The 274207-nt window shown below is 50.0% G+C and overlaps 14 protein-coding genes and 4 long non-coding RNA genes across 37 annotated transcripts; 12 read left to right on the top strand and 6 right to left on the bottom strand.

The window, feature by feature from the left end:
* Positions 1 to 832: 832 nt before the first annotated feature.
* Positions 833 to 1331, top strand: LOC135328084 (uncharacterized). The gene is made up of 3 exons (XR_010388810.1): positions 833 to 892; positions 1060 to 1162; positions 1301 to 1331. It is a non-coding gene; the product is annotated as an uncharacterized LOC135328084 (long non-coding RNA).
* A 10573-nt stretch (positions 1332 to 11904) lies between these two features.
* Positions 11905 to 13958, top strand: LOC135328186 (maestro heat-like repeat-containing protein family member 1; the record flags this gene model as incomplete). Its single annotated transcript, XM_064510674.1, has 6 exons — positions 11905 to 12006; positions 12285 to 12429; positions 12647 to 12699; positions 13153 to 13260; positions 13589 to 13708; positions 13896 to 13958. Coding segments are annotated over exons 1-6 (591 nt in total), but the record flags the coding sequence as incomplete, so codon positions are not given.
* Positions 13959 to 14233: 275 nt separating this feature from the next.
* Positions 14234 to 15513, top strand: LOC135328185 (maestro heat-like repeat-containing protein family member 2B; the record flags this gene model as incomplete). The annotated part of the gene is made up of 4 exons (XM_064510673.1): positions 14234 to 14305; positions 14680 to 14802; positions 15162 to 15232; positions 15417 to 15513. Coding segments are annotated over 4 exons (363 nt in total), but the record flags the coding sequence as incomplete, so codon positions are not given.
* Positions 15514 to 16376: 863 nt separating this feature from the next.
* Positions 16377 to 18900, top strand: LOC135328183 (maestro heat-like repeat-containing protein family member 2B). The gene is made up of 8 exons (XM_064510671.1): positions 16377 to 16394; positions 16549 to 16672; positions 16908 to 17017; positions 17153 to 17308; positions 17424 to 17578; positions 17828 to 17990; positions 18286 to 18452; positions 18749 to 18900. The coding sequence occupies exons 1-8, from the start codon at positions 16377 to 16379 to the stop codon at positions 18888 to 18890; spliced, it is 1035 nt and encodes a 344-aa protein (XP_064366741.1). The 3' UTR covers positions 18891 to 18900.
* A 6617-nt stretch (positions 18901 to 25517) lies between these two features.
* Positions 25518 to 26525, top strand: LOC135328345 (uncharacterized). The gene is made up of 3 exons (XR_010389181.1): positions 25518 to 25630; positions 25992 to 26114; positions 26366 to 26525. It is a non-coding gene; the product is annotated as an uncharacterized LOC135328345 (long non-coding RNA).
* Positions 26526 to 31636: 5111 nt separating this feature from the next.
* LOC135328181 (maestro heat-like repeat-containing protein family member 2B) lies at positions 31637 to 34504 on the top strand. Its single transcript, XM_064510645.1, has 7 exons — positions 31637 to 31644; positions 31885 to 31966; positions 32421 to 32528; positions 32857 to 32976; positions 33164 to 33259; positions 33424 to 33573; positions 34430 to 34504. Exons 1-7 carry the CDS (start codon positions 31637 to 31639, stop codon positions 34502 to 34504), a joined length of 639 nt encoding a protein of 212 aa, XP_064366715.1.
* A 1384-nt stretch (positions 34505 to 35888) lies between these two features.
* On the top strand, positions 35889 to 36797 carry LOC135328344 (uncharacterized). The gene is made up of 4 exons (XR_010389180.1): positions 35889 to 35939; positions 36175 to 36284; positions 36422 to 36577; positions 36695 to 36797. It is a non-coding gene; the product is annotated as an uncharacterized LOC135328344 (long non-coding RNA).
* Positions 36798 to 37112: 315 nt separating this feature from the next.
* On the top strand, positions 37113 to 38107 carry LOC135328343 (uncharacterized). Its single transcript, XR_010389179.1, has 3 exons — positions 37113 to 37261; positions 37557 to 37723; positions 38022 to 38107. It is a non-coding gene; the product is annotated as an uncharacterized LOC135328343 (long non-coding RNA).
* Positions 38108 to 48435: 10328 nt separating this feature from the next.
* LOC135328080 (uncharacterized) lies at positions 48436 to 53622 on the bottom strand. Of its 2 annotated transcripts, none has more exons than XM_064510296.1 (2): positions 51401 to 53622; positions 48436 to 50357 (listed from the first exon to the last, which is right to left on the bottom strand). In XM_064510296.1, the coding sequence occupies exon 2, from the start codon at positions 50309 to 50311 to the stop codon at positions 48668 to 48670; it is 1644 nt and encodes a 547-aa protein (XP_064366366.1). In that variant the 5' UTR covers positions 50312 to 50357; positions 51401 to 53622; the 3' UTR covers positions 48436 to 48667. The 2 variants fall into 2 exon arrangements, with proteins under 2 accessions (XP_064366366.1, XP_064366367.1); XM_064510297.1 differs by having other exon boundaries at positions 51657 to 53622.
* A 1809-nt stretch (positions 53623 to 55431) lies between these two features.
* GSR (glutathione-disulfide reductase) lies at positions 55432 to 64906 on the bottom strand. 4 transcript variants are annotated; one of them, XM_064510295.1, is made up of 13 exons: positions 64714 to 64906; positions 63995 to 64021; positions 63236 to 63324; positions 62587 to 62656; positions 61790 to 61937; positions 61048 to 61102; positions 60060 to 60159; positions 59121 to 59207; positions 58523 to 58684; positions 58038 to 58149; positions 57626 to 57757; positions 56479 to 56612; positions 55432 to 55845 (listed from the first exon to the last, which is right to left on the bottom strand). In XM_064510295.1, the coding sequence occupies exons 1-13, from the start codon at positions 64840 to 64842 to the stop codon at positions 55696 to 55698; spliced, it is 1395 nt and encodes a 464-aa protein (XP_064366365.1). In that variant the 5' UTR covers positions 64843 to 64906; the 3' UTR covers positions 55432 to 55695. The 4 variants fall into 4 exon arrangements, with proteins under 4 accessions (XP_064366365.1, XP_064366362.1, XP_064366363.1 ...); XM_064510292.1 differs by lacking the exon at positions 64714 to 64906 and adding an exon at positions 64167 to 64614; XM_064510293.1 differs by lacking the exon at positions 59121 to 59207 and having other exon boundaries at positions 64714 to 64905.
* Positions 64907 to 64925: 19 nt separating this feature from the next.
* On the bottom strand, positions 64926 to 78099 carry PPP2CB (protein phosphatase 2 catalytic subunit beta). Its single transcript, XM_026116360.2, has 7 exons — positions 77798 to 78099; positions 70071 to 70280; positions 69661 to 69834; positions 69017 to 69106; positions 67291 to 67452; positions 66289 to 66407; positions 64926 to 65652 (listed from the first exon to the last, which is right to left on the bottom strand). The coding sequence occupies exons 1-7, from the start codon at positions 77897 to 77899 to the stop codon at positions 65580 to 65582; spliced, it is 930 nt and encodes a 309-aa protein (XP_025972145.1). The 5' UTR covers positions 77900 to 78099; the 3' UTR covers positions 64926 to 65579.
* Positions 78100 to 85589: 7490 nt separating this feature from the next.
* On the bottom strand, positions 85590 to 116608 carry PURG (purine rich element binding protein G). Of its 2 annotated transcripts, XM_026116340.2 has the most exons (3): positions 116266 to 116608; positions 114315 to 115136; positions 85590 to 95455 (listed from the first exon to the last, which is right to left on the bottom strand). In XM_026116340.2, the coding sequence occupies exons 2-3, from the start codon at positions 115121 to 115123 to the stop codon at positions 95452 to 95454; spliced, it is 813 nt and encodes a 270-aa protein (XP_025972125.1). In that variant the 5' UTR covers positions 115124 to 115136; positions 116266 to 116608; the 3' UTR covers positions 85590 to 95451. The 2 variants fall into 2 exon arrangements, with proteins under 2 accessions (XP_025972125.1, XP_025972122.1); XM_026116337.2 differs by having other exon boundaries at positions 85590 to 115136; positions 116266 to 116607.
* WRN (WRN RecQ like helicase) lies at positions 116578 to 165374 on the top strand. Of its 13 annotated transcripts, none has more exons than XM_064510281.1 (37): positions 116578 to 116680; positions 118398 to 118516; positions 120782 to 120897; positions 121841 to 121986; positions 124749 to 124897; positions 127182 to 127331; positions 129379 to 129451; positions 131273 to 131384; positions 131950 to 132373; positions 133021 to 133101; positions 134133 to 134277; positions 135533 to 135608; positions 136370 to 136437; positions 136823 to 136931; positions 138677 to 138745; positions 139292 to 139374; positions 140600 to 140706; positions 141497 to 141684; positions 142450 to 142624; positions 143272 to 143453; positions 144630 to 144731; positions 145116 to 145208; positions 146469 to 146610; positions 149676 to 149846; positions 149928 to 150022; positions 151713 to 151788; positions 151945 to 152018; positions 152790 to 152843; positions 153748 to 153829; positions 154111 to 154223; positions 155628 to 155742; positions 157069 to 157194; positions 159214 to 159376; positions 160479 to 160693; positions 162170 to 162241; positions 162812 to 162955; positions 164939 to 165374. In XM_064510281.1, exons 2-37 carry the CDS (start codon positions 118421 to 118423, stop codon positions 165059 to 165061), a joined length of 4509 nt encoding a protein of 1502 aa, XP_064366351.1. In that variant the 5' UTR covers positions 116578 to 116680; positions 118398 to 118420; the 3' UTR covers positions 165062 to 165374. The 13 variants fall into 13 exon arrangements, with proteins under 13 accessions (XP_064366351.1, XP_064366353.1, XP_064366350.1 ...); XM_064510283.1 differs by having other exon boundaries at positions 116647 to 117122; positions 151716 to 151788; XM_064510280.1 differs by having other exon boundaries at positions 116647 to 117122.
* A 130-nt stretch (positions 165375 to 165504) lies between these two features.
* GTF2E2 (general transcription factor IIE subunit 2) lies at positions 165505 to 194421 on the top strand. 3 transcript variants are annotated; one of them, XM_026116354.2, is made up of 8 exons: positions 165505 to 165626; positions 166310 to 166476; positions 179641 to 179732; positions 180329 to 180436; positions 182306 to 182488; positions 183808 to 183901; positions 192437 to 192552; positions 193571 to 194421. In XM_026116354.2, the coding sequence occupies exons 2-8, from the start codon at positions 166314 to 166316 to the stop codon at positions 193688 to 193690; spliced, it is 876 nt and encodes a 291-aa protein (XP_025972139.1). In that variant the 5' UTR covers positions 165505 to 165626; positions 166310 to 166313; the 3' UTR covers positions 193691 to 194421. The 3 variants fall into 3 exon arrangements, with proteins under 3 accessions (XP_025972139.1, XP_025972140.1, XP_025972141.1); XM_026116355.2 differs by lacking the exon at positions 165505 to 165626 and adding an exon at positions 165665 to 165788; XM_026116356.2 differs by lacking the exon at positions 165505 to 165626 and adding an exon at positions 165820 to 165933.
* Positions 194422 to 202834: 8413 nt separating this feature from the next.
* Positions 202835 to 250324, bottom strand: RBPMS (RNA binding protein, mRNA processing factor). The gene is made up of 9 exons (XM_064510278.1): positions 250164 to 250324; positions 227918 to 227995; positions 226519 to 226557; positions 225832 to 225894; positions 219713 to 219863; positions 215629 to 215759; positions 208206 to 208275; positions 205531 to 205636; positions 202835 to 204514 (listed from the first exon to the last, which is right to left on the bottom strand). The coding sequence occupies exons 1-7, from the start codon at positions 250224 to 250226 to the stop codon at positions 208213 to 208215; spliced, it is 588 nt and encodes a 195-aa protein (XP_064366348.1). The 5' UTR covers positions 250227 to 250324; the 3' UTR covers positions 202835 to 204514; positions 205531 to 205636; positions 208206 to 208212.
* Positions 250325 to 255677: 5353 nt separating this feature from the next.
* DCTN6 (dynactin subunit 6) lies at positions 255678 to 258847 on the bottom strand. The gene is made up of 7 exons (XM_026116363.2): positions 258693 to 258847; positions 258523 to 258587; positions 258317 to 258422; positions 257452 to 257540; positions 257199 to 257246; positions 256273 to 256415; positions 255678 to 256115 (listed from the first exon to the last, which is right to left on the bottom strand). The coding sequence occupies exons 1-7, from the start codon at positions 258821 to 258823 to the stop codon at positions 256017 to 256019; spliced, it is 681 nt and encodes a 226-aa protein (XP_025972148.2). The 5' UTR covers positions 258824 to 258847; the 3' UTR covers positions 255678 to 256016.
* Positions 258848 to 258854: 7 nt separating this feature from the next.
* Positions 258855 to 265262, top strand: LOC112993043 (uncharacterized). The gene is made up of 13 exons (XM_064510277.1): positions 258855 to 258948; positions 259897 to 259989; positions 260452 to 260521; positions 260634 to 260746; positions 261194 to 261260; positions 261818 to 261925; positions 262478 to 262518; positions 262830 to 262971; positions 263189 to 263241; positions 263700 to 263807; positions 264132 to 264239; positions 264442 to 264537; positions 265031 to 265262. Exons 6-13 carry the CDS (start codon positions 261882 to 261884, stop codon positions 265180 to 265182), a joined length of 744 nt encoding a protein of 247 aa, XP_064366347.1. The 5' UTR covers positions 258855 to 258948; positions 259897 to 259989; positions 260452 to 260521; positions 260634 to 260746; positions 261194 to 261260; positions 261818 to 261881; the 3' UTR covers positions 265183 to 265262.
* A 129-nt stretch (positions 265263 to 265391) lies between these two features.
* On the top strand, positions 265392 to 272438 carry LOC112993034 (uncharacterized). The gene is made up of 10 exons (XM_064510634.1): positions 265392 to 265412; positions 265571 to 265693; positions 266070 to 266146; positions 266330 to 266457; positions 266595 to 266690; positions 267358 to 267595; positions 267833 to 268383; positions 268492 to 270189; positions 271165 to 271317; positions 271514 to 272438. The coding sequence occupies exons 1-7, from the start codon at positions 265392 to 265394 to the stop codon at positions 267861 to 267863; spliced, it is 714 nt and encodes a 237-aa protein (XP_064366704.1). The 3' UTR covers positions 267864 to 268383; positions 268492 to 270189; positions 271165 to 271317; positions 271514 to 272438.
* Positions 272439 to 274207: the final 1769 nt, after the last annotated feature.

Below are 274207 nucleotides of genomic sequence, written 5' to 3'. Positions count from 1 at the left end.
GACAAGGGGTGCCGGCTGGGGCTCCTGGGGCTGGGGTCTGCTCCGGGCTTGCTCTGGCAAGTGCCGTCCTTGGCGCCGCGGCGGAGAGCAGCGGTGAGAGGTGGGAGCAGTGAGCAGTTCATGCGCCTGTCGCTCTGCAGCTGCGGAGGCACGGGGCGGCCGTGGTGTCGGTGCTGCTCAGAGGCCTGGAGGACGCGGCCAGCACAGAGGTGGCTGCCGAGAGCCTGCTGGTGCTGGCGAAGGTGCTGGGGCTGCTGGAGGCGAGGGCCGTGGGCTCTGCCTTTGAAGAGATCTCCAGGGCCAGCCGGGCGTTCTGGGGGGCGGTGAGTGGAGTTGCTCGTTCTCCTGTTGGCAGGTGGGAGTCGTCGCGGGGCTGCCGTCCCCCGCGGGCAGCACCCCGCTGGGGCCAAGTGGCTCGTGCGCGGCGCCCTCGCTCGCAGCCTCTGCCCAACGGCCTTTCTCATTGCAGGAGGAAGAGGTGCTGCGCCGCTCGGCCTTCGTCCTCTATGGCGCCCTGGCCTCCTCCGCCTCTCGGAGGAGGTCATTTTTCAGCAGAGAGGTGGAGGCGGCATTTCCCAGCCTGGTGCTGCACCTCGGGGACCCGGCCCCGGCCATCTGCAACGTAAGAGCCCTTGGGCTGCTCTGGCCGGCGCGTGTTGCTGATGTGTCCGCAGGCCTTGGCTGGTGCTGCCGCGACGGCAAGGTTCCTCGCTCAGCTCTGGGGCAGGCGCGCAGCATCCCCGTGACCAGGCCCGGTGCTCTTTTGCAGGCGTGCAAGGTCTCCCTGCACCTGTGTGCCCCGTTTCTGGGGTCGAAGAGGGTGCGGCAGCGCATCGCCGCAAGCATCGGGCTGAGCGCGGCCGAGCTGCAGGATGAGATCTGCAGGCACCTGGTGAGCGAGCACTGCGCTGGGGCCGTGTCCCTGCGCCGGCCGCCCGCCCTGTGTCTCCCGCGCCGGGGGGCCACGTGGGCCTGGGCCGTGGGTGGAGGGAGGATGGAGGGGGGACAGAGGGGTGCTTGGAGCCAGCGACGAGCTCCTGCGCCCCTGTGTTGCCCCAGGCCCAAGACTGCCCCGTGCTGCTGGAGAGGCTCTGGAGCACAGCCCGGAGCTGCTGCATGGGGAGCTGCGTGGCGCCGCAGGCGGCAGCCGTCCACGTCCTGGGTGAGAGGCAGCGCTGGGTTCTGGCACTGCTCACGGCCACGTCCCCGGATCGGGTCGAGGTGGAGGTCGAGGTCGAGGTGGGGTTGGGGCCATGGCGATGGCTGTGGCCCTGTCCTGACAGTGGCATCCTCATGCCAGGCCTCCTCCTGGACACAGTGCCGACCACGTGGCTGCAGCAGCAGGACCTGGCGTTCCTGTCGGGAGGTAGGTGCTGGCAGCCGCGCTGCTGCCCCGCGGGCCAAGGAGGCGTCCGGAGGCCCTGCGGGCGCCAACAGCTGGGGGTGCGTGGGGCTCGCATGGCCCTGGGGTGCTGCCGGGGAAGCCGCCCTGGCCGGGAGCCACGGGGTGCCGGTGGCATCGCGGCCAGGCGCCCACGGTGCCTCCCCGCGGCGTCGGTGTCGTTGCAGCTTGGTGGAGGTGGCGGTCCATCGAGGCCCCCCGCGCGTGGCGGGCAGCAGCCGCAGTGCCCCACGCCGGGGGCCCCCAGCTGCTCGGGGCAGGAGATCAATAAAGCTGCGTCCTCGCAGGGAAAGTGCCAGCCGTGTGGGGCTCTGTGGGGGGTCTTGCGCCGGCCCCGGCCCTGCCACCCCCCAGATGTGGCCTTGGTGCAGTGTGGCGCTGCCTGGGGACACAGGGGAGTGGAGAAAGCGGGGTGAGGGGGGGCCTGGGGGTGACGGGGGCAGTGGGAGCAGCCTGGGGCACTGGGAGCTCTGGGGTGAGTAGGGCCTATGGGGTGGGACTGGGGATGAGAGGGGCCCCAGGGGGAGTAGAGGTACCGAGGGGCAAGTGGGGACAGTGGGGCCACTTGGAACACTGAGGGGCACTGGGAGGTGCCTGGGGGCATATGGGACACTGGGGGGCCTGGGGATACTGGGAGGTGCTTGGGGCGATGGGGGCAGGGGGAGCAGCCTGGGGCCCTGGGGGCACTGGGAGGTGCTTGGGGATACTGCGGACACTGGGGGATACCAGGAGGTGCCTGGGGAAATGAGGGGGCACCCAGAGTTGCCCGGGGAGACCAGGGGGAACTGGAGTGAGAGGGCTGATGGGGTGGGACTAGGACTAGGGCTGGGAGGGGCCCCAGGGGGAGCAGAGGGACCGAGGGGCAAGTGGGGGTGCGGGGAGCACTGGGGCTACTGGGGGGCACTGGGAGGTGCCTGGGGACTCCGGGGACACTGGGAGGCACTGGGAGGCACTGAGAGGGGCCCCGAGGGGGCAGCGGGCAGGGCTGCTCCCCAGGGGCATGGCAGGACCGCGGGTGCGGGGGGGGCGCAGCGCTGGGGCCGGGCACGGGCAGCCCGGTCCCGCGGCGGGGGAGCGGGACTCACCGGTCGCCCCGCACTGCCGGCACGTCCCACCGGTCGCCCCGCACTGCCGGCAAGTCCCCTGCAGCGCGCGCGGCCTGGCCGAGGACGGCGGGCTCGTGACACAGGCCGCGGCGGGGCCGTTGCCAGGGCCGGGGCCGCTCTGAGGCCCGGAGTGCGGGGGCGGGGCCGGGCCGGGGCCGCTCTCGGGGGTGGGGGCGGAGCCGGGAGCTCAGGGGCGGGGCGGTGCCAGGGCGCATGCGCGGGCCGCCGCGTGCGAGAAGCTCAGTTTGGTCCGTCGCGGCTGCCGTCGTTCTGGTGCCTCCGTCCCACTTCCGTCGCCCCGCGTGGCGCTGGGGGCGGGGAGGGCGGCGGCCCCAGCTGAGGAGTGGGGGGGGCTCGGCCGCGGGGGAGGGGACGTGGGGGAGAGCCAGGGCTGGGGCTGCGAGCGGGCCGGGGCTGCCGGGCTGCGGCGGGCGGGCGGGGCCGGGCAGGGCCTGGGCCCGGGCGCTGCTCCCCCCGCGGGGCCGCCCCGGCCGAGCTGCCGAGTGCCGCCCGGAACTGCCCGGGCTGGGGCTGCTGTCGCTGCTGCTGCCCCGACCCGCACACGGGGCCGGGGGGGGTGAGACGGGGCCGAGCCCGGGGCTCCGGGGCCAGACCTGGGGCAGGCGGGGGGACCCGGCTGCTCCTGGTGCTGGGAGCCCGGGCTGAGTCCCGTGGGCTTGGGCTCGGGACCAGTGGCCGCGACATGCTTTTGGGGACTTGGAAACAGAGGGGAGGTCGTCTGTTTTGGGGTGTGCAAAAAGAGGCCACATCCTGCGGGTTTGGGGGCTGGAGGCTGTGTGTTCGAGCCAAGACCAGGTGCCCAAGCCCTGCGTCTCTGAGCTCAGAAGCAGGGCTGAAGCCCTGTGGTTTTGCATCAGCAGCAGAGGCTTAGCGCGCCATTTTTGCGGTTGGAAGCAGAGGCTAAAGCCTGTGTTTTGGGGGCCAGAAACAGGGGCTTTCAGTTAGCTGCTTTTGGTGCGGCAGCGCTGCCAGGGGATGGAGCCCGCGGGCCAAGGCGGCTCTGGCTGACAGGAATTGAAAGGGAAGAAGCGGTTTGTCCAATGGCCCCCCCAAATTCAAAAAGAGCACTCAGGGGATTTTTTAGGAATGGCCGGGTGGTGTTGCCTCTGCATACCTCGTTTTGGATTAACGGCAAAGCCTTTCTGTGAAGCTGTTAAGGGGCTGGGAGACTTGCTGGAGTGGACTCCCGAGCGCCAAAAAGGATTTGATGAACTCAAGATTGCTCTCCTGAGTGCTCCCGCATTAGGACTTCCAAACCTAACAAAGCCATTTGAGCTTTAGGTACCTGAGAGAGGGCACCAGGCTATGGGACTACTCGAAGCAGTTAATAAACCCAAAGAAACAGCAGTAGTGCATTGCAAAGTGCACCAATCTGGACAGACTGACATAGTTCAAGGGAACAAAAGGGCCGATGAGGCTGCAAAAAGGGTAGCATTGTCCGTGTCAGTAGCAGCATCAGTTCCAGAGAGAACATTAAAAATGGAAATTCCCGTATACACTGAAAAAGAAAATAAATTAGCAGAAATCTTGAAGTGCAGAAAGACTTCCGAAGGATGGTGGGTAACATCTACTGGACAATGTGTGGGAACTTTGCCGGTAACGAAGAAGCTGATGAAGCAAATACACGCTAGTAGCCGCATGGGAGCCGAGGCGTTGGCTGAAACAGCTACAAGGTTTGCTGTGGGAATTAGTATGTTCCTAATTGCAAAGGGTATTACACAAAAACGTGAACTCTGTCTTAGAAATAATCCCGAGAGTCAGAAGAAGCCCCTCCCTGCCAGGGGAAGTAAAAAGGGCCTTCACGCCCGGGGATTACTGGCAAATTGGTTTTTCTGAATTACCAAGCTGTAGTGGATATAAATATTTGTTGGTAATTGCTGAGACCTTTTCAGGATGGCCTGAGGCTTTGCTGTGCCGTAGCAATAAAGCAAGGGAGGTAGTGAAAATGTTATTAAAAGAAATCATACCAAGATTTGGGGTACCAGAAGGATTTTCTTTGGATAGGGGACCTCATTTTATAGCAGAAATAGCACAGGAAATCTCAAAAATACTGCAAATTAAATGGGATTTACATCCCCCCTGGAGGCCACAATCCAGGGGAAAAGTGGAAAGAACGAATCAAACAATGAAGAGACAGATAGGGAAACTGTGTCAGGAGACTCAGATGAAATGGACTGATGTTTTCCCTCGGGCATTATTAAGACTCAGAATAACCCCAAGGGGTAGGGAGAAAGTTAGTCCCTTTGAGATTCTGTATGCTGAACCTTAGCCTGTAAATTTAACTGGAAATGCAATTCCAATGCACATTAAGGGGGATCAAATTTTAAGGGATTCTCTCTTGTCTCTGGCAAAGGTTCTTCCTTCTCTCCGCAGGTACATCCAGTTAAGATCTCCCGTGCTTTTAGATTCACCTGTACATTCATTGCAGCCGGGAGATCGAGTGTGTCTTCGAACCTGGAAGGATGAGCCGTTGAGAGAAAAACGGAGAGGACCGTATCTTGTACTGCTGACAACAAATACTGCTGTGAAGCTGCAGGGAATTGATTCCTGGACCCACTACACCTAAGTGAAAGCAGTACCTCAAGAGACGTGGAAAGCTGAACAAGTTCAACCTTTAAAGTTAAAAATATATAAAGATATCTGAGTTGTATTAGAAGTGAATCAGTTCTAAATTTAGATTGTGTAATTAATAATTTCTTAAAGTATGGACTCTTGCAAGAACTGTGGGGCAAAGACCAGCTTTGCTTTGCCTTTGTGCAGCGCTGAGCCCAGGGAGCCCGGGTCTATCAGAAGGCTCGTCGAGGCTGCAGGGACGCAGCTCCTAAATCCGGAGGGAAGGGCGATAACGTTGCCTTCCACCTGGCACCAGCTTTTATTCCACGACCTTGTAATGAATTAGTGCTGCTACATCTAAACAAAACGCTTGTGTTGTGGGCTGGCCGGGGGACTGGAGAGCAGCTTTGCAGCCTGTGTGACCTGGCAGCTTGTGGCCCGATGCCGTCAGGCCCCGGGTGCCAGCGAGGCTTTCTAGGCGACCGAATGACCAGGTGCTTGTGTGAGCAATGGCGCAAACTGGCTCCCAGGGCCTCTCTGCCGGAGCACTTGCCCCTGTGTGACGGCAGGAGACAGTCGCCGCTGGAAAGGGCTGGGGGCCGAGGAGCGACCGCGAGCGCTGGAGCCTGTGGGACAGTGCCACGTTTGGGGGGTGTGTATGGGGGGTGTGTCCCCGGTGCCTGCCCCCCCCAGCCTCACGTTGCCAGCAGCCCTCTGTGAGGCGTTGGGGCCCCCGCGTGTCACAGTGGCCCTTGTGGGTCTCCCCCCTCCCCGAGGCCGGCGCTGGCCCAGTGGCTCGCGGCTCCCGTGGGAGGAGGTGCTGGTGGAGCAGCACATCTGTATAGGGAGTCCTGCCGCGATGGGGGTGCTGCGAGCGCTCCGAGGTGGGGACCGGCACCGCGCTCAGCACCACGCCTGCCAGCACGCTGGTGGGGGGGACAGGGACCTGCTGGTGCCCATGTTCTTGGCACAGGGAGAGCCAGGGTCACGCGCTTGGGGCCAGCCCCAAGCTGCCCCGGGCTGCTCTTCCCCAGGCTGCACAGAGCCGGCTCCACCGGCCTCTCCTGCGGGCCCATGCTCCGGCTGGGGAGACGTTTGCCCGACTCGGGGCCCGTCCCTGCGGCTGCTGGAGCGATGCAAACCCTCGGTTGCTTTCCTTCCAGGTTTCTTCACTTGGGTAGGTGCCCAGTCGGGACCTGCGCGTGGTGAGGACGGTGGCAAGGCGGCCGGGTCTGTCCCTGTGGCCATCGCTACCTTTGCCACCGTGGTGACTTCTCTGTTGAACCGGCTGCAAGACGCCGAGGTGAGGCGGGGGCGTCCTGCGGGGCTGCGTGGGGTTTGAGGGCTCCCCGCAGCACCCTGGCTTCCCCGAGTGCCGCAGGCTGATCTCGCCCAGCGGCACCTCTGCCCTCCTGCTGCGCCTCATCCCAAAACGCTGATCCTGCCGGTGGTGCTGGGCGGAGGCTCCCGCGTGCCCTCCTTTCCCACAGGAGGTGGCGGTGTCCCCGGGGTTGGGGGCGGGGTCAGGAAATCCCAGTGCTGGGTTTCTCGCCCGCTCCCGACGGCTGTGCTGAGCGGCACCGGCAGCTCGTCCGCGGCGTCAGCGTGGCGGAGCTGCTGCGGGGCGGCATGTCCCATCGCTGCCGTGTGCGGTGTGTCCCCAGGGCAGCAGAGCGGAGACCTACCGCGAGCTGGAGAGCGTCTTGTGGGGCGACGAGAGCCATCTGCAGAGCTCTGAGGTGGACAGAGTGATAGCAGTGGCGTTGGAGGACCTGCGAGTGGCCCAGGTGAGCTTGTTCTCTCTGAGGGTGACCCCGGACGCCGGCGCCCGGCCTGGCCGTCCTATGGAGAGCCTTTGGGACTTGTCCTGGCGGGGGGTTGGGGCGGTGGCCCGGGGCTGTGCAGAGAGGTGGCCGCGGGGCTGTTTGTGAGCGAGGGACGGTCGGAGTCAAGTTACGGGTTGTGTGTCCTGCCTGGAGGCCGAGCCGTGGGAGACGGCCGGTCGTGCTCCTGCCACACGCGAGCTGCTGTCTTCCAGGGTGGGACGGCCTCCGTGAGGACGGCGGCTAGTGATGTCCTGGTGGCGCTGGCCCGCTCCCACTTGTGCGACGTGGTGTCGGCGCTGCAGGGCCACCTGAAGGCCCTGGAGGAGACGTCGGAGGAGTTTGTCCTCATCACCCTGCGCAACCTCGCCACACGCTACGGTACGGCCCCCCCAGCCTGCTGCTGTGGGTTGCAGCGGGTGCCGGGCGGGAGACGGGACTCCTGCCCCTGCCCAGAACGGTCTGGGCTGGGCTGGAGGGAACCCGCCAGAGACCAAACACGCCAGGCTCTGCCCTGCATCGCCCTCGCTGTGCCCAGGGCTTTCCCACGCACCTCGGGGAAGGCGGCCGGCACACGGGCACCCTGGCAGGAGCCTCCTCGTGCCGGGGCCTCTCCCAGTGCTGCGGCAGCTCTCCCGTCCCCCTGCCCCTGGCACAGCCCCGCGGGCCCGTAGCCTTGGCCCTGGTGCGGCAGCGCTGCCGGGGGATGGAGCCCGCGGGCCAAGGCGGCTCTGGCTGACAGGGTCGCCCACCCCTGCCCTCTCTGCAGCCCTGCAGTGCGTGCCCTTTGCGGCAACGACACTGTCAGCCCTGCGCGGCGTGCTGAGCGAGGTGGGGAGCGGCCGGATGCTGTGCGCCGTCTGCGGCGGTGAGTTTTGGGTCCATGGTTGGGCCACAGGAAGGGGAAGGAGAAGGGGAAGGGGGAGGGGGAGGGGCAGGGATCGGGGTGGCCCTGGGTGCCTCGCCGGGGTCTCGGGGCCGGCACGGCAGGGCTGAGCCTGCGGCGAGCTCCAGCCTCAGCAGCCGCCAAGTGCCCTCAACGTGCGGGAGCAGCGGGTGCCACCGGGGGTGGGGTCCGTGGGCTGGCCGGGATGGTGCTGGGTGCAGGTGCCCTGAGGAGCTCTTGGGTCCCTGCCTGCTCTCTCTGCTCCCGCACTTGCCTCCCAGTTTTAGCTACCTTTGGCCGAGCTCTGCCCAGTTTTGTTCCCCCCCCTTCTCCTCCCTTTCCCTGAGGGCAGCCTGGCTTTGTGTTGGTGGCCTTGAAGGGAGAGCATGGGAAAGAACAGCCAAAACCTCCAAGCGTGTGCTGAGGGGCAGACGTTTGGGAAGGGGGAGGCCGGGGCTGCAGCGGGCAGTGGTGGAAGGGAGCGAGGCTGTGCGGAGGAGAAGGTGTGGTGCTGGGGCGGAAGAGGGGAGAAACAAGGCAGCGTTGCCATCCAGGTGTCTCAGACCATGGCACAACGCGTCCCTGAAGGCAGATCTCCTTGCAACCTGTGCCCTGGCGAGCCTGGCCTGGGCTTAAAGCAGGCCCGGGGGCCAGTGCAAGGTCTTCACCAGTCAGAGACTTTGGTGCGATCCTGTTTCCCTTCTTGTGCTGCAGTTCTGGAGCAGTGGTGCAGCGGCATAAGCATGTACTTCCGCGAGGGGGAGAAAGGTGCCTTCCCTCGCCTGGGGCCTGCCCAGCTCTGTGCCCACGTTTACCCGCTCTTCTGCTACGTGAGCAGAAAGCGGCGGTGCTGCGAGGAGGAAGAGGTGAGTGTTGATGCTCTCGCAGCTGTGGGCAGCAGTGGGGTTGTCCGCAGCACTGTGCGAGGGGCCAAAGGGAGCAGGCTGGTCGCGAAAGCGCCCCGAGCCGGGAGTCCGGGGACTGGGGGCTGCCTTCTGGGAAGCGGCCGAATGCCAGGGCCTTTCGACGGGGGAGGCTGGGGGTGCCGGGAGGAAATGCTCTCTGTGCTGGCCAGCGAGCCCTTCTCACCAGGGGCGACAGGGAAGGGGAAGCCCCCGTGCGGGAAGGGCAGGCTGGTGTCTGGGGGAGGCGAGCGCTGGAGAGACCCTCAGCCCTTGACACGGCGTGTCACCGTCCCTCGGCAGGTCAAGCAGGCTGTGCTCAGGGCGATGGGTGCCATGATGGGTGCCCTCCTGCATGTGGAGGAGCACCGTGAGCACGCCTGGGAGCATCTCCTCTGGCTGCTGCACCAGTATCGGGAAGTCTGGGACCCCTCTGGGGTGACCGTGGTGAGGCATTGTGCGGGACATGGCGCGGCCAGGGGCCATGGGGGTGCCGTGAGGTGTCGGGGAGCTGTGGGGTGCTGGAAGGAGCCAGGTCCCTTGGAGCAGGAACGAGGAAACGGGGGCCCGGGGCTTTCTGGGCTCATGCTGGAAGAAACCAGCATGGCGGGAGGGCCAGGAGGGAGTGGTGAGTGGCTGGGGCGAGTGGCTTGGGAGGGGAGGCTGCGCCGCCTCCCGGGGCTGGGAGTGTGTGAGGAGCTCTGCCCTCACGCCCAGGGCCGCGTCCAGCCCCTGTGACGGGGAGAGGTGCAAGGGGGGGCAGTGTGCCAGGAAAGGCCATCCCAGCAGGGCTGCGTGGAGGAGAGACCTCGCGGTGCTGCTCTGTGGGAAGGATGAGCCAGAAGCCCCGTGCGGGGCTGGGGTTTCCCTGCAAGTGGGTTCCAGCCGCGGCATCTCCCAGCGATGCTGCTTTCTCGCTTTCTGGGTGGCTCGCAGTGACAGCCGCCCTCTCCCTCCCTCCCACACTCCCTTGCAGAGTCTCGGCTATTTCCTGGGGGCTGTGGCAGACATTCAGACCCGCGTGCCCCGGGCCAGGCATCTGGCCATCGCCACTGCTGTGCACCAGCAGGTAAGGCCTGGTGCCGCGTCGCTGGCCTGGGGCTCCTGGGCAGCCTTGGCTGCTGCACAGCTCTGCGTGTGCCTGGGGCTCAGGGCTCTGGTTGTGGCTCTGTGCCCAGAGCCACCCGCGAGACGAGCGCTGACAGTGCGGTTGCTTTTCTGTCCCTCTCCCCGCCGATCCGGCTTTCTCTGAAACGTGCCTTGTTCCCACAGCTCTGCGATGAGATGGAGCCGCCCAGCCCAGAGCACAGAGCAGAGCTGTGCCGCTGCATGGTGCTGCAGGGTAAGCAGAGGCGAGCTGGTGCCGCACTGCCGTGTCCCAGCAGCTCTCTTGCGAACCTGCCCGAGTGGGAAGACACTGCTCACTGATGCCAAGCGTGATTTCTTCCCCACAGCCCGAATTTGCCCGGAGGAGACCATCGAGTTCCTCTACTACAAGCTGAGGAACGGGAGCAAGGCCGATCGCGTGGCAGCCGTGGCAGTGCTGCAAGCTCTGGTCCGCTCTGACGGTCAGTAAGGCAGGCCGGAAAAATGGTGTCCCCCTGGGATGCTGCTGCTTCTTCTGACGCGCAGTCTGGCCCTGCTTTTCTGTCCCGCCTGTGTATGGAAAGCCGGGGAGCTGTGACGAATCCCTGCAGGAACCGGGGCTCGGCCTCAGCACCCACCTCTCCTTGTCTCCTGCAGCCCCAGACACGAGGGAGAAGCTGCCCCTGTTTGCGAAGCTGGTGCAGTCCGTGTGCCATGACCCTGCGGCCCAGGTGAGCTGGTTTGGGCAGGGCTGGTGCTGCCACCGGGGCACAGCAGCCCTTTTCCCGGGCAGAGCCTGGTGAGGCCATAGCCACAGGCCAAGGCAGGGCCCGGGGCTGGAGGCCGCTGGCGGCCAGGGAGTGAGGGCTGCTGCTGCGCGGCCCAGCCAGAAGGGCTGCAGCACGGCGAAGGCAGCTCCGCTGGGCTTTGGGCCGGGTCGTGACTGCAGCCTCCCGTGACTGCAGGTGAGGAGGGCAGTGCTGCATTTCATTGGGGAGCTGCTGCGCTCCAGTGCCCCAGGCTGCTCGGCGTGGGACGTGGTGGGGCACCTCTTCAGCGAGTTCAGCCGGGCCTCGGGCAGACTGGTAAGGGCAGAGTGTGGCACCGGGGCTGCCTCCCATGCCCTGGCCGTGCCATGTTGCCGTGGGTGTCCCTGGCAGCGGGGAGCCCGGCACAGCAGGGCCGCTGGCCACAGTGCCCCGGAGGGAGCGGCCTCCCTGTCGCATGCATCGCGAGGTCTGGGATGGGGCAGTGACGGGTGTTTCCCACGTCTGTCTTGCAGGCAACAGGAAAGCTTAGCATGGTGGAAGCGCGGGAAGAAAGGGCTGTTCAGAGCCTGTGCGCCCACGTGCTGGGCACGCTGGATGTCTCTGCCGGAGCGGTGGCCAAAGTGAGTCGTCCTCCACCTGTGCGCTGGGACCCCCCACCTTAGCCACCAGCGCAGCTGAGAAGAGCTGGGGCGAGCTCTGCGGGCCGGACTTGCTGGTGCTGGGAGGTGGAAAGGGGTGCGAAGCACGGCGGGCGAGAGGGAGAGAAGGTGGAGGAGGAAGGCAGGGCGAGACCACAGCTGCTGAGTTAGGGAAGGAGCGAGGCCGAGGGGCTGGGCCGGTGCCGGAGATGCGGCAGCGATGGGGGAACTGGACTGGAGAGGTGGAAACGCCAGTGTGCCAAATGGCCTGGTTCTTGCCTGCAGCTCCTGTGGCCGAAGCTGCTGTGGTACGTGGTGCCAGCCAAGTACACGGGCATGATGGTCCCGCTCTGCCGCTGCCTGCGCAGCCTGGCCGAGAGACGGGACAGGGCAGAGCAGGAGCAAGAGGAGGCGGTGCCTGAGGCCCTGGAGTCTGAGGAGCCAGGTGGGGAGCAGAAAGTCATGGCGCGCTGTGCCAGGCTGGGTGGGCGCAGGGCAGTGCGTGTGCCTGCGTCCCCTGCCAGCCCCGCGCAGGGGCAGGGGCAGGGGCAGAGCCACCTGGCGCTGCTGCGCCCAGCTCTTGCCGGGGCCCAGGGGCTGGTTCCTGCCGTGCTGGGGCTGCCTTCAGCGGCGGCTGTTCAGCGCAGGAGCCCGGCAGGGACTGTGCGGAGGCGGCGCGGCCGGGGTCCCCTTCAGCCCCGCGTGAGGGCTTGGGACATGGGGCGGGCAGGGCCCGGTGGGGCTGGGCGTCTCACGCAGCCTTTCTTTCTGCCCACAGCCGCTCTGCCAGCTCCCCAGGCCCTGCTGGCTCGCCTGCTGGTGAGTAGCGGGGCCCCGGGGAAAGAACTTTTGTGGCTGGGGCAAGGGCAGAGGGCAGGAGAGATGGTGCTGAGGCCGGTGCCGGGTGCCCCGGGAGGAGGCAGGAGCGTGTCGCAGGGTGCCTGTCAGGGGCTCCTGCTCCTCCTGTGGCACGGCAGTCCCTGGGCAAAGCCACTGGCTGCCTGCTGCAAGCCGGGGCAGTGCTGACCTGCCTGCCTGCAGGGTAGCCACAGCTCCTGGGGCAGGAGCGAGCCCATCTCTCTCCTGCCCTGGCCTAGGTGGTGGCGGCAGTGGCTCCACACGCGGGCGGTGGCCGTGGAGCCGCGGCCCTGCAGCTGCTGCAGGCGCTCCCCGGCACGATCCACGGAGCCGTGGGGGCGAAGTGGGCCGCAGACATCCCCCTGCTGCTGCAGCACCTGGCAGGTAAAGTGCTGGCAGGAGGGAGAGGCTGGGGGCGGAGGGGGCAGCAAAATGCCCTCAGCTCCCCAGCCTGGCAGCAGGGAACGGTGCCGGGTTTGCGGGCGCTTGTCAGCCTGGTGGCCTGAGGCTTTGGGGCATCAGACTGCAAAGGAGACACCCGGGCTCTGCCGTGGTGCTCGCTGGGATAACAGCGAGGGCTTTGCTTCCTCGGGCTTTGCAGGAACAACAGCGAGCTCCCTGGACGTGGCCGAGTGGGAGAGCCTTCTGCTGAAGGTACAGCGTCCCTGTGGGGGCCCTTGCTGGACAGGGTAAACGGGGGGCAGGAAAAGTGGTGGGAGCAACCTGGGGGCTCCCTGTTTGGGCACCGAGCGGTGCGGGCACGTCCCGAGCCCCCGGTGCCTGCCCCAGCTGTGGGTGCTGCCCGCTCAGAGGAGCTGCTCTGGGCACGTGGGGCACAGCTGAGCACAAATGCAGCTGAAGGCTGGGGCAGAGGCCTCCAGCGTGGCCCCATGCCGTGGCACCGCCTGCTTCTGGCGTGTACCGAGCCCAGGGGCCTCGAGTGGCGCATTAGGGGAAGAGCGAGAGGTAGGTTGCAAGAGGGGCGGGTGAGGAGACAGGCTGTCGCGAGGGGGAGCTCTGCCCGGCAGTCTCCAGGGCCACTTGGATGAGCAAAAGGCCGCGGCCAAGGGCAGGGGGGCATTTGCTTCATCTCCCACTCTGCCCTAGTTCCTGCAAACCTCTCTGGAGCTCATTGCGAGCGAGGCCTGGACCGTGGGCCTGAGCCAGGAGCTGAGCCGGCAGCTGGGCAGCTCTCCCCGCCTGTCCTGGGAGAAGGTTTGTTCCCTGCGTGGCGTGGCTGTGGCTCGCGCGCCCCGAGGGCTGCGGCGGCAGAGCCCGGGGACACTCAGGCCGGGGCGAGGGCTGGCGCTGGTGCTCTGCCGCGTGGGCTGGTTTCCCTGCTGCCTGCTCTCTTTCCCCATGAAGGGGCTCGCACTCCCCTCTGTGCTGAGCTGGCGGCGGGGCCGGGCTGGCCGCCGGCTGCTGTGGGGCCGGTGCCGCAGGCGCCTCGGCAGGTCCTGGCACAGTGTGGCCAGTGTGGCCTGGCCCTCTCTGGCCAGGCCGGGCTGTCACCACAGGCGGGGCTCGGCCTCTTCTCTTGCAGCGGTTCCTGTACAAGGCTCTCGGCACGGCCCTGGCAGCTTGTGGGTGTCTCCACCACGTGCAGGAGCAGACCTTGGAGCACCTGAAAGCAGCCAACTTCCTGGAGCTGTGGCAGGCGCAGGTGAGGTTTCCTCGTGTCGCCCTGCTTTCCCGCGTGTCCCCTGCATGTCCCTGGGACAGAGGGGCTCTGCGTGCCCTGCTGCAGCCCTTGCTGCTGTTCTGTTTGCGGCCGTTTCCCTGGGGAAAGCGGAGTCAGCCAGGGCTGGGCGTTGGGGCTGGAGCGACTCCCCGTTTCTGCTGTGCTGCAGGGCATGGTTTCAGTTGTGTCCCGCTGTGCCGAGAGCCACTTCCAGCTGGCCTTGTCCTTGGTGGAGGAGTTCACGGGGACTTTGAAACGCAAGAAGGTAAAGGGCCTGGGGTGTTGTTGCGGGGAGCTGCCGGGAGGTGCGTGGGGAGCTGAGCCGCCGGTCGGGTGCGGGGCAGCTCCCGCCTCGGGAGCGCGCGGGGTCCCGGGCACAGCAGGGCCACGGGCTGACGTCTCGGTGCTTCTCCGTCGACCCCCCGGCAGAGCAAGGCAAGAAGGACCCGCGCTACTCGCGCTGCGCTGCTGGTGATGTACGGCCGGATGGCGCTGCGCGCCCCCAGGGAGCAGCTGCTCGTCCGTGTCGAGAGAGACGTGGTGGCGAATGTCCTGCAGCTCTACCGAGAGGGCTGCCAGGTGGGTGCTCGGGGTGCGAGGCAGAGCCGGCCGGGTGCCGCCAGCTCCGGCCTCTCCTGGGCCTTGCCACGCGCACCTCTCCCGTCACAGCCAGCACCAGTGCTGCTCGCCCTGCTGCCGTGGGCCAGGGTCTGCGGGGTCTTTCCAGCTGGCAGCTGGGCAGCTGCTCCCCTCCCCGTGGGAGGCTCCTTCCCAGGAGGGGAGAGAGGTTTCCTTGGTGGGGCGCAGGTGCTGAGCTGGGTTCCGCGGGGCTCCCGGAGGGCACAGTGTTGTCCCTGTGCTGTGCTTGGAGGCGGATCCCCCCCAGCCCAGCTGCTCTTTCAGCCCTGGGGCCTTGGAAGAGCTCCAAGTGTGTTTTTCTCCCCTGGGATCAGGATGCGCAGCTGAAGCTCTCCCTGGTGCAGAGCGTCACTGAGATCAGCCTTGCCATCCAGGCTGCAGGCGCCGGCCCCAGGTTTGAGCTCTGCTGCAAGCGGGAGCTGCTGCAGACCCTGCTGGTGAGTGCCCAGAGCCGGGGACGTTGCGCAGGGGAGCTCTGGGCTCTGCCATGGGGCAGGTTTGTGCAGAGCCCGATGGTCTCCTGGGGCAGTGCGCAAGCTCCCGAGGGCCCTGAGCCACATCCCCAGCCGGCGGGGCGCGTGGGTGCTGCTGCTTGGGGCCGTGGCAGGGGAATGTGGTGTGTCCGGGCGCCAGGGAGCTGCCACGTCATCCTGCGGGGCCTTGGTGGGAGCCATGGGGGTGGTGGAGCCGGTGCCTGCAGGGTCTGGCAGCAGAGCCCCTGGCCGGGGTGGGTGGGAAGGCTCTGCGGCACCCCTGCCCGCTGCCCACCTTGCGTGTGCCTGCCTGTGACTTGCAGGAGGTGATTCAGGAAGAGCCCCAGGAGTCCCCGGTGCACCCCCGGGCCCTCGTGGCCATGCAGCAGTTGAGGTAGGGTCTGTCCCTGGGGCTGTGGGAGTCACTGCATGTCCCAGCGCAGCTGGCTGGTCTGGCTGGGGCTGCGGGTGCTGGATTTGGGGCTGTCGATGGGGCCAAGGGCAGTTGTCCTCTGACTCGGCCTGGAGAGTGCTAGTAAGCGGCCTCTCTGTCTTCTGTGCCTTTTTTCTGCTGGCAGCAAGCTGAAGCCCCGTCTGAGCAGGGAGGAAAACCGCCACCTCCTGGCTCAGTGCTGCCAGGGCATCGTGTGCCTTCGTCGCCCCGAGCAGATGGACAGGAGAGGGCAGACGGCGGTTGCTGCTTCATGCCCACCGGTAGGCACTGGCCCTTCTCAGCTGCCCCTCGGTGGGGGCTCAGGTCCGGGCACCCCATGCTCCGGCAGCCGCTGGCTGCGCTGGCGTCTCCGCAGGGTGCCCGGCCTCAGTCCCCCTTTCTGGTGTCAGGGTGTGCAGGCGCCGTCCCTGCGAGCGCTGGGCCAGCTCATGGGAGCCCTTCTCTGGGCAGAGCTGGCCCCCATCCGCTTCGAGGACATGGTGCAGGTGAGTGTCCTCGGCGTGGCAGGGAAAGTGTTGCCGCTGCCGGAGCAGGGCAGAGCCGTGGGGATCGTGCCCGTGGGGCTGGTCCGAGGAGGGGAGCTTCCCTGTAACTAGGTGCAACGCCCACATTGGCGGAGAGTGGAATGGTCCTCGTTCCAGGCCCCCTTGCCCAAAGTTTGGATCCAGGCTTTTGCCATCGGCCGCAGCTTCCTTGCAGGCAGCTTGCAGTGTCCTGCAGAGCCCCTAGATGAGCCAGAGCTTCTCCCCAGCCGCAGCTGTGAGCGAGGGGTGCTGCACAACTCAATGCTGCCCACGGCAGGAGCCCGGAGTGGGGAGGTCCCCACGGGGAAGGGCTCCTTGCCACGGGCCGGGTCGCCCGGAGAGACCGGGGCCGCGGAGGTAGCAGGGTCGGGAAGGGAGGGGGCCAGCGAGGGGTGTCGAGCAGAAGGCTGCCCGTGGTGAGACAGGTCTGCCTGTGCCAGGTCCTGCGGCGCTGGCTCACCTCGGCCCACGCATGCGAGCGGGAGAGGGCCCTGCAGGTGTGCGTGCAGGTGCTGGGCTCTTATGAAGAGAGATGCGAGCACAGGGTGAGCGGGGACCCCATGCACAGGGAGCTCTGTGTGGGCGGGCGCTGGGTTTTGGGCCTCCTGGGGCTGCAGGGCAGCCCCTCGTTTGCCCCCAGGTCAGCTGCGGCTCGGGGGCAGTGAGGCCGGGAGAGGGAGAGCGGGCCACGGGGCTACCGGTGACCTTTTTGCCTGCCTCTTGCTCCCACAGCGAGGCCGCGCCTGCGAGTGGTTCGGCTCCCTGGCGGGACTGCTGGGGCCTCTGACATGCGACACGTCGGCCGCGTCCCGCTGGTGGGCAGTGACCTGCCTCGGCCACCTGCTCCGAACAGGAGGTGAGGAGAGTGGGCAGAGCTGTCCCCGCTGCTGAGGGCAGGACGGTGTCCCCAGTGCCAGGGACCGTCCCTGTCTGCGGCCGGACCCTCGCCTGGCTGGCAAACCCACTGCGCTACGTTGGGGGGCCCTGGCTTGACGTGGCCTTCGCCACCCTCCCTTGGGTCCTCCCTTATCCACCCGCGTGGCCGGAGGTTGGTTCCCCGCAAACATGACTCCTCTTTCTCCTGGCTGCAGCCGAGAACACAGACGTGGCGCCCTGGACCAACGAGATCGGGCGCCTGCGTGAGAGGCTCAGTGCCGTCACCTCTGAGTCTCTGCTGGCCACCTCCACCAACATCGCGAAGGTAACTGGCCCCTGGAGTGCAGAGTGGGGGCCACGATATGTATGTGTGTGTGTGTGTGGGTGCTGCTGTCAGGACGTGAGTTTTGCATCTGAGCAGCCTGTGAGGTGGTCGCTTGTGTTTCTGATTTCTCCCCAGCTCGTTTGCAAATATTTCCCCCGAGGCCAGGCCTCAGGCTTCATGAGCAGCATTGTGGAGAGCCTGCTGTGCACCAGGCCCGTGTGCGCGTGGGCCGCTGAGCGGTGGACGCTCACCTTCCTGGGGGATTGCGGAGAGCAAATATTCCAGGAGGAGGTGAGAGGCGTTTTTTGCATTCACCTTTGGCTGCTCTCTGTTGTTGGCTGTTGGCCCCGAAGATGGGCGGGGAAAGGACGTGCCGAGCCATTCTTTGTCGCCTTCCTCCTTTCAGGTGCCCAAACTCGTGCACCTCCTTTACACCTGCCTGCGGAGCACCCGGCAGAGCGCTCGCAGGTGCTTTGTGCTGCGGGCCGTGTTCCTCCTGGCCCACTCTCACCCACAGCCGGTGCTCGACAGCCTCCTCCAGGCGTGCCTGCCCACAGACAGGTCTGTGCACTCGCCCTTCCCTCTGCTGCCAGACCCAGCCGTGGGGTGTGCCTGCGTGGGGGGTCCCGGTCGGAAGCAGGTGGTTTTTCCCCGGGAAAGGCGAGCGCTGCAGGATCACGGGCTCGTTTCCCTGTCCGGACCTGGGCATCGCCATCCCCGATGCAGACGAGGGGAGCGTTTGGCCTCTCGTGAGGGTGCCGCAGGTACCCGGGGATGCGGGCTTACGGGCAAGCATCTGTTCCCTTGCAGCGACATGGTGGAGGTGTGGAGGAGCCTGGGGAGAAGCGTCCTGGGGTGCCAAATCCTGGTGTGCTTAACTGAAAAGTTAAGGGCAGCAGGAAAGAGCAGCCACAGGAGCGAGTGCTGCACTCGGGAGCTGGGCAGCAGCCAGGCTGCCCTGGAGCCTCGCACGGTACGGTCAGCGGCCCAGGCATTAGTGCCACTCCACGTCTGCTTTCCAGCTCATGCTTCTGCACAAGGGAGTTTTGTGCCCTTTGCGAGTGCCCGTGGAGCCTCGCGGGGTGCTGTGCCGGGGTGGCGACAGCGTTAGCAGTGTGGGGAGCCGGGACAGTTTGCTGCTGCTGGGCCGCAAGGCTGTCGCTGCAGTGAGAATTGGAGACAGTGAAAGCTCCCTGGCTGGCAGGGGCCATGGCTGGTGGGAAAAGTCCTTGTTTTACCAGGTGGCTCTTGGTTGGATTTCTCTGCAGATCACCCACGCCCTCTGCGAGGTGGTGTCAGTGCTGCAGAGGAAGACACTGGTCCAGCGCCTGCTTCCCTACCTGCTTCCCGGCCTTCTGAGGCAGGTCAGCGAGACGCTGGGGGAGGAGCTGGCACCGTCCGTTGGGGACCTGGAGAGCGCTGACATGCCGGGCAGGTGAGGAGCGGCAGTGGCAGGAGTAGGGGCAGGGGCAGGGCTGGCCTGTGCCCCAGGTCTTTGGTCGTGCGGTCCATGGCCTTGCAGGAGCACCCAATTGTCCCGCTGGCACTGGGCTACCTCCGTGAGGTGGTGGGACTGGTCGCTGCAGGGCAGCGCGCCTGGGGATTTGGCCGCAGCACGGTCGTTCCTGCCCATAAACTGTGTTGCGGCCGGGGGCCGTTGCGGGGCTCTGCTGAAGAGAAATCTTCCCCCAAACTGCTGTGCCTGGAGCTTTCTTTGGGTTTTTTCACCAGCCTTTTTGTGGCGGCATTGGAGCTGGTGCTGGCGAGGTGCCTGGACAATCGGTGGCTGCGGCTGCTCCGGGAGCAGGGAGCGTGGGCGTCCCTGGCAGAGCCCCGGGCTCACAGCACCGGCGTGTGTCTCCTGGCGAGGTGAGAGCCCGGGATGCGCCCGGGGAAAGGGCTGCTGGGAGCTTCCTGCGCACTTGGGAGCTCTGCTGAGGTGCAGAGCGGTGTCTGCGTGGGAGCGGGAGAAGGTGGGAGTCGCAGCCTGCGGCCGTCCCGCGTGACTGCGTGTCACGAGCCTGCTTGTGCTCTGTGCGCAGCGTGCTGCTCCGTGCAGAGCTCGTCCCACAGCGCCTGCTGCAGAGCCTCTTCCCCTGGCTGGATTCGCCCTCTGCCAACCTGCGGCTCACGGCCACAGCTTTCTTTGCCGAGGTGAGGCAGCAGCAGAGCAGGGGGGGCTCGGAGGGGTTCCTGCGTCTCGCCCGGCGCGAATCGCGGCCGATGCTAGCGGCCACGTGACTTGATTGCAGCTGATGAAGGACAAGCTAGTGGAGGAGAGGAAGCTGCTGAAGCCGCTCCTAGAGGCCTTGGGGGAGAGAGCACGCGACCCCGTCAGCACCGTGCGGCAGATGGCCGTGAGAGGTCTGGGCAACGCGGCCAGCGGAGCACCCGCGAAGGTGAGGCGGCCTTTCCTGGGCTCTGAGCGCAGCCCGGAGTGGAGAGCTGCCCGGGGGGCTTGAGGAGCCCGGAGAGAGGAGCAGAGGCAGGCGCGGGGCCGTGCTGAGGCCGCGCTCCTCGCTCTGGCATCATCAGGGTGGCAAAGGGGACAAGGGGTGCCGGCTGGGGCTCCTGTGGCTGGGGTCTGCTCCGGGCTTGCTCCGGCAAGTGCCGTCCTTGGCGCCGCGGCGGAGAGCAGCGGTGAGAGGTGGGAGCAGTGAGCAGTTCATGCGCCTGTCGCTCTGCAGCTGCGGAGGCACGGGGCGGCCGTGGTGTCGGTGCTGCTCAGAGGCCTGGAGGACGCGGCCAGCACAGAGGTGGCTGCCGAGAGCCTGCTGGTGCTGGCGAAGGTGCTGGGGCTGCTGGAGGCGAGGGCCGTGGGCTCTGCCTTTGAAGAGATCTCCAGGGCCAGCCGGGCGTTCTGGGGGGCGGTGAGTGGAGTTGCTCGTTCTCCTGTTGGCAGGTGGGAGTCGTCGCGGGGCTGCCGTCCCCCGCGGGCAGCACCCCGCTGGGGCCAAGTGGCTCGTGCGCGGCGCCCTCGCTCGCAGCCTCTGCCCAACGGCCTTTCTCATTGCAGGAGGAAGAGGTGCTGCGCCGCTCGGCCTTCGTCCTCTATGGCGCCCTGGCCTCCTCCGCCTCTCGGAGGAGGTCATTTTTCAGCAGAGAGGTGGAGGCGGCATTTCCCAGCCTGGTGCTGCACCTCGGGGACCCGGCCCCGGCCGTCTGCAACGTAAGAGCCCTTGGGCTGCTCTGGCCGGCGCGTGTTGCCGACGTGTCCGCAGGCCTTGGCTGGTGCTGCTGCGGCGGCGAGGTTCCTCGCTCAGCTCCGGGGCTGGCGCGCAGCATCCCCATGAGCAGGCCCGGTGCTCTTTTCCAGGCGTGCAAGGTCTCCCTGCACCTGTGTGCCCCGTTTCTGGGGTTGAAGAGGGTGCGGCAGCGCATCGCCGCAAGCATCGGGCTGAGCGCGGCCGAGCTGCAGGATGAGATCTGCAGGCACCTGGTGAGCGAGCGCTGCGCTGGGGTCGTGTCCCTGCGCCGGCCACCCGCCCTGTGGCTCCCGCGCCGGGGGGCCACGTGGGCCTGGGCTGTGGGTGGAGGGAGGATGGAGGGGGGACGGAGGGGCGCTTGGAGCCAGCGACGAGCTCCTGCGCCCCTGTGTTGCCCCAGGCCCAAGACTGCCCCGCGCTGCTGGAGAGGCTCTGGAGCACAGCCCGCAGCTGCTGCATGGGGAGCTGCGTGGCGCCGCAGGCGGCAGCCGTCCACGTCCTGGGTGAGAGGCAGCGCTGGGTTCTGGCACTGCTCGCGGCCGCGTCCCCGGGTCGGGTCGGGGTCAGGGGTCGAGGTTGAGGTCGAGGTGGGGTTGGGGCCATGGCGATGGCCGTGGCCATGTCCTGACAGTGGCATCCTCATGCCAGGCCTCCTCCTGGACACAGTGCCGACCGCGTGGCTGCAGCAGCAGGACCTGGTGTTCCCGTCGGGAGGTAGGTGCTGGTGGCTGCACTGCTGCCCCACGGGCCAAGGCGGCGTCCGGAGGCCCCGCGGATGCCAACAGCTGGGGCGTGCACGGGGCTCGCACGGCCCTGGGGTGCTGCCGGGGAAGCCGCCCTGGCCGGGAGCCACGGGGTGCCGGTGGTATCGCGGCCAGGCGCCCACGGTGCCTCTCCGCGGCGTTGGTGTCGTTGCAGCTTGGTGGAGGTGGCGGTCCATCGAGGCCCCCCGCACGTGGCAGGCAGCAGCCGCAGTGCCCCACGCCGGGGGCCCCCAGCTGCTCGGGGCAGGAGATCAATAAAGCTGCATCCTCGCAGGGAAAGTGCCAGCCGTGTGGGGCTCTGTGGGGGGTCTTGCGCCGGCCCCGGCCCTGCCACCCCCCAGATGTGGCCTTGGTGCAGTGTGGCGCTGCCTGGGGACACAGGGGAGTGGAGAGAGCGGGGTGAGGGGGGCCTGGGGGTGACGGGGGCAGTGGGAGCAGCCTGGGGCACTGGGAGCTCTGGGGTGAGTAGGGCCTATGGGGTGGGACTGGGGATGAGAGGGGCCCCAGGGGGAGTAGAGGGACCGAGGGGCAAGTGGGGACAGTAGGGGGCACTGGGGACACTGGGAGGTGCCTGGGGGCATATGGGACACTGGGGGGCCTGGGGATACTGGGAGGTGCTTGGGGCGATGGGGGCAGGGGGAGCAGCCGGGGGCCCTGGGGGCACTGGGAGGTGCTTGGGGATACTGCGGACACTGGGGGATACCAGGAGGTGCCTGGGGAAATGAGGGGGCACCCAGAGTTGCCCGGGGAGACCAGGGGGAACTGGAGTGAGAGGGCTGATGGGGTGGGACTAGGACTAGGGCTGGGAGGGGCCCCAGGGGGAGCAGAGGGACCGAGGGGCAAGTGGGGGTGCGGGGAGCACTGGGGCTACTGGGGGGCACTGGGAGGTGCCTGGGGACTCCGGGGTCACTGGGGACACTGGGAGGCACTGAGAGGGGCCCCGAGGGGGCAGCGGGCAGGGCTGCTCCCCAAGGGGCATGGCAGGACCGCGGGTGCGGGGGGGGCGCAGCGCTGGGGCCGGGCACGGGCAGCCCGGTCCCGCGGCGGGGGAGCGGGACTCACCGGTCGCCCCGCACTGCCGGCACGTCCCACCGGTCGCCCCGCACTGCCGGCAAGTCCCCTGCAGCGCGCGCGGCCTGGCCGAGGACGGCGGGCTCGTGACACAGGCCGCGGCGGGGCCGTTGCCAGGGCCGGGGCCGCTCTGAGGCCCGGAGTGCGGGGGCGGGGCCGGGCCGGGGCCGCTCTCGGGGGTGGGGGCGGAGCCGGGAGCTCGGGGGCGGGGCGGTGCCAGGGCGCATGCGCGGGCCGCCGCGTGCGAGAAGCTCAGTTTGGTCTGTCGCGGCTGCCGTCGTTCTGGCGCCTCCGTCCCACTTCCGTCGCCCCGCGTGGCGCTGGGGGCGGGGAGGGCGGCGGCCCCAGCTGAGGAGTGGGGGGGGCTCGGCCGCGGGGGAGGGGACGTGGGGGAGAGCCAGGGCTGGGGCTGCGAGCGGGCCGGGGCTGCCGGGCAAAAAGAGGCCACATCCTGCGGGTTTGGGGGCTGGAGGCTGTGTGTTCGAGCCAAGACCAGGTGCCCAAGCCCTGCGTCTCTGAGCTCAGAAGCAGGGCTGAAGCCCTGTGGTTTTGCATCAGCAGCAGAGGCTTAGCGCGCCATTTTTGCGGTTGGAAGCAGAGGCTAAAGCCTGCGTTTTGGGGGGCCAGAAACAGGGGCTTTCTGTTAGCTGCTTTTGGTGCGGCAGCGCTGCCAGGGGATGGAGCCCGCGGGCCAAGGCGGCTCTGGCTGACAGGAATTGAAAGGGAAGAAGCAGTTTGTCCAGTGGCCCCCCCCCCCCAAAATCAAAAAGAGCACTCAGGGGATTTTTTAGGAATGGCTGGGTGGTGTTGCCTCTGCATACCTCGTTTTGGATTAACGGCAAAGCCTTTCTGTGAAGCTGTTAAGGGGCCGGGAGACTTGCTGGAGTGGACTCCCGAGCGCCAAAAAGGATTTGATGAACTCAAGATTGCTCTCCTGAGTGCTCCCGCATTAGGACTTCCAAACCTAACAAAGCCATTTGAGCTTTAGGTACCTGAGAGAGGGCACCAGGCTATGGGACTACTCGAAGCAGTTAATAAACCCAAAGAAACAGCAGTAGTGCATTGCAAAGTGCACCAATCTGGACAGACTGACATAGTTCAAGGGAACAAAAGGGCCGATGAGGCTGCAAAAAGGGTAGCATTGTCCGTGTCGGTAGCAGCATCAGTTCCAGAGAGAACGTTAAAAATGGAAATTCCCGTATACACTGAAAAAGAAAATAAATTAGCAGAAATCCTGAAGTGCAGAAAGACTTCTGAAGGATGGTGGGTAACATCTACTGGACAATGTGTGGGAACTTTGCCGGTAACGAAGAAGCTGATGAAGCAAATACACGCTAGTAGCCGCATGGGAGCCGAGGCGTTGGCTGAAACAGCTACAAGGTTTGCTGTGGGAATTAGTATGTTCCTAATTGCAAAGGGTATTACACAAAAACGTGAACTCTGTCTTAGAAATAATCCCGAGAGTCAGAAGAAGCCCCTCCCTGCCAGGGGAAGTAAAAAGGGCCTTCACGCCCGGGGATTACTGGCAAATTGGTTTTTCTGAATTACCAAGCTGTAGTGGACATAAATATGTGTTGGTAATTGCTGAGACCTTTTCAGGATGGCCTGAGGCTTTGCCGTGCCGTAGCAATAAAGCAAGGGAGGTAGTGAAAATGTTGTTAAAAGAAATCATACCAAGATTTGGGGTACGAGAAGGATTTTCTTTGGATAGGGGACCTCATTTTATAGCAGAAATAGCACAGGAAATCTCAAAAATACTGCAAATTAAATGGGATTTACATCCCCCCTGGAGGCCACAATCCAGGGGAAAAGTGGAAAGAACGAATCAAACAATGAAGAGACAGATAGGGAAACTGTGTCAGGAGACTCAGATGAAATGGACTGATGTCTTCCCTCGGGCATTATTAAGACTCGGAATAACCCCAAGGGGTAGGGAGAAAGTTAGTCCCTTTGAGATTCTGTATGCTGAACCTTAGCCTGTAAATTTAACTGGAAATGCAATTCCAATGCACATTAAGGGGGATCAAATTTTAAGGGATTCTCTCTTGTCTCTGGCAAAGGTTCTTCCTTCTCTCCGCAGGTACATCCAGTTAAGATCTCCCGTGCTTTTAGATTCACCTGTACATTCATTGCAGCCGGGAGATCGAGTGCGTCTTCGAACCTGGAAGGATGAGCCGTTGAGAGAAAAATGGAGAGGACCGTATCTTGTACTGCTAACAACAAATGCTGCTGTGAAGCTGCAGGGAATTGATTCCTGGACCCACTACACCTAAGTGAAAGCAGTACCTCGAGAGACGTGGAAAGCTGAACAAGTTCAACCTTTAAAGTTAAAAATATATAAAGATATCTGAGTTGTATTAGAAGTGAATCAGTTCTAAATTTAGATTGTGTAATTAATAATTTCTTAAAGTATGGACTCTTGCAAGAACTGTGGGGCAAAGACCAGCTTTGCTTTGCCTTTGTGCAGCGCTGAGCCCAGGGAGCCCGGGTCTATCAGAAGGCTCGTCGAGGCTGCAGGGACGCAGCTCCTAAATCCGGAGGGAAGGGCGATAACGTTGCCTTCCACCTGGCACCAGCTTTTATTCCACGACCTTGTAATGAGTTAGTGCTGCTACATCTAAACAAAACGCTTGTGGGCTGGCCGGGGGACTGAAGAGCAGCTTTGCAGCCTGTGTGACCTGGCAGCTTGTGGCCCGATGCCGTCAGGCCCCGGGTGCCAGCGAGGCTTTCTAGGCGACCGAATGACCAGGTGCTTGTGTGAGCAATGGCGCAAACTGGCTCCCAGGGCCTCTCTGCCGGAGCACTTGCCCCTGTGTGACGGCAGGAGACAGTCGCCGCTGGAAAGGGCTGGGGGCCGAGGAGCGACCGCGAGCGCTGGAGCCTGGGACAGTGCCACGTTTGGGGGGGGGTGTGGGGGGGGGGTGTGGGGGGGGGGTGTCCCCGGTGCCTGCCCCCCCCCCAGCCTCACGTTGCCAGCAGCCCTCTGTGAGGCGTTGGGGCCTCCGCGTGTCACAGTGGCCCTTGTGGGTCCCCCCCCTCCCCGAGGCCGGCGCTGGCCCAGTGGCTCGCGGCTCCCGTGGGAGGAGGTGCTGGTGGAGCAGCACATCTGTATAGGGAGTCCTGCCGCGATGGGGGTGCTGCGAGCGCTCCGAGGTGGGGACCGGCACCGCGCTCAGCACCACGCCTGCCAGCACGCTGGTGGGGGGGACAGGGACCTGCTGGTGCCCATGTTCTTGGCACAGGGAGAGCCAGGGTCACGCGCTTGGGGCCAGCCCCAAGCTGCCCCGGGCTGCTCTTCCCCAGGCTGCACAGAGCCGGCTCCACCGGCCTCTCCTGCGGGCCCATGCTCCGGCTGGGGAGACGTTTGCCCGACTCGGGGCCCGTCCCTGCGGCTGCTGGAGCGATGCAAACCCTCGGTTGCTTTCCTTCCAGGTTTCTTCACTTGGGTAGGTGCCCAGTCGGGACCTGCGCGTGGTGAGGACGGTGGCAAGGCGGCCGGGTCTGTCCCTGTGGCCATCGCTACCTTTGCCACCGTGGTGACTTCTCTGTTGAACCGGCTGCAAGACGCCGAGGTGAGGCGGGGGCGTCCTGCGGGGCTGCGTGGGGTTTGAGGGCTCCCCGCAGCACCCTGGCTTCCCCGAGTGCCGCAGGCTGATCTCGCCCAGCGGCACCTCTGCCCTCCTGCTGCGCCTCATCCCAAAACGCTGATCCTGCCGGTGGTGCTGGGCGGAGGCTCCCGCGTGCCCTCCTTTCCCACAGGAGGTGGCGGTGTCCCCGGGGTTGGGGGCGGGGTCAGGAAATCCCAGTGCTGGGTTTCTCGCCCGCTCCCGACGGCTGTGCTGAGCGGCACCGGCAGCTCGTCCGCGGCGTCAGCGTGGCGGAGCTGCTGCGGGGCGGCATGTCCCATCGCTGCCGTGTGCGGTGTGTCCCCAGGGCAGCAGAGCGGAGACCTACCGCGAGCTGGAGAGCGTCTTGTGGGGCGACGAGAGCCATCTGCAGAGCTCTGAGGTGGACAGAGTGATAGCAGTGGCGTTGGAGGACCTGCGAGCGGCCCAGGTGAGCTTGTTCTCTCTGAGGGTGACCCCGGACGCCGGCGCCCGGCCTGGCCGTCCTATGGAGAGCCTTTGGGACTTGTCCTGGCGGGGGGTTGGGGCGGTGGCCCGGGGCTGTGCAGAGAGGTGGCCGCGGGGCTGTTTGTGAGCGAGGGACGGTCGGAGTCAAGTTACGGGTTGTGTGTCCTGCCTGGAGGCCGAGCCGTGGGAGACGGCCGGTCGTGCTCCTGCCACACGCGAGCTGCTGTCTTCCAGGGTGGGACGGCCTCCGTGAGGACGGCGGCTAGTGATGTCCTGGTGGCGCTGGCCCGCTCCCACTTGTGCGACGTGGTGTCGGCGCTGCAGGGCCACCTGAAGGCCCTGGAGGAGACGTCGGAGGAGTTTGTCCTCATCACCCTGCGCAACCTCGCCACACGCTACGGTACGGCCCCCCCAGCCTGCTGCTGTGGGTTGCAGCGGGTGCCGGGCGGGAGACGGGACTCCTGCCCCTGCCCAGAACGGTCTGGGCTGGGCTGGAGGGAACCCGCCAGAGACCAAACACGCCAGGCTCTGCCCTGCATCGCCCTCGCTGTGCCCAGGGCTTTCCCACGCACCTCGGGGAAGGCGGCCGGCACACGGGCACCCTGGCAGGAGCCTCCTCGTGCCGGGGCCTCTCCCAGTGCTGCGGCAGCTCTCCCGTCCCCCTGCCCCTGGCACAGCCCCGCGGCCCCGTAGCCCTGGCCCTGGCGCGGCAGCGCTGCCGGGGGATGGAGCCCGCGGGCCAAGGCGGCTCTGGCTGACAGGGTCGCCCACCCCTGCCCTCTCTGCAGCCCTGCAGTGCGTGCCCTTTGCGGCAACGACACTGTCAGCCCTGCGCGGCGTGCTGAGCGAGGTGGGGAGCGGCCGGATGCTGTGCGCCGTCTGCGGCGGTGAGTTTTGGGTCCATGGTTGGGCCACAGGAAGGGGAAGGAGAAGGGGAAGGGGGAGGGGGAGGGGGAGGGATCGGGGTGGCCCTGGGTGCCTCGCTGGGGTCTCGGGGCCGGCACGGCAGGGCTGAGCCTGCGGCGAGCTCCAGCCTCAGCAGCCGCCAAGTGCCCTCAATGTGCGGGAGCAGCGGGTGCCGCCGGGGGTAGGGTCCGTGGGCTGGCCGGGATGGTGCTGGGTGCAGGTGCCCTGAGGAGCTCTTGGGTCCCTGCCTGCTCTCTCTGCTCCCGCACTTGCCTCCCAGTTTTAGCTACCTTTGGCTGAGCTCTGCCCAGTTTTGTTCCCCCCCTTCTCCTCCCTTTCCCTGAGGGCAGCCTGGCTTTGTGTTGGTGGGCTTGAAGGGAGAGCATGGGAAAGAACAGCCAAAACCTCCAAGCGTGTGCTGAGGGGCAGACGTTTGGGAAGGGGGAGGCCGGGGCTGCAGCGGGCAGTGGTGGAGGGGAGCGAGGCTGTGCGGAGGAGAAGGTGTGGTGCTGGGGCGGAAGAGGGGAGAAACAAGGCAGCGTTGCCATCCAGGTGTCTCAGACCATGGCACAACGCGTCCCTGAAGGCAGATCTCCTTGCAACCTGTGCCCTGGCGAGCCTGGCCTGGGCTTAAAGCAGGCCCGGGGGCCAGTGCAAGGTCTTCACCAGTCAGAGACTTTGGTGCGATCCTGTTTCCCTTCTTGTGCTGCAGTTCTGGAGCAGTGGTGCAGCGGCATAAGCATGTACTTCCGCGAGGGGGAGAAAGGTGCCTTCCCTCGCCTGGGGCCTGCCCAGCTCTGTGCCCACGTTTACCCGCTCTTCTGCTACGTGAGCAGAAAGCGGCAGTGCTGCGAGGAGGAAGAGGCGAGTGTTGCTGCTCTCACAGCCGTGGGCAGCAGTGGGGATGTCCGCGGGGGCTGGTGGGGTTGTCCACGGCACTGTGTGAGGGGCCAAAGGGAGCAGGCTGGTCGCGAAAGCGCCCCGAGCCGGGAGTCCGGGGACTGGGGGCTGCCTTCTGGGAAGCGGCCGAATGCCAGGGCCTTTCGACGGGGGAGGCTGGGGGTGCCGGGAGGAAATGCTCTCTGTGCTGGCCAGCGAGCCCTTCTCACCAGGGGCAACAGGGAAGGGGAAGCCCCCGTGCGGGAAGGGCAGGCTGGTGTCTGGGGGAGGCGAGCGCTGGAGAGACCCTCAGCCCTTGACACGGCGTGTCACCGTCCCTCGGCAGGTCAAGCAGGCTGTGCTCAGGGCGATGGGTGCCATGATGGGTGTCCTCCTGCACGTGGAGGAGCACCGTGAGCACGCCTGGGAGCATCTCCTCTGGCTGCTGCACCAGTATCGGGAAGTCTGGGACCCCTCTGGGGTGACCGTGGTGAGGCATTGTGCGGGACATGGCGCGGCCAGGGGCCATGGGGGTGCCGCGAGGTGTCGGGGAGCTGTGGGGTGCTGGAAGGAGCCAGGTCCCTTGGAGCAGGAACGAGGAAACGGGGGCCCGGGGCTTTCTGGGCTCATGCTGGAAGAAACCAGCATGGCGGGAGGGCCAGGAGGGAGTGGTGAGTGGCTGGGGCGAGTGGCTTGGGAGGGGAGGCTGCGCCGCCTCCCGGGGCTGGGAGTGTGTGAGGAGCTCTGCCCTCACGCCCAGGGCCGCGTCCAGCCCCTGTGACGGGGAGAGGTGCAAGGGGGGGCAGTGTGCCAGGAAAGGCCATCCCAGCAGGGCTGCGTGGAGGAGAGACCTCGCGGTGCTGCTCTGTGGGAAGGATGAGCCAGAAACCCCGTGCGGGGCTGGGGTTTCCCTGCAAGTGGGTTCCAGCCGCGGCATCTCCCAGCGATGCTGCTTTCTCGCTTTCTGGGTGGCTCGCAGTGACAGCCGCCCTCTCCCTCCCTCCCACACTCCCTTGCAGAGTCTCGGCTATTTCCTGGGGGCTGTGGCAGACATTCAGACCCGCGTGCCCCGGGCCAGGCATCTGGCCATCGCCACTGCTGTGCACCAGCAGGTAAGGCCTGGTGCCGCGTCGCTGGCCTGGGGCTCCTGGGCAGCCTTGGCTGCTGCACAGCTCTGCATGTGCCTGGGGCTCGGGGCTCTGGTTGTGGCTCTGTGCCCAGAGCCACCCGCGAGACGAGCGCTGACAGTGCGGTTGCTTTTCTGTCCCTCTCCCCGCCGATCCGGCTTTCTCTGAAACGTGCCTTGTTCCCACAGCTCTGCGATGAGATGGAGCCGCCCAGCCCAGAGCACAGAGCAGAGCTGTGCCGCTGCATGGTGCTGCAGGGTAAGCAGAGGCGAGCTGGTGCCGCACTGCCGTGTCCCAGCAGCTCTCTTGCGAACCTGCCCGAGTGGGAAGACACTGCTCACTGATGCCAAGCGTGATTTCTTCCCCACAGCCCGAATTTGCCCGGAGGAGACCATCGAGTTCCTCTACTACAAGCTGAGGAACGGGAACAAGGCCGATCGCGTGGCAGCCGTGGCAGTGCTGCAAGCTCTGGTCCGCTCTGACGGTCAGTAAGGCAGGCTGGAAAAATGGCGTCCCCCTGGGATGCTGCTGCTGCTTCTGACGCGCAGTCTGGCCCTGCTTTTCTGTCCCGCTTGTGTATGGAAAGCCGGGGAGCTGTGACGAATCCCTGCAGGAACGGGGGCTCGGCCTCAGCACCCACCTCTCCTTGTCTCCTGCAGCCCCAGACACGAGGGAGAAGCTGCCCCTGTTTGCGAAGCTGGTGCAGTCCGTGTGCCATGACCCCGCGGCCCAGGTGAGCTGGTTTGGGCAGGGCTGGTGCTGCCACCGGGGCACAGCAGCCCTTTTCCCGGGCAGAGCCTGGCGAGGCCATAGCCACAGGCCAAGGCAGGGCCCGGGGCTGGAGGCCGGTGGCGGCCAGGGAGTGAGGGCTGCTGCTGCGCGGCCCAGCCAGAAGGGCTGCAGCACGGCGAAGGCAGCTCCGCTGGGCTTTGGGCCGGGTCGTGACTGCAGCCTCCCGTGACTGCAGGTGAGGAGGGCAGTGCTGCATTTCATTGGGGAGCTGCTGCGCTCCAGTGCCCCAGGCTGCTTGGCGTGGGACGTGGTGGGGCACCTCTTCAGCGAGTTCAGCCGGGCCTCGGGCAGACTGGTAAGGGCAGAGTGTGGCACCGGGGCTGCCTCCCATGCCCTGGCCGTGCCATGTTGCCGTGGGTGTCCCTGGCAGCGGGGAGCCCGGCACAGCAGGGCCGCCGGCCACAGTGCCCCGGAGGGAGCGGCCTCCCTGTCGCATGCACCGCGAGGTCTGGGATGGGGCAGTGACGGGTGTTTCCCGCGTCTGTCTTGCAGGCAACAGGAAACCTTAGCATGGTGAAAGCGCGGGAAGAAAGGGCTGTTCAGAGCCTGTGCGCCCACGTGCTGGGCACGCTGGATGTCTCTGCCGGAGCGGTGGCCAAAGTGAGTCGTCCTCCACCTGTGCGCTGGGACCCCCCACCTTAGCCACCAGCGCAGCTGAGAAGAGCTGGGGCGAGCTCTGCGGGGCCGGACTTGCTGGTGCTGGGAGGGGGAAAGGGGTGCGAAGGACAGCGGGCGAGAGGGAGAGAAGGTGGAGGAGGAAGGCAGGGCGAGACCACAGCTGCTGAGTTAGGGAAGGAGCGAGGCCGAGGGGCTGGGCCGGTGCCAGAGATGCGGCAGCGATGGGGGAACTGGACCGGAGGGGTGGAAACGCCAGTGTGCCAAATGGCCTGGTTCTTGCCTGCAGCTCCTGTGGCCAAAGCTGCTGTGGTACGTGGTGCCAGCCAAGTACACGGGCATGTTGGTCCCGCTCTGCCGCTGCCTGCGCAGCCTGGCCGAGAGACGGGACAGGGCAGAGCAGGAGCAAGAGGAGGCAGCGCCTGAGGCCCTGGAGTCTGAGGAGCCAGGTGGGGAGCAGAAAGTCACGGAGCGCTGTGCCAGGCTGGGTGGGCGCAGGGCAGCGCGTGTGCCTGCGTCCCCTGCCAGCCCCGCGCAGGGGCAGGGGCAGGGGCAGAGCCACCTGGCGCTGCTGCGCCCAGCTCTTGCCGGGGCCCAGGGGCTGGTTCCTGCCGTGCTGGGGCTGCCTTCAGCGGCGGCTGTTCAGCGCGGGAGCCCGGCAGGGACTGTGCGGAGGCGGCGCGGCCGGGGTCCCCTTCAGCCCCGCGTGAGGGCTTGGGACATGGGGCAGGCAGGGCCCGGTGGGGCTGGGCGTCTCACGCAGCCTTTCTTTCTGCCCACAGCCGCTCTGCCAGCTCCCCAGGCCCTGCTGGCTCGCCTGCTGGTGAGTAGCGGGGCCCTGGGGAAAGAACTTTTGTGGCTGGGGCAAGGGCAGAGGGCAGGAGAGACGGTGCTGAGGCCGGTGCCGGGTGCCCCGGGAGGAGGCAGGAGCGTGTCGCAGGGTGCCTGTCAGGGGCTCCTGCTCCTCCTGTGGCACGGCAGTCCCTGGGCAAAGCCACTGGCTGCCTGCTGCAAGCCGGGGCAGTGCTGACCTGCCTGCCTGCAGGGTAGCCACAGCTCCTGGGGCAGGAGCGAGCCCATCTCTCTCCTGCCCTGGCCTAGGTGGTGGCGGCAGTGGCTCCACACGCGGGCGGTGGCCGTGGAGCCGCGGCCCTGCAGCTGCTGCAGGCGCTCCCCGGCACGATCCATGGAGCCGTGGGGGTGAAGTGGGCCGCAGACATCCCCCTGCTGCTGCAGCACCTGGCAGGTAAAGTGCTGGCGGGAGGGAGAGGCTGGGGGCGGAGGGGGCAGCAAAATGCCCTCAGCTCCCCAGCCTGGCAGCAGGGAACGGTGCCGGGTTTGCGGGCGCTTGTCAGCCTGGTGGCCTGAGGCTTTGGGGCATCAGACTGCAAAGGAGACACCCGGGCTCTGCCGTGGTGCTCGCTGAGATAACAGCGAGGGCTTTGCTTCCTCGGGCTTTGCAGGAACAACAGCGAGCTCCCTGGACGTGGCCAAGTGGGAGAGCCTTCTGCTGAAGGTACAGCGTCCCTGTGGGGGCCCTTGCTGGATAGGGCAAACGGGGGGCAGGAAAAGTGGTGGGAGGAACCTGGGGGCTCCCTGTTTGGGCACCGAGCGGTGCAGGCACGTCCCGAGCCCCCCAGCGCCTGCTCCAGCCGTGGGTGCTGCCCGCTCAGAGGAGCTGCTCTGGGCACGTGGGGCACAGCTGAGCACAAATGCAGCCGAAGGCTGGGGCAGAGGCCTCCAGCGTGGCCCCATGCCATGGCACTGCCTGCTTCTGGCGTGTGCCGAGCCCAGGGGCCTCGAGTGGTGCATTAGGGGAAGAGCGAGAGGCAGGTTGCAAGAGGGGCGGGTGAGGAGACAGGCTGTCGCGAGGGGGAGCTCTGCCCGGCAGTCTCCAGGGCCACTTGGATGAGCAAAAGGCCCCGGCCAAGGGCAGGGGGGCATTTGCATCATCTCCCACTCTGCCCTAGTTCCTGCAAACCTCTCTGGAGCTCATTGCGAGCGAGGCCTGGACCGTGGGCCTGAGCCAGGAGCTGAGCCGGCAGCTGGGCAGCTCTCCCCGCCTGTCCTGGGAGAAGGTTTGTTCCCTGCGTGGCGTGGCTGTGGCTCGTGCGCCCCGAGGGCTGCGGCGGCAGAGCCCGGGGACACTCAGGCCGGGGCGAGGGCTGGCGCTGGTGCTCTGCCGCGCGGGCTGGTTTCCCTGCTGCCTGCTCTCTTTCCCCAGGAAGGGGCTCGCACTCCCCTCTGTGCTGAGCTGGCGGTGGGGCCAGGCTGGCCACCGGCTGCTGTGGGGCCGGTGCCGCAGGCGCCTCGGCAGGTCCTGGCACAGTGTGGCCAGTGTGGCCTGGCCCTCTCTGGCCAGGCCGGGCTGTCACCACAGGCGGGGCTCGGCCTCTTCTCTTGCAGCGGTTCCTGTACAAGGCTCTCGGCACGGCCCTGGCAGCTTGTGGGTGTCTCCACCACGTGCAGGAGCAGACCTTGGAGCACCTGAAAGCAGCCAACTTCCTGGAGCTGTGGCAGGCGCAGGTGAGGTTTCCTCGTGTCGCCCTGCTTTCCCGCATGTCCCCTGCATGTCCCTGGGACAGAGGGGCTCTGCGTGCCCTGCTGCAGCCCTTGCTGCTGTTCTGTTTGCGGCCGTTTCCCTGGGGAAAGCGGAGCCAGCCAGGGCTGGACGTTGGGGCTGGAGCGACTCCCCGTTTCTGCTGTGCTGCAGGGCATGGTTTCAGTTGTGTCCCGCTGTGCCGAGAGCCACTTCCAGCTGGCCTTGTCCTTGGTGAAGGAGTTCACGGGGACTTTGAAACGCAAGAAGGTAAAGGGCCCGGGATGTTGTTGCGGGGAGCTGCCGGGAGGTGTGTGGGGAGCTGAGCCGCCGGTCGGGTGCGGGGCAGCTCCCGCCTCGGGAGCGCGCGGGGTCCCGGGCACAGCAGGGCCACGGGCTGACGTCTCGGTGCTTCTCCGTCGACCCCCCGGCAGAGCAAGGCAAGAAGGACCCGCGCTACTCGTGCTGCGCTGCTGGTGATGTACGGCCGGATGGCGCTGCGCGCCCCCAGGGAGCAGCTGCTTGCCCGTATCGAGAGAGACATGGTGGCGAATGTCCTGCAGCTCTACCGAGAGGGCTGCCAGGTGGGTGCTCGGGGTGCGAGGCAGAGCCGGCCGGGTGCCGCCAGCTCCGGCCTCTCCTGGGCCTTGCCACGCGCACCTCTCCTGTCACAGCCAGCACCAGTGCTGCTCGCCCTGCTGCCGTGGGCCAGGGTCTGCAGGGTCTTTCCAGCTGGCAGCTGGGCAGCTGCTCCCCTCCCCGTGGGAGGCTCCTTCCCAGGAGGGGAGAGAGGTTTCCTTGGTGGGGCGCAGGTGCTGAGCTGGGTTCCGCGGGGCTCCCGGAGGGCACAGTGTTGTCCCTGTGCTGTGCTTGGAGGCGGATCCCCCCCAGCCCAGCTGCTCTTTCAGCCCTGGGGCCTTGGAAGAGCTCCAAGTGTGTTTTTCTCCCCTGGGATCAGGATGCGCAGCTGAAGCTCTCCCTGGTGCAGAGCGTCACTGAGATCAGCCTTGCCATCCAGGCTGCAGGCGCCGGCCCCAGGTTTGAGCTCTGCTGCAAGCGGGAGCTGCTGCAGACCCTGCTGGTGAGTGCCCAGAGCCGGGGACGTTGCGCAGGGGAGCTCTGGGCTCTGCCGTGGGGCAGGTTTGTGCAGAGCCCGATGGTCTCCTGGGGCAGTGCACGAGCTCCTGAGGGCCCTGAGCCGCATCCCCAGCCGGCGGGGCGCGTGGGTGCTGCTGCTCGAGGCCGTGGCAGGGGAATGTGGTGTGTCCGGGCGCCAGGGAGCTGCCACGTCATCCTGCGGGGCCTTGGTGGGAGCCATGGGGGTGGTGGAGCCGGTGCCTGCGGGGTCTGGCAGCAGAGCCCCTGGCCGGGGTGGGTGGGAAGGCTCTGCGGCACCGCTGCCCGCTGCCCACCTTGCGTGTGCCTGCCTGTGACTTGCAGGAGGTGATTCAGGAAGAGCCCCAGGAGTCCCCGGTGCACCCCCGGGCCCTCGTGGCCATGCAGCAGTTGAGGTAGGGTCTGTCCCTGGGGCTGTGGGAGTCACTGCATGTCCCAGCGCAGCTGGCTGGTCTGGCTGGGGCTGCGGGTGCTGGATTTGGGGCTGTCGATGGGGCCAAGGGCAGTTGTCCTCTGACTCGGCCTGGAGAGTGCTAGTAAGCGGCCTCTCTGTCTTCTGTGCCTTTTTTCTGCTGGCAGCAAGCTGAAGCCCCGTCTGAGCAGGGAGGAAAACCGCCACCTCCTGGCTCAGTGCTGCCAGGGCATCGTGTGCCTTCGTCGCCCGGAGCAGATGGACAGGAGAGGGCAGACGGCGGTGGCTGCTTCATGCCCACCGGTAGGCACTGGCCCTTCTCAGCTGCCCCTCGGTGGGGGCTCAGGTCCGGGCACCCCATGCTCCGGCAGCCGCTGGCTACGCTGGCGTCTCCGCAGGGTGCCCGGCCTCAGTCCCCCTTTCTGGTGTCAGGGTGTGCAGGCGCCATCCCTGCGAGCGCTGGGCCAGCTCATGGGAGCCCTTCTCTGGGCAGAGCTGGCCCCCATCCGCTTCGAGGACATGGTGCAGGTGAGTGTCCTCGGCGTGGCAGGGAAAGTGTTGCCGCTGCCGGAGCGGGGCAGAGCCGTGGGGATCGTGCCCGTGGGGCTGGTCTGAGGAGGGGAGCTTCCCTGTAACTAGGTGCAACGCCCACATTGGCGGAGAGTGGAATGGTCCTAGTTCCAGGCCCCCTTGCCCAAAGTTTGGATCCAGGCTTTTGCCATCGGCCGCAGCTTCCTTGCAGGCAGCTTGCAGTGTCCTGCAGAGCCCCTAGATGAGCCAGAGCTTCTCCCCAGCCGCAGCTGTGAGCGAGGGGTGCTGCACAACTCAATGCTGCCCACGGCAGGAGCCCGGAGTGGGGAGGTCCCCACGGGGAAGGGCTCCTTGCCACGGGCCGGGTCGCACAGAGAGACCGGGGCCGCGGAGGTAGCAGGGTCGGGAAGGGAGGGGGCCAGCGAGGGGTGTCGAGCAGAAGGATGCCCGTGGTGAGACAGGTCTGCCTGTGCCAGGTCCTGCGGCGCTGGCTCACCTCGGCCCACGCATGCGAGCGGGAGAGGGCCCTGCAGGTGTGCGTGCAGGTGCTGGGCTCTTATGAAGAGAGATGCGAGCACAGGGTGAGCAGGAGCCCCATGCACAGGGAGCTCTGTGTGGGCAGGCGCTGGGTTTTGGGCCTCCTGGGGCTGCAGGGCAGCCCCTCGTTTGCCCCCAGGTCAGCTGCGGCTTGGGGGCAGTGAGGCCGGGAGAAGGAGAGCGGCCACGGGGCTACCGGTGACCTTTTTGCCTGCCTCTTGCTCCCACAGCGAGGCCGTGCCTGCAAGTGGTTCGGCTCCCTGGCGGGACTGCTGGGGCCTCTGACGTGCGACACGTCGGCTGCGTCCCGCTGGTGGGCAGTGACCTGCCTCGGCCACCTGCTCCGAACAGGAGGTGAGGAGAGTGGGCAGAGCTGTCCCCGCTGCTGAGGGCAGGATGGTGTCCCCAGTGCCAGGGACCGTCCCTGTCTGTGGCCGGACCCTCGCCTGGCTGGCAAACCCACTGCGCTACGTTGGGGGGCCCTGGCTTGACGTGGCCTTCGCCACCCTCCCTTGGGTCCTCCCTTATCCACCCGCGTGGCCGGAGGTTGGTTCCCCGCAAACATGACTCCTCTTTCTCCTGGCTGCAGCCGAGAACACAGACGTGGCGCCCTGGACCAACGAGATCGGGCGCCTGCGTGAGAGGCTCAGTGCCGTCACCTCTGAGTCTCTGCTGGCCACCTCCACCAACATCGCGAAGGTAACTGGCCCCTGGAGTGCAGAGTGGGGGCCACAATATGTATGTGTGTGTGTGTGTGTGGGTGCTGCTGTCAGGACGTGAGTTTTGCATCTGAGCAGCCTGTGAGGTGGTCGCTTGTGTTTCTGATTTCTCCCCAGCTCGTTTGCAAATATTTCCCCCGAGGCCAGGCCTCAGGCTTCATGAGCAGCATTGTGGAGAGCCTGCTGTGCACCAGGCCCGTGTGCGCGTGGGCCGCTGAGCGGTGGACGCTCACCTTCCTGGGGGATTGCGGAGAGCAAATATTCCAGGAGGAGGTGAGAGAGGCGTTTTTTGCATTCACCTTTGGCTGCTCTCTGTTGTTGGCTGTTGGCCCCGAAGACAGACGGGGAAAGGACGTGCCGAGCCATTCTTTGTCGCCTTCCTCCTTTCAGGTGCCCAGACTCGTGCACCTCCTTTACACCTGCCTGCGGAGCACCCGGCAGAGCGCTCGCAGGTGCTTTGTGCTGCGGGCCGTGTTCCTCCTGGCCCACTCTCACCCACAGCCAGTGCTCGACAGCCTCCTCCAGGCGTGCCTGCCCACAGACAGGTCTGTGCACTCGCCCTTCCCTCTGCTGCCAGACCCAGCCGTGGGGTGTGCCTGCGTGGGGGGTCCCGGTCGGAAGCAGGTGGTTTTTCCCCGGGAAAGGCGAGCGCTGCAGGATCATGGGCTCGTTTCCCTGTCCGGACCTGGGCATCGCCATCCCCGATGCAGACGAGGGGAGCGTTTGGCCTCTCGTGAGGGTGCCGCAGGTACCCGGGGATGCGGGCTTACGGGCAAGCATCTGTTCCCTTGCAGCGACATGGTGGAGGTGTGGAGGAGCCTGGGGAGAAGCGTCCTGGGGTGCCAAATCCTGGTGTGCTTAACTGAAAAGTTAAGGGCAGCGGGAAAGAGCAGCCACAGGAGCGAGTGCTGCACTCGGGAGCTGGGCAGCAGCCAGGCTGCCCTGGAGCCTCGCACGGTACGGTCAGCGGCCCAGGCATTAGTGCCAGTCCACGTCTGCTTTCCAGCTCGTGCTTCTGCACAAGGGAGTTTTGTGCCCTTTGCGAGTGCCCGTGGAGCCTCGCGGGGTGCTGTGCCGGGGTGGCGACAGCGTTAGCAGTGTGGGGAGCCGGGACAGTTTGCTGCTGCTGGGCCGCAAGGCTGTCGCTGCAGTGAGAATTGGAGACAGTGAAAGCTCCCTGGCTGGCAGGGGCCATGGCTGGTGGGAAAAGCCCTTGTTTTACCAGGTGGCTCTTGGTTGGATTTCTCTGCAGATCACCCACGCCCTCTGCGAGGTGGTGTCAGTGCTGCAGAGGAAGACACTGGTCCAGCGCCTGCTTCCCTACCTGCTTCCCGGCCTTCTGAGGCAGGTCAGCGAGACGCTGGGGGAGGAGCTGGCACCGTCCGTTGGGGACCTGGAGAGCGCTGACATGCCGGGCAGGTGAGGAGCGGCAGTGGCAGGAGTAGGGGCAGGGGCAGGGCTGGCCTGTGCCCCGGGTCTTTGGTCGTGCGGTCCATGGCCTTGCAGGAGCACCCAATTGTCCCGCTGGCACTGGGCTGCCTCCGTGAGGTGGTGGGACTGGTCGCTGCAGGGCAGCGCGCCTGGGGATTTGGCCGCAGCACGGTCGTTCCTGCCCATAAACTCTGTGTTGCGGCCGGGGGCCGTTGCGGGGCTCTGCTGAAGAGAAATCTTCCCCCAAACTGCTGTGCCTGGAGCTTTCTTTGGGTTTTTTCACCAGCCTTTTTGTGGCGGCATTGGAGCTGGTGCTGGCGAGGTGCCTGGACAATCGGTGGCTGCGGCTGCTCCGGGAGCAGGGAGCGTGGGCGTCCCTGGCAGAGCCCCGGGCTCACAGCACCGGTGTGTGTCTCCTGGCGAGGTGAGAGCCCGGGATGCGCCCGGGGAAAGGGCTGCTGGGAGCTTCCTGCGCACTTGGGAGCTCTGCTGAGGTGCAGAGCGGTGTCTGCGTGGGAGCGGGAGAAGGTGGGAGTCGCGGCCTGCGGCCGTCCCGCGTGACTGCGTGTCACGAGCCTGCTTGTGCTCTGTGCGCAGCGTGCTGCTCCGCGCAGAGCTCGTCCCACAGCGCCTGCTGCAGAGCCTCTTCCCCTGGCTGGATTCGCCCTCTGCCAACCTGCGGCTCACGGCCACAGCTTTCTTTGCTGAGGTGAGGCAGCAGCAGAGCAGGGGGGGCTCGGAGGGGTTCCTGCGTCTCGCCCGGCGCGAATCGCGGCCGATGCTAGCGGCCACGTGACTTGATTGCAGCTGATGAAGGACAAGCTAGTGCAGGAGAGGAAGCTGCTGAAGCCGCTCCTAGAGGCCTTGGGGGAGAGAGTGCGCGACCCCGTCAGCACCGTGCGGCAGATGGCCGTGAGAGGTCTGGGCAACGCGGCCAGCGGAGCACCCGCGAAGGTGAGGCAGCCTTTCCTGGGCTCTGAGCGCAGCCCGGAGTGGAGAGCTGCCCGGGGGGCTTGAGGAGCCCGGAGAGAGGAGCAGAGGCAGGCGTGGGGCCGTGCTGAGGCCGCGCTCCTCGCTCTGGCATCATCAGGGTGGCAAAGGGGACACGGGGTGCCGGCTGGGGCTCCTTTGGCTGGGGTCTGCTCCGGGCTTGCTCCGGCAAGTGCCGTCCTTGGCGCCGCAGCGGAGAGCAGCGGTGAGAGGTGGGAGCAGTGAGCAGTTCATGCGCCTGTCGCTCTGCAGCTGCGGAGGCACGGGGCGGCCGTGGTGTCGGTGCTGCTCAGAGGCCTGGAGGACGCGGCCAGCACAGAGGTGGCTGCCGAGAGCCTGCTGGTGCTGGCGAAGGTGCTGGGGCTGCTGGAGGCGAGGGCCGTGGGCTCTGCCTTTGAAGAGATCTCCAGGGCCAGCCGGGCGTTCTGGGGGGCGGTGAGTGGAGTCGCTCGTTCTCCTGTCGGCAGGTGGGAGTCGTCGCGGGGCCGCCGTCCCCCGCGGGCAGCACCCCGCTGGGGCCACGTGGCTCGTGCGCGGCGCCCTCGCTCGCAGCCTCTGCCCAACGGCCTTTCTCATTGCAGGAGGAAGAGGTGCTGCGCCGCTCGGCCTTCGTCCTCTATGGTGCCCTGGCCTCCTCCGCCTCTCGGAGGAGGTCATTTTTCAGCAGAGAGGTGGAGGCGGCATTTCCCAGCCTGGTGCTGCACCTCGGGGACCCGGCCCCGGCCGTCTGCAACGTAAGAGCCCTTGGGCTGCTCTGGTTGGCGCGTGTTGCCGACGTGTCCGCAGGCCTTGGCTGGTGCTGCTGCGGCGGCGAGGTTCCTCGCTCAGCTCCGGGGCAGGTGCGCAGCATCCCCGTGACCAGGCCCGGTGCTCTTTTCCAGGCGTGCAAGGTCTCCCTGCACCTGTGTGCCCCGTTTCTGGGGTCGAAGAGGGTGCGGCAGCGCATCGCCGCAAGCATCGGGCTGAGCGCGGCTGAGCTGCAGAATGAGATCTGCAGGCACCTGGTGAGCGAGCACTGCGCCGGGGCCGTGTCCCTGTGCCGGCGGCCCGCCCTGTGTCTCCCGCGCCGGGGGGCCACGTGGGCCTGGGCCGTGGGTGGAGGGAGGATGGAGGGGGGACAGAGGGGTGCTTGGAGCCAGCGACGAGCTCCTGCGCCCCTGCGTTGCCCCAGGCCCAAGACTGCCCCGTGCTGCTGGAGAGGCTTTGGAGCACAGCCCGGAGCTGCTGCATGGGGAGCTGCGTGGCGCCGCAGGCGGCAGCCGTCCACGTCCTGGGTGAGAGGCAGCGCTGGGTTCTGGCACTGCTCGCGGCCGCGTCCCCGGGTCGGGTCGGGGCGGAGGTCGAGGTCGAGGTGGGGTTGGGGCCATGGCGATGGCCGTGGCCATGCCCTGATGGTGGCATCCTCATGCCAGGCCTCCTCCTGGACACAGTGCAGACCGCGTGGCTGCAGCAGCAGGACCTGGCGTTCCTGTCGGGAGGTAGGTGCTGGCAGCCGCGCTGCTGCCCCGCGGGCCAAGGAGGCATTCGGAGGCCCTGCGGATGCCAACAGCTGGGGGTGCGTGGGGCTCGCACGGCCCCGGGGTGCTGCCGGGGAAGCCGCCCTGGCCGGGAGCCACGGGGTGCCGGTGGCATCGCGGCCAGGCGCCCACGGTGCCTCTCCGCGGCGTCGGTGTCGTTGCAGCTTGGTGGAGGTGGCGGTCCATCGAGGCCCCCCGCGCGTGGCGGGCAGCAGCCGCAGTGCCCCACGCCGGGGGCCCCCAGCTGCTCGGGGCAGGAGATCAATAAAGCTGCATCCTCGCAGGGAAAGTGCCAGCCGTGTGGGGCTCTGTGGGGGGTCTTGCGCTGGCCCCGGCCCTGCCACCCCCCAGATGTGGCCTTGGTGCAGTGTGGCGCTGCCTGGGGACACAGGGGAGTGGAGAGAGCGGGGTGAGGGGGGCCTGGGGGTGACGGGGGCAGTGGGAGCAGCCTGGGGCACTGGGAGCTCTGGGGTGAGTAGGGCCTATGGGGTGGGACTGGGGATGAGAGGGGCCCCAGGGGGAGTAGAGGGACCGAGGGGCAAGTGGGCACAGTGGGGGGCACTGGGAGGTGCCTGGGGGCATATGGGACACTGGGGGGCCTGGGGATACTGGGAGGTGCTTGGGGCGATGGGGGCAGGGGGAGCAGCCGGGGGCCCTGGGGGCACTGGGAGGTGCTTGGGGATACTGCGGACACTGGGGGATACCAGGAGGTGCCTGGGGAAATGAGGGGGCACCCAGAGTTGCCCGGGGAGACCAGGGGGAACTGGAGTGAGAGGGCTGATGGGGTGGGACTAGGACTAGGGCTGGGAGGGGCCCCAGGGGGAGCAGAGGGACCCAGGGGCAAGTGGGGGTGCGGGGAGCACTGGGGCTACTGGGGGGCACTGGCAGGTGCCTGGGGACTCCGGGGACTCTGGGGACACTGGAAGGCACTGAGAGGGGCCCCGAGGGGGCAGCGGGCAGGGCTGCTCCCCAGGGGCATGGCAGGACCGCGGGTGCGGGGGGGGCGCAGCGCTGGGGCCGGGCACGGGCAGCCCGGTCCCGCGGCGGGGGAGCGGGACTCACCGGTCGCCCCGCACTGCCGGCACGTCCCACCGGTCGCCCCGCACTGCCGGCAAGTCCCCTGCAGCGCGCGCGGCCTGGCCGAGGACGGCGGGCTCGTGACACAGGCCGCGGCGGGGCCGTTGCCAGGGCCGGGGCCGCTCTGAGGCCCGGAGTGCGGGGGCGGGGCCGGGAGGGGGGCCGCTCTCGGGGGTGGGGGCGGAGCCGGGAGCTCGGGGGCGGGGCGGTGCCAGGGCGCATGCGCGGGCCGCCGCGTGCGAGAAGCTCAGTTTGGTCTGTCGCGGCTGCCGTCGTTCTGGTGCCTCCGTCCCACTTCCGTCGCCCCGCGTGGCGCTGGGGGCGGGGAGGGCGGCGGCCCCAGCTGAGGAGTGGGGGGGGCTCGGCCGCGGGGGAGGGGACGTGGGGGAGAGCCAGGGCCGGGGCTGCGAGCGGGCCGGGGCTGCCGGGCTGCGGCGGGCGGGCGGGCGGGGCCGGGCAGGGCCTGGGCCCAGGCGCTGCTCCCCCCGCGGGGCCGCCCCGGCCGAGCTGCCGAGTGCCGCCCGGAACTGCCCGGGCTGGGGCTGGGGCTGCTGTCGCTGCCGCTGCCCCGACCCGCACACGGGGCCGGGGGGGCGACATGGGGTCGGGCCCAGGGCTCCGGGGCCAGACCTGGGGCAGGCGGGGGGACCCGGCTGCTCCTGGTGCTGGGAGCCCGGGCTGAGTCCCGTGGGCTTGGGCTCGGGACCAGTGGCCGCGACATGCTTTTAGGGACTTGGAAACAGAGGGGAGGTCGTCTGTTTTGGGGTGTGCAAAAAGAGGCCACATCCTGCGGGTTTGGGGGCTGGAGGCTGTGTGTTCGAGCCAAGACCAGGTGCCCAAGCCCTGCGTCTCTGAGCTCAGAAGCAGGGCTGAAGCCCTGTGGTTTTGCATCAGCAGCAGAGGCTTAGCGCGCCATTTTTGCGGTTGGAAGCAGAGGCTAAAGCCTGCGTTTTGGGGGGCCAGAAACAGGGGCTTTCTGTTAGCTGCTTGTGTGGTTGCAAACTGTGAAGACTAAGGCCTGCGTTTTTGGGGCCTGAAATGGAGGCTTAGTTGGCTGGGTTTTATTCTCAAAGCAGAGACCAAGTGCTATGTTTTTGGGTCCAGAAAAGGCGACTAAGTCGTGCGTTTCTGGGACTTGGAAATGGAGGTGAGGCTGACTGTTTTGGGGTGCTACAACCAGAGGCAGAGTGCTGCATTTCTGGACCCACAAATGGAAGCTTAGTCCCTGTTTTCAAGCGCATTCCCCAGTTCTGGAGGCCTGCATTGGGGGGTCCAAAAGAGAGGCTAAGTCCTGTGTTTTGGGGGCCACAAATGGAGGTTCAGTGTGCTGTTTCTGTGCCTGAAAATGGAGACCAAGTCCTGTGTTGTGGGGACTTGGAAACGGAGGTGAGTCTGGCCATTTCCAGCCCCAAAGTGGGGGATGAGGGGGCCCTTTTTGGGGTGGGGGGAGGCAGAGGGCTGGGGGGAAAGGGCAGGGTGTGTGGACCCTCCCTGAAAGGGGGGGGGTGTGTGCAGGGGTCTGCGAGTGCCCCAAGGGCAGGGAGGCTGGCATGCACCAGCCCAAACCTTGCATCTGAGAGTTTCTGGCACAAAAGCAGTTTTTTGGGGAGAAAAACACCAGTAGGCATCATTGGCCAAGTCCACTATTTATGCAACACTCATCCCCTCCTTTCAACCCTAATTAACCAGTTAGCTTACAGGTATTGAATCAAGACTGATCACTGAGTCAGTATCAATTCAACAGACCTAAGCAAACTGCTCAATTAGTTCAATTAGCCAACAGTGATTCAACATATAGAAGCTGATCAGTTAGCATTTACACAATACTTTGAATGCTTACTATTACTTCAGTACCTATAAGGTAACTGGTTATTTAGTAACTAATTAGTCAACAGTGATTCCATACACATAAGGTCATTAGTCAACACTGATTCCATATACATCAGCTAAGGCTTCAGTACTGCTCCACTATTAAAGCAGTGATTGATTTATGGTGCTGTTAGTACTTTCAATAATAACTAACCAGTTAGCTTATAGGTATTGAATCAGTATGAACTAACGAGTCAATATTGATGCCATGTACACGAGCTCATTGCTCGTCACCATCCCAACACCCCCGCGCTGGTCACTCGCTGACCCCACACAGGGGCTCAGGGCTGCCCCAGCAGGACCCAGTGACCCCCCCTGTCCCAGGACAGCAGCTGCTTCCCAGCTGGGTCACTCTTGCGGGGCCCTGCACCAGAGCAGCCCCAGGCTGCGGGGCCGGGCAGCAGCGACTCTGGGCTCTCGGCAGCGTCTCTGCGGCTCCATCCGGCTCGGTCGGTCCCGGCAGCCCCGGCCCCGCCGTTCCCTGGCTCCTGGGGTCCTGCAGGAGGGAAGAGGTGTCCCGTGAGCGCTCGCAGCCCTGTCTGGCTCCGCACCAGGCCCGGTCCAGGGCTCTCCCAGTGGAGGGGCCCCAGCCCAGCGCCGGTGCCAGCAGCCAAGGGGGAACTGGGGGCGGCCCCTGCCCGAGCCCCCCGGGGATCCCATCAGGAGGGGAGAGAGCCAGGCGGTCCCGGTGTGACCCTCCCTGCCTCGGTCTGCTCTGGCGACCCTCAGTATCTCCAGGTCCCCTCCCAGCACACCCAGAGCCCCGTCCCGCCCCTGGTGCCCCCCTCCCCGCTGGTATCTGCTGCTTCTGCTGCTCTTGCTCTTCTGCTCCTGTTGCAGCCGCTACTGCCAGGGCCCGGCTCGCCCTGCCCCGCCCCGCCTCGCTGGTTCCGGTACTGCCCGGGTCTGCCCACGCGCTGTGGGGGCACTGCGGGGCCCGGGCGGTCTCTGGTCCAACACACCTCACCACCCAACAGGGTATGGCTGGAGGGGAAAGCTCCCGGGGCAGCGGCCACTCGCACAGGGCACATGGGAACATCACATTCGCTGTGTGTCACAGACTGCTTCTACCTATACGCAAAAGAGAAGGGGGACTCTTGAGAGTTCCCTGGGACACGCAATGCCTATTCCTAACAACCTACCAGAAATGGAGCCGTCTTATTGAATTAGTCTGTTACAGAAGCAATTAAAACGTCTGTCTTCACTAAGGGCAAAGACTGGCTCTAGTTTTTGGTGACACTTCCTGTGTGCAGGAAAAAACACAGCTAAAAATTGCACAGTTAGGCTTCATTCCCATACATCAGAGGGGAAAATTGCTCGCCTTTCCACTCCTGGTCCTGAGGTTAGAAATACAAATAACCTGCACCCCACGATGCGGGATTCAATGATGAACGCAATGCCCTTCAAAAGCTTGAGTACTCCAGTTCAACTGACAGAGATCTCTCTCTAACAGTGCACACTCAGTTGTGCACGTTTTGCTAATGGCAAAATCTGCAGTCCAAATGATGTTGCCTGAGGAACCTGGACGCAGCTCACATCAGCAAGAAACACTCTTGACAGAGTGCCTGGTCAAGCACAAGAATGTTTTTTGTACAGTCACTGCTTACCTTCAGAGACCAGCAGAGGACAAGGCAGCACCTCACAGTGTTACAGCTCGTATGGCGACTCAGACAAACGCATCTGGAAGTAGCCGCAGACATATTCACACAAAGACTCTAGTACTTCAGGCCCTGAGTTCATGTTTATTGTGTGAGACTCATGCGGAGGAGGAAGAAAACCATCTTTATGCAATACTGACAATTCAGTTTGCCACATATGAACAACATTTATTATCCATTAATTACTGATTCTGTATATTAATACTACAAGGTGTACCTTCTCCCTTCACCAGATTCCAGGGGGAAGACAGGGGAAAGAGAAGGGGGAAAACAGGGGTGAAGATGGGGGGAAGAGGGAGGAAAGGGAGGGAAGAGAGAAAAGAAGAAACATAAGGAAGAAAGAGAGAGAAAGGGAAAAAAGAGACTGAGAAAGAGCGAAAGGGAGAAAAAGAGGAGAGAACAGAGAGAAGGAGAGCAACAAGTACAGAGAGAGGAGAGACTGAGACAAAAGAGAAATAGAACGAGAGAATAAGAGAGCAGCACAGAGAGGGAAAGAAAGAGAAGAGAGGAGGGAGGAGAGAAGACTGTGAGAAGAAGGTAGAGAGAGGAAAAGAAAGGAAGGAAGAGGGAGAAAGGCAGAGAAAGTGGTGTCAGAGAGTGAGAGAGCAAAAGAGAAAAAGCAGGAAAAGGAGAAAGAGATCGGGGGAGAAAGAGAAGAAAGAAAAGGAGAGAAAGCGAGAAAGAAGGGGAGAGAAAGACAGAAAAGGGGAAAATGGAGAGAGAGAGAGAAGGGCAGAGATAGAGACCAAAGACAGAGAAAGAGAAAGGAAGGAAAGAAAGGAGGGAGAAAGAGGGGAGAGAGAGAAGTAAGAAAGGAGGGAGAAAGAAAAAGGGAAAATGGAGAGAAAGAGAAGGGGAGAAATAAAGAGAGAACAAGAGAGAAAGACAGGAAGAGGAAGGAAGGAAGGGAAAGAAAGAGGAGGGAGAAGGGGAGAGAGAAAGGGAGAGACAAAGAAAAGCAGATGAGGAAGAAAGGGAGGGGAAAAGAGAAAGTGAAAGAGAGAAACAAGAAGAAACAAAAAGGGAGAGGGAGGGAGGGAAAGAGGGAAAGAAAGGGAGAGAGAAAGGAAGAGAAAAAGAATAAGAGTTAAAGAAGGAAAGGAAGAAAAAAGGGAAAGTGGGAAAGAAAGGGAGAAAATGAGAAAAAAGGGGGAGATGTAAGAAAAAAAGGGAGGCAGAGAGGGAAAAAGAAAGGAGAGGGATGAAAAGCAAAAGAGAGGGAAGAGAAAGTGAGGTAAAGAGAAGCAGGGGAGGAGTGAGAACAAGAGTGAGAACAAGAGTGAGAAAAGAGAAAGATAAAGTGAGAGAGGAAGAGAATACAGAAGGACAGAGGAAGAGAGCAAGAAAGAGACAAGGCAGAGAGAGAGAGAGAGGGAAATGTAGAGAGTGACACAGCAGAGACAAAAGAGAGGAAGAGAAGAGAGAAGGAGAGAAAGAGGGAGGAAGGAGAGGTTGAGAGAAAAAGGGAGAGAGAAGGGAAGAAATGGGAGGGGGAAGAGGGAAGGGAGAGGGGGAGGGAAGGAGGGAGAGAGGGAGAGGAAGAGAGCGAGGAAGAGAGGAGGAGAGAGGGGAGGAGAGAGGAAGGGGGAGAGGAAGAGAGGAACAGAAAAGGAATAGTAGAGAGGAGAGAGGAAGATGGAGAGAAAGACAAGAGAAAGAGGGAGTTGAAGAGAGGAGAGAGGTAAAGGAAAGAAGAGGGTGAGGGATAGAGAAAAGAAAGAAAAGGGAAGAAAGGGAGAGAAATTGAGAAAGAGGGAGGAAGAAAGAAGGATAGAGGGAGAGAGAAAAAGAGGGAGGAGGAGTGAGAAAGAAAAAGCATAACGGAGAAAGAACAAAAAGAAGAGAGAGCAAGAAAGAAAGAAGGAAAATAAGACAGCAAGAAAGAGAAAGGGAAAAGAGAGGTAAAAAGAGAAAAGTGTGAGAGTGAAAGAGAAAAGGGGGGAGTGGGAGGGAGAGAGAAAAAGAAAAGAGACAAAAAGCAAGAGAAAAATGGAGAAAGAAGAGAAAGGGAGTAAGAGGGAGGTAAATATGGAAAAAGGGGAAGAAGAAAGAGGGAGACAGAAGGAGGGAGAAAGAGAAAGAGGAGAGAGAAGGAGTGAAAAAGAATGAGAAAGAGGGAGAGGAGAAAGGGGGAAGAGAGGGGAGAAATGGAGAGAGAAAGGGAGAGAGTGAGAACGACAGGGAAACAGGGAAAGAGAGAAGGAATAGAGAGGGAGGGAGGGAGAAAAAGAAAAAAAGAGAGAGAAAGGGAAAGAAGAGAGGAGATAAAGAGTGAGAGGGAAAGGGAGAAAAAGAAAAGAGAAAGAAAAAAGAGGAAGACAGGAAAGAAAGAGGGAAAGAAGAGAGAAAGGGAGAGAAGACAGAAGAGAGAAAGGGAGAGAAAAAGGGAGAAAGAGAACAAGAGAGGGGGAACAGAGAGAGGGAAAGGATGAGAAAAGGAGAGATGGAGAGAGGGAAAGAGAAAGAACAGAGGAGGAGGAAGGGAGAGAGAGAAAGAATGAGGGAAAGGGAGGGAAAGAAAAAAAGGAGAAAAAGAGGGGGAAGAGGGAGAGGGAAGGAGTAGAACAAAAGAGAGAGAAAGGAAAGAGAGAGAGGCAATGAGAGGGAAAGAATGAGAAAGAAGGAGTGGTAGATAGGAGAGAAAGGAGAGACAAGCAAAAGAGAGGAAGTGAGCTAGAGAGACAGAGAGATAAAGAGAAAACCAGAAATAGCATGAGGGAGGAGGGGGGAAGCAGGTGGGGGAAGAGGGGGGGAAGAGAGAGGGGGGAAAGAGGGGGGGAAGAGAGGGGGGAAGAGAGAGGGGGGAAAGGGAGGAAGAGAGAGGGGGGAAAGAGGGGGGAAGAGAGACGGGAAGAGGGGAAGAGAGAGGGGGAAGAGAGAGGGGGAAGGGGGGAAGAGGGGGGAAAGGAGGGGGAAGAGAGAGGGGGAAGGGGGGAAGAGGGGGGAAAGGAGGGGGAAGAGAGGGGGAAAGGAGGGGGAAAGGAGGGGGAAGAGAGGGGAAAGGGGGGAAGAGAGGGGGGAAAGGAGGGGGAAGAGGGGGGAAAGGAGGGGGAGGAGGGGGAGGAGGGGGAAGAGGGGGAAAAGGGGGGAAGAGCGGGAAAGGGGAGGAAGAGAGGGTGGAAGGGGATAAGGGGGGGAAAGAGAGGGGGGAAAGGGGGGAAGAGCGGGGAAGGGGGGGAAGAGGGGGAAGAGAGGGGGGAAGAGAGAGGGGGAAGAGAGAGGGGGGAAGAGAGAGAGGGGAAAGAGGGGAAGAGAGAGGGGAAGAGAGGGGGGAAGAGGGGGGGAAGAGAGAGGGGGGAAAGAGGGGAAAAGAAAGGGGGAAGGGGGGAAGAGAGAGGGGGAAGAGAGATAGGGGAAAGAGGGGAAGAGAGAGGGGGAAGAAAGAAGGGAAGAGAGAGGGGGAAGAGAGGGGGAAAGGAGGGGGAAGAGAGGGGGAAAGGAGGGGGAAGAGAGGGCAAAGGGGGGGAAGAGAGGGGGGAAGGAGGGGGAAAAGGGGGGAAGAGGGGGAAAGGGGAGGAAGAGAGGGGTAAGGGGGAAAGAGGGGGGAAAGGGGGGAAGAGCGGGGAAGGGGGGGAAGAGGGGGAAGAGAGGGGGGAAGAGAGAGGGGGGAAGGGGGGGAAGAGGAGGGGAAGAGAGGGAGGAAGGGGGAAAGAGCGGGGAAGAGGGGGAAAGAGTGGGGGGAGAAGAGCGGGAGAAGGAGAGGGGAGAAGGGGAAGGAGAGAGAGGAAAAGAGAAGGAGACAAAAAAGTAATGAAGAGAGGGAGAAAGCGAGTGAGTGAGATGAGAAATACAGGACAAAGTAAGAGAAAGAAAAGAGGGAGCTAAGAGAGAGTGACAGAAGGAGACAGAAAAAAGGGAGGGAAGGAGGGAGAGAAAGAGAGAGGGAGAAAGAGAGGGACAGAGAAACAGACAAAGAGGAAGAGAATATGAGAAGGAGAAAGGGAAAAAGGGAGTGAGTGAGAGAAAGGCAAAGAGGGAGAGAAGGTGATGGGGAAAGAAGAGAGTGGTAGGAGAGAAGAGAGGAAAGCAAAAGAGAAAGAGGGAGAGAGGGAGAGAAAGAGGGAGGGGAAGTGTGATAGGGAGAGAAAAAAAGTGGGAAAGAAAAAGAAAAAAGGGAGGGAGAGGGAGAATGAAAAAGAGACAGGGAGAGGGAGAAAGAGGAAGAAAGAGGGGGGAGAGAAGAAAAAGAAAGGAGACTGGAAGAGGAGAGAGAGAGGGAAAGAGAAAGGGAGGGAGAAAGAGAAAGAAGAAAGGAAGAGAGAAAGTGAGGTAAAGCAAAAGAGAAAGGAGGAGGGAAGGAGTGAGAGTGAGAACAAGAGTGAGAAGAGTGAAAGAGTGAGAGAGGAAGAGAAATACAGAAGGACAGAGGAGGAGAGAGACAAGATGACAGAAGGAAAGGGAGAGAAAGTGGGAGAGAGACAAGTAGATGGAGAGAACAGAATGAGATAAATGAAAGCAAGAGAGGGAGGGAGAGAGAAAGAGGAAGAGAAAGGAAGAGAGAAAGAAAGAGGGAAAGAGAGGGAGAGGGAGAGGAGAGAAGAGAGAACAAGAGAGAAAGATGGAGAGAGAAAGATGGAAAGAGAAACGAAGAGAGAAAAAGGGAAAAGGGAAAAAGAAGGGGAGAAAGAGCAAAAGAGAGAGAAAGAAGAGAGTAGAGGGGGGTGAGAGAAGAGGGAGAAAGGGAGAAGGAAAGAGAGGGAGGGAGAAAGGGAGAGAAGAAAAGAGAGAAAGGGTGAAGAAAGAAAGAAGGAAGGAGAGAGGAGGGGAAGGAGAGAAAAAAGAACAAGAGAGACAAAGGGGGAAGAAGAGAGAAAGGAAACAAGAGAGGCAAACGGAGAGACAGAAAGAGAGAAGGATGGGCAGATATGAGAGAAAAGCAAAAAAGAGAAAGTGAGGTAGAGAAAGAGAGGGAGAGAGAAAGAAAAAGTAAGAAAGAAAGACAATGAGAAGAGAGAAAGTGAGACAAGAAGAGAAATGCAGAAGGAGACAGGTAGAGAAAGTAAGAAAAACAGAAGACAGAAGGAGACAAAAAGAGAGAGGCAGAGAACAGAGAGAGAGAAGAGAGAGAAGAAGGGAGAAAGTGAGTGAGGGAGAGAAAGTGAAAGAGAAAGAAGGAAAAAGAGGGAAAGAGGCAAGGAGAGGGAAAGAGAGGGGAAAGAAGGCAAGAGAGAGAGGAGAGGAAGGCAGAGGAGAGAGAGAGAGAGCAAGAAGAGAACAAGGGACGGAGAGGAACCACAGAGAGGATTTCGCAGCAGCCTGTTGCTTACTGCAGCCATTGCCAACCTTGAGCAATTCCTGCGGTGCAAAGCAGCTCCCCGAGTCTGACCTTGGAGACACAAGAGCAGCTGCAGGAGCTCACAGGTGAGCGGCAGCTTCCCAGGAAGGGGCAGCAGATGAGGCCGTGGCCACAGCACTGTCTGGCAGGCTGCAGCGGCCACCCAGCTCCTGGGGAGCATCGCCCGCATTTTCCTGGGGGGACTCCAGATGAGCGGCACCTCTGCTCGGGGACCTCTGCAGCAGGGAAAAGGAGCCCAGGTTAGGTGCAATGCCCTGCTAGGCTTTGCCGCTCTCCTGTCACTCCGGCTCAACCCAGCCAGGCACTGCCGTGTCTTTCAAATGCTTCTAGGTCAGTGTCTCAGCTCCAATAGTCGGAGTTAACATCCAAAAGAGAAAGGCCAGGGCACATTCAGAGCCCCACTTCCTCTACACTTACTGCTAACAGGCTTTGATTTCCTCCCCATCCCAAATACACTGGGAGCTCCCCTGCTGTAGCACGGATTTGTGAAGCCACTTAGGGCATTCTTCCAAATCTAGAAAAACGGCAAACTTGGGCTCATTTGCCTGGTGATCAACTGAACTGCTGAGCTACCCCACAGGCAGTTTTGCCCTACCCAGGCAACGGCAGTGATCCTCGCGAGCTGGAGCATGATCAGCACCTCCCTTTTCACCAGTGCCTTGGTGCTCTCTGCTGCTGCTGCTGCTGGAGGAGGTAAATCCCTCTGCAAGCCGGGGCTCCATCAAGGTCCAGTAATAAGGACCGGGAGCCAAGTTGCCTGTTAAGAGCTGCCAGACGCAGCCAACACACAGCCAACCGCAGCTTGCGTTTTTCAGAAAGCACCCAGAGTGCACTGGCAGCCCCAGAACAAGGATTTGAACGGCCAGCAAAGGCTAACATACCCAGGAGCAACGAAGCCGCACCCCTCAGCCTGGAGCTTTGGGAACAAGTGAGGAAGAGCAATGCTGGCTCCTTGCTCTTCAAAAGCTCTCAGGGAGGAGAAAAGGGACCTTTCTGCAATTGCAATGCTACTTGCAAAGACAGCAAATACTGTCAGCCACAAGCCTTCACTCCTAAATTCTAGAGTAAAAGACCTCCCTTGAGCACACAAAGACGGGGCACAAAGGGCACGTGAAGAGGCAGCCTGAATCCCAAAGGCTGCAATAATCCTCTTTGGGAAATCTCCCCAGGTTGAAAAGTTTGTATATCCTGACGCGACTGCTGCAATGAAAACACAATCACACAAAACATCAGCCAGCCAAAGAAATGAAAAAGTTACCCCGCACACAACGAGAGGAGGGACGGAGCATCTCCCTGGCTCCCAGCAGAGTTCGGCTTGGCGCACACCTCACGTGGCTACTGAACTCCCCGAGGTAAATACGCAGCGTGGAATCACACAACAGCAGGCAGCGATCAACAGTTTCCACTAAGGCCACTGAGCCCCAAACGCCGACGATCCCAAACCTGGAGCGGATGAGCCGACCTTCAGGTCCCTTCGGGTCAGTACTGCTCTGCACACCTGCACTCAGCCTTACCGTAGCCAGGGCTTCCCACGCAGTTATCTGTAACACATCCCTCCAGAGGTGACCGTCCGTCCAGGGACCCTAGAGAGATGCTGGGCGGTGAGGGCAACACTGCCTCTGTAAAACAGAAATCACGGCCCCGTCTCACCATTTCCGAACCCCAAGACAAGAGCTGGGCAGCTCTCTGCCCCCTCCATCCTCCCGACCACCGTGACAGGGATGCAAGCGGCAGCTCAGACCGCACTGACAGCTTCTCGTTCACAGCAAAGGTGGCGACGTACAGCTCACGAGCGCAAGAGAAGCAGCAGCACTCCTGTCGCAGCACATCACTTTTCTAAGCTGTGGGTAAAAACCCAGGTGCCGGCTCTGCGGGGGATCAGGGACTGCTCCCGCGCCGGCTGCCCCGAGGCGACACACTGTGTCTCTCCGGTGCTGCATGGAGCAGAACAGATTGATCCGTGCAGGCCGCAGTTGGTCACTGCTGATTTCTGACCACCTCTGAGGAGGTGGAGACCACAGAGCCTTCAGGAAGCACTGCTGCCCCACTTAATCCACGGCTGCAAATGAACAGGAGGCAGAGCGGTTTAAACCCAAGTGGCCCTTCAAAAACCCTCCCAGGGCTTCAGGTCACCCTGCAGAGGCTCCGCTGCAAAGCTGATGAAAGAGGAAACAAGGAGAACCATGGGGTGATGGCAGGGAAGGATAGGAGCAGCCCCTGGGACCACTGAGAACGGCTCCCAAAGGATCTTCCCATCCCTTGGCACAGCCTCCTGTCCTTGCCTGCACACCCTGTGTCCGACAGTCTTGCAACCAGGAGAGGAGGAAAGTGCTGCCAACTCCACCCCACAGAAACTCCAACTGTTGCTGTGGTGGGAAGGGAAAACCGTCTGGCATGTGATTGCTGACAACATAACAAGTTAGTAGGACTGCTCTTAATTACCTGCAGCGTTAGGCACACAGGCAAGAGTGCTCAGAAGTCATGCTTCAAACAAGCCTGTGTATACAGAGTGTTTTGTGAGAAACTAAAGCTAAATGAAAACTGCATAAGCATGCATCCAGTGTCTTTTGATCAGTAAGCACATATGGAATTGCCCGTTGTATTGAATGGAAGCAGATCGCTGCCTGTGTAACAGTAACCCCAGATTCAACCTACGAGGATCAGAAAAGGCTCCAGGTAGCAGCCGGACAGCACCAGGAGCGGGCAGCTCAGATCAAACCAGAAAGCCATCACGGGGGGTGATATGCAAAGTGAATTAAGCAAAGCCCATCACAACACACGCGCACACACAGTTGGATTCATGCATCACCGGTGCCAAGGCTACAGCACAAATGTCACTCCCCAGCACCATTTTGTTAAAGCACCTGGAAAAGTGCAGCGAGCTGCAGCCCTGCTCCTTTGACTCACAGAGCATCAGTGGGCCCAACAGGAAGCCTACTGCCAGGCTTTAATCTGTACTACATTTAACATTATTAAATACATGAAAGGATGCACCAGGAACAAGCAAATCACAAGAAATGCTGTGCATTTGTCTGAAAGGAAAGAGCACTGGGGGTTTTAATCAGCATAAGCCATAACAAGCCTTTCACACTCAGCAGAAATGGGCATCACTAAAACCAAACCCTGACAGAGGGCAGTGAAGGAGCACCGCAAGCTCTGCAGCAAGTCCCAGCTCTGAAATCACCATAACCAACGTGAAGCGAGCGGCTCCCGCACTTATCCTGCGGGCACCACATTTCAGGGGTCTCGGGCTCTCCACACTTAGGGCTTCGGCAACACGGCGAATGCAGGTCTGTCCCCCACTGCCTGGGGGCAACACAGATGTGCCTAACTCCCATGTAATTCTCCCCTATGCCCTGATTATTGTCAGACACCAACACACTCAGGGCTGGCAGCGCTCAGCCTTCAGCTCTTCCCTGCCTGGCAGAGCCAACGGCCCCAAAGGCTCAGTGATGAGAGCAGCCTGCCTGGAACGCAGGGAAACGCACCCCACCCCCCCGCCCCGCTGAAGATGTCAGCTGAATAATCCCATCAGCTCTCCACCAGGAACTGCCTGCTATATACTAGATACAGCAGCCAGATACCTGTCGCAGCCAGTTCCCAGTGAGTCGGTGGAAAAAGGAGAAAGGATGCCTTGGGCACACTTGATATGAATGGTCCCTTTACAGTCTGTGACGTGGGCAGATGTGATAATTCATGTTGCACAAGATGAGTCTTGCAGCCACAAAGCAGAAAGGCGTATCATCTGTTTCTGTCTCCCCCAGCAGCAGAAAGGCATTTTTCTCCTGCAGGTCTCCTGGCCCATCTGCCAGCCCTGGCACCCTGGGCACGGAAGTTGAGGCAGGACGAACGTCCCGACCATCTCTGGGGGCAGCCTTAATAGGGCACAACCCAAATTACTGAGCACCAGGTGTGCGGCTGCCAAAGTGTATGGTTTGCCCTCTTCTTCAGACAGCAAGGCAACCAAGGGGAAGGGGGTTTGGAGGGTTCACAAGGGATTTTCTTTGGTGTTCCACACGGTCTCCTCCAAAAAGGAGGTTGCTGCAGACAGATGGCCCATGCCTGTTCCTGCCCTTCCCTCTGTCTCCTCCAAGGACTTTTGCTCCCCTGCTCCAGCCAGAACAGAACTGGGCAGAAACCCCAGACCTGTCACCCTCCCAGCTGTGGCATGAAACCAGTGACAGGGGAGGGACAGAGACCCAGGCCAGAGCCTGAAGGAAAATTTAAACAAGCTCCCACCATTGCACCAGGGCAATTACTCCAGCAGAGGTGCCCCAGGAGCTAGGAGTGACTCCTGCCACAGCTCACACAAGTGCCACGTCATTTGGCTACCTAGAAAACCGAGAAGGGCAAAGTGGAGACTTGCACAGACACAAAGTCTGAATATCCATATCCATTTTCTTTTGCTATTGATCTTTTCATTACAATTGGATTGATCTTCAGGGAGTTTTTGAACAAAGTTATCAAATTTCTTCCTAAGGAGAGATTTTTGTTTTGGTTTCAGGCTAAATGTTCATTTCCAGCAAAAACAGAATAGTAGTAGTCAGCAATTTCTCAGCAAGCTCCAGTGCTTAGACCCAATTCTGCTCCCAACTTTGCCACTGGGCCAGTTTGAGACTGCATCAACCTTTCAGAGGCGCCAGTCAATCGAGCACCTGCAGCTTATGAGCAGCAGGTAGAAACAATGCTATGGGGGGGTACCCGGGCTCTGCATAGGGTGAGCAGAAAGGCCTCGGGGTGATCAGGGTCCCATGGGACACTCCCACGCCAAGCAGCAATGCTGAAGCACCCTTTCCGCATGCACAGCACCCTCCCCCCACCCCGCCCTGCCCCCAAGTGGCTACAGGCAGCTGAACAAAGCAGCTCCAGTGAGGGGAGCCAAATCACCCTGAGCACCCCTGGCCACAGCTCCTAGATCCATAGCTTAGCTTTAAGGGCAGGCTGACCCCTTGCTTACGCAGGTCTGGAGACTGTGCATTGCCCGCACTGCGCCCCCTTCCCCTTGCAGGGGCACCATAGCAGGGACAGGAGCTGTTCCCAGGCCCCCCCTCTGCCCCCCAAAAAAGCTGGCCTGCTCTGCTCTGCTAATTCTGGGACAATAAAGCAAAAGACAGAGCCTTCCCCCAATCAGTGTTTATTTTTTCTAACTCTGGCCCACTATGTCTGTACGCAGTTGCACTGCCCTCAACGGTGTTAACCCAAACAATGTCAAGGGATCACTCCTACCCTGTGCGGTTTGACTAGACAGGGGAAAATAACTACAAAGACAATAAAGCAAAAGACAGAGCCTTCCCAGAATCAGTGTTTATTTTCCCTAAAATTGGCATGGCTTGATTTGGAGTGGACAGATACATTGCCCTCAAGACAGCTTACTCATCTTAAGGCATTTTGGGATATCTAAAAGCTTTTCCCTACGCCCAAGAAAAATTTCTAAGGGGAAAAAGGGAGAGAATTTGGGCATCTGATTGATTGCAGAGAAGACACACTGCTGAGAGAAGGCAGCTGGCTTCTGTGCTTCAGCTGCCATCTCTCAGGCTCCTCAGGTCCACCATTTCAGCGTAGCGTCACCAGCTCTTCTGCAGAAGTAGGGTGAATGGCAACTGTACTATCAAAGTTGGCCTTGGTAGCTCCCATTTTGATGGCCACAGCAAAGCCCTGCAGCATTTCATCACAGCCCAGGCCTTGCATGTGCAATCCCACAACCTTCGAAGAACAAGGGAGACAATGGATTGAGGGGGAGGAGTGGGTAGACAGCCCTGGTCCAGCAGTGCTGGAGACCACCTGCAGTCCAAACTTTCTCCTGACTCTCCACACATGCAAGCTTTGCCAACAGGCCTTGCTCAGCTTGAGGCCTTTACAGAATAGGGTAAACTCTAGATCTTCGGCAACTGGGAAATGAAACATTTACTGTATCCAACCCTTCTGCCAGGAAGACAGTGTTAGGGCTCCTTGAAGTGTCCAGCCAGAGTATTTCCAGGACTAAGGCTACAGCCAGCAAATGCTTCCTTTTAAGCCTCTGAGAAAACTATTCTCTAGCAAAAGACACAGTCTAGACTAAATATTAGGCTTCTTGTGGAGGTAGGTGGATCAGAGTCTAGGACCTAATTTGTGCAGGTCAGAGCAGATCACATAGAACCCTTCTGGCCCTGAAACAGGCCAGTAGCAAGTGTATACATGGATAAATACTGATGGTCAAACACGGGAAAAACATGACAATAGCAATATTCCCAGCAGTATCACTGTGAGGGGCCATCACGCTATTCCAGGTGACAGCTGAACACACACAGCCGAGGTCTAAAGGACCTCCCAGCCACCTCCCTACAGCCTCTCACACACCTTCTCCTCCTTGCCAGCACAAACCAGTTTCATGACACACTTGGTCTTCCTTTTGGTGACTGCATGATACATGGGGGTAAATGAAGTGCTGTAGATCTTCACGTTCTCTCTCCCATGCACAGAAATGGCTTCATCTGGAACAGAAGACACTGTGCATCAGACAGTGGGAGTGTTAAAGGGTACACCCATGAGGTGCTTGAAAAGAGGAGTCGAAAGGCATTTTACAAGACTTGGACTGAGGACAGCTTTCTGAAGGTAAGAACATTCCTTTAAGCAATAAAATAATTATTGAAGCCAATCGGCTTTCATTTCCTTGGCCTCTTTTTATGTAGTCCATAGTGGTCTGTCAAGGCAAGCATCATGGACTCCCAAGAAGTGGTTTAAAGACCCCAGACTTCCAAAAGATATCCAGCAGCTCTTTTCTGAAAATCAAGTCCCTTTATCTCGAGCTTGTCTCCAAGCGTCCCCAAAGTACCCTCTTGTGAATTTGCATCCTGATTTCTATCTAATTGTACAGCACACAATTGCAGCAGTAAAAACAGTAGTGTTCCTGTACAGCAATGGCAGTCTACAGGAAGCCATGTGACCACCCTCCTCTGCCAAAGGGCCACTGAGCTAAATGGCAAAAGCTCATTACAACACCATGAGTGGAGAACCTTTGTGTTTCTTCAGCGAGTTCTCAAGGAGCTTATGGGCTTCCTCCCCTCACCAGATGTTACAGGTGCCCCTTGCAGCAAACAGTTCACCTCTTCCCAAGGGGCTTCTTGAAATAAAAAACAAGCTGCAGTTTGGCTAGAAAAACAGGCATTCCCAGGAAGAAATTCCCAGCTCTATCCTGTGAGTGTGCTAGCTGAAGCACTAACTGTAGAGCAGGGAACAGGAATTGCTCAGCAAGACCCTATCAGATTCCTGTTACACCTCAGCTGCCAATAGCTCAAGCTCAAACCAACATTTGAGCCTGGTCCACAGAAAATCAGATCCTTTTGAAGTCAAACATCCTGTTGAAGCAAACACTTCTCAGCATCTACCTCAGATGTGGTGCCCAGAGGTAATTCTATCCCCCGCTCCCTTAAAAATCAGGGCTTGGAGAGCTGTCAACACAAAGTAGGAAAGTGAAGTCAGAGCAGCACATCCATCCCATCCCTACCTTCAGTGAGGCCCACGGTCCCAATGGGTGGGTGACTGAAGACCACAGTGGGAATGTTAGTGTAGTCCAGCTTGGAGTCCTGCCTGCCTTCGAAGAGCCTGTGCGCGAGCTTTCTGCCAGCTGCTATCGCAACTGTGAAAAGGGAAACAGAGCCAGAGGCACAGCCCAGCTCAGGCTGATGGGAATCTGGTTACAACAACCAAGGAAGCACACACATGCACACGCACAGTGAGTTTAGGCAGAAGAAAGCTGAAGAGACTCTCCTCTGCAAGGTCATCTTTGTCAGGCCTCCTGCAGGAAATCCCTCCAGTTTTAGGCTCCTGAGGTCATACTCTTGCTGATCGGGTAAGATGATGCAAGCAAACATCTCCTCTCAAGGGCAGGGAACAGCAAGGTGACACCAACACATTACCTGGGGTGAGGAGGGCTTTCCCACAGACATCCCCGATGGCATAAATCCCTTTCCTTGTGGTGTTCTGGAACTCATCGACCACAATGTGACCTTTTGCATCCACTTCAATGCCCTGCCAGTGGAAATAGCAACAGCGTCAGTACGCACACAGAACACTGAGGAAAAGTGTGGCGGTCTGAAGGAAAGGTTGGTCCCAACAGCAATCTGCAGATCCCCATCAGACGGAACACAGCCCAATGGAAATGAGCCAACTTTTCATGCTCACACATGCCATCAGGAAGCTTTACACACGCAGCCCAAACCAACACCAAAAATATGTTTGTGCCAGTGACAGCAGCACCTGCCTTGATTTTAGAGCCAGCTCAGGGGCACAGCAGGAATATAATCCTGCTACAAGCTCCAGGTGGAAAGGGGACTCTGCAAGCAGACCATCTGCAGCAGGGCTGGGCCACTACGTGCTGACATCCTCAAAACACCCATCTCACCACTTGGTCCAGGCAAAGCCCATCCGTGTTTGGGACTCTCCCAAGGGCCCACAGAAGGCAGTCCACATCCTGGATCACTCCAACCGTTGGCTTATGGCCAGGCATCGAGGACGTCACTGTCACATCCAGCAACCCACCAGGGGACCTCACAACTGTCTTGACCTGTGGGGATTAACAGCCAGAAGACAAGGTTAGAAGGTGCTGACAGCTTCTGGGGATGATTACTCTCTCTTTGAAACAAACCATGCAGTTTTGCCAGAGGAAGCTGAAACCATATTCCCCATGAGTTAAGAGATGTTGAAAACCTCTCTGCTATGTCATGTTCCTGCTCATCTGTCACCACTAGTGTGACAGAGGCTGGGTCAATCTCTGTCTTCCAAGGTGCAGCAATGGCTGCAGAGGAAGCGGTACTTTCAACAAGCAGGCTACTTGTGAGGTGACACAGGCCACACAGCACAGCCAGGGCTGCTGGCTGCAACCAAAGCCATCACCCTACAAATGGTACTCAAAGTGCAGGCTTTTCCTTTGGGATATCAGCAGTGCTCCTTGTGTCTCATGAGCAACACGGCAGGTCAAGGGCTGTTTTGCAAGTCCATACCAGTGCGTGCTTCCACACATCAACCCCAGCGTTCTCCAGCTCCTGTGTGCAGTTTGAACTGATCAATGAGTCAAACGTTCTCAGCACCTGGGAGGAACCCAAACATTGCTCTGAGATAACAATCCACGTACAGAGGCACTGGCTGACAGCCCCATCCACTGGCGTTTCCCTATGTTCTTGTCCCATTAACTCACAGATGTGTTGGGATACTTCTGGTTCATGATGCAGTTTATTTTATTTTTCTTCCAGGTTGTGACCTGAAATAAAGCTAAGGGAAACTGGGCCAACAGCATGCACTTCTACATCAATGCTCTGCACACAGGTTAGTGTTGCAGAAACACACTGGGCAGTACATCTACACTCTACTTCTCTTCCAGAAACACCCTGCCTGGCCCATCCCAGGTTCTCATTCCACTAAGGATCACTGAATAGCTAATGACATCTTCATTTACATCTCCATTTTCACCTTCTTGATCCTCTGAATTTCCCTAATCATAATCTTAAAATGTAGAAGAGTAACTATCCCTCCCATCCGACAGCCTGCTTTTTGCTGTTCCCCTCTGGTCTAGCTCCATGCTTTCCTGCTATGTATCAAAACATCTAGATAGCAAGTAAGCATGCAAGATGGCCCAAGTACAAGCCTTTCTTCTCTTGCTCTCTACATGCTCTCTACATGCTCTCTACATCTCTTCTCTTTTAACTCTGCAGCTTGAAGAGATGCTGAAGAACCAGTCTGAATGTGGCACTGTGGCAAAAAAACACACAACTCCTGTGCTCATTCAGACCCTCCTTCTCACATTCACATGAGAAATCCTGATGCCCAGGGAAACACCCAGCAATTCTGTTCTGCCCAGAGGCCTACAACGCTGCCAGCTGGCTAGGAGACCGGTGCAGAGCACTGCAGCGAGAAGCAGCACTGGGGATCGCTAACAGCAGTACCTTGTCATGACGTATCAGCAAGGAGGACTTGGAGCCCAAAGTGGAAAGGATCCCTGCCATTTCTACTGCAATGTACCCAGCACCAACAATAACGCTGCGCCTGTGAAGAAGCAATGATACAATGCACACGTGCACAGCTTCAGGGTAACACATTCAACCTGAACTGACAGTGTAAGGCATTTCCTAGAAGCCAGACTTGTCCCTGGTCTTTGAAATGCATCTTTGTATCCTCCTCCTTTCTCCTTGCTAGTCCTCTGATACAAGCGGAGGGAACCCATCTTGCAGTCATGCTGCCTGACACTCGCAGCACTAACTTGCCATTTCACCAACCGCACACCTCAAGGAAATCAGCATGGGTGCTGACTATCTCTTGTGCCTCTATCACATTGCAACACAGTGATTTCTAGTGTTGCAGTCGTAATCCGGGCTGACTCACATCCCTGTGGCTTTCTGAAATTACACTCTCACCTTCCCTCCCCCAGTGCAAGCAAAGAAAAAAGGAAGGCAGGCAGGCAGAGTGGTACACTGTGCTGCAAGCAGGCAGGGCAGGGCTGAGGTGTCGCAAGCATAAGCTGGCACACTGTGCTCAGGCAGGCAGGTTATCCTTGGGTCATCCAGAGGTGCTGTGACCAGCCAGGCGCAGGCCTGGGTGCTGTGCCCAACACTAAAGAGACTTGCTGGAAGTCTGATGAGGACCAAGGCCAAAAGCTTGGCAGTGTTTCCTCCACCCAAAACGCAGAGAAGCACCAAGGCAATACTCCCAAGGACAGCAGTTCTGAACAGCTCATCTGAGATAGCACAGCAGGTTGAGCCCTGTAAAACAGGAGGCCCATGCAGCCACCTGGCTCAGGGGCAGAGTCAAGGCAAGCCAAAAGAATTAGCACAAGCTTGCAAAATGAGCGAGCTGGAGACATGGAAAAGTCACAGAGCACCAGGGACCACCTCCCTGCTCACAGGCTCATTAGCCAGAGGGAGAGCACTGCTTTACCTGGGCAGCTCTTCAAGATCAAAGAATCCGTCACTGGTAATACCCAGACTGGCACCTGCAAAGCAAAGCCAACTTTCACACACACCAGAATGAGTAACATCCTGGCAGGAAGCTTTCGCAGCAGCCCTGCCTGCCTGCTCTGCTTGTTACTTAAACCTACATCCCATTCAAGCACTTTGACACAAAGATGGTCAGCTTTGGTTGGTCTTTTGGGGCAAAAGAAGAATCCCTGTTTTGCCTGCAGAGGATATGTGCACAATATCACAGGGCTGGCAGGAAGGAGGAGGAGTTTGGAGAGAGTGTTTTAACCACATATCTCCTGAAATCCCAGCTGAGTGGAGATGCAGAGAAAGCTCTCTCACTTTTCCTGTGCTGTAACAAGCCAAGAACCTTTCACAATTGCTAGCTCTCTTTCAAGCAGTGCAGTCAAACACAGAATCAGATTTCAATGCTGCTGGCCTTTACTTGCCCAGCGTTCATACTTGACAGCCCCAGATGTCCTAAGGATAATCCCAAGCACAGTCTTTTCAGTAGGCTTTGGTAGACCTCTTTGAAGGCAACCCACAGATAAGACCGAGCAGTATTTTTACCATGGACAAGCTCTCCGCAAATGCAGGAGGCTTTCTAAAGCTGCATAACTTGCTTTTGAAAGATGCAAAACAAAATGTAGCCTGGGTGCCATCTCCATCCATCCTGCAGTGGTTTCACACTGTAGTATCTCTTGCATCATACAATGACTTACCAGGAATTTCACTTTCAAGAGGGACTGATGGTCGCCCACCAGTAGCTATAAGGATGTGAGGAGCTGTGTACTTTTTACCGTTGACTTCAACTGTAGGCTCTGGATCAGTCGTAAACTTTCCATAGCCACGAATGATTTCGATGTGAGCCTACAGAAATAATTGGAGAGAATCCAGTTATTCTATTAACCACAGAACTAGATGCTAGAGCCAACTAAGGAATCCTTCCTGCCTATGAGTTGCCCAGCTACGGAAGATAGATGAAGCAGTCTGTAAGGCTGGAAACGTGGCCTAAAAGGCATATCCTGCTGCTCTCTGGATTGGCAGCTCCATCCCTGGAAACAGTGAACTGACTGATGAACGCCATGTAATATCCCGACAGATGCATCACACTCCAAAATCCCTCTCCAAGTTAAGCCCTTAATCACACTGCTTTCTCAAACTGTCAGTCTGTCTCAAAAGCTACAGTAGCTTTCCAGAGAGTTACAAGTGGCCCAACTCCAGGCCATCAGAACACAATAAGGCTGGCAAGAGTATCCTTACCCCTTCCTCCAGACTGGTCATCAAATGGTTTCCTTGCTCTGCTTTGCAGAAGAGCTCTTACAGCAACCAACTACCCAAAACAGGCCCTCACTCTCATTCTTATCCCAGAGGGACAATTTCCAGTTACTGGACTAGGAAACTTAAAACAGAAGCTCAAACCAAATTCTCAGAAAAGCTCTCGTGGGGGTCTGAGAAAATATGGGTGTACGGAGGAGAGCAATTCCAGACCTGGCTCATGGAATAAAAATGCACTCACCTTGTTTACATTATTTTCATAGATCTCATTCAGGCGTCTCACATAAGCATCACGTTTTTCTTTAATAGTTCTGTAACAAAATAGTTTATTGTCACTACACAAGTTCTTCCTCTCCTAATGAACATACAGGGGTTAACCAAAAGATGAAAAACTCTGCAGCACATAGTACACATGCCACAAGATAAGAAGAATATTAGCTATCTGACAGTTTTTCCCCCGCTGACACTAGGTTTTCATGCCTTACTTCCCTTTAAAGCTCTTCCTCCCTACCTTGTATAAGTGTCAAGAAACCATCTTTTGATGAATATTTTCAATAGATTGTTTGCAACCCCTCTCCTCCAAAACACGATTCAAGACCCAGTCAAGTTACCAGCTCTACTGCAAACCAAGCTCAGCATCTGTCCACACCAAGCCTCAAAGCAGAGAGGAGCACAACTTCTGTTTAATATGAGCTGGCCACTTGTCCCAGCTATGGGGATACAGCACCGAACTGCATATACTTAACCTTTTCTTCCCAGAGGATAGGCCCGAGACCTCACCATGGCCCAAGATCACAGGAGATGGTTGCCAACAGACACAAACGCAACAAAATGTTTTCGGAGGAGCATGTCTAGAAGAGCTAATGCAAACGGGCTGTTTCCAAACTCACCTCCAGTTAAATTTGCTGCCAGCCACTTCAAACCCATAATCAGTATGATCATGAATGAACTCCGCGTGAACTGCTGTGTTCCACATCACCTGCTCAAACAAAGAATAGGGCACTCAGCACACAGACAGCTGCAGCGCTACACGCTTCAGGACAGGCAAGTCGCATCAGGAGGAACAATCCGATTTCTAGAAAAAACACGTATGCCTTAGGGTCCCCAAGGCTTGCCACAGCAAGCCCCTACAGTCAGCACATGAAGACAACCCAACTCCTGCTGGCTCTCACTACACCTTTACATGCAGTGTGATATATTTTTCCTCCACTGGCTTGTACTGGGGCACAGAGGCCAGGGTTTTTATGTCAGCTGCAAGGCAGAGATGCATGCAATCCTTCCAAAAGGAGCATACAGGCAAAGGACTTGATCCTACAACCCATCTTCATGTACTCAAAACACTGTGGAATTCACACGGCACACAATTAGACCTCTAAGAAAAAAAAAATGCAGGCATCAGATTCTGCTTCAAGATCCTGCTCCAGCATGAACTCACAAGAGACTGGAAGTCTGCAAGCCAGGTTTGTCCTCTGAATCATTCCATCTGCAAATCACGTAGTACACAAGGATCCTGGAAAGGCTTCTCTTGTGGCTTCCCACATACAAATTTTTTTTGTAGTGGTGCAGAAGCACCCACACCGGAATGAATCCAAGGCCAAGGTGCTGGAACTGACTGGATAAGGTGAAAACAGCAGCAAAAGCACACTTACCTTTTTGGGGACACAACCAACATTGACCTACAAGGGAAGAAGAGTGAGTCTTAGCACAACATTTAGATTCTGAAAAGCAAGGATGTGTCACACTTTCCAGATCATATCTGACAATCCCACAACTGGCACCAAATCTAAACCCTCTACCTAGGGGGGAAAAACCAAAACCAACCAAACAAAAAAGGAAGACAGGACTGTGTACTCTTGGAGGTGAAGAGAGCTTAGCCATATTTGGAGGCTCCATGTCTGCTGGTTTATCTTTCTTCACTTCCTTGAAGAATAAGGCAGGTATAAGGTCTTCGAATACAAAGTGCTTTCTCCTTCAACAATTTAAAAGAAGCTTCACTAAGAGAAAGCAGCTCGATCCCCATTTCCTGTGCTTCCACTCTGAGCACAGCAACTCTTGCAGGGGCATGGATTTAAAGCACAAAGCTGGCTCCCTTAGGCAGAGAGTTCATTTTCTCCACTTGTTACTGCCTGCTCGCTGCTGGTGCTAGGACTGCCTTTCACCGCTTTAACTGAGCTGGTATTACGTGCTTTGCCAATCTCAGCATCCCTTCCGCAAGCGGAAAAAAGAGCAAAAAAAAAGAGAGAGGAGAAAAGAGGCAGAGTAACAAGTACAGCAAGTGAAGTCAGCCCTTCACTTCACTTCCCGCCCCACCCCCACCCCCCACCCCCCGGAGGCCGAGGCGCTCGCGGCGCGGGCCCACGGGACTCACGCAGGTGCCGCCGAGGCGGCGCGGCTCGACGAGGGCGACGCGGGCGCCCAGCTCGGCGGCGCGGCGCGCTCCCGCCAGCCCGCCCGACCCGCCGCCCAGCACCAGCAGCTCGTAGGCGGCCGCCGCCATGGCCGCGGCTCCCCCGTCTCCGCCCCGTTCGCCGGCCCGCCCCCGGCTCCTCCCCGCCGCATCGCAGCATTGCGCCGGCAGGGTGTGGCTGACAAGGGGAGAGTTTATTCGTTCCAATACACCGAGGCAAGCACTTCCATGACAAATATACAGAAGGGGGGGGGGGGGGGGGACCGACAAAAAGCGGGGGGGAGGGGGTCAACAGAGAACGGAAATCGACCTCGAAAAGGGAACGCCGCTTTCGCCCTGTTCGGACCCCCCCCACTCCCACCCGGAATTGCTTCCTTGCTCCAGTTAAGTCGGTTGTCTTCCAATGAAACAAGAGTGGCAGGTTAAGAAGTTAGTGTCCCTTAAAAATAAATTCCAAACTCTACTTCATGCCAGTTAACCACTAGAACTAAAAATTTACAAAGAAGCATAAAAGGAGATGGAAGTGTTAGAGTTATCTTTTCTCTCTGAACAGTCCAAAAGGGAAAAAAACAAAAAACCCCAAAACAAACAATGACCACAAATACAGCAGGCAAACTGACTGTTGGACTGATTGGTATAGGATATATAGTGTTGTAAGGAATTCAGTCTCAAGTTGTGCTAAACACTCTTCGTCCTCAGTATGGCACATTTTGGTCCATGATGGGGATTTTAAGTTGAGACGAACCCCAATTTCTTACAGAAACGTGTAAATATTGTTGCTCTTTAAAATGCCAGGTGTACTTCCTTCTACAGAGGTTAGGAGACATTTATAGGAAGTAGTCTGGGGTACGACGGGTAACATGAGGCTCTCCACGACGCGGCGCTGGGTCAAACTGAAGGCTGTGAAAAAGAGAAAGATGATTTCTCCCCCTCCACACAAGGTATTTTAAACACCACACTACACACAAGATGCTCTCCTGCTGCTCTTGCTTCCTTATCCCAGCTGCTCCCACACAAAATGGTTCAGACCTCCCACAACCCCGTATCTAAATCCAGAGGACATATGAGGTCCCAAAAATGACAACTGGTAGGAGGCAAACTCATCAACTGATAGAAATTCTGCTCATGCAGTGAACATTTCCACAGCCCATCTGTGCAAGGGAGGTCAGCTGAATGCAAAATTCACTCTCTCAAACTTCTACAAAGCCTAGTGCTATCAAAAAAAAAAAATTGCAAAATAAACAAATGAAAAAAAATGATCTTTACTTCTCCCACAAGCTTGGGCAAAGGAGTGATTAACAGAATGCAGAAGCTCCTACTGTTCAGAAAGGAAGGAAAATGAGGTATGCAGTACTAAAGTGCTTAATTCACTACTTTTTAGATCATCTTACAGGTAGAGTACACAATGTCAAACCCAGACTGGTTTAAGCAGCTGGTTTTTCATAAAAGACTCCCTTTGAAAAGGATCAGACACTCTCACCAATACAGAGCTTTAATTAAACAGGAAGAGAGAACAGCCTGAACCAGGTTACTCACAAGGAATATTTTAAAGTGTCATCTAGTTCCATGATAGCAGCCTGGTTCCCACAGCGGTAACAGTAATTGGGCGCACTGAAAATGGTAACCACGTTTCGATCGTGGCACCAATTATAACCCTGTTGAAAAAGAGGAAAAAAGGTTACTGTTAAATCTCTGCTCTCAGTCCCACCTGAATTCCCTCTTAAGGCCTAAAAAGATAAAAATGTACTATTTCACAAATGCCTTGTAAGTGTTTCCAACTGACTTAATCACCCTTTTAAAGAACACTACAGCAAGAATAAGCTGCAATTTGATAGCAAAAAGCTTAAACTATCCCACACAGAACATGTAAGCCAGCCGTCACTTGTGTGTTCATCCATTCTGGACACAAATTATGCATTACACCAGAGAAAGAACCAGAGGGCTTAGATAAACCTTCAGATTTAATTCACCAAGTATTAGAATTCACCAGCTCACATGTGAGACTTCTGATACACACTACTACTTATACAGGATCTACTTGAACCAGATTTAAAAATAAGTCTGCTCCATTGACCCACCTGGCATTTTTCCAGTAAGGTATATAAAAATAGCCTATCAACAGCCAAAATTACAACTTAATCCCTGTCACATCTGACTGCTCATACAGGACAGCCTACTTCATACAGGACAGCCTACTTCATACAGGACAGCCTACTTCATACAGGAGTGGAGGAACAGTCAGCATTTAAGTAGATTATTACTTCCACATGTGGTATATGGCAGGATGTCTTTGGCAATTTACTGGCAGAGTGGGAAAAAGGGCAGAGTATCCCTTATTTAGGTAGCAGGTCACAGCATAGCATTCCACTTTGCTTGCTGCTTTCACATGATAAAAATCCCTCTTCGGTATGTGCCTGCTTAGCATTTAAGTGTCAGTGTCTGCAAACCCATCAGTGGAAGATCTCAGAGTAGACACAAGCATTTGCACCTACGGTCTGTTAGCCCCACCTAGCGCAGCACAGAAAGCGCCTGCCCTACCTCCATGACAAGTTGGTGAGCACGGGAGACCAGTGTAAGACCATTGGCATGGTTAAACGTTTCAGAAATATCCTGCCCAAATGTGTAGCCGGCACCACGAGGAGATATACCCCAGCCGCCACGATCATCTGGATCCGACCATAACAGATCACACATAGGACCCTAGGAAAAGATCAGCATTCTTCATTAGATTTCCTTTTAATAGCAAGACAGCCATAAAAAGCCCCTTTTAAAACACATTTTATTTACAGTAAAAAGACTTGCCAGCCTTTTATTCTATGTACATAAGCCACAAGTGTTTATATATCATATCACCAACCAGTTACTCAGTGTATCAGTCAACACTGTTTCACAAGAAGTGACTGTGTATACAACTGATAAAGAATTCCATGTAACCAGAAAACTGTTCCACCTTCTCCACACACACAGTTTATGATCTTACTTCAGCTAGTAAAAGCAATATGAAGATACAGACAGCAGATCCACATTCTCACTCCTGACATTCAAAGTGTAGTAAGGTACACATGAGAAGGCACACAAGTCCAAGGACAAGCAAGGGGCTAATTACACCAGTCAAGCTGCAATAAATTAAAAGAAAGAGCAAGGACCTGCAGAAGGCTACAAACTGTTACAAGATGGATGTTTAGTCTTCAGCAGCCCTTCTCCCAGGGGATTTACTATTCATTTGATCTTCTCTCCTAAACGGTATTGCTAGACTTGTCATATTGGAAATATTCTGGTATCAATTTTAAAGTCACAAGTGGAGCTCAGTAGTTTTTCTTGCTGAGTTATTTAGGAACTAAGTGTCAGTAAAAACACCCTACCAATCCAAGCCTGTTCCTGTTTCCTGCCCACTATTCAGAACCAAATGGTAGGTAACACACTGACCACATGTGGAAGTTCTCAGGAAAGCCAGATTTCAGCACACAGATATACAGCGGGGGACTGTGGAATCCACAAAGCAACAAAATAATCATTAACGCCAACTACACTTAAAAACCCCCCTAGGTAACTTCCTAGTACTGGGGTAATTCACACAGCTTACTTCAGGCTGTTGAAAGGTTTGAGCAGACCTTGTTGCACAGTTCTTGGTGTTGTACCCAAGGCATACAGTATTTCAGGACAAGCAGTTCTTTTTAATCGGCAGACATTCATGTCTGAGTAAGCCCCTGCCACTCCAACAAGGCAGAGGCATCTACTACCCTGGGCCCTTGAAAGGGGGCTTCTTCAGTCCAGGTCTCAGGTCAGCATCCCCCAGCTGCTCTACGTCAGCACATCCCACAGGGTCCCCCCAACTTTGGCCGGCTCCTGGAAAAAAGGGCTAGTGGCCACAGTGAATCAGCACAGAACAAGAAATCATTGGTGGGGGAGGAGGGATGGTGACATGACACGGCTTCATGCAACTACAGCTTGTTTGCAAGCAAGTCCGCAATCAGGATGAAGGTAGTAAGCACTTTCCCCTGCCAAATACAATTCTTCAAGGCAGTGCTACAGTCAAGAACAGCTGTGAAAACCCCACAGCTCTCCTTTTGCAGACTGCTGTAATCAGAGCATATTGGCTGGTGTCTGTTTTGCCCAAATTAATGTCATCTGCTCTAGCTCTAACGAAAGACACAATGTTATGCAGCAGACTGTTGCTCTCTGTGTGGAGGGATTTCAAAGTGAGGCTGCACTTGCATTGTCAACTAACATATCTAAAGTTAAAATACATTTCCTTTCTTGTTACCTCATGTGGAACTTCCTGCAGGCGGTCCAGAGCCCTGATATGATCCAGTGTATCTATCGATGGGGAGAGGCCACCATGGAGACAGAATATCTGTCCGGAAAAGAGACCAATCTATTTAGTACATTTTGTTACTGGAAGACAGATCTCAGAAACCGCTATGTGAAACTCTCATCTTTCTTTTACGATTACAACATTTTTACCCTCGCAGGAAAGGAACCACATTAACTCCAGAGAACAGGAACAAAACTAAAAGGCTACACATTCCATATGAAGATCAGAGGAGCAGCAAAGATAATATTCCTTCAGTTTCAAGACTATCTTGCCTCACAGCAACAACTCAACTCGCATATAACAGATTGCAAAGGGCCTCCCACTTGTTGGGCTGTCATTTAAAATAAACTCGATGTGTAATATCCCACTGTTCCTTAGGAAGCAGAGGCAAAGGCCTTGCTGTTCTAACACCTCATTAAATTCTTCCCACCATCCCCAATAAGCAAGAGAGCTTTAAAAAGTTCTGTCTATGAGCTAAGGGAGCTTGCTTGAGACTGTTCACATACAGGTCAGACAACACAGCCTGAGTAGCTCCATCTGACCCCCTCTCTATGAAATGGAGAATTTTCCTTATTTAAGGTGCAAAAGCTTACCTGGCCATCTACTAGAGCCGTAAGTGGAAGATAATCAAAGAGGTCTGTGAAATACTTCCAGACATTGGCATTTCCATACTTTCGCAGACATTCATCATAAAAGCCATACACTTGTGTAATTTGTCTGCTTTCGTGATTTCCCCTCAGTATTGTAATGCGTTCTGGGTAACGCACCTATTGATGAAGAAAACATTATTTATTTATTTAGAGCATAAGCATTGTACAGTCAACATGAAAGGAAACACTAGTGGTAATTTTCAAAAGGCAGGTAAGTATTCAGCTCTTACATAAAAGCATGTGTCCATTAACATTCAATTTTTACATGTCTAGCTCAAGCCAGCAGCAGCGTCAATTCCCTCCTCAAAAAGCAATCTTACCTAAGGCTGTTTAAAAAAGTCGTCAGACCATACCTTTAATGCTACTAGAAGAGTTACTGTTTCCACTGAGTAATAGCCTCTGTCCACGTAGTCTCCCATGAACAGATAATTTGTGTCCGGCGATTTCCCACCAATTCTAAAGAGTTCCATAAGATCATGGAATTGACCGTGGACATCCCCACAGACGGTGACAGGGCAACGTACCTCTTGCACATTCGATTCTTTTGTAAGAATTTCTTTAGCCTAGCAAGAAAAAAATATTTAGGGCTAAGAGCTAAGAAGCTCCTCCATAAGCAGATTACAAAGTTATTCCACTGCATTTGCACCGCAACTCTGATTTCACTCTAGTAGCTCAAGCTGACCACTGGAAAAACAGGTTGCTGGATAAGCAAAGACAAAGTGCATTCTACAAATTGCTGTGGAAAGAGATAAGCAAGTTTGTTACTGTGAGGCCAGGTCATTAGGATTTTATTAGTGCTAAAAGCAACAGCAAGCAAATTTAATCTCTGATAAGTAACATCCACTAAAAATTCTTGGCAGACTCAAAATCAGCTGCACTGGAAATGTTGAGACTGGAAAGGGCTGATTACTACTAGAAGGCAAACTGCGCTCTACGACAGAAAAGTCACAAAATATTTCAAACAATAAGGAGACCATCATTTCTTCTGGAAATTGGCTTTCCCAATGCTCAGCAATTCATTCAGTTTGCCTCTACTTTGAATTAAATGCTAAAAGTCTTTCCCAGGCCTCTATTGAAGCACAGAGAGCTCTTCAAAGAGCTATAACTAAACAAGTTACCTCTCAGCCTCCCCTGGAATTAAGTGTGAACTCCAAAACTTCCACTGGATATAAGACTTCTATCATTACAGGGTTTCACCCATGAATCCTGTGCTTTCGGACTTTTTGAAGTGCAGACAATACAAAGCACTATGCCAGTATGCTTCATTAGTCTCATAGGCATGGCCTTAAGCACAATTTTTTTAAAAAAAACATATTAGTCCCTTCATAGATCTCTCCATCTACATGTTCAACAGAGCTCAAGTCTGTTGATCTCAACTGACTGAGCTACAGCAGCTTTCAGCACTCTGACACTCAAAATCAAGTACTCTTAAGTTTCTTGATACCAAGAAGCTTTTACCTTAAGAACCACAGTTATCCCCCAACTACTGCAGGCCATCCCATTTCCTGTCAGCAAGTTCAGGGCAAAACTTGTACGACTAGAGCTTAGTCAATAATCTTGTTCTCCACACTCAGGTCAGAAACACCTGAGAAGCTGCTGAACATCACCCAGGCAACTATTACAACTTCTCAAATAATTTGATTTACAAAAGCATGGATAAAGGTACTTGGTACTTACACTGATCATAAAACTATAACCTCCTAGGCATCTTTGAGAAGTCTCCTCACCTGTAATGATGCACTGCATACACAAACTCCCTCCTGCCACACTTCAGGCTGGCTACCATCTCAATTGCTTGGCTGACTGTTCTCAAGTCCCGCACAGCCACGGAGAACTATACATGCAGCCACTTTCGCTGGTAACACAGCAGCAGGCTGGAACACCATTTCTGCTGCCACGTAGAGCTCCTCTTCACTGCCTTCCTCCCCTGGGATCCCTCAGGTTTTCCCCCATCACTGCACACCCATAATGCAAACATGCTGCCCAAAAATTAGGCCTTTGCAGAAGTAGATCTGTGCCATGGAAACAGCACTATGAACAGTTTGTTTGCTCTGTATCTACTAAGTCAGCTCATCATGCGATCACAGAGCAGAGATGTTGTTAGGGAAGGCTCCGCATGAGGAGTGACTTGTCTGGCACAAAAGCTGGGCACCGCTAAAGCACCAGAGTTACTCATCAGAACAATACTGAATTGTGAGTGCCTATTCAGCAGATTCCGCAGTGGCCCAACTCTATGAAGGTACTACACTTTCATGGCAACACTATCTGAAAGAGATAACGGGAACCATACGTCAGCAAAGGGAGCCCCTCTCAGCTATTTCCAGCCATTCTCAGAACAGCTGGTCACTAACCAATCAAAACTTCCGTTGGAGAGAGGCAAATCTCCTCTTCTTGCTTAAGCTACTGAGGAAAGCAAGTATTCCTAACGTTAACTTTACTAACCTTGCATAGAACATCACTATATGCGCAAGAGGCACTTCTCTAGCCTAGGGCACTCTTTACCTGCCAATTTTCCAACCCTCTCCTAGCAGAACAGTTCAAGAATTTCTAAAGGCAGAATACACACCTGGAAAAGCCACAACCAGCTTCACAGACCCTACCTGACTGGTGCCAAAATGACCGCGGAGGGAGGGAAGGCATCCCTGGACTTAGTCATCTTTTTCTACACCCGGCGGTTTCTCTGCTAATTACAGTCAGCAGCAACATGTGGCTTGTCTGCATTACCTTATTATTATGTTATCAAATACCACGTCTGTTTTGTTGTCTCCACTTCATCAACCTACGCAGATCAGAGCTCCAGGCACATCTGAGGCACAAAGAACACCCACGAATAAGCTCAGCCCAGACTGGACAAAAGGAAAGGAAGATCACCAGTGCTAAACAGTCACTGGCAGGTCATCCTCTGGCTACTCATCACCAAGTCCCTCAGCTTAGGATGGCTTAGGTCCCACCTGCCATTAGCAGCAGGAAAAGCTGGTTGCTGAGGACACCCTGGCTCCCTGAGGGCACAGGTCTTCACACTCAAACATTAGGTTGCTCCTTTTGCCTCTTTCAGGGAAAGGGGAACTAAAACCCAAGCAGACAAGGACAGGGGCACCATACAGCTGCCATGTGCAGAACAAGGCACGTAACCCCAGGGATGTGACACTGACACTCAAAGATACCTACAGCAGATATCTCCGACTTCATGATGTGGAATTTATCTTACAGTTCTGTACTGAGAGGAAACTGCTTAACACATTGCATCTCTGACTGCAACAGCCCTACCCAAATTCCCTCTGTTCATAGAGGACATGTCTTTAAAAACACCTGTGCTGCCTTTTGAGAGCTTCCACTTTCTGTGATGGATATAAACACAAACCATCACAAAACAGTTTCTCTGCATGTTCAGACATGTTTCATAAATGAACAGGTAGGGTTGTTTTTGTAAATTGGAGTTACTTCTGTAATACCAAAAGATGTTAGGCATTTTTTGCCTTTTTAGATCATACATACTGCTCCTTTCCCTTATGCATAAAAAGAAATACCCTTACTTCCAATCTCTGGGGAAGAGATACAAGACACTGCATACAGATATTATACATAATTCCTAATGTCTCAACCATACAATCATCCTCCATCTCACTAATCTGCGCAGAAAACCCACGCAGCTATCCTGAAATCAAGTACAGGTAAAGCAGCATAGAGGGAACAGAGAAGAGCTTCTTTTGTGCAGTAACGGGTCTCATACATTCACATAATGCATACTAGGCCAGACCTAGAGATTGCGGTACTAGGAACATCTAGAAATTTTCCCTCAGCAGAGGGGAGGACCTAGCAGCTGAAAGGTGGCAGCTTCTTAAGCTGCCTGCCAGCTGTTACCATTTAGCCTATTTTAGCTGTCTGGGCTTGAATAGAACCCTTTCATGCTACATGAGACACTGCCATGGCCTTCAGACTAACATCAGGATTACCAGGAGGCTAATCTCTCCAGCATAGGTTTAATCAAGTCCACATCAAATACTACACTTTTCAGATTTGGCTACAAGAATTGTGTAGTCTGGTTCCATGGGTGACAGATTCTCAGCATTAGGCTTTCTTCAGAGAACAACAAAGATCCCAAGCACCTGATTAGCATATAGGATCTTCTGAGAGAGGACAGAAGCTCATCTCCTTCTGGAAAAATCACTTACTGTAGGATGACCTCAGTTTGATGCTCACAGGCTTCTAATTCAAGATCTGAGAAAACAGCTACAGAACTTCTGACCAAAATTCAATTCAACAGTCATTTGATCAGCTGGGAAACATGAAACTAGAATGTCAATTGGTGTGCTCAGGCTATTAAAATCTCACAGATCCCCAGGGAGTCTGGCCTAAACAAGAACCAGCAGCATGCTGAACACCAGTTAGATTCTCCTCGAACTGAGAGCAGAAACTAGAGGGATGGAGCTGTGCCTTGTTGCTGAAGGGCAGGACCGGAGGACACTCAACAGCCCCAAGACTGACCCAAAGCAAACTGTCAACATGCACACATGCTTGTAAAGGGATGTGTGCTAGCATACCCTAGGAAGAATTTCATCACAGGAGAGATGAAATGCTCCTGGCCACGACTCAACACAGCACTTGAAATTTAATGGTTTGAACAGCATCCAGAATGCTGCTTGGCTTTGTCTCTCATACTAATTTCACCAATTAGTGCAGAAGAGTTTACAAGCTCATTCTATGAAAATTCTTAGATGAAATGATCTCAGAGGGCTATATGTCACAGGTATGGACCTGTAAGAGCAATATTCCCTACAGCATCCAATGGCTTCTGCTGCTTGGTTTGAAGAATCAATTTACAATCAGCATTTGATAACTGTGCAAGAAATACAAGTCTTCATTAGCTATTAAAATCCCCGACTCCCACCAATTCACAGCACAAAGCTCTTAAGCTGCTGGCAGCAACAAGACTGTAACCCCTTCTTCCACACAGAAGCAAGAATGAAAAAAAAATTGAGCTGCAAGAAATGAGATGGTGATGGATGGCTGTTTGCCATGTTTAAGAGACAGCCTTTTACTTGCCTTCTTTTACACCCCCTTTTATACCCAATGAAAAGTTTTTCATCAAGGTAATTAGAATTAGGATGGCTCTCTCAACTGCCTGAGCTGCATCAGAATTAACTTGCTGACCCAACTTGAACTTTAAAACAAGAGGCATGCATTCAAAGATTTCACTAGCTAAACTTGAGACTACTTCCTATTAAATGAATCCATCTCCTTGGCCTTTTAGCCTGACCTAAGCTATCCAAAAAACACAGTTTATATGGGGCAGCAATACCTACACAAGTTCAAAGTCAGTTCCCTAAAGCAAACACTACCCTGCTGGCATTACCCATGTTAACAAGTTTAAAGACAGCATGAGCACAGATACAAAAGCTGCCAATGCACCTCGATGGAAGTGCAGACATAACCCAAGACAGAACTCTAGGTTTTCACATGCCTATTTAGAGAGAGTGGAAAACAGTTTTAGCAGCCTTCTTCCATAACAAGAGTCTAAGATGATGACGTTAAGCGAAGCAGTATGAGATGCAAGGCATCTGATGCCATTTCCCTAACATGCTGGAACATTTCTCATTTCTGCAAGCTACAGTAGTAATCATAATCGTTTGTCCTTCTATCATCATTTGTCAGCATTATTTTAGTTAGATTTCATTTTCTAGACCAGTAGAACTGGCAACAAGTGCTTTCTTATTTTCTTTAGATGAAATCTTGGTTAACTGCATAAAGAGCACAGATGCATTAGCCGCCAAAATTATGCTGTAACTGGGAAGCTGAAGCCATTTGACAGAACATGATTTTACAGGTGAAAATTTCAAGACTTCTCAGAATGAAAAATAATTTGGCATACCTTAAGCAAGTCTAGCTATGTTCAGTCCTTTCCTCATTACTGATCATTTGCCAGCAACTAAAATGAAGAATGAGACACACTTCGAAAGTCTTGGAGGGTTTTTTTTTTTAAAACACCATTTTGCTTTAAATCTTTGTCCTTTTACTCCATTGAACACTTCCACAGATCTAAACCGGACACATGAGGTACTACTGTGCTTGACCTTTTAGAAATGAGTCACACAAAAGGGAGTGCTTAAAAGTAAGTTGAGCAGAGTTTGTAAAGATTTCTCCAAACACTATCACAGGCAAACAAACCAAACTAGCTTTCTAGCTGAGCTTCACACTGAAAGCAAGCCTATATACCCAAGTGCTTGTAAGCTCCCTGCTACTACCACCTGAATATTACCGCTCCCTAAAAAAACTTAATAAGCAGAGTAAGACTATTGCAAAGCATTTACTTCATACCCAAGTTGTTTCAATCAATTATCAGAACTTTCCTGAATACTAGGCGCTGTGATAGATTACATTAATTTAAAAGAAAACACAACATGCACGGCAGCTTCAGAGTTCCTACCCATCATGCAGATGACAAACATCCCCTTCATCTCCAGCTGTATTCCCGACTCAGTGCCCTAAGCTGCCACTCTATTTACCATGCACTTTGTTGATGTACAACCACAAACTGCTGGCATTATCCCTCAGCTTTTCCAAACAGCAACCACAGCTCCTTAATTAACAACACAACCAGAGCAGGAGAGCGATGCCTTTTATCTAATACCTTGCTGGTTAGAACAGCACGTCCCAACCAGCAATGCTTGAAGCAGGGCACAGAACAAGCTAATAAATTCTTTCAGGCTTATTAGCTGGACTTCGCACAGCAGACAGCACTGCCATCAGAAGCTCATACACCCTCTTCTAGATACCCATTCCCCAAGCCACTGCTGTTGCTCCTTGTTGCAGCACCAGCCCTCCTCACCACTTTCCCTCAGAGCTGGTACAGCTCTGCAAGAAGGCAGAAAGCTGTAATGCAAGCGGACAGCCCCAGCATGGGATAAAGATGGAACAAGAGCAAGAAAACAGAGGCTGAGGGGCCTATCTAGAAGTCAGAACTGCTGGTGAAAGCACTGACCTGGAAGCTAGAGCCTGGAGTCCTACACAGCCTCCACCTGCAGCATTCAAACAAAAAGCTCCTACTTTTCCAGAGAGCACTCTGGGCACTAAATGAGCTTTCAGCACAGACCCGCTCTATTTGTATCACTGTGGTAGGCTACCAGAGGCCTGGGAGAAAGAAAGAGCTGCATCTTCCAGAGTCTGCACTGAGATATTTAGTTGCTGATTGAAACGTGTTGCCAGTAACAGGTAGGTATCAGCAAACAAAGCTTCTGCTTCCAAGAGAACTGAACAAGACACATAAGTAATAAAACAGCAAAATGAAGTTCACCATCAACAACATGATGGTGAAAGGAAGGCTGAGCTAGTCTCTCCCATATACCTCCTAATTTATCAGTCTGTTCAGGAAAGGAAGCTGACAGCATCTTCCAACAGTCTGATGCTCAGCAATGGTCTCTGCTAGTTAGTGAAATAAATAAGCAGCAAGTAGAAAGAACAATCTTTGCTACTGTATTATGAAGAGACTATTTCAATTCCTCAACTATAACATCTCACAAGAAAGCCAATTTTCATTTAGTCATAGACTGTTTTACTGAGAGTCTTCACAGAAAGGTATTTAACTTTTCACTCAAAATTCAATGCATGTATAAAGACATAAAATCTCTTAATGACTTACAATAAACAAGCCCAAACAGGAGTCTGCCAAACAACTATTCAGAGAACAGTCCTAAAAAGAAGTTCTTTAGCCAACCCTTTTTTGATCTATTTTAGTCCCCCCCAGCACCTCGTAAGCTCTGTTTAGGTCAGTGCTACAGTTTATCTCCCATCACCTTCTGTTTGCCTTCCTAGATTACTCATCAGATGTCACAGAAGTTTTCCTCATAGATTTAGGACCCCCTTTTTTAATGCGGGGCTGCTATACGTTATGGGAAACAAGGGAGAGGCACAACATGAAGCCCCTAAAATACAAAAATAGATTCTTCCTCACACATGCAACCACTGAGCCTCCTCAACAGACCTAAAGAATAAAAATGCGAAAGGTAAGACCGTACTACTGCGGACAACTATGCATTTGAAAACCCTATAACGTTCCAGCCACTCCCCGCCGGCTCGCGCTCACCTTCTCGCAGAGGCTGCGGACCTGGCTCTCGCTGAGCTGCCGGCACTCGTTCAGTTGCTCGATCCACTGGTCCAGCTCCTTGGCGAAGCCCTTCTCCTCCATGGCGGCAGCAGCGCTGCCGCGGCGCCGCGCCGAAGGGGCGGCGGGGGGGGAGCAGGCCGGGCCTGCTGAGCCCGCGCCCGCCTAACGGTCGCGGCGCAACCTCCACGCCGCGAGGCCTGCTCCGCTCCCCGTAATGGCGGCCCCCACCCGGCCCTGCGCACTTCCGCTCCCACCCCTCCCCGCCGGTGACGCGCTTCCGGGCCGCGGCGCAGCGCAAGCTCTTTCCCCGCTTCTCACCCGCCCCGCCCCCCCCCCCCCCCCCACCGGAGCGAGGCCCCGCCCCGCGGCGGTAACAGTCGCAGCGGTGACGGCCGCGGCGTGGAGTGCGTGCTGCCGCTCCGTGGTTTTAGGTCCCATAGACACTCTTAAAATCAGGAACTTCCACCGGCCGGGGCTGCTGGGCAGTGCTGCGATGGGAGAAGCTGGCCCTTCTATTTATCCCTCCAAAACCAGAGCACTAAAATTGCGGGCACAGTGGTTCCTTTTTTAGGATACAGTTAAAGGGTAACGTTCACAAATCGCGTTACCTGTTTCCCACTCTGAGAAGCGAATGTCACGGCGGCTGGAGGGCCCCGCAGCAGGAGGGACAACGGGTGGGAGCTGCATGCGCTGCTGTTGCTGCGGGGAGCAACGGGTCGGTCCCTCGCACTGTCCGCATCGTTTCTCTGCTCCCCGCGAGCGCAGGAACCAAACGCCTGAGAATAAAATGTACTTGCGTGTGTGTGATGTGCAGCACCCGCAGCCAAGGAGGGGCTGAAGAGAGGCAGCCGCTGCACCCTGGGTGATGTGAGCCCACCGTGCATCAGAGCCGCTGGACTGTGGCTGCTCCTGCTCCGGCATCAGAAGTAGCAGGAGTAGGAAGGGTAGGAGGGCTCGGGGGCCAAGGCGAAAGGCCCCAGCTCAGGACTTGCAAGGGGCTGCCGTTTGCTCAGAAAGGAGCTAGGGCTTTTTCTCGTTTCCTTGCAAGGCTGCACCCCCATGCACCGTGCGAACCCCGGGCTGGGGGAGTTGCATGCCAGATTCGTGGTTCTGGCCGGCACAGCGGCTAGGCTTTTTTGCCTCCTCTTTTCCTCCTCTCAGGATGTGCAGATGAATGATGGGTAGCACCACAGTCGGGCGCTAAACCAGACCTAGCTGCATGTCCTGCATTAACTCCTTGTGCTACAAGCGATCTGAGAAGTTGGCCCCTTGCCTTGTGGTGAGGCCACTGGATTTTGCCTGTGTTGAACATAAAGGACTACCCAGGGACCTCTGGGCTCGCATCTCTTCCTCTGAGGCCAGGCTTTCAACTTCACATTTCTTGTCACCTTTCTGATGTTTCCATGGGTGTTTCCCGAGCTCCTCTTGCCTCTCCTCTGCTGCAGCACCCAGTTGGGTGGCTAAGCCTTTTGGGAGGACAAGTGAGCTTTTTGAGCCCCTTGGGATGGACTGTATTTCCTCCAAGGTTGCAGCTGACCCACGTGATTGTCTCTGTGCAATTTTTTTAAGAGACGGCTTGCTGTGGCCCAGGCTACCCAATGAGGAGCCTGATGCTGAACGTACTCCATCCTTGAAATAACTTGGTCCGTTCTCCCTAAAAAGAAGGAACATCATTATGCGCTTTTGCACCTCCTCTGGATGTAGAGTCTGATAAACATAGGAAACAGAGATACTGTACCAAGCATTAGCAGCAAGACAGTTTTTCAACTGGGAACATAATGAATGTAATAAAAATACTTGTCTTTAATCATTTCAGTATATTTGTATTATTAACTCACTTTACAATTTTGTGGAGCAATACTATAAGATTGCCCTATTTATATAATAGCCCTGGTAAACATTAAGTTACATTACAGTATTTTAGATGTTACAGTATTCATATAGTATTTTACACAATCAAAAATAGATTGTCTCTACCATCATGTACCAAATGCAGCACAACATAGATTACAGTCTTGTATTTTGCAATTAACATATTTGCTTATAATCTGGTATTTTGTTCATCTCATGGCCAGCTCTGAAATGCTACTGAACTGCGAACATTTCTGTTTACCACAGCAAGCTGAACTCTCTTTTCTTCTTCTGCAAGCTTTGGACACAAGTTTTTACATTTTCCTCATTCCTAAAAATGCTGTTAATCCTCGTTTCTTCTTCCATAATAAGCAAACAATTCTCTACTCGCTTTACTGTCTTCTCCCCAGAGGGGTGCAAGAAATTTACATTGTGGTACACTAATTAGCAGTATTAACAGCTGATAAGAGTCATTTGGAATAAAGCTGCGGAACATGGAAATTTAAAGACAAAATGACTATGGTTATTACACTGCTAAGGTCTGGAGCACTGAATATGCGAGAGTTCAAATGCCTGGTCCAGACAGCAAGGACCGGACCTAGTGCTCAGAGCCAAATTTGGAAATAAAGCCAAGAGAAAGTACTTTGCATGTAAGAAGTTGCTGTCTCATAACATTTTGTTTTACTTTATTTTACTGCTTCTAATCTGCTGTCATTCCCTAAAAAGCCACATACAATTTAATTGGCTTTTAGGAGGTTGAAAAGCAAAATCACTGGTGGGAAACGTTTTCTGGGATTTTTAGCAGAAAATAAACCAATGAAGTCCTTATGGTGTTTTTCATTTAAGATAGAAAGGCAGAGAATTTCACTTTAGGTACTGAGGCTGCACTTCAGTATTCAGCTACCAGGAATACTAAAGTCAATCACAAGACAAGATAGATTTCCTTAATTCTCATTGGGTAAAACAGATAAGCTTGTCACACTTCTGCTTCCCTGCAGTGAATTAGGAAATTAAAGGGTTTAAAATACCACAACCCCCTAAGTGAACTCTCCAACTAAAAATATGTTTAAGAAAGAAAAAGGATTTTATATATAAAATCTTCTAATTACTCTTAAAGCTGCCGCAGAAGGGGCTCCACAGGGCCCTCCTGCACCACCGCTGCCAGTCCCTCTGTCATCCCCGGGGTGTTTCTGGAGTGAGGTGTGTCTCCCATAGGTGTTTCAAAGCTCAGGCCCTCAAAGGCATGTATTTCTTCAAAGTTTTGGGGAAGAAAAGCTGCTTGGGGCTTCTCTTGGGTTATATCCCTCCAGGGAATGGACTCACAGCTGCTCACATCTCCACTGGCTTTGGTGCAGCCTCTGCTCCCCCTGGACTCACAGGGACACGCTCCATGCCAGCTGCAAGCCCCTAAGGTGCGATCCTCCTCCTGTGCTGGAACACCCTCTCTCTTGGTCAGTAGCAGATCCCAGATGAACCTCGAAGAAGCAATGGGGCTTCAGCCGCTGTACTGATGGAGTGGAGAAGTTGGGATACACCATTTTTCTGAAGTGGAAAGTGAGCTGCTGCCCAGGTAGGAATCCCACATGCCCGGGGGGTCTTGGTCTCTTTTTGCACCCTGGGCTCCAGCTGCAAAGGCCTCTCCCTGCTGTATGCTCCTGCAGGGAGATGCAAAGCTGGAGCCCCAAGTCACGTTTTGCCAATTCCCAGGTGGGGAAGGGAGCTGCTCCTCTGGGTTGGGAGCTGACAGATGCCCTGATGTCCTGAAACGCTTGTGGGTCATGGTGGCGTGGGCCAATCTTTCTTGCTACTGTGCTGGTCCTTCTTTCTCCTGGGAAAGCAAAAGGAGAAAGAAGACCCAGCTCTAGGCATAGGAGCTGCCTCTACCTGCTGGGGCTGCTTGTTTTGTCCCTTGGCTACTCTGCACAGGGGTCTCTACAGTTTAATAACTTTGGCGCTAAAGTTTTCTGAAAAGCCAATAGCCATGAGGGCAGTGTAAAAGGCACAAAAGAAACACTGGCTCTGTAGTATTCAAATGCTTAATTGGGACCCTTGGTTTCTTATTTTCAGGATTTCTTACTCTGTGGTGAGTTGCTCTTTTAGGGTCTGATGCAAAATGCAAGGGAACAGAAATCACTATTTATAACAGGAGCAACAGCAGGTAAAGCAGAGAGTAAATCAGATAAAGCTCACAAATGAAATCCCACAAAAAGTGTTTCCATAAGTCCTACCAGAGCATTTAGGAACTCCTTTGGGCATCCAAAGAGTATCTGTTCCCACCTGGTGATCAGTAAGTTTTACTGCGACTGCTGCGTATGGCAGGCATTGCCCGGGCTTATCCACCGGTTTTGAAAGTTCATTATATTCATAGCAGTATACCTGTGTTTTAAGGAAAAAAAATCACAGTAGTGAAGTCATTGCTTCTATCAGGCACTAAAAGCATGTGAACCGGACAAGCCCTTGCACTAGAGTCACTATACACCTTCCAGTAGGCTCAAGAGAATAAAGAATCTGATGAAAAAGCAAGCTACTTTTATTTCCACTTCTAACTATGTGTTAATACTGCTTTAAAATCATCTTAAACTACAGTTGTGCACCTCTGCACTGCTTTCTTTCGTGAGTTTCTTAAGTGTTAATAATGTTTCCATATGATGATATAAAATGAACTTTCCAGACTCCTTGCTAGGATTTGTGCTTGCACACTCTTTAGTTAGCACACCTTTAAGAAAGGCGATGAATAAAGAAAATGAGCTGGGTGGCAGGTGCCACCATGCCCTGCAAATAGCGCGCTCTCCTTAAGGTGCCAGTGTGCGCTCCCAGCACCGAGCAGCACCGCCTGCGATGTCCCAGGAGCAAAACTGAGTGTGGGGAGATGCCAGTGCACTGATGAGCTGGCCTCCTGCCAGCAGAGAGGCTCCTGCAGTGCTGCAGCCGTTTGGGAATGGGAATTGGGGCGAGCATGCAGGAAGCCCCTCTGCTGCACCCCCCGTCAGGACACCCCGTCCCCACTCATGCCCTGACCCCGTGCACTGCCCCACGGCACGGGGTGCCCACAGACCTATGTTACCTCCTGCACCCCTGCACAGCCACACACTATCACACGCGCACGTGTGCACTGTCACACACCGCCTGGCCCTGCACCAGCCGTGCGCCCTGACCTACCTCGTCCCCATCACCCTGCGCCCACCAGCGCCTCCCGTGCATCCGACCAAAGCTGGGCACGTTCATCACAGCTGTGGTGCTGCCACAGGAGGGGCCGAGTGAGGAGGGGGGCACGCCAGGGGACGCGGAGCTTGGCAGCAGGCTAGCTCAGCCGTGTCCTGCACTGTGCATGAAGCACAACATGGTAAGTGGCCTGGGGAAGCTAATCCATGTTCTTGTGGGCTGCTGTGGGCCCCCACATACCCACGCCAAGACCCCCCTCAGCGATGTCGGCTCAGGCTCCTCCACGCGAGTGCCTGGGGACTGCTTGGGCCTTGGGGGTGGTCACATAGCTACCCCTGTGCTTGGCACCTGGGTGCAGACCAGAGAAGCTGCCGCACTCCTGCCTCCGGGCTGCCTCCAGGCTCAGGAAGACAGTCCTGCGTGCATGCTGCATGCGGTGCCAGCTCATGGGAGTACAGAGAAGCTACGCCGGTGAGCTTGTGACGTGCTTGCGAAAGTCTGTGAGGTGCTGTGCCAGCCACGATGGAGCCAGCATGCTCCCCTCACCTACAGCCAGAAGCTGCCTGGCTGAAACGCCTGGCCGGAGCGCCGCCAGAGGGTCAGATTGGATTGGACGGCCCACGTGGCACCAGGGCAAAGTGGAGACGCATGATCTGAGCCTGGAAAATCCATCCCCCATCAGTTTCCCAGCACTAGCATAGTGACTACACCAGGCTTTTAAAGCAAAAAAGGAAAACGTTGACCATTCAAATAGACTTGTAACAGCGGCCCCCTCCAAGTGACGAGCAGAGCATCTGGCTGTAGCGGGCTTGCAGGCAATGCTACAGGAATAAAATAAAGAGATTATATGGGATGGCAGCAGCTAAGTGATCTATGGACACCCCGGGCGAGCCTGGCCCAGCTGGCTGCCCCAAGTGGCCAACACAAGCCCCACACCTGCTGCAAGCTGCAGTGACCTCCTCTCCTTTGGGACCCACCACCCCAAACTGCGAGGTGAGCAACATGGGCATGAGCAACACCACATGTTTGGGCAACTGTAGGCAGTTTTATATTACAGGGCTGTGATTACAAAACTTTATTTACCCTGTGAGCAGTCTTGAAGCCTTTTAGCCAATGGGAGGTTTGGAATAAACCAAGACGCCTGATCCCACAGCTTTTAAAAGCCAAATTTGGCCCCAGCACAGACCTTATGAGTATGAAATTGTGGTGGTTTTGAGGAGAAAAGGCCCACGTACCTGTCAGAGCAGCTGCTGCAGAGATGGGCTTTTGCTTCCGTGCTGGTCTGGTGGAAAATCAGCTGCTTCTCCCCCCAGGATTCACAAATGGCCCCTTGTTCCTGCACTGCAGTCCCTCACTTCAACAGCACTTATCCTGCTCTAGGATTTAAAACCTGTGGAGCAGCAGGGAGAAAAGAAAACACTGGCCATGCTCAATGCAACCCCACCGTCCACCCTTATCCGGCGAGGAATTGCAGGCACCATCTGCAAAACCTTGATAAACTGGGAAAAAAAGGATGGAGAGACCTTTCCATCAGAATTACTGGGGAAGCAAAGCAGCAATTGCAGCTTGGAAGGAAAGAAGCCAAGAGAAGGGTTTCGTGCAGTACTGGGCAAAGAGCAGGGGAATAACTCCCTGTGCCCTATGCCGCGGTCAGGACCAGCAGTTGTCACCATCCCCACGGCACTCAGCTTCCCCAGGAAATGATGTGGTGCATCTTCAATCACACTGCTCAACTGGGACGTGGCCAGTGTCCCCAAAGCCTTGACGAGCCTGCAGGTCCAACCTGCTGCCCTCCAGCAGCCCAGCTCTGTTTTTTGGAAGGAAGAGACCTGAAATAAAGTGGTTTGGCCAAGGAGGCCTGACAACGACCTCCACAATCATCACCAATCAATAAGGACAGTTTCCAGCAGCTTTAGCCCCAGTCCTCTCATGGGCTTCTCTGAAATATTCGCTGGAGATAAGGATACATTTTTAAGGCAGCATAAAGTCCCCTAATGCAGCAGCCTGTGACCTTTTTAACCAAAGAATAGCTTTCTGGGGGGAAAAACTTGAAAATCTGAAGGTGTTGCAGCAGGTTTTGTTGGACAGCAAACATAAATCTGGAATGTTTGTTCACTCCTTTTATTTAATCCACTCTGCTCATTTGTTTAATCCCTGGAAATGCATGTGAAAAAGGGTTTTTTAGCCCTCTGTATGCACTGCTTACCAATGCGATGCCTGTAGTGCTGGACACAAAGCTCCTGTTAATGTGTTGCAGTATAAGGCCACATTGAAGTTATATTTGTCTCGTAAAGGAGAAAGGAGTTTGCTGAATCTCAGCCTGCTACTGTCCGCAGCTTTAGGTTGCTGCTGCTGCTTTCAGTGAGCTCCCCTCAATAAATCATTTCATTCCCAAATGCAAAACACTGGCTTCTGAAATTACTTAACCTCAAGAAATCTGTTAGCGACAATTTAATCTCTTAACTGCGAAGCAGACTGAAACCCAGCAATCCCTCTGTTGCACGCTTACCATATAGAGCGAAGGGGAAAAGAAGACATACAACTGAAAAAAAACCCAAGAGACAAATGTGAGATAACTGAGAGCGAAACACTTATACGCTGAGTCTTGGCTGAAATTATCTCCTCTTCCAGGCAGACACATTTCCTTGTCACGTTCATGGCAAGTGCCCAGGTGAGGAACGCTATAAAAGCATACCGAAGCAGCCGATCCCTGAAGCAGCCACCCAAGAAAACAGATTATAATAAGCAGACCAGACAGTTAAGACTACACAAGTAAGCAAATTTATTTTAAGACAGAACAAATATTGTGGCAAACAACAATATGCAAATCCAGTTGGTAACAGGGGTAAATACCAGACTCGGTTTTCAAGTAGATATAAAACATATTGGGATTTTCTCTTGTCCAAAAAGCAGCTCGTGCAGGGATGTGGGGAGGAGGAGATGTTTGCTCCCTTCATCCGACAGGCCACAAAACTGTGGCATCAGGTGGGACCTCCTCTGCCAGCCAAGATGTGCGATGTTCACCCTCGTCCCTGGGGCGGGGGACAGCAGCACTGGGGCTAATTCCAAACACTTTCAGCTCTAGTCTCCCCAAAAAGGCAACCCCTCCATGAGACCTCCTCGTCCCCGCTGGCTCCTATTGGATTAACCTCCCCTGACCGAATCTGCAAAGCAGGTGGGATGAAATTGCCTCCCAGCAAAAACAGGCACCCACAAAGCTGCTTTCTGGAAAAGCCAAATAAAAGCACACATAGAAAATATCAGATTGTCAATGGTACTTTGAAACAAATTCAAGTTTATCGCTGCGTGTGTGTGTGTGTCTTACGTCGTACAAACGGATGGGAAAGACACATAGACTTCAAGCTGCGATGAGCATGTCCTCAGTTAGTGTCCACAGGAGCACCATCAGATATGGGAGAATTAGCACCACTGAGTTGTGGGACCTAACTGATAACACGCATCACCGAAAAACCTGGGGGTGGGGCGTAGGGACACGGGACAGTCCGGACAGTCCGTTATAAACAATACAAGGCAATTTATGAGTTTTCATACAGTACAATACAGTCACTGATCAATTCACCCTTTCAGTACAGTACAGGACAAGTAACACTTTGCACCCTGTTAACACTAGAAATGGCCACGTCCCTCGCTTGGGATTCGGGCAGGAGGGAGGCGGTGGCAGTGCTGGGCACCCACTCCCAAAATCTCTGCTGCTGCCAGCTCCCTGGGCACCAGCATCCCCGAAATCCCAACTGCTGGCACATCCCAGTCGAACCGTGCCAGCTAGCCTCTGCCCCACGCTGAGCTGATAGGAAAATCTCTTTTTAAAGAGATTCCAAAATTTGCGCTTCCTTCTGGCCAGTTCCAGTAACAAGATATGCCAGAAGGATTCAGAGCTTCCTCCTCTTCCCGATGTGCTAATGCAAGTGGGGATGGCACCAAGGTGCCCAGAGAAACCGCCTCTCAGACGCCCCCAGCCAAACCTGCCTCTTACCTCTGGCATAGTGAGAACAGGGTCCATTGGGAAAGTGCTAAGTTACAGTACATTTGCATTTTTATATGTCGACTATTGAACAGCAAAACAGCTTGTTTGAGAACAGATTCAGTATCGTACAGTAAAGTTCACACTTAATTCTTCACCGTTTCTACACTGGTAACACATGCATTTTATTTCCGTTATTTTAATGCCAGTAGGACCGACATCCCTCAGAACAATGATCTAACATGAAACAAAACTTCCCAAGGAAAATATTAAGCATCACATAAGTTTCAGAAAACCTGTTAATCAGCATCACAATGTACTCAGATTTACATTTAGGATTTTTCATGCCATGACTTTAAAACACCTTTTGGTTAATATCCTGAAAAAAAAATCAAAAATAGAACAGCCGGGGAAAAAAATATATATATATGTATGTATACACACACATACACACAGATGGGTGCATGGGTATGTGTGCGTTTTGAGACAGCTTCCTGCAATGCGCAATTTTTTTGATAAACTTGACTCATTTCAAGGTCATCTGTATGTGTCTGAAATACTTTCCAAAAAGAACTCTAAACTACAGAAGGAAATTAAAAAGTCTCCTAAAAAGAAAAGGTCAGTAAAACATTGTCTGTGTGCTGTTACAATGCATTTTCCATGAACTACCTTAAAACCAAACAACTAAAAATCCCTAAAATAACTTTTTTCCTCTTAAAAGGTTCTTCCAAAGAAAGAGATGCTGTGCTCTAGGTTACATTTGGGCCTCATGTTGTGTCGTGCAGTGGAAAACACTTACTTTTAGTTTCCAGAGGACAAGATGCCAACTTGAAGGGGCAGAAAACTACACCCATGGGGGGGGGGGGGGGGGAAGACCTGGTGTCTCTTCCCCTTCCTCACAAGCTTCATTTCCAAAGACTAAACGAGACCGTTTAGCTCACTGTGGGGTTACAGCACGGGCTGAATTTTCAAAAGTATAAGCCTACATCTTAGCAAAAGTGAGCAGGATCTAAGCTCTAAGTCACAAAGTTACTTTCTGGAAAGGCTGTCCCTGCGTCCGCTATAATTTGAGGGCTAAGATGTAGCAATGTTGCCAGATAATATTTCTTTAAAGCTGTATTTGCAGAGTTAATTTGGCTGTAAAAAAAAAAAAAAAATCTGGATTCTATTTTGCATTATCACTTTAAAAATCAAATGATATAGAATATATGAGCTTAACACTTCAGGCTGCTCAGGGTTTGGTTTTTTTTAATCACTTCCACTTCTGACTGAATATCCAAACCTATAAAGGTCCATTGAAGAAAAAAGCTTAAACTGAACCCAAGCAAAAACATCTCCCCAAACTGGAGTTGGTCAGGAAAAAATTGTTCATCTGCTGAAAGAAGCAAAAACAATATTCCTACTTTTCTCTCTAAAGGTTATTTCCACCACATCCACTTGCTAACAGTGAAGGCCAAGATCCAATTTGCTTTTCTCAGTTCACACTGATCCTGCAACTGACTGCTACAAACAGCGGCCCTTATCCATCACATCAAGGCAGAAACAGCCATCAAGGGGTATTGCCAGAAAAGGCTTCAATAGACTATAGTAAACCAGGATGAAGAGGAGTCTGAAATGTGGATCTCCTCATGGAAAGGACATGCAGCACCCTCGCAACAACTCCAATGCTACACAAAACCCATCAGGGTTTGGAAAGAAGCAAAACACCATCAGTGGTTTGCAAATTTACAGTTTGGGATACCAAACCTGGGATAGTCTACATGACAGATCATCGCCCAATTTCGAACCCCCGAGGATCACAGCTACATCTGCTGTTTGGGACAAACTCTATCCCATCAGTTTCTTGCTGGTGAGGGAGCTCAGGCTGCAAAGCATCCATACCTTGTTGTTGCACAGATTTAACAAGAACAGCAATGCATGCCAAAATTGCTTCCTAATGCAAAACCTGATGAACTCCTACCACGGCTTTTGCGATTCAACAGCAAACCCAACAGTCATTATGCTCCGTCTTCTAAATCATCTGCAAGTATTTTGTTTAAAACCACCTGTTGTAGTTTAAGCCCACACACCATCTCAACAGCACTTTCAGTACAGGCACAGTGATGGCTTTTATTGCAATGGCTTGAGCGCAGTCTTTACCGACACCAGCATCAAAGAGTGGTTTTAACTTTGCTTCTTATTGACCCATCCTGATAATGAAGGCCGAGTTCTCATGCCAAAATCGAGAGTACCTGCCACGTGCTTCTCGCTCGAGCTTTGTCACATCCTGTGGTCTGTGCAATTCGAAGTGTAAAATATACAATCTTGCACCCTCCCGACCCCCTGTGCAACTCCTCCTGTATCTTTGGTGTTTTAAAAACCATGCTCTCAGTTCTCTGGGTGACCTCCAAGTTCCGAACAACCATGTCTGCTCAGACATCAGTGATTCAGACGTTTGTTCTGTTATTTAAAATGAGTTCTGATAGGTTTATTCCCCTAATTCATAAAATCGCTAACGCATATGTAATGGAAATTAGGCACCAGACAGTGGTCACATACACCTCAAAATGATCTTCTGACAGCCCCTACATCATTAATGCCGCGCATCAGAGGCTGCACAGACTGGGAGAAACAAATGGTTCCAAACTCAGTGCTAATAGTACTTACAAAAGTGCAGTGCTCAATATAGTCAGGAGCAAAGTGACTACTAGTACTTAAAGTGCTAGTTTTAAAGTTGGGTTGGTTCAGCGTCCAAAATGTGGGGAGATCGTGTATGGTAGGTAGGGACGAAATCAAAAACATACAGCACCACGACTGCACATGCCACACCAAAAGGGCTTCAAATCACACCACTGCAGAGCGGTGCACGCCACTGCTGCTCAGCTCAGGGACACGGACAAGCAAACACCTCGACACCGTTTCGGCTACACTAAAGGACAGTTCCATTAATGCCATTAACACAAACCAGTTGGGAAAGTAAAGGGACGTGGCCTATGAGAAAAACAAATGTCTCTCAGGACAGTTACAAGTCTTTGCTACTGTGATACTCCCAGTCTAGCAAAAGCAAGCCTGGTGAGCCTGCCCAGCGTCATGGCAAGCTGCACTGCTGCTTGTTCATGTAGTTTAGGGAGGAGTCGTGCTGCCGACTGCCTCCTTTTACACGCTATCTTACACTTAGCCTATTTACTTACTTATTTGTGGGTTTTTGTTGTTTTTTTAAGCTTTCTGACTATGCATTAAGCTGTTTTCTTTTTCTTAACCACCCTATGAGCAAAAGGACATTTCATACACTAACAAGACGATGAAAAGAGTCTACTGAACATGATGGTTCTAATGTCGGATCTTCATTTCTATAAAGGCAAACATGCCAAAGAAGGACTTTGGATTAGCAGGTATCGCCTTAACATGTCTAGCACTGGGTACTACCCAGCTATGAGAGAATGAATAACAAGCTACATATGGTAAGGCATGAAGCTACATGAAGACAAAGCTGAGCACCAGCCACCAAAAGGACTCTTGGTATATCCGTCTGTGCTCAGACACTGTCTATCGCTGCTGCGTTCTGAAAGAAGGCTGAAAAATGTGGATTTCCGCCTCCAGATGTCAGATACGCCTTTATTTAAAAAAAGAACACGTGAGCTGCACTTGGTACGGCCACATGGTCTCTTCCAGTTGCTGATGTCTGCTTTTTTGGTCCCTGCAAACGATCACGCTGACCTGAAAGCCATCTCAGGCAGGCGCTGCAGGACCAGGTGGTTCAGTTCAGGGAGATCAGGAGTGGGCAGCTGGAGTATCAGGGCACAGAAACATCAAGAACCTGCAAAGTTGGGAAAACAAAGCCAGAGAAGAGAGGAAGCCATGGAAGAAGCAAGAAAGCTGAGCATAAATGTTGTGTTGCTCATCCTTTACATGGGCATGTAAGAATCACAAAAGGCTTTAAGTGAGAAGGGGCTTCTGGGAGTCTCTCGTCTTGCTCAGAGCGGGGCCAGCGTCTCTGCTAGGTCCTGCACCATCCTTCGGGCCAGTGAAGCTGCACGAGTGAATCGTAACATAACCAACCGCACCCCTGAACCAGCTGAGTCTGACAGAAGCCCTAGCCAGGGTTACCTTGAGGGAGATGAGCAGTTATGATGTGCTTTAGATTTTTACAGCCTTTCATCCCCTGATTTTGGGAGCTCATCCCAGTTCAGCAATGAGACGTTTTTCTTCAAATAAAGGGACAAAAAACCCAAAAAGGGTGTGTGGGTGGGTGGGGAGCTGGACTTTCAGTCCTCAAAATGTTTTACTGGGCACCAAGAAAACGGTCACTGAATATTCCGAATGACATCCCAGGCCCTCACAACACAACACACCTTGTGATCAACCACCCCGAGTGATTGCCAAGGAAACATCTGGCTGCCCAACATCTGGGGCATGTGATCCCAATGAGAATCTTTTTAAGGAGAAAGCTCCTTTAAAAACAAAAGTATTCGCTTGCTGGAGTTTACCGTCAGAGTCCACTGTTTGTGTTTGGCAGCACTTTGCACATTTTGTAAATCACTTTGAGGTTAAGCACAACGATTTGAAAGGTGCCTTGCGTTTGTAGCGGTACATTTCAGTTAAAGCTGTCAATGTTTTCACATACCTAATTAAAGAACAGACACTAGGAAGAGGGTTTTCCAGAACCAGACAACGCAAATACCATGGGTAAAAGATTACAAAGGGCAATAAGCGACCTACAAAATAGGTCACTTATATCCAATGACCTGTATTTAAACAAGCAAAGAGCCAGGCCACACAGCCAAGAGCTGAGATGCAGACCTGGCTTTGCAGGTGCAGAAGCGGAAAGCAACGGCTGGGAAAGGCCCCGGAAGGCAGAGGAAGGGAGCCCAAGATGCTGCCTGGCCCCTGCAGTGAAGAAGCCCCTCTCTTTAAAGCAGCAAGTTCACATTCGTAGCTCTACATTTTTAATTTCAACCCTCTGAGCAGCTTAAGGCAGCAGCGATTGAAAATAAAAGCCGGCCTGCTCTACATCCATCCCTCTCTCCCACCCAAAATTCTCTAGGGGAAAAGTGTCCACATTTTCACAGTATTGCTTTAAGGTAAATGATGCTGGAGTCTTCCAGTATGAAAAGCAATTGTTATGCCTCTCTTTGGGCAAGGCAGCATTTTCCATCACTGTTGTTATCAAATACAATATGTAGATCTTGCAAGACTGTGTGATCATATACTACCATGTCATAACTTCTTATATCTGTAGACACTTGGAGAACATTGCTGGTAACACTGACCTCAAAATTGAGACCAAACCCAAACAGGGTACGTACTGAGAATCTGCAATACCAAAACTGCTCATTTCCCAGGTCTTTTTATTCAATGTTCCTTTCTTACAGGAGAGTGTGTTAGCTCATGGTCTTACCTTCAGCTCGAGCTTTGCTCAGAGCTGGTTTTTAAGAAATGAGTGAAATCGTGGTTTAGCCAGTGCACCAGATTTTCAGGTGAATAATCTTGGCAACTTCTCCAGTCTCCAAAAACAAGACTAATTTGAAAGTTTATTAGAAGCAACATTTTATTTTTGGGTGCAGAGGCTTTTGCTGCATCAAGGCCTGCAGGTATCTGTATGCTACAATTAAGTGCAGACTTTCAGGGGTGAATAAAGGGATTCGCAGACACAGCGTACCACAGAGTCAAAAGCAATCCAAGATTGCACAGTATCATAGGCATAATGCAAACACATGACCATTTCTAATTATATGCAAATTTTCACAACAGAAAACCAGATCCTATAGTGGAAGACCAATTCCAGGAAGAAATAATCATCTATTTTTTGTAGATATTCATGCTTGGGAACTGTGCTCTACAAGCTTCATGCATGGGAAACTGTGAGCTACTCAAAAAAACATCAGCTGTAGGTTTAACACAACCCACAGTACAAAAATGAGAGTTGGAAATTCATGCTTTCGGTTTAGGGAACAAAACTTTTTTTTTTCCTGCACAAAAATATCCATTGTGCAGGATGGTATAAACCCACCTTTTTTGTATAGAGTTGAAAATTTAAAAATTATTATAAAAAATATTATAAAACATAAAAACATTGTGCTGTGAGACTATTCCAGTCAGACTTGAACCTGCCAGAGTGGGTTACAACCAAGAGAGATATCAAGCACCTTAGCATGTCCACCTGTGTCAGTGCCTGCGTCTTGGCCACGAGGATAGCAGTCTTTGCCAAAGAACAACGCAGTTTGGAGCACTGGCAATTTTCTGAGGCCAAAAGAATAAAATACCACTTTATGCCTGCTCAGTGCTACCTAGTCCTACCAGGATATTCACATGCATTGCTAGATGTTGATGCCTGCACCCAACATTCCTGAGAAACTAGAGGGCAGCAGAATAATTCTAATACACTGCACTTCTGTAATAATGGTTCCTGAAAACGGGAACATTGGACCACAGGGACGGCACGTTGAAGGCAAAACATTTTACTACCATCAGTTAAGCTTCATAATGCACATTCATGAGTAAGATAGAGGTTATATGGAGATCACTTTGCTTGCTACCAACCACAGCTTCTGGGATCAAACACAGCAGCTGTCAAGCATAACACTCTGCTGGAATGGAAAGGGAGCAACATACAGCTGAAAATGCAGGGGGAGTTTAGCTTGGCAGAAAACAATCTCCTAACTGGAAATCCAACCAGGAATGAAGAATCAGTTTTTCTGCTGCACAAAATGCCGCAGCATCCTTTACAACAGCTGGCGATCAAGTATTACACCAAGAGCCAAAGGCTCCCGAAGGACAGCCCTCCAACACATACCTGCCACGGCATTTATCACATGTACCCACAGTGCCACACAGACACAAGAAGGGAAAAATCAGAGAGGCCACCACTAGCTTGGGGGGTCTGCAGTTAATGGACTGAGACGCGATTTATGGCAGGATGCTGGCTTTGCAAATACAAGAGCTGCTGGCTAGTCGCACCTTTGTTCTGACACCAAAAATACATGCATCTTCCTAGATGTCTGAGGTCATGAAAAAGCTATTCCAAACCATATACTGAAGAATCACTAACATAGTTTAACAGCACAATTTTTTTTGCCCTAATCAATTTACCTTTCAGCCAATCTTCTACAAGCAGCTCAAAATTGCATCAAACTATATCCAGAGGATCACTATGTTCTGATCTCCCCTTTCTTTATATTACAACTCTTATTTCACAGTAGTTTCTGCATTTATACAAAACTCAAATGAGAAGAAGAGGACTCCTTCACTGGTAAAAGGTAACTCCAAGCATTGCTAGCACAAAACTGATGATTTGCCTTGTTTTAGAAAATGAGCTGCTTGGCTAGAAAGCTGGGAAACCTTTGGTGGAATGTTGAAGTGAAGCCCCTCTGGGAATGAATTTAGAAAACCATGTGCTCCTGCTACCTCAAGCCCAAACTTCCCTGGGAGTCACATTTTCTGAAACTGGTATTATTTTGCCCCATGGTGTTCTGTCATGTAGCTCACCTGGACTGCTCAGTTTGCCAAGACTTTCATTGGTGAGATGGACAGGAGAAAAGATCTCCTCTACTGAGCCCTGAGTATTTGCAAGAATGACAGCTAAACGTGCTCCTGGAAGACTGAAAGACTAGAGAAGCCTGGCATTTGGGCTGGGGCAGGTGAAAAATATTCAGTTCTTACCCCCTTGCTTGTCCTCTTTTGCACAGCACCTTCGGCTTCCCCAGTGTGGCAAAGAGGAGGATGGCACAGGTCTCGAACAACCAGAGAGGACAGCTGTAGGGCATACTGCGACAGCTCAAGGGCAGCAGGGTCTCAGCTTGGACAAAGAGCCCCATGTGTGAGCAAGGCTTTCACTGCATTTACTGTACTCACTTCAATGCTCAAAGGCTGCAGTGGCAAACTTGCCCCGGGTGTTATTCCAGTGCACCTCATAGGTTTTGAAAACAAGCATGGGCAATTTAGTGAGTATTTTTCTGTGATTTTCCTGTATTTTAAAAGGGAAATGCACCGCTTGTGAGTAATTAAAAAAATACTAACTGCTTCACTATGCGAAGTTAAAATTCATGAGAGCCTAAAAGCAAAGAGCAGCGCACAGACAAATTAATGCTTTATGTGTCACTGTAATATGTGAACATTGAGTGTAAAGTAGCAATATGGAGGGGGATCAACTGTGTTCTCTGTACTTCACATTGTCAAGATCCTTAGGATGGTGAGGAAGTTAAGGGGATCTCTCAGTTCAGGCTTTTCTCTTTCTGATCCTGCAGTACAGAAGGGGTAAAAAGACAGCATATCTCTGTTGCAGAGCGTTTAGGAGCATCTCTCAGAAGGAAGTTTAGAGACAGACAACATGGGCGGCAGCCCAGTCCTCCCTCAGAGAACCGTCATGCTCTCCAGAAGGGCCTGTGAAGTCCAAGCTGTGGTTCAGCCTTCACTCTTACCTCTTGCTTGTGTTTCAAGAGCCCGTTCCTCTAACTTTCTGTCCCTTTTCGGGGGCTTGTAGAAATACTTTGGACATCTCATCTTTTGAACCTGAGCTCCTGTTGCTCCTTTAGAGATGAGCCAGCAAAAACGACCATTTCTTCACCAGGCGTGGAATTGCAGTCCTTTCCCATTCTTGGGTCAGTTGGAAACAGTAAATTTTCAGGAACTGCACCTGCTGTTGAGACCTTGAGACTGTGGATCATCTAAAAAGGAATAAGCACACTTCTGGAGGTTATTGCTACTTTAGAGGCTGTCTCCTAAGAGTAGATAGGAAGTTTGTTCAGAAAAGCAACAGATTAAACTGTGGTTTGCTTCTGCTGCTGCCAAGAGCACTAGGTGGGCACTTCCATTCAGGATTGTGGGTTTTCTTTGGGATATCCACCTACCAGCACAAAAAACACACTGCAAAACAAACAGGACAGCAGGGCAGTTTTAGGCTGTTTTTCAAACAAATATCTGTAACATGCCTTGACCAACAGGTCCCACAATCCTTGCACAGCTAAAACCTGACAACATCCATGAATATGTTTGTTGGATTACTCCAGCATCTCCTCTTTCTACAAGATAGCTAGGAGAAACCTATCGCTTCTTAGTTCAAAGCTAAGATAGAGCTGAAGGATGGCTGTGCTGGTGTAAGCAGCAAACGTTAGAGAGCACAAGGGATGCAGTAAGCTTACAGCTGACTGCATGTTGGCACATTCAACTCCGAAGGACATAAAAGTCTGTATGCTTTCTGGAGCAGATGCTTTTCTTGAGTACCAGGCAAGAGTGAAAATCCCACAAGACAGCCAAGGAAGGTTAAAACAGTTGGGCTCTTGCAGTACCCAGAAGAGAGTTGTTTTTGTCTTCCCTGTGTAGTGATATTGTGATATACAATACATGTGGGAAGCAATCCCTTGCCTAGCTCAGGTTTCTGTGACTCAGGGCCTCCTGGGTCTTTGTGGCTGCTCTTAGTTCACCAGGTTGACGTAATGCTGGATTTCAGGATCACTTGCCTCCTGCTTTTTGTCCTGGTCAACAGCAGCAGGGGTGTTGGCAGAGGTGCCCCCAAAAAGCTGTGGATGAGGGGGAATCTCTTGTGAAGGTACAGGCCAGCTCCTCCTCCAGCCCATTCTCACCTCTAACATATTTGGAGGGCAGCTGGAGCACCTTCCCTTTGCTGCCACCTCAACCTGGGTCCCATGGACAGTCCCTGATCGTCCTTTGTCCTGGTGGCTCCCAGGATTGCCACTCACTGCTGCAACAGGAGCTTGAACAGGTTGGGGCACTTGCCTCCTCCACGGTAGAGTCCTCGCAGTGCCACACTGAGGCTCAGGCAGAGTGGCAACATAATCGGGGGGGGGGCATAGGGATGTGACAGCCCTTCCTGACACCCCCAACATGCTCATCCCACATACCTGGATTTACTATCTCACACCACTCCCTTGGGTTGATGCCCAAACTGACATGGAAGTGACTTGCAGTTACACACACAGAAAGGCGACTCCAGTTATTCTGCAGCTAATTTAAATGTCCTGGGAAGGATGAAATCCTGGCAATGTATAGCTTAAGATATGCACTTGCAGGCTACAGCCTATTTCTGCATTCAAGGAAACAAAAATGAAACAAAATTGAGGTTGCACATAACAAAGAATCCAGCCACAATGGCCAGCTGTGGTGAGAAGCAGGAGTCTAAGTTCAGCAGATGCAATCACATTCCTCCCTGGGGAAGCTGTTATACAGTGACTACAAGCAAGACATTGCATACTGATACCAGCAAGCAACCAGCTTACAGTAAGTTCACAATCAAATCTTCCCCCGGTAACTGATTTGTGCAACCTGTCTCAACATGAGAATGAGCACAGAGGGGATGAGCTGGAATCACTGTATGGCTGAATAACCACCATTTTGCTGCCACATGACCAAAAACATGACAAGAACCTGCCTCAATCTGCAGTTAACATCTCCCAAACTCCCATCGTTCACGCAATGGCTGCACAGGCATGTGACTGGTGCAGAACAGGATGCCTTTAGCAAGGGGAATAGTTAACGCTGAAGCATACCACAGAGACATAGAGGAAAACAACTGCCTGGAAAAAATACAGCCAACTATGTATCTTTTTTTCCTACATGACTTATTGGCTGCTGCAGTTAGCAAAAGCATAGGGAAAGAGGGAACCAAGGCTATTAATTATCTCCAGGAATGAGAACAAAAATAAAAGCACATTACACAGTTGGGGATGGAGTGGGTATAACTAAATGCTCAAATTAAAAAAAGCTACCTGCAGTATTTAGAGGTTCATGTAAAAATGTAGGGTAAAATTTATGGACAAGCTCTGAGCCTGCACGCAGACAGGCGAAGGCAGTTTCTTCAAGTGTAACAGTTCACCACTAACTACTGTAAAGCTCAAAGAACATTTGGGAAGGGTTCAGCAAAAGGTTTTGCCTCCCTTTTTATAACTCAGAGAGGAAGGAGAGTGATCACATCAACGGGAGACACACTAAGGCTTTAAAGGACTTAAAGGTAAGAATTTTTGATGATTTGGGAGATGGATGTGAGAAAATTCACTTTCTAGTGAGCACTTAGAAACCAGAAACATATAATTGCTTTAGTCAAACAAAGTTTTAGGATTGGGCATTTAGTTCCTCCCCTGGTATTTACCATTCTGAATATGCAAAAGCATCAGAGCTTAGAGGAACACGACAGTCAGCCCTAGCAACCCTCCCGCCACCAGGTCTCTGAGAAAAGAAAGTGCTTTTTCATTGCAGTTTGGGTATCCTAAGCTGTGTTGTCATGTGTATTGTCTGTCCATCCCATGTACGTCTCTATTTTCCAGATAGGTGGACAAAATGATCACCTGCAATCTGGGCCACGCAACACGTACAATTAAACCATGCGAGGGTGCTGAGCACTGCTGCGTCTATTATGTTGATATTGATTATCACAGCAAGTATAAGGTTTGGAAGAAATTCAAAGGGAAGAAGTTTTGTGGCAATTGCATATGCAATCAAGAATGAACACAAGAAGCATGCAACTGCTTGGAAGCAGTGCCCGGTCTAAATAGCGAACTAGGATAACCCTGCACCCACTGCAAAAGGCGAAGAGAGAAGAAAAGCAAGCAGCGTATCTTAACTAAGTTTTAGGATACAGGATACGGACTAATACAGTGAACTAAATTAAGACTTCTTCATCAGTTTGCTGCTGTACACGACCTCGGTCTGCTTTGAAATGTGTTTCAAATCCAGCACACGGTAAGCATTCATTAATGGAGGTATGAGCTCTTAAAGAATCTAATAGTACAAATTTACCAAAGACTACGAAGGTAGGATATTTCAGGCATAATACTGTGGCAGACAATGCCATATACATGCCTTCAAACAGCCCTTCAGAGTTTTTTCCAGTGGAGTCCCTATCCATACACAAGTAACTTCACAGAACCCAAGCCACACTTTTGCCAGGACTCTGGCAGCTCAGCCCTACTGCAGCCCGTGCCTGGGAAAAGCTGTTCTAAAATTGGCAGCAGCTGAGCGCCGGCAGTTTTCAAACTCTTCCTGGAGTTTACTGGCACCTCACCAAACAGACTGTCCTCAGAGGCAGTTCAGTTCTGCTGCAAATATCTGTTCTGATCATTGCTATGAAAATCTTGGTGGTACTCACAAATCTGGAAGGAAAAAAAGGAACCACTGTGGATGCATCACACACAGAAATACGTCTGCTCACTGCACACTGAGTTTCATTTGATACACAGAAACTGTAAATGGTTGCTTCTGTGTATTTTTACGGCAACAATCTATAATTTTACTACTAAGATTTTTACATAATGCTGCAGAATTTATTTCTATGGTAGCCCCTGGCCACCGGCTAGATCTTCCGGCTAGCAGAGCAAGGGGCTAGATTGTCATCTTCTGAAGAACTGAAACCTGAGCATTTCCAAAAACAAAAACACCTCCCAAGATATGAATGGAGGCGGCACCGCTGTTCTGAATCTGAAACACTAGCTCTGTGCTTCTGCTGTCTTGTGGACAAACTGCATCCAGCAGTAACATGAAAATGAGACCATAATTCTTTATGGGGATAAGTGCAGTTTTACTCAGCTGTTTCTTGAGAACAGAGAGCAATGGAAATATGAGGGACGGAAGGTAACTACAGGCTATATGAGAACCCAGAAAAGACAGCGAAGCCCTGGACCTATAGGAAGGAGGAACATCCCCAAAGCCTGAAGAGGACTGGAGGAAAGCATGTCTCTCAGAAAGGTATGTCCTTTTTTTGCCCCACGTCCAGAATTAGTGGTGCAGGAACTGACCTGCAATTAACTCATGTCTGGAAGATAAAGAAAAGGGCCCAGAGCTGTGCTACAAAAGCTGGTGCCCTCCATGTACCCATCAGGACAGCTTGGGGTTTGGATGCCCAGAGAAACCGGGCCCTAGGACCTCAGGACATCCTTCCTGGCAGGCGGATGAAAGGACAAGTGGAAGCCTAGGAATTATTTCAAGCCCTTTTTACAGATTATTTTCATGTTCACGCATGAATCCTTACACACTGTAACACAGCACAACTTCTGCTAAGTATTCTGATATGGCATTTGCTGTACGCTCGGTTGAAATGATTTTTCTCTTTTTACATGACAATGTAAGTCTCGACTATGAGCTGCAATCTGCAATTTTAAAAGCTTCCTGCTTATTGTGCTCTTGATGAAATAACACGAGCATGTGACTTGAAAATTACTTCAGGCCTCATGAAAATTGGGGGACAAAATGATATTGCTGTACCTTGCAGGACTCAAAAAACTATCGATAAAGACCAGGCCAAGAGGAACAGACGTGACTGCAAATTTATTTGACGTGAGTGTAGATTAAAAAGTAAATGACAAGATGCCATCTGCCTAACCTGTTAGAGCTGGTTTGCAATATTAAGGTCTTATAAAAGAATGTCAGCAAAATTTAGAAGATACTCTGACTTTATGGAAAAACATATTGGAAACAATCTGTGAAATTTCAGGAATGAATAAGGCTGGATCATTTTTTAGACTACATTTATAAAAAACTTTCTCAGGGAGTACTAGACTCAGAAAACACAATAAATTCTGCTCTCTGAGGCATTTTTGAAATGCCAGCACTGTTATCCTCAGACACATGAAATGGAGAATGGGACCCAACAGTGAGTGCTTCCTTTAGCCTTTGAGATTAGCACTCCTGGAAGAAAAACACATTCTCTTAAAAAGGCCAGCTCCTGTCAACACCATTTTCTCTTAAAGGATGCTATGAAGCTCTGTGGATGAGAGATGAGCTTGCACTGAGGGTTTGAGACAGGTGATGCTGTCCGACTGTAGCCCAGAGGAGATGCCTTGGGCTGCTGTTTCTGATCCTGGGCTAGGGGCAGTGTGAGTGCAGTGGGCAGCAACAACTGTGAGGAGGTTACGGTCCAAAGAAATTAGCTGGCGGAGGGGGGCTCTGCCCAGACCTGTTATCTGAAAATGGCGTCACGCCATTGGAAACTGCTCAAAGTTGATCTTTGGGTGCCTTGACTGTCGTGACAATCAGAAGAAAAAGCTTCCTCTGGCACATCGAAAGTCACTAATCTTCATTTTCAAGTCCTTCCTAATTCCCATCCTGTACCTTCTCCCATTTGACAGCAACAGGCTGTTTCCCACTTCTGAGCAGACTAATGTGCCAAACCCTGCTTGTTGGTACTACCTTTTTCAGAGAACTGTTCCTCATGCTTGGGAGGAGTCTCCAAAACCAGCCACAAAACTGTTCTCCTTCAAGTCCCTCATTAATAAAACAAAACAAAAATACTGCAAAAGATTCAGCACTAGCCTGTGGCACATGCCGAGACCACAGCCCAACCTGCAAGCCAGTCCTGCTTTATTACTTCCCCTTCATCCGAGCCTCTGTGCTGCCTCTGGCCTTATACCTCCCCTCTAAGCTTTCGGGAGAAGAGATGATTTTTTTACATCAGGTAGTAACTGTTTAGAGAGAGACCTCAGGCTTCGCTGAGCCCGGGACACCGAACGCAGGGAAGAATTGGGCAGAGCCCAGCTGCCAAAGCTATTTCTAGTAAACCACGTCAGTCTTATGGAGACTTTGGGGGCTACTGAGAAAGGCTGATTAAGCACATATGATTTAGGTGCCTTGGAAAGGTGACTGGGGGCACTCACATCAGATATCTAAAGTATCATCATGTGAACAACCCCCCAAACTGCCCTCTCCCATAGTTTTGAGCTGGTTCAAGTTTCAGCAGGAAATCTCTCCATAGTGAAAGCCTTGAGTGCCAAAGCCAAATGTGGCCACCTAGGAACCAGCCATCTGGTCTGCTCCTGTGATGGGAAGTCATCGGGGTCTGCCACTGCTTGCACGAATTGTGCTGCAGCTCACCCTTCATGACATTAATGGCGAACAGCATGGATAATTAATTTATGTTAAAAATACCAGGACTACACTGGCAGATTCAGTATTCCCCCTAGGAAGAGAATGAAAGAAAGAACACCTGCTGTGTGACAGATGTCAGTCATACGTTTAACCGCACTTCTGGAAGGCGCTCAGATATATATGTCAAGTGATTAGAGCCAGGTGAGAACCTGCATAGAATAGAAGGAACTTCTTTATAGTTATATCTACACAAAACTGTTGGATCACCTTGCAATAAAAATGTTACTAAGGAAAATCCAATTAACTTTCCACACAGCTGAAGCTTCTGAGACTTGGAAAAAAAACACAAACTGAGAGCTCTTCAGTCAGTTACCTCGCATCACTGGATGGGCACTGCTTGCAGCACAGCTTGGAAAGAGGTGGTGATACAGCTATGTTATGACATGATATGCGAAACACTCACTATACAGTGTAACATGTAGCTCCCCATCCAGGAAATAACAAGATGTGCCTAAAACTTATCTGGAGGAAGCAGGAACAGCTCAGGTAGAAGATGTGAGTGAACATCAACGTTTAGAGTCTTGCTGACTTCCAAAAAGCCAGGATTTTACCCACTAAGAACAATGTGTTTCCATTCCCTATTTAAAATAGTTGCAGACTGTCATTCTTGAGAACATAAGATGACTTGTAGCGAGGTTTTAAAAACTCTTGACAGGCAAAAAACTAGAAAACTGACAGTCATACCTTCTCCATCAGAAAACTGAAATCTGAGAGCCGTCCAGTTTTACTTCAAGATCCCAACTTGTATGAAACAACTGGGAGCAATGCAGAAATGATGCCACCAAAAATCAAAGACACAGAAGTAACATGAGGAGGGAAAGACAATGCAAACACAAATGGAGATGGCAGGAGAGGAAAAAAGGTGGCAGAAAGAGCACAGATGAATGCCAATTTAGACAAAAACATAATTAGCACTAATAAAGTTCATGCAAGTATTTTCATTGACTATTTAAATTACTGCATGATGAAAATAATTTTTATATCTTGATGTAACAATCCTTGAAGATTTGGGGATACAAGGGAAAACCTATACTTCAAAATAAATTGACACATGGGGCTTACATGATCACTAGATGCATTCTTTATGTTTGTGCTTAAACAGATATCCTGTTTATACTACAGGAAACTCTCACACCTTGAACATCATAGTTCATCCAATATCATTTCTTTTGCCAGTTAGATCATGGCCAGTTTCTACCTTACCAGGATTTGGAAAGGCTAATTTACAGTAACACATTTTTTCTCCACATCAGACACTCATGGTTAACCCAAGACTGTGGATGCCTAAAAAGGAGAGCCTACAGATAGCAAGGGCATGACCTCTGAAACAATCCATATAAATCATAAATATTGTGAAGATGGTGGAGGGAATGTCAATAAAAAAACTTTAATATTTATGAGAATGCCTGTTGATGGGCTATTCTTCTATGTCCTATTTAGAGATAAGCAGAGGCATAAATGTTAGACTGTGTTCTGCTGCCTTACAAAAAAGATGTATATCACAAAGTTTTGTGTAAAATTTGTACTGTGGTATTTTTATAGTATTCTATAGTATTTCTGTATGGCCTACTTGGGAAAAGCAGGGAAAACCAAAAGCCAGCAGTTGGAAAAAATCACAGCCTCACAGAGAAAGTGGTTATGATTTCTGTAATTAGTCTTTTTAATTAGTATCACAGTTGATCTGGTAGGATGCATCAAGCGAGGTGCTGAAGAGGTCTGCCCTGGGTGCTGCACTCTTCCCTGTCTGACCCAATGATTTGATAATGGGTAAGAATGATTTACCTTGCCGATGGCACATACCTGGGCAGGACTGGAAGCACAGAGAGGGGTGGGATTAGAACTGAGATTGTTTCTTGAGCTTGTCAAGATCTATCTGGAAAATGATAAGCTGCAACTCGCTCAGGATAAATGCAAGCTTCTGTGCTAAAGCTGAATAAAAGCCTCTGTATGGATATGGAGTGAGAAATGCCTGTTTTGGTAGCAGTTCTACCAAAAAGACCTGGGAAGACACAGTTACAAACTGTGCATGAGTCAACAAGGTGCTGTCACAAAAACCCAGCATTTTGGGTGTACAAGCCCTTGTAGTGTTTGCAGTCCTTCTGCTCAAAGCTGGTAAGATGGCAGTGAAGGTACTTCTCCCAGTTTTGGATTCAAGAAAGAGATGGACTGATCGGAAAGAGTGCAGATTAAGCAACAAGAACTAGATGAGGGCTAAAAACTACCCTTGGTGGAAGGCTTTGTATTTGTTTAGGAAAGGATGCAGGAGAGACTTGACTACAGTCTTCAATTATGTAAAAACGCTGCAACAAGGAAGGCAACAACCTGTTTCCAGATCTCCTCTCACAGAACATGCCCGAAAGACTAAAAGCAACAGACTTAGATGGTAGCAAGCGAAATATGGGTTCGATAGGAGGAAAATTATCTATAGTAGGCTCTGAATATCCATCACTGGAGATCTTGAAAAGCTGATTTGACCAATTGTCATATAGATGGTCTTTGCTGTGTAGACCCTGAAATATACTATTATAGGTAAGGACCATCAGATAGCAAATTTAAGTTTAGTGTCAACTGAATTACTTTCTTTTAACTTTTTGCAGACTGCTGAGTGCCAGCTGGGTTGGAAACCAGGGTGAGGAATGGTCTGGCTTAGCCAGTCTGACCTTTGTATGGGGGAACACAGCTGACAGCCCTGCCAGCACTATTTTAATACATCATATAAAACATCCTCTCATCCTCCTTGTCCTTGGACTTCTCATGGTCTTGTGGAAGACAAGGGAAGTCTGAGGCAAAGGAGAGGCTCTGCTCAACACCAGCAAATCAAAACTGTTTAACGACCCAGCATTTTTTTGCGAGAAGACAACATGCCAGTGTAGTTTCATACAAAACAGCGGAGAAAAAAAAGCTGTAAAACCAAGCAATCAAGTCAGGAAGTGCCAGAATTAAGGACTGTCTGAGTAACCTTAATTCCGACCTTTGGACATATGCATAGAGAGTTTAATTACACTATCTCTTACAATTTTCCCTTCTCCAGCATACAGGTTTCTTTTTCATTCACCATCTTGTGCACAGTGCAAGCTTATTCTATGTCTACCTTCCAAACACTGCATGAATATCTACTCAGTATGTTCCTCACTGAAATTCTTCTTGCTTTGCTTTTGGAGGTTATCAGTATTGATCAGTACCAGATCATCTCTCAAACTCCAAACCCAAATGAACTTATCTTTATCATACCCCTTTGAGGTAGGGAAGTATCAGTTGCCCCATCTGATCAGCAGGGAACATAGGCACAGGCAGAATAAAGGCAAAATTATGCAGTCTCCATTATCAGGAGGGCCTGGCTTGAGATGCCGACAGATTTTCCACAGTACTTGCAATTATACAGCACTTTGCTTTTTGAAAGCACAGTTTTCAACAGCCATTAACACTGATCACTTCTTTGGAGTACCAACACTGGTGTCCAGAAAAAAAATCAGGCTATACATGGGGCGATCATCTGCAAAGTGTCTTGTTAACAATGACACAAACCCTTTTGCAAAGCCAGGCACAGAATTTGTTTCTTGAAAGCTGCTTTCACTAGGGGCCATTTCCCTCTAATCCCCTCCAGCTTTTGCCACACCTTTCCTCTTCTGCAACAGAAAAAGAGCAGCCGCCCTACAGATAATGTCTACATTACATCTACAGATAATGTTGTCCTCCATTACATAGTCCCAAACAGTTCCTGGAGCATTAGGCAGGCAAAACAGCAAGTGGAGCAAGGCTCCTGTGAAAAACACACAAAACCATGCATAAATCAAGATGCATGAGCAAACTCAGCAGGCAACCAACTCTTGTATGCTCCCGTAAGCTACCACACGTACCCTGTGCAAGCCTAAGTCTCCTCTAGCAAAGTAAACATGAAGTTACTTGAGTCTTGCGAAAAGCAAAGTGAAAAGCAGTATTTCCATCATGTGCATAGACTTGGCCCTGATTGCCCTGACTTGGCAAGACTAAATGCTTCAGGCCCACAGGACTGCAGAATCTCGGACTGGCCGACCACCCAGCAGCAGTGCACTACTGCTGGACACACTTGCCCCAAAGCAGCAGGAGACCCGCACCTGGTCCCCGCAAGGGGGGTTGGGATTCGGGTGCTCTGCCCCGTTCTGCGGGCAAACACCTTCCAGTACTAATGGCACCACGGATTCCTGGCATCACAGACACCAGTTGCCATGCCCCGCAGCTCCCCGGCGCAGGAGTCGTGCCCTTGCTGCTCTCTCCCCCCCGCTCCCTTTCCCTTCCTCTGCCTCAGAGGGAAGCACTTCGCTCTGCTCTTACTCCCCTGCTGTGCCTTGCCAACAGCGTGCGCTAAAAATATGACCAGATGAGGATACCCACAGGAGCCAGGGATTAACCCGTGCCTTTACCCTGCAGCCTCTCTGCCATTTTCAGATGGAGAGTCTATTGAACTAACTTGTAAAGGTTTAGCATTAATAGCAGACTCGGCTGATATTGCTTATGAGATCTGTCTCCCTGCTCATATTGCACGTTGGACATATCTGATGTAGAAAATGGAAAAGACAACATTTAAAAATTTAAGTATCCAAAGTGAAGGACCTATTGGAAACAGGAAAAAGATTACTATTTTATATATATATACATACATATATACCTGTGTATATATATTTATTTTTATATATATATAAAATATTTCTCTCTCCCCTCTATGCTAATTTGTGTGCTTACATATATAAATTCATACATGTTATATCAGCACTGTGCTTAGTGAGGTTGGGCAGAAAGCCTTAGCTGCCCTCAATCAACTGACATGAAGAGTGATATTTTTCTCAAATTAATCCACCTATAGTAAATTACCAAGATTAATAAACACCTAGACACAAAGTCTTTCTGCCTACAGGACAAATTTGCTCCACATGGATTAAGGAACCAATCTAACTGGCAGTATTTCTAACCAAGAACTAACACCCAGGAGCTGTTATCCTTCCCTGTTGACTACTAGTGTATAGGGTAGGTCTGAGATGTCTAAAAGACAGAGTATGTTTCTGCAAAGAGTTTAAAGTGGCTACTTTCTAAAGAGTTAGCAATTCCCATTTGCCACTTTAAGTGTTTAGAGGTAGCCTGTCAAAGAGGAAGGGAAATCGGAGTGTCATTAATGACAGTCTTATCAGAGTGGTGCCCAGACACCCCAGTGAGTGCCCCAGGCCAGGACCTCTGCGTACAACACAAACACAAAACACATACAAGAAGCAGGAAAAGGCCAGAAAAGAAATCCAGTGTATAAAGGTCCAGAATTTAACATAAATAAAAGACCCATGAGGCTTGGGGTTTATGTTTAAAATGATGCCTCAGCACATGGAAGGAACAATCCAATTGCACTAACTGCAGAAAAGCCAAAATCATACCAAAGTGCTAAAACCTGATATTTTTGGAAAACCAATTTTTATGCTATCTTTGACTATGACATCTATGACTTTCATTTACTTAAAAAAAAGAAAATAGTATTTCTCTACGGAAGAACACAAACATGATGTGTAGCCAGACAAGAAAGTACTTTTGTTATTATTAGTAGCTGTGGCTGACGAGCTTCTCCAGCCAGGCGTGGAAGAACTGTGCTGGGCCTGTGAAACAGATGTGTCACTTGGACTGTGAATTGCTCGAAGAGTCAGAGGGAAAAACCGCCCCACTGAAATCTGGCCAAACAGCTGCTTTTGGTATGCTTTTCAGCATCACAAAGAAAAGCTACCTTACAATTTGTTCATCTGCCACATTTCATCAGCTGGAATTTCACTGAAAACACACTATTTTGGCTACACTACTGTTTGTGTTTTGTCTTGCATGCCACTACAGCTATGTTCAATTTACATGCAAACCATTCAAGTTAGCTATACCTATCACAGAACAGACTGCTCTCTGGGGAGTTTTTGAATTTAGATTTAATAAATATTGTTGTCTTTATGGTGATACAGGTGGGGAACTGAACATGGGTGTGACAAAATATTAGGAAGAACAATTCTATTACAATGACAGCTGCTAGCACCAAAATGACTTACTAAAAATTGGTGTCAGCCTATTAAATCTTCTGCACACTTTCAAGAGATACAGTGGTAAAAGATCTGGCTTTAACTTTTTCAAAATGCCTGAGTCCAGAAGCACCTTGTCCCATGGCAGGGGCTTTTTCCTGTGATCACTAAAGAATTCAGCTGTTTTGAGGCAAGACAGTTACTATAAACAACATCGGCAGCTATGATTTCATAGCACTGACAGATTAAGAGATAACAAACTACAAGCACTTAGGATGTAGAGGGAAACGAAGAAAGTTCACAAAACCCTAGTTTCACAACTATAAAGAACAAAAAAGTGTTACAGATAAATCTTAGGTTTCTCCAGATACTCAAACTTGCTTGTTTTTGTTTTTGCAATTAAGCAAAGAAATTTTAATGACTCCAGACAAAAACAAAAGAACAATGGGGTCAACCGAAGAGACTACTACAGATAGCATTAATATTATAAATAACATACAGCCATCGCTGAACAGAGAATATGCCCTATAGGCATACCTATGGAAAAACAACTGAGAAATAACTTGTGGATACTGCGGCATCCACTCATAAAGGAGACTGGCTTAAATCTGTTGCCAAAGTGCCCACCCAGCAGGATGAGGCCTAAGGTCGGAGCCTACAGAGGAATTATCGAAATGTTTCAGGCTCGCACATTCCCCCGGGGGAAATCTCAGATGGGACGGGGCGCACAAGCCATGTGTCTGAGCTTCCTAATGTCAGACAGCTCCTACTTGGAAATCTCATGGAATGGCCACACTCTCTTTTCTCTCCCACATGCACAAAACCTATGGGGGAAAAAAAAGACAGCATATCTGGGAAAATTTGGATGTAAAGCAGCACGAGATACATCGGACTGGCTTTGCGCTGCAATCTAAGTGTTCATGTCGCTAGGATTAACTCCAATAATATTATTTATTTCAGCAAAGCCTGTTGGACTACAACTTCACTTGTGTTTGCAAATGGGAATGTTTGTCAAGATATTGGACGTATTCATTATTACATATACATCCACACAAACTGCTAAATCCTTAGCTGTGTTATTGTGATCTTTCCAAGATTTCTGCTGAATTCATCCATGAAGAGGACTAAAATGGAAGTAGTTTATGATATGTTATGATATGTTAAGTGTAGTCCCTATTTTCACTCTTATTTGGATAAAAAGGGAATGGAGTGGCAGGAGGGGAAAGGTGAATTTTAAATACCACGACAAATAAGTAATTAAAAATAAAGGCCATTTTAATTTTGGAGGAAACAGCATAGAAAATTAAATGGAAGATATACTCTTCTTTAAGAATTATTGTATAAATTATACATACATATGTACGGTACGAACAGCAAAAAGGTATGAATGCAATGGAGCTAAAATCTGCTTATTACTTCATTTTCCAGAAGGTGCAAGATCTCCACAATAAAAACACACAATAATAAACCTTTCTCTGCTATAAAAATTACTACACTTTTGCATAAAAGGGCTGTAAGTCCACTGAGCAGTAGGCTTCCAAACTGCTACCAACTCTCTGCCCCATGAGTTTAGGTCACTCAAATAGGCCACGGAAGAAAAATGATGCAATCATCAGACTAAGATGTCTGTAGCAGAAAAAAAGTATGCCAACACTGATTTTGGTAATTGCCTGGTTTTTTACATAAAGGCTAGTTTTGTAACATTAACGGCATGTTTGGGATTTTATGAACATTGTACTAAAGGTCTGCAGAGTTAGGGGATTTTAAAATGCGGCCTGCAGTACATGCAGCTGTCAGTTAAGCACAGCTCTTGCTTCAACCGAACAGTGCCTCAAAGTATGTGATTTTCCTTTTTTCAGCTATTTTTCCCTTGCACCTTCACTGAAAACCAGATGAAAGCACTCAAAAGCAGAAATCTTAAAATGGCCATGATAAGCACCATGCGAACAGCTCTCAGTGAAATAACGTGTTTATCCAAACTCGTAGTAGGAGAAACTGCCTTTTACACCCCATCTTTAGACTGTGTTCTTTAGATAAATAGATTATTTCGCTATGAGCTACTACAGGGTACGATATGCACACACATAAATATATTAATGCCTATATGTAAATATGAATTTTTATATATTGAATATATATAAAACATTTATGACAAAGAGCAGATTACCAATACCACCGCAGCTTCTTTCTAGGTAAAGTACACCACAAGCATCATGGAGATGTATCCGAAATATGCACCCAGGCTATGGGTCAGTGTTTTTACCTTTCGCTGCTTGAAAGCAAGCCCCTCTCTGGCGTCAGAGCAAGGCCAGGGCTTCAGCAGGGCCCGGGCTGGACCTCTCTGCAAGGTTTTGTCACCTTTTTTTGCATTTTGTCAAGTGGGACAGTCTACACGGTCACCGGTTTTGGGACCTCCTGTGGGTGAGCCTTGCTGCACCAGTGCAGAAAGCTTTCCGACTCTTCCCGAGCGCTCTACTGTAATAGTACTTTAGCATGAAAGCAAGTTTACGCTAAATGGGCTGGAGTCAACACCGACTGTTGCCTTGCAATGCAAGAGAAGCCCACGTAGTCCCTTGCACCCGCAATGAACTTCCCAGGGCCTGCGAGAGCTTCTGTGCCAACAGCAGAGAAAGCCAAGTAGCACAGAGTGACTGAACTCAGCTTTGTCAAGATCACAGGTAAAAAGCATATGCTTAAATCTCAACATAAACATTCAGGGCCCGATGTACAGAATTCCTGAGAATCCACAATGACAGTGAAGGCTGTCCAGAGCTGTGGACGCTCAGCAGCTCTGAAAATTCAAAATAAAAACCAGACTCTTGGTGATCTGGTTGGATTTTAATACAGTGCCTGTCCTTCTCTAACGTATGAATGGAACTGGATCAAGCAACAATAGATCTCTAACAGACATGTGCATGCAGGAGACAACTTCTTTCTTAGACTACATTACCGAAGCACCCCCTACCAGACCAGTAGCAGAAATGTGCTCCTATTATTTACACAATATAAAGTGCATTATGATTTTATTATTGAACTGACAGACTTTCTGCCTGGACCATACAATTTTGCAACAGAGGTGAGGGCTTAAATATGAAATTCTCTCATGAGAAAAAGAGGTTCAGAATGGTGCTCTTCACCCTGTCCTAGAATTGTTTTTGGCCGTTCTTTCTAGTGCAAATAAGCTTGTGTTTTCTCAAGTTTAAGGGACATGGCAGTTTTAGGGCAGAACGAATGAAAATTTAAAATGCATTAGGAATTCAGCATTCCTAAGCATTGCACTGGGCCCTTCTGCTCACAAGCAGCCTACATTATTGCTGCCCTCAAAAGTTGAAAACGCACTGCCAAAAATAATGAGGAACCCGTTTCCAAATCTAACCATTATAATCTTGCATTGCTACATTTTGAGTTAGTCTGTTATTATCCTCAAATGACAACATTTGCAAACATCAGTGCTTTACGTTTCTGTGGAAACCCGTTCACTTGCAGTTTACCCATTGGTATTAACTTGAAGATCTCGATCCAGTTTCAGATACTAAGGTGCAACCTGCTTGGGGAGAGTAAATGCATTAGTTAATCCTGCAGACCAGAATTGAGCCCTACCCAGTAGCCAGCAGATGCTGATTTCCTGGGCCATATTTACAATAACCTAATGCAATTAGAAGGCCAATTAATGAACACAGTAAAAGAATTTTTAAAAAATGGTTTAAGCAGATGCTGATCTCAGTTTAACTAAGATGCAGCCAGATTGCATTTAGTTACCCATTAGTCAAAATGGCAAGCGGATAGCAATAGTGAAAGCCATTTTGCATCTTTTTTTTTTTTTTTTAAATCTGTGAAGAAAAGATACCTTTTTAATCACCTTGCATGTAGCAAATATTTTCTTCACTAACTCTACAGGAACACATGGAATGCATGATCACTCACAACATATGCGTAACTTAGGCAAATTCCAACATAGGAGCTTTTACTATTCACTGAGGCAAACATTTAGCTTTGACTGGAAGATGTCAAGTTTATAGGGGAGGAATGCCACATAGGAACGTGAAAGGGAAAGCACGCGTTAAAAGTTTGTACATTCATAGCTCCCATTGGTTGGTATCTCTGCTAAGTTACTCTTTGCTCCAGGCACTATGATGGGCAGCAGCAGTCAGCGATATGCTAACTTATGCATCAACAAATCATTCGCTAAACTCTGGTTTCATACCAACAATATGATACCAATTTATTTTAATATCATTTTTGACTTGCTAAAAACATTGGGACCAAAGCCCTAAAAGCCAAAATGAACCAGGACCCATATAACCTCCAGCTGATCCATCACGGTCCACTAGCAGTTCAAGTGGTGGAATGAGAAACCTCTGATATCGTTTAAAAAGTACCTGAAAGAACAATCTACACGTAAAAGGATGGTAGTTTTGACATTAAGCCAAATCCTTGTTTGCAGTAACTGCTGTATGTGATTTTACATAAAGGGGATATCACCTAAAACAGTGAAATTAACTTTCTTACTTCCTGTCACAACCGTAACATTTTTCCTAAAGGTTCTTTGGTGACTTTGGTGCAAGCTTATATTTTTTTTCTTTTTTCTTTTTTTTTTTTTTGTTAAAACAAATTGACTACTTTTAGAATCCAAACTTAAGTCCAGATTATTCTCTTAGTTCCCACCCCCGCATACCCAACCTTTCTTGTTATGGTTAATGACATAACAGAAAATAGCATTTGGATTTCATGTGGCCATGTAGCGTGCAGGTGGGTTCAAACTAAGAGTGAAGTATGGTTTGGTTTCAGGTAAATTTGTTTCTAAACAGATTAGAGAGAACATGTAATGGTTGGATCAGAAAGTAGCTGGTCCACATGCACACGAGGCCACTCTGTAAAAAACAATTCACATGGTTATAAATATCTGATTCAATACACTAATGCATACTTAAAAAAAAATCTTAATAGTAGGCAACACGTTACTTAAAGTATCTGGAGCTCAGTCATACTCCCATTGATTTCAGAAGGAAGAGAACTGGTCCCCCAGTGGCCAAGAAAGTCCCTTAAATGATACATATTTATCTTTGGAGAAATGCCAAAGAATTTTGAAAAACCTTCTTCAAGCCTCCTGAACAGGTAATTCCACACATTTTTCCCTCCAGGCAGAGGATTTATACTGCAAGAGGGGATACCTGTAAAACTGATGTTACAGAGACTGATAGTTTTCAGTGGGACTTTACAGTCCTACTAGTAGGCAATCAGGTATCAGCTCGCGTGATTATAGCCTCAGCTTTGACAGGGTGGGAAGGAGCCGATGGTAGGACATGGATATTACCTTGTAATAACAACATCTGTAAAATCAACTTGACAGAAAACCTGATACAGCTTTAATCATGGCATTGAAAACATACTCCAGATAAATATGATCGAGATGCATTTTTATGCGAATCAAATGGTGCACCAAACCCCCCAAAGGTCTTTCTAACAGAAGGAGGAGAAAAATGCCCAGATGCTTTCCTCACACTTTTAACATCGCAACTGCATTAATCTCCTGTTTGGGAGAGAACCCTGGAATCTCAGTAACAGCAATCATTCGACACCTGCTTCACAGCCACTTGCTGGAACCCATAACACACCTACTATAAAAATATCTTCTGAAATTTTGAGAAATGCATTAAAAAAAATCATCAGCCTTGCAAGGGCAGAACACGTAGATGAAGAATGGATTAGTATTCATTGCCATTAATTCAGAAGGTTTAGAACTCAAGCACAGCTTTGCAATCCCAGGATACTCAGGTTATTTTGGTCAGCATAAAACTGCACGATTAAATAACAAGTCTTCCACCCTTTACCAGTGCATTATAAAGGTCTGACCAGTTATCAAGATTTTACCCATACAGAATATTGTTTCAAATTCAGTAACCAGCAGGCACCAATTTCAAAACGTCCACCTCTCCTCATACATGTATGAGCAGTTAATATGAAGTTGCCTATTTTAGTAAGTGCCCTATGGCTAAGTTTCCCAGCCTTTCGACTGAGCACAGACAGAATTCATTTCCAGAAAATCTGTCATAAGCAGAAACCAATATATTTTAGCATGAGGTTTTTGTATTGCACTGAAGTGCAACACAAGTCTTATCTAGACTATTTAAAGGTTAGAATGTTGAATTTTTTTTTGTGCTGATATGCATACTTCCACAGTCTTCCATACTTGAAGCAGCTGACTCATACAGACTTGGGAGGTTGGTATTTCATAAGAAATAGAGAGATGTTTTGAGTGTAATTTAACATGATAACCAGACTCCTGCAACATTATGTATTGGAGTTAGTAACAACTACCCAAAAAGGATTTTTACAAAAAAAAGGGGCAACTTCAAATTACTTTATATCAGTCCCTCTCACCAATTTCTGCTTTTTTTCCCTTTTTTTTTTTTTTTTGCCAGACGGCCAGTTCAATGCACTCTATTCGAGACCCTCTTGCTCTTCACCACTGTCCCCTCTGACATCCATTCTTTTTTCTTTATGGCTGTTGTAAATCCTCCTCATCTCTTCTTCATACTTGATAAAATTCTCCCCAAACCTTGTCCACGCTTTGTACGGAACAGTGATGGTGTTACGGTACGGTGGCCTCACCTCACTTACCTTCAGAAAAATGCCATACCTGTTGGATCCCACATCAAAGTAGAACCGCTTGTTGTCCACTCGGAAGGAGGTGCCCTCAGGGAGCTCTGGGGGCTCATCGCCTCCACCTCGGCGGTCCTCTACATCCCCTTCGCCATACTCTTCAATCAGCTGGACCAAAGCATCCCTGAACTCAATCATCCCTTGCGCCGGAAGGACAATAGTCTGTTCCTGCCCCAAACTGTGGCCGAAATAGCCGATCATGCCAGGTCCTCGACTCATCGTTTGCCTAATGCGTAAGAAGCGCCCCCGCTGATTCTCCTTCAAATCCAGGTAATACTTCCTGTTGTCCCGCTCGATGTACTCCGTCTTGAGAACACTGTGCGGGTGCTCCTCAGAGCCCACTGACACTGGAGGCGAAGGCGGAGCGGGCTGCTGCCGCCGTCTCAAGTGCTGCTCTTTGCCATTGCTGTGCTCCTGCCGGTGGCCATGGCCGCCCTTCAGGCCCAGGTGGGCATAATGCTCGATGAAGTCCCCCAGACAGTCCTTCAGCTCAGCAGCCACGGACAAGGAGAGCGTCAGCTTGCTTTTCCTGATGTTGTCTTGCCGGCCTCTTCCGATCCAGACCTCCGCTATCTTCAGGAAGCGGCCTCGGGAGCTCTGTTTCACATCCAGATAAAATCGCTTTTTCTGGATGTCCACCCTCTTGGAGGCCAGCTCCTGGATCTCCATGCAGCCCCCCTGAGAGGAGGCCGGGTAGTGGTACTGCTGCTGAGACTGGGAATAAATGCTCCTGTGCAGGCCCGAGCCTCCCAGGTTCCTTCCTCCTCCTCCTCTCCCTCTTTCCATCTTTACCAATCAGCTGGAAATAATACATAACAGAGACACGGATGACAACATCAGCACCGGGGGCCTGCTCAGTGTCTTGGCAGCGAGGGCTCCACACGGCGCGGCTCTCCCTGCAAAGACACCGGCATTCCCGCTTCCTGCCACGACATGCAGCATCGCAGCGCAGGGATGCCAGGCTGTCCCTGCTCCAGCTCCCACCGTCCCTGGCAGTCCCAGCTCGCCGTCCCACGTGCTGACGCCCTCCTACAAGCTGGAGCCCTGCTGCGAGCAGGCCTTGCCCTCTCCCTCAGCAGCAGCTCCCAGCGCCTGCTGCAAACTCCTTCCAGCACAGCGGCTGGTGGAGACCGCAGCTGCTGCCCTGGCATCCCTCTCAGGTCCCAGTGCCCCGGCTCTGCCTCCCCGCAACCTCCCAGCCTCAGCGCTGCAAGCCGTGAACAACACCCTGGGGCTTCTGCCTGCTGGGCCTCTCTTCCTGTGCCCCAGCCTCATGCCACAGGCCCTGGTGACCCTCTCCTGCCTGGCACTCCTTGCTGCTTCTGCCCAGCACCCCTCCCCATGCATTGCACTGTGGCCTTCTCCCTCTGGTGCTCCCCCCAACCCCGTCCCCTCTGGCACTAGGGACCCATCCAGCAGCCCCTGTGCCTGCACTCCCCATGCCCTCTGCTAGCACCGCCACCACCAGCTCTGTGCCCACTGCTACAGGGGCCCTCCCCAGGGCACTGCGTTCCCTCTCCATGACCCATCTGTGTCCTTCCTGGAGTGCTGCCACCCAGCACTGCCCCCCTATCTCCATCACTGCACCTCCTTCTCCAGTGCCCCCCCGCACTGCACCTCCTGCCCCTCTACCCCAGCACTGCAGCCCCTGCCCCCACGGTGCCTCCCACCACTGCACCCCCTGCACTCCAGCTCTGCACCCCCTGCCCCCCAGCACAGCACGCCCTGACCTCACTGCCTCCCGACACTGTCCCACTGCAAACCCTGTCCCTCCGCCCACCAGCACTGTCCCCCACTGCCCCCCCAGCCCCCAGCAGTGCCGCACTGCCCCCCAGCAGTGCCCCTCAGCACTGCGCCCCCCAGCACTGTACCCTGCCCAAGGGCCCCCCCACTTCTGCACCCCCGGCCTCCCCGGGGCGGTCACTCACCCCACAGCGCCCATCGCCGCCGTTGCCCTTCAGCCGCCGCCGCCGCCCGCAGTCGGCAGCCCCGCCGCCCCCCGCCGCGCAGAGCCCCGGGCAGGCGCACCCCCCCCGCCGCCCGCTCCACCCCGCCCGGCCGAGGACGGCGGTGGCGGCGGCAGCGCGGTGGGCGCCACCGGCTCGCCCGAGGGTGCACGGCCCGCCTGGCCTCGGGACTACACTGCCCACAATGCCCCGCGGCCAAAGGGCCACCGCCCCCGCCGCGCATGCGCGTCACCTCGGGTAACCTCCCGCTGCCGCGGCTCGGCGAGACAGGCCGGCCAGTGAGAAGGGGGGGCGAGGGATGGGTTTCCTCGGTGACGCATTAGGCGCGCACCCTGACTCGTAGCGTGTGCGCCGGAAGTGTGGGGCTCTGTGCGCGGTGAGTAGTGATGGCGGCCGGTGTTTGAGGAGGGTGTTCCGGGAGCTGGGGGTGGCTGCCTGGCAGGCGGGCGGTGTAGGGCGGCTCGCTCCGGCTCGCTCTTCCTGGCCGCTCTCGTTTGCAGCGGTTGCAGCTCCCAGGAACAGACGGGCTTGAGCTGAGGCGTCCTGCAGGGGTTTACGTTGTGGCTGCGCGACTACGGCGCTGCCCTATGGGGTTGTCTCTGAGGCGCTGGCTGGCTCTGGTGCTGCCCAGGCGGGCAGGTCTGCCTCGCCTAGGTTATCAGTCCGAAATCAAACGAGATTTTGCAGTGCTGGAGATCCCAAATAGCACGGCTTGCCCGGGGTTCCTGCTCTCCTGTTGGCAAGACGGTACAGCTGTGAAGTCCAACGGGTAGAAGAGAAAGTGAGGAGCCTCTGGGGGACAGCTGGGAAACCAAGGGGCAAGTTCTTACTGTTTCTCACCCATTATAGTTGTGAACATGTAACGTTTGGGTGCTAGAAGCAGGGGATTTTGTTGAGGTAAAGGCAGTCAAGCTTTTGGGGTGAAGTTTGGATCTACAAGGTAAGTGTGTGCTCTTCCAGTATGGTCTTGTTACTAAGGCAATAATAGCCTGATTCTGTTGGTAGGGGGAGCTGCATAGGGGACTGGTGGTGGTGGGGAAGCTGCATAGGGGACTGGTGGTGGTGGGGAAGCTGCATAGGGGACTGGTGGGGGGGAAGCAGAGTGAGTGACTCGTCTTCTGTAGAAACCATTTTATCCCCTCTCCCAGAGGGTTTCTGGATCACATTAGAATCAATCCAGGGAGTCCTCTCTCCAGTCCAAGTCCTCTGACTTGACTTGCTCACAGTTAGTAAGTCCTGTTCCGCTTCCCTGAAAGACCACCTCAGCAAGCAGTGATGTCAGGGTGGAAACTGCCCTGCAGTTTGGGACAGCATGCAGCCTCAGTTTAAATCTCTCCCAATTCCCCCTTGGAATGCCTTCCTGTTCCAGGGGTTGCTCTCCATTCTCTGAAACCCTGGGAATAGGCTGCCTCCACCTGGTGATCTCCTCTTTTTTGTTATCTGAGCGTGGCCAATTTGTAAGTGACTTCAACCACTGTCTGCTTATTCACCCGGAACCAGTAGGTGGCCCTAGCAATTCCGTATGGTTTTTTTTTGCCTTCTTGATGTGCTTACAGCACTGAGGTCCTGTGTGGGGTGTGCAGGCCTTGGGGAAACATTTGTGTGAGTCTTCCCCTTCCTGTTCTGAATCTGTATTCCTTTGACTTCCTTCACCATTCTGCGTATCCAACTGATGGTCTTTTTAAGCTAGTTAGTAGGTTCTTATGCTGTTCACAGAAAGCTGCAAATATATTTACTCCGAGGTACATTAATCTGATTATCAATGGCTGTGTTGACCAGAGATGGCAGTATACCTACTCTTGCATCCGAATCAGTGTTCTGCATAAAACCAAACTGAATCTTCTTTCTCCCAGAAGGGCTTTCAAAGGCTTTTCTCTCTTTGTCTTAATTTGTTTTATTCTTGTATACATCTGTATCTTGTAAAGCGCTTCCACAGTTTAGTGCAGGTAGCTCTGTAGATCTCCTTTCTTGTGCACAGAGTGTTAAAGTTCAGGGTGGTGATCTTGGATGGTGTTTTTTTTTTTCTGGCCTAAAAATGGAAAAAGTCGTAATAACTTGTCTCTATACAAACCACTGACTCTTTGTTCTCTTAGAAGAGTAACAGACATGTGAGAAAATGAATGAAATGGATTTGCTAACTACTACTCTGCAGAATAAATATCCTCAGTGGATGCTTGCACAGAACCAAGAGGGAGTACTGGATGATGAAAAGGTATGCTGTCACATTGGGAAAATATAGTCTGTTTTAGGCTGCACAATAAAACAATGTCGGCCTGTGCATATTTAGTTAAACCTGTGCCTCTGATATCTGTTGTTGGAATGTTTACAGCTGTTCTGTTCTATGAACTGTAATTATACTTAGGCACTTTTGAACAGTTTATTTCTGTTTTAACTAGCTTGTTTAACTGAAAGAAAAATCACTTTAAGAACATGTCATATATCAACCTAGCTCTCCTTTCTGTAGAAAGGTGTTAGTCACTAAGGTTCAAGATTGCCAGGAAGCACTAAGTATAGCAGAGCTCTTAGTGCATTGCCCACTCAGTATTTTCATCCATGCGTCTTGAAAGATTGGATATTTTTCATCCATGTAATTTGGAAGCTCAAAATTCAATGAAAATTTTAGTCTGACAGGGGAGTTTATCCTGGTAGGGCATTTTGAAATTCTGCAAATGAAGAAAGTCAGTATTTCAGAAGGTTTTGTTGGCTGGAAATATTGGAAGAATTAACTGGTCATCAGTATTCTGTCTAAATTTCTGGTGTTAACAGTTAATGTGTTCCTAAATGTATTTTTTCTCTGCATAAATGAGCAGTTTAAGTATAAAACTTTCCATTAAAAAAAAAAGCTGTAAGATCTGAAAGAGCGTTAACAATCAGAACACTAATTAAAGAAAGAAAAGCAGAAGATTCTCTTCAGCAGTTTTCATCTATAAAATGGGAAGAAAGAATTAGTAGCATGGAGATTAAAAAAGTCAGTTGAAAACAACATGATTTTCACTTGCTCTGGCACAACCTGAGTACTGTGGCACACTGCCTAAAAAACTATTTGCGGAGGGTTTTGATGAACTCTTCCTCATTAACCAGAGGAAACGATTCTTCGTGTAAACAGGAAATGGTCAGCATCTTTGCTTGTGGCTTCAGAATTTCCATTTTCCAGGCTGTTTATCACTTCTGAAACTGTGTTAATAAACTGTTATGTAAGGGGGCTGCTTTTGGTCGACAAGCTTTTTCTGTTCCTTAAAGAGTATGATAAATGTCACATATTAAGATTTATTACTGTCATCATAGCTTACTTGCATATTTGTTACCATCCTGAAGGTTTTGCATGCAGGTGAATATTTCCAGATGTTTTGCAGTTGGAGTAAATCCCTAAGTAAACTATGTTGGATAATTAGGCTTCTGGGAAAAAAACAGCACTGGCTGGAAAGTTCAATTTCACCTTCTCTTGTGTGCTTAAGCTTTAAAACTGTAAGCCAGAATTCAGTTGATGGAGAATATCAGTGCATTTGAATACTGCATGTGGTTTTAAATCCATGGATTTTACTTTGTGAAGTCTGTCATGCACTGAGATCTATCTGGCAGTGCTAAGTATGTAGTGAAATGGGCTGGCAGAAGCATGGGACCAAGGAAATAGATAACTGAGCTATGGCATACCCGGTAATGCCTTTGCTCGTAGCCCCGTCCTTTGCAACTGCAGCTTACCCACAGACATTGTAGCTCTTTACTTCTTCTGTGTTCTCTTCTTCAAATATTGTTGAGCTGCCCTTGGTTTACTTCTGTGTGTTGCACACGAAATGTGGTGTAAAAAGAACATTAATGAAGTTGCAGAGCTGAGTACCTAGAAGATGACAAATGACTTCATTGAGAATTACCTCAACTGTATTCTCGCAGAGCGATGCAGTTTATTTTGGAGGTCCTCAGTCACGTGAGCTACTGCTTTCAGTAGTTGAATTTGTACTGCAAATGAAGGTGCCTCAGAGGCTTATAACCTGACCAAATTTGAATGAATTTCACAAAGACCTTCAAAGGCCACTCACTCCTTGTCAAATTTCTGAGGTGGGGAGGTGCTACAGCATTTGAAATAGCACTGAGGGCTTTTAACACCATCAAAATTGCGCTTTTTCCCTAAGCTTGTCTTTTGAAACGAGTTGAATCCATTTGGCTGGGATATTCCAAAAGAGATAAATTGAGGTGCAAATTCAGTCTGCATACTTCCAGTCCAAGTATTTGGAGTTTAGCTAAGAAATCAAGGAGTAAACCCAAAGTTTCTGATAGGAAGCATTAGCCAATTGTTAGTTGGCAGTGGTACTAGCCCTGCATACAAAGTGTGGTTTTGCAACAAGGTTTTAGTAACAATGAGTCCCAGACTTGTTGGGGGTACGGCTTTGAGATAGTATTTAATGGTCGTAGTGGTGATGCACCTCTGTAGCAAGGGTACGTGTGGCCTAAAAGAGACCCTCTTCCAAATGTTGTTCGACAGAAGTCAAACGTTCACAGGAATGTTCTGGAGGATGGGCTGCCGTTCCTAGAGTTCTGCGGCTCCATTGTTTACAGCTACGATGCCAGTGACTGTTCCCTTCTCTCTGAAGATATCAGGTAATAGCTCTTTCTCTGTTTCCTTGGAGTGTGTTTTTTCCACCCTGAAAAGGACTTGGCTCTTCTCTCTTTCTGCTTCTCCTTGCTGATTTGCATTTTGTGTACCCAGAGGTCAGCCAGAGAAAGCCTCTGGTCATACTGGCTATCCTGTTATGTGTGGTAAAGCACAGTGGTTGCAAGCATGAAGGGAAGCTATTGCTCATGACAACCAGTTATCCCTGTGAGGGATATCCCTGACTCATCTGCAGTGAGTAGAATTTTCAAAATACATCTTTGTGTTGTGCTGTACAATTGTAGCTTTGCATTTGGACTTTTCCTGGGAGATACTGTGGTTGAACCTTGCACTTACTTTAAATGGAATCGTGCAGTACAAGCTCTGATGCAGTTTTGTCTTACATGGTAGAAATAGTTCCATGATTTTCAGTGATTTAACTAGGAAATATGAACTGTATTAAATCAAGAGTATGTGTGAATTCATAAGACTGGGGCCTGTATATTTGAAGAAATCCTAATTCATGATGCAAATGTATTTTTCTCTTTTTCTGGACAGCACAACTCATCTTTCTGGGAAAATTATTCAATTGTGAAATTTTCAGTGCAGTAGGATAAAGAGCAAACTTTCAAAAGGAGAAGGAATAGTTTATTTTCCCATGTATCTGGTTATTTCATGAGGCCTACCATCTGCATGCAGTAATATCTGTCAGAAATCAAACTGGTTTGAAAGGTTCTACGTAGCTTTTTGAAGAAGTAGGAATTCCACCTGCTGTACGATGTTGTATGCTGAGAACTGTCATAAAGTAATTTCTGTGTCCCATACATGCGAAAGGAAGAATGTACTGGCTGCAATTCTTGAGACATCTTTATGTATGATGACTTGAGTCTGATATTTTAAGTACTGATAGAAGGATAGTTAAATGTGAAGAATGTCAAATCTCTTTTTCAGGGGGAGTTTATCTGATGGGGCTGCTGTTGGATTTGACATCGAATGGCCGCCATTGTATACTAAAGGAAAAATGGCAAAAGTAGCTGTAATCCAAATATGTGTAACTGAGGAAAAATGTTACTTGTTTCACATCTCTTCAATGTCAGGTACTGTACTTCCTCTATTCTTACCAGTCTGGGCATGAGTTAGTTACCACATTGCATGTTATTTTATCTGAGCTTTGGCCTTGAGCAGTAACAAATATTTCACAATACCTCGGATAGAAAAAAATATTCATCTTCTCCCTCCTCTCACTTGTAATACAGGAATTTATTCATGATGTCTTACATATGCCTGTCAGGAGGATCATAGCCCAACTCATGCACTGTATGCTAGCATACAGCTTTTTGGGTTCTGAACAGTAATTTTCCTTGAGAGTTTCTTGCTGGAAAAAAGAGTACCTGAATACAGCTGCTTTTTTTTTTTTAATTAATTGCATGTTCCTTTGACGAGTCTTTGTCTTTTTGTGCCGAAATAAACAGTGAACCTAAATTTCGATGGCTGTGCTTCTTTTTAATTTGGCTTGAATAACAAAAACTGTCAAAAATGGCCATTGTGCTGTTTGTTCCTAATACCTGCATTTTGTGACATTGGTTTTCACAAAGAACTCTGAGTACCTCGTGTGATGTAGCCATGGGGAAGGTGGGGGGGGGGGGGGGGCGGGCGGTGCCCAACAGATTCTGAACTCATTATGGATGTGAATAACAGTTTCCAAATAGGAATGGGGGTAAACCCATGCAATTTTATAACCTTTGGTTTGAATGTTAGATTGAAAGGATGCCTGTGAGATGTCTCTGATTTCCCTGGGGTGTGTATGCTGAAGTATAATAGTGATAGTTTAAATGGTGGTGTTCAATCCTTTGTCATTTATAGCAAATGGGGTGGAAAACTTAATTGCTGGAGGCTATTCAATCTGGGAGGCAGAAAGGTATGAGCGCACAAAAGAGACTTGAGGAAAGGAAGCTAAGGAAAGAAGAGATACAAAGAGCAGAAATGCTTTTTATTCTGAAGGTGAAGTTATTTGTCTATTTGTTGATGCTGGATATGGTTGTATGTGAGCTGCTGCTAAGTGTGTTACAGCCAAAGATGGTGTTTCTGTCTGGATTGTTTTCGAAAGCTTCCATTCATGGCAGTGGGAGATGCACTTTGAACAGACAGAGGTAGAAACCTTGTACCATGAACCACAGCCAATTTCTGATTATTCAGAATGTTTGACTTACAGGACTGTTAATGTTGGCAGATCTAGTCAAATGGACAGGGCTTACCATATTTTGTTGCAAAAATAAATATATTTTTAATATTGTTCTTAATGTGATGAGTTTATATAAAGTGCGAAAACTTTTTTCTCTTCTACCTACAGAGAGAAGTATTTAATTTTTTTTAGCAAAATTCTTTGTAATTTTCTTAGTTGCTGTTTTCCTTTAAAAACTTAAAGTGGACTGTTTCTCAGACTGTAGCCTCTCTGTAGTATTGAACTTGGACCTTTGTAGTTTGTATAGTATTTTTTTCTTAGATGACATGGCAGAAATGGAGCAGAAGTTCCCCACTGTGAAGTTCCCATCCTTGAAGGTTTTCATGATGACATTCTTAGATAGGTGAAAAGCCCTTGTTCAGGAAGTTAGTTGCATATGTTATATGCCTTAATTCAGCTCCTCCATATACATCTCCTTTTCAGAAGGTCCTTCAGAGTCTGTTATGGTTGAGGCACTATGGCAGTATCATACTTAAGAAGGTCTGCATTTTGCAGCCACAGACTAACACAGTTTTATCTTTGGAATAGTGGTTTTCTAACTTTTGGGTTTGGACCTGCAACTTCACAGTCCACAGTACAGCTGATTCCCATTATAGTTTTGTAAGCCTGTACAGAGTATCAATGGAAGCCATAAAAGCGTGGAGATTATTGTGTAAAATAGAATCAGTGATGCAATGTGATTGCTGGTATATATAAATGTTTATTACGTTGTGAAAAGGTGAAATCTGAAGTCAAAACCAACCTAGACCCGAAGTGCTTTGTATTTGTGAAATACTGCGCATTCATAGGTACTGGAATTACCCTTGGGACTAATTCAGGATATCCAGCTGTGGGTTCCTGAAGATGTATGTTTAAATAAGAAGCTGTGAATTTTAAATGCTGACAAAATCGTGGGGGGAGGGAGGGGGAATAGCAGCTTTCATTTTGGTATCAAGTACCTGTGGCTGTTTCTTCTAGAAAATGAGATTTAAAAGCTGTGTGCTTTTATTCAGTCTCGAGAACCTCAAAATGCTTTTTGATCTGGGATTGCCATGAGATCAATTGGGGCTGATTATTATCTTTTTGATTGGCTTATCTGGGCAAGGTGAAGGATCTGGTTTTCTAATTGTGTGTTTTAAATGTACTGTTTTTGGACCAGCCTGGTGCTAGCACTGGATATGTACCACAAAGTCTGTTCTCCTGATAGTTCCCTAGACTTATGGTATAAAGTGTTTTCACTGATCACAGAAGGGCAATAATTGGGAATGATTATCATGTGGAAAATAGTAAAACAATATTGCATTTGGTTTCATGTACATCCAATTCTGTATATTAAAATGTTTTTTGTCCTAGAGGTATTGTCTTTTTGTCATCTGGTTTGATGATGAGTTAGACAAATGACATAGAAGTCTAAAGAAAACTTTCCTTGCTTTTAGACACAAAATGAATGTGCATATTTTCAGTATTTCTTTTCTACTTGTCTATATTGCAACCCACAGTTGTTCCAGGCACTCCAGAGTACAAACTGAATCATATAAACATCACAACTTTTTTTACTTTTTTGTTTTGTCACTTCCATAAGAATATCTGTCATCTTTCAGTGTATAGTTTCTAAAGTTTGGGCTTAATCTATTTTAGGTTTTCCCAAGGGACTCAAAAGACTGCTCGAGGATGAAACAATTAAAAAGGTTGGCGTAGGAATTGAGGGAGATCAATGGAAGCTGATGAGTGACTTTGAAATCAAACTGAAGAGCTTTGTGGAGCTGGCTGACCTTGCTAATGAGAAAGTAAAACTTGAACCTTTTTATTCTGGGAGGGCTACTTGTTATTGTGCTGTGCAAAAGGCTTGCTATCAGAACTGAACTCCTATGAGCACAAGGAAGCTTCATGTTCTGTAGAATAATTCAGAGAAATATTAAAAGTTATTGGGGGGAGGTGGGGAAGCTTGAGTTTCCAAAGAACTCTCAAGAAAGTCTGCAGAATTAAATACTCCATTACAGTGAGCCAGGTTTTTAATAGAACTTTCCTCCTCCTCTCAGATCTGCTCACCTTTTTCATTTAGAAGGTACAGCATTTTTAACTCAGCTGCAGATGTATTTCTTATACTTTTTAGTGACTGCACTGTATCAAGTCAGGGTTCTGGTTTTAATGCCATACCTTTCCCAGCAGTGGCTGAACCTTTAGAATTAGATGAAAGAAATGCTGCAGAGGCAATGAATTGCTGATGCCTTCTGAAGGGAGTCCCCCTTTCTGCTATTGCTTACCTGGTACGGGAAGTCTGGTCTTCCAACAAGTCCCCCATACAGGGGTGTTAGTCAGATGATCTAGAGACATAGAAATGTCTTCCTTTCTGTGACTCCTAAGTATGTGGTATGTCTTCTCATGTGGGGGGAGGCTTCCATGGTCTGGCTATCTAATGTTTAGAAGCTGTATTACATTTTTGCATGTCTACCTAATGTTTAGAAGGTGTATTACATTTTGCGTGTCCTGAATTTCAATGTAGTTACATCTCCGTGCCTGTTTATTAGGGAAGGGGGCAAAAAGCTCATTACCTTCCAAATCATCCTTATTGTTCATATTTCTATTGTTTCCCTCAAAGCTTTTCTGCCTTTTGCACATGCAGAATTTTTGCTTACTTGCACTCAATCTCTCAGTAACCTCCCTTTTCCTCGGTGGGTTTTTTTTTTTTGTGGATAATAGTACCAGTCTTATTTTCGTGGTAGAGAACAGATTTATGCAGAGGAATAGTATTTCTCATACCTTCCTCTGTTACATGCTTCATATATCATGTATAATTAAACCATGGTGGAAGACAGGGATGTGAGCTATCTTCAACATTCAGGGCAGCGCTCCCAAACTACTGAGCTACCTCGAAGTTTAAATTTTCAGTGGACTGTGAGCTATAAAAATGAAATTTATTTGCTCAAATAGTAAAGAAGCTGTTTTTTTCCAGACCTGGAGTTCCCGGAATTCACCCCTCCTTTTTTGTTTTGTTTTTGTTTTTCCTACTGTCCAAATCCATTTTTTTTATGAAGATGAGCAGTGTCATCTCTGATAGCAACTTCAAATTCTCTTGCTAAAGGGAGAACAGACCATCAATACACTTAAAAGTGAAGCTTGAAAATGAAGAATAGGTTTATATATAATGGCAAGTGTGGGGGAATCGGGGAGGGGATGGCCCTAAAATCAGCAGTTAGCAGGTTTTTGACAGCAGATTTTGGAGTGTGGACTCATGATGCCACACTGCTTCATTAGGCTTGACAGATGTCCGTGTTTTGCAAATACTCTCAAGTTAGAATGGTGGAGGACCACGCTTGTGAGTCTCGTATCCCTGGAGTCTGAAGGAAAGTTTCTCAAACTGTCTGTATGAAAGGCAATTAGGACAACAGGCTGTAGCAACTGCGAATGACAACTTATGATTAGAAAAGCAACAGAAAACAGCAGTGTAGTGGGGTGATTTCTAGAGTCTTCCAATGAACTGTTCCACAGTAGGCTGAATAACTGTTAGCATGGTATGCAATTGCATGCTTTACACCTTGCACTTGGTTTCTCAAACGTGCAAATGATAACAAAACAGTAATTGCAAACATTAACATTCCTGTGTGTTTTATCAAATTCTTTGGTTTTGATACAGAGTGGGTTTTTTATTATTAAAAAATGTAGACAGTTGGAAAATGCTGGAGGAAGGAAGGTTTTGTATTTGTCTCTTGCTTTTGTTTTATCTACCCTGAGAGTACATTATACAGATGCTTCTTTTTTTGGTAGTGTGACAATACCATCTCATTGTGTATGTGCTGATCTGGCCCTAATACAGTCTTTCCAGCTTGACAACACAGAGATGTCCTACAAGAATACAGTTTTAGGGCAGTAAAGTAGAGATTTCCAGTGGCCACACTACTTCTTAATATGGTAAGAGCAGATATAGGCCTGAAGAGCAGTCACTCTGAGGAACTAGTTTGTACTGACTAATGCAGGGCTCTCTGTCCGTAATGAATATACTTTGCCACTTTTAGGAATACATTTTGCTAAGCACAGTTGCTTTCCCCTTTAAACAAGTCTTCTTTGTTCCAGCTGAAGTGTAAGGAGATATGGAGTCTAAATGGTCTGGTAAAACACCTTTTTGGCAAGCAACTTCTGAAAGATAAGTCTGTCCGCTGCAGTAACTGGGAAGAATTTCCATTGAATGAAAAGCAGAAATTGTATGCAGCCACAGATGCTTATGTATGTACAAAAAGATCGCCATTCCTTCCTTATTTACAAATTCCTTTACTGATGTGCTGTTTGCTGCTGTTTTATTGCCTTTCTGCTACAAAACATAGTGAACATATGAAGACTATGGTCTACCGTGGGTGTGGGGTGTTTGAAAGTGGAAATGCCACCAAACAGGCGGCTGTCCAATCCCTTTTCTGCCTTAAATGGCATTTTAGACTGTGGTGTTAATCCAGAGCTGTCATAAGATCTTTGTTGAAGATGTTACCACTTGTACTTGATTCAATGATCTGTCTCGTTTGCTGAAATGACTTGAATAGGGTATTGTGTGGACATTTGGGGTATAAAATTGAACATAGCTTGGAAAAAAGAAATCTCATACCACAATAACCCTGAGCCTACAATGAGGTCCTCTTTTCTTATTGTTGTACGGTGTTGCAAGATTTGCCTTTTTAGTGAGGTCTGTTCACAAACCAAATCTCCTGGAGGTTCTGCTGTCTCTGAACTTGTCAAGTAACAGACGCTCCTCCAGCATACTTGTTGGTTTGTCCATTTGGACTGACTTAATACTGTCACCTCAGTACACTTCAGTGGAGCAATGACGTGGAGTTTATCTGTGTGTCTGTGCAATGAGCCCAAACTCTTGCAGAGTGACTAGCCTATGTAGATGTAATGCAGTTGACAAGTGTATTTGCTTTTTAAATTATTAAAAAAGAAGTCATTTATGGATAATGTTTCTTCAATTCTCTTGTCTGCAGACGTTCACTGTAACTTGTTAGTGCTTTCAGATGTGTTCTCCCAAGGGGTTTTTTGGTTGTCTTTTTTTAAGCTTCTTAAAACTTCTCTAAGCTTTCTTTAAGCTTCAACCTTCTAACCAAAATCCAGTCTCCTCAGCTCCTTTTAAATGATACATGAGATAAAATTAATAAGCATATTTCAAGATACATAACCTTCTCCAGTGGTTAACACAGCAGAACCACAGTGTGGCTTACTAGGAAGGGTAATTATAACAGTTGCATATGAATTTTTCTAGCTCTGTAGAAGTCTCTGCTGTCTTCACAGTTTTGGAAAGCTGTAAGTTTTCCCTCAGTTCTGTGCACTGTGAAGGGATTTACTAATGTGCAGCTGAGTGCTGTCTGCTTATTGGGAGAAAACTGTTCTTTATGGAAGTCCTTGAATACTGCACTCTCTTCCCCTCATGGTTTTATTTCTGTGATCAGATTAGATAGGCAACGTGGCCCCACTTTCCCTCCTGTATTTTCTTCTGTGACTGAAAAAATTGCATATTTCTATTCTATTTAAATGTTAAACTGTGTGTGTGTGTGTGGGGGGGGGGGGGCGTTAGCTCCTCTGAAGGTGCAGGAGCCAAACCATTGCAGAAGGGGCTTCGTGTCCTCTGAGCTGCCTGGTGCAGCTGCTCTAGCCAGCTTTTCCCAAGCAATGCTTGCTTCTCACTACGCTCTGTTCACCTGGCCCGCCTTTTAGAGCCTTGCAGGAAAGCATGGGGGAGTAACTTGTTTCTCCTTCCTCTTTAAGATGCTTTGATTAACATGTGTAGCCTAATTAGCACATTCCTGGCTTTAGGCTGCTTTCTCCTGTTAGAACTTGTTATTCATATCAAGGCAAATATTAAACACATGGAATCTGTCTTGGTAGATTCATAAGTATTCTTTTGGAGTATTACATGAAATCCGAATGAGATGGAACAGATCATGAGATGGGGAATGGAGTACTTAGAGCTCTCCGTTAGCAGCTAATTTTATAAGATAACGAAACTGGGATCTAGTCGTAAGAATATCCACTATGGTTTGGACCTCAAGTCAGGGCTTCAGCTTTGTGAAACATTCTGTGAAATGATACGTGGTTGTGATTGCTCTGCCTCAATGCTTTGTTATTTACAGTTGTATGAAATGACCCAGCAATGCCTTATGTATGGTATTCATAAGGAATTCATGCTATGGCTTGCTGAACTAACTCTCAGCTTCTTTTTCTTTAGTCTTTAATATGTGGTTTTTCCATGGAGTACTGGTCACTGAATTTTGTTTGCTTTCTTCTGCAGGCTGGCTTCATCACTTATCAAAAACTGAAAAATATGAATACCGGTGACCAGAAAATCTTTGGTTTAAGACAAGGTAAATTACACATTCAAGCATAAGGAATTAATTCAAAGTATAACTGAACATTCAGTTTTCCTCTTAAGTGTGTCCCACCCTCGGTATCCTTGTGTCAGGATTGTGTTGGACTTATTGGAGATTAGAGACAGCAGAGAGCAGAGGCTGTTAGATGACCTGTATTACCATGCTGTGTTTCCACAGTGATGTGGGAATGCAGTCTCAGTGTGCTGTTTCTCTGCTGTATGAGGAGATGGTAAGAATTCCTGTTCTCATTCTAGTTTGTTAATGAGATCACTTCAGCGAGTTGATATCAATCCTGCTGATCCAGGGACCAAAATCTAGTTTAAGATGGAAAAAGTGCTTGTTACTTACTAGGGTTGTTTTTGAGGCATGCAAATAAGACCTAGATATTTTCAAAGCAGCTCACCTTTGTTTACTTGATCAGAAATAGTGACTCTGAAATCTTGGTTTTACTTTTCAGTTACATGCTTCATATGGAAAGCTCAATATTGCATGTAGCATATGGCTTAAAAAGAAAAACAGCTTTTCTTTCCTGTACTGGCTGCATCCTCCTTTTCTCTCAAAGCATGTTGTCATGCCGAAAGCTACAGTAGTAATTGTTTTTTCTTGAACAGTGCTCAGGAGTGACTTACACTACATTTCTGGATTCTTTTCTTACCAATACTGCAACAGTCCTGAAATGCACAGGACTTGCTCTTGGAAAGGAGATGGCAATCTGTGTTTCAGACAGCTGCAGTCTTTTTTTAAAAAAACAAGCTTTTTTAAAAAAAACAAAAGCAAGCAAGCAAACAAACAAAACAAGCCCCACAGGTGAACAAACAAAAACACCAAGCAAACTTATTTCTCATTCTCTATTGATTTACATGAGAAGAGATCATGATGTCTCTGAAGTGCTGTTACTTAGCTGCTCCCAGGGGCTCAGGATGAAAGGACTAGATGGGAAAAACAGGAGAGGAGCACAGTCTGCAGTCCTGTGTTGATGCTCTTCAGGCTGCACAGTTGGCTCTGTGCTGATGTGTGCATAGTCATACTGTGCATCACTTCTGTCTCAGCTCCGGTTGGACTGAAAGTTGCAAGTAGGGTTTCATTGTTTAGGAAGCTGATACAAGCTCGATTTTTACCTTGCATTAAGGTTCAGGAAGGTTGTTGACATAGTCAGATTATTGAATTTGCATCACTGGGATGGTAGTTTCTGATTGTGCAAAAGAAACTTCTTGAAAAATTTGAACTCTGCTGCAAAAACACACCTATTCTGATATTTTCTGTACACACTGGAAGAGAGTAAGCAGCATAAGTGTGTTTTCCAGCCTTTATCTGAAGGCTAGGGCAGTGTGGGGGGTGGGGGGAGATTTAAAAAAAAAAAAAGAGAGATGGAGAAGAAATGGTAGTTAAGGTTTAAATGAAGTGCAAGGAACTTAGTTTTCACATGACACGGCGTATGTATGTGAACTTTTGCAAAAGTGAAGAATACAAGTGGATTCAAAAAGCCATTGGACCAAGTCACAGAAGAAAGTTTAGACAGGCTGATCAGCATGCTCTGCTACTGCTTTCTGGAAGCTGGAGGATGTACCAGAAGGATCACTTTAAAGTGCTCCTGTTCTCTATTATCTTTCCCTAAGCATATTTAACAGGCTGCTGGAAGAGATGCAGTGCTGAAATAGATGGAAATTTGATCTGATGCAATATGCTTGATCTACAGCACTGAGGAGGCTGATGTATCAGCTATAGATCTTATGAGGGCCTCTTTGAATGGAGCTTCTTTGAGTATAGATGTTAAACCCAAATTATCGTCAAGTAACACTGTGTTACCTCTTATAGATGAGATGTTGTCAGATGATGTGAAGGAGCGTTTGACTTCACTAGCTGAAGAGATAGTGGATCTGGCTTCTCATATCCCTGGCTCTTCTGGACAACTTGGAAACTTGCAGAGGTTAGTTTTTTGTCACCTGTCAGTGTTTTGTTTACTGGATTTTTGTCTGCTGAGGTCTGACACAACACAGTGTATTTGTGTTAATAGCTATCTGTTATTTCTGCATCTTTGTTTAAAAAAACAAACAAACAAACAACAACAACAAGAAAGCAAAGCACACTCAATGGGAAAATGTTGCCTTTGGACCTAGATGTGACTCGACCTTTTCTCTGACCTAATTGCAATGGGTTTGAAGTTGAACTCTGTTAGATCCAATTGCTGAAATGCACAGTAAGACCTACTTCCATAGGTATTCAGGGCTCTCAGTGACAAATTGTATCAAGTATCCAGACTTCTAGTAAGTGTGGGAGCAATACCACGAACAGTGTGTTGGGACAATCTTTTTGTAGCTTTTCTTCAGTGTCATCAAAGAGACTGGATTTGTGTTCTGATGCAAAGCGAGCTGCAGCTGAGTGACAAGCCCTTGTATATGAGATTTTGGAGAAATCTGTCTGGAAAAACTGAGTATCTTAGAATTCTCAGTTCTCTCTGGGGGTAAGATGTATACTTTGTCATTTTTGTTTAGCTTTCCTATTTTACCTTCCAGAGCTGCAGAAATACTAGCTGATATATCAGAAAATGTAAATGCTTTAAGAAGCACGCTGTTTGGTGGTTCCAGCTCCCCTTCTCCATTGGAGAAGAGCTGTGGGGCAGCTCTAGAGCCCACAGATGTTGAAGCTGAAAAAGCTGAAATGTCCGAATTTCCTAAAAAACTGCAAGGGGACTTCAACATCTGCTCAGATGCTACGTTAGCTGGCGTCTGGGAGGGAGACGGTAACGAAGGAAAAGCAGAGAACGATAATGCTGAGAAGAAAGATGAGCCTGCAGCAGCTGACTCTAAGGACAGAGCAGACAGAGATGACTTCATGTCACTAGACATTACTGAGCACGAGTTACAGATGCTGGAGCATCAGGCTGCAAAAGAATTTCTAAATGAAGCTGTGCCTGAGGTAATGAGAAAAGCCCTTGTAAAGCATAAACACTCGCCAGAGGAAGTGATCTCATCCTTAATTTCCCATGGGATTTTAAAAGGTTGTCTTGCTGAGAGAAAATTAGGGCAAGCTAGAGGAAAGGCTTGGAGTCAGAAAAGTATTCATGGAGGTAGTCAAACACTGAGCTGCTCTTCAGACTGTTGGGAGAACTAGTACTGAATATAGAAACTCAAGATAGTCTGATTAGTTTTACTCTTTCAATTCTTAATACACTTATGGTAAGAAATTCCTGCAGTATGAGGACAGATTCTGCAGTCTACACCTCCTGCTTAGTCATGAATAGAAAGCAGATCTTTATCTAAGCCCTTTTAGTGACTGCTGAATGTGGATTGATGCTTCTTGCATCAAATTATCATGTTCCAAGTGTTTCCCACATCTGGTGATATTAGTTTTGTTTTCTTATCACAAGACTTACGTTTTAATATTTTTCCAGACATGTTTCATTATGGGCAGGCATCAGAGCTGAATGTCGAGCTGAGTTATTTTCAATAAGAGTTAAAAGCATAGAGAAATAGTTTATAGCAGGTAGGAGGGGTGAAGGGACTTGGTAAAATAGGAATAGCTTTCATGATAGGAAAGAATATGTATCTTCTTTTCTTCCTTAGGAGGCATCTTCCACAGATAACGAACAAAATGTTTCCTGTGTAATTGAAAGCGATGAAGAACTGGAAATGGAGATGCTTAAAGTAAGTGCCTTTGAGTTCGTTCTTGGGTCAGAGGAGAATACAGCATTGAGGGGAGGGAACAAAGCAAAGGGAGTTGCTTATGAAAGATGTACGGAAGTCAGGAGAACATGGATACCTAAAGAATTCAAGTTACCAGCGTTAGGCCTCAATATCCCACCTATCCTTTTCACATCTTTACCATACCAGCTCAGACTTTCCCTTCCACCTGTGTCCTGCATTTGTGTAGGTTATCATTCAGCAGCTGATTTGCTCTAAGTATCACGTATTCAAACCCTTGCCTGAGGGTTTGAGCTGAGAAGGCAGCTTGTGCACTGTGGATGCTGCTCACCTGAGCTATAGGTCAAACAAACTGCATCACAGCCATGTGCTTTGCAGGGCTCAGTTCTTTGGTGTTTTTACCGATTCAGATGTTCTGTCTTACTTGTCTTTACCCTCGCTTTGCCCCAGTCCTGCAGAGTGTTTATGCATTTCAAGTGAAGCATTTGAACAGTTCCATTATGGCAGTCACAGGCGTTGATGTGCCCATGCACATGTAGAGGTTGTATGTGTTGCTTACAGCTAAATAAGAAGCAAAATACAAAAGGTCTGGGGAAAAAGTGCTGCATTTACTCCTAGGGAAGGACCAGGTCTGCCTTACAAGGATCTGTGCTGCATGTCCATCTTCTAGAAACACAATTTTGCTTTAAAAAGCTAATTTGAATAGGAATGGTTTAAGTGTTCCTTGGAGTGCCATGTTGGAGGAGCACTGAGCATAACATGACATTGAGATCCCATTCTTTCTATTTTTTTTGTGCGTGTGCAGCTAGCCTCAAAGTCATTTCTCTATGAAATTTCTACCTTCCTCAGTTGAAAGACAGAAAACTTCTACTACTAAAAGTTCTACCACTGTGATTTTCTTTGTGCTATGCACCAACAGATCTAAGCTATGCCGTAATTAGATTAAAAATCACATGCTACTGTGTCATGTTACCTCAAACAGGCGTTGTATCTACCCTTTCATGCTCTGGATTAACTTTCTCCTCGATTCTCAGTCTTTAGCAGATGTTGACAATTCTAAAGTGGTTTTGGCTGATGGAGAGTCTAATAAAACCGGGAAAACCTCTGACACAAAGTTGAACCTTGCTCCAGATGTTGATGAAGATGAAGGCATTGAGGAGGAAGAAGAGGAAAGTTGGGGTATGTTTTAAAATATAGTGTATGGATTAAATCAAAAATAATAATGTACTGTGTGTAGAAGCAGATGTGGAGGCACAGTGGCATGTTGTACTTGGTTTGTTGAAGTGGAAAGTAAAAGCTGATCCTGATTTCAAAAGGAGCACCTGTTGATGTGTCAAGATCAAAACTTAAACCTAAAGGTGTCCTTGGCTAAACACAGTTGTTTCCTGCTGTGATCAGTAGGCATTGTGTGTACTTGATGGGAGTAAAAGTGATTTGGGGATATTGAGGTCATGTAGAATAGAGGAGATCTATTCAGTATACAGCATAGGAGAAGACACTACCTGCACTGTGTGTTTTCTTCTGTGGTACCACCACTACTGCTTCTTTGCTTGGTAGGACTTCTGAAAAATTCTGGCTTGGGGGTGATCTTGACCTGATACTTTAGAGCTGGCCCTGGGGAGATAAAATCAAATGAGAGAACAGGCTGAAATGTGAAGCAAAGTACCCCTTGGCTTGTTTCAGCCTTTGCTGCCTGATAACCTGTACCACTGGGGAAGGAGGCTATGCCATGGACCCTGTTACCAAAAGTAATACTGTCAGCCAAGAGAAGAAACACTTGATGATTCCAGCCAGAACATAGCTGATCTGTCCCCATCCAGCAGTCTAATCTTTTTAGGTTAATTTCTTTAAACAATTGCCTGACAGGCTGTTACAGGAAATGTGTGCTTGCCCAGCAGACAAACTAGTTGGAAATGTAATAGTTTCTGCTGCTTTTCACTGAATGTGAATTATAAATTTAAGTGAAATTGTTCAAGAAATGCATTTCCTTAATGTTAACAGTAAGATCAGGGAATCCTTTGTGTCCTTTTCAGAACACAATTCTGTGAGCAACTTTAATGTCAGGTATTGATTAGCATGACTTCACTAAGGTTTTAAAAGTCACTGTTAGGCTCTATTACCTCTTCTGAACATTTTCCAAGTAATGCAGCTGTACACTACAGTATCTACTGCTTTGTTACCTCATTAATAAGGCCATATGTTCTTTTTGCGCAGGGTCTCTCAGAACCCTACTTCTGAGAGACCCTGTTTGCTTTTTTTAATCCTTAATTTCAGCTCATAAACACCTTTAAAATTTGATATACTTCTTTTTACTGAAGTTGCCAAAATCCTAGGCCCTGGGCATCACTAACCATAAGCAGCCTGTTGTCTTTCAAGCTGTTGCTGCTGCTTTCTAAAATTCAATCATAGATGTGCTTCCTCTCTCCCCCTTAAGATCCATTGCTGCCAGTACCTAGTGAAAGCCAAGTTGCATGTCTGAAGACATACTTTGGGCATTCCTCTTTTAAACCGTAAGTATCTTTTCAGTTAAAGCTCTGGGCTTCAGTTTCTTTCCCTTCTTTCAAATGGAATGACTTTATTACTCTTTATTTTAACAACCACTAACAAACTTGGACCTTTACAAAAGCCTTAGAAAAATAAATTCAGCCTTTGCCACAATAAGGTATTGAAATAAATCTTACATAGAAGTATCTACAATACTGTACTTTCACAGTAGAGGATGAGTTTCTTGACTCTCCTGATGGCAAGACTCCTGTAATCAAAGCTTTATTGTACCAGGTCTGTGGTCAGAGAGCAACATTTGGAAAAAGCTCTGTTTTTGGGTTTTTTTGTTTTTTTTTTTTTTTAAAGGGATAAAAGTGATTTTTTTTTTTTAATTCACTGTACTTTCTTATAGACACCTATGAAAGGATCCAAACTGTATTTGGTGACACTAAGGTCCTCTTTATTGTGTTGATGATGAGTATAGTTCTCATAGTGTTTGCCTGTCAGTTTATTAAAGTATGAGAGACAGAATTTGTTTTGTAGTCTTCTGTGAATGACTGCACCAAGTGTTGCTTGTCTTACTTCTGTTGAGAAATACCACTGTAACGTGGATTTCCAGCAATACAATAAGCAGTATTTGGCTGGATGCAACATGGAAAGGGAGGAAAATATTGAATAGCCAGAAGGATTTCTTTAACTTGAAATTCAATCAGATATGCAGTTTCACAGAATTACATGTTGTATATATGATGGCAAAAAAAAAAAAATATTTTTCTTTGATTTAAAGGGTCCAGTGGAAAGTGATCAGTTCTGTTTTAAAAGACAGAAGAGATAATCTTGTTGTCATGGCAACTGGTAAGTTACCTTTAAGTCCATGCTTAAGATGATGTGCAAAATCTTTTCCTTGCTGGGGAAAGTAGGACTTTGAAACTTGGAGACTGCCCACTTGGATCATGGGGCAGAGTGTGCAGGACTTGCCTCAGACTCTGCAAGTCTCAGCCCACTGCGCTGCTTGCATTTCTGTCCCTGTCTTCACCACTGACCTTGAGGTAGGGAGGGGCCTTGAATGGATGCAGGCCACATTCGTCTCGCATCTCTTTGTCCCTCTGCTGAAGGAACAAATTCTTACAGGGCTCAACATGATGTAAACATTGTCTTATGTAGCTGCGCTGAGTGACAGAAAGCATGATGCTTTACTTCAGTGTTTTTTTTTTTGTTTTTGTTTTTTTTTTTTTTTAAGGCTATGGGAAAAGTTTGTGCTACCAGTTTCCCCCTGTTTACACTGGATGTACTGGAATTGTCATCTGTCCTCTTATTTCTTTGATGGAGGACCAAGTGCTGCAACTGACGTAAGTAATGCAGTAGTAATAGGCTGCTTCTGCATTTCCTGTGGAAACCCACAGATTCTCTGTGGCATTTGTTGGTGTTTAAGGCTGCAGCTTCATACAGCAAACTGTGTGTGTGTCAGCTATAAAACACACATTTCTCAAGAAACAAATTTAATCTCTGTAAATAGTCTCAAGATCACTGCATTCGCCAACTAGATAAACTGTAGGCTGAATTTGCAAAGGATCTGTGATGGTGGGTCATTCTCAATTATTTTCCGATCCACAGGCCCTTTTCTGTTCAGACAGGACAGATGGAGCAAACGCTGTGAAAATTTCACAGGCTGTTCCAGCCTGTGAGAGTTGCTTTAAAACTTGCTAGGGCGTCCCTTGCATCTAAACAGTAGTGTCTGGAAAAACATACAGCTGTAGGCACTTCAGATCAAGGTTATGGCACAGATTTTTAAGATGAACAGTAAAGAGATCTCCTATCACTTAGCCCCTTTTCTTCTTCCTAGTTATAGAGGTCTGATGCGGGAATTGTTGGGTGACACTGATTCACTCTTATGAGCAATCACAGGTGTTGCCAAAATATTCCCCTTAGGATTTTAATACTTGTTAGTGCTCTCTGTGTTTGTACAGAGCTGTAGCTTGTTTGTTATTGTAACGGCTATTCATTTTGATATATTCAGTCTATATTACTGAGTGCTACAGTCTGGAAATCGTGCTGAGCTGTCTAGGTCATTTCTGCCTTGTCCAAGTTGGAATGAAAATGCCTTTTATGAAAGAAGGGATACAAAGACTTTTTTAAGTGTGTGGTATTTTCTGCTGTGAATTATGACTTTGTGCAGTTGAATGGCTGGACAACCTAAGCTGGCATGATAGCAGTTCTTGGGCTGAGTATTGATCAGCAGAGTGTCTATAATATATTTGGCTTCTTCTCTGGCTATTGTACTGTTACTGTCAGTGTACGGCCTTTTTATTCACTACCTGCTCAGTGGATCATTCATTTTGAAGGCTGAGAGACTGAATTTCTACAGCCTTATGCATCCAATAATTGGGCTGTCAGTCTGGGTGCAGTCCTATCAAGTACTGAAATGTGGAGGAATGAGAGGGGAGAAGGTGATGAAGCAAGTGGTAGTGTTAAAAAGCAGTAAATCACCAAGTTAAGAGGCCAGAGGTCAAAGGGTTCTAGGAGAGACTGACTATCAAGTGACTGAGTTGGTAAGCATAAGTATTGAACCTGTCATTAAAAAGCAGCCACTCGATTCCAAGTTAGTGGATGTGGTACCTTTAGCTCAGAAAAGATCTAGAGGTGAGGTAAAAGATTGGAGGCTAGTAAGTCTGACACCTGAACGTGATGAACTGTATAAGATGATAATTGGAGAATATTCCCTATCGTATTTTGTTTTTTCAGGTATCTTTTTAGTCAATGTACCTTTTGCAAAAGGAAAATGGTTTTAATCTGCTTGACTCTTTATTGTTCTAATAAAGCGTATGCGTTGTGGGGGACAGCTGGAGGGGAAGTAGAAGAGCATTTGGGTGGGCAGAATAGTGACTGACCATTCTTGTTTTTCAAGAGATTTTTTCCCCCCCCCTCCCCCGAGATCCTTGGAGGAAAATACTCTGACCCCACAGCTTGAAGTTTCTTTAATAAATGCTTTAAGTGCTTTGATAAGTGCTAGCTTTAAGTGCTGGCATAGGCTGGAAAGTGAGGCAGAAAACATCTACGACTAAGTCAGTTCATGACTGTGCTTTTTTTACTGCAGAATGTCAGAAATTCCAGCCTGCTTGCTTGGATCAGCTCAGTTGAAAAACATCAAAGAAGGCATCAAAGCGTAAGTCTTGCCTAAGCTTTCTAGGACTGCAGGTACTGACGTAGTTGTATTTGAGTCAAGTAGGATGCTCTGATCTGACGTCTCTGAAGCTCTTGACTATGGCTCGGGCCTGGAACCTGGCAGTCAGCAGTACTGCTTGCATGTGCCCGTTAGCAACGTGAGCATGTGAGAGGGATATAGTCACCTTCCTGTGCCCCCTGGCTAGGGAGATGAGGTTTGTTGACTCAGCTTTATGTTAGGTTTTATACAGGAATCGCAGGTCTTAGACCTGTATTTGTCACTGGGTTATCACAGCGGTCCCTTCTAGTTCCGAAAGCTAGTAAATCTCTTTTCGTCTGTTTTTCTTTTCCTGTTTCATTATTTACTGGTTCGCTATCCTGCTAACTTTGCATCCTTTCCACTGCATTCATCATTTGCTTCCTCTTATCTCCATTCAGAAGTCTGTCCTTGTCCCCATTTACATCATCTAGACGTTCATGCTTTCATTTCATTTGGTGGAATTATTTGGGACTTCTTCTGTGACAGTGTATTTTCCTAATGTTGTAGGGGTCACTACAGAGTCATATATATGACTCCAGAGTTCTGTTCGGGGAACTTATCATTGCTTCAGGATCTCGACCGAACAATTGGTAAGTTGTGTTTAAAGTTGGGGATAAGTTGGTAGACAGCTTAAATTCATAATTACACTTAAACTTTTTTTTTAATACTTTGAGATTTTTTTTCCACCTCTACTTCTCGCCACTAAACAGCTCAGAGGCTAGGGTAGTGACTGCCAATAAATGGCATCAGAAGATCATGTCGTTGATCAAAGATGATCAGAAGTAAGTAGTGTGTTTAGCATGCTCTTTGCATGGGAATGCAAAAGACAAATTACTGATAACAGGGTTGCTGGAACAGGGTCTCAGTCATAGGATGAAAATGTATGTTACTAAACAATGCTTCAACATATTTCAGCCTTTTAAGTATTTTAATCATCGGATTTTTCTCAGAATGTGACAATAAAATTGTGTTTTGAAACACATGATACTATATCTTAGTAAACTGTCTTCTCATCAAGTAAACTGATGCAGCTGTCACATCTCTTAAATAGTAGAGTATATCTAAGGAACAAACTCTGAGAATTTTTTTTGTGATTCAGAAACTGAGTTTTCAGTGCTGTAGCAAGGCAGGACCATCTGGGAAGAAGCTGAACATCTATGGAGACCTGAGAAGCTGTGTAGTTGGCCTCTCTGAGGCCAAGATTGGAATATGTGGTATCTGTACTTGGGTTGAGGAGGGTTGGTTGGTTGTTGTGGGGTTTTTTTTTTTGTTTTGTTTTTTGTTTTTTTTCCTGCTTGAGAAGATGTAGTGTTATTTTCCCAGGGCATGTTTGACCCCTTTCCTCTCATATTTTTCTGTGCTTGTATTTTTCTCCTCAGTACTTTCCTGAGACTTGCAGGCTTTGTTTTACAATCAAGAAAATATAGCTAATGACATCTGTAAACAACATGTGTGATAATTGGTGAGGGAGTGTGGAAAGGGAAGATGAAGTGTGTTCTAATTGTTGGGGATAGCTCATGGGTTTGCCCAATTGAGAGACGTGTTTGAGATTTGGAAACTGGAAAAGGAAACAAAGTGGGGAGAAAATCTGTAAAAGCTCTTAGGCTCTCTTAGATAAGAGGCCAATAGAAAAATGGGTTTGGGGAGTTGTTACAGCAGAAGACATCTAGAAAAAAAAAGGAGAGCAGACTGCTAGGTGCATTCTCAGTAGTGCGTAAAATTGAGCAGAATGTAGTGGTTTGTATTTTCCAGCTTCTCGTGTTGGTTTGTTTGCTATTTAAGTAATGTGCCCATGTTGTGGCTTTCTCTCCCCAGGTATCACGCTCATAGCTGTTGATGAAGCTCACTGCATTTCAGAATGGGGACATGACTTCAGAAATTCCTTTAGGAGTTTGGGCTTGTTAAAGAAGGCTCTGCCGTCAGTAAGTTTTCTTGATATGTTTGATCTCAAATTGGAGAGAAGGATTCCATCCCCTTTCTATGTGATAGATTGAGATATCTTCTGATACTGCTTTTCTTCGGGTTTACCTACCATGCCGTTTTGGAGTTTACGCGGTCTCTATCAGTCAATAGGCTTTATGTTTTTTCCAAAACTTACTATTTTATTTGATCCCCAACTTTTTTTTAATGGTGGATATTCTGAACCTGGAATATCAGATACTTTTGAAAATCAGAGTTAAGATTTAATTGGATCCCTTTATACTGGAAGATATTGTCCTGAAGCTTCTTGCTTAGTATCTAAGGATTTTTTTGAAATTGGTGAAGTGACTTGATAGGACAAGCAGCGGAGATTTCTAGGCACTCCTGAAGCACTGTTGCATAAGGTCCAAAATTTAGGCCTGAACTGTAGATTCTGTCCTTGAAAGCTTTATCCAATGTCCCCTACTTTAGGATACCATATCAAAAAAACCTAATCTCACTGAAGACACAAATAAAGAACATAAAAACTCATGAAAAAACGCTCTATATTTAAATAGTGTTTTATCCCCGCTCCTGAACAGTATAGACCAAAAGTCTAGGAGGCTGAATATTGCCTATGTGCTTTCAAATCACTGAGCTGATGTAGTGAACATAAGCAGACTAAAATGCCTGTTCTCATGCTGCTACTTAAGTTTTGACTCATGGTCTAAGAAAGCATCAGTGAGGGGTCTCAAACTACTTGATTCCACTGTTTTGTTTTGGTTTTTTTGTTTGTTTTTTTCTTCATTACAGGTTCCCATTGTTGCTTTAACTGCAACTGCAAGCCCTTCGATTAGAGAAGACATAGTGAACTGTCTGAACCTGAAGAATCCCCAGGTCACATGTACTAGTTTTGACAGACCTAACCTGTATTTAGAAGTTGGACGACAAAGTGGAAATATCCTTAGGGATTTGAAGCAGTTTCTTATTAGGAAAGGAAGGTGAGGGTTTAAGCCTGTGCTCTTTGTTTCCTCAGTACTTATGAGGTTATCTGCATTGTACCAAGAACTGCTAATAGCCTTTAAACTGATCTGGTGAGCAAGACACTGGGCTCTCTCCTGAGCTCAGCTCTGATATAACAGGAGTCACTTGTCAGGTTCCCCACCACCGCCACCCATTCATTCTGTTGTTAAAAAAGTGTTTTTGAGGCAGGAAAGGATGGTCTCTCAGTGTTCCCTCATGAGTGTGCCAAGGCACAAAATAACTTCTAACTCCATTTTCCTAAAAGATAGACAACTTGTGTTCAGTCAAACTATTTTCATAAAAGGGACAAAACACCTTTTCCTCCTTGCTTTGCTAAGAGCTGTTTGGCAAACTCTTCACATCATATGGTGAAGCTCAGAGATCAGTCCCAAGCACTGAAAGCTACAAGCTGTGGAAAACCTAGGAGCACAAACTTACTTTTGTTGGACTAAAGCAGCTCCATGGGAAGGTGCTGAACTGGTTTTAAGCTGCAGTACCTCTGAAGTATGTGGGGTTATGACTTTTCACGCTACCTGGGATCTTATCCATATATTGAAATTTAAAATAAAGGAGCTATAGAAAACATTTAAAACTATTTAAATCTTTAAATCTTGAAGTTGAACTCCTGCAAAAGCTACATCCTCTTTTTAATTAGGGTTGAGTTTTTGCAGATGGGTAGCTTTTCCTTTTCTGTATCTTTACATGTTTTAGCAACATCTTTACGTGTTTGATATTTTTGTCAGTTCTGTGTATGAGTTTGAAGGACCCACTGTCATCTACTGCCCTTCAAGAAAGGCCACCGAACAAGTTGTATCTGAGCTGATGAAGTTGAATGTGGTCTGTGGTGCATACCATGCTGGTATGGGAATCAAAGAAAGGAGAAATATCCATCACCAATTTATGAGGGATGAAATTCAGGTAACATGGAAAACTAAGCATGTATAGTCCCATCTGTAGCGGTAGGGTTTCTGGTAGAAAATGGGTCAGTCATTGTGTGAACGCATACAGAGGAAAAAATTTGGAAAGATCAGCCTGTCTTTCCAGTTTACTCTGTATATCTCCCATTCTGGGCAAGAAATTGCTGGTCTGTGCTGATAGTAATATTGCTGGCATATGTTGCCAATACCTTTAGTAAATCTCTTAAAATGTATAGCATCTGAGGAGGCTGGTGGTAGCTGGAACCATGCCCTCCTGAGTTCTGTCAGCTGCTTTCTTCTTCAGCAGCTGAGCAGGCAAAGAATGATCCTGGGACTTCTTGCATTCCCCTTCAGGATATGTTTTGTGCCCCTCTTTTTGGGGGGGGAACTGCTTGAAAAAACACTAGTATGTGCCACAACATGTTATTGCTCTCATTATTATAATCCTGTGCTCATGCTCCTACCAGTATCAGGGTTCTTGTACTCAGCTCCTACATTACTGTTAGTAAGCTTGTAGCCTGCATATTTTAGGCTGAATTCTGAGTCCATAGTGAGAAGTTATTACCAAATGTCTGAGCATTACTAGAAATCTAGACATGTTCTTAAGGTTCAGTTCAAAATGTACTCTGTGTGGTCCTTGTTTTGTAGTGTGTTGTAGCTACAGTGGCATTCGGAATGGGTATCAATAAAGCAGATATCCGAAAGGTTATTCATTACGGTGCCCCTAAGGAAATGGAATCCTATTATCAAGAAATTGGGAGAGCTGGTCGTGATGGGCTTCCTGCTTCTTGTCATGTATTGTGGACATCAGCGGACTTGGCTTTAAACAGGTAAGTGATTGAGAACAACTGATTTGACCTGGATAGCCAAAACTTACCACTACAGAGAAAGAGAGGCAGGGGAGTTTTGATTGAAATTATAATGAATTTAACAGCTTGGTTCCAAGAACTAAGTACATTAGTATGATTGTGTATTATCTTCTAGAAAAAGTATAATCTTGCTGAGGCTGTGTTTGGTCCAGCCCTGCTTCCCAGAGAAGACTTCCAAGACAGGCAGTGATGAAATCTTGTAAATCATTTGATTTGCTTTCAGATGTCTCCCTTAAGGTGTTGATGCTGTAAAAGTATCTGCAGCTTTCCATTATCCATTTTTAAGGGGAAATCCTGCTTGTAGAGGTCTCCTGTTGGTTTTGTCCCTAGCTAGTATGGGATCACAGAAGCATCTTACAACTCAGTCAAGAGGAAAAGAGAAAAAGAGGAAAGTCAAGAGGATTTCCCCACTCAACTTTGAGCTGGAAATGGTGTAGCTGTGATAGTGATGCTGAACCTGAGAACACATGCAGTGTTGTTTTGCTATCCACACCATGCGTGCCACAAGGAGCATGGTGCGGATGGTCTGGCTCATATGCAGCAGCTCAGAGCATGGGCAGAGTGAACTCCCCATCCTCCTGCAAGGTACTCCCATGCTATTTTCTCAGTTGTTTTGCTCTCAGGGAATGCCCTAGGGGGTATTAAATTAGGCAATAGGTGTCCTAACATACTGTTCCTTGATGTCTTAAAAGAATGGTGGCTAATGTCCTAGCACATTTGTAATCTGGCCCCTTGTGTTGATGAGGAATTGCTAGAGCTTATTTGGAAAACTGGAGATTGAGAGGGACTTTCCTGTATAGCCTCTTCCCTCCCTGCTCTGCACCTTTCCACATTAATTTCTGTAGTTTAGTGGCTTGTGGGGTTGGAAGAGGCTCTGGATCTCTCCATCTGCCTTTTTGAGAATAATTGCCACATGTAGAAAAGTATGAGCGTGGGGCTTTCCTGAATACTCTGTGCTACAGAGATCAGGCTTCTGGAGAAGCAGGCAGGTTTTGGTCTGGTTTTAAGAGTTTTCCTTTTCCTGCTGTTTCCAGTCAACTTGATTCAGACAGCTGTCTGGCATGTTTCAACTTCATTGTGAGACAGAGGGATAGTGACCAGTATTTAAGGTTATTCATTTTTCCTCTTGACTGACAGACATCGTCTCAACGAGATACGCAATGAAACGTTCCGACTGTATAAATTAAAGATGGTGGCAAAAATAGAGAAGTACCTTATCTCAAATAGTTGCAGGAGGAAGTGAGTACTGTATTTTATTTCATGTTTTCTGTAATTGCAGAGTTAGCATTAAGAGCCATTGTGGCTCAGTCACAACTGAAGGCTTTTTATTTGCAATGTGTTCTGCCAACATGTTCTTCAATATTTAAAAGCAGTATCTAGAAATATGACCTTCAGCATGTTTTTTAAATATATATATATAAAAATACATATGCATGCATCAAGTGTTTCTTATTTACTTTTTTGGGGGGGAAAAAAACCCCTTTCTTTAGAGGAACAAAGGCCAAAAATTGGCTCCCTGGTGAATTAATTAATGATGCTGATTTCAACTCATTGTTTTCTGGAATTTAAATTAATGGGTAAATTCTTGTGCTTTTATTGAATTCCCCATGTTCTGTTGGGTAGAATCATCTTGTCTCATTTTGAAGACAAACGACTCCGAAAGGTCTCCTCGGGCATCATGGGCACAGAAGAATGCTGTGATAATTGCAGGACCAGGTAAACGTCCTTTCCTGAAGACTGATATGGGAGGTTAGGTTCACTCAGGCTGACTTACTGGGCAAACAATCAAAAAAGGATTGCTTTTTTTTAATGCACTTCATTTTGCAGATGTTCAGTCTGAAGCTTATTTTTGAACAACTGTCTCTGTTAACTTGCTACTCAATAGTTGAACAAGCCAAGAGACAGCTCGTGAGTGCTAAGTTTGGCTGTGGAAAAGTCTGTAAACAAAGTATGGTCACAGTTCCTAAAAGGGTTTAAACGATTCAGAGTAACATTCTTAAAGACTGAAATAGGCTTTTTCTGGTAGCAGTTTGTTAGTCTTTGGCATCAATGTTGCATAATTAATCCCTAAAGAAAACATTTGAAAGTGGGGTGTGCTACCATGTGTCTAAGGTCATAGGTCTAAGGTCATCACTGCCTGAGTGATAAGGGAGCACTTTTCTTGTTACAGTGGGTGCTGACATATGTTGTTTTTAGCATTACTAATTGTCTCATAGGTCTGCCGAAGGGAAGCAAAGAGATAAGTACTCACAGGTATGAGTAGAAGCACCTCCCTCTGCCTCTCATGCAAACACACGCTCTTTTGAAATTACAATAAATAGTCTCTCTGTACTTGCTGGCAGCATAATATTTTCTGATTAGAGACAAGAAATTATGCTATGTTCTCTGCCAAAAGTTATCATTTGGCTACATTTCCTATATGCTCAGGGATTAAGGCATTTTTGCTCAAGATCTTTGAAAGCTATGAAAGAACAGAATTTGTTTCAGAGATCTTTGTTTCAATCTGCTGACAGTGATGTTGTTGTGCCAGGAAAGGACGACATGGTGGATTTGTGTTGTAGATCTGAAATCATTTGAAATAGACTGTTTTTTTCGCCCCTTCGTAGGAGAGAGCAAAAGTCTTTTGGCTATTAGATGCTATTAAAAATGTCTAAAATGCTAAAGACAATCCAAATATTTAAATACCCAATAATTCGGAAGATTGTTCAGACAATCTTCTGTCAAAGCACGTACTGTGAAGAACTGCGTAGTGTTTGGTTGTCCTGCTGTCTTAACTGATGGGATTTTTGTCTTTTGCTTGGTCTCATTTTCAGTCCTAGATCATCTTTGCTTTCAAAAGTGCGTTTAATTGCCTATATGAATGGAACTTGCAAAGTGTGTGTTTTGTTAGTTTATCATGCTCTAAACAGAAAATGGGGGAGGGCTGGGGGATTTGATTCGAATGTAATTAATCTTGGTTTTCTTTATGCATTTCAGAACTTCTTGTTTTGCAACCTCCAGTGACTCAGAAGGAAGTTTACAGGACTTTGGAAAGCAAGCCTATCAGCTAATGTCTGCAGTGAGTGCCCTGGATGAGAAGTTTGGAACTAAAGTTCCCATTTTGTTTCTCCGAGGGTCTGTAAGTGACATTAAAAACCCTTGTGTTTTGGGAGTGGAGGGATCATTATGGTGCCCTGCCCTCTTTCCTGACGTCCTAAACAATACATCAATGTGTCTTTCCGTGCCTTTTTCTCAGAGAGGCAGATGTCCATAGAGAGAGGTAGCATAGACTTTTGGAGGGTGTTCAGCTGCACTTCCCTTGCAGTTCATGAGTCTGTTGTGTTTAAATGCAACAGCAATAAAAATAATACACCTCCTAAGCATGTTGTACTTGACTGTGTGCAAATACAACTAAGGGACAATTTCTGCCTCCAAGACCTTCCTGGTGCACCAAGACCTGGTGCAAGAGCATTGCTCAGAATTAGCATCTGGTACTTGCATTGTGGGGAGTTGTCCTGTGCTTTGTGGGCAGTGTGTTTGAATTGGTTATTGACAGTCCTCTCTTAGACACGTAAAAGACAAGCCACATATTGGCAGAAGTACTAAAGGTCTTCCAGTAAGCCTTGAGCTTTCATATTCTTTATGGTGAATTGGATGTTTTTACAGAGGTGGCTAAGTTGCTTCTCCACTATTTCTGTTATCCTGAAAAAAGTGGCATTTTCAGAGTGAAGAACAAATGCATCTTTTCATGGTAATCTGTTGGTGTATGAATAAAGCAGATGATTTTGTGTTCTGCCTTAGTACTGCTGAGCTGCTTGGGGTGGTGAGATAGGAAATAGAATATTAGAATTAATATAAAAATGAATATAAAAGATTTATACATATCTTCAAATAGAAAGCTTTCTAAATACTAGGGGGGGAAACTTTCCAGAAATAATGTATGGGAGTAGTAACAAAAGTGCTTCAAATATGTTTTCAGCCTGGAAGAAATCACCTGCAGTTCTTTATAAAACTAGCTGAATGCTGCCATCCTTCCTCCCCCCCTTTTATTAAGAAAGTAACTTGTTAATAATTTATCACAGATGTATCTAGGAAAAAAACATGCCTACAGATTTTAAAGTAGTCTGGGTTGTTAATTTGTTAGACATTATTGGGGAAAATTGAAGATCATGTCAAATCTGCAGTGTAAATAAGTGGTTTTTTTTTTTTTTTTTTTTTTTTTTAAGTCACTGTTTCCCTCCAGTACTGGCTAACATAAAAACAGGTGTGTCTGTTTGCTTTGTTGCATCACTTCTAACATCTTCTAGAAAAAACATGGTGACATCTATGAGATAGTCTACAAGTTACACATGCTCTGTTTGTCTGAACATGACTGGTGTATTGCTTTAAAAGTTTGAGTACAGTTTATGGAGAATTAGATGGCCTTTTTAACTTTAGGAGTATCTTTTTAACAATGGATAAGTCCAGGTGGCCTCCAACGGTCTTCAGGTAGACCACAGGAGAGATCAGATTTCACTTATTATTTGAAAGCTGAGTCATGCCATGGAAACCAACAAGGTTCTCTCGGAACCTCTGAATTAAAGAGCTGCTTGACTGAAATTTTATACTAATACTACTTAAAACAAACAAACAAACAAATCCAACTTCTAAAATATGGCCTCTTTTTACCAGCTTGGCTGTCTCAGCTTCGATACCCTGCTGTTAAAAGTCTGAAAGAAGCCCCTCTTCCTGCTCCTCTCCCTGTGTGTGCTGGAGAGGAGCTCTCTGCCTGGTTATTTGAACTTCTCTGCTGAAGTGCTCTTCACTGTGATTCCTAGAGATATTACAGAGATCCGTAGGCTACCATGAGCTGACCACTGTCCTTCCTGCTTTTCTTTTACTTGCCTTCCTTTGCACCTCTGTATCAGCCTGCTTTGTTTTGGTTCATAAAGAAAGCTGAGTTTTTGGGGAAGGACATGTTCAGCATTTGTACGGTGCACATCATGAAGGGGTTCTGATAAAACTTCTAATGGGAGTCTAGAAGACCTACTTTAACAACCAGCCCAATAAATGGTAGCAGACAAGCTTCCACCCCACTGTCTCCTCTTGTTCAGGATTATAATTGTTAGTCAAGCTCCTTTGTTTTAACCATCCCCAGGGTTGCCAAACCTGCATCCTTGCCGAACCTGCATCACAGATGCACGAATGGCATGAACGGGTGCCAGCTCACCATGTCCGCCATCAGAGCCATGAGGCCTTCCTATGTGGCTTGGGTCTATTAGCTTTATGTGTTCTGCCTTCTGCAACAGAGTGGAAATTACTGAAACAGTTTACTTAAATAACTAACAAAAAGCTTTAATGTCTTATGTCATGAAAAATGGCATCTTCTTTTCTGATTGTAAGTAGCAAGTGTGAAGCTTGCCTGGCACATGCTGAAACTTATCTCTGTGTGAGAACTTGCCATTCAGTTCTTAAGGGAGATCTCCAGGGAGGGAGTAGAGGGAAGATGACCCTTAAACCATTTTCATGTCTCTCTTATCCCCCCACCTCTGGGAGCACCTCATCTGGGCCGGAGCTGGCTGGCCTTTCCTCCTATGGCTCAGCATCCCTCTCCTATGCTGCGACTTAAGCAGCGCTCATGGATTTTTCTAAGGCACTTGCTAACTGAAGAAAAGAGAGGTAAATGCCTGTTTAAATTCATGCAATGTGAGATTGATTACCCTGGCATGGATAAGCATGAACGGCGCTGGGTTATTTTTTTCTTTCCTGCCATTGAAGGCTGGGTCATTCCTGTAAGCTCCTCCATGTGAGATGTTTAACAGCTCTATGATCTCAGTGCAGCTTTATCCCCGGTCTTACTACAAAAGTAAGTCATTGGTTGTGATCTCTTGATGCCTTGGCAGAAAGCCCAGAAGTGGATTAGGTTAGGTGCAACTGCTGCTCAGGTGACATGAACAAGGACATGATTTATTGTCTCATCATTCATCTGTTGTGAGATTATCTTAATGGCTATTATGGAAATTTGAATAAAATACTTTGATTTGTGGTTTTATAGAAATGTTCTGTGGAGAAATGCTCTTGGAGATGTGTTCCTTCTCTCTCAGGTTTTTGGTTCACCAGTTATACTGGATTTTTTTTTCCTTCTTTTTTCTTTCTTTTTTTTTTTTTTTTTCTCCTCTTCCACAAAAACTGGAGAGGTCTGACCAATTCTTCTGATAATTTCAGAATTCTCAACGTTTGCCAGACAGATACCGAAGACATGCTCTTTTTGGTAGTGGAAAAGACTGGCCAGAGAGTTGGTGGAAATCACTGAGCCAACAGTTGATAAATGAGGGATTCCTCAGAGAAGCTTCTGGGCATAGCAAGTTTGCAAACATATGTGTGCTTACCCAGAAGGTAATTTTTGTTGTAAAACAATCTTATCAGAGACTTCTCTTTAGCAATCCATAGCTAAACCATATGGTGTGTTTCTTACAGGGTAGAAATTGGCTTTTAAAAGCTGGATCTGCCTCAAGTCCAAGCCTTCTCTTACAGTCTAGCGAAGACCTAAATCTTAGGAAACCTTCTAGAAGGTAATTATAGCATGCATGTTCTCTTGAATGCTCCTTTCATATTATTTTAACATAAGACGGCCTGTTTCTTAAGCTTGCTTCTGGAAATGGCTAGATTGGACAGGGGACTTCTACACTAGACTTTCCAGCCAAAACTTTCCCTTTGGCAGTTTCAGGGTACAAAAAAAGTTGGCAGGAGTGCCAGGACAGAGACCTCTAATAACTGGTGATACAAAAGGTAACATGTTGTCTAGTGCTCCTGAAAGTGCACGTCACTGCTTAAAAGCTGACAGTGCCTCATCACTGAGGTCTTCAGTGCAGCTAATCAAATGATAGTGTAACCAGGAAACTGTGTGGGGAAAGGTAATTCACAGAAATCTCTTCCTGGCCTCCCCAACCTAAGCTATTTAGAAAATGGAGTTTCTTCATTTTGAATTATTATGAGTAGATAGAAAGTGTGTTGTAGAAACACTTTCCCCATCAGAAAGGAATTGGCTAAAGAAAAAAAAAATTAGAAATCCATTAAAACTTACTTTCCTTTTAATGCTGATACGTTACACCACAAGTCTTTCATGTTGGAACTAAAGCAGTTATCAGCTTGTTTTCCCAGTTATGCACTTGACCAACATTATCATAAAAATAAGCTAACTATGTGAAGCAGAAAAGCTAGGTACTGCACGCTTGTTTTGTAACAAGAATTGTTTCAATGCAAATGTCTAATGTGTTGTGTGTATTTTCTATTTTTTTGTAAAATTTTTCAATTATTTAAAGTCTTTGAATATAGCTGTCAAAATGGGTTATTTTTATTCCAGCGGTTGCCAGGTGTTTGCTGCAGAGAGTATATTGCTGAAACAAAATAGCATATGAAGCTTTGCTTGTAATCTTTCACTTCCAGTTACATTTAATAATCAGCAATTCTATTGTGCTGTTTTTCACAAATACCAATTCTGGCCAAATCTTTTGAGGTGCAGAATAATGAACCAGAGGTTGCAGTGACTTTGCTGTGGCAACAAATAACTTTAGGACTAAGTTCTTCAATGGAGACCTTTCAGGTGTCTATATTGTCATTACCTGATTTTTTCTAATTATCATTTTTTTAGCAATACTAGGAGATAGAATGCCAGTTTGTTTTGTTTTCTGTAATTTTCCATTTTTGTAGCCTTTTTCTTTTTAGCAACTTTCTATGGGTCCTATAGAAGAAGAACTTTTCTTTGTTCTAAAACAGTAAGAAGCAGTGAAAGCTGTGTGGTTAGTTTAGTGCACAGCAGAAAGCTTGTATTGATTTTCTCCAGAAATGCGATGTTAAAAGTAGGGTTTTTTGGTTTGTCTTTCTTTCTTTTTTTTTTCTTTTCTTTTCTTTTTTTTTTTTTTTTTTAAGACAGTGTTGTCATAAAAATTCAGTTTCTGTCAACAAAATCTTTTTGTTTTCTGTAAGACTAGATTTTTGTTCCTGGTAAAAAGTTCCAGTAGTTCTAGCATGCTTTAATCTTTGAGGACCTCAGTGTTTCCCTAAAGAATGGTGATTTTAATATCCTTAAGAAAATCAATAAGAATTTTCATTGACACCTCCCCCCCCCCCAAAAAAAAAATTTCCCTATACAAAGTTCAGTTTGGTTTGCTTAGCAACATAATTTTTTTTTTAAGTGGCAGCTTCACTGTACAAATGATTGTCTGTCTGATTCCAGTAAGACTGAATTTATTTTTTTTACAGCAGTAGATCTTCAGTTGTGGTCTTGGAACAGCGCTCCCCAGATGGGAAAGTAACAAAGTTTTCACCAGTCAAACAGGTTTGTGGGAGTACAATTCTTCTCACATTCTGTTGCTGACTGTTGCTTGTATTAACAGTTTTAACTGTATTATGGTCTCACAAATTAATGTTTTGCTGCTTATATCAACTGCATTGCAAAGACTGTTAAATCAGCATTTGTTTGTCTTTTTAATAGATGTCTTTGTATGAAATGTTTTCTTATGAAAGAAAAGGTAAAATTTCTGCAGGAAGCAATGACGCACTTAACAGGTACAGTATTCTAAAGTAAACCAGTTAGCAATGGTTTAACTATGTAATAGGGATACTGTTTGTAATATGACCCTTAAAATAGTATTCCTCTTTGAAGCAACCATAAAATACATCTGTTTATGATTAAAAGTTGCTGATATTTAGAAGGGGGGGAAAAAAAGACAAGCTTTTAAAACTTGCAGTGCACCGTATTATATTTCAACATGTTGAATTACTATAACATTTAACAGGCTTTGCAGAATTTGGCAAGCTGTATTAAATTTCAGTATATTCCTAGTGTGTCACAGGCAAAGCAAGTTTTATTAACCACTGAAGTGCAAACATTCTCACTGGAAGCGCTTCAAGTCTACTAGCAAAGAAAAAAAAAGTTAATAAAAAGGGGGTATAGCAGCTTCTTTTAAATTGGGTACTTTTTACTGGGCCCTGTATTTTCAACTGATGTCATCTTTGGTAATAGTTTAAAGTGTAATGAGTTTTAAATTGTGCTGACTTAAAATCAGAAATGGAATAATTGTTTTCAAACAATTTTCAAATATAATGCATGTGCCTGACTTCAAAAGGTGGCAGAACTGAATATATGCTTTATATAATAGTGAGTGTGTAGGTATGGGTTTCTGCCTTTTTACACTAGTCTGATGATGAATGAAATGAAGTTGAGGCTTACTGAGGTCAAAGGAAATAAAACAAGCTTCCGCAAAAAGCAGGGAAAGAAATTTGTTCTCCTAGCTTGTGTGACGCTTCAGATTAAACCCACCTTATGTTTTTGAACAGCTGTATTACTGCTTCAGGCAAGCAGCCTTATGCTGGCAGAGGACTGGAAAATAGGTATGTCATTTAAGCTGAATAATTACCACTGCAGCTGTACAGGGAAAGATCATTTTAGGGTCAACTACATTCCAAAGCAAGTATTATTTCGCACTTTGCTTAGTAAATCAAGGAGAAGATGCTCTTATTCTAGCTTGTCTGCTTGCAATATTGCAGTACAACAATAGCAGTCTTATTAAAGAGGTTTCCGTAACAATAGGAGCCTATAGGCTGGTTGCTGTGACACCACTCTCTGTGCAGATGTGTCTAGCACTAACAACAACTAATTCTGCTTGCAGCACAGCAGCTGTGTCTTTGCTACTGATGCTTTTAAACTTATTAGCTCTGTTTGGCCAGGATCAGCACTGTCAGCAATAAGGGAAAAATGCAAGATTTTGCTTGTGGAATGCTGTCAGAATAATGTTATGAACGGACAAGGGCTTGTAAGAACACGCCTTTGTTAACAATATGTGAATCCAGCTGCAGGTAGGGATATAGGTGCTTTGTTCACAAAACTGCAATTTTCATCATCTGCTTGAGCTCTGTACAATAAAAGGTTACTTTTAAGGTATAGGATCAGCCCTACCAGGGTATCTGTCAGATTTGGCTTTGAGATGCTGTCTGCAAAAAATACAAAGGGCAAAAGCGACATCGTTTCTTAGAGGCTGTCATTGAAAAGAGTAGCAATGCTACGAAAATGCTAACACTGGGTAATGTTGTGATCTGCTTGCAAAAGACTTTTGTCTAAAGCTAATGCTGCCCTAATCAGCTTAAGTCCTGTGTCCGTGCTCCTGTTAGCATGAGGTGCCAGATCACCACACAAAAAAATGAGTTGGGCAGCTGCTTTCCCACAGCCTTGTGTAGAGTACATGAATAAATTGGTGCTACACAAGTGCTGACCTTGCGCTGCTTTATTTTTCATCAGTGTCCCTGTGCGCTCACCAGTCAAATCTTTTCCTTTGAAGTCCACAGAATCTGTTGTTTCATCTCGAGAAAAAGAACTACAGGTAAGTCTGAAAGAAGAAGGATATCTGTGAATCGCAGTCAAACTACAGTTTTGCTGTACTGTAGCAGCTGGGCTGGGCAGCTCTTAATATTAGAAAATTGTTTTGAACAGAAGTTCTAGGAGAATTTAAATGTGTTAAGATTGTTAATGGGTTGCAGTATTTGGCTTTCTATATTTTAGGAAAGACGAGGGATGCTATAATGTGTGGTGGGTTTTTTTTTTTTCTTATTTTAGTTATTCTTGATGTGGTTGATCTAAAGAATTTGGCTCTCTTCTTCACAGACTGCCCTGTATGGCAAATTATTGACAGCTAGACAGAAGCTAGCTAATGAGAAGGAAATTCCTCCAGCTGTCCTGGCAACCAATAAGATCCTGGTGGAGATGGCCCAGATAAGGTAAGGCCTGCATGCATGCATGTTATGTAAAGGCAAAAGATTGCAAGCCAGGTCAGTAAAATAAAACTAAGCTAGTATGCAACTTCTGCAGTGTCAGTGGCTTGGAGAATTGTGTTCCCATATATGCTTCAAGTTCAGTTAGGTTTTACATCAGTTAGGTTTTACATCAGTAGAGGTGTTAGCAGATTTCCAGCTTGTTAGAGAACCTAGCGCTACCAAAAAATGGAGGGGGAGGGGGAGAAGAGCACATCTGCTGTATTTCTCTGAGCTTGTGTATGTCACAAATCTGTATGGGCAGTTAGTTTGTTGTTGGAAAGCTCCCCTGATGTTCCATGATACTACCCCCATTAAACAGGCCTGAGGAGCAGTGAGATTTTGCACATTAATGAGAGTAGTAGAGCTGACATGACTCCTTTCAATGTGTGAACTACTCGGGCATGGGTATTTCTGCTTAGGAGGTATCTTCAGTCAAACATTCTGTTCCTTTGCTGACACCTGACTATAATCTGTTCATTGGCTTGTGCTTTGAAACTCAGGAGTCCCCTTCCTGATTTTGTTGAGAGAGCATGCCTCATTGGTAGAGCAGCAGCTTTTTTCCTGAGGATCTTCATTTACTGTAATACCCTTATAGACCACTCAACTGTGTGAGTTAGATGGTGTTACTGACATCAGACTTGCATCTTCATTGTAGCTTTAAAAAAAAAAAAGCCAACTTTGCATATGCTGTTTTAACCAAACTTCCTGTCGACTTGACCAGTCAGAGGGAAAGATTATGTATTGTACTGATTCTTACCTTTCTCACTTTCTCTCCAATTTTTTTAATTAGTTTACTATGTTCTTATCCTGATAAGGGTTACAAAAGCTACAAGTCAAGAGGTGTCTCCTATATGTCCGTGGGTAGCTCTGTAGCATAAATGAATAAGCACAAGTTAGTGTTGCTCTTGCAGCTATGAAAAGGAAACAAACAAACAAAATTCCTTCAGCTTTCCCATTGTGAGACTGGGTATTGCAGGGCAGCTCGGTTTGTAATGCATGTGAAATGCCTTCCCCAGCCGCTAAAATGTTACATAACTGTTTTGGGAATGTGTATTTTATTATTCCATGGAAATTCTCTGGTCTTACACACTCTTGGAAGGAAAGAACAAAATAAGATTTACGTGGTTAATTGATCCTATGAAGTGTTAAGCAGTAAATTCAAGGTACCTGCTGTGGCCAAGCTTCATGACACAAATGCGAACAGTGGACTTCCTTAGTTGCAGAGATGATCACAGTGCAGTACTACTACTTTCAAGTAATGACTGAGAGATCTGTGGTCAACGTGCATGTTGTTGTTCACAGACACTTGATGTTCCAAAGCATCAGCTTAGGAATTTTCCATTACTTTTATTGTTCACCCTGAACCAGGCCTACGACCGTTGAGAATGTGAAGAGAATTGATGGTGTACCTGAAGCAAAATCTACCATACTGGCTCCTCTCCTTGCTGAAATTAAGGAGTTTTGCCAAGTGAATAATTTGCAGGTAGGATTTAGCAAAGTGTCTGCTACCATGCCAAGAGCCTTAAAGAACTAATGTGGTCTGCAGCTATCTGATTTCTCCTTCAGAGTTTTTTAATCACAGTTGTCCCATCCAAGCATGGCAGCTAAACTATATTATCCTTGCCTGTGTATGTTTCCCAAATCGGAGTGTGCTACTTAGAACTCTTAGCTCCTGCTTAAGTGGACCTCCATGGTGGCATCGGTACCTGAAAGACCAGGGTGAGGCATTTGGCCTGAGCATGACATCTGGACCTGGCTGATGTTCTGGATTGCTGTTGTCATCCTCATAGTCTAGAACATCATTACAAACACTGCCCTTCTAGCCTGGGTGAGCACCTAGTAGGTGCCATGTTACCTCAACCATGTAGTCAGTCATCCTGATTTGGGGATGGAGACTGAATAGATAGGATATGTACCTTCACCCTGGTTTATTGTTTTAGAAGATTTGGAAGGCAGGGCTCATCTTTGCTTTCCCAAAGTTAATCCTTGGGAGCCTGGCAGAATGGCTTAGATTTCTGGCTACTGTGAACACTCTTGAGTTGGCTCTCTTTTCATAGTTGATTTGCTTTTGTCCATGCTAGTTTGTAGAGTGGCATCTCTTACTATGCCTTCCTCATTGGTCACTATGGCAAGAGATGGCACCAGGGGAGAGGGCATGGAGCAGAGTGTGGGAGGAACTACAAAGCAGTTTCCCTTTGGGGTTTTAATTCTTATGTGCATGTAGAGTTAGAAGGATTTTTCTAGTCCAGGCTAGCAGACAGACCTAGGAAAGCAGGTAGAGCAGTAATACTAATTCTCTTTCATGCTTGAGAGCAACATGTTTAATGTTGTAAGGAGTTTTCTTTCTGCTTCATGGATTGAGCTGTTAGGACTGAGGTAAGGGGACCAAAAGCATTTCTACTTTTAAAGAAATCTGTGCATGCATGTATGTGTCTGTCAGGCATAAGTTTAAAAAATAAAGTAAATGGAGGGAATTTCCTATACAAAACAGCAGACCGATTATCACAATTCTGATGAAATAGTTCCACATATGTATGTTAGGATTACTAACTAAAAAGTTTCGTTTTTACCTGGATCCTGGTGGGGAGGGGCGGGTTTGCAAGTCCCTTGGATAACCCCATGCTAGTTTTATTAAGGCAGATATATGTAGATGTCCTTCCCCTCCCCCCCCCCCCCGTGTGTGTGGGTGTGTGGAGGGGAATATGGAGTGCCAAACCCCAAACTTCCTCAAAAATGAATGACTCTGTTTCTGATACTCCTTCAGATTACACAGGGGAGGCTGCTCCTAAATCCTCTTTATATCGTTTAGATGGATGCATTCCCTATGTCTGGATCTAGAAACCAGAAAGAAACAACTCCCTGGAAGCATGCTGGAGCGCTCTCTCCATCTGAGCATGTCACATATGTCCTGTTCCAAGAGAAGAATCTGTCCTTGGTAAGTTCTTGCCTATGGAGGTCTCTTCCTTGTTTAACAGCAAGGATATTGTGTCTAGCAGGTGAGGGACTTGCAAGTTTATGCTCTTAAATCCTCTGTGCAGTGGTGGAGAGGGTTTCTTTAAAGCACTGAAGCTATATCTTCGCTAGCAAATAGTAGCTCATATAACTCACCTGTACTGACCAGCCCGAAAATATGAAGAACTGGTCTTGCTGTGAACAAGGCTACTGCAAGACAGTACCCAGCTCCCTACTTATTATAGTGCCTGCAGAGACTGGCACAGCCTCAAGCAGAATTGTTACACTTATTTTATTGGCATGTTTCAGTACTTTCATGCACTGTGCTTTGCTCCACTCTTTCTCTTAAATTTAGCTTTTTTGATGTATAGCTTTCTGCTTTAAAAAATGCTGTTTGTTCCATGTATTCCTGATTTTTTTTTTTCCTCTCCTTATAGCAGTGAGGGCATATAGGGAAAAACCTCTTGATCCAGTATTCTGCTGGAAAGGACACTAAGTGTAGGGCGGTGTATAGGCATTTTTTTTAGCAAGTACTAGGATAAGTCTCACTAACCTTGTCCATGGTTGAGAGAAGAAACTCCCATCCCCTTTGCCTGTGCTATCTCTATGCATAAGACTTGAATGTGGAGAAACAAAGCTCATAGGGAGATTGAGTGCAAAACTAAAAGGCTAAGTATTAATGCAGCTTTCCAGTTCAGATTTTGAAAGCTGTTTCTTGTGGGGAAAAAAGTTGGTCAAGTTACCTGTCACATCTAAATTGTTTAAGTGCTGTGGGGCATGTGACTAAATTGGCATTGTGCCATGTGCTCAGTGGCACTGAAGATGAGCATCATGAGTTGTTTGTAAACAGTTTTTTAAATTTACTTATTGCTTTTTAATTCTGCAGTAGGAAACAAGTTGCTTCAAATTGTGCTTTGCCCCTCCCAAGAGTATGGGTAAACCCTGTCAGTTAGTCACTAAAATAAAGTGCAACTAAGCACTAATTAACAAGAAGCAATTGTATAGTTTATTATTTCGTAACTTGATGCTCTATATCTACTAACCCTGATTGTTATATGCACAGGATGTGTATTGTCTGGGGGAGAAGTCAGTAGAAGTATGAAAGCTGTTCTTCCAAAGAAGAAAAGTTAATCAGTTTGGAATCTATCCTTGAAAAAGTCCAAATTTAGGTAGCAAAAGTTTGAGATGCTTCTCTTCAAGGCAAATACCTTCAGACAATTCCCCCCCCCCCTTTTTTTTTTTTTTTTTTTTTTTTTTTTTAACAAATGTGAAAATGTGAACGGATGTGAATTTGTTTTGGCACTGTTAGCCATGTTCTACACTGATGTCCTGAACTGAACAGGCCCCTGGAAGGTCAGGTGTAGATGAAGGACTACTTAGCAGAAGACATCTGAGGCTTTAACAAAGAAATACCTCATGAAGTAGAAGCTGGGTTAATGCTCTAACTTACAAGGTGAAAGCGCTCATTTCCTATGTGGTAGAAACTGCTGTGTTCTGAGATTTAGGTGCCACGTGGTGGAATGAGGATGATAGTGACAATCCTGAAGCACAAGGAACGTGAGATATAAACAGGCCACAGGAGTGAAGTTAAACCATAAGGATACAAGAGGATAATACCAAAGAACACCTCCTTGTCTCTTCCGCTATACCAAGGTGTCCAGACTAGCTGTCTGACCAAGGCTAAAAGCTTTGGGCTCTGAGCCTTAGAGGTGGTCACACAGAATCCTTCCTGTGTAGAACCCCTTGACATCTGAAATAAATTCAAGGTGAGGCATTGCACTCAAGTTATAGAAGTAATAACCTCAAGAGAAAAATGCTCTTTACAAGTTGGGAAACAAATCAGTGATATTGGGTGTAACTAAGTGCTTTAAATTTTTTGTTGCACTGACAAGTGCCGGCATCCCCTGGTCACTCTGGGAATGAGAGCTTGCCAGGCTTTGGACCGTCAGTTGTATTTCAGACACTTCTGTCATCTTAACTTCTTCTGTCATTGTTTCCCCAGCGGACTATAAGTGAGAGCAGATCTCTTCCTCTTTCTGAGGTTGGCACTCACCTGTGCCAGGCAATGAAAGCTGGCTACCCTGTCAACCTGGAACGAGCAGGTTTGACTTTGGAAGTTCAACAGATAGTTTCTGATGTTATCCATAATCCTCCCATTGACTCAGGTGAGAATCACAGCCCTAATGTGAAGCTTCTAATGACAGTGGCATACAGATGAAAAAAATGAAAAAATATGACAACACTGCTGCTTCTTTAGGTAGAACCCATCATTTTGGAAGGCCCGTGGCAGTATCGGGGCAGAGCATGGCAATGTCAAGGGCACTTTTGTCCTTTCAAGATTATCTTCTGAAATAAGAATCTTGACTCATTGAAGAGCAAAGCAGGGTAACCCTTTACAGATCCTTCCTCAACTCTATAACTGTCAAAAAGATCCAGGCATCATTCTTAATTAAATCCATATTTACACAACTAAAGGGCAGGCAAGTTGAAGTCAGCCTGGTCACATGTCTCTGGCATCTGCAAACAATATGCTTATTAAGATCTGTAGAATTTCTCCAAAAAACTTCCCTGGAAGTTATTTGTTTGTGATGAGGAGACTGAATCAGTGCAGGAAAAGCAGTTTCAATCTTAACGCAGTGATCTGGTGCCCTGGGTTAGTTCAGGGGCTGAAGATGAGCACACGCTAAGCTGTGGCTCTGAGAATGAGTGACTTGAAGTTCAATCATGCCCCAGTAGTTTAATTACTCTGGTTTCCAGAGTTTTCTGACTACCTAGCTTCCATACTCCTCTCATATTGCAGATTAATTGATGCATCTTTTCAGCAGCAGCTATTGGCCCAACCAGACTCTGTTTGCTTAAACTTAGTGCCATGCAAGCTCTCCATTCTAGCATGGGAGAAGATGAGGACTTTTCAGTCTGAACTAATGTAGTCCGCCTCTCAAGAGAACATGGTTGATAGCGAGGCGCAAGTTAGAGGCAGATGATTATAATACTTGTAGACTAAATTTAAGGACAGTAGGATTGTGTGAGTATGAATGAGTTGGGAATTTACCCCACAAGCTCATATGCTGTTTTCTTATGGGCCGAAGTCATGCACTGTTTTGTTTCTTAACCTTTTCCATGCCTGAATCTATGCTGTGCTTTAATGAGGAACAACAAATGCTTGTTACAGCATAGAAGCACTGTGAATAAAGGGCAGGGGGATTTAAAAACAATTTATCTATCTTCTTTCTTTTCTTCTTTTAAAAAAAAAAAAAAAAAAAAAAGACACAACCAAAATTCAAGCAATTAGAAAGCTGGTTCCTGCAGATATTGAAATGTATCTCATCAGGATGACTATTGCAATATTGGAGAAAGAGGATGGAAGTAGGCCTCGGGATGGTTCAAGCAACAAAAGGACCCTGGCGTGGTCAGGCAGGCATCAAGAAAAAATGGGAGCAGATGAAGCAAGCAGGGAAAACACTTTGGGGACTGAAACAAAGGTTAGTAAGAGCAGCTATAAAACTGGTTTTGTAAAAAGCATGTTCTGCCTTTGTACGAACAGGCTGAAAGCACTTTATGTTGCTGGCATTTGCAGAAGAGTACTTAGTGTTTCCGTCTTCCTGTTCTGCTTTTCCTGCAGCTCTGAGCAAGACTGCCTCACTTTCTTTGAGCAAAGCTCAGGCCAGAACCAGAGGGTTCCCCTTGCAAACTATTGAACTAAGATGGCAGATGCTGCCCCTGTGCAGACATACTAAATGGACCACAGCTAGGCACTTGGGCTGAGCTGTTCCTCTGTGGCATTGTCAGCTTGTATATAGTGGGTCCTGGTCATGCAATCCAGAAAGGATCCAGATACTTAGTGGTCCACTGCCTCTGAGCATCACAACTGCGACTTAACAGTGATCCCAGAGGGTAGGGATAAACACTTTCTCTTGTCCTCCACCCCTTCAGGAAGGGGATGTGAAAAGTGCCCTAAAATTTATAGTAGCTGGGGCAGTGGAGGAAAAAGCTGAAATTCAAAGTTCTCCCCAGTATGAAAACCCTTGAAAAGCTGGACCCTTTGTAACCACAAAGTCCATGTTCTGCCCTCACCTCAGTTCCATGCATTGGTACTTTGTGGGGAAAGTGATTGCTTTTCTGCCTAGAAGGCCATAAGACTCCAGGAGAGCTCAGAAAAGTAAGAAAGCCAGTGGTGATGCCTGCCAGAATTGTCTGACAATCTTTCATGGGTGATTCTGTTGCCTCAAGACTGCTGGGCATAGCTGTGATCACAACAGAAAGCATCAAGCTGCAAGTCCGGGTGACCCAGAGGAAATCTCTATTCAGAGCAGAAAATGAAGAGCTCTTAATTGCTGTTTGAGGAAGGCTAAGCTGGCCTTCTGAGCTTCAAGCTGGCCTCTGAATATCCCACCCATCTCCCAAGTCCTAGCTCAGCACTTTATTCAAAAGGCCACCCTGCACTGAGTAGCTCATGATGGGATTGCTAAAAAGAAATTCCAAACTATGAATCCTTTTGCTGCCTGTGCCAGGATTTAATGTCTGTTATTTACAGGGGTTTGGGTGTGAGTTTTTCAACTTGGATTCAAATAACTTTTCAAAACTTGCCATTTTGCCAAATTGATTTTCTTGCCTCCCTGATCCCTTTTTTGGTTTCAAAATGTCCATATTTGAACTTTCTTTTTCCTAAAGTTGACCCCCTGGCAGCTCAATTGCTTGAGCTATAATTACACTTCTGTTTTTTCTGTTATGGTTAGCTGCTGCAGCTAATAACACGAATGATATGCTATTAAAAGTCAAATTAATATTATAAAAATGAGTAGACTGGGAATCCAAAAGCTAATTCAGATAGTCTTCACTGACTTTCATCTCCTTCAGAAGATATCCTCCTTCTAATAACTCCCTGTAGCAAACAGCCTTGAAAGTTGCTAATGAATGTTCTCAGATTTTTACAGCTTTCCTTACTGCTGCTTTTACAGGGTAACTTGATCAAGCCTACACTGAAGGAAGGAGTTGAAAAAAACCATCCGCAAGTGGTGCCCTCAGCTTTGGTAAATAGGTGTTCTTCCTGTAACAACACATGCAATACACTTTCCATTAGCAATGCTTTAAGAAAGACTGAGATGCGTAGTTGATCTAAAACTTCAGCTTTGGTTGTTCTGAAAAGCTGACGATTTGAAACTTTGCCCCATTGCATGCTAGGCAACAGGTCTTACATAAGAGCTTAGAGAAATCAATATATCTGTGCCCATTACTCCATTCTTAACTAATCCCTTTGCTGGAAAAACACATCTGAAAACAGCATTTCTGAGTTAAAAGCAAGTATTTCAAGTTCTCAGAGCCACTGAGATGGAGGAAGTGTCGTCCACTACGGAAGGTGCTCAAGTACAAGTTCCAGTTCCCTTCTTTATGAAATAAATGCACCTCACGTGCTCATGTCTTACTGGGTGAAATGGATAAGAAATACTAGTCATCTTGTGAAGCGGAGGTGTTGGATCTCCTTTCTGAATTACAGATTAATTTGCTTTAAAAATAACTTTCAATTTAATTTAGTTATACAGATTGCAGTCTTAATGCAGTGATAAATATAACAGCTTGCTTTATTACTCTCCTATGGAAAGCCTGTACAGAGCATGGATGACAACCAGCCTGGTAATAGTAAAGAAGGTGCAGCAGGTGGTCAGATGTCCATTACATTGGCGTCTTGGAAACAGTCTGCCCTCAGTCCAGATGAGGAGGAACTGTTTCCTGACTGCCAGCCAAAGGTGAGATTGCCTGTAGCTTTGTGCTCTGAATAGAGTACAGATCTGATGATTTGGATGTTGATCTTAAACCAAAATCCCAGCTTGTATTTCAGTTCTTTCCTGTGCCTAAAACCTTGACAGAAAGGCCTGGCCTGAATTGCCAACCAGCTTCTTTTGTTAATGTTTGATGTAATGACAGCTTCTGCTTTTCTGTTGTTCTTGCTTGTGTCTGAATATACCACTTCAGAAAATTTCTTCCCCAGTAGATCTTGTCAGCCCTCTGGTGGAAGAGGTTTCCAGTGCTTAGAGAATGGTTGGCTAGGTTTTCTCTTTCACATAGAAGGTGGTGTGAGATTGCACGTTGACCACATTAAGGATTTTTGCACTGGTGTTGTATGAAAAGAAATCTCATAAGCATGTATGTTGTGCTTGTCTAAAAGGAGCTTGTATTGCTCTGAGCAGCACCGCTCCTGGTACTACTTGCCTTGACGCCCAGTTTGAAGCTGGGATACTGATGCAAGTGCAAAACCTAATGCAGACAAACCATCATGCAATCTGGCCTGTTTATCAACAGACATCTGTGATTGAAGTTGTTGGGTCTGTGTAATTCTTTGAACACCACAGCAGCTATTTGATCTGAACCACTACTCATTTCAGATGACCATCTATGTTCAGCTCTATGTTAATGAATCCATTGACGCTTTCCTGGGCAGAGATGCTGCTTCAGTGTAGCTTCTATCTTCACCAGTGGTAGTAACATAATAGAAGATGCCCCCAGTTCTGGAAACCAGATGTAACCCTAGTTGTAAACCTCACCCCAGGCCTCGTTTTGTTCTGTGGCTATTGAATTGTGAAAATTAGGTCTTGGAATACATGCCTTTTCAGCAAGCTCAACTGAGTTTCAACTCCTGCAAATCTTTCCTTATTCATATGCTGGTCATAGCTTGAAAGAGTATCCAGAACGTCTGTTCTGAGTAAAGCCCTTTTGTTCTGAACCAGGAACAAAGCGTAATCAGCATAATAGTCTGTGCATGCCTCCTGCTTCAACCTGAGCTTTGGCTGGGAGCCTTTCTGCACACACCTCTGCTGCAGGAACTGTATCAACCTCTCTCCCCTCTTGAGATCAGGCCTCCTGTTGCGTTTCCTTGCGGCAGCTTGCCAGCAGTCTTGTTCACCTCAGCCTGAGGAAGGATAGGCTTCAAGGAGATGGGGTCTTGCATTATTTAAACACTGATGGCTGAAGGGTTGGCAGAAATTTACCTTCCATTTGTAAGCTCTTACTGGAATGAATGACTTTGTATTGCCATAGCTGTTACAACCACAGTGAAAACAATAGATGCAGCAGTCAGAGAATGTGGTATGTTCAGCCTTGCCTTGGGGGGGTATATACTACTTGTGAGTTTGGCTGGGCTGCTTATGTTTGTAGGGAGAGCGATACAAGAGTACCTCACACAATCAGTTAGAGGCACTCACTGTTACCTCTGTGGGTGTTTGCTGGGTATCCAAGTTCGTGGTCTCTTCTTCCTCCCCCTGCCCCCGGCATCTGAGCTCTTTCAGAGGTTAGGTTCAGTATCTGCTGTTCTTGCCTTTGCTATTGTGACAGGTATGGGGGGTTTTGTGGTGTTTTCTGTTTTCTTTTTGGTTGGTTGGTGCGTTTAAGGCAATTCCTGAAGGTTTCAGTAACAAAAAGTATGCTAGTAAGGTGGGTGGGTTTTTTTTTATTTTTTTCCTTCAAGTTAAATGTTTCTAAGGCTTGGTTCTTTTTGCTAGTGTTGTGTGATTCTTGTTCATTGAACTACTTGAAAAAGGTATTGCATTTAAGTGAGTGACAAGCCTTCCAGGAATGCTGTGGACACCTAAATTTCTCCTGATGAGCATGGCTTTGAGCATAGAACTAAATAGGTTACAGTCAGACTGTTTAAACTTTCTTTTGCACGTGCAAGTATGTGTGTGTATTTTTTATCTATCTATCTATATATGTAAAAAAATGTTTTTTTCTTCCAGACTTCAAGCCTCCCTTCTAAGAGAAAGGTGCCAGAGTGGTTTGGAACCTCAGGGGCAACTATTTTATCCGTTGAGAAGAGTAAGAAACTGAAAGCAGAAACAAGAAGAGGACTTTTTAACTGACTGTGGTCACAAAGGCTTTTTGTTGTCTTCCTCCCCAACCCCCCCTGCTCTCCCCTCCCCTCCACTATAGCAAGCCTTCTGGCTAAGGTGTACTAAATAATGGACGCAGTACTTGAATTTCTAAATGAATTTCCTGTGTGTTTAAAGAAGACACAGTGCTTCCCAGCTTGCTCATTCTTTTTTGAGCTCATCTTCCTTGCGAGAACCACTATTCCCTTGAACTCGGAAGTACGTTTAAGCTTTTCACTGTGTGAAATTTCTTGTCGAAAGACTTTGGAATAAAAAATAGTTAAAAATAATTTTAAAAAAGCCAGGCGTGGCTTGAGTCCCTTTTGTGCTGGAGCGGCCGCCTGTTTTGTGCACGGCGGGCTTCCAGCTGCCGCTCCCCCGGCTTGCGGAAAAGCGGCGGGCTGCGGGCCGTTACGGGGTGTAGCCAGCGCGTCGCCACGGCAACAGTGGCTGCGCTTCCGGGGCGGGGCGGCGGCGCGGGGGCTGCCGGGAGGGCGGCATGGCCCCATAGGCGGAGGCGGCAGGGCTGGGGCTGCGCTCGCGCTCGGCCGTGCAGGTGAGCGCGCGGGAGGCCGTTGACGGGAAGGGCATGACCATTAGGGGAGGGGCGCGCGTGCCTCAGTTACCTCGGAGCCGGTGGCGGGGGCTGGTGACGCTCCGCGCAGCGTTGTTTGCGGCCTCGGTCCGCGGCCCGGTGCGAGGCGGCGGAGGATTGCCGGTGTGGCTGGGACACCGGGCCGGCGGCGGGGGCTCTGTGCTGGGAGGTTTCGGGCCGCGGCGGGAAAGCTGCGCGGCGGCCTCCGCCGCTCCCTTTCCTGCGCGTGGGAAGGGGGGTGTGCGCCGCTGAACTGGACTCCTTCCCGGTATGAGGGCGGCCGGTCGTGCTGCCGCCGAAGTTTTTTCATTTCAGTAACTTTACAGTTTTGACAACAAAAAAACTGTAACAAACAGATTTGACAAAAAAGATGGAAGCTCAGTGTTAAGCAAGTAGGCTTTGCATGTATTTTTGGAAATGTACACGAAGTTGAGTACTGATTCAGAAAGTATATTCTATGGTCTAAGTGTCTCGTTTGGAAAGAGAGTAGTGTTTTGACACTTAAATTCCCATAAACGTCAGTTTCTTAAGAGTTGGTGAAGGGAAAAAGAAGGAAAAAGACTAAAAGTAAACAACTTTATAATTAGATGTCTATACTTCTAACTGTTTTATTAACTCTATCTAATCTTTATTTCTTTTAACAGAATTATGGATCCAAGCTTGCTCAGAGAGCGAGAGCTATTCAAAAAGCGTGCCCTCTCCACACCAGCAGTAGAAAAACGTCCAGCGCCATCTTCCGACTCCTCATCTTCGAAGAAGAAGAAGACAAAGGTAGAACAAGGCAGCTCGTCAAGCTCAAAACAAAACACAGGTTGGTGAAAATGTCTTGCTTAACAGATGTTTTACATTTTCTGCTGTCTGCCTCTGAGTTCTAACTTACTAGCATGAATCAGTCTGTCAATTCTGGTAGCAGCTGTGATCTTTCTTGCTCTTAAATTCTCACTTCTTAATAAGAAATTCATTTGCACAATATGAAAAACAAATCCTTATTATCACATATACAGGTCAGGCCTTGTCCTGTGGCTTGCAGGCTGTTAGTGAGTTGGAAGAAGGGTTACTGCCAAAACATTACTTCAGATGAAGCTGGGCTTTGGTTTGTGAATATCAATAAACACTAGACCCCACTAGATAAGTAGTAACAGTTGCACCCCTTTCCTTCACCCCCCCCCCCCAAAAAATCTGGTAAGAGAGAGCTTAAAACTCTGTAAACTGAAAGTCATGGACTGTCACAAGATGTAATTTTTGTCCTACTTGACATACTGTGATTAGTAGTTATTCTTGTTTTACCTCAGAAAAGTCTTCATTCACAAATGCCAGGACTTCTGCAGGTTTCTGTCTGCATCAGTTAGGAGTTTGATTGTTTCCCTAGGATGGTGATGCTGACAACGTATGTCTCAGTACCAAATAAGCGACTAATACAACAGCACTAAAATAGCATGAGTAAATGAGAAGTGCAGCAGTTGGAGCAGTAGGAAAACGATTTGTGTATGCACGGCAGTGTGCTCTATATCTGCTGTTACTGTGCGAGAAGATCAACTTGGAGGTCTTGTGACTAGTTCTCTGAAAACAGTGTTTTCTGATAAGGCAAAAACTGTAAAAGGCAAATCAAAAGTCAGGAATTATTAAAACAGAAAACATGCTGCTGTGTGTGTCCATTGCATGCTCATATCTTGAATACTGTGTGCAGCTCTTCTAAACTCAAAAAGGAAACAATAGAACTAAAAGTAGCAGAGAAAAATGTCAAGGACAATGGGAGGAGTGGAGCAGCTTCTCCACTCCTGAAGAAAGAGTAAGGAGGTTATGTACCTTTGGCTTTTCACAGCACTTAGGCCACCAAATAAAGTTTTCAGCCAGGCACTTTAAAATAAATGAAGATACTTTTCTGTCCAGCCCTGGCAGAAGGGCTCATTTTTGGAGCATGTCATTTGATACCGAAAAATATAAACAAGCTCAAAAACTCCTTCAGGAGAAAAGGAATGGAGGCAGGTGTTTCTCCGTATGCGTATGGGATCTAACACGGAGCTGCCGTTCTCTTTTTGCTACTGCCAGTGATAGTTTGGAGGTCTGTGCCCTCTGGTGTTCTGGGCAAGGCTCCTGTGTACCTAGTGCAACAGGAAGCTGTTCTGTCTTGATGGCGCTGTCCTGGTACCAAAGCCACTTGCCCTCGTTGCTCTGACTGAGGCTGTTCCTGGACTCTAGGCTCCTAAGAGGATTGTATTCTACCTTAGGCAAGAGCATGCGGATTTCCACAACCGCTGTATGCTTTGTTTTGCAACCCGGACACTGCCCCACCAGAGAGGCCAGGTTTCCCTCAGCCACTTTGCCACACTGCCATCTACTAGTAGAATCAAATCGTATATGGAATATCCTAAACTGTTTATCCTGGCCAAGAGGGTTTTTCAGGGAAAAAGGGATGGGGAGGCAGGAAGAAGGCAGACAGTTCAAATGTAACTGGTGTGGAGGATTTGAGTAGGTATGTGGCCAACCAGCAAGGTAGATGAAGAAAATGTAACTTCTTTTCTGTGATTTTGTGGGCTGTGTATTTCTGTGGGTGCTTTTGCAGTCGTAAAATAATTAGCTTAACACAAATAAGATCATGTGGCTATGAGGAAACAGGTTTTATTTTTTATGCTGCTGGCTTCATTTCGGATAATTTCAGAAAGGTTTCAGGGTTTATATAATGTTTTGTGTGGAATGAGTTCAGTTTCCTTTTGGTTTTCTCCTTTTGAGTTTCCCTGAAGAGTATATACTACTACAGAAGAAGCAAGGATGAAAAAAAAATAACAGAGAATGAGTGAACCAAATTTCTCCTTAGGAATGGTTTCAGAACAAGTGTCGAGATTAACTGTGGGCATCACAAGGTGACTTGCATTGCTTGTGGCAGTTTTACCCATTCTGTAGATGGATAGAGGTCTTGAATAATTACCAGAGTCACATGTTGGAGCTGATTTCAAACTTTGGAATCTCAGTTCAATTGTTTGCCAAAGTCCTTTAGTTCAAACCCTGCTTTTTCTTCGAATCACCAGATTGTTAGGCGTGTGTAAGGATATGCATGTGGTAAAGATTGGTCTTGGGGAAACAGAGTAAAAATGGCTATTAAAGAATCCCCCCTTGAGATCTGTGACGATCGTAACTAATGTCCCAGTGATTGCATGTTAGCATTTGTAGTCCTTGGGTCTGTAGAGCCTGCAGGTTCCTCATCATTCTGTGATTCTATGACTCATAGAACCTGCCCTGGTCTTTTTGGAGGAGGAGGGGCATTGAGATCACACTAATCTTCAAATGACCGTATGGCTAATCTGCCTGGTGTATGGAGATTTTTTTGTAACTTTCCAAATGAGGATAGTTATTACAAAGCCAAAAAAATCAGAATTGCTTTGCTTACTCAGTTCAGTTCGGAAGAGTAACTGGAAAATAAAGGAAATGGGTCGTATATGTTTGTTTATTGATCAATAGTAAGGTGTGATTATGGCCTCAGTCTTTAAATAAAAGACCTTTGTCTTGGTGATCCAGGCCAACCTTGTTCAAGAGCTGAAATCTCCAGGATTGTGTTTGACAGTTTTGCTTCTCTGGCATAGTTTGTGTGCGGGAAAGAACTGAGGGCCCAGGGCTGTGCAAGACATCTTTTTGTCTTCCATTCCTTGTGCAGGCACCCAGCCTCCTCTACAGATGTGTAAATATGTAGCTGAAATGAGTCCCAAGAGTCTTCACTGTGTGTGCTTCTCAGGGGGGGTGTAAGAATGTGATGCAAGTGTAACAAAGGCTAGCTGTCTTACTTCATGCATGCTGCCCTCTTGTGTGCAGTGAGGATACATGTTCTGTGTAGAAACACCGTAAGTGGAAAACAATCCTGTTGCTATTTGGAATGTTCACTTTCAGGAAACAGGCATGTTAATTCAGTATGTCCTAATGACTACTTTTGCCTCTCTTAAGCAAGACACCAATATTTCAGGGTTGACCTTGTCAAATACAGCAGAGGGCAGTGAGGTATCTTCCTAGTGTCCTCTGATAGCAGAAGACATTCGCATCACTAACATGTTCATCACATATCTTGGCATGAGTCTTAAATTGTCTTTTATCTGTGACACCAGCTTCCATTAACTGTGTTTACGGTTTGATTTTAGCTAAAAGCATTCTCTGCATGTGGGACTGGTACTAGTGACAGTTAACCGCTGTGTGGCTGAGATGAATGTTTGTGGTGGTGGTTGTCTCATTTTGTGATTGAAGGAGTAAGATTCCCTCTCCAGACGCATCACTGGAGTAGCTGTTTGTGTAGCAATGGCTTGGGTACCTTGTGACTCTATCTCATCAACCAAGGAAAGCATGAGTCAAAATCGCAAGTCTTTTGGTGTGTCCAGATCTTCTGGAGCTTGAGCATATTGAACCTGAGAGAAGGCATTTCTCAGAAGAAGTAAGAGATAATTACAGGTACTGACCATAGTGCAAAAGTATTTCTGACATGGATAGACTGCAAGATCAGTGTCGTAACTACTTCTGTTTGGCCGCTAGGCAGTTTTGTTTCCCTAACAACAGGAATATTATTATTTTTATACCGTTAAATACTTTGTCTTACAAACCTGTCTGGTCTGATTGGGATGTTTCTCACTGGTCTGCTTCTCTATGTGACCAGGAGCATGTGTGACTTACTGGCCAGTACTGATGGCCAGTGATTGGACAGATATGCCATTGTATTATGGTGGTTATTTGTAATTGCAAAACTTCTCGGTTTTAAAAGCTGTAGATGTGGCACAGTAATAAAAGAAAAATAATCTGGTGAGCTAGAGGTCAAAACTGATGGTCCAAGTGTAACATGGTCAATTTGCTGAGAAAGAGAGGTTTGTGTGTGAACTCTGGGATGCATTTGCAGGCTGATGGAGTATGTTGAGATTCTCTTGTGCAAAATGAAGTCACTTCTCACTGTACCTCCATCCCACCATCTGTAGCATGAGGCTTATCACGATGTGGCCTCCTTTGTGAAGTGTGTTGATGTCTACTGATGAAAACTGCATGCAAGCTGGGTGGAATTACTGTCATTAGTGTGGGAGGTCTGCAACCTGTCTGCTCGTGTTTCATGGCAAGAACTGGGTCAGCTCCAGTTCAGCTTTCAAAAGTTGAGATGTGAATGATATATCCAGCCTGTCTAATTCCCTGTAGCCAGGAGCAATGGCTAGGTAATTTGTAAAGCATAAGAGAAGATTTGTGCAATTCTGGACCCGAAGACAACAGTGGGGTGGTTGCCATAGAGGTCTTGAGGGAGAAAGATGCTCCTATTTCTTCTGGTTCATAGTGTCAGTTCTGTGTATTCTTGTGGAAATAGCAGGGTAGTCTTAAGCTAGTGTATTAGTGCTTTCAACACCCAGCAATTGATAAAAAGGTTGAATGTGAAGTCAGGGGAAAGCAGTTCTCTGGACAGCAGGGAGAAGGGGTCATACTTTAGTGCAGGAGGTTAGGAAAGACTAACATTTGGGGGATGGATTTCCTGTTGGCTTACTTTCCTCCCACCTTCCTCTTTTCCAAAAGCAAAGAACCTGGAATAAGAAGAGCTGCTGAAGGTGAGAATTCGTTCAAGCCTCTCCTATCTCTTGGGATCTCTTGCTGTCAAAGCCTCCTATCTCATAACTTTTTTTTCCTCCCCTTCTCTCTTGTAGATCTTCCTTGTCTCTGTATTATTGACCTCAGTGGGAGGACAGTGCTGCGTCTTTGCCCTGTGTATGATTAGATTGCTGAGCAATTTTATAAAACATTTTCTCCAATTAAACAACGGTTTTAAACACTTGCAGCAACATTTGTTGGTTCAGGTAAACAAATCTACTCTAGTAATTCGACGTAAACAGCAAAAGTTCATTTAAAAACAAAAATGTTTTCTTCCCCCATGGCACTGCAACAGATTGTCCTTTTGCTAAGCACTCAAAAAGCCTTCGCTAATTATTCAAGTTCACATCCGGAGATAAAATGGTAACTGTTGCTATTAATTATATTTAAGGGCCAAAAAAAAAAAAAAAAAAAAAAAGCACATGACTTGCTCATTTGTCAGGTTCAAGAGGCTTCATTGGAGATGTTAAATGTTCTTCAAGTGGTGATGATCAGACCTTCCTACACCAGTTCTGTTTCGCGCTTCCTGAAGCTGTCCATCATTGCTCTAATGGGATTGGGTTCGTTCTCCAGGTCTTTCACAGTTTTATTTTTCACACAGCAGCAACAGTCTAGCAGTTCATAGAGGAAAGCCAACACCACCAGGGAAACTACAGTAAAGATAAATATAATCAAAATAATAAAGCAGGCTGTATTCCAGTTATCATGGAAAGGGTAAATTTTTTGCACTTGAAAGCCCAAGTATTGGTAAATGGATGTAGTCTCGTTCCAGTGAGTGGTGTTGAAGGTTGCCATTCTTGAAGAGTTGTCTTATTGTATTCAGCGTCACAGATTTTTGGGCTGAAAAAGAAAAACAAAGCTGTTGAGAGCTTTTTTTTAAATGCACACACTGACGCAGTCATTCTTGAAACGAGCATTCCAGAGTAGTCAAACTTGTACATTTTGGTTCGATACTTCCTTGAGCGAACACGTACGTATCCAGCAACCTGTTTGTTGGAGGTGTGACCACTCACTGAGATTAAATTCTTCCAGTTTGGGATTAAAAATATAAAAATAAAAAAACCCAGCATCTTCTTGATCAGTGCACTAAAAATTAAAGAAAATTCTTTCTTTGCATGCAGTCTTTATTTTTTTATAAGAAGTGCATGCAAAGAAAGAATTTTAATCTCAGTGAGTGGTCACACCTCCAACAGACAGGTTGCTGGATACGTACGTGTTCGCTCAAGGAAGTATCGAACCAAAATGTACAAGTTTGACTACTCTGGAATGCTCGTTTCAAGAATGACTGCATCAGTGTGTGCTTTGTGTAGTGTAAGTTTTTGTGTAATTGAAGAGCTTTGCTCATTATTTTAAGTGTACACAGAGACAAAAAGGTTGCAAAGATAATTTTCAAGGTATGCAGTAGCTTCAATAATTTTCAACTCTTGATGTGTGGTACTTGCATGGTGCAAAGGCCTGCAGGGCTCTTTTGCCATTCCTAGAAAACAGGAGATCTGCATAGCACCTCCCCATGGGAGTGATTAGAAGAACTCGCTATATATTAATGTCAGTTGAATTTGTTTGTTTGCTTGTTTGAGTTTTTTTCCTATTTGGGAGGAAGTTTTAATTTATAAATTAAGCAAATTCTTTCTATCTTGGAGGATAGTTCCAAGGAATGAAGCTGAACTTTTCATTTGTTCTTCTAGTTCATACACATAGTCCTAGTCTCCAAAAACTCTCTTTTTTAGATTTTCCTGTTAACACAGACTAGTTAACATTGCAAAACTGTCTGACTTATGAGAGCCAGATTTCCCAAAGCGTTTATTCCTCTGTCATTCCTGCTGTTGAGTAGAAGCTTTTGCTCAAGAAATCCAGCTGCTGCTTTTAGCTGCCTGAATGGCACTGAGTACATTTGAAAATCTCATCCCATTTGTGCTGTGGTAATTAGGATAGATACAAGGAAAACCCAGCCTTTCAGCCTTCTCCACTAAACTGCAAGGTAAGGGTGTCATCTTTTGTCCAATACTGTATTTGTACCCAGCGAGACTAGAGACTGTTTTGTGGTTTGGGGGAAAGAAAAGGAAGAAGTTTGGCTACAGCAAATCTCCTTTTGGCTTGAATGGTAATCACTGTCAAGGTGCACTGTTTTGGGAAGCCCACTGCTTGAAAATGTGAAAGTAGGCTATGTCTCAGTACTCTTTGTAGTACATCTAGAGCAAAAAAAGCTTTTTTTTTTTTTTTTTTTTTTCCTGTCCCTTGATTTCTTTCTGAATTATGGATAAGTAGGGGGATGAGATGTTTGGGGTTAACTTCATCACAATTATGTGTCTAGTTTTCCCCTGCTTCCTTCTTCTCCTGGCTTTGTCTTTCAACACTTGGGCAATTTAGAGTACTTCTGTTGTACTGTCTAATGAAATAAAAAATGTCTGAGGAGCCACAGTAACTCCTGGTTACCTGGCTTAGCGTACTGGAGGACTCGTTAATAACCTCTGAATTCTCCAGGCAATTTAAAGCTGGGTATGGGCGAAGGAGATGGATCCAGATCACTGTTCATTAAGGGAGAGGTATGGAGCTTCTAAGTGACATACAGTGGTGAGCAGCACTTGACCAGCCAGCCTGCGCACCTCATGGAGGCCTGTCAGCTAGCATATGGCAGCTAAAAGGCAAGCTGCAGAATGTGCTTTTGTCTGCTCAGGCGCCCTGGGAAATGTGGCATTTTGGGAGGGGAAGATGCAAGAGGGGACAGGATGGTAACTTTATAGAAAACTGAACTTAGTTCCATGTCTAACTGAAAAGACTTTTGCTTTGTATATAAGGCGACAAGTGAAAATATTTATTAGAAAATATTCTTTTTTATTTATTAGAAAATATTCTAAGCATTTATTAGAAAATATTCTTGACTACCTGTATGTAACTTAATTTTGTCCAGGTGGTGCAATAGCCAGTGTTGTCTCTTTGTTTTGTAGTCCTTATGTTTTGTTTACTAAATGAGCTCACAGATAACGCTTTGAACCTTGTATGTTACAGAAATAATTCTGCTGAACATGTTTAGAAAGTGAAAACCACAAAATGCCTAAATAAATGGAAGGTGACAAAGGAGAAGTGTGATGGTGTCTACTCATACAGATTACGTAAAGAAGTCCAGGCACCTGTCATTGTTTTTAAATTGTAGTGTTGTTAAGAAAGAGTATGATGAAAAATAGAATGATGCAGCCAAACCAGCTGTTGATGTATGTCTTATTTTTATTGTTCAAATGCTGTGCATTTTGTCTATCAGTCCATCTTTAATGGATTGAAATTGAAATAGATTGGCCTTATTGGCGAGAAGAGAACCTGAGTTAGGGTTTATGCTACAGCCATTTGTTGGAAGAGGTGCAGTAACTTATTGTTTCCTTTGTTAAATCTGTGATTCAGGATAAAGGAATTGAATATGTGAAATTTGAACTGGCTTTCTTTAAACAGGAGTTCACAGAGCAAATTCACCTTAAAAGTACTACGGAAATGAGATAATTTCTGGCTTTGAGAGAGTGGCTTGGCTCGATCGTGGTCTAGTAAGGGAACTCGGCAGGCTTGTTTTATGGGGGATGGTGCTAAAAGAGAGGAGGGTTTTTGGTGGGGTGGTTGAAGACTCATTTAAAAATCTCTTTTTGAGAGAGAGAAGGGCTGAATAAAAGGATGTGGAGTCCTCTTTGAGGGGTAATTAAAACAAGCAAGATATAAACGTATATTTTAAATAGCAAGAGAGAACCTCAGGAAAGAAGGGAGAAGTTTTTTGTTTCAAACCTTTTAAATAGATTCCTAAGACTGTTGGAATCTGTTACACATGAATTTGCTTGCTTTGTACACACTGGGTGGGAAAATAAACTTTTTCTGTTGATACACATTGCTAAAATTTAGTATTTTAGGCATTAAAAGAAATCAGGACTTGGGGCAAATGGAGAGGCCAGACTTGTTTACACTGCGTAGCCAAGACCCTTTCCTGGTGTAGCACTCTGCAAAGATGCTAGCTCTGGCCTCGGGAGGAGGCAAGCTGCTCCCCAGGCAGTGGGAGGCTCTGCTGCTCTGCTACAGGCACAGTGTAACAGCCTACCCTTTCCCACGGCCGGCACAGCCACCATTAGGATATTGATTTGCACAGTGAAGAGATGCTCATCTTTACTTGGAGAGGCTGTTTATCTTTACTCAGAGAGGCTGTTTTTAGTGCCTGTGCTGGAGATGATTCATGCTTGTTAAAGATGATGATCTCCTTAGCTTTGACTGAGGTGAGCAGATAAATATCAGCTACCTGTGTTATTTTAATTACTAAAATACAGAAGTAGCCATTTCTGAGCCTTCAGAATTGGCACTAACAAGGTTAGCATCTTTGAAAGCTGTCAAATATAGTCTGGTTTCATGCAGTTTTACCTATTTTATAATGACATAATTTAAATTCATATTGTGAGCCAGTCAGATTTGTATGCATTTCAGCTATTGTATGTGTCTGAAATACAGTAAGTTAAATATTTAATGAACCAGGTTCTGTAATTTTTGTATTAGGCTTTAAATTAAAAGTATCTTACTCTTTGGAAAGTGTAGAAAAGTAGGTTTATTTGAGATTATATTCATGGAACAGGGGGAAATGACTAGCAAAAAATTCATTTTGATGCAGTACTGAGGAAGTCCTGTATAAGAAATGATTGAATAGACATCTTGGAGTAACAGCATTTACAAATCTCAGATGAATTCTAACCTGTTAATATTGTATTGGTCGGCGCTCTAATATTTACAATGATAATATGCAATAATGCTTTTTTCTGCCCTAATGTCCCAGTTTCTGACATACCAATTTCCAGAACATGTTTTTAGCATCCACAAGCATATATCTCTTGTAGGTAATTTAATTGATGAGACTTACAAGATAACCACTTGGGAGATACAATTCTTAAATTCCAGGTTATAGTGCTTTCTTCCCCCCCCCCCTTTTTTTTTCTTTTTTTGGGAGAAAATCCTTTTGTTATCATTTTCTTAAAAGAACATAGAATAAATTACAAAGAACATGAGGCTGCAGGAAACAAGCTACCTCACTATTAAGCATTAAATCCATTTTGTTTACTGAATGTTGGCTTGCGTATTAGCTTTTCTTGCAAGATGGAGTGGTCATCAATTTTCCATTAGTGCACAGATGGTGAAAGTGCTTGTCTGACAGTGCAAGACAAGCTCCTCTGTGTTTAGCAGAACAAAATCCTGCTAAATCTAGAGAAAAACCATCCTGATTCTAAGAAGCTTTTTACAGGCTTACAGGTTACAGACATATTTTGTTTCAGTAATCAAGATAAACCTAAGATAATGTTATAAAATGATACACACCTACCTCTTGTTCGAAAGGATGCTGAAAGAGCGCTGTTCGTTCCCTTTTTTTAATGCAGCCTACGACACAGCTAAGATGGAGCTTTCCCGCTATTGGCCAGAGCATGATGCTGCTGACAACTTCCTTTATGCTCATTTGCATCTAGCCCTCAACTGCAGGAGTAAATCATTCATAAATTTGACTCTTACTGTTTTGAATTAGCAACTGGCTCTTCCCACTCTTATTTTCTGCATTTTTTTTTTGTGCAGTGAGCTTATTAGCTGAGAAGTGCCTTGGGAGTGTGATGGTGGCCATGACCTGCTTTGCTTTGCACTTGAAAACGGCTGGTTGAACCATGATATTTGAAGTGTTAATACCTGCAGATTCCAGCTTCACAGTGTGGTTAGATTTACCTGTCATGAGCTATAGCATGCTGCAGCCAGGCAGATTAGGCAAGATAATCTTCTTAATGCAATTGACAAAACAAATGCATAATAAATCTTTACTATTTGTTGTAATGCTGATTTTTTTTGGTCATTTTAGATCTTCTACTGCACATATGATTTTTTTCACTTCACTTTTTTCATATAAAATTTGCTTCATAGAAATAAATGTTTGATGTTAAAAAAGGATCTGGGTGGGGGGAATCCATATAGGCTGGATTTTTAGGGGGAGCTGGCTTTGTGTTTCTCCTTTTTTATACCTTAATGAAGTTATTAACCAGAAAAAAACGTTCCTATGAAACTGGAGGGTATGTTGATTCTCCTGTGTTAACTTTAGAATTTTTGTGCTATGTAAAATCTCTAAGATGTCATGAAATAGTGTTAAAATTATCTTTTTTCCTGATTCTTAGATTTGACATTTGTTTCTTGGCCATTATGTTTTTACTCTATTAATACCTGTTTCTATGCAAGTCTTTATAATAATTATCAAAAGTAGATTTGTTTTAAATTTGACTGGATACACGATTTCCATTGATTGTTGCCTTTTTATAGTGGCTTACAGATAAACTTAGTAGATTGAAAGGCAGTGCAAGAGGCATTAACAAAATTCAGCTAGAGCATATTGACTTTGGAAACTTAATTGGCAGTTTCTTTTAAAGAATTTAGCAAGGGCATTTAAATTTAAACACACTGAATATAACACACTTTCTCCAAATCTGCCACGTAGTCAGTGGAGGTAATGGGTCTCTAGTGCACATTTTGGGTGCATTTCCTAGAATATGAAGAAGTGTGTTAAGCAGAGCAGATCATTTTCATTTCTTCTTGTACTGTCTCAAGTGGGAAGGAAGACTTGAAAATATCAGCACTTCCTTCTCAGAACATAGGAGCTCTAAGATGTCTGTAACTGTCCAGAAAAGGGTCCGGAGTTTCAAAGTGACTGCTGGCTTTTGTAAGCTGCTGCTTCGATGCATCTGGCTTGAAGTATCTGCTCCTGTACAGTTGCTAAGAATCAAGCTTTGTCCGCTTGTGCTTCCCAAATTTGCAAGTTGAGTTTGAAAATCTCAGTCTTTTAAATAGGGATTCTACTCTTGTTGTTATATTAATAAAAGAGCAGGAAGGCTTCCCCTTTCTTCTGACAGAAACATTAGAGCTCTTTAGGCCAGGAGGGTAATGCAGTTGAGTGTCTTGCTTGCGCTCCTTTTCTAGTTGCTAGTGCTGCTACCTTTTGTCTGCCCAGTCGATGAAAACAGGTCATGAATGGGGATTTGTACTGTGCTTGCTTGTGCTGGGATTCCCCAAGATGTTCCTGTGCTTGTTGCTGCCAAGCTTTCTGAAAATGCTCCCTTGTTTCAGGTATAGGCCAGGTAGACCAATTATTTGCAGAGCAGTGGAACAAATGAAGCATAGTTCCTGCAGCCTAATTTGTTCTTCACCTGCAGTGTGTCTAGCAGAACTTTCCTTTCCTCACCACAGTCTTGCAAGCCCCTTCTCTCCTCCTTAGCACCTGTTTCATCCACAACCTCCTGCTGCCCAGTAAAAAAAAAAAAAAAGAAAAGAAAAAAAAGGCCTTGGGCACCTCTGCTTAGCACCTTCTGCAGCCTCTCCTTCAGTTAAGGGACTAACTGTAATTGCTCTCTTATCCCTCCACTGATTTTTCACAGAAGTAATAGGAACTCTGAGATATCTACTGTTCTGTCAAGTTTGATTAGAAATTGTCAGCGGATTTAAAAAAAAAAAAAAAAAAAAAAAAAAAAAAAAAAACCTCCCATGACGAAAATAAGAGAATTTTCTTTCTCTGGAGTAATTCAAATTCTGAAAGGCTTTTCTGTTCAGTCTAAACTGCGTTATCCTTGTAATGGACGTGTGGCTTTTGGTAGTGGTTTGTGAATATTTCTGCTTAGTGTGTTGTGTTATAAAGTTAATATAACTGTCTTTAACACAGGCTTGCAAGAACTCTTGAAACAAACTACACAGTAGCAAACTTCATGATACATTAAGACAGAAACAGACTTGAGAACAGAGAGGGCACTGAACTGTTGTTCTAGTAGTGCAATACACCAGGTGAAACACTTTGAATTTATGGGGCTTTTGATAAATTCTCTGTTGGGAGGGGAGGGGAAGACACAGGACAGAAAACACAACCTTACTTTGCTTGCTGTTAAATACCTTTTGGGTATAATAGTAAGTGAAACTTTCCGCTCATGCCTCAGTACTATGAAGGTTTATAGCTATCTGTAGAGATGATCGTTTGGCACAAACGCAGTACGTTATTTCAGCGTGATTTAATGTGGCATAAATGATTATGCTGTGTTAAGCCACAGAACTAAAACATGTGCTCTTATGTTAATGCTACAATTGCTTGCCATCTTCTTAAAGCTCAGATCCCAATATTTTCACATTTATGAAATTCTACCCAGAAGCATTCCAGACCAGTGTGTGTCAAGAGGCAATTGTAGATCTGGATCAACATGTTTGTTAACAAGGAGTCCTCTGAGAGTAACCATTTCTGAAACGCATAGCATTTGTGTTCATGGTTTTGAAAGGCTGTGGAAGAAGAGTATAAAAGGGAAAGAGTGCAGAGCCAACAAGGTGTTGTTAAAAGCACTGTTTATTTGTCTGTTTTCTCCTCTTGTAGATCACAGCAATGGGTCGTTTAACTTGAAAGCCCTTTCAGGAGGGTCTGGCTACAAGTTTGGAGTCCTTGCTAAAATAGTGAATTATATGAAGGTATGGTGATTTGATTTAAAAGTGCAATGTTTTGAAACGCTTTAGTTATTTCTTCTCTTGTGGTAGCTAAAAGATGCTGAATGTTTCAGACTCTAAAATTCTTTCACTGCAAGAGTAAGAATTTTAAGAAACTGTTAAATACAAAATGATGTCAGCAAACAAAATGGCCAGCATACTGTTCCATTACTGAAATCCCAATGAATCCAGGTCAGTTTAAAATCAGGAGGATGCTTTTTACTTGCATTAGAAATAGGAACAGGGAGAATCTGTCAGCTTTCAGTATTCATGAGCTATATATCAGAATAACTTGTAATTTGGTGTTTTACAGATGACTCTGTCAGCAATCTCAGCTGGCACTAAACTTATTTTTTTCCTCATTCTCAAAGCCCCTAAACTGTTATTCATATATTATTCATACATATGTATGTATACTGTAACTATCCTGGTTTAGTGAAAGTTGTTTTGTCATCACATTATACCAACTGTAGTTACTTCATGATAATTTAGTCCTGAATAAGTAAATACAGATATCTGTTAAAATAAATACAGATAAATACAATAAATACAGTAAATACAGATCCTGTTTATTATTCCAGACTCGGCACCAGCGTGGTGATACACATCCGTTAACCCTAGAAGAAATTTTGGATGAAACGCAACATTTAGATATTGGACTGAAACAGAAACAATGGTTAATGAGCGAGGTAAAGAAAACACATGTTTAGATTTTTTTTTTTAATTAGAGATTAGAGAAATATGATAAGCCTGAATATTTATTTATATTTAATTACAAACTCTGTAAAAGGTTCTGCTTTAAGAAACTGCATTGATTTACATGTCTGTCTGTCTTGTATCTTCTGCTGTGGAGATAGGTCTGAAGTGGAAACTATTCTGACACTTTAAAGGATTAATTAAAATTATTACACAACAAGTAAATTTGGTGTGAAGTGGAAATTATTAATTACTAATTTTATATAATCAAGCTGTTTTTCTTAAGAAATTTCTCTCAAAATTTTTCAAGTGAAGAGCTCTTCCAGTGTTGAACTAACTAAACCAAAGGAGTTTGGCACAATATTCACAGATTTACCATTATTTGCCATTTACTGAAATTAAGAATTCTGATGTGAAATTTATGTCCAGAATTATCAGGTAATAGATCTCAAAATTTCAATGTTGGAGTTCATTAGTGTCTCTCTACATGCTAGGATTTTCTGTTACAGAATCGCTGCAACTTGCCACCATATTCATCATCTTCACCCTTAACTGATCTGAATGTCTTCATGGAATGTCAAAATTAATAAAACAGCAAAATACTGTATTTGGTGTTTATATTTTATTGGTATATCTGGTGTTGCTCAAATCATATTTAAAATTCCTGTAACAGAGTAGTAAAGGCTGTTGATACACTGGAAGAAACCTCTGTATGGTAAAATTAAGATGGTTTTAACTAATACAGCCTGTAACATTCCTTTATTACTAATACTCCTATAAATCCCTGAGAACTGCAAAAAGACAAAACAGTAGACCCCAGTATGGTAGTCTTGTTTGTGATGAAAACTGGGCTCTGCTGAAATCTTTTGAAGGATAGCTCAAGGATTTCCTATCATGGATCAGAACATAAAAATTGAACCAAAAAGCTCCTCTGAAGAAGTTTATGCAAAACTTTCATTGAGTTGAAACTGGATGAGAAGAGGTGAACAAATAGCCAGCAGTATGACAGACAAATAACAGGCAAATTACAGCAGTTCATTTTAGCTGTGGTGGCTTGCTTAATTTCCTGAGAAAGTAAGCTGCCAAAGTTAGTTACCTTTTCTGATACAGGTGTTTTGTCCCTTCTTTCTTTCTTCTGTGTCTCTTTTCTTTCTTCTTTCAGAGTCAGGCTGGCAGCTGTAGAAAAAACTAAGTAGAGTTGCCCTCTATTACAGATGAACTTTCATTGTGGTGCTGGCTGCACAGCAAAACTGATTCAGAGCATATCTTAAGTTACTTCAGTTGTCCATGAACTTCTGGTCAGCTTCACTCTGAAGCTGGCTTCATAAGTAAACTCTTCCTGCGCAGGAGGTCTGCTCTTCTCAATTTCTTCTACAGCTGCTCGTGTCAATTGACAGCACTTGGGGAAGACTGACTCCTGTTTTGGTTGTCCTAGGGTAATGCCTTTCACACTTGTAACATCAATATGACCCAAATTTGATATGCTGAGTTGTCTGTTTGCACTTGATATTCAACCAAAGCACACTTTTCTGTGTTTCCTCTCCTTTTTATTCTCGTCCCTTTCTCAAGAGGGAACATATGTGGCTTTCTGCCATAAGGTAAGAGACTTTGTGGACCTTCAAGCCAAAAGGTGTTAAATGAATGGTGCTAAGCCTACTTTATTGCTTTGGGTTTTATGCTATGGGGAATTATGCCTAGGTCAGATCTAAGATTCTGGATTTAAAATCCAGTTCAAACTCAAACCTCCAAACTGGCACCTGCAACATGTAGCTGATGTGCTGTCATTGCTGAAAGGCATGCTATTTAAAAAGTACTAGTGTGCACTCTTCTTTCAAGGCCTAAAATTTACATTCCTGTTACAGGCTCTAGTCAACAATCCGAAAATAGAAGTTATAGATGGGAAGTATGCTTTCAAACCCAAGTACAACTTGAAAGATAAAAAGGCTCTGCTCAGGCTATTGGACAAGCATGACCAGCGAGGGCTGGGAGGAATCCTTCTGGAAGATATTGAGGAAGGGCTACCCAATGCACAGAAGGCCATAAAGGTGCGTAACACTTGCTCACACTTCAGTGAACCTATTCTGATTAACTTCTCAAAGGAGAGGTAGGGGCTAAGAGAGATTTTTCTCCTGGGTTGCTTCTGTCTTTTTTTGATAGCTTGTAAGGTATTTCACAGAGTCTAATATTGTAGCGTTTTCTGTACTTCATCCTGTGTTTTCAGATTTAGCCTGATGTCTTACCAAACTGGCAAAGCTTTATCTCACAAAACACTCTTGATCTCCTATATTCCAACTGTAGGCATTTAGTTGTGCTCTTATACGTTGATCTCAGTCCTTTGTATTTCATCTCTGCTTTGTTAGTGTACTTATTGTCTGTATGCCTTTCAGAGGCATTTCATTGCAGGTCACATTGCGGCTTCTCTAGGTGGGTTTTTTGTAGCACAAGATCTGGATATGATGTTGAAGTTGGAATCCTTTATACCTTTTGCTGATCTGATTAATTATATATTTTAAATATGCAGTAATATTAGAGATTGCAGCTATGAAGGTGTCAGCTGTCCCCTCTTGGTCTTTGCAACCTTTATTAAACACAGCCATCCTTTCATAGCTGCAGGCAATTTCATTTTCCTTTCAAAATGGTTATCAATTCAGTTTCATTCTCTTTACATCAGTGCATTTATCTACAGTAACATATGTAGAATATCCTCTGCAGCAACACCCATGGCAAACACGATGGGAATGGGATACTCGGTGTTTGCCAGGTCTCCCTAAAAATGAACATCAGGCAAGATACAAGAGAAAAGAAAAATAAGTTTATTCTAATATAGATTCAGATCTCTCAGGGAGGTAATCAGTGTGTGTAACTGTGTGACCTCCTCACTTCTGGCTGTTCTCTATGCTTTATCCATCTTGCAGAGCTGAGAAGCAAAGCTAGCATGCAGGATGTGTTTCACTGCTGCTAGAAGTTTCTTCATAAAACCGTGTTCCCCCTTGCCTACTGAATAGAAACACTTATTTGGGATAAATGCTTTTCTCTGTTCCTGCTCATTCAGTGATGACACAACTGATGCCAACTGTACCTTATGTTCATTTACTCATTCCCCAAGAACATCCTGATACAGGAATTATGAAAGATGATTTGTAGTCAGTCTAGTACTACTGTAATTTTGCAGAATTTTGAAATTTTATTGCAATCGTGAGTTCACCTTACAAAGGTAAACCCTTAAATGTGGTGTTCCATCTCGTTTGTCCTTGGCTTGGGGCATGTGTTAAAGTGGAGGAAGGGAACATTGACAAACAATTGTATTCCTTTGATTCTTGGAAATAAAATGATTTTGAGTTCTTCTTTTGCATGTGTTATTGAGGCTTTAGGGGACCAGATCATCTTCGTTAATCGCCCTGATAAGAAGAAAATTCTTTTCTACAATGACAAGAGCTGTCAGTTTACTGTGGATGAAGGTAGGTGTTTCTTTACATCTGGTTCCATGATAATTGATTTGGGTTCACCTTAAGCACCTGTGTATGTAAGCAGTCATTATGGATAGCAATCTTTTAATTTGGTAATGAAAAATTAGGTGTATTCCATATTCTGTCAGAGAGCACAATGGTTTATATTAACATGAGGCTAACAGGACTGCTGGGTGAGTTCAGGGGTAATATCCTCTCTCTTTCATAATGGAGACATGGCGCTAGGAACCCAGCATTTCTCTTAAAGTGCAGCACTACAAGGAAAGGCTGAAAATCACTAGGCTGGCAGCCGAAAAGCAGAGGAGTGTCTTCTGGGTGTGGATTTGCTGCTCTTTTCCAGTTTATTGATCCATGTGCCTTTTATTAGTAAATATGGTGAGACACCATGAATGGAACAGTAGGAGCAAGCAAAAGGGGACGAGATGTGAGGAAAACTATCAAGAAGGGGTGGTTTGCAACTCAGAGGAGAGTGTAGATGCGGAGTGGTGTTGCTGCCCAGAACTGGGGGCGGGACCGGCACTTGGCAGTTTCAGCATGTGTTTTCTAACAAATAGCTGTAAAAACCTTTGGTCTAAAGTGCCTATTTGCTGATCATAGCAAGAGTGCACATTATACCATAATGCAAATGCGCAGAAATTCATTATCCAAATCAAGGTGCTTTCAGGTGCATTACAATAATAACATTTATGCGTAGATCAGATATCTGTAGGTACAGAAAGGAGAAGTAATCCATGTTAAAAGATGTTGTTTTAAATGATTAAAGGATACTGAATGCTTATTGTTGTTGACTTGTTGTTCTAGCAGCTTGCCATATAATGCCATTTTATCATAGAGCATTGCTTTATGAGAAAAGAAATGAAAAGATTTTTAAGAGAAACTTGAACTGCTTTATTTGCAGGACCCTCAAACAAATAAAAGCTTTATGCTTTGTTTTTTTGAATAGCTTAGAGACTTTTTATTTCAAATAGAATCAAGCAACTGGAAATGTCATCAGTTTCCTTGTTAGGTAATAATAGCTTGCTTGCTTGAAGATAATTTAGTACTTCTCTCACCTTTAAAAATATTTAAAAGTATAAAAATAGTTTCAAAATATTTGAGTGACTTTCTCTTTAAGCCATAATTTCTGTCTTTTCTTCAAAGTGGCAACCCAAACCATACCTGAAATGCAGAATTATAAGCCTTCAGTCCTGCATTCAGTAGGGAATTCCTGACCTCCCAAATGTTTGCAAGTTTACCATCAACACTGTCATCCTGTTCAGATTGTGTCTCTTCAGCCCATCAGCCCACAGGTCTTAAGGATCCGAATGTTACCACACCCTTTAGAAATCAGTGTTCCTCAACAGTTAAGACAAAGCTTTTAATTTTAAGCAGCTACTGATTGTATTATCAGTCACAATTCCTGATTATTTCTTCCTATGTACTTCTAGGTTTTAATTTTTTTTTTTTTTTTTTGTCTGGCTAATTTGCACACAGCCATCCTTGAAAGGGTTAGCAGAGGAGATCTCTGGCCTATTGCTCTTTGTTTGAAATAACTCCAGGATTAACTGTGATATTTAACCAAAGAGCCCATTTTATTAAAAGGCTTAGCAAGAAAATTCTGCTAACTCTTTGACAGGTAACCAATATAAATCTATGGCTGTTCACACACTTAAGTTAAATTTCAGTGTATCCATTGCAGATCTGTGTTTAGGAGCAAGCAATGCAGGCCATTGCTATGTAAGTGGGGTAAAAATTTAAATTAAACTTGAAACAACATGTTTAAGCCCTGTCGCTCAATCTCCTGATGGAGACATTTAAGTCTGTAGTGTCTGTAATGACTGGACCGCTAGTGTGCAGTGTCTGTAAAGCAGGATCTCTTTGCTTTCTTTCATCCACAGGTGGCAGCATGTTCCCATCTGATAACAAAGGGGTATTTTTGTTCTGTGCCTGCTCTTCCTGTTTTTTCTTAGAAGTGCTCAGAACAATGCTCGTTCTGAGATGGGGCAGAATACTTTCTCCTCTGTGAATTTTGTGATCTGCCTGCATATGCCACAAGTCTTAAAACGTTCCTGAGTGGGTTTACTTACTTGTTGCAGCTGGAAAGGGGCTTTTTTCCAACCATGTTATCTTACGAAGAAGCGAACCCATTCTTCATGAGCAGTTTTTCTTTGAGATTCATTCTGGAGCCCTAGAAGCATGTATCTTAAGGAGTCAGTTGCAGAATTGTCTGAGTACAGGATGAGTTATGACACATTTCTGCGTTAGCAGTGCTATTTCAGCTCATTATCTTCTGCAATGTTAAAACTAAGTTTTTAGAAGACTGCAAAATAAGCCTTGAAGTGTTGTCAGACTCTTTGATCTAGCAGCTGATGACAGTTCAAAATGTTTCTAGTTTTATGTTCAGCCTTAGAAAAAAAGGGCTCCGCACTCCTCAGTGCATGATTCTGCTGTATGACACACTACAGTTTTAAACATATGCTGTCTGGAATTAATATCCTCTAAAAGTTAGATGTCCTCTTCCATCACTGCCTGAGCACTCCCAGTAGTTACTGTGGGGAAAAAGGAGCTGGGGCAATTTGTAGGCTGATGTCTGAAGTAGTGGGAGGAATTTTCCTCTGGCAATGCCTGTGTCTTTACACTGACTACAGTTGTTCTGATGGCTGCACAAGCTTTTCTTTCTCCCCTATTGAAAAGAGATCCCAACTTAACGCCGTACTATATCATGATCTTAAGCGTACTGGAGAAGGTATTTGCAGTAAGGAATGGCTTTTGTTCTTTGTTTTATGCGATTAGCCAAAGAAGGTTCAGATTGCATGTGTTCCTTCTTGACTTCCTGACTAATTAATCTTTTGTCAGTAATGTGCAGCAGAAATGGTTTATAAAAGCTGGGCTAGATTTCAGGTGCTTCAGCCAGGTAAAGTACTGCCCTTTTGTGCTGGGGCTAAGCACTTAGCGTGTGAACCAAGCTTGCGCCATGCTGGCTGAACGCTGAAAGGCCGGTCTGATTGCTTCACTGTTAAAGATGTCTTTCACATCTGAATGCAGTGTGTGTAAATATATATATATATATATATATATATATATATATATATATATATATATATATATATATATATATATATATATATAAAAAACACTGAAAATTTTGGACATTTAATTATATATATTCTTAATATTGTTCCAAAGCATCTTTGAAGAAATTTTGAGAATGGCCAAAGCCTGTTAAGTTTAAAAGTGTAAAAATTTCTTGGAATCAGTGATGAGTTATGGCTTTGGCTTTTAATTCCAAGCTGGTCCAGGGGTAGCACAAACTTAGATTCAAGCACCTTTTCTTTCTTGTATAAATCTAGCACTGTACTCCCCAGGACTGTTAGGAAGCAGGACTCCATCTTCCCCACTAACTGTGTGCTTCTTTCATTCTGTCCTTTCCAGAGAAATGTCATTGTCTGTTCTTGCCCTGTGCTCACATTTTTAGCTTGGCTGAGTGAAGATTTTTAAGCTTTTTTTTTTTTTTTTTTTTTTTTTTTTTTTTTTTTAATCTCTAACAGATTTTATTACTGGTGTGATATAAAACTGTATCTGCAGAAACCATTTCAACCTTTTGCAAGAGAGCGGGTGTGGCAGTCGGAGGTAAACTGCACCAAAGTTGCCGTACAGCCATTTACTCAGGACTCTTTCCCCCAGATAAATGTGTCTGTAGAAAAAGAGCGTGTTAAAATATAATCATTCCCAGGGAATGTCAATACAGATTGCTTTTGTATATCAGGCACCCTGTGATTGCAATGAAGTTGCCTTAACTGTACCATCCTTCCCTCTCAGGTATTTCAGAGGAGGCTTTAGCAAAAATCTTTGTTATGCTGCCCTCTGCTTTGCCTTATCTTTGTTAAGGCTCATCAAAGCTCATCATTTAAGTCCATGCACACTGGCTTCTTGAGGCTGGTTAATATTAGCCAGTGTCTGAACTGGCCTTTCACTCAGCTGTGGGGGAGTGTGGCACCCTGTCTTGTTCCCTCTTCTGGTTACATGAAAGATGAGAAATTAGCAGTTTGGGGGAGCAAGGGAGCAGCCTGTGATTAGTGTTAACTCTGACAAGCTTCTGAGTTAGAATATCTTAGTGATCAAACTGCATGATTTTGCAGATGGGATTTGTTTTTCAAATCATAGTCCAAAAAAGACACCAAACACCTGCATCATGGTGTCAGGGCTGCAGCTTGCTGCCTGTTCTGTGGAAGATCTACACTGGCACCAGGACTCATGAGTTCTCTACTGAAAACGTGCATCTCCTTGAGGGTTCACAGCACTTTTGTTGCTTTGGCCAGAAACCTCTTGGGAAATTCTTACCAAGGGATTTTATTTGGGCTCTATCTTATCATGGTAGCCTAAGCAGAAGGAGGAATTGTCAGCTTGTCTGACTGCAGTCTGCTGTGGTCAGAGGAAGTCTCATTATCTTGACTACTGGACAGTTTTTCTTTTTTCCCAAAGCTGTCATATCAGTTGTTCTGACTGATCTATGAAATAGTTTAATGTATCTGATAGAAGACTCTCCCACCTTCACATTGCTTTGATGCTGTAAAGATCACCTAGCAGTTGACAAGGCATGGAGAGGGAAAATTGGATGCGCTTCGTAATTATAATGGTTACGTGTGCTGCAGGAATGCATGCAACAAACCTGTTGTTCATGGTTGGCTGAAGCAGGCCAGTGTGTGGCAAGCTTAATGCTCCCAATATCCTTCTCCTGCCCTTCACAGAGGTACCACACTTTTTGTGCTTTTTCCATAGACAGAAGAAAGATCTTATTTAAAAAAAAAAAAATCTGATATTTTGAGATCATCCTGTTGGAACTGCCTTCTGTCACCATTATGTTGTCTGCTCTTCAGACATAACAGCTGATCACTGCATTTTTCTTTTTGTGTTTTCTCTTCTCGCTGGTCCACTGCATCCTTCTGCCTGGACACATATTCCAGAGGTAGTGAAGGACAGTAACCAGGTCTTTCTGTGCCATTTCTGCATTACAGGCCCCTCTCACAAACTATTGCTTTTTACAAGTGGTGACCCCATTTGTTGCTAGGAGCCATAGTGAAAGCCCCAGGCCAGGGCAACAGTATTGCAGATGCTGCTCAGAGAAGTTGAAGAGATCTCATTCTGTCACATGTTAAGAGTCTGAATTTTAGGGCTGGAGGTGCAGAAATATCGCAATTACAAACATGCAAGGTTTTTTCTTGAGAACTGTAGTTATTGCCAGCTTTTCCTGTAGGCACTCACTGCTCAGAGAGGATGTCACAATAATTTAGTATTAACATAGTATTTCCCAGGTCTAAACTTTCATTAGCTGATACAGTAACAGTCCTTGGAGACTTGTGAGTAAATCTGACAGGTAACACAGAAATGGTCCATTGCCAGGCAGACAGCTTCTCTCTCTCTCTTCAGTCCTGCTGCATTTATCTCAAGGTCTGCAGTTGTGCTGAATTGGTTTTGTGACAAGATGATAGGTGTATCTCCTTTTCCCTTTAGGTGACACTCCAAACACAAATTGTTACTATGCACAAGCATCTGAAGAGTGACTGCTCTGTACGCTACTCCACCTTTGCCCTGTGCTTTTTAGTTGGCCAAGTTCAAAAGGCAAGCGTGAAGCTGTAATGACAGTGTAATCATTGCATTACAAGAAATAAGAAATGCCATGGTTAGAGATTAACCATGATCTGCATTTCTGTGCATGTTGATTCTTGGAGAGCTGGCCATTTATTTTCTAGTGTTTAATTTTTCACTTTTCTTCTTCAGAAGAATGTGTACAGTTAACCTTGGGTATCTATCCCTAGCACTTTTTGCACCAAAGTGTATTTGTCCATGTAGCTCTCTAATAAAGAGACTCTGCTGTTCCTAGCAGAGCATCATAACTAGAAGATCATTGTCATGTAGAAATTCAGAGTTACTAATTCTCTCATCTGTTGTCACCTACTGTACATGTGCCTCTCACATACCTCTGAGGGAAGTGGCCTGCATCTCTTCAGCTCTTGCAGGACTTGTCTGTGCAGAGCCAAAGACAGTACCACACAACCAACTTCAAAGCATCTTTAACTGGGTTTAATATTCATGCATGAAGGCCAATGGTATCCTGGGGTGCATTAGGAAGAGGGTTGCCAGCAGGGTCAAGGGAGGTGATCCCCCCCCTCTCCTCAGCCCTGATGAGGCCACATCTGGAGTACTGCGCCTAATTCTGGGCTCCCCAGGACAAGAGAGACATGGCACTACTGGAGCGAGTGCAGCGTAGGGCTACGAAGATGATTAGGGGACTGGAGCATCTCCCCTATGAGGAAAGACTGAGAGAGCTGGGCCTGTTTAGCCTGGAGAAGAGAAGACTGAGAGGGGATCTTACCAAGGTATACAAATATCTTAAGGGAGGGTGTCAAGAGGATGGGGCCAGACTCTTTTCAGTGGTGCCCAGCGACAGGACAAGAGGCAGTGGGCACAAACTGAAACACAGGAAGTTCCATCTGAATATGAGGAAAAACTTTCCTGTGAGGGTGACAGAGCACTGGAATAGGTTGCCCAGAGAGACTGTGGAGTCTCCTTCTCTGGAGATATTCAAAACCCACCTGGATGCATTCCTGTGCAATGTGCTCTAGGTGACCCTGCTTGAACTGGGGGGTTGGACTAGATGATCTCCAGAGGTCCCTTCCAACCTCAACCATTCTGTGATTTATGTGCAGCATTGTCACTTAATATGTGAGCTGCAGAAATACATGATTTGGAATATGGTTTCCCACAAAGTGTGATATTGCATTTGCACAGCCATGATTCTGCTTTCCAAACACCACCAGGTCCTGGTGTCCAGTTGAGGGGACTAGAGTATTCAGGACTTGGGGGTCTGAACAGAAGGGAGATAGCTTGAAAGAGCATATTGTGCTCAGTCTAAAAGATGCAGTAGGACCCTCACTCCATCTTCTGCTGTGTAAACTTATATCTGAGTGCTCATTGTTGAGAAATCAGCCTCTTGCACGTTCAGCTTTGATCACGACACAGCCTTCTCCACCTGCTGCAGCAGGATTAGGTGAGAGATGATTAGTGATAGCAGGCACCAGCTATGCCAAAAGCCTGGAATCGCACCCAAAATGGATGAGCAGACAAAGAATGTCTTGACCACAGTGTTAATCCTTGCATTAAGTTATCTGGAAACTGCAGTCTGTGATCCCACTGTGTGCTCTGTAGCCTGAACATCAGAGGGAGGGACAGGCTGAGCACTATCTCCATGGAACAGAAAGTGGTGTTTCAACAGGATTTAGTTCTCTTCAAAAGCATTGCATTACTAAAAATGCATCTTTTCCTTCACTGGCAAAATTCCTTTCTTTTGTTTCCTGGGAAGCTTGAATAGCCCCTTAGTGTTGAGAATTGGAAGAAAAGAAAGATCTGGGACTTAAAGCATGTACTTCAATAGAAAAACGCAGTGCTTTAGGAAGGGAATTGGTCCAAGTGCAGCAACAAATTCTCTAAATTATGCCTTTGTACGGTACTATTTTGTTGCAGTGTGTCTAGAGCTGGTGCATCTTTGGCAGGTTGTCAGTGGAGTGTTTCATCACCTGCTGCATAGGACTGCTTCTTACGCATGCAAAAGTTGGGGTTGTTTTGACAACTGTGTACTAAATTTATCTGGAAATAAAGGGAAAAAATGAGTCTTGCGTTGCTATGTGTGCCTTTGTGTTTTATTTATAGTTTGTTAGCCAAACTTGCTGACAGAATATATCTAACTTACTGCCTGGGGAATGAAGGGAGGTAGAATTGTACCAGCCGCTGCCTGGAGAAGACATTCCAGAGACTCTGTGAAACTTTACATGATGTAGAAAGTGTTCAGGCAGATGGCAGCTGCTCTAATTAAGACTTACTGTCTCTGTCTTTTTTCCTGATGTTGTGGTTTTTAAGGTATCTTTCTACTTCTTAACACCAGAGGAATTTTAGTGATTTATTATCTGTACAGCATGGTATGTGTTACATTACAGTGATAAATGAGCTCAAAACCACTGAAGTAAATGTCTTGAATGTTCACTAAGTTGGAGTATGAGATGACAAGTCCCCTGTGACACTGGCAGCTGAAGATGTGTAAATGAAGTTGCCATTTATGGTTAGTTATTACCTCTCATCAAGGTGTTTTGAACTGAGGCTTATAAAACACATTGACAGTCTAAGCAGCTATAAAGATACTAGGTAAAAAGATGGACTCCATGGCAAATTAACATTAAAAACGCACATTGCCTATGGGTGCTTCTGTTGCTTGGACTCTGGAGCACTGTCAACACAGATAAGAATCAGCTTATCTTTTTCTATTAGCTAGGTCTCTCCCCCTGCCGGAAGTGCACCTGGCTTTTGGCATTTGGAGTGGGTAAGGGTTGTGCTAACTGGGGACTGCTGGCAGTTTGCCACATTGGTACAGTCACAGATTGATGTGCCAGAATACTTCAGTATTTGAACTCTCATCTGTTTCTTTCCCTTCATTCAAAGGCTTTGCCCAAGGTTTGTTCACTGAGATATAAAATGAGGGTTTGTTTGGTGTTTCAGAATTTCAGAAGCTGTGGAGGAGCATTCCTGTGGATTCTATGGATGAGGAGAAAATTGAAGAGTACCTGAAACGACAGGGTATTTCTTCCATGCAAGAAGCTGGACCAAAGAAGATAGTAAGAGTTACAAATTACAAATCTTTCTCAGAGATTCCTCTTCTCAACCCCTCAGTCTTAATTCCAAAAGAAGGAAGTGTCAACTGTTGGTCCAATTGGTTGGACCAATTTAAGAAAAAGTTGCAAAAAACAATGCTGTAGCCAGCAGTCAGTGTTTGTGTAACTTGTTTGAGCCAGTGTAATCCAAGCAGCATCAAAAAGAGGGCAGATGCCCAAAGTCCCTGTATGCTGCACAGTGGAGGCTTCCACTTAAAGTCATACAACGCATTCAGAGCAAAAGAATAGTTACTCTTCTGGGAGAAGGTTCCCCCCCGCCCCTTCCCCCCTTTCTACTAAACAGCTTTGAAATCCTGCTAGGAACCTTGTAGCCTCCCCTTGCACACACACACTGCCCTAAGCTGAGTGCAGTATGCTCATGATTTACAAGGAGGCCAAAATAGCTGGAAGTTCTCCAAAGATGGTTCTTTTTCTGGCTTTAAAGCTTTTTTTTTTTTTTTTTTTTTAAACATAGATTTGTATGTGATAAACCATTTATTTTCTCTTCTGCACTTGGCTTCAAACTGCCCTTGCATCAGAGTCCTTCCACATGGGACTTTTTCCTGCTTTCTACTAGTCTCTGTGTTGTTTTGATGCCTGTCATCATGTAGGTACCTCTCACAGATTCCTTATGCGTTAAATGCAAAGTCCTTGGGCACATAATTGCAGATAACATTACAGGATATGTACCTACTTCTGTATCTGTGTAGGAGTGTTCGGAAACTTTAGTTCTAAATGCCAGCTTTACTACAGTGCATGAGATAGGAAGGCTTTGCTATGTCCCCTGCCTGAATTTGAATTGAATGCGGATGCTTCTTGCAAATCAGGTGCCTTTTTCTCCTGCCCACCCCCTCTCCAAGCATGGTTCTCCTATGCAACAACCTCTGAGGCAGTGATGACTGGCATAGCGTCCCATATCAGGTCAGAAGATGTCGCAGCTGGAGTGCAGACCTTGTGAGCACTGTTTACTTTCTTCTTGTAGGCTCCTATTCAGAGGAGGAAGAAACCTGCTTCTCAGAAGAAACGTCGATTTAAGACTCACAATGACCACTTGGCTGGAGTATTAAAAGATTACTCTGATGTTGTTCCTGGCAAACAGTGACCAGCTGAATTCTGGAGCAAATGTGTTTTTATACAGGTTTTTTGCCACTCAGGCTCAGTGTCTGCTCGTGGAAAGACTGACTGTATATAGTAATGTGATATTTTTCCCCATCCCAGCAACTGCTGAGATAAAACAGGTCAGTTTAAGAGCAAGTATGAACTACTAAATTTAGAGTTTAATTTAATTAGCTAATGGGAAATGCCTCTGTAAGTAAGAGGCTCTCACCAGTTGCCTCTTGGTTTAGAGTGATAAATGGTGCTCAGCGTGTAATGCAAGAGTTCCTGTCCAGTGCTTAACTCTGCTTTTACATTGCTTAATGGGTATTTACCTGGAATTTTTTAAGAGGAGCTTTCTGGTAGAATTGAATACAGCATTTGTTTTACCTGTTTCGGGAAAACCTATTCCTGAAAATCACTGCAGGTGAGTTTCTTTCAGAGAGTTAAAAACACCCACTGTCTGCATATTCCTACCTACGGTAGGATTAAGCTTTACTGAAAGGTAGTGATGTCTGAGGCTGGACTCAGAAATACCCCTCTCCAGAACTCCCAGCAAGCTGCAGGGTGGCATTGCAGCTGCAGCTTCATAATGAGCATCAGAAATTGCCCTTGGCAATTTCTCATTGCTGCTGTAGTTGTACATGTTGCACAGTTATGCACTATGGACAGGATGGAAATAAAATGATAGTGTAATACTAAGGCAAATTTTTTAAGTAATAAACTTATAATACTGGTTTCCAGTGTGGCTTCCTCAAAGAATGAGAGAAACAGCATTTTTCACACTTGTTGCGTTGTCCTTTTCAAAGAGGTAAAAGAATCTTTGCTATATTTTATTTTCTCAATGACTTACTGTTCTGGGCTAACACTGTCATCTTTTATCTTTCTTGTTTGGGGGAGGGGGAAAACCACCTTAGATGAAAGCTCCCTGTAGATGCCTGGTGTTCTATGCAGTACAGACTGACTAACGTGGAATGTTGCCAAATTATGTTCTCTTGATAACTTATTTTTATGTACTGAACCAGAGTCGGTCAATGCTGATATTGTTTTCATGCATTGCAGGAGAGGGGCAGTTTTTCTACACTTGTGGGGTTAGGATCAAAGATAAAATAGGTGACTGTGATATCTTGCCAGCAGCAGATTACTGTTGCATGCATGTGAGCTGTTGTCTTGCTCAACATATGAGGCAGGGATTGAAGCAGAGGCCACCAGATCTGAACCACATGAGCTGACGAAGAGTAAGGTGTTGTTGCTGGAGCACTCAACAAGTTATGTCTGCTTGAGGAAGTGCAGGAGGCAAAATAAACTTGTCTAAGTGTATCATTTATCCGTCTGCATAATACGGCTGGTTTTATAGTGTGCTCTTCTGAGAAATGAATGCTTTCAACATTGCACATGTCAGTCCTTTCTCAAGAATTGTTAAATGTCAGTAGGAGGTTTCTTTTATATATTTATATGTACTTGTTTATATGTGTGTATACATGCATACATATATATGTATATGCACAGAGCATGCTGCTCCACAGGCTTTGAAACTGTTTTTCTTTTGTCAGCACAAGCTATTTCTCTTGGTGCTTTCTATTTTGCCATTGCAGCTCTGCTTTAAGGCACCCCTGACACACTTGGAAAACTGTTCACAATTCCTCTATCTTCGCTAAAGAACAAAGGTTCCCTTCCATCTTCAGCACTTTTGAGCAGCGATTTTTTTTTTTTTTTTTTTTTTTTGTGGTGATGGTCAGTTTTCTTGCTCAGACAAAGGCAGAGCTCTTAGTGAGCTCTGAGCTACTTTCCATGTCTTGCAAGGTTTTAATGCCTTTAGGTGCAACTTCCCAGTCATCTCACACAGCATTACCCTTTCTGCTCTACAAACCAAAGCATGCAGGACAGACTGTAGAGTAGGCCATCTGCTTTGTTTTGCTTCTGAAGTGGTTAAGATAATGAGGCTAAAGAAAATGTCTCTGGCTATTTTTGAAGATGGAAATTATGTTAGGTCGAAACAATGAAATAGTAGGAAATGAAGATTTACCTAGCAGCTCTGTGTGCTGTACTGGCAGTGCAAGGCTTCAGTGTTTTAAGGAACAAACTGATCCAGTTTGTGACCAGTTGGAAAGATTGGATTAGATGTATTGTCCCACTGGTGGAGGTGGTGTCCTCTGCTACACTAGTGGAGAGGGCAAAATAACTTCTCTTACTTCTTAAGGTACATGAGCAAAGCTTGAAAATAGCTGAAAGGAGGCTCACATTGGCCCCTTAGAGGTGGTATGGAACACAGAGGGGTAGTTATGAAGAGAACGAGTTGAAAGAAGAATGAGCCTCTCTCTTTTGTGGGTTTGAGGGGTTGGGTTTCACTTCTCAAAGATGCTCCCAGCAGTCCCTGTGGGGTTTTTCCAAGACCTTTTAAAAATCAAGTGGTGCAACTTGAAAATGTCTCGGTGTATATCAGCATAAGTCTGGTTGCTTAAATCATTTTAGTATCACTCAAGTCCACTCCAGCCTCTTCACAGCATAATGTCCAAATCAGACTTTTTGCTGAAGTTTAGCCTAAGAGTTCACAGCTGTTAAAACCTTAAACCTACTTCATCTCCTTCCAGGGTGTTTTCATCTATTCTGTTTGGGAAGATGGTTCTCCCTGTGCCCCAAACCATCGTGAATTCAGCTTGCTTGCTTCGGCAAAACCCTCATTCCCTCAATCTGACAGTGCAAAGGGCTGCTAAAAGGCATTCTTGCTCACTCTTGAGGGCTTTGGACCTGTTGTTCCATTTTTCTCTTCCTTTCCTGGCAGGATCTGTGTCTAATCAGGGTGATAAAGGGACTCAGGCCACCCTTGATAAAGGTGGCAGATCCCTTCATCATCTGCATTTCAGGAAGGCTCTTTGGCCAGCCCCATCACTGTGCACTCCCCTGCCATGTAGGGACTTGCTGCTTTCCTGAGGCTCCTCAGCTAATCTGTGTCCTGTGTAGCGAGAATGTTCCTCAGCACCTCAATTCAGTGTGTCAATCCTGGCAAGGCTGTCATTGGAGCCTTTTCCCCCTCTTAGAGGGAGAGAGGGGGATGTGGGTATTGATGATCAATTCTTCTGACACGGCATCCTTCTCTTTCTCCGCTGCCATATACTGTCACTCTTAGGGTTCATCCAAAAGCATGACTGACTTGCATCTTAGCTAAACATGCTGGTGGTTTTTCTGCATCTCTTGCAGAGCTGAGGTACAGGGGGGCTCTGTCCTCCAACTTGCACAAGACAGAGCCTGGCACTCAGCATCAGCACTGTGTGCATCACCTGCCAAAAATGCGAAAAGCTTAGCAAGCTCTTCAGGCACTTTCAAAGAGGGTAATGGGCTGCCGGAGCTACCTGTGCCCAAAGGGAGGCGGACTCCTCTGCAAACAGCACGTGCTGCAACAGGAGCCGGAGTGCATCGTACTTTTGCAGAAGGGCTTTTCTGTGCAGGTTGCTGGCTGAGCTGCTGCCTAATCTTGTTCAGATTAGCCAGGAGTGGAGAGGTGCTCAGCTCCACCCCCCGTGATGCTCATGGGTATGTGGACAGGACCTTAACGAAAGGAGAAAGTTTTTTCCCGTGACAGGAGCTCTCTGAGATACGTTGTTGCTGTGTACACCATCCTCTTCCTTGCATGATTGTATCTGGAACTGAGAAGAAGCTGAGGGAAGCAGGCATTTTGCTCTCTGTGTGGACAGTTCGGAGCAGAAGGGGGTCGGAAGAGATATAAGCTGAACCCATAGGTTCACATGGACGAGGCTCCAGTTTGGGTGCTTGCTGCGTATGTACGTGCACCAGGACAGATGTGTGAACTACACATCTGCAGCAGTCACTGGAGTTACTCCCAAGGGAACACACCTCTTAACAGCTCTGCAAGCAGGGAGATGTGCACTGATTAGCATGTTTCCTGCTTGAAATTATGCTGGTTATCCTTCCTGTTTGGAAGGAGCTGTGCAAATTCCCCTGTGATGAAACTGGGAGGAGGGAGCCTGTGGGGCTGGCTGAGTAGTATCACTGATAGCCCTTCCTCTCTACCCAGGTATCGCTGTTCTAGTTGCCTGGATTTGCTTCTGAAAACATAATGTTACAGGGCAGCAGTTAGTGTCACCACATGTTACTTGCAGGATCAGGGGCTGTGTGGGCCCTTCAGGAGGGTTAGGTAAGTGACGACTGTTACTCTGTCCCAGGCAGGACTTGCTGTTCATTACATGTATATATTTGAATCAGGCCTTTTATTTCACCTGCTCCTCCCCACTCCCAAAATACAAGCACTGTCGTGCCCCCCTTGATAGCCCAGGGGTGCCTCACCTCTAAACATTCAGCTCTACTGGCTTCTCGCCTAAAAGTTGCTGCAACTGAAGATTTATTCCATTTCTTCTGTTACAATGATCATTCTGGAAGGGGATGGAACAGCAGGATTTTGCATGGTTGAATGAGAAAACTGACATAAGGTGGTTTGTATCAGAGCTAATCTATAATTCATCATGATCATTCAAGGCTTTTAGAGAGCAGAGGAAAGAAAGGCAAGGGAGCCCTGACAAACGATGTAAAGACCCTGCACATGGATGGAGCCAGCGAGTGCTGTCACTTCCGATGAGTGCAAGCAGGCGGTGCTGGGCCACTGGGGAGAGCTGGGTTCCTGGTACCTGCTGATGAGGGGAGATTGCAAACTGCAGATGACTAGAAGGAGGTATGGCACTGACATCTCATTATTTCCAGGTTGGCTGCTTGCTTTCCGGTCACTGCTCATGTACCAGACCTGGATTCCTTTATGTGTTACTGCCTCAGGGACCACTGGCAGCTATTGCATCTGGGGAATGATGTCCAGTAGGGTTGAGTGCTTATTGTTTACTGGTTAACACTAGCAAGGCAAATGGCTAACAAACATTGGGGAGAAGAGAGCTCAGACCAGAGTCTTCTAGTATGTCCCTGCAAAGGGCTATCTGCTGCTTGCGAAGTCAGGGATACAGTTGGCTAATCAAGGTCCACCACTGAGTTGTCACCAGGAGAGGAGTCAACCTTGGAACAGCATCCCCAGCCATCTCGGGTACCTTGCACTGCTTCAGCACTGCCCAGCCTGGCTCTGGGGGTGTACAAATGGCAGCACTGTGTCAGCCAGGACCCCTGGGCCTGCGTTTTGTTATAATGCAGCAGACCAGGTGGCTTGGGGCTCTATCCTCGCCACTGAGTCTACAAAACCCCGGAGCATTTCTGCTGAGGGAGGGTCTGCTTTTGTATTATTTCCTGGGTCCGTTGCTCTGGCTCTGTAGGTGTATCCCTAACCACGTCTGTCTTGTCAGTCTTGTGCAGGATCTCTGGACACCTCCCCTTAAAGCAGATAGGAAAGAATGACAATTCCCCAGGACAGAAGGATTGTCTGAACACAGCAGGGCTCTCTGCAGGGAAGCGAGTTCTCGGGTGTGCTGGCTATTGCGTTGCTGTGTCCTGGGCCACATGAACAGGCCTGTGGCCAGCAGAGTGAGGGTAGCTCAGCCCAGGGGAGGCTGCACCTGGCTATGGCGTCCAGTTTTGGGCCTTCCATTGAAAAGGGATGTGGGGAAACTGGAGAGGGTCTGGTGGGGGCTACCAGGGAAGGTCAAGGCTAGGTCCCAGGGCCTGTGAGGAAGAGGGGACCCTGAGCCAACTCGGTAAGACAAGGAGGTAGCTGGGGGGATGATGCCTTGTAATTGAAAAAAGAAAAAAAAAAAAAAAGAAAAAGGGAGGGAGTGGCTCTGTCCTTGGATGTTTCAAGCATCACCTAGACCAAGCCCCAGCTGCCCTGCTCTTGGGCTCTGAAAACCTGTCAGTGCTTCTGTAGTTGGAGCCCATGTGTTGGACTCCATCAGCCTTGCGGGCTGGGGTGTCGCGCAGAGTGGAAGCACAGCAGAGGAAAATGGTGGCTGAGGCAGGAGGTTTTCCTTCCATTAAGTTAATTTTTTGACTGTACCTGCACTTCTAGGCTTATACCCAAGGCATGAAGTACCTGTGTGATTCTCTTCTGTCTCCATCAGTTATGTTGTCTCCTCTGTTCCCTTGGGAGCTAGCTATTAATTATGGAGACCTCAGAGATGAAGCACAGACTCTGCTAATGGTTGACCTCCCCATGTTTTAGAAATATTTTGGGATCTGCTAATGGTATTTCTTAGCTTTGCTTTTAAGCACCACCTTCAATTCTGTTTCTAGCAGGACAGTGAGGCAAACAGCAGCATTTAAATGCTAGGTGAAGCCTGGCTTTCTGGACAGCCTTCAGTGCTGGAGATGGATCTGGGGAACCGTGCTCAGCTCTGGTTTTTGAATCTCTTCCCCCCCTGTTGGGGCACCGACGCCTGAGGAAGTCTTCTGTGCAGGCACTGTCGGGCTTGGTGAGGGCTACCCCCATTTTGGGTGCTGATGCTTTGCAAGGTAAACTTTAGGCTTTCAGGTGTGTTGCAAAATCCCGTGTGTGTGGTTATCCCCATCCTTCCCAGGGTCATGGGGACAGCTGATGCTCTAGCAGGGTGTTTTCCAGGGCACATACAGCCTTCTTGTGCTGGTGGAGATGCTCGCCTGGGCAGGGAGCACAGAACTGTCTTGCTTGGGAGCTCTCAGGCAGTGCAGTCCCTGTTCACGCCTTTTGATTTCCCCGAGCCTTCAGAATTGGGGAGTGAATCCACGGTAAGCACTGCATCCTCCCTCTGCCTCTGGGGCTCTTACTGGCCTCAGCTATTCTTGCTGTGCTGGGTCTTCACAGAGCCGCCTCTCCGCTGTTATGGTGACGGCTTCTCTCCCACCCTGCATCTCAGCTGGTTTTACCCTTTGTGGATGTCTCCTCAGCCTCTGAAGCTGGTTAGCCAAACCCCCGTGCCATCTTGTCTTTCCTCTCTTAAGCCCTGTTCTTCCTTCCCCTCTTTCCAAAAGAGTCTGCAGGAGCAGGGGCTGGACTCATCTCTCCTCCCATCCCCATCTGGGCAGCGGGCACTGTGGCCGTGTCTTGGCGCCAGCTCCGTCTGCCCTTTGCTCTCCCTGCCCTAGCAGACCTGTGTCTCCGTTCCTGTGGTACAATCCCCCAGTCCCAGCCACTGCCTCCAGGCCCCCTCACTCTGTCTTTGCTGCTGCCTGCACGCATGGCCCCTCCTTGTCCCTTTGCCCATGTTGCAGCAATTCCCCTGCCTGGCCAAGCCATGCAGCTTGGTTGTGCCTGTCAAGATTCAGGGAGCTAGTGCTGTGTATTTCTCTGCAGTCCTGCATGGTCTTTTTCCTGCCTTCACTGTCTCTTTGCTTCCTGCTGCCTGTCAGTGGCAAGTGACCTCAGAGATTGCTTTGCTGGCCTCCTCCTCCTTGCTTGCAAGCTCCTTAGGGCAGCCTAGGAATGCGGAAGGAGCTGCTCCCATCTTCCTGGAGCTGTCTTCTTGTGGAGCAGTGGGGGGAGAAAGGGGGAGGGGAGAGAAAGACTTTGGAAACAATGAGCATGCATTTTCTCATCTCAGTTTTTCCATGTTTGTTCCCCCAGGCCTATCCCTGGTACTTGATGCCAGCATTGGCCTGGGAGTCCCAGTCCCTGTTTTGCAATCTGCTTGTGTCAGCCAGCAGCTTGGGGCTTCCTGTAAGTGGTCCGATGGTAACTGGAAAAGAATGTTCCTCGGGCCCCTGTGTAGAAAGTTCGTCAGGGGCAAAGGGGACGCTGGGGTCTGTGCTAATGGGTTGCAGCCCAGCTGCTCCTGCCCCTTGCTAATGAGAGTAATGGGAATCAGCACAGAACCAAAAACATTTTGATTTAGAGGAAAAAAAATGGTTTGAGAGATTACATATTTTCAGTAGGGCCCTGCTTCTTTTCACAGGGCAGATATGACTGTGCAGATACTGTGCCCAGGCAAAGTCCAGGAGGACATAATGAGGGCTGCTTGTTTCATGGCTTTCTTAGCTGCAGGATGTTTGTTACTGAATCTGCTCCCAAAAGCGTCAGCATCTTTCACTAGCAGCAGTGCTCAGGATGGTGGTGTCAGCCAGTTACCGCTGCTCTGAAGAGCAGTTAGGCTGAGCAATGAGTTCATTTTGTTCTCGCAGCTTGTCGCTCTCTTCCCCTCCTACCCCAGGCCTGCCAGCAAACCTCCTCTCCAAATGCAACTTGGGAAGAAAGCTGGGGCTTGCAGTGGCCGCAGGGGGATTAGCATCTACATTAAGGGCTTAACTCTGCAGCTCGTCTCTGACAGCCAGGGGTTTCAAATAACGCTGTACCTTTTTCTTCCATCCTGAAAAGCTTGTAGTGTGCTTTAATGTCATTTAAACATGATTCTCAAGGCTGCTTTTGCTAAGCTGGAGCTCGCTACTGGTACTTCATTGTAAGAGTCCAGTCTGTTGGCTGAGGCTGCTAGAGAAGTTGGTCACATTTGTTTGGCAGGGGGCGGAATTTGTAGCTCAGACTTACAGACAGCTTTTTAAAAAATTCTTAGCATGTTTAAAAAACAAAGTCTAGCCCTTTGTCTCTATGTTACATTTGCCTCTTCTATGGCTGAGCTCCTATGGGCTGAGCTCATGGAAAATCGCAGCTTAGCTTCTGTGCTCAGCGCCAAGATTAGTAGGTTTAAAAACTAACTGATAACATCTTTGTACACTTGGAGTCATTTCTTTAAAGCCTGCTGATCTCTTCCAGCCTGGATTTTGGAGCTTTCCTAAAGATCTAAGCAATCTCAGTAGACAGTATCTGCCCTGAAAAATTGCTGCATCTATTAGAAGTGTTGCCTTCACCCCCACCCTGAGGAAGAAAGAAGGGTGCTGGGTTGCCGTTCCCTGGTGCCTGGGGCTCAGCAGGGTGTTTGGGATCTTCACCTCGCCTCTGTGGAGTGCAAGTCATGGCCAGCTGGCTGTGTGATGCTCCATCTCTGCGCTTGCAGTCAGCGCTATGTTCACCTTCCTTTATTCCAAGGCTAACAAAACCTGAACTGTTCCTTCCTGCCCTGAGAATTGACCTGACATCCTCTTGGGTTGATTTTTGATAGTGGATGATGGCTCATTGCAAACAAAGACTCCTCATTAAATTGTTTTAGGTGCTGTTTAAGTGTCCATATTCCTTTCCAGAGAGCAGGGCCCTGTGCCTCGAAAGGACTAGCACACTGCAGGGTTCAACCAGGACTCACTGCTCTGTTCCTAACCAGATACACAGCACATGGCACTCTGGGCATAAGTTATAATAATCACTGGTTTTATTTTTAAAAAAATTACAATAGAAAAGTACCTTTAAACATATTTCCAAAAGCGGAGTAGACAATGTGGAAGCTTCTTTCCTCTCTTCTCCACAAAACAAAATACAGGAAATAGTTTGCTAAAGGAGTTAGTCCGTTGCTTAGAAATGCTGGTATCATTCCTTTTAGATCCACTTGATCATTTGTCTTGGAATTGATTTGTTCTCAAATCACCTTTAACAATTCCACTTTTTATAGAAAACCCAAATGAGCCAGTTTCCTTTTCACCGTCTCATCCCCCAACAAGGTTCTGGAAGCCGAAATTCTCAGCGGTTGTATTTTGGCCCGCCCACAAAATAAAAGGAAAGAGGAAAAAAAAGAAGTTTATGATGTTTAACAAAGCCTTGTGTCTTCAGTACAGCTGTGAAACCAACTATGGTGAAACTTGGACATCCATTTAGCAGCAGCTAAGCTCAGTGTACCCTGCAGCACTGCTCTCCCTGCAGGAAAGGGGTTGGATAAGTGGCAATTAAAGGAGAAGAGTTTTGCTCCTCTTTTTGCAAGAAACTGAAGTCACTTTGGGTTTTTTTTATTATTATTATTTGAAATATTTCCTGGAACAAGAAGGATAAGGAACTGTACTGCTTGAAACAGTCTCCTTGCTGGTACACTGTCTCTGTAAACATTACAAATACTGCTGCAGTGATGTTAGCAAGCCTCTCTTCTTGTCTTTGTTCACACGTGGAAACATAGAAATGCTACACAGCAAGCAGCTGGACTGGCACAACCTTCACTCTTAAATCCCAGCTCAGCAGAGTGCTTTGGCATAATGGCAGGCATGTGTCTTAAGTCCCTCAACTTGCTCAGGACTTCAGCCCAACCTTGAGTAAGCTGGTGAATTGCAGGTTTGGTTTTCTCATACAGCAGTTTATATTGCCAATAACAACTTCAAGCAGTCATGGCAGGAGAAGGAGGCAAATTCTCACCTTGCTACATATGTGGGCTTTCTCTGCCCATCCCTGATCCAAGTGTTGTACCACGCCGAAGCTTTGCACAGCAAGCTATTAACATAGCCCTAAGGTAAAAAATCACCGTAAGAAAGTTTCTGATTGTCCTGCCTGGTGTCATTTGGTACAACTGGGAATAAAACTGTAATACTGTAAGTGTACACAGATGTGTTTCTGACACAGCCAGAGTGCACTAATTCCTGGCAGGCTGTGTGCCAGGGGGAGCACAATTCCTACAAACTTGAATCACGCATCTTTAGATTTGCACACAGGTTAAAATCATGCCTTTGACATGCAGCTGGTGGGGTGGGACAGGGGGAGAATAGAGACTCTTAATTACACGCATTCAAAAGTCAAGCACAAAAACTGTGGTCCAACCCAGTGTAAGATTGTCCTATTTAAAAAGTTTGGTACAAAAATACTTGCTCTCATTTTGCTTTTGTAGTCTGCTTTCCTATGGTTCTGTTTGAAAATACTTTTCAAACGCTACAGCAATGCCTGTCAAACCATGCTTTCAGAAGTAACACACTCTTTCTTACAAATATACAGTGTAAAAGAAGAAAATATTATTACTAGTTATGCTTTTCGTTTTCTTCTAGGAGAGCAGATGTGTGATAGAGGCTGTGGGAAAGTCTTGGAGGAATCCAAACTTGTGTGAGGTTTTTTTCAAGCCTGTAACAATAGAGAGAAACATGTTAAAAAGCAGCCGAGATGTTGGTCTGAGACAAAGGTGGAAAAGGGTTGTGGCTAATATCTGCCCTGGACGCCTCTGCCAGATGTTTGGTGAAGAAGCTCCTGTACTTCCCTCATTACTCCCCTTGCTCCCTGGATCGCTTTAGCCCCTGCGAGCTCCCTCCTATTGTGCTGTGCGCCACAGGAAGAGACGAGCAAGTGCCTGTGCACCTCTGGGCTGGCTCAAGGGCTCATCCCAGCCTTGCCAGCAGTTGCTGTGCCACCAGAGTATGAGGACTGGGTGTTTAGGGCATCCAAACACCAGGGAGCTACATGTGTGTACTTCCACAGCACCCAGAGTGTGGGGACCTGCGCAATTTCCAGATTTCCTCTCCAAGGCAGCTAAAAATATTTACTATGGACCTTGAATTCCTGCTGTGGAAAGGTGCAGGCTTTGCTGTCCCACTCATAGCCTGGTATGCCACTGGGAATTTAACTGAGGTGGTACTAGCTGGGAAGTTCAGAGTTAAATTTGAGTTGAATTTTGCACTTAAGAGGAATTCAGCCTCCGTTGATCCAAGGCAGGAAGCAAGAATGGCAGCCAGATGAGATTACAAATGGGTAATTTAAAGCTGAGAGACATTCCAAGGCTGTTGAAACTCTCCCCCAGATACAAATGATAAAGGCAGGAAATGCAGAGCTGCAGTTAAGGCTCTGGAGAAGTCGCACCATGCCACAGTGGGAATGGGAGTGGCGACAGCACCAAGCAGGGCAGCCTCTGTGGGGAAGAGCCTGCTTCGCTCCCCATTGCTGCCTCCTCTGCTCCCTGCCCATTCCCACTCAGTTCCCGCCAGTCGCCAGGGCGGCATCCAGCTTCTTCAGGGATGTCCCATTTGCTTCCTCACCCCCCCACAGGGGCAGCAAAACCCAACCGTGTCCTGCTGTGGGGAATGGCACACAAGCAGCCCCCTCACCCAGCCGGCACTGGTGGGCTGGGAGACTTGCAGCAGCCTTACCAGCACACTGTGGTTTTGTGGAGAGCTCGAGAACCCAGTAGCCACCTTGGAAGACTCCATTAATACCCACAAGACTGACTGTAGGCCACCATCACACACCTGAGACCTGCGAGAGGACACAGAAAGGGTTAGGGACACCCAGCCGGCAGCCATGGCCACGCACTGGCCTCAGCTGTGTGGGGCTGCCCCAACTCCAGCCAGGCCTCCCGGAGCAGTCCCAGGGTAGCTGCAGCCTCAAGGGAGGCTGGGGGAACGAGAGCAGCAGCGAAACCCTTTCTCCTGTGTTGCCATGCCACAGCCTTTTCTGGCCGGAGGAGCCTAGCAGGCAGTGGGAGGTCCTCACCTCCCTGCCTGGGCAGCATCTGTCCCCACCACACCCCACAGAAGCCACGGCCACTGCCAGCCTGGGTGACCCTGCAGGATGGCAGCTGGCTGAGCAGGCCTGCATTGCTCTGGGCATGCAGATCTGCTCCAAGGGAGCTGCTTGTCTCCCATTCCCAAATACGGCTTTGCTTACGTTTTAGCTGGAAACATTGGCACGCTCCATATTTTGGAAGAACCACTGGTTCCCAAAGCCTCAACACTTCCTATTTTTATCCACTGGGCCTAAAATAGCTGGCAAATGCTTTGCAGATACAAGAAGTTTCAGGTTGGCTGCTGCAATGCAGTGCCCTTGCCACAGGCAGTCATCCTGCCCTCCCTGGGGGTGCCAGTGTGCGGGGCCCACTCTGCACCACAGAGGCAGAGCAGTAGCACTTGGCTGCAGCTGCTCAGAAGGGATGGGGACACAGGCAGCTAATGCCAGCAGCACACCTAGGCGCTGGGGCCTCTGCCTCATTGCGGTTGCTGGGATTTCTCCGTGGGTGGGTGCAGACATGGCACAGGAGCCTCCCCAAGGGTGTTTCCGATGAGTTTTCCCTTCCAGTTCTTCAGCTTTCTTGCAGAGTGCAGCAGGCTGGGCGCTAACAGTGTATATGGGTGGACAGCAGCCCCTCTGCTGGCTGGCGGCGGGGGCGTCACCTGCAATAGTCAGGGCAGCCTGGGATAGTGGTGCACATGGTACTCTGCGTCAATCTTCCATTTTACTCTCCATCGTTTATTTATCCACTAAAGGCTGAGTTATTTGCAGAACTTATCTTTCCAACCTCCCTTTCAAGACTTTTTCCATCCAAAGAGGTCCCAAGTGTAATCAAATCAGCCCTCTGCCCCCCAATGCAGCAAGCAGCCTGGTGCTTAGTAACGCCATGCTTTTCATTTTGGCCACCCAGTCACCCCAGGCTGCCAAGAGATTTTTCATTAAGTTTTAATGAGATGCTTGCATTGCACTCAGAGATGGAGGCTGTCTTGAGCCAGGCAGGGAAGAGCAGAGCCCCTGGTACCAACTTGGTTTGCAGAACCCACACTGTCTCCACACCTCCCCAGCAGGCATTCGCTGTGGGCAAGGCTGGCCAAGAGCGTGTGGCTCGTCTCCTGAAGTAGCACAGCCTGGGGAGACACGCATCCACCTTTCTAGTACACCATAACGGGGACACCGAGATACTGGGAAAGCGTTGAGGATGGCATTGAAGCCCCACAGACACCCATCGCTCAGCAAGACATCCCTTTCTTGACCTCAAGCATGGAGGGGATGAGGAGGGCACCACGTCCCAGTGAGTTGTTCTCAGGAGGAGCTGTGTTTGCCAGGACTGAGCCAAGTCCTTGCTGCTGTCCGTGCACTGGCTGCACTCCGGGCCAGGCTCGCCTGCTTGTTCGGTATGTGCTATCAAGCATCTCTTCCTGCAGAGCCTGCTCAAGTCTCTTATGTGGGGTCAAGAATATTTGGAAAAGAAACCCATTGCCAGAAACCATATCTGATTCAAGAAACACCCTGTACTGGAAGTTCCCGGAGACTGGGAAATAGCATTTCTGCTTGGCCTGTTCTAACTCTTCTCCATGCATCTGCTTATGGCCACCACTGGAGACAGGATTGTGCACCAGACAGACCTTTGGTTTGTCCTGCTATGGTCTTTTTTTATGTATGTTCCTCCTTCTTTTGAATAAGGCTGTACCAGCTCTTCTCTGAACCTTTCCCAGTTGCCATCAGCCTTCTCTTGTGCTGCAACCCTCAGCCATGAGGCACCTGCCGAGAAACGGCCTCCCTAATGCCAGCGCTGGGGCAGGCTGCGCACGCTACCCCCCTGGCGCTGCTGGAGCGTGCCTGGAGCAGTCCCAGGCACCGAACCTGAGGCCCTGTGGTGCCATCCTTCTGCATGGCAGCATGGCTGGGGACGGTGAGATGATGGCCAGGAGCTCATGGAAAGTGCTGGAAATGGCACGGGCCCCATGACACCAGGGACTGGGGCTTGATGTGCCACCTGCAACTTCTCAGACAGCTCTGTGTGCCCGGGCAGTGCTGGAATGACTGCCCAGCAAGCTGGTCCCTGCCAGCGCATAGGCCTGTGCCCTTGAGGGAGGCTGCAAGAGGATGAAAGCAGGCACATGGCCAAGGAAGGGACCTGGGGACTTGGAGAAGCCAAAGCGGGCAACTGCCTCAAGGCTCAGCATGGGGCACAACGTGAGGCCCCCCACCCCCCACCCAGTGCCCTCCCACCATCTCTAGGCTTGTTCAGAGCTAGGGGTCGCAGCGGCGCGTGGGAGGGGCTGGCCGCGGTGCCAAGTGCCAGCGCTGCACTTACATGGCATTCAGCAGAACTGACGGGACTTCCAGCCCTGAGAACCAGCCTCGGAGGGAGGGAGCCAGCGCATCTGGAAAGACAAGAGAGGCAGAGGTAAGACAGGCGGCACTGGGCTCCCAACATCGCTCAAAACCCAGGCTCTGAAAGAGCCAGGCACTTCTGGGCTCCGATTTCCTGACCTGTCCCCCCGGCCTTCCTCTTCTGTGTCCTCCTGTCTCCAGGCAAAGGACAGACGGAGTCAAAATGCAAGCTGGGGACAGGGGCAGCAGATTGCTTCCAGCTCTGGTTTGCCCAGGCTGCTGTCCACAGTGCCTGTCTGCATCCCCACGGCACTGCAGCCCAGGGTCCCAAGGTCTCTTCCCCACCTCGTGTTGCTGCCTGCAGCCACAGGGACAGCAGAACAGGCAGGGGGAGTCGAGAAGAGGCTGGAGGGACAGCTGCGAAAGTCACATACGGGACCCAGTGGGGACAGCAACACAAAGGGAAAGGCACCATCACAGTCCCCCTGAGCGGGAACCACAGACATTGGGCCCTCTTCTGACACCTTAAAGCACTCACAAAATAGGGCAGATGTTTGCTCCACTGCCTCTCCAAACAACACTTCTTCCACAAGTCAAGTCTTGCCATTAGCTGCCAAAGGGCTCCTGTATGAGCTACCTGGCCAAAGGCAAGAGATCCAGCACTCCGCAAGTCCCTTGGCTAACAGGAAGTCAGACAAGCCATTCTGCAGCTCCCCCTCCCAGCGGTTTCTGCAGCAGCCTATTGAGGAACCTGCAATTGCATTTCTTCTTCTGTACCCTGCATGTCACTGATCTCAGGCTGGGTGCTGGCCAGTTCTGTGGCAATGGCTACTGAGTTTTGGCCAGAATCTTGTTAAAAAGCTTGTACAGCAAGCTCTTGCAGAAGGATGGGCTCCTGTACATTGCCGTGATGGGTTGGTTGCGCAGTGCTCCTCCATAGCTCCCTGGTCTGTATGCCCAAGCGGAGCAAGGAAAGAGCATGCTGAGTTGCCCAGGTACTTGCTAGTGCTCCACAACAGATCTTTCACCTGATGCAACTCACAGCAAATTCTCCTGTAATGCAGCTTGCAGGGAGGTGACCCTGCAGAAACTGGCTCCAGTTTGGGTGGTGGCACCCCCTCTCTGCTGCTACCCACCAAATCACTGCCGCTCCTCAACACCAGCAGCTGGGAGGGGGTGAGGACAGGCTTCAGCTCCGAGCACAGGCACAGCGGCACCCAGGGGTTATGGGGAAGGTAATGATGCAACCTTCCTCACCATGCTGAAAACAGCCCTGCTAGGAAGCTGTGTGTGTGGCTGTGTGGATAAGAAAAGGAAACACCTCACGGTTACTTCTGCCTGGGGGCCTCTGCCCCTGGGAAGTCACCAGTCCCTGAGCAGAGCCGAAGCTGCCTCTCAGGAGGAGAGCTGTGCTGCTGCTGTGGGAGTAGGCAGTGGTCCCAAAGGAGGAGGCTGCATGCAGCCAGGATGCAGACAGCGGATAAAAGGTACCCAGGACCCCCAGCTGCTGGGGGTTGACAGGGAGGAGAAGAGGCAAGAATGGAGGCAGGCAAGGTGGCGTGGTCCCTGTGCTGTGCCTGCTGCCACAGTGCCCTGTGCCACCCTTTCCACAGTTGGCCCGTTGCCCCTAGGGGTCAAGTTGGAGATGCTGCCGATCTAGAGTCATCCCCTGCTGAGCCCAAACCAGTGAATTACAGCAGCTTGAGACTGTCCACCCTGTCATGAAGCATCAGCAGAACAGGGTGAGGCCAAAGAAAGGCCACAAAGGTACTTGGAGCTGGGGCACGTGGTGCACGAGGAGAGGCTGCCTCCCTGCCTAACCTACCTGCTGTCCACCACCACTTAATGGGAGTCACAGGAAAGATGGTGCGAAAGGACAAGAGCCACCAGGCACAAGCTGCAGGAGGAGAAACTCTGATGGGCCAGAAGGAAAATATCCTTCCACTGGAGAGCAGTGGGGCCTGGCCACCAGCACGAAGGTGGTGGCACCCATGAGGACATGGCCCTAAGGACCCTGATGGGGCTGTGAGGTGGCACTGCTTGGGACCCGTTCCCTCTCAGCCCATCCAAGAGAAGCAGCACATGCCGCAGTGTGGGTATAATAATACCAGATAATATATCTTCAAATGCCTTTTGGGTTTCTGGTCAGAGATTTGGCAACCTAAGTATCCAGCACCATTTCTGGCTTCCTGCCACCTCCAAGCTGTGCCCCAAGGTGGGGATCAGAGTATTTCATCACTGAGGTAGTAGGGGTAGGGCTGGCGGCAGGTTTGCCAGCATTGCTCCCTCAGGGATCACGGCACTGGTGCCTGGAGCTGAGCTTGGACAGTGCTGCCAGCCCGGCGCCCAGGCCTCACTACCTCCTTTCCTCAGGAGAGCCTTGGAGGGGGGAGATGCCAGATGCAAATCCCGAGGGAAATCATGCCAGGCGCCAGCACATGTTCAGCATGCCCTGTATGGCTTTGAGAAGAGGGGCACAGGCACTTTCCGCTCCTTTCCAGGCTGATCTTCTGTAACCAAGAGAGAATATAAATGACTGCGACTTCCCCAAGAGAGGCCAACTGAGCAGAAGCAGCATTTGTCACATGGAAGTGCCTGCACACCATTTGCTGCAAAAGGGTGTCCCCCCATCCTGAGAACCCAACCAGTGCATTAGTGTTTTATGCTCTGGCATCTTCACTTACTGCTGGTGCTTTTCTTTGGGTCCTTTCCAGATGGAAAAAAGGTAGCAGCTTCACATTCAGCTGGTATCTTAGACTGATCCAGAGCTGACCTTTCCCTGGACTTTGTGCCAACTGCATGTGCCTTTGCTTGAGAAACGTGCGAATTGTGCCTAGGAGCACTATGGCAAGCTCTGCTGCCACTTGGAAATGAGCAGGCATCCAACGAGCACGGTCCGGCACCAGCTTCCCAGGGCATTCCCTGCAGCGGGTGAAGGGGTTTGGCCAACACCCACCATGTGCAGGAAGTATCAGCTAGAAAAGCACCCTCAGAAGTGATGCGCCAGCTTCTCTCTTCCCTGCTTGCCAAGCCATTTCTCTGAGCCACAGAGTTGTGTGTGGGGATGTGTCCGGCATGTGCCTGCTCTGCCACCCCCTCTGCCAGCACTTCTCCAACAGCACTCACCATCTCCAACCGAAGAGCACAGCCCGTGTCTGCAGGCTGCCTCTTCCTCTGCAGCAGGCAGGTCTGCGGGGCTCTTGTTATGGTGAAGAGGAGTTTGATTAAGGTGCCTATGGGAATTATCTTGTGCAGGCTAGACACAGGGACTGAGAAAACCCCTACCCCTACTTCACACCCTCCAAATTACTGCCCAGCTGCTATATTGTGCCTGCACCTGACTGCTGACCACGCTTTAGGGTGTTTCACTGAAGGCCACCACAAGCTAGTGACAGCCCTGTGTCTGAAATTCTCCAGTAAGGCACATTTCTATCATAAAACTGCCTCTTTTGTGATGTTTTTGCACAGGTCTGTTCAGCTAGCATCAACATAGCACCCTGAGCTGGGTGCTCTGCTGCCCAGATGTGCTCCTCACATCACAGGCACATGCAAGAGTGGCTAGAGGCCATCTCCACATGGCCCAAACCGGTGGGGGTTTCCCCCTGGTCAGACATGGTGCTGCTGCAGGAGCTGGCAGACCACACTGCCTGCCAGCTGCAGCATGGAGGAGCGAGTGTGGCTGGCCGGCGCTGCACCACTCGGCTGAGACATCAGCTGTCTCAGCGGGAGCCAGAGGAGCTTTAATAGCACACGACGACTCTGCTCAGCGGCTTAAAGACAGGCACTGAGAAAGGACTTTCTATATTAAAATAGACCGCGTTCTAGGCAGAAGTAGATAGAATATATCAATTACATCAAAATTTAACTTAGTTACTGCTAGCGAGCAAGTAGGGTCACATGTAATGACAAGAAATGACTCTGACACTCAGGTTTGTGCCTGATCAGAAAAAAAACAAAACAAAACAAAACAAAACACTTCAAACCAGAGCATGCCCACAGTCCCAGGCTGGCTCAGCAGTACCTGAGAGAAAGCCCTTGTGTATAGTCACAAGTGCCGTGTGCTTGGTGGGTGCACAGTACAAGTGTGCTCTGCACAGCTGCATTTGCCTGCAGCTGAGCATCTCTGCAGACACCGTGCTGCTATAATGCTGCCCCTGCAGAGCTCAGTTCTTATTTTAGTGGCTCCACTTCCCAGGTCAAGAGATACAAGTAATGCAGCATGGGAATGCTGGCAATTGCTTGCTCGGGTTAGAGCTGACAAGCCGCAAGCACCATGTGGATATTTTGCATTTGCAAACCTCAGAGAGCAAGGACCGCACTTACATGACCGTTTCCTTCTAACCAAACACCAAAGCAATTATCCGGACATTTCCTGTGCCTCCAAAACAGTGCAGGTGCTGGCCGTTAACAGCTATGTGACAAGAAAAGAATGTATCTGCAATAATATTTACCATCGCTCTTCCTATAAACAGCAGGGCCTGAAAAGCTGGAGTTTTGTCCAAATGCTAAAATTTGTTTTTAAGCCAAGCAGTTTTCCTCCAATCTCAGTTGCAGGATTAGCAAATCGCCCTCCCTCTGATCACTGCCTGTGTTGAAAAGCTCATTTCTCCAGAGTTTAACAGATGGCTGTAACCCAGGCTTCCTGCGTTCAGCTCCCAGTAATGGCCACGCTTTACAACAAGCAGGTTCGGATAACCAGAAGTGCACGTGGTCTTGCAAATAAATGGCTAATGCCATTCTTGCTAACCTCTGCAGGAGCACTGTGCTTGTGGGGATGGTAGGCTGGGGCCAAAAGCCTTTCGGATGCTGTGGAGCTTATCTAGCAAATCTGTTTCCATTTGCTCATTTCCTTCAGCTCGCGGCCAAACTGGAGCCAACAGAGAGGAGCAAACCTCGGGGCCTTTAACAACATCCTGCGTGCCGGCACCTCACAGCCCTGGCCGCTGGCTGCAATGAGAAGAGCCGCCTGTTTCTGACCAGCGGGGAAATGCTTCCTGGCTGCTCCAGATGGCTGCCTCAGCTGTGGAGATCACCTGAGATGAGAGCTGGAGGCTGGCGCTGCAAAGCAAGCTGGTCTCAGGATAGGACAGGCACCTATCAGCCACAAATGGAGAAAACCTCTTGCTAACCATCACCCTCTAAATTTTACCAGCTCCTCTGGACACAGGATTTTCCTCCTCTCGAACTCTGCTAAGAGAAAGCAAAACTACTGTGCAGTTGAAAGGCCTTTCTGGGGTTTTACCAAGTCATGGCTTCACACAGAGACCTCAGAGGCACAAGTCCTTCCTTTCCACCATCCCTCCTATCTTTTTATCAGCCTGTGAAAAGGCTCGAGCAGGTATCAGAGTCTTGGGAGAAAAATCGCTCTTCCTGTGCTTCGAAGCAAACAAAATGCATCTTGCAACAGATAGTGCATGGGGTTCAGACCAGGTCTGCAGCCCCCCAAACCCATCGTGGTGAGAGGGGCACGGGGCTGGGCACAGACAGCACTGGCCCGAGTGATCACATCAGGCAGCTGGGATGGTATCCTCTCCAAGAAACCCAAAGAGGAGTCACAGTTTTGGCCCCCAGGATGAGGACAGTGTTAGAGAAGGCACAACACATTTTGCAGAAGCCCTATAACAACATGTAAGCTTATGCGGGAGCTTTGCACCGATTTTCTGCAAAAACATGGGCCAGAAGACCACTCATCTCTGCTACCCCCATCCAGGGCCTTGGTGCATGACTTATCTGCCATGAATGAAATACCCTGTCCCCAGGGACATCAGATAAACGCACACAGCAGCAGGAGGGGCTGGGTAGCAAGTGCGGAGGAAAGAGTGGTGGGAGAGGGCAGAGATGGGGCCCAGCCACCATGCCAACATGGCAAAGGCCGCAGCTTCCCCAGGATGGGCACCCGTGCCGGGATGAGCCGATGGCACCTGCTCATCTACCATATTTAATTCTGGGGTTTTTTTTTTTTTTCAACCTCCTTTTCTTTCCTCTTCTTTCTGGGTTGGTTGTTAATTTTTAACTGCTGTATGCTGCTATCATGGGCCATTAGTGGTTTCAGCTAGCGGGGTGCAATGAGCAGAAAAGTGCTTGTGACAGAGAGCACATTACTTGGGCTTTCTGCCTCTCGCTTTGCAGGGAGCAGCCATGCTGCCAGGGTCAGCTCCGCTCCCTGCTTGCTCAACCACACATCGTGAATAAAATATGGGCCCTCCATTTGGGCTTCATTTTCCTTCTCCTTCCTGTCAAAGTTGCTTTGCTTCAACCCCCAAATTCACTGCCCTCATTCCAGCTCCCAAGTTTCCATGCACTCTTCAGATGGCGTTAGGAAATGGCCCTGTTACAGCCCAGAAGTGGCTGGAAATGCAGGCTGCAGCTGACTTCCCACGTACTGCCCTGACCACCAGCCTGCTGGAGGCTGGCTGCTTGCCTGGCCTGGGTTGCTGCCTACTGCTTGCAAAGCACCCAAGTGGCAAAGGGGCTCCCAGGGCCCCTTGCACTTGGATCAGCACCGGGCACCTCTCTGGAGCCGTTCCAGGCTGGGAGCTGGCTGCCCCACCTGTGTGCCGCACTAGAGCTGGGGGACCGAGCTTTTGATGTCCACACCTGGCTGCCAGATGCATCCACTGTGCAGGGACAGTTACCACTGCGACCTCTGCACCGCTGTGTGTGAGCTGGGGCCCAGGTGATGCCGAGACACCCCTGGCACTGGGTGGCACAGGAGATGGTGACCCTTGTTTCCATACTGGCAGCAGACAGTACAGCAGGGCCGCTGCCCCACATCGACAGAGAAGGGCTCCCAGATGCCATGGGGCTCCTCAGAGGGCTCAGAAGGTCCCTCACACTCCTTAGCCAGGTCACAGCGATGTCCTCCCTCCTACAGCCCTTGGGGCAGACAACGTGCCTTCCAGCAACACCACTGCAGGACCATCTGTGTCTGCATGCAGGTGCCCCACGTCCTGCTCCTTCTAGCTAGGACCGGAGCTGCCAGCTCCGCAGACTCACCTCAAATGCACACACATGTGTGCAACACAAATTCCCTTCCAGATAATTCAGCCCAAACAGATGGCCCAGCCCTGGCCGGTCACCACATATGGAGAGGGAGGGCACCATGAGGTCTCCCTTAGCTGCCCCGGTCTCTAGTGTGGACGAGAGTGAAGGCATTAAGGAAGAGAGAGGTGTCTGGGGAACATCAGGCAGTGTGCTGTCATCTCGTCCCACCAGTCCCGGCAGTATGTGTCAGCTTGATTTAGGTGACATCATTAATCTCTGGAAGGAGTGTCTGTTAGCTGGACAGAGGTTAGTCATATGGTGAGCACTGAGGGGAAGGGGTAGGGGCAGGGGGACGGGGGACCAGGTTTGAAAGGACGGTGGTAAGGTGAGCGAAGTTGTGGCTGATTGGTATCAATTACCTGGGCATGCAGTGAAGCGGGATACGTGAAAGCAGGAGGAGGTAGAGCAGGTGCTAACTCCGCTGGGTACAGAGGGTACGGCCCCCACACTTCAGGGCTACTGGGATAAAGTGCAGGCACTGTGAGCTCATCTGCAAGAAAAGAATAAGGAGAGTTAACGGTTACCATGTAATTGTGGCTTGGACAACAAAACAAGAGATGCCAAATTGCACCTGCAGCCAAATGGCCTCGACTGTGTTCCCCTACCAGCTCCCTGTGGCCTGAAGATCATGGGAAAGGCATGGCAGAGCTGTGGCAAATCCTGCTGTGGAGGAAGGACACAAGCCCAGAGCCACTCTGGCTCGGTCCTGTGCTCACGTGAAGGTGGGTCAGCGGCTACAGAGACACCATCCAGGAGACTGCCAAGCGAAGACGTCCCTGCCGATGGAGGCAGTGCTTGGCAAAGGGCACTGTTAAGTTACAGCCTAGAAGACGCTGGCTAAATGGAGCCAAAGCCCAGGCAGGAGTGGAAAAAGCTGTGTCCTCCAAGACTTTCCTCCACAGGATGGAAACCTTTGTTCCCTGTGGCACTGAGCAGCGGCAGTAACACCACCGGGGCAGGCCAGTAGCGATCACAAGCAAATTCAGAGGACCCGTAATCTACTACTTCTCTCTACTGTTAGTTGGGAGCTGTCAGTTTATTGATCCTGGCTTCTTCTAAATAGCCTGCAGGGGACACCAGCCATGAGTGATTTAATAACATCATAAATCCTTTGTTTTCCCCGCAAAACAGTAGGGAAGCAGAGACCAAGCACAAGCTTCTGCCTAAATTGTGCAATTTATGAGCCCCAGGGCTTGCATTGCTGCCACAGACTACTCTTTCCTGAGGCTTGTTCACAGCTAATGCTTAGGACCTGATTCATTCATGAGCTGCTCCATAAAAAGCAGTATGTTCAGTGTTGCTGTCAGCAGCAGCTAATGAGAAATAGCGAGAGCAGATGGACTGACTCAGAATACAATGCTGTTATTTAACTCGCCTGCTTGGACAACACGGAGCTCAGTTTTTCAACTTTTCAGCCTTTAATAATACGTATCGTGAGGCTAGGTACGCTTCCTTCCCGTTTCCAGGGAAGCCAAATTGGATTCTTTGGCTCTGAGAGGTTTAATTATATTTGGGAATCCGATGTCAGCTAGTTTGAAAGAGAGTTTATGACCTATAAATACACCCACGCATAGATACGCTTGTGCAACAGAGATGCAAGGAGTTAAGGCTTCTGTTTTTTATCTGGACATGAAAGTTAAAATGGAAGCAGTATTCTAAAGGCAGCACAAGAAATGCTTTCAAACAGCAAAAACTGTTAAGACATGTTTCATGGTGAAATATCCACTACAACAAAATCTCCAGCCACTGCTCAGAAACTCCCCAGCCCAGCAGTGTGGTGAACCAACACTACGAGCTTGTGCTGCCCCATGCTCTGGGCTAAGCAAGTGCTCCCAGCTGCTATTGGTGACAGGAGCCTGGGCAAGTCGGTCCACCCCAGCAGAGATGCTCTTTATGGTCTTTAACCTGTCTCAACTGAGGGGAGAGCAGCTCTCCTGCACCCATTTCACAGAAGAGGTGATCACAGCAGTTTCTCCTGCACCATGTCCCTTTCACCCCTGCTTTTTGACAGAGCATGGACAATTGTGCTGCCTTTTCCTTGGATGCTGCTGCCACAGCTGAGACAAGGCCTGCCCCAAATATTGCAGCCCTGGAGCTTTAAACTGAGGTGCATGCAGGAGCCCCAGCTGAGCTCTGAAAGGGCATCGCCAAGCTGAGCTGATGCTTTGCACCCTATCTGCTTCAAAGGACTGGAAACGCGCAGGCCTTTTGCAACCTGGGGAAGCGGCCACATTAGAAACACCAGCCACTTGTCCCCATCACACGATCGCAACAGCTGATGTCAAGGCTGAAGTGCCTCTGAGCATGAGGTGCTCCACCTGCTCCAACTGCATCCCGGCGCAACGGCACCTGGCACTGCTGCATCTGACACCCGTAACATCTCCAGGGTTACCCCAAAATTTCTGCCTGTCTCTAAGTTGATGTTTTGTAGCTGGATACCTCAGTGAGGCCAACATGCTAGCCTGCCTGGGCAGCCCTAACAGCCCCACACAGATATGCTGGAGGGATTTGGCAGAGGTTTTTCTAGCTTCCCTCTGCCACCAGCAACATTTCACGTGCTCAGAGAAGACTCCAGTCATCTCCAGCTACGTCCCGGACTTACTGCGACCCACTTCCCGTCTCCATGGCCCTTTCTCCGGTGAGCCGTGAGAGCAAGCAGCAGCCACCATCCCTTGCACCATCACCGCCATCACAGAGGTTGTGTTTCAATGACACAGGAGATTACAAGTTTACACTGTTGACTTGAAAGTAAGATAAACAGCAAAAACTTGGCAAGGGCTAGCATAAACAACCGCCCCTACCACAGCTCATTCCTAAGGGTCGTGGTCATCTCTCCGAGTGGGAGCAGCAGGACTGGGCAAGCCCGGGGACAGGCCCCAGCTGCAGGGTGGGTTAACACGGTGCCGAAGAAACCCCTCACAAGAGGGTGAGACACAGCAGGGATGCATGGGGCTCCCAGTGCCCTTCACAGCGTGTCCAGGAGGGCTGAGCACTAGAGAAAAGCTGTTTTCTCTGTCCTGGAGAACAAAGCACAGCTCAGACATTGTGCTTTGATTTCCGTCTGGCAGCATCAGGGACGAAGCAAGAGTTTTGCCAGCTCAGACAGAAGACCTGTTGGCTCCCCTGCAGGGCTCTTCCCTGCTATAACCACCCCCAAAACTACAGGTGTGGACAAAAGAGCAGTCTGTCCCAAGGTGCTGACTTAGGCACAGCTGGGGCTGGAAACCATGTCAGCATCTGTCAGGAACCCGCACCACCACAGGAAAAGCAGAGGATTTCCTGGCAGGAATCAAATATTTCTCCTGTCTGGGCTGACCATGACCTGCCTGCAGGTCCTCTCCAGCACTGACAGCTGGGTCTGCAGATCAGAGGGACCCCAGCTGCACACCCATATCCCAGCCATCACTCTGGGAGTGGTGCACCCTCCTGACTGCCTTAGGCTCTCAGGCAAGCCACCCGCTCCAGGCTTGAAGACACCCAGGTAGAGATGGGCCCTTTAGTGGCCAAGGGCAGTGAGGAGAGCCCTGAAAAAAACACCTGCACAACCACAGCAGTGCAGGGGGAAGGGGCATCCAGAGGTCTCCAGTCCAACCTCCCACTTCAGCAGGACTGTTGCCAACATGAGATCAGGGCAGCCATGGTTTCATCTAGCTGAGGCTTGGAAACCACCAAGGATGTTTTTTTCTGCCTTCTTTTTTACAAGTGTTTCCTAATACTCAAGCTGAACTTCACAAGCTGCCCCTGCAGCAGCATCTGCTGTGGCCAAGAAGAGTTTGGCTCTGTGATCATGGTGCCTGCCCCTCAGGTCACTGTACCTGTGGTTAGATACCCCCCAGCCTTAGATACCCCATACGTTACCAGATCAAGCTAGCCCAGCTCCCCTCTCATTGCAAGCCAGGTGGCCCCAGCCCCAGCTATCCCAGTAGCCCCACCAGACCCTCTCCAGTGTCCCCATAACCTCCTTGAACTGGGGGCCCAGACTGGATGTGGTACCCTGGGACAGCCTCCCTGGCACTAAGTGGAGGGCTAACAGCTGCCCTCGCTTTCCTGGCCACAGTCCCACTCACGTAGCCTGGCATGTGGCTGCCTCATTCAGGAAGAGCATGTAGTGCTGGCTCAAACTGCCCACCAGCAGACCCCCGAAAGTACCTCAGCTCCCTCCAGTGTCCCACATCTTTGTTCTGGCAGAGCTGGTGGAGCCGCATGTTTGCCTCGGATTTCTGCATGCTCAAAATTGCCTGAATGAGTGATTTTGCCAAGGCAAAGGAGGCTGGGAAGATTCCTCGTGTCTGATGCCCTCACTGCCAGGACACTGGGCAAAAGGCAGGTGGTGAGGCTGGCTCTGCCCAGAGAATGCTCCCAGCTGGCAGATGAAGGGCTGGGTTGGAGGGTCACTCCCCCACTCTTGTTCATTTTAAAAGGAGAGTAAAGCCAAGTACTTACATGGCTCCCTGGTGATGAACTGAGGTACGGCGTTGGGGAGAGGCGTGCTGGGATTCGGTGTGCCCACCAGTTTGCTCTTGGCCATCTTGGTGTTTGCCTTGGCGAACTCCAGGCGGAGCGTCTGGGGAATCTCGGGGTCGAAGCGGATGCCCTTGGTGGAAGGAAGGAAATGCACCCGGTCAGCGAGCCGGGCGAACAAAACCCAAAGAGTCCTTGCACGAGGGAAGGGGGTTCAGCCATCCACAGCCCCAACAGTGGCCTGATCCTCCCATGGTGCAGCAGGCATGTTTCCCACAGGCCTCATTTGTTCTCTCTTGCACACACAGACTCTCTTCCCCACCTTCACCCCCCGAATCCAGCTGGAAAACCAGCTCCAATGACTCGTTCAGAAAGTTAGGTCCGTAGCTGGGGCCTGTTTATCTTTTCTGCTGATAAAACATTCTCTAATAAGGACTTTGTTTTCCTGATTTTGTCCCTCGGTCACATAAGGAACCTTCGTCTGGCTCCCAGGCTGCTCTCTAATCTGGACTAAATGATGCCACAGCGTTACGGAGATGGAAACATATTTCACCGTGGAGACAACGTTTTGCATGCCCCGGCTATAAAACATCCCTCCTCATGGTGAGACATTTACGTCAGGCCAGGGGGCTCAGCTTGCTAAACCGTGTGCTGCTCCCGGCATGCGGTGTGCTCGGAGCGAGGGGGAAGCAATGCTCTGGTGGAGGGAGAAGCAGACAGAGAACCTCAGGGAACTGCTTTTAAAAGGAGCAATGCTCCCTCTGAGCCCAGGTACAAATGACGCTGTGTGGAAAGGGGAGTCTGGGCAGACCAAATGCGAGGCGGCAGCTTCCTTGACGCCATTGCACATGGTCACAGGCGGAGAAAGTGATCCTGGCACCTCTTCTTATCTAACACGTTTTCAGGGCAAGCAAGCGCACACATGGGGGCAGGCAGAAAGCCCCCTGCCTCCTCCAGTGTGAGCCTCCTCCACCACCTCCCAGAGCCCCGCAGCAAAAATAACCCCAGATTTTTGTCCTTGATTCAATTTCCAACATCCTTGCAAACTTCCAAAGTTTAAATGACCTAATTTGTTTGGCAGCGAACACCGAGGCCGTGGGCCCTCAACGACTTGCATTCCTCTAACATCTTTAGGATCAGCACCATATTTGGTAGTCGGCATCCTGCTCAGCCAAGCTCTTATCCAGAGGGATTAGCAGAGCCAAAAATATTTTAAATTTAAAATGAAGACAAGGAAAAACACAGAAAGGCATTAGAGAACTGGTTTCACGCTGTTATCCCTGCCTGATGAGATTATTCAGTAGGCGGAGTGATGTTACCCACTGCATCAGCAGCAGCAGTTTAACTCTGCAAAGGTAGAAGGAAGTTGCTAAAGGAAAGTGAAATCTGCTCTTTTGCCCGTAGTAAAAATAAAGCCAATGGTGGCTGAGAGGTGCCTCCCCAAAGAGCTCTGCCAAATGGTGGTGCCAACATGTCTGAGGCCACGACAAAGCAGTTCAGGGGCACTGAGAGATGCTGGTCACCAACCTGAGCCGCTGTCCAGGGGCCCTGGCACCCGGAGCAGCCCTTGGGGGCTGCAGCCGTGCTACAGCTCTGATGGCAAGAGCAAGGTGAGCCAGGGCAGCGTCAGGCAGCGAAAGGCTGCCTGTCAGCTGGGGACAGGGGCCTCGGTGAGCCCAACACACAAGGGGATGAGACAGCTGCACCTCTGAGCTTACACGACCAGGGAAAGCAGGTCCCGCCAGGTGCTGTTGGCCAACAAGCGCTCCGGGAGCCCCGGAAAAGCAGACTGGTGTGACATTTCCTGGAGAACCGCTTCCCAACCCTGCGTTTCCTCTGCTGGTTTACAACTGCCACCTGGTTACAAGACACCTCCAGCACAGGCTGGACAACAGCGTGTTCCCAGGCTATTTTTCCAGCCCACAGTGACAAACTGTGACATCTTCTGCTCAGACACTGAGCCCTGCGGTACAAAACCCCATGTCCTGGGAGCTGGTGAGGAGTTCAAGGCTGGGCAGACATTTTTTCCCACACATTTTTTTCATCTCTCTGAAAGCTTTTGCAGCTTTAGCTGCTATTTTTCCCACTGAACAAACAGGAAACTCTGGGAAAGGAGTCACTCTCTGACTCATATCTAAGAGCCTAATCCTTATTTAGATAAAGCTTTACGTTTTCCAAGTGGGAAAGAAGCTGAGGAGGTGCCGGGATTATTGTCCAACCAGCAATATCACACTAGCTAGCATGACAGCCACCCAATTTAGCGTGACCCATGACAGGGAGCCGCCTAATTTAACACGTCGGACCAAAGGCAGATAGCAATAGGGTCAGGAGGTAAACCTGACCACAGTGCTCTGCTGCCAGCACTGCATCTCTGTTCCAGGATGTGCCTTTCCAAGGTCAAAACCCTTGCAGTGTTCAAGACCATGAATACCTCTTCCACTATTATCAAGATCACCCTTGGAAAGGAAAGAGAGCAAAGTATTAAGGAATGTGGAGGCCTTCAGAGGCTCAACACAGCCCTCACAGTCCCATCGCTGACTTTCAGCATGGTTGGAAAAGCTGCTCTTTTGCCTCTGTGAGCCGCTTTCTGCCGTGGAAGCTCCTTGCTTGAGCCAGTCCTGCAGGTACAGCAGACTTGTTTTATGAATCCACTTGTGTTTTCCATGAGGCATTTCAAGCCAAGTGGTAAAATTATGCAGAGCTGCCGCCACAGGCACAAGCCCTCCTGGGGCATAAACCACACTTCCTATTTCCTGAGCCTCTTGCAGACACACTTGTGCACTTTGGTTGCTGCGCTTTTTTCCCAGCCTGCCCGGATCCAGCTGCTACACAAACGTATCCCAGGAGCCCTTGAAACCATCCTGAATTGATCTGCCAACCACGCAAGAGACCTTGTTTTTCCCCCACTGTCTGCCCAGACCTCTGCAGTGTGGGCTGAGCTGGGGCTGGAGAGAGCACCAGCCACCCGCAGCAGCATGGCAGGACAAAACTGCCACAGCATCAGCATGTCCAGACTGCAGCGAGGTGTCTCCCTTTCACAGGGGTCACGTCAGCCATGCCACCCTGCAGGGACTGCAAACCCGCCATGGGCTCATGCTTTTGAGGCTGCAACAGACTCGAAGAGAGGGTGCTGTGGAGGGAAAGCACAGCTGGAGCTTGCAGAACGGAGGCAGACGCTTCCTTTGACAACACTTTTTTAATGACACATTGTTTATGTGATGCATTGGTGACAGCGTTTCCTTAGCACGGCCGGGCTGTGGGTCACCCCCTCTCCTCCCCGCCAGCCCCACACACCTGCCTAGGCAGACGGTTTGGTCTATCACCTGCAGCCTAAGTTGGCAGCTTGCAGAGCAGCTCCCAAGCTCATCTGGCCCAGGCTGAGCTCACAGCAGGATGAAGGGCCTCTGGAGGGTGGGCTTTCCCTCAGGTCTGTCCTGAGCCTTCAGGCTGACACCGCAGCCCCAGCTCCCAGGAACTGCCCTCCATCAGCACACAAGAGCTGCTGCGGGGATGAGTCTGCCTGCTTTGCAGAGGAAAACTGTCTGGAAAAGCTCCCCAAGGTTGAGAGAGAACCAGTGCTGCTGCATCATCTCCCACTACTTAATCTCCCACAGACAGGAGGTCGCAGACCTGGGCAATGGCTAATGTCAGCCAGACAGGGTCCTGAGACAGGGCCCCTCACTGTCTGGACTCCCAAATGCAAATGTCAGCCATCTCCATAAATAACACTCCCCCCCCCACGCACCTCATTGTAATCTTCTTCCTCCCCTGCATTTAGCAGGGGAGGCCAGAGGCTGTTCACGCAGCACCTCTTCCCCACGGGCACCCCCTGAGTGAAATGAGATCAAACATGCCAATCAAACAAGCTCCAAATAAATATGGGATCTGGAGAGCCCCAGCAGGGGAGAACAGGGTGGACACATTTGCTACTGTCACTAGGGCAAACGTGGAGGGCCCTGGCTGGCTGGCACACTGGAAACCTGGTCACAAATCGTCAGCCTCCCGAAACAGAGGCACTGGTCTAAAAAAGGGAAATGTGAGTTCTCCAGGGCTATTTTGCTGCTGCAGACCAGAGGGATGTTTTAAGAGCTTTGATGCAGTGATAAGTTGGATATCAAACGAGTGGAACAAAGCATGTTCATTTACTGGAAGAAAATAATCTCTTCAGTGCCTGCATCTGGCTTGGATCAGTGTCAGGGATGTCCCTGCACACACACATTCTTGCACAAATACATGCGCACACACACATACAAGCACACATGCGTGTGTACCCTCACATATGTGCTGTTACACACACACACTCATACACTTGTTCATGCAGTCTGATCACTCCCACAGCATTGCCAGCAGTAAGGAACCAGGTTCAAACCAACTGAGCAGATTAACACTGATCTAAAAGCATTATCATCTATGCAGCCATGTGTCTTTCTCTCCCCTCCCACATAAAAGCAAAAAGGGGCTACAAATTCTTCCTGACAAACAGTCAAACGATCTGCGCTTTGTAATTCTCTTCCAGCACACTGGCACCCCAGAGCTCATGGGCAATGATCTGCACAGAGAGGTCCCGTGGACCCGTGCACTGGGACACAGCCCTTTGCTCCGCATTGCCAGGAGGGAGACAGGACAGCTGCCAGCTCTTGCTGGGCCCGGCCCAGGAAAAGATCTTTGGACCCGTTGGTAAAGGCCAGCTTGAGCCACACATAAAGGCTCTCTCCAGAATTAGCATGCAGATGGTACAAACAGCCAGGGCCAAACAGGGAGTGCACAGACTTGGCAGTGTGCTCACACCCCAGAGCTATTTCCTTGCTCCAGTGACTTACTGTGGCTGCAAAGTGCTACACTGTCAACAGGAAAAACTGCAAGTACCCGCGGTGCTCAGAGGAGCTGGTAGGACTCTCCTGGACACCCTTACAGAAGATGTGAGTTCAAACTCCCCTAGGAAGAGGTCTTGGCTAGCTGCTCTTATCTCAGCCATTTTTTTATGGAGGTGGGAGAGGCGAGAGGGGAGATGGAGAATATAACCTCCTTCCCCTCCAGGAGCGATTAAATAATTCTAGCCCTAAAAAAAAAAAAAAAAAAAAAAAAGAATTCCAGCCTAATCTTGTAACTTAAGAGAAACTTTGCTATGATGTTGGGGACAACACAAATATTATCATCGTGATATGTGATCTTCACCACAAGGTGTTCACTTCTGGCATCTTCACTCTGGCCTTTCCATCCTTGGAGATCATGAGCTCTCTGAATTGCACTAGAGCCCTCCAAAAGTCCCTTCCTCCCTAAATCTCTCCATGCTCCTGTGATAAGAGTTGCCTGGTTCCAGTGCTGGTAACAAGGGCTTCAGCTGGAAGAAGGCAGAGGCTACCTGCTTTACAGAAAACAGAGAGGCCAGCAGAAAGCCTTATCTCCCCAACATTTTTCAAAGCTGGACTAAGACTTGACCATGTGCCAAGACAGTGAAAAAATGCAGCCAGCAAAGAGAAGTCATTATAAAAACAGGAGTGAGGGATGGACATTAGGAAGTAGTGGAGATTACAATGATAGCAGATGATAAGTAGCAGATCAGGAAACGGTTGGAGAAATGGAACATATTCAAGCTAGCAGGTGCGGCAGATACACATCCTCAGGCCAGAGAAACTTGGAGAGCAACTGGCAGTCATTTGGGGAAGGAGAAATGAGGGAGGAATTCAGTGACGGGAGGAAAAAAGGAGTGAGCTCTTTCAGCCTCCTAAGAGAGGTCCCATCATTTGAGAGTTGTTGGAGAAAAGGCAGAGCCCGTAAGCACAAGTGCTGAGTAGCACGCAGCATATTCCTGAAGGCCAACCACCTTCATTCCTGCCTGGTCCACAGTCACCTCGTAAGCATGGGAGCAAAACATGATGGTGTAAGCGAGCTGCCCTTCCCTCCCGATAGACACAAGGGTTCTCACAGGCTCTCACAGACAAGCACAGTGTTGGGCTTTGGCCGTGAATCAAGGAAAGATGGTTCTCCCCACCTCCAATGCAGCAAGCACAGGCAACTCCTCTGCCAGCAGTACAGTTCCCCATCCCTCCCCAGGACGCGAGCTCTGGCACAAGCCACAAGGAAGGGCACAGCATACTTACGTTCAGAGCGTTTTTAGCAGCTTCTGCTTCTGAGCGGCTGTCAAAGCTAACAAACCCCACAGGCTGAGGAGGGAAGAGAGGAGAGGCGAGTCAGGCAGACACGAGCAGTGAAGCCTCCTTAAGCTGCATACAAAGCAGTTTCCCGGGATGGGAAATGCAGATCTAGGATCTGTACCCAGCGATGGTCTTAGCATCATGGGAGGCTGGGGCCAGGTGAGGCTTTTATGGCAGGGGACAGACATTTAGTTTGGTACTCAAGCAAGAGGGCAAGGCCTTGGAGCAACAGTCTCTCGTGATGCACACAAGGGCCACAGCCCAAGGCAGACTGTCTCTGCTCTCTATCTGGAGGACAGCGTGGTGTCACTGCAGCCCTCTGCTGCAAAAGGCACCTAATTCCAATACAAGGGCTGAGTCCAACAGCCCTGTGACCCTCCTGCTCCCAGGACACCTGCTCTGATCACCCCTAAATGGGCCCTTGCCTCTGCTGTAGACGCACAGCTCTTGCACTGGAAGCTGAGCACTCCCAGCAGTGAGACTGCACGAAAATCAGGGGATCTGGAGAGATGAGGGAAAAAGAGGACGAGACTAAGGCTGGAGCTTAGAAGAGATGAGACCCTGCACTGGTACATTGTTCCCAAATCGCACAGTGCTGGCAACTACAAGCACCTAGTTCTGAAAGGCTCTTACCTGCTTAGACGTGAGTTTTATAAGAGACCCTTCATATCCCTGCAAGAAAAGAGAAAAACTCTGTTTAGCCAAGATCCTTGCAAGATTGTCACAGATAGATAATGCTCAGCATGGAAAACCAGATCTGACACTGATGTTATTGATCCCTCAGCATCTGAGCAAGTTTTCCCCATGCAGCCACGCAGCAGAGCACGCTGGACCAGGACACAACCGCTGCAGTGGCAATGCCTGGACTTGGGAATGGCTGGCCAGCAGCAAGACCTGCCAAGAAGGGAAATTTGGCCAGGCAGAGGCTCACCTCCCGTCCTCTCCACTGAGGGCCTGGGAAGAGTAAGCTGCAGAGGCAAGCCTGGGGCACAGGCTCTTGAGTGCTCGGACAGCTTAGGAGGGCTGCCGGCAGAGAGATGCTCTGCTCCCTAATGTGGACTCCCCTGCCTTTGCCTTACTGTCACCCAGGCTGCTGGGGGTCATGCTCAGGAACAGAAGTGCCAATACTTTAGGGCACTTGTTTTTCCCTACCCTTTCAACCCCGCTAGCCCTTCTAGAGGGGAAATGTGTGTTATCTGTGACTCTGCAGTAAAACAGTTGGGGAGTATTAAGCAGACATGATAGTGAGCTTGTTACAGCTGTAAAGGATTAGCACAGGCTCAGGGACTCAGTGCTGCTGAATTTTTTGCACAGCTGTTTAATGCCTGATCATAGCTTGATAATACCATCTTTTGTATTTTAAAAGAGCCAATATCTGAGCTCCAATCTGTCATGGTCAAGAAACACAGTGGGGATTTTGAGAGGTTTAAAGTCAATTCTCTTCTGCTATTAAATGGGGTGAAAATCAACATAGAATTTAAACCTCTGTGTAATCAAAGAGACTGATACCATTTCTCTGTGTTTTACTGTGGGAAAAACATGCAGAAACTTGTGTCACTGAATGAAATGACCAAAGTAGGTTTTCTTTGGGAAACCAGTGGGCTCCTGGATCCTGCTAAGTTCAGAGACCACCAGCCGATACACTTCGCCCAGCCTTGCCAGGAAATACCATAGTGAGGACTGGAAGCAAGCTCACACCTCCTGAGTCTTGCCACAGTACCCTAAACTGGGGCCCAGCCTGGAGCACTGAATGGTTTCTAATGCCTTTGCAAGGGCCAGGTCCCCACAACATACTCCCAGACACCCCACCTGACCTTACACTGCTCTGTTTGCAAGGGTTCTTTGCTACATGGGTTTGTTATCATCTCTTGCACCCCTTTTGCTCTCAGGTCTGCGGAGAGGGACCACATGATGACATTGGGATGGTGCAGGTTGCCAGCTGAAGCAATGTGCTCCATGGTCACCACTGCGCTCCACTGCTGTACAGATGTTTGTAGACCACCTCTCCCCCCAGGGGACGCAGATCTGGTACCTTAAAGGGCCTGAACAGCAGGTAAAGTTCCCGGGGCTTGATATCCAGAGGCAGCCCGCTCACAAAGAGTGTCCTGACCTAGAAAAGAAGAAGGAAGGTTCATGGGGATCCTCATTCAGTATCTTTGGAATAGACTTGTAAATAATGTAGATAACCCACATTGTGGACACTTCCAAGAGCCGTAAGTGTAAGTGGCAGCACATGAGATAGGTGCAAGCTGTAGAAGGATACGCTGCAAGCACTCAGGCCCACAGCAGGACGCCTGGTAGTTGGCCACCTTTCATCCCTACGAGGATGCCCCAACTGCCCGTACTCACAGGCAGCCCTGGTGCTGCTGCCTCCATTCAGTTGCTGTTCTCCTATGACCTGTCTCTGCAGGGCTTTGTGCCCTCTTTTCCCCTCAGAGATTCTTTGAAGTGACCGTTGAGCTCTAACACACAATGTAAAGCCGTCTCCTAGAAGGGGACAACTACAATCGAAGGGAAATTTAATGGACAGCTAAATGCCTTAAGACACTTACAGGATGAAGCATTTTTCTGGGGGTGTCCCTCTCCCTAAGATGACCACAGACGAAGCTGTTTAGATTAGACACCTGATGCTCAGATGGTTTAAAGTTAGCTGAGATCTGTCCTAGCCACATGGAGTGTCACCAGCACGTGAGGCACCTGGGAAGCCTTGCTCAGCTAAAGATCCTCCAGCTGGAAGAGGCTACGCTTCCCTGTGCCTTCCTACACAGTTTGCAAAACAGGATGTCTTGCCAAATCCAAACAGAGTCTTTATTCTGCAAACAATGGCTATTGTCTCTACAGGGTTTCAATCCTGAAGCAACTAAGTAAGGACTCAAAGAAGCAAGCCCAAACTATTTCTTCTATACAGGAATGTCAGTGTTTTGAATGGGGCTAATTTTAAGTAGTCTGTCTGGATTTTTAAAAGTCACCTTCTAACAGTGTCTGAAGGATTTTAACTCCTTTTCGGTGGATCTAAGAGTGGTGATGCAGTGTTTGCTGTCATGCAGCATCCTAAAAGTAGGGACAGCTTGCAGAAATCCTGATTCCACAAAGAATGATAGCAACAAGACTGAGAAAGTGAGAACTCAATCAATTCCCCCACGGGAATGTATTAGGTCTCATCAATATGGAAAATCAGACTGCACTGGTAGATCACAGCATTCTGCAATAATCCCTGACGGAGTTATAAAATCGCTTCGTCCCACTGAAACTGGCTATGCTGACAGGATCTAACAGAATTATAATCTTGTTAACATCCTGGAGAGATCAGGTAAAAATAATCCCACAGTAGTAAATTCTGCTGAATAAATAAGCCCGGAAAGTCCTCTCTTCCTCTTTCTATCAACAACTCACACTGTGGCATGCAGCAGTGTTCACAGGGAGCTGATTTCCCCTCAGCACGGTGGGAATGGCAGGTAAGGCCAACCTCTCACCTTTGCCTAATTGTCAGAGTTGGCAAATGTTGTAAATTCCTGCTGGCCAAGCAAGGGTGTGCTACGCGCAGAGGGGCTGCAGCCACCCGAAGCCCCTGGGGTTGCTAGCTGCTTCCTCACTTTGGAATAACTTGCTTGTCCTTGAAAGCTTATTTAAAACATTAGGGCGAAGCACTCATCTTTGAGTCTTTACCAAGAACGTGAAGCCTTGCTCTTAGGTATGCACCCACTCACGCACCCTCCCCCTCACCCTGGAGAACTAAACGCACCCTCCAGAGGCCCCAAAGCTTTGATACCAGCACATTTCCTCCAGGTCAGACATAAGCTCAAATATACGCTCAAAGGATCAAAAAGCAAACTGTGATAGTAATAAGGAACAAGGGCAGGGGGAGATGCCCTTCTTGCTCGCAGGACCCTTTGATCCTACTGTTCAAATTGCTCCTGCCATCCAGACAGGATGCGGGGGGGGGGGGGGGGGGGGGACTTTCTTTGCCCTTCCCCGCAAAGATGTTATCCACTTCTACTCAGCACGATGCTTGACCCGAAGAGGAACAGAGGAGGTGGACACACTCAGATGCGTAGGGAAATGGAGGAAATAGGTGATAGAAAGGGGACAGGCTGGTTATTTTGAACCTACCAACACAAAGCCCGAGAAGGACATGATGGCTTCATAAATACACTCAGGTAAACATCAAGGAGGGAGAAGTTTTATTTAGGGTGAAGAGCAGTGCCAGTATGAGCTCAAAGGAGTTGCCCACTTGAATCACTTTCTGCGAGTTCCCAAGACAACTCATGGGTCTCTCTTCTCCCTTTTTGGAGGCCAAGGCATAAAACCAGCAAGGTCACATCCAAAACACTTCATCTCCTCCCATAGACCAGCCTTGCCGCCAATGGCAAGTTCACTTGCCAGACGCTTGCCAGGCACTCGTTCAGGGACCATGAGTTGGGGGAGGCCTGTGTGCTTCACGCCTCTCTTAAAAAGTCATATGTGATCTGCCACTTCATTGCCCAGTTTCAGTGGCCAGGCTGGGCAGTGGCCTTTTGGCATGGCCAGTTTGTTGGGGCTGCAGAGATCAAGGATGAAACGCTTGCTTTAAAACCATGAGGCGCACCACAGACCTCGGAAACAGGGTCTTTTCCAGCCTCCAGGGCCACATGGTTGCTCCACATGAAAGACACTGCGGCTAATCAGATGGGAGTTAATCTGAGTGGTATGACCTGCAGCAACTTGCCAAAAAAAATCCCTATCCCACCTGCAATGTATTGCAAAGGCTTTTAAGCCCATTGTGCTAATTGAGGCAATCCATTGTGTTAACCTATCAAGATGAGCTAACTTCACTCGAGGAAATTGTTGCTGTTCTGCTAATGCAGCAGAAATGAGATCTGCACTTGTATCAGGCTTTTCTGAGGCAGGTAAAACCCTACCTGGGTAAAACTCTTTGAGTCAGATCTGGACTGTGTATAAAAGCTGGGACACTGAGTGATTCCTATGCTTTAAAACTGGCTTTTCACTGGAGGAGCAGTGTTGCGTGGAAAAGATGTGAGACTGAGAGTTGTATCTGCTTGTCCTTTGCAGCTCATCCAGCAACCTCATCCAGACTGATCAGGCAGGAAGCACCAAGCCATGGCTCACACAGGTTTGGTGCCTGGCGCCCAGGCAGCCCTCAGAGCTTAACCTTGAAGCACGTTGCGTTGAGATCTTGGGGCAGATGAGGCCTGGGGGGCTGTGTTAGGTCTCCATCGCCACAGCCTCACCGGGCCCTCATGACCTGACTAGCCTCTCCTGGGGCCTCCACCACCCACATGCCCCTGCCCATGGCCCGGGCTGCATTTAGGCTCAGGCCTGGGGCAAAGGGCTGGCCCTGGCTACTCTCACTGGACTGACTCTACTTGTTTGGGTGCTGTGGGGCTGCACCCCGACTGGTGAGGTCCCTGCTGTGCTCCCTCGCTATCCCAGCAAAGAGCTCACTGAGGCAGGAGCCCCCTGTCCTCATCGCAAGCACAGGGTCGCTGGTGAAGGGAGGGTACATGTTGTTTTATATATATATCCTGGAGTGAGAAAGCTTCCCCTTATCTAGGGTACAGAGGAATTCAAGTCCTTTGGACGTGAAGTGCTTTTTAGGCACCCAAATGCCTTGGGAGAGCTGGGCAGAGGGGTTGCAGCAACTGTCAGTTGGACCAGCCCTAGGTGACAAGTTGCCCAGTCTGGACTGGAGGAGGGGAAAAAAACCTTGATTTTTTGGCCAAGTTTCCTGGCCTGTAGTTCTGCCAGCCCACCCACTATCTAAGCTTAAGTACTGGGACACATAAAACTGCCAGACCAGGCCTATTCTTCGGCTGAAATTTGTTCTTTCTCTTGTAGATAAAAGATATCTAACACATCTCTGAAGATCTCGGGAGTGCAAACATTCCTGCTTTGTGTAACAAAACCTCTGGCTGACCTACAGCAAATATCTATTAAATAACAAAAGGTACTCAGCTCTGTCGGCACAACACCAGCCATTTGCATATAGCCCTTATGTCAACAGCCCAGGCACTGCTGATATGGATCACTTTATGCATGCAGGCTGGAAAAAAACAGGCTAGCCAGTACAGAGAGCCAGCACTTAAAGCATCTCAGAAAGACAGGCACTAGCATTTAGACAGCCAGAAGACAAACCAAGATCTGTGAGCTCATATGTGCTTAGTCTGCAGCCCAAGATCTTGGTAGCCCACGGGATGAACAGACCAAGGTGGGAAGGCGTCTCCAGGGTGTCTCCATCCAACCCCTGCTCCTGGCAGGGCAACCTCCCAGCTGTGTGAGGGTGCTCAGGGCCTTGGCCAGACGGGTGCCAAGATCTCAGGGTGAATGGGATCAAGCCATGCATGGCCCAGCATGATGCCCCTTCCTAATCTGGAGTTGCCATCTGGGTTGCAGCTAGACACCACTGTGAGAGCCAGGCCCAAAGCACCCTGAAAAAGCATTTTCATGATGCTGAGCCTGCAGGAAAGCAGAGAGATGGACCCCAGGCTTATAACTGGCAGGTCTTCCTTTCCAAGCCTCAGCTGCTTTGCAAATCACCCTAGTTTTTGCTTCTCCTGTGGGAGTTTCTTGGAAATGAGCCTTGTGCTGTTCCCGCCCTTCCCACCTTGTCTTTCTGCTTTCCTGCATGAGGAAGAACAAGCAAACAGCTTGCTATTTGTAATGGGACTATCCACAGTGGATTGGTGGCTGTAGTGACTGATCCCTGCTCCTTGAAGTTGACGCACTACTGGAGCAGTCACCATCTGGCAGCACGTGCTGTAACGCAGCCGATCTCTGGCCAACGCAGATGGAAACCAGGGAATGCAGGTCGTACCTCAGCTGGGGAACCATGGCAGGGAAACACAAGCTCTCCAGACTTGCATGCTGTAAGGAAAGGTCAGCTGCATAAAGAGGGAGAAGGGGAGATGGGATTTTGCTTCCGAACTCAGCTACTTGGACTACCTTTGCATGTTAACATGTCACACTGGGTGGGGACATACTGCGGCTGGAGACCGTCAAACGTCAGCCACAACAGATAGGGCATGAAGAGCTTTTAAGCATCACTGTACTTCATCTCCCCACCCTCAGCTCCCAAATGCCTCCCCCAGGCACTTTCCTCTAGCAAAGGCGAGGGGAACCAAGGTGATCCGATGCTCTCGAGCCCAGGCTGCTTTGTGCCAAAAATGGAAGCTCTTCTTCCAAACAAGACACAAAAGCTCACAGTTCGACCCCCCCGTACAGCATTGTGCTTCACTGCCACCCACGTCGCCAGAACCACTGGATCTCTGGGGAGAAAATGTGCCGCAGAGGCTTTGGGGGGACATTTTTTCTGTTTTGGAGAAGACCGGCCAGGGTGAGCAGTAGCCTTATAAGGAAAAGCTGAACTCCAGCCCCAGTGCTGCACAACTTGCACCGCTCCCGAGTAGGTCACAGCTGAAGCCTTTCAAGCTTTAAGGACACGCTGGATTCAGAGAAAGCAGAGAACAGCCCCAGCAGACACACACTGGTTTGGAGCAATCTGCATGGGGAGAGACTCATGTTTTGCCCCTGCTGATCTTCAGGCATACTGTGAGCCTGGAGTGAAGCACGGGGACCTGCTCCCCGTCTTCATTTGATAAGATTTGACCTCTTGTAAAGAAAGATGGCACTATAGGCTAAGCAGCTAATTTGGTTTAGAGGGAGCTGGACTTTCTGTAAATGCTCAAAACTTTCTGTAAATGCTCAAAACTCTTTCGAGTATAGTCTAGGTAAATGATTGTCAACCCTCCAGTTAAAAAGCACTCATACCTTCGTCCTCCGCAAAACCACTCAAGTGAGTCCTTGAGTAACACCTCAAATGCCACGCAGCTGCTGAGAGAGAAGTTATAACCATGCAGCAAAGCTGCTGGGAGCACCCAAAAAGGTTTCTGTGTTGCTTAAGAGTGGGGAGAGAGAAGGTGAACCACACAGTGAGGCAGAATCCACTGTCAGGCCCAATCCATTAGATACTCCACCATCTCCTGAAGAAGCCACAGCGATTTCTTGAATGCAGGGAAGACAACGGAGGGGAAAACCCACCAGGTAGTGGCTGCCAAAGGTATGTCACCAGGTATTACCCCAGAAGTGTCACGTAGAGCTCCGTCCACCACAACAGCTCACGTCAACCAGGAGGGGCTGACCAGCAGAGCTGTGGCAGCGGTGGTGCAGAGCTAATTGTCAGAAGAAGTGACACCAGCCTCCTTGAGAAGGTGCTGCGCGGTTCAGCCACTCGCAGCAGGCCAGAGCCGAGCAGGCAGCCCTGTACAGCCGAGATCTGTGTGACGGTCCCAGCAGGGCTGTGAAGCTTTTGCTTGCAGCATGCCAGGCTCTAATTGCCTGGGAACTCCTGCCAGATGGACTCAAACTACGCCTGGCCCCTGCTATCCAAGTTTCTTCTGGCAGGAGCTGGGGAGAGAATCACACAGCATTCTCCAAAAGAATCTCTCGTGCCTGTGCCGGGGCTAATCCTCCAGGAGATGGGCAGCCTAAGAAGTGCGTGTGCAGACAGTCAGCTCTGCTTCCCTGTCCCACCCTCCATCCAGCTCATGCCTCTCCACCGCAACAACAGAGATGATGGCAGCAAAAAGGTTAGCAGCATCTCTCATTCCCCCACTAAACTGAAAGCAATGCTAGAAATCCTACCACCCCTAGACCAACAAGCCTTCACCCAATAAATGCAGAGGCAGACGAAACGTTGCACTCCTTAGGCTCTCATAAAATACCATGTGGCATTCATAAAACAGAACTGTAAGTACTTGCTCTCTCTAGGTACTAGAACTAGAACTAGGAACCAAAGGGCTGGCTTAGCAGATCCCCCAGGCAAGTCCCACCTTTACTGCCTGGGCCATGGAGAACAACATCACCATGGGAAAACATGAGGGCTGCCCACAGAGCGCAGTAATCTTGGATGGGAAAGACATCAAGATAGTAGGACTCCTCCTGCAGCAGCTCCAGCCCTGCCCGATTCCTGCCAAAGGGAGCCGTGCTGCTGCATCACTCCAGCCAGGGGTAATGTCCATGTATCTGGGCCATCCTGAAAGTATCATGCTCCTTTCTAAATCACCAGGGCACTGCGTGGAGGTCTAACCACTCCTGTTTGTAACAGAGGATAATTAATTCCTACCAACATCCCAGAGGCCACTCTATTTTCAATGTGCTTGGCATGTCTGTTGGCTGGGAATTGCTGCTAAATGTATAGACTGTATATATTTCCTCCTGCCAGAATATAGGCTTTGCTCTATATAAGCTCCCTCTACTGGAATGCAATGTAAACAAGGCAAGTTTATCCTTTCCTAGAAGAAAGGTATTTCCCTTCAAACACAACCAGAAAAACACTGACTGTCTTTCCCCCCTACAAAGAGCTGCTTTCTGTGAGCAATAAAAAGAGGAGCAGGGAATTACCGGTCGACTGGGCCCTTCCTGGATGCCCCAGCACCTATTTTGCCTCCCTGCCTCCTGTGGGTGAAAAGCTCTGCTGCCGCAGTTCCAAAGGGGCCTGACAAAATCCAGCACTCAACATATTTAACAACATCAGAAGCTGTCAGAGCTCGTGCTGGTCTTGCCTTGGGGCACAGGACTGGACTTGATTGCTGTGATCCCCAGCAGCTCCTCCTGCCATTTGCTCCCAGGGGTTCCTTCTGATGCAGCATTTAGCTTTTAACTGAACAAGGATCTTGACAGGTTTTTCTCTCCTGTCTGACTCCTTCCTCCTCCTACCAAAGACATCCAAGCTGCTTAGTGAAACCCAGTGGATGCTGATAGGTCCTGTTGGTACTGACCTCCACAGCACCCTTTCATCTGTAATTGGAGGGCTGAGCTGGCTGCTGCATTAGTTTGTGCTATGTTACCCACTGACGATAGTTTATTTTCAATAGTGATGCTTCAGCCAGTGAGAATCTTGATTAAAGAATGTGAAATCACTCTGACTGTTGTAAAAATGCTGACCAATGCGATTGCAAAATAAAGAAGATCAGACTGCGGAGCAATTCAGGCCTCAAAAGGTGGGTTTGTGTTTTATCCCATGTGGCTCCCCCCATCTGACATAGTCAAGTTCCTTCCAAGGCACGCTGCCCTCAGTAATCCCACACTCCTTCAGCAACAGCAACAAGGAGACTAGGGTCAGCCTGTGGGCATCCGACCACTTTGCAGGCTGGGACAACACCATTTTTTTCTTATTTTTGGTTCGGCTCCTCGTGCTGCTTGTTCTCCAAGACCTGCGTAGGTTCAGCCCCGGTTGCTCCTCAGTCAAAAGGTAAAAATAGTCTTCAAAAAGAAAAAAAAAAAGGGCAGGGGAATCTTTCCCTGCTGCTGCAGTCCCTGAGCAGAGAACTGGAGAAATCCTAGCAGCAGAGAAATGCTGCTTAAAAGAGACCTTTGGAGGTCTCTAGTCCAACCTCTTGCCCAGAGCATGCATGACTCCAAGCTTTCCTGGCCACTCTAAGAGGAAAGGAAAGAGTGGAAGGACACCAATGGTGGGAGAAGAAATCACTTTGGCAGAAAAAAGAGGATGCCATGGAGGTCTGCAAGCAGAGGGAACCAGGTTACAAACAGAGAGCAATTCAAAAGCAGTAGCAAAGAGTGAAATGACACAAGAGAAATACACCAGTTCAGCAGAAACAAGTATCTTAAAATGAATCAAATGAGGGACGGCAACGATCCACCTCCAGTACACGCTTATTAAAAGAAAAACAACTTGAAATCTTGATACATGTGGAGGAAGAGAGAGTTTCTAGCTCAATCCCTTGACATCCCTTGGTCAGCTTAGTGGCTCATCTGCATCTGCAAAATAAGTGTTTGTGCAAGTCTTCCAGGACAGCAGGTATATTTGCACACACAGGCAGAAGAGGGATATTCCTCTTTCCATTTGTACATGCAGCTACTGTCCTAGCACAGGGAGGCTTGCAGTGGCAACACACACAGCTAACCTGTTGCTTGTGCCCTGATCTACTGAAAGGCCCCACCTGTATCTAGATACTCCACGTATCTCACTGTGCCAGAAGCACTAGATGGCACACAGACTTCTGGAGGTGAGAAAAGGAAGGGGGTGCTGGGAAACAAGGCTGGCAGTTCAGAGCTAGCTTTAGCTTTGAAATGCAAAAACTGCCACTGCTTCAGGAGCTGGCTGAGGAGCAACCCTGCGTTTTTCAGGTCATGAATGGATGGAGCAGGGAGACGGTCTCTGAGCAGGGAGCATAGGGGGAAAAACCTGCCCCACAAAAAGCAAGTGGGAGTTTTGCCACCAATTTGAGTCAAGCAGGCCTCCTTCAAGAGCAGGCCAGGGTCAGCTTACGGCTTGGCCGGAGTACATGGGGGTAGGATGACCCAAACTGTCGTGAGCAGTCCAGCCCAGTCCTAGCCACTGCCAGACAAAACAGGATAGAAAAAACAGCAGCCACCTCTGCAGAAAAAGGCTTCAGGCACTGACCATGCTTCTCAGCTGGCTCTACCATTTGAGGCATCTTGTCCCATGCACTCTCTGGCTTGGGGAGATCAGTTCTTCAGGCTGGCACACCAGGACTTCTTTCTATTCCGTGCCTTGGAAACAGCTGAGGACGTGAGATGGAGGTCCTTGACCCTCCCTGACCCTCCCCAGGCTCCGCTGCCAGTGAGGAATTTCGGGAGCTAACAGGAAGCCATGGCAGTGGCTTAACCTCCCTTTGAGGTTAAGCCAGTTTCATCTTGCAGCATGTAATCTGTTAAGGATCTGGTTAATAGTAGACCTGGATCTTCTGGGCAATCTGCAATGAGAGTTATTGACCCCTGACACCCTACTGTCGGGGTAATTACCAGTGTGTTGCAAACCGGACTCTGCAGCACTTAGCCCATCCTCCAGTTTTGTAATGAGTAAGCTGGCTCCGGCATTTATAATTCAACCCAGGTCTCCAGAAAGAAGACATGGGCCCTGAAGACAAAACCTACTCCTTGTCGCATTCTGTCCAACAGGCACAGGTGCCCTCCAGCCAGCTCTCCAGGCTTCACGGCTCCCCACGTGGCTCAAACAACTGGCAGCAGTGTGGGAGAAGCACAGAAGCAGGCAGCCCCTTGGAGAGGGGTAGTGCGGGCCCAGGCCAGACCCTCGGACATGGAGGACAGCCTGATCACAGCGGCTTTATGCCAGGGAGGAGAAGGTACCCATTCCCTGGAGAGGGGTTGCAAGAGCCAGCCCCATGGGGTGCTTCAGCTCCTGCTCCCATCCAAGCAGCAGCTTCATGGGGTCAGGAGGCAAATCCCTCAGCTAATCAGCAAATGTTGTTTAGGAACAGCTCCAAAGCAGACCTGGTGGGTTAGGAGTCAACTCGGAGATTAATCCAAACTTTTATCTTTGTTAAAGCTCATATATTTGTTAGTTTTTCCTTTACGTATAACCACATGGTGTATTTGAGCAGAAGATTAATGGCTTTAATAAAATGCAACAAGACATTCCCTTATTCCAGGAATCAAGAAAAACAAAGTGATTAACCAGCACACAAAGCATCCGACCCACGGACACCACCTATTAGCCTAGAGTTATGCAGCAGGTGCCACTAAAGAGTCCCACCCCAAAGTGACAGGTTGAGATGTTGAGTTTGAAAAAGGCTTAAATTCACGTTTTATGCTAAGCAAATATTTATCAGATGAATTTACACCCCTGTTTGCATTTGTGGGTACCAGTTATATTTCCTTTCAAGCTGCAAGCAAGTCAGTGCCTGGGAGTCAGAAGGGGATGGAACAAGCCCTTTGGGGAACATTAGTCCTTGTGGCTAATCCTACCCAGCATAACTATAACCGGCAAATGGCTTTGCTTTAACACTCACAGTTTAATGTGTTCCGCTTAAACAAAGTCAACGTGTCAGCTAATTGGAAACTAGGAAACATGGCAATGTAGCCACTGTCAGCCTCATATTACAAGTCAGCTTACCCAGCTAAAAGCAAGCAACTGGCTTAGAAATCCTACAAGCTGCCCACAAAAGTGAAGGAGCTCCCAGAAGAAGCAGCTAGATCAAAACAAAGCCTCTAAGGTGAGCCACGGGTCCCTCTTCTTCCCCTGCGTGTGTTTGTTGTCCCTGCCCCAGAGTGGAGCAAGAGTGCAGAAGACAAAGATACTCAGCAACTAGAATTTCAGCCTCTGGTTTCAGTCTCTCTGACCAGCAGGGCCAGAGACTCAGGGCTTTTAAATCTGGAGGCCAGCAGGACTCTGCACCCAGCAGCACAGGCCCCACAGTAATGCAAGAAGTTCCCAGCACGAGGATCCAACGCTACAGTTTCACTGCCTGCCCTGCATTTGCAAACCTGCCGTTCCAGGAGCCGGCGCGTTCCACCCTTGTGCAGAGCCGCTCTCCGGGAATTTGCTGCCCGCAGTAGGATTGGCGTAAGCATCTCGACCCCACTTGCGCTGTGCACCCGACACCCACATCATCTCCTGCTCTGCAAAGGCCAAGGGGAAGTGCCATTGTGCTCGTCTGCTCATTGCACGGGAGGCAGGTGTCTGCGGGGTCATGGCTGCGATACTCGCTGGGCTGGCCTTGACTGGAGACCTGCTGCTACCAAGGTGACAGAGCCACCTTTCCAGCTGGGTTTTCCTCCTGAAGAGGGTCCCAACTTCATGAAACAGGTGCTGATGGAGAAGGCTAAAGCCCCTCACTGCTAGCAAGCATCAGAGCTTTTGCAAACACCATCAAAAGGTCAATATAAGAAAGCACACAAGCCGTCTTACCCCAAATGCCCTAAAAGCAGAATGTCAGCTGTCCAAGAGTCCTTGAACCAGAGAGTCTGATCAAGTGGAATATGCTCTTTAAAGGGAAGTTGAGATCAGCACATAATCCCAAGACTCCTGAAGCTGGAGATTGCTGATAAATAACTTCCTTGGCAAAGTCACTCCCCAAAGTGAAAACACACTGACAAATTCACAGTGTCAAAAAGTCACATCTCCCATTTACTTCTGCTTCCCTATCCCACCACTTCATCATTCAGTTCTACCACCAGTTAAACAGCGGGGAGCTAAAACGCCAGGATCAGGTTTTTACCCCCTTATTCATGCTGCTGCAGGGCTTGTGCTACAATTAGCCATTTTGCAGTTGTGCTTCTCCAGAGCAGGGATAGCAGGATGAGGCCATACACACAGAGGGGTGCAGAGTCATGTTTAAAAAGTACCAAAGCTCCCCAGAAAAATCCCACTTGTAGTTTACACTCTCTTTGATTTCATCAATCCAGCCTTCATTTTTTTCCTGCATACTCTCTCAGGTTTGTTGGATTTTTGTCTTTCTGTTCCCCAGGGAGGTGTGTGAAATAACAGGCCTCAGAGATGGCTCTGAGGAAGAACTCAACACAAACTTACTGCATTCCTGAAATTCAAACCCATACAAGCCTGACTTACCAGATAATTTAGTCCCATAACTGTGTAGCAGATATGAGAGATAAAAGTTCTGAAAAATCCTCTGAAATTAGGCCTCACAAAGAAACGGCTTCTCTTCAGTAATGACTTGTTTTCTTTGAGAGTTCAAACACAGGTCGGCCAAGTTTTAAACTGTAAAATTATATTGCCGCGTTAGCTGAGAATGGGAGATGGAAAAAAGTGTGGATTAAAGAGGGATCTTTAAAGAATCCCTTATCTGGTTTGTAGCCCCGAAAGGTCTGAATGTTTTGAGGCAGCGGGAGCTTTTTGGGCAGGAGGGAAGAGACAGTCTCCTCAGCGGCACAAGCTAATCAGCACTCCCCGTCCGCGCCCTGCAAGAAGTGGCACAGGCTCGTGCACCCAGTGCAGGAGCTGCCATCCCACATGGTCGGGCTGATGCCGCGCTGCCCAGAAACCAGCCTGGATCCAGAGCAAACCGTGACTTTATGCCTTGCATACTTCTGTTTTGATTCAACTAGTTAAACAAGCTAGGTGGTGTCCTCCTGTGCATGAAGAGAAGAACAAAATTCCCACAGTGTTACAATCACGGCTCAAACCATTTTGCTGTCAGGAAAATGTTATTCCAACCCTGGAGCCTCAGAACTGACAACAGAAAATAAATCCTTCTTACTCCTTTCAGATGCTGCTGTATTGCCCTTACAGATAAACCCAACAAAATGGCTATTTGAACAGGTCCTGTGCAAACATCATCCTTTCGGTTGGAACGGTCCTCCAGGTTTGATAACAAACAGGTGGGAGGGTTTGTGACGTGTTAAAGTGAGGTAGAAGCAGTGCAGAAATGGAGGGTCCTCAGAAATAATTCCCAGCGGGATACACAGACATCCTTTTGCCAAGGAAAAGATTTTACAAAGAAATATTTTTCTGCCCTTAAATGGAATAGGAGTTTCACTCTGCAAGTAGCTGTGTGATGGTTTCATATGTGGAGAAATCCCAGAGGCCTCAATTTCCAATCTCTACTAGAATTGCTCCCAGGACCAAATCCTTTCTTTGAAAAAAAGGCCTAATCAAAGAAACGCCTGAAAACTGCCTGCCCAGTGCTCAGAGGAGCACTCATAGATGAATCGGAAACCAAGGAGTACATGTGATCATCTGGGTTTCTTAACCAGGCACTTACTGATTTCCAGGGAAAAACACAGGGCTGGAAGAAGCTGTATCATCCAGCACAGAGATCTGCAGTATCGCTACCTGCCCTGCCTGGTGATAGAGAAGCTGGAGGACAGACTACTGATAAAGAGATGTTTAAGTAACCGAGATCTCCTGGGCAAGAGTCAAGCAATAGGCAGCTCTTCACAGCCCTGCTCCGTGAATTGCTGGACGAGCACAAGGTGACCCTGATGGTTTAGATCACCCTCCAGGACGTTAGCTAACGAACGTTCTCCATTAACACATTCCCGTTCCCCTGCAGAGAGTTGCAGCTTTTGGTGAAATTACCCCAAAACTTCCGCTTTGCCAAGCTAAGAGGGTTGAGTGAGCCTGCTCTCACAGTGAGGCAGACATTGCAGTCTTCTGACAGTTCTTAGGGCTGTCCTCTCAGCTCTCTCCAGTTTTTCAAAAACCTGCGTAAATTGTGGGCTGCAAAGCTAGACAAACTTGGCCTGCAGGTGCAGTCAGAGACAGGTTGCGATCTGAAGACTGGCCATGCTGTGAGCTCAAGGATGCCCAGCTCAATAACCCATGCCCGACTGAAGCCAAAGTGCGGGGAAGTACAGACCCCCCCCCCGAAGGCCAACGCAGCCTCCCCCCGAGGTTCAGCCCTGGCACCCCCGGGGCCAGGAACGCTGCCCTGTGTGTGGCTCCTCATGCTACAGGAACAATCAGGCAGCAGATGAAACAGTTGGGCCACAGTTGGGCCACAAGGCGTAAAAAGCAAGACAAAGAGCCCCAGCACAATCCCAGCCCCAGGAGGCTACAGAGACGAATGGTATAAATAGTTTCCAAATGGATCAGACAAATTAGCAGGACAAATCTATCAGTGGCTGCAAAACAGCACAAGAACTCAGTGCCCACCAAGAAGCAAGGGGAAAGGGTTACCCTGCGCAAGTTTTATGTCTTATGCATCTGCTCGCAGTCAGCCTGGGAGAGAGCCTTTGCTCTCACCTTGGTGGCAGCCCTTTGTTCCCAGGGCACAATGACCCAGCTCCTACTGGAAACAGAGGAGATACCCAGCAGCTTGAGAAGTTTAAGTGGCAGCCTGAGGAGGACAGAAGAACAGACTCCAGTTCCCAAATACCTCTGTCTCTTTGTTTCTGATAAAACTGTGCGGCTTGCAGAGCCCATCCTGACATGCACAGACATTGAATTGCTGTCCTAAGTGACATGCAAATGTGCGGGCACTGAGGGATACCACAGGAAAGCAGCAATGCATGCTTTGCTGGCACTCATCATGCTCAAAGCACACCTCCCCACTTGTCGGTGGAACCAGTGAGTCAGCCAAGCTGGGAAGGAGAAGCTGGGAAGGAGAAAGCCAGGACTGGGGATGGAGAGCCAAGCCAAGACACATCCCCTGTCTCCATCTCCAGGCTCACCAGTAAGAAAAACAAACACAGGGTCCTTCAGCCATAGGACCGCAGGGGGAAAGGGGCCTCGGCAGGTCTCCGGTCCAACCTCCTGCTTGCAGTCGGGCTGTCATCAACATGAGAGCAGAGCAGCCAGGAGTTTGTCAAAGTGCGCCTTGAAGCCTGCAGGGTTGCAGATGCCCCACCACCCAGTAGCCTGTCCCCTTGCTGTCCTGGGAAGAAGATCCTCTTCTCCCAAACCTGAACCCTGCAAGCTGCCACCTGAGGCCATTGCTCTGTTAATCATCTGCCATGACCAAGAAGACTTTGGCTCTGTTATCTTGGTCCTTCAAGCAGCTTTAGGCTGCAATTAGGTTCCCCTTTAGCCTCTTCTTGGCCAGGCCAAACCAACCTGGATGGTAGGTCACATACCGTAGGCCCCTGACCTTGCTGGCAGCATGCAGCCCACACTTCCCCTTCACAAACACTAACTCTTGCCTCTGCCATTGGCTATAAATGAGCAGCACTCACAGGCCTTAGCAAATAGTTGACTTTCTTCATTGTTTTGTTCAGTCTCACTTTTGGAAAGCCTGGAAAATAAAATAGGAGGCAATGTGGCACATTCCCACATTATGGCCACAGCTTGGCTGGCACACTTGTGGGAGGACAAAGCATTTTAAACTGAGATTGCAAACCCTGTTTGCTCAGTGAAACCACCATTTCCAAGACTACACCACCAAACTACAGATGTGCAGGTGGGAAGGCACCACTGAGGTCTCCCACGTAACCTCCCGCTCAGAGCAGGCCATCCACCAGATCAGGGCAGCCACAGCTTAATCTAGTTGGTTCTTGAAAGCCGCCAAGGATGGAGATCCCCCACCTTTCATCTGGTTTTCCTGTCATGAGACTAGCCTTTGGCCAAGGTCCTGCTGACAGAGCAGCTCTCCAATGCCTTGCCAGAGCCACCTGTGTTCATGGCCTAGATGTCCTACAACTGCTGTTAGCTGTATCTCTGCTGTGACGAGGGTCCGGGACTGAACTGCAAATAGATACTCCTGTCTGTTTATATAAGAGCTCTGCAATATTTCCATTTACATTCACTAATCTCCACTAAAACCAAGCCTGCCACCATGCTGGCTTTGGAGAAGGTCGGGAATTTTCTGTTCGGAGTTATTTGCTGGGATAGCGACAAATTTCCTACTGGAAAATCACGATGACTTTCTTCCCTCCCCACCTCCCCAAACACTATTTTCCACTGGGAAAAATGAAACAGCTTCCCTCTCTGAGGTGCATCAGGCAAGATGCGTGCTTCTCCAAATGTGTTTTGGGAATCACCTGTCCAGGTGGTACAGGGCCAGAATTACAGCTCCCAAGAAAGGATCAGAGAAATGCACTCAAGTGTGGCACTGGGGCTTCAACAGCCCAAACACTCCTAGTTTAGGAAAGCTGAAATATTTTGCATATACATTTTTCAGGATTTCTTCTTGGTGGAACATTTCACCATTTCCACTTCTTGTTACCATCTGGGGCAAAACCGAAAGTTTCTTCCAGCTCAGAAATGTTGCCATTTGTTCAGCTCTAGCTCACTCTTCGGGAAGTCACTGGCTATGGCTCTGGTATCTCCCCAAGGAACACCCCCTTAATTTCTTTCAGCAGGGATGATAGCTGCCTGAGAGTGTGAGGAGCACACCAAGTCTCGTTTCTGTGTTCCTCTCTGCTCCTGCCACGGCACTACATGACTCCCAAATTTACCAGGGCCTCCACCTTGCTCCTGTTTTTTCCCCTCCTAGCTTTTATTGTTCCTGCACAAAGTTTCTTCCTAGCCTCTGCTGTTCTCTAAAGGATCCTCACCAGTCTGCATGGCTCCTCTGCTCCTCTCTCTAGGAAGCTGTCTCCATCCCATCTCCATCTCTCGAACATCTGTCTCCTCACAGTCCTTCCCCTCTGCCTGTCCCTCTCATGTCCACTCCTGTATGCCTCACCACCATTTTCCAGTTTTCCTGAAATATCATGTCCAGTCTGGAGCGCAGTTTAAGGAGGGTGCGGGGACACTGAAGAGAATTCAGTGGGGACTGCTGGGATGCTCAGGGTTAGGGACACAGGGCCTGTAAGGAGACAGGGGGATCTGGACAGGCTTGGTCTGGCAAAGAGGTGGCTGGGGGGGAAATCTAATCACAGAAACAACTATGTGAAGTGCAGGTACCATGACAATAGAGCCAAACTCTTCTTGGCCACGGCAGATGACAAAGCAGGGGCAACAGCCAGGAGAGATATGGGGCCCTGAACAGCCATCTGTGGTATGGGGTAACAATTCTGCATTTGCTGATCACTTTTTGCAGAGCCGGAAGCTGTGATCTACAGACAACAGATCAAGCACTGCTCCAGTGGGGAGGAGAGAGGCCCAGAGGTGCTTTCATCGCAGAGCACCAACTGCCCCACATCTCTCCAAGCAGCTCTCCTCCACTGTACACCAGTACTCACCCCCAGCCAGTTCCCTGAACGTACATGGCCACAAGAAAAGCTTTTGCCCATCTCAGGCTCAGTTCAGACTGCGGCACCTCAACGGGTGCCAGACACCCTGTGAGATGACCAATGCGGTCATGCTCCCCTGCCCCTGTGCAAACCATCTCGGGTAAACTTTAACAGGATAGGCAATGGACGAGAGAGGCAGAAGTGATTCATTCACAAGGTATTTAATCACCTACTTAGACCAAAGCTTCAGATCAACCACATTTCAGCAGGGCTTGCTTTAATTTTCTACCAGTGGATTAGCTGGTTGACTGCTCACGGCTGAAGAGGAACCACTCATTTACAGGTTCAGCCCATGGCTTGCTGCTGCTGCTGCTAGTTCAGCAAGGCCCCACGTCTGGGCTTTGTCAAGCTCAGGCCCACCTCGTTGTGCAAGCCCTTTGCTTCTGGGCATTGTCTCCTGTTCCTGTTTCAGCACCCCACAGGCCTGCTCAGCACACAAAGCTCAGATCCCAGGTTTGGGTGCAAAGCATCTCCACTGAATGCAATTTGGCACAGAAGGCACGGTATCATTCCCCTTCACACCACCTTGTGCACAGTGGGAAAAAAAACAGCAGCAAGCTCTCAACCTGGCTTAGTGAATTCACCTCCACAAACCAGACCATGCAGTGCTTTACCCCCTGTAGCAACACTCCCTTCCTACTGCTGTCCCCAAACATGAAACCCTTTGGAGGGACCTAGCAGTCCCTACCCAGGTCTGGAAAGCAGTTGGGGATCTGCCTGCCTTCTCGTCCAACTCTGCTTGGCAGCGACTGAGCCTCCTCCAGGCATGCTAATGACATAATTAGCCACCAGGCATTTGCGGGCACACACGCTCCGCATGGCACCCTGCATGGCACCCTCTGGCAGCAGCCGCAAAGCCAGGCCTGGTCGGCAGGCTGGGAGCCACACTGCCAGAGAGGGGCACGGGGACAGCTGCCACAGGACAAACGTCAGCAGCGGCAGCCGTGCAAAGCCCTGAATCTTGGACCTGCTTTTGGTGCAGCAAGAGCCAGAGTTACCTGGGGATCCACCCTGCTTTGCAGAGAGCTGTCGAGAAAACTGAGACGACGCAGGGTCTAAGTGAGCACTGGGAAGAGCCTCTCTGAGACAGGCTGTTCAGCGCTCACTGCAGGCACAGCACTGGCAGGAGGGCCGTGTCCCCACAGGACCGGATCTCAGCAGTGAAGGCTGTGTGCTCAGCATGGGGGGGCCAAGGAGAAGGGAGCACCATGGCAGCAGAACCAGGCCCGGAGGAGGAGGAGGAGGAGGCAGACGAATCCATTCCAGCCAAACGTGCTGGCTCAGGGCTGAGATAAAGCCGTAAAATATGGAAAGTGGAACTCCACCCCCTCCTCCCAGCAAAGAGAAACAGCACCCTAAATACAGAGCCGGGACAGGAGTGGGAGAGGCGGGGAACACCGACTGACGCTGGCCCTGCTCCCCTGTGGCAGGGTGCATTCCAGCCCCATGCGGATTAGCCCTTACGTAAATACTCTCTCCATTAATGGAGCGTTCCCTTGGTTTGGTTTAGATTACCGGGCTCTGAGTAAGCATGTCACAAGCCCACAAAAGTCACTGACATAAACAAGACTTCAGTCAATGAGGCCCAAGATAGTTGCTTTGCAAGTGGCACCGTGTATGTCCCAGGCCTGCATGTGGCACACCTGTGTCCCCCCAGCACCAGAGACAGAGAAGGCACAGGGAATGGCTCCATCCTCTGCACCAGGCCACGCAGGATAGCAAGGACGAACCCTTTCCAGACAAGGAGGCCCGGGCTTTCCTTCCCTCAGCTCAGATGACTTGGAGCTGCGTCTCAAGATCACCGACAAAACGACTGCTGGGGCAGGCAGGGAAAGAGAGGGGAGGAGTGGCGTTTGGGAAAACAAAGTCAAGCGAGGGCTGAGGACAATGTGGGGGAGCCACTCTGGAGGCGAAGCTGGAACGAGGAAGTGAGCAAAAGAAAGCAAGAAGCCAAGGGAGCAGATGGGAGATTGCAACAGAGAGGCCGGATTACAGGGCAGGGGCTGGGGCCTGAGGTCACGCACAATTGTGTCATTGCTTGGAGCTTTCCTCCCAGATCCTTGAGACTGGACATTTCCTAAAGGAGGGAGGGAAGCACGAGTACCTGGGAAGCGACCCCAAACCACAGGCAGTTCCTGACAAGATAAAGGGAAGTCTACCACCACCACGAGGTGAGGTGGCTGCACAGGGAAACCTTATGGACTTGCTGGAAATGTTCCTGTTAGGAATTGTCCCCAAGGGCATCTACCCCTGCTTGTGCCACCCTTTCTCTCCCCACTTCCCACCCTGGCTGCCCCCTGCCCGTGCCCAGCCCCCCCCACAACCCGCTGGGATGATACAATTAGCCATGCCAGCAGCGTTTCCACCAGCCCAACTCCACTGTGCTGGGAGCCACACTGCAGGAGCTGGCACGGGGATGGGGACAAGGGCTGCAAGCTGGGTTCCCTGGAGCCACTCTGCTACCAAATAAGGCCTCTGTCTATTCTTTTACATGCCATTCTTGCCCGGCCATAGCTATGCGACCTCTTTTCCAAGGGCTCTACCCCTGCCAGGCTCCTCCGCCAGGACCCCCCAGCCCGCAGTTCACCTACGCCGGCGAGCGGCAGCTGTGGGGCTGGAGCGAGAGGGAAGGAGCTGCCCCAGGCATCCTGCCCGCTGCCAGGAGCGGTGGGAGCGACTCCTGCAAGCCCAAGAAAGACAAAGGAGAACTAGTCGGACTTATCCCAGTGTAGTTTTAGGTTCCGTTTTAGGCTCTGGGCCAGACCCGCACTGAAACCAGGGCCTGTCACACCTCACAGCACCGTCACTTTAACCCTTGGAAAGCCTGAGGGTTTCCCTGCTGTGAGAACACACATGCCCTGACCTCCCACCTTCCCAGGATGGGCTCTACAGCTTCAAGACAGGGTCTGCTTCTCTCTCTCTTTTGGGGGTAAAACACAGCATCGGGGGGGCACAAAGCTTAAAGAAAAACCCTCCGGTGTGACCCCCCAGGAAGGGGAGAGGTATGCATGACCCAGTCGCTAGGCAACTCTCACTGAGTGCCCTTATGCAAACACTCCTAAGCACCAGCTCTTCCAGCCGGGGCCAGTATGAGCTTGTGCCAGTGAAGTACCTGCTGGCTTTGTGCAGGGGGAGGCAGGTGCGGGAAGCACCTCCTGTGGTGGGAAAGCAGCCTGGCTTGCAAGTGCCAGCAGCCAGCCCCCTCCTAAAGCCGCGCTCACAGCACGGAGGTGGAGCCTGGCACCGCACAGCTCGTCCATCCCTCTCCAAGCCCCCTGTGATATGCTCCTGGGGCCAATTCCCTTTTTTCTTCACACCCTCGAGGCACCTGCTGCCATCACCCCTCTGAGCAAGACAGTCATAGAGACACGGCTCCCCTTTCTCCTAAAGCATCTTTAGAGCGGGCCTCAGCACCTTCATCTTCGTCTTTGGCCCAAACAGGCTTGGCACAGTCCCAAAGCAGTTTCCTTCACCTGCAACCATGCTTAGTGTCACAAGGTTAGGACAGAGAGAGTCCTTATGATGTCCAACGCCTTGCAACGAAAAGCGGGGGTGTATTCTTCCCCACACGCATACATGGCCCCTCTCCCCGGTGCGAACCATCCCCTCTCCGCGTCCCTCCCCTTAAGCTCTCTGCATCCTTCAGCACCCCCCAAACTGCTTTGGGATCCAAGGAAACAGGCCCTCCTGCCTCGATGGTCTCATCAAAATCGCCGATATCCATATTGCAGGAAAGGGTCAAGGAACACCAGTTTGCCTGTACCCCGGGAGGCTGCCTAATGCTTGCAGGTCTTCAGCCGGAAAATTCAACTTTATTGGAATGACAGAGCTAAATACTCCTATCAGATGGTGGTGAAAAACACCTGGCTTCACGTTTTCAGTGCTGCCGATGCGAGAGGTTTACTCTGTTTCAGTCACCCCCTTCAACTTTCTAGCAGCACCAATTTGAATTGCCCCCCCTCCATCCCATCTCTGTGGGACTTCACTAGAAAAACACCCAGTGATGCACGGCAGGAAAGCGCCAAGCACAGGTCGCGGTCTTCCAAATTCCTATCGCAGAACTTTTTACTGGGCCAAGAAAAATCACTGCCTCTTGTCATGATCACTCACGTACAGGGGAGATTGCTGTGCCTTTTGTAGAGCTCTGCAGCCTGCTTCCACACCAGCGTGTCAGCCTGAGTCTGCCTCCTGTTTTGCTCAGCATCTGACCAGAAAGCCAGCTTTAACCACACCTTAATTCCTGAACTTCGGGAAGTTTCATGCCTGCACTGTATTTGGATAGATATCTAAAATAAGAATCAAGGTGCCCAGTCGTACGAGAACAGATCTGCAACGTCCGCATCGCAGTGTTATCTGCAAGTTTTATCAGCCAGCGACCCTGCCAAAAAGCCTAGGGGAAGCTGTGCAAACCCACCTGGGAAGAGGCTGGGGGAAGATCCTATCTGGCTGCTCCTGCCCTCCCGAAGCCCACATTCTCATGTCAAGGTCACAGGCGAAACCAGGAACTTCAGAGGAGCGACAGAGAAAACGCGCTCTCCCCCGCGGCGGGGACGCGGCGGGGACGTTGCCTTCCGCAGCGCTAAGAGCGGGCTGCACGTCCCGGGGGTCGGACAACTCAGAGCGGAGCGAGGAGCCCGCGGGAAAGGCGGCAGCATCCCCGGAGGCGCCCAGGGCAGCGTGCCCGTGCCCGCGGACCGGCCCCGCCGCGCAGCACGCCGGCGGCCCCTCAAACCCAGCCCGACCCCCCCCCCCCCGCCCCCGACCCCCGGAAGGAGCCGCGGCGGCCCCCCGCGGAGTGGCGGCCGTGCCCGGGGCACCCCCCCGCCCCGCCCCGCCCCCGGTGCCCCGCGCCGCGGCGCCGCTACCTCCTCCTCGGGCAGGCCGGGCTCGGCGGGGCCGCCCTCCCGCTCGGCGGGCAGGCTGCTCATGGTGCGTCCGGCCAGGCTGCTCCCGCCGGCGGCAGCAGCGGCCGGCGCGGGCGGCGCTGGAGGCAGTCGGCGGCGGGGCCGGCCCGCCCGGCAGGAGGGCACGGGGCGGGACGGGGCGGGCACGGAGGAGGGACACGGCGGGGGAAGGAGGGGGCAGGGGCACAGGGTTTAGGACCGGGGACACGGGACCGAGGCAGGGACGTGGGGCTGAGGAGAGGGGCAGGGCTGGGGACCCGGGACCCGGGACCAGTACAGAGATACAGGGCTGCAGGAGGGGGGCGATTGGGGCAGGGGACACGGGACCGAGGCAGGGACGTGGGGCTGAGGAGAGGGGCAGGGCTGGGGACCCGGGACCCGGGACCAGTACAGAGATACAGGGCTGCAGGAGGGGGGGGATTGGGGCAGGGGACACGGGACCGAGGCAGGGACGTGGGACTGCAGAAGAGGGACATGGCTGGGGACAGGGGACAGGGCTGGGGATGGGACATGGAGCTGAGGAGAGGGGACACAGGTCAGGGGACAGGGGATATGGGACTGAGGCAGGGACACAGGGCTGTGGCAAGGATGTGGGGCAGAGGAGGGGATGGAACTGGAGGTGGGGGACACAGGACTAAGGCAGGGACTTGGGGCTGCAGCAGGGACACAGGGTCAGGGGTGGGGCATGGGACTGAGGAGAGCAGACAGGTCTGTGGGCACAGGGATTGTGGAACCCAGGATTGGTGAGATGAAAAGGCTAGGGATGAGGGACGCTGGGCTGAGGTCAGGGCACACGGCTAAAGCAGAGACGTGGGGCTGAGGAGAGGGGACAGGGCTGGGGACAGGGGACACTGGACCAAGGCAGGGGCATGTGGCTGCAGTAGGGACATGGGGCAGAGTAGCAGGGATGGGACTGCGGAGCAGCCCAGGGTGACATTGGGGGACAGGGCTGGGAGGCAGGACAGGGTGGCAGGACTGGCTGCAGGGCAGGGAGACGGGTGCCAGGGCTGGCTGCAACAGGAGAGATGCAACATTTCTGATGTGACCCCATGTGGACACCTGGTTGTAGGGCTGCCCAGGTGTTGGGGAGGAGACTCATCCCTGTTTTGTCCCGCGGCAGATTGTACTCCCGTCCCTCATCAGTCCTCTGGCATCAGATGCTGGGGGTCCCTCCTCATTTCCAAAAAACACCCCTGTGGCCCTGCCCAAACATTTTGGGAAAAGTCCCTAAAAATTTTTCCATGCACTAATTAGACACAGCATCCTCGACCTGCATCACCAGGCGGCCTAGGAGCTGACACTAAATGCCTCTGTCCAGCGCATTTCTGCGGGGAAAATAATTAACATGGGAAACTACCTATATCAGGATGCAGAGAGAGGAGCTCATGCAGCACATGGTATAAGCAGGGCTGAGCTAGGCACCTCCTTCTGTCCAGCCCTCCAGCCCTGAGGAAGCAGGCTGGCCAAGGGGATTAAACTAAGGAGGATTAAACAAGTTTTAATTGAGGTCAGGATTGCCCAGAGGAAAGCGGTCTCATCAGGAGACATGAGGGCCATACACAGTCTTGAAGGCTCAGCCTGCCTTTCTGGAAGGAGTGAATAGCCATCTGCATGCCCCCCGCCAAGCTGCTCATCCTACCAAAGCATTGAGGATGCTATGCTGGAGCCACTCGGGCTGCGGGGAGAGACTGCTGCTGCAGCGCTGGGCAGGCGAGGGTATATGAGCTCCTCTCCTCCAGTGGCGAAGTGCTCCTTCCACGCTGCAGCGCTTACCCAAAATGTCGAAACGTTATCTGGCAAGCTTCCAACCTCTCAAAAATATTAACTTACATAGCAGAACTTCTCCTGATGGGAACTAGATTGAAACTAGCCATGTAGTCCAAATTTCCAGGAGGGCAGAAATGTCCAGCTGTGATGGCAGGTGGCCCTGCAAGCAACCTGAACAGCCTCAGGGTCAGAAAGAGCAGGCAGAGGCCCAAGCACCCCTAAAAACCGCACATCATTACTTTGGTGAGCAGGGGAGGAAGAAGGGACCTTGCTTGACACCAGGAAAAAGATGGGACAGGGGGGTTTAGCAGAGCAATGGTACCCCTGGTCTGCAGGCTTCTGCGGAGATGCAGTAGCATGGGTGCAACCTCACCATGTTGGGAAGAAGATGCAATCAGGATTTATTTGAGGACTGGTGTCTCGGTCTCCCACCTCTCTCTGTTTCTGGTAGGATGGTGTCTACAGTCAGAAAATCTGAGCCACCACAGGTAGAAGTCTTGTCCTGGGCCACTGAGATCAATTCATTGTGCTAGATTTACATGTGAGTATATGGTGTTCATTATCAGAAGGTGAGTGAGCAGCCCAAAATTGGCATTGGCCCTGGAGAAGGCCAGGAGTGCAGGATCCTGTGGGGAACCTGTTGCACACCATCCGCACTTTGCTGCTTTCTCCCAAAACATGGTGCAGAGCTGCTCAGCAGCTGCATGGCAATAGTGCTGTTGCTGGGAATTTACCTCAAAAGCAAGAGATTTTAAAAACTTGCCTCATTTTTAGGACATGAGGAAACAGCTGGGTTTAAAGCACTCCCAAAGGAGAGAACTGAACAAATTTAGCAGTATATTCTTCCTGGAGTTGTATGTTTGGTTTCCTAGGATAGGGCCCTTCTAGGCCTGGAAATGGCCCATTATCCATGGAAAGTTTTGGATGGGCTGGTGGCCTTTTTCAGCAAAAAAAGTCACTTTTGAAGCACAGGCACAGTGTAATATTTACCAACCCTCCAGGTGCCTTTGTAATAAGAGAACATTTCTGTTTCTGTCAGAACTGTATTAACTGTTCAAAGCTTTCTCAGAAAGCAATCACGGAAACAAAGAAGCAGAACAAATAAGAATAAAAGCCTGGGAGTTAAGGAAGAAACCTGGCCTGCCTTTACCTCTGAGAGGAGAAAACTCTGTAGCAGCTATTGAGAATGCTGTCACCCTACAGTGTATGAAATTTAAGGTGGCTTGAGGAGGAGAGGAGAGGTTTGTTTAATCTTTCCCAGGCCAAGCCTCAGGTTTTGCCTAGTGTACTTGCAGTGTGCTTGCTGTCAGAGGAATGCTTTTGCTGACAGCGGTGCTTGACTGATAGCCCTTTTGCTGGGCCAAATGGCCCTTTGGTGGCTGCCTGGGCTGCCTCTGTGCTTTCCCCTGCAAGGTGAAGACATAGCAGCCCTTCATAGCTCCAAAAGTGAGCATGAAAACTGAGCAGAAAACAGGGATTTCCTTGGGTGCCCAACAGATCAACTCAGGCTGGTGCATGAGGCTTATTTTTCCATAGGTGCCTTCACATGACTGCTTCCGAGTGTGGGCCTGCAGATATATTGTGCTTTCTTGCAGCCACCACCCAGGGCTCCGCATTGGTGCATCTTTTTTGTTTTCCCAGCTTTTTTTCAATTGTGTTTTTGAAACCACGCTGCTAAGCGTATAAGAGGCATTATTAGAGTTCAACGGCATGTATGGAAATCCATGTGGTTTACCCTGATTTCATTATTTTCTCTTCTGTTGTTTTCAACTGCAATATCTTTCTGGTCATCTGAACAAAAAAACTTGGTGGGGTCTACCTAAGCAGGATGGAAACTGTTCCATAATTGTGACAATATTTGCAGCCCACATTTAGACTCTGCTTTGGGGAATAGCCATGCAGTTTCCAAGCAGCAATGGGCTGTGATTTGGACATTCAGGGCACAAATCCAGCTTTTTGATATCCCTGTAACTGAATTTAAGGAGAAAATCTAATTAGTTCTAGCACGCGTGCCCTCGCTTTTATGTCAAACCTTGCTCTACCTGAAATCCTCGGTTCCAAATCTGTCCACATTAAAGCTGAAAGCAGGAAATGTCATAGCAAACATTTTCCTGCTGAAGCTTGGGGTTCCTGTATGAACAGTGGCTCTTGCTTTCTCTCCTACAGGAAATTCTGATCCATCCAACACTCATTTTTGTTCTGCATTGGGATAAAACTGCAGAACATATTTTACAAAGGTAGAAGGGAAAGTTGTGAAAAACATTGCTTGGGAATCTTGTGGGTCAGACTGAGATTCATCTGCTTGAAACTCAGGCACATCGGAAGCTCACCAGAAGCACAGCAGACAACCAGAGAAACTGCAGCTGTGCTCTAATCTTGCCATGTTGCTGCGTGAATGGACTGAAAAGCAAGCTGGGCAGAAGGCAGCTTTCAGGGGTTGGTGGAGATAGGGTGTCACCATGTTTCAAGCATTTGCTTTTTCTTACAGCCTACAGGTAAGTGAAGAAAAAACAGGCAGTTATCAGACTATGCTGCACGGTGTTGTCCATAATTCTGCAATCCCATAGAGAATAATTGTTTGGGAAAAGCTGATTTAGTTGTAGGAAAAGCCAAAAGAGAGGGAGAAATCTTATATATTGATAACTGGTTTGCAGCTACTGAATAAGACAGGGCACACTGGCAGGCTTTGTGCCCCCCCTCCCCCCACAAGTGGAGTCAAGGACCATGGCTTCCACTATCACGTCCATACCATCCCTGGCTTTAAGGGCCACAGCATATTGTAAGCATATAGTGCTGACAGTGCAGGGAGCTGCAGGTCCAGCTGCAGCTTGTCTTTCATGTATGTGCAAACATTTGAGCAGTAGAAGGCCAGCTGGGAGAAAAAGGAGCCCTGAAGAGGGTGGTGTTAGGGACACGCTTTGGGCAGGCACAGGATGGTGATGCTGTTCTGCCCATGCAGACCTACCAATGAGCACCAGGGCAAGAGCTTTGCTGGGGAAACCTGGCCCAAGCTGGGAAAGATGGATCTGCTCAACCAAGAAAGCCTGCCTGCGAACTCTGTGGGAAGTCCCGTTTGCTTCTGAAGGCGACTTCAAGAACCTCTTTCTTCTCTATTTCCTTTACAAGACTATTCCAGGCTTTCCTTGCCTGTCAGGCAGCACCATGCACGCCAGCTTCTCTAGCTGCATGGCTTAGGCCCTCTCTCAGGGTTTGATGCCACTGACAGGCCCCCCTGGGGAGCTCTGCTGACCCTGCTGCCAGGTGGGGCCCCACAGCCCTCCTGGATTTTGGGGTGTGCAACCTGGGCACACCACAGCTCCCACCCTCCTCACCCTGAGGAGCCAGGCTTTCCTCCAGCCTTCCCCAGCGTGGTCCCATCTCCCTCTGCCGGCTGGCTCAGGAAGGAACAGGCAGCGAAGAAACCACATCTGCATGGCGCAGCTGTCCCCAGAGGGATGGCATAATGCCATGTGATCTACAGGAGCCAGCCACCGTACCCCAAGACACAGCTCCGGACGCTGGGCAGGAACCAGGCCCCTGCTGCAGCTGCCTTACAGCAGGTGAGCAGCTCGCCCAAACAAGGTCGTTTTGCATGGATGGAAGGGGATTTGCCTGATGCCTGCATAGAGAACACTTTTGTTGTTGTGGGACTCCAGGATTACTTTTGCCTGAAAGCTTTGATAAAACAGCACCACTGAAATCATAAAGCAGTGGTCAATACTTTTATTAACAGTATACAGCACACTCCAAAGTGTTACCTAACCCAGAATCTAATCAGAAAGGATTGCAATTCCACTTTGCAAAAATAACCAGTGCTATTTTATTCTCAAAACAAAGCACGTATAATATTAAAGTTAGTGCCAAAGAGACAACAGATCCAAAGCTGTCTTCAGATGCTTAGCAGACTATAAATAAAGGACATGGATAAGCAAGACAATTTTTCCGAAATGAAATGAAGGATGCAGAGACCAGCTGCTTCCAGTGGCCATGTAGTGCTTAAAAGGACAAGACACAATCCCAGTTCAGCAACCAATAGCAGAGCGCTTCTCAGCTCTTAACAGGAGTGGATGTGGCCTTCATGGTCTTCTTCAGATGATGGTAATTTGGCAAAATCTTCATCAGGAAATCCAGCTGCAGTGTTTGGGGCTGGAAAGAAAGACACTGTAAGAATTGAGCTGGAAACAAAGGCACAGGAGCTTACCACATTATGTCAGGCGCAGGCCTCACTGCAGCAAGGAGGGTGATGGAGACCCTTACAGCCCTGCCTGTGGAGACACAGCTCCCTGAGTGGCATGACACCCACCTGTGGCCGCTCAGTCTGCACTCGACGGAGGCAGTCAGCCCCATAGATGACGGTGTTCTCAGGGATCACCTCATAGGTGTTAATGTTACAGCAGGCCCCGATGATGCAGCCGCTTGTCAGAATCACGTTCCGACCAACAAATGCTGCAACAGAGGGAGAGAGATCTCTGCAGGAGCTGAAAAGGGGAGACTGGCAGCCTTACTCAAAGCCACACCCAGCTTTTCAAACTCCTTTCTCTGCCCTACTTCCTTCAGCCTTCACACTTGTTCAATAACCACCTTCTACCCCCAATCCTGTCACATAATTCAATGGCACTACCCTGAAACTCCCCCTGGGAGCCTGGAGCAAAGCTTTACCATGGATACTCCCTGCTGAAGACCTGCCATTCCCACTAGAGGCTTCTGACTTCAGACTAGCTCTGGTCTAATCCCATGGACTGAACAGGGACTGTGAATAAAGCAGCCAAAACACTTCTGGCTTAGTTTTATCTGAAAGGAACCCAAAAGGAATCCAGTCCAGGCCACAGGCTCAAGGACTGCTCTGCGTGCACGGCCAACAGGAACAACCTTGAGACTAAAACTAAAATGCTAGCGTATATGTGCCCATAATGTGGTTAAACCCTGCATCATCAAACACCAAAATCATTAACGGCTCAGTGTCGAGAGAAAGAGACAGCCAAACCCAGCTCCCACCAATGCAGTAACACACGTGGGTTCTGTGGACAAGCAGCTGCAGTGTTAACACATCAAACTTTGTTAAGGTTGCCACCAGGTTCACAAGCATTAGAAACATGACTTTGTGGCTATAACATGCAGTAAGCTGTAGCTCAGGCTCAGCTAAAGACAAAGCAATGTAATCCTTTCCCATTCCCTGTGTCTGCAAGAATGAGTCTTCACGAGGGCAAAGACAACAAGCCTGACACTTACCTTTTGATTCAATTACATTGTTATCTCCCACTTTCATTGCCTGTGAATCTAAAGGTTAAGGTTAAGGAGAAATGTAAAATTCTTAGCTTTTACTTCAAAGAGTAAACCTTGATACTCTGCTTAAACCAACATCTTGCATCTTAAATAGCCCTGGGAAGTTTAAACCCTAATAGAGTCCACACATGCTTCCTTTTGTGCAGGTCTGGAAGCATGGTGCATTAGAAACTCCAATTTCACTGCGTAGCAAGGATACAGCACCCAACTTCAAAAACATTATTGGTGCCAATGACCATTGGTTTTGGTTCCACCTCTTCAGTTTCCGGGGTGATATTTTCTGGATATCTGCATGATGAAAGAATACATTCGAATCTTGACATGAGAAAGACACTGTCCAAAGATACTGCCCTATTCGACAGCTGACTTTCAATTCTGTTACAAAGGCTGAAGTCACGCATATCCTATCCATGCAATCCTTTAGAAGGATATGAACCAGACAAAAAGTAACTAGCTAGGCCAGACTGTCAGGGTTTTCAGACTGCCTGTCCTTGCCCTGGGTCTCATATTCTGATCAGGATTAGAAGGATCTGTCTGTAGGAAAAGGATTCCTAGAGAGAAGATTTCTCCCCCAGACATAGTGCCACACACACATATAAGCACAAAAAGTAACTTTTTTTTTTCAGACTTTTTTAAGTCAACGCCTTGCTCCTTAAATAGCTGTAAACACAGCCTCGCATTTGACAAGACTGTCAGATAAGGGATCTGTTTTAGGAGAACCTTAAATATGAGAAATATAACCATCTCTATCGAGCTAAAACTGCACAGCTCTGCACTAGTGCAGTCAATCTACCCCTGCCTTCTTCAGTAGATGAACTACAGGTTTTGCAAAGGTTCCTCATCGAACAATCCACACAATACCCATCGTGTAAAAAGCCAACCCAGGGACAACACTGGAGATCACAGAAGAAACTTCTCCCCCTACTGCCCAGTTTCGGAGGGATGCTGTTCACAGCAAACCTGCGGGGACAAAGGATTAGCAGCCTGAAGCGACCGCAGCCAATTCAGCCGCGGAACCACCCCCCTCGGGAAGCCCCGCGCCCACCAGGGAACGTTTCACCGACCCATTTATGATAAGCGCCTGCTCTTCTATGAGGTTGCCTTCCCCGATGACGATGGGCCCCGCTTCCGCGATGATCCTGGCCTTGGGGTGGATCACCGTCCGCGGCCCTGCAGGGACAGGTCAGAGTCAGCAGCGCCACGCCGAACCGCCGCGGGGCCGCCCCTGCAGGCGCAGCGCCGCGGCTCTCGGGGCGGCAGGGCGCCTTACCGATGGTCACGTCCCCGCGGATCTCGCTCTCCACGCACACCACGGCCCCCGGCGCGATCTTCACGCTGCGGGGAGACGCGTGTCAGGGGGCGGCGGAAAAGCGCGCGCGGGGAGGGGGGGGAGGCTTGCTGGGCGCGCGCGCGGGGAACCGTTGGGTTGCCAGAACTCACCTCTTCTGCCCCTTCTCCGCCATGACGGCGCTCTGGCCGCTGCCTGCGCAGGCGCTGCGCGGGGACAGCGAGGGAGCGGCGCGCGCATGCGCACGCAGGGGAGAAACAAGGCAGCGTTTCAGTCCGGGCATCTCAGACCATGGCACAACGCGTCCCTGGAGCCGGGTCTCCTCGCGACCTGCGCCCTGGCGAGCCTGGCCTGGGCTTAAAGCAGGCCCGGGGGCCAGTGCAAGGTCTTCACCAGTCAGAGACTTTGGTGCGATCCTGTTTCCCTTCTTGTGCTGCAGTTCTGGAGCAGTGGTGCAGCGGCATAAGCATGTACTTCCGCGAGGGGGAGAAAGGTGCCTTCCCTCGCCTGGGGCCTGCCCAGCTCTGTGCCCACGTTTACCCGCTCTTCTGCTACGTGAGCAGAAAGCGGCGGTGCTGCGAGACTTTTTTTTTTCTCCTTAAATTCAGCTGCAGGGGTATAAAAAAAATGGATTGGGGCCTTGAATTTCCAAATCACAGCCTATTGCTGCTTGGAAACTGTGCGGCTATTCCCCAAAGCAGAGTCTAAATTTGGGCTGCACAACACAGCGTGTCAGGCAGGCCCCGCTCAGGGCAATAGGTGCCATGATGGGTGTCCTCCTGCACGTGGAGGAGCACCGTGAGCACACCTGGGAGCATCTCCTCTGGCTTCTGCACCAATATTGAGAAGTCCAGGACACCTTTGGGGTGACTGTGGTGAGGTGTCATGTGGAGCACGGCACAGCTGTGTGAGTGCTGCAAAGCATTGGGGTGTTAAGAGGAGCCAGGTCCCTTTGAGCAGGAACGGGGGCCTGAGGCTTCCCGGGCTCTTGCCAGAAGAAACCAGGAGGGCCAGGAGGGAGTGGTGAGTGGCTGGGGCGAGCGGCTCAGGAGGGGAGGCCACGCCGCCTCCCAGGGCTGGGGGTGTGTGAGGAGCTCAGCCCTCACATCCAGGGCCGTGTCCAGCCCCTGTGACGGGGAGAGGTGTGAGGGGGGCGGCGTGCTGGGAAAGGCCGTCCTGGCAGGGCTGTGAGGAGGAGAGAGACCTCCTGGCGCCACTCTGCAGGAAGGACAAGCCAGAAGCTGGGGTTTCCCTGCAAGTGGGTTCAGGCCATGGTGTCTCCCAGTGATGCTGGTTTCTTGCTTCCTGGGTGGCTCGCAGTGACAGCCCCCCTCTCCCTTTCATGTTCCTTTGCAGAGTCTCAGCTATTTCCTGGAGGTCTTGGTGAGCGTTCAGACCTTCATGCCCCGGGCCAAGCTTCTGGTCATCAGCAGTGTTGTGCACCTGCAGGTAAGGCCTTATGCCTTGGGGCTGGCAGAGTGGGTTCCCATGGAGGGGACAGAGCTGCCAGTTGGCAGGACCAGGCATCCCTTTGCCAGGAGCCACCTGAAGGCCAGGGCCGTACAGGGGCTGTGAGCCATGGCCCATGTTGGCACCTTGAGGCTGCTGGGGACCTGGATGGGCTGTTTCGCACCGGCCCAGGGGACAGCCCGGTTCATGGGGCAGTTCCCCTCTGGGCTGAGTTATGGGAGGGCTCTAGAGCGTAAGACCCACCAGGAGCCTTTGAATGTTGCTCAGCTTTGGCTCCTGGGCAGCCTTGGCTGCTGCAAAGCTCTGCATATGCCCAGCTCTGGTTTTGGCTGTGGGTCCGTGCCCAGAGCTGCCTGTGAGATGAGAGCTGACAGTGCAGTTTCTTTTCCATCCCTCTCCATGCTGATCCAGCTTTCTCCAAAATGCACCTTGTTCCCACAGCTCTGTGATGAGATCAAGCCACCCAGCCCAGAGCACAGCACAGAGCTGTGCTACTGCACCATGCTGCAGGGTAAGGAGAGGGGACCCAGCACCTCACCGTCATGTGCTGGCAGCTCTCTCAGAAATCTGCCCATGTGGGAAGACACTGGTTGCTAATGCGGAGCATGATTTCTTTCCTGCAGCCCAAATTTGTCCAGAAGAGATGATCGTGTTCCTGCAGTCTGAGTTAGCAGTGGGCGTGAGGCCGGTCATGTGGCAGCCATGGATTTGCTGCAAGCTCTGGTCTGCTCTGATGGTCAGTAACAGGGGTTGGAGCTGCGAGGCCAGGGTGTGGGCTGTTGGGGAGAAGCAGGAAGGGGCAGAAAGCACAGCATGAACACCCAAAATGAGCCGCAAAGAGCAGGTCACCCGCAGAGCAGCCCCCCCACAGCAGGGTTCACTGGGCAGTTGGATGTGGCGACACGCTGGGGTGATGCTCTGAGCTCCATGCCAGGGGCAGGCACAGGAGCTGCTTGTGCCCAGGGTGAGTCTCTAGGTCTCTGCATTACCATCACGTTTGGTCCCTGTAAAATAGCCATGTCCGTAGAAATATAGTCCCTGTGGGATGCTGATGCTTCCTCTGAACTCGCAACCTGGCCCTGCTTTTCTGTCCTGCTTGCATACGAAAAGCTGGGGAGCTGTGACAAATCCCTCTAGAAATGGGGGCTTGGCCTCAGCGCACACCTCTTCTTGTCTCTTGCAGCCCCTCAGATCGAGGGAGAAGCTGCCCCTGGCTGTGATGGCTGTGCAGTCTGTGTGCTGTGGCCCAGGTGAGCTGGTTTGGGCAGGGCCAGTGCTGCCGTGGGGGCAGAGCAACCCTATCCCTGAGACAGAGCATGGTGAGTCCATACCAGTAGGCAAAGGCAGGACCTGGGGCCAGAGCCCAGTGGCGGCTGTGGAGTGAGGGCTGCTGCTGAGCCCTCATCGTCTTGGCCTGGCCGGAAGGGTTGCAGTGCTTTGAAAGCAGCTCCCCTGGGGTTTTGAGCCAGGGTTGTAACTGCAGCCTCCCTGGCAGCTGAGGAGGGCAATTCTTCATTTCATTGGGGAGCTGCTGCGCTCCAGTGCCCCAAGCTGCTTTGCATGGGACCTGATGGGGCACCTCTTCAGTGAGTTCAGCAGGGCCTTGGGCAGACTGGTAAGGGCAGAGTGTGATGCTGGGGCTGTGTCCTGTGCCCCAGCTGTGCCGCACTGCCATGGGCGTCCCTAACTGCAGGGAGCCTGGTGCAGCAGGGCAACCAGTGCTGCAGTGGGAGTAGCCTCCCCATCGCCATCCACCGTGGGATCTGGGAAGGGGCAGTGGCAGGTGTTTCCCACCTCTGTCTTGCAGGTGACAGGAAACCTTTGTGCTGAGGAAGCCCAGGAAGAAAAGGCTGTTCAGTGCCTGCGTGCCCATGTCCTGGGCACGCTGGACCTCTCTGCCAGAGGGGTGGCCAAAGTAAGTTGTCCTCTGCCTGTCGCTGCTTCTTGCCTGGGGATGCTTTTCCTGCCCATGGCCCGAACCTCTCTCCTGACACATTGCAGAGCGTGTGCAGCTCCTGGAGGCACACCCGTCCTTTCAGACTGCGAGCTCCATGAGCAGAGGAGTAAGCCAGGGTGGGGAGCAGAAAGTCCATGTGTGCTGTGTAGGGCTCGGTGGGCGTGGGGACATGCGCGACCCCTGTCTGCTGCCAGCCCCACGCAGGAGGCCCGGGGCAGTGCAGGGCAGAGCAGTACCCATTGCTGGGCGCAAGGGCTCTGCCCCGCTTGCCCCTTCCCCGGCAGAGCTACCTGGCGCTGCTGCGCCCAGCTCTTGCTGGGGCCCAGGGGCTGGTTCCTGCCGTGCTGGGGCTGCCTTCAGCGGCGGCTGTTCAGCGCGGGAGCCCGGCAGGGACTGTGCGGAGGTGGCACGGCCGGGGTCCCCTTCAGCCCTGCGCGAGGGCGTGGGACATGGGGCGGGCAGGGCCCGGTGGGGCTGGGCATCTCACGCAGCCTTTCTTTCTGCCCACAGCCGCTCTGCCAGCTCCCCAGGCCCTGCAGGCTCGCCTGCTGGTGAGTAGTGGGGCCCCAAGGGAAGAGCTTTTGTGGCCAGGGCGAGGGGAGAGGCTGGGAGAGATGGTGCCAAGGCCGGTGCCGGGTGCCCTGGGAGGAGGCAGGAGCGTGTTGGAGGGTGCCTGAGCCTCCCCTACCCGTCAGGGGCTCCTGCTCCTCCTGAGGAACAGCAGCACCTGGGCGAAGCTGTCGGCTGTCTGCTGCCAGCCGAGGCAGTGCCCACCTCCCTTCCCTCCCTGCCTGCCTGTCTGTGGGGGCAGCTGTGGCTCTTGGGGCAGGTGCAAACCCATTTCTCTCCTGCTCTGGCCTAGGTGGTGGTGGTGGCTCTGTGCGTGGGTGGTGGCTGTGGAGCTGCGGCCCTGCAGCTGCTGCAGGAGCTCCCCGGCACGATCCACGGAGCCGTGGGGGCGAAGTGGGCCGCAGACATCCCCCTGCTGCTGCAGCACCTGGCAGGTAAAGTGCTGGCGGGAGGGAGAGGCTGGGGGCGGAGGGGGCAGCAAAATGCCCTCAGCTCCCCAGCCTGGCAGCAGGGAACGGTGCCGGGTTTGCGGGCGCTTGTCAGCCAGGTGGCCTGAGGCTTTGGGGCATCAGACTGCAAAGGAGACACCCGGGCTCTGCCGTGGTGCTCGCTGGGATAACAGCGAGGGCTTTGCTTCCTCGGGCTTTGCAGGAACAACAGCGAGCTCCCTGGACGTGGCCGAGTGGGAGAGCCTTCTGCTGAAGGTACAGCATCCCTGTGGGGGCCCCAGCTGGATGGGCAAAAGGGGGAGTAGGAAAAGTGGTGGGAGGAACCTGGGAGCTGGGCTCCCTGTTTAGCCACCGAGCGGTGCAGGCACGTCCCGAGCCCCCGGCGCCTGCCCCAGCTGTGGGTGCTGCCCGCTCAGAGGAGCTGCTCTGGGCACGTGGGGCACAGCTGAGCACAAACGCAGCCGAAGGCTGGGGCAGAGGCCTCCAGCGTGGCCCCATGCCATGGCACTGCCTGCTTCTGGCCTGTGCGGAGCCCGGGGGCCTCAAGTGGCGCATTAGGGGAAGAGCAAGAGGCAGGTTGCAAGAGGGGCAGGTGGAGAGGCAGGCTATTGTGAGGGGGAGCTCTGCCTGGCAGTCTCCGGGGCCTTTTGGATGTGCAGACAGCTCTGGCAAAGGACTAGGGAGCATTTGCTTCATCTCCCGCTCTGCCCTAGTTCCTGCAAACCTCTCTGGAGCTCATTGCGAGCGAGGCCTGGACCGTGGGCCTGAGCCAGGAGCTGAGCCGGCAGCTGGGCAGCTCTCCCCGCCTGTCCTGGGAGAAGGTTTGTTCCCTGCGTGGCGTGGCTGTGGCTCGCGTGCCCCGAGGGCTGCGGCGGCAGAGCCCTGGGACACTCAGGTCAGGGCGAGGGCTGGTAGTGCTGCTCTGCTCCATGGGCTGGTTTCCCTGCTGCCTGCTCTCTTTCCCCAAAAAGGCACTTCTCTCTGTGCTGGGCTGGCAGCAGGGCTGGGCTGGCAGCCAGCTGCTGTTGGGGCTGGTGCCGCAGATGTCTGAGCAGGTCCTGACACGGTGGGGTCTTCTGTGGCCTGGCCCTCTCCTGCCAGGCCGGGCTGTCACTGCAGCTCAGGCTCAGCCTGTTCTCTTGCAGTGGTTCCTGTGCAGGGCTCTCTGGCAGCTTGTCAGCGTCTCAGCCACGTGCAAGAGCAGATAGTGAAATATCTAAGAGAGAAACTACCTGGAGCTGTGGGTGGCACAGGTGACATTTCCTCACGATGCTCTGCTTTCCTGAGTGTCCCCTGCCTGTCCCTGGGGCAGAGGGGCTCTGCATGCCCTGTTCCAGCCCTTGCTGGTTTTCTGTTCGCTGCCGTTTCCCTCGGGAAAGGTCCTGCTTGACCGGTGGAGCTGGCCAGGACTGGGCGCTGGGGCCAGAGCAACTCTGTGTTTCTGCTGTGTTGCAGGGAATCACTTCTGTTTTGTCCCGCTGTGCCGAGAGCCATTTCAAGCTGGCCTTGTCCTTGGTCGAGGAGTTCGCAGAGACTTTTCAACAGCAGAAGGTAAAGGGCCCAGGGTGTCGTTGTTTGTTTTCCTTCTGGCCTCTTTTTACTTCTGCCCCAGTGGCAGCCTAGTCGTGGGTGCTGCATTTCATTTGCACCTCTGGTAAGAACTCCCTGAACCCTGCACTTGGAAGGGGATGTTCCAGGGCTGGGGCTTGTGGGATTTTTGGGCAGGACAGGGTTGGCACCTGATGGGTCAGAGCTCCCCAACTGAGGCAGCTGCAGTGCTCGCTTGCCTGCCACTGTGTTGGTGAAGCCCCAGCAGTGGGGGCGAGGGAGGCTCTGCCCTTTGCTGGTGCGAGTGCCTCAGCTGCGGGGTGGGTGCTGGCTGCTGGCCCCAAGCTCATGGGAGCTCAGGCAGCGCCATGGAGAGCTGCCGGGAGGTGCCCGGGGAGCTGAGGCGCTGGTCGGATGAGGGGCAGCTCCCACCCCAGGAGTGCACGGAGTCCTGGGCACAGTGGGGCCTTGGGCTGACGTCTTGGTGCTTCTCCAGCAAACTGCCAGCAGAGCGATGTGGTGAGGACCCACGTTGCTCACGCTGTGCTTGTGGTGATCTACGGCGGCATGGTGCTGCATGCCCCCAGAGAGCAGCTCCTCACCCGTGTCAAGAGAGACGTCGTGGGGAACATCCTGTGGCTCTACTGAGAGGGCTGCCAGGTAGGCACTCGGGGTGCAGGCCAGAGCCAGCCGGGTGCCGCCAGCTCCGGCCTCTCCTCAGCCTTCTCGTGCAGACATTTCCTGTTGCAGCCATGCCAGTGCTGCTTGCCCTGCTCCTCTGGGCTGGGGTCTGCAGGGTCTTTCCAGCTGGCAGCTGGGGAAGCTGCCTCCCTCCCAGTGGGAGGCTCCTTCCCTGGATGGGAGAGGAGGTTTCCTTGGTGGGGTGCAGGTGCCGAGCTGGGGTCTGCTGGGCTTCCTGGAGGAGGCAGTCTCCTCCTTGTGCTGTGCTTGGAGGCAGATTCCCCCTGGCCCTGCTGCTCTTTCTACCCTCAGCCCTTCAAAGAGCTCCCAGTGTGTTTTTCTCCCCTGGGATCAGCACACAAAGCTGAAGCTCTCCCTGGCACAGAGTGTCACTGAGATCAGCCTTGCCATCCAGGCTGTGGCTGCTGGCTCCAGGTTTGAGCTCTGCAGCAAGCGGGAGCTGCTGCAGACCCTGCTGGTGAGTGCCCAGAGCTAGGGCCATCGTGCAGGGGAGCTTTGGGCTCTGCCATGGGGCAGGTTTGCCCAGAGACAAAATGGTCTCTTGGGGCCGTGTGCAAGCTCCCGAGCATCCTGAGCTGCTTCCCCAGCTGGCAGGGCGCTTGGGGGCTTTGGTGGCACTTGGGGCCATGGTGGAAGATCACAGTGCGTCCAGCCACCAGGGAGCTGCCACCCCCCTGCCAAAGGTCCTATGAGTCCTTTGTGGGAGCCATGGGGGTGGTGGGGCCAGTGCCTGCGGGGTCTGGCAGAAGAGCCCATGGCTGGGATGGGCAGGAGGGCTCTCCCGCACCCCTGCCCCGCTGCCCACTTTGCACGTGTTTCTCTGTGACTTGCAGGAGGTGATTCAGGAGGAGCCCCGGGAGTCCCTGGTGTGCCCCCCGCCCTGGGCCCTTGTGGCCATGCAGCAGTTGAGGTAGGGTCTGTCCCCAGGGCTGTGGGAGTCGCTGCGTGTCCCAGCGCAGCTGGCTGGTCTGGCTGGGGCTGCAGGTGTTGCATTTGAGGCTGTTGATCGGGACAAAGCCAGTCATCCTTTGACTTGCTCTGGAGAGTGCTAGTAAGCCCCCTTTCTGTCTTCTCTCCTTTTTCCTCCTGGCAGCAAGCTGCAGCCCCGTCTGAGCAGGGAGGAAAACTGCAGCCTCCTGGCTCAGTGCTGCCAGGGCATCATGTGCCTTCGTCACCTGGAGCAGATGGAAGAGGAAGGGGAGATGGTGGCGGCTGCTCCACGTGCGTGGGTACCCACCGGCCCTTCTTGGCTGCCGCTTGGTGGGGACCCAGCTCTGGGCGACCTGCACTCTGGCAGCCACTGGCTGTGCTGGCATCTCTGTAGAGTGCCCAGCCTCAGTTCTCCTTTCTGGTGTCAGGATGCGCATGCGCCATCCCTGCAAGTGCTGGGCCAGCTCATAGCAGCTCTTCTCCAGACAGAGTCGGTCCCTGCCTGCTTCGAGGACATGGTGCAGGTGAGTGTCCTCGGGGTGGCAGGGAAAGTGTTGCTGCTGCCAGAGTGGGGCAGAGCCATGGGGATTCCACCTGCGAGGCTGGTCCAAGGAGGGGAGCTTCCCTGTAACTAGGTGCAACACCCCAAATTGGCAGAGAGTGAAATGGTCCTCGTTTCAGGCCCCCTTGCCCAAACTTTGCATCCAAGCTTTTCCCATTGGCAGCAGCTTCCTTGCAGGCAGCTTGCAGTGTCCTGCAGAGTCCCTAGATGAGCCAGAGCTTCTCCCCAGCCGCAGCTGTGAGCGAGGGGTGCTGCACAACTCAATCCTACCCGTGGTGAGCGCCTGGAGCAGGGAGGTCCCCATGGCGATGGCTCGCCTTGACTCGTGTGTGCAAGCAGGAGAGGGCCCTGCAAGTGTGCATCCAGCTGCTGGGTGCCTATGAAGAGGGACGTGAGCATAGGGTGAGCAGGGACCCCATGTTCCCCGGCCCCCTCCCCACTGGCTGCCACCCTGACAGGGAGTACTGCCCAGGTGAGCGCTGGGTTTTGGGTCTTCCGGTGCTGCAGGGTGGCCCCTCGTTTGCCCTGCCATTTGGCCACGGCTCAGGGGGTGGCATGGCTGGGCTGGGAGAGGGCAAGCGGCCACAGGGTCTGCCAGTGACCTTTTTGCCTGCCTCTCACTCCTACAGCAAGACTGTGCCTGAAAGCAGTTCAGGTCTCTGGCGAGTGGAAAGATGCCCATGGTGAGATGGTTCCACCCGACACCCCTCGACAGCCCCGTCCTTCCCAGCCCTGCTGTCTCCACAGCCCTGGTCTCTCCCAAGTGCCCCAGCCCCAGGGGACTTTTAGGGCCTCTGACAAGCGATGTGCTGGCTGGATCCTCCCAGAGGGCAGTGACCTGCCTGGGCAGCCTGCTCCAAACAGGAGGTGAGGAGAGTGGTGCAGGGCCCTTCCCTGCTGCTGTCTGAGGGCAGGATGTCACCCCCGATGCCAGGGACCATCCCCCTCTGCAGCTGGCCCCTCGCCTGGCTAGCAAACCTGCTGCACCGTGTTCAGAGGTCCCTGGCTTTGTCATGGCCTTCATTGCCCTCTCTTGGGCCCTCTTTTATTCGCACACGGGGCCAGAGTTTGGCTCCCCACGAACGTGACTCCACTTTCTCCTAGCTCCAACCGAGACTACAGAAGCGGCAACTGAAGACATTGGGTACCTGCGTGAGAGGCTGAATGCTGATGATGCCGAGTCTCTGCTGTCGACCTCCATTGTCATCGCAAGGGAAACTGGCCCCCAAAAAGCGGGGTGGGGGCCCGGTGCCAGGCTCCTGCCCATTTCCCTGCTCCCTCCAGGGTCTCACGCCCTTCCCCGAGTGAGCTGTCGCACAGGGACATGTGGGCATAAGCATGGAGCAGGAGGCTGGAGACATCGGTCCTTTTGGCCCATGGTGAAAGGAGGAGATGCTGGGCGGGGGGGAGTGTGCACATGCGTGTGCTGTTGTCAGGACATGAGTTTTGCGTCTGAGCAACCTGTGACGTGGTCTCTTCCGTTTCTGATTTCTCCTCAGACTGTTTGCAGATATTTCCCCTGAGGCCAGGCCACAGACTTCATGAACACCACTGTGGAGAGCTTGCTGTGTGCCAGGCCCGTGTGCATGTGAGCTGCTGGGTGGTGGATGCTCATGTTTCTGGGGGAGTGTGGAGAGCAAATACTCCAGGAGGAGGTAAGAGAGGCATTTTGTCTGTTTTCTGTTGTTGGCTGTTAGGCCTGAAGAAGGACAAGAAAAGCACACACCAAGCTATTCTTTCTCACCTGTTCTTTCTCCTTTCAGGTACCTGGCACCACTCTCACCAACAGCTGTTACTCGACAGCCTCCTCTGGAAGTGCCTGCCCACGGACGGGTCTGTGCACTTCCCCTTCCTTCTGCAGTCAGACTCAGCCCCAGGGCGCACCTGCATGGGGGGTCCCAGTCAGAAGCAGGTGGTTTTTCCCCAGGAAGGGTTGAGCGTTGCAGGACTGTGGGCTAGTGTCCCTGTCCTGACCTGCCATTGCCAGCCCCGATGCAGGCGAGGGGAGCGTTTGGCCTCTCGTGAGGGCATCGCAGGTACCCAGGGATGTGGGCTCACGGGTGAGCATCTGTTCCCTTGCAGTGACATGGTGGAGCCCTGGAGGAGCCTGGGGAGAAGTGCCCTGGGTGCCATTTGCTGGTGTGCTTAACAAAATAATTAAGGGCAGCTGGAAAGAGCAGCCACAGGAGTGACTGCTGTGCTCAGGAGTTGGGCAGCAGCCAGGCTGCCCTGGAGCCTCGCACGGTACGGTCAGCAATGGAGGCATTTTGTGATGCTTCGCGTCTCCTTTCCAACTTGTGCTTCAGTGCGAGGGAGTTCCGTGACCTTCGCAAGCGCCCGTGAAGCCTTGTGGAGTGCTCTGCCAGGGCGGTGGCAGTGTTGGCAGTGGCAGTGTTAGCGGTGTGGGGAGCTGGGAGAGTTTGCTGCTCCTGTGCCACAAGGCTGTCACTGAAGTGAGAATTGGGAGACAGTAGAAGCTCCCCAGGCTGATGGGGGGACCTGGATGGTGGGAAAAGCCCTTGTTTTACCAGGTGGTTCTTGGTTGAATTTCTCTGCAGATCATCTAGGCTGTCTCTGAGGTGGTGTTGGTGCTGCACAGCGCAACGCTGGTCCAGCGCCTGCTTCCCTGTCTGCTTCTCAGCCTCCTGGGGCAGGTCAGGGAGATGCTGGGGGAGGAGCTGGCGCTGTCCCCCGGGGGAGCTGGGGAGTGCCGACACACCAGGCAGGTGAAGAGCGCCAGGGGCTAGTTTTCTGTTAGCTTGAGACTTGAAGAGTGTGGAGTGTCATTTCAGGGGTACTTTGCCTCTCCCTTGGTGCAGTTTAGGATGAGTGAATGAATACCTCCCAAAGTGGCTGAGCTGTTTTAGCTCTGCTAAAGACAAATCTTCCCCTGAAGTTCTGCGACTGGAGATTTCTCTTGGCCCTTGTCACTGGTGCTGCTGGGGAGGGAAAGTGAAGGGGTGTTTGCCTCTTTGCCAGGCACCCCCGAGCCTGGCTGGGACATGCACCTGAGCTTGGTCAGCTGCGGCAGAGCTCCTGGGGGCCCTGGGCCTGAATGCAGATTCCTGCCAGGAGGTGCCACCCCACGCGGGCCTGTGTTCGAGGCCTCCCCCAGCACCCTGCAGCTCTGCTCTTAGCAGCTGCCCGGCCCTGCAGCTGGAGCCGGGCCGGCCCAGAGGGAAAGCCCTGCTGCAGGGGAGCCTGTTGGGGGCTGTAGGGCTTCCTGATGCTGGAGCCCCAGGATGCAGCTATTGCTGCGCCTTGCCTGGTGTGAATCACGTCCTGATGCTAGCGGCCATGTGGCTTTATTGCAGCTGATGAAGGACCGAATGGTGGAGGAGAGCAAGCTCCTGAAGCCCCTCTTGGAGGCCTTAGTAGAAAGATCTTGTGACCTTGTGAGCACTGTGTGGCAAGTGGCCATGAGGGGCGTGGGCAACATGGCCAGTGGAGCACCTGCGAAGGTGAGATGGCCGTTCCTGTGCTCTGAGCACAGCCCAAACTCGAAAGCTGCTGGGAGAGAGCTACCCAGGGCTTCAGGGCTTTCAGGGGAAATCGCGTGCAGATTGGGGCTCCCTCAGCTGGGGTTTGCTCTGGACTTGCTCTAGCAAGTGCAGCCCTTGGTGCAGTGGTGAAGAGCAGCGGTGAGAGGCAAGAATAGCGAGCAGCTTGTGCGCCAGTCACTTTGCAGCTGTGGAGGCACAGGGTGGCTGTGGTGGAGAACATGACCAGTGTGGAGGTGGCTGTGGAGAGCGTGCTGGTGCTGGCAAAGGTGCTGGGGGAGCTGATGGTGAGGGCCATGGGCTCCGCCTTTAAAGACATCACCATGTCCACCCAGGTGTTCTTGGGGGCAGTAGGTGAAGCTGCTCGTTCTCCTGTTCATCTGAGAGGTGTGGGGGGGCTGAGGCCTGTCCAGCTCATGGGGGGTCAGGGCAGACATGTATGTTTTGAAGAAGAGGGAAGGTTTCTCAGCATGGTTGAAAGCTGCCGTTTGCAACTCTGTTTTGGGGTGGCTGGCCCAAGACAGGAGCCTGGAGGTGTGAGGGAGGCGAAGGTGCCAAGGGGCTCCCAGCCTGGGAGCTCAGGAGCACCTGAGCGCCAAGGCTTTTGGCTCTGTGTGCCACCAGAAAGGCTGCTGCAGTGCCACGAGGCTGAAAAGCAGTACCTGATGCACGGGAGTCAAACCGGGAGGGAGGGTTGGCGGGGTGGTCGGGAGGGATCTAGGCAGGGCAAGCTCATTCCCGAATCCTGCTTCTAAAACGTGATTTCCAAGCAAACTGCGGTCAGACACATGGATTTGTTGACCCTGGGGGTGTGGAAGAGCAGGTGAGAGCTGTCCCAGAGCCTCTGTCCTCTGCAGGCAGCTCCCTGCTGGGGCCAAGCAGTTTGTAAGAGGTGCCCTTATTAGCAGCCTGCCAGATAGGCTTTCTTGGTTGCAGGAGGAAGAGGTGCTGTGCTACTCAGCCTTTGCCCGCTACGGCACCCTGGCCTCCTCTGCCTTGGGGAAGAGGTCCTTTTTCAGCAGAGAGGTGGAGGAAGTGTTTCCCAGCCCTGTGCTGCATCTCCGGGATGTGGCCCCGGCCATCTGCAAGGTAAAAGCCCCCAGAGCTCCTTGCAGAGCTGCAGAAAGCCCTGCGGCGCTGGCAGAGACACGGTGCCACTCCTGCCCACGTGGGCCTGCCGGCATCTCTGCAGGCCCTCGCTGACACTGCCACAGCAAGGTTTCTCCCTTGGCACCCTGGGCAGGTGAGCAGTGTCCCCGTGACAGGGCCTGATGCTTTTTTCCAGGCATGCAAGGTTGCTCTGCATCAGTACTCCCTGTTTTGGGGGTCGAAGAGGGCGCAGCAGCGTGTAACCGTGAGTGCCGGGCTGAGCATGGCCAAGCTGCAGGACGAGGTCTGCAATCACCTAGTGAGTGAGCTCTGCGCCAGGGCTGTGTCTATGCAGCCGGCTGCCCCCATGGCATGCCACATGGGTGCCTGGCTGTGGGTGGGTGGAAGGGCATTTGCAGCTGGAGACAAGATCCTGTGTCCCTGCTTTGCCCTATGCCTGAGACTGCCCCGTGCTGCTGGAGAGGCTCCTGAGCACGACCCAGAGCTGCTGCACGGGGAGCTGCTGGGCACCGCAGGCGGCAGCCGTCACCATCCTGGATGAGAGGCAGCTCTGGGCTCTCGCACTGCTCCCAGCTGCAGCCCCCGGGTTGGGGTCTGGGGCTGGCTGTGCCACCCCTCTGTGTGCAGCTGCATCCAAACCCACAGCACGGGCTGGGGTCAGGGTCTGGGTTTGGGGCTGTGCCCTGATGGCTGCGTTTCCCCACGTGCCAGGTGTCCTCCTGGACACAGCGCTGGCCAAGTGGCTGCAGCAGTGGGACCTGGCATTCCTGTTGGGAGGTAGGTGAGGTGACTGAGCTCCCACCCTGAGGGCTGAGGAGGCATCTGGAGGCCCCGCAGGCAGGTGCTGCTAGCCAGCAGGATGTGGGGAGGGAGGACTCGCGTGGCCTCCAGGCTCCTGGCCAGGGAAGCTGCCTCCAGCCAGGCACTGAGGGGCGCTGGGGATGGTGGTGAAAACGGCGGCCGAGCGCCTGCAGTTCTTCCCTGCAGTGTCATTGCAACTTGGCAGGGCTGGCAGTGCACTGAGGCCCCCTGTGTGGGGGGTCCTGACAGCCTGCTGCAGGAGGGCAATAAAGCTCTGTCCATGCAGGGATGGTGCCGCACGTGTGTAGGCTCTGTGCGAGTCTCGCCCCTGCCAATCCCAGGACAAGGCCTTGGTGCTCCCTTGCCCTGCCTAGGGCCACGGCCAGAGGGAGCAGGGACATGGGAGAGCAGAGAGACAGGGGTGAGGGGGGAGGCCCTGGGGGTGGTGATGGGGCCTTGGGGCTACTGGGTGGTGCCAGGGGCCAGCAAGGATGTGGGGGGGCACACGGGGATGTGCCTGGGGGCACAGGGGACACTGGGGTGATGGGGTGGGACTAGGGCTGAGAGAGGACTGGGGTCCCCAGGAGGCACTGGGAGGCATCCGGGGTTGAGCGGGGCCCCGGGGGCGGAGCCGCTCTCTGGGGGCGGGGTCAGGAGCACAGGAAGGGCCCGGGAAAGGGGTTCCGGGGCGGGGCGGGCAGCCCTGGCCTGGCCTGGCCCGGCCCGGCCCGGCCCGGCCCAGTCGCGCCCCGCCCCGCCCCAGGGCGCATGCGTCGGCTGTCGCGGGCGGAGAGGGCTGTTTGGCCCCTCGCGGCCGCCGTCAGTCCCCTCCTGCTCTCCGTTCCGTCGCGGCGGCCCGGGCGCTCGGGGCTGGGAGGGCGGCGGCGGCCCCGGGTGAGGAACGGCGGGGCTCGGCCACGGGGCCGCGCCGGGTGGGGGGAGCCGAGGCTGCGAGCGCGGCCAGGGAGCGGGGCCGGGGCTGCAGGGCTGCGGCAGGCGGGGCCGGGCCTGCCCCGCGGGGCTCCGGGGCCTGGTGCGTTGCCGCTGGGCCGGGCCAGGCCGGAGAATAAAACCCGAAGCCGCCCTAGGCTGCCGTGCACTGGGGCCGGGCCTTCCCTGTGGGGCCACCCCGGCCCAGTTCCCAAGCACGGCCTTGGCTGGGGCTGCGACTGCTGCCCCAAGCCCTGCACATGGGCTGGAGGTGCCGAAAATAGGGCGAGGTCGCACTCATGGCTGAATGTCCCCTCTCTGCACGTGAGCTCGGGGCTGCCCCAGCGACACCCCTCTGCCCCGGGGACAGTGGCTGGTTCCCAAACGTGATGCTCCTGCAGGGGCCCTGCACCATAGCAGTGCCAGCCTGCAGGTCAGGAGCCGGCAGCTTTAGCTTGCCGTGGGGCCTTGGCTCAAGCAGCAGCTCCAGTGCGGCCGCGGCTCCTTAGCTCTGTCCGGCTCGGTCTCTCCTGGCCGCTCCATTGTGGCTACAGCTCCTCCGGCTCTTGTTCGGCTCCGTCCGCCTGTCCTGGCCTTGTGGTTCTCAGCTCCTGCGGGAGAGCAGGGGTGTCCCGGGAGTGCTCGCACTCTATCTGGCTCTTTATCAGGCCTGGCTGGGGGCTCCTGCACAGTGCCCCGAGGGGCCCCGGGCCCTGCTGCCGCCAGCCTGGGGGTGTCACGGGGGTCCCGGGGCACGGGGGCGGCAGGGGAGGCCCCGCGGCTCCCCCAGCCCGGCGCTCTCAGTGGCTGCGGCTGCTGGACCTCCGCCCCCCACTCGCTGCCCCTCGGACAGTCCCGGACCGCCCTGCTGAGAACCTCGGTGTCCCCAGGTCCCCTCCCGGCAGGCTCGGCGCCCCATCCCACTCCCTAGGTACCTGCTGCTGCTCCTCCTGCTTCTGCCGCTGCTGGTTCTGGTGCCGCCCGGCCCGGGGCCGCCGCGCAGCTGCCGCCTCTCAGCGTCGGCAGCGCTGCTCGCCCGCGCACGGCGGCGGCGCCTGGCGGCCGCGGGGGGCGCTGCAGGACTCGGGTGGGGGTCACCGCGGGTCAGGATCTGCACGGGGACCCCCTGCCCGGGGCA

The sequence above is a fragment of the Dromaius novaehollandiae genome, chromosome 4 (assembly GCF_036370855.1).
Source record: "Dromaius novaehollandiae isolate bDroNov1 chromosome 4, bDroNov1.hap1, whole genome shotgun sequence".
NCBI classification, from domain to species: Eukaryota; Metazoa; Chordata; class Aves; order Casuariiformes; family Dromaiidae; genus Dromaius; species Dromaius novaehollandiae.
Note: the sequence above shows the minus strand (reverse complement) of the source record. Positions and strands in the feature narration are given on the sequence as shown.

Coding starts and splice junctions, on each gene's coding strand:
- LOC135328080 (XM_064510296.1), bottom strand. CDS start 50,311: ATGCGGGCGATGCTCCCCAGGAGCTGGGTGGCCGCTGCAGCCTGCCAG.
- DCTN6 (XM_026116363.2), bottom strand. CDS start 258,823: ATGCCCGGACTGAAACGCTGCCTTGTTTCTCCCCTGCGTGCGCATGCG. Junction 258,588..258,692: donor GCGGAGAAGGGGCAGAAGAG/GTGAGTTCTGGC, acceptor GTCTCCCCGCAG/CGTGAAGATCGCGCCGGGGG. Junction 256,116..256,272: donor TGCAGACTGAGCGGCCACAG/GTGGGTGTCATG, acceptor CTTTCTTTCCAG/CCCCAAACACTGCAGCTGGA.
- PPP2CB (XM_026116360.2), bottom strand. CDS start 77,899: ATGGAGGAGAAGGGCTTCGCCAAGGAGCTGGACCAGTGGATCGAGCAA. Junction 69,107..69,660: donor CGGCTCTAGTAGATGGCCAG/GTAAGCTTTTGC, acceptor TTTTCCGGACAG/ATATTCTGTCTCCATGGTGG. Junction 67,453..69,016: donor TGCAGGAAGTTCCACATGAG/GTAACAAGAAAG, acceptor ATCTTTTCCTAG/GGTCCTATGTGTGATCTGTT.
- LOC112993043 (XM_064510277.1), top strand. CDS start 261,882: ATGTCCTGGGCACGCTGGACCTCTCTGCCAGAGGGGTGGCCAAA. Junction 262,519..262,829: donor CCCTGCAGGCTCGCCTGCTG/GTGAGTAGTGGG, acceptor GCTCTGGCCTAG/GTGGTGGTGGTGGCTCTGTG. Junction 262,972..263,188: donor GCTGCTGCAGCACCTGGCAG/GTAAAGTGCTGG, acceptor CGGGCTTTGCAG/GAACAACAGCGAGCTCCCTG.
- RBPMS (XM_064510278.1), bottom strand. CDS start 250,226: ATGAGCAGCCTGCCCGCCGAGCGGGAGGGCGGCCCCGCCGAGCCCGGC. Junction 226,558..227,917: donor TGCTGTTCAGGCCCTTTAAG/GTACCAGATCTG, acceptor CTTTTCTTGCAG/GGATATGAAGGGTCTCTTAT. Junction 208,276..215,628: donor CCGCTTCACTGCATGCCCAG/GTAATTGATACC, acceptor TTGTCTTTCCAG/ATGCGCTGGCTCCCTCCCTC.
- LOC135328181 (XM_064510645.1), top strand. Junction 32,529..32,856: donor CCCGCCTGTCCTGGGAGAAG/GTTTGTTCCCTG, acceptor CTTCTCTTGCAG/CGGTTCCTGTACAAGGCTCT. Junction 33,574..34,429: donor TCTACCGAGAGGGCTGCCAG/GTGGGTGCTCGG, acceptor TGTGACTTGCAG/GAGGTGATTCAGGAAGAGCC.
- PURG (XM_026116337.2), bottom strand. CDS start 115,123: ATGGAAAGAGGGAGAGGAGGAGGAGGAAGGAACCTGGGAGGCTCGGGC.
- GTF2E2 (XM_026116354.2), top strand. CDS start 166,314: ATGGATCCAAGCTTGCTCAGAGAGCGAGAGCTATTCAAAAAGCGTGCC. Junction 180,437..182,305: donor AACAATGGTTAATGAGCGAG/GTAAAGAAAACA, acceptor TTCCTGTTACAG/GCTCTAGTCAACAATCCGAA. Junction 183,902..192,436: donor TCAGTTTACTGTGGATGAAG/GTAGGTGTTTCT, acceptor TTGGTGTTTCAG/AATTTCAGAAGCTGTGGAGG.
- LOC112993034 (XM_064510634.1), top strand. CDS start 265,392: ATGGGAGAGGAGGTTTCCTTG. Junction 266,458..266,594: donor GATGGTGGCGGCTGCTCCAC/GTGCGTGGGTAC, acceptor TTCTGGTGTCAG/GATGCGCATGCGCCATCCCT. Junction 266,691..267,357: donor GCTTCGAGGACATGGTGCAG/GTGAGTGTCCTC, acceptor TCACTCCTACAG/CAAGACTGTGCCTGAAAGCA.
- WRN (XM_064510281.1), top strand. CDS start 118,421: ATGAATGAAATGGATTTGCTAACTACTACTCTGCAGAATAAATATCCT. Junction 133,102..134,132: donor TGGAAATGGAGATGCTTAAA/GTAAGTGCCTTT, acceptor CTCGATTCTCAG/TCTTTAGCAGATGTTGACAA. Junction 146,611..149,675: donor TTTTGTTTCTCCGAGGGTCT/GTAAGTGACATT, acceptor TGATAATTTCAG/AATTCTCAACGTTTGCCAGA.
- GSR (XM_064510295.1), bottom strand. CDS start 64,842: ATGGCGGCGGCCGCCTACGAGCTGCTGGTGCTGGGCGGCGGGTCGGGC. Junction 59,208..60,059: donor TGCTGATACGTCATGACAAG/GTACTGCTGTTA, acceptor GGTTCCTCCCAG/GTGCTGAGAACGTTTGACTC. Junction 56,613..57,625: donor GACCGTGGGCCTCACTGAAG/GTAGGGATGGGA, acceptor CTTCTGTTCCAG/ATGAAGCCATTTCTGTGCAT.
- LOC135328183 (XM_064510671.1), top strand. Junction 16,673..16,907: donor CCACCTGCTCCGAACAGGAG/GTGAGGAGAGTG, acceptor TCCTGGCTGCAG/CCGAGAACACAGACGTGGCG. Junction 17,018..17,152: donor CCTCCACCAACATCGCGAAG/GTAACTGGCCCC, acceptor ATTTCTCCCCAG/CTCGTTTGCAAATATTTCCC.